Raw genomic sequence first — 248584 nt, forward strand, 5'->3', positions numbered from 1 at the left:
TTTACCACTCATATTTACTTGAAATTGTGTCGGGTCTTACTTGGTCAGAAGCAAGGACTTTGCCTTTTTTCTTTCCATTTCTTAAAAACAAAAGGGCTTCCACAGGTTCTTACTGAAAATATTCAATACAGACTTCACAAATCAATTTTGTTCATGACTTGAAGACAAGCACAGTATCTGGAGGATTTTTTGAACACTGTAATGCATCACTCTCTGTTTATTCCTGCAGTTTATGAAGAGTTCAGGATATGGATGGTGCATATGCCCAAAACAAACTCTTGCACAGAAAAAAATGTTGTACTCCTGTTCTTCAGTACAAATTTAGAATGTAACAAAGTCTATTCTCCATCACTGCTTAGCTGGCACCTCAGGAATTCTTAGCTAATTGACAGTGATGATTAGAAAGAATAGCATTATCTTACATTTAGGGGAGCTACAAAATTCCAGCCTCAGCATTCCTGTGACATCTGTGTGAGCAAACAGGGACAACAGATGAGGATGGCTCTGGGAGCCTGCTCTGAATATCTGTGTTCTGGGGAAAGGTTTTGAATTGGGTTTATCCTTGTGCCATGATGAAAAGCTGTGTGATTAGGGTGCTGCTCTTACTGGGACACTATTTCTCCTTGCTTGTATCTTTGCTGCAGTAGATGTTCAGTGTCCCAACAGCAGCACAAATCATTTGCTCAAAGGGATGGAAGTTGTTGTTTTCCTCATTGGGTGAATTTCCACAGGTGTCAAAAAAAAAAAAGAAAAAAAAGAAAAAAAAGAAAAAAAAATAAAACAAAAACAAAAATAAAAACAAACCCAAAAACAACAAAAACAAACAAACAAAAAACCAAAACACCAAACAAACAAGCTATTTAGAAGCACTACCCAGTTTGTCAAGACATTAAAGTTAGATAAATCTTCCTGCCACAATTGTATTAATGGGGTTTTACATTAACAATCAAGTTCTATGAGAAAGAACTTGTTTTGAAGAGGTGTCCCTTTGGTACACCAAACCTTGCATCCAGCCAAAGATCCTAGCTGCACATAGGCTGGAACTTATATTCCTTCCTGACTTCTGAAGCTTGGCCATGATTTATCCCCAAGGGACTTGGCACCTGACAGTGTCTCTTATTGCCTTGCAAATTGCAAAGTTTTCCAACAAACATTCTTTCCTCCCTTTTAAATCTGCAAACACTATACGATATAGACATTTATTTTAATTAGTATTTTTAACGCTCCGTTTTCAATTAATTTGTTGTGTTGCTTGGTTAGTATTTTCAGTGACTTTCCTTTAAAGCTGTTCATTTGGAATATTTTGTTCCTTTGGAGTGAGCTTTTCCCTTCACCCCTGTGGCTCCCAGCTCATGTCTATGGGTAACTACAGTGCTTGTACATGTTCTCAACGCCCTGGGAGGTGAGCTTACACAACTTATCCCTGGATCAGTGCTCCAAAGGGGGTTTTTAAATGTATGCAGTCTCCAAAATTTCCTCCCTCACAGAGCTTCTCTAGGCCAGAATCACTTCAGTGTTTATTCTCTTTAAAAAATAAGAGAATAATTTTTTTTTCAAATTATTAAGGTTTTGGTTGAGCACTGTGAGCACTGTGCGTAATACAGAGTTTGAATATTGCAATAATTTTTGTGAGGTGTTATGCCCTACAGTGAGGCATCACCTTTGAAAACATTTAAAATCTTCCTAATTTTCACAAATTCAGAGCACTCCTGGATTCCAGCAGCTTTGGTAGCACTGTTGTGCCAGCCCTGGCCTTCCCTGCAGTCAGGAAGAATTTTAGCACAGGGTGAGTTTGGCCTATACACTTAAGCAGTATGATCAAATCAAGTTCTTTTTGAGCCTAGGTAAGGATTTCAGTTCCTCAGTTAAGTGTACTCCAGTCTGAAACATTTGTTGTTAACAAGTGTGAAAAAGAGGAAATGTTCAGGAGAAAGTTGTGCTTTATGCTGGAGTTGAACTTAGTGATCTCCTGAGATATCTTTTATTTGTATGTTAAGCAGAATGCACATTTATGGTGCTGTATAAATAATAATAATAATGCTATCATCTCTCTCTATTCTGTTTATTGTAATATGTTTATTCTGCAAAACTCAGCAATGAAAGTAAAAATAGCCTCACTATGTGTGTTCAGTGAAGATCCATAGCCATTTTTATTTCATACAAACTTGTTCTTCCCCAGTTATAAGGCACTTCGTATTTAAAGCTATCAAAGGAAAACAAAACAAAAAAAAATATCAAAAACAAATATTCTGACATCATTAAGTAGCTCAGCTCCATAAAAACACATAGCCATATAATCCAGTAATGTTTTTAAGTACTCCACAATTAAATCAGTGAAGAGTTCTACCTAAAAATCAGAGGTGGTTAATGGCCAAAGGACTTTAAAAATTTTTAACAATTAAGTGGAACCATACAACTTGAGGAATTAGTCATGACACAAGGAATCCTTTACCTATAAATCAGTGTGAAACCATCTCAGTTTCAGTAAGTAGCCACACTAGTTAGGGATTGATGGTCTATAGGGATCAACATTAAAAGGCAATAGCTACCACATTGTGGTATACAAGATATTAAAGCTATTTCCCGTACCCAACAGAGGAAATCAAGAAAGAATTCAGATATTAATGTCAGCCAGCATTTGTGAAATGAATAGGCTTGACCTCAGTCCCCCCTCTTTTCCAGCAAGAACTAGAAGCAAAAAGTGTCTCCTTATTTGTGACCTTGAAATCACCAATTCTGTGAATGATTAACTTGTACAGAAGGAAAAGGAGGACAAGAGCACTGGTAAAAGGAAGAAATACAGAGTTGTGCAAAAACTTGCCCCTCATAACAATACCCTTTCCATGGATAAATAGTTTTTTCAAGCTCTTAGGCTGCCAATCCTGCTTTTTTTATCACCTGTAAATATAGCAATGGCATGTAAGAAAACCTCCTGTAATAATTCAGGGAGAAAACATGAACTGACACTCTGGGCATTAATCACAGTATTTTATATTACTCTAGTATGAAAGTCACCACCTTTAGATACTTTCATACATCATGCTTCCTTGTTTAAGCCATTCACAGAGGATTTGCAACAGCTTCCTCATTCCAAGTCTCAGATATTGCTACAAATAAAGTAATCAACATTGGAAACCCCCAACAGCACAATTTTAAAAGCAAGAATTCTACCACTGCAGGAGATTTTAGTGTGGTTCAATGCCCACAGGCACCAGCCTCTCACTGAGCAGCACATGCAAGAGCCAGGGGACACAAGTTTACTCTGGGAAGAGATGGGGATCACATGTTTTTAAATCTGGCCACACTGATAATTGATCTCCTCCAAAATAAAACACAGCAAACTATGCTGCATTAGCACCTCATTTGTATAGGGATCCTAAAGTATTAGCTGCAGGTATGACTTCCCCACTGCAAGCAGATGCAGCAACAATCCTAATGACTCCAGGAAGATTAAATTGATGTCCATCCTTGAACAGCAAAGGCCCTAAGGCATCTCTTAGGATGCTTCAGCTGTGGCTTGGGGGCATGGAATGTCCCAAATGTGCATCTCTCAGGCTGATGGTCAGATGAGATGCTGGGCTACATCTTAGCAGAACCCCTGGCTGACCCCACATCAGAATGACTCTTCTCAGCCCTAAAAGCTTTTTTTTGGTCAGCAGTGCTTCTGAGGATGTTACAGTGAGCTCATGGGCTCTATTTCCCCTTCCCTGGGATCCTGTGGCTCTGATCAAGATAACCCTGGACCCTCCTTCCTGCCCCAGTGGGAGAGCCAGGGAAGCCCACCCTGTCCAAAGTCTGTACAGACCCCTGACATTTCCTGTTTGTGCTCTTTTGTCCCGCTCTCCCCTTGAACACCACAGAATAAAGAGAGCTGAACCAACGTATTTTGATGAAAGAGCCTCTTTTGGGAATCTTTGCCATCTGATATTCCTCCCCTCACAGCCTCGGACCTCTGGGCTGGCCTGATATTCAGGGGGCTGTGCAAGGGGGGGAACGTCATGAGGACACCACCCAAATGCTGAAACAGAGTTTGTCCAGCATGGAAAATGTCTGGGCATCAGACAGCAGTATGTGTGGTGCCCTGTGAGCCAGCCCAAGCCATCATGCCTAAATACTGGATGTCTCTAAAAGCAGATTGTATTTCCCTGGGACTAAGGGAAATACAGGGCATTTCCTCCTGCTGTTCCTCCCACCACTGTGCTCCCCATCCAGCTGCCTCTCCAGGGTGCTGGAAGAAGTTGGGTACCACGTCCTTTTGGGGGTCAGGTGCCCACATTTTGGGGAGGCACAGGGTTATCTGCACTGAGGGTTACACCTCGCAAGCCCTGCTTGCAGGCAATGCAATTGCTCACCTGCAGTGTCTTTTCTTTCCTCACTTACTTTAACTTGGTCAGCTAAACATAGCAAGACCACATCCCTCCACGTGGCTGCTGACTGCATCTTGCAGCATCTATCCAAATTCAACACCTGCATCACTTCTGACAGCTTTTGCTGCAAAGACCTCTGTCTTTGCAGCCTTTTTGTCCCATTTAAAACCTGTCAGTCCTCTGTTTCTGTCTAGCCCTTCCTGGCCCTGGGTTGAAGTACATTATTAAAAATTCCTTGCAGACCTACATTAGTATAAATTAAGAGGTAGAGGACATTATCCTGCGTACTATGTGAATTTTTATTCAAATAATTCTATTAGCATAATTACCTTTTTCAGAAATTAAATGAATATTATTACACTTGATGTGCTACAAATTATAAAAGCAAAATTTCATTGTGCAAGGTTGCACAGTTCTCAAGCAATTAGCCATATTGCACCCAGCAAACCAAAATTAAGCACATAAATTAAACCAGCGGGGGGGATAATAACGTTAGCAAGGGGGTATAGACTTTTTGTGGTTTGTTCATTCTGAATCTCCAACTAAAGATAGTTTTGACAGGGGCAGGTCAGACAAGTGGGGTTAACAGGTTCCCCCACACTTTTCTAACTTGCAGTGTAAAAATCTTATTTGACAGAACAATTACCTGGACTGCTTTCACTAGGAATAATAACATAATCTAAACAAGTCATTTCCTTGTGTGCTCCATGTAAAATCTTGCAATCTGTCCCTAATTTTTACAATACATAGCTGTTATTGGTATTTTAATCAATAGGCACATTTGATCTGAACTCAGCATTCACACTTTTTTATGATTATTGAATGCCTGTGCTTGCATTCATGTGCAGCTACCTACACAAAAATATACAGCAATTTATGGACACACCTTTTATTCTGCAGATGTTAATTATTACAGCTGCCAAAATTTATCAGCATAAAGAAATATTTCCAAGATTGCTAAAGCATTTAGATGACAGCAGTAAATTAAATAGCTTGGAGAGACATTCGAATGCTAGTGAACAGTATCTAAAGGTGTCTTGTACTCACAGAGTTTGCTGAAATTCTTCTAGACCAGCTTCAACATGGGAAATATCCTGTGTTTGAAAAATACACATTAATTTAACCAAACTTAAGAGTTATGTCAGTCCCTCAGCTGAGGGACCATTCTGTCCTTTGCTGTGCAAGTGCTCACCATGATGATGTGGAGGAGCACTCCTCCTCTGCTCCCTGGCAGATCACGTTCAACAGGGTTCAAGAGCATTTACAGCATGCTCTGCTCTCTCCATCAAATGACAATTTTCCTTGAGGCCAGGCCTGGAAGGCTGCAATGGATGGCTATAAAGTCTTCAGGAGGGACAGTTGTTCAGCCTGGAGATGACTGAGGCAGGACCTCATCAGTGTCTCCATGTTTCTGAAGGCAGGGTGGCAGGAAGATGGATGTGGTGGTGCCAAGCAATGGGAGAAGGGGCAAAGGGCAGAAAGTGAGGCACAGGAGTGCACAGGAATGCACCTCCAGCTGGACATGGGTTTGAGCTCTTTCACTGAGCAGGTGACCGTGCATTGGAACAGGCTGCCTCACTGGAGATACTCAAAAGTTATCTGGACACATTTCTGAGTAGTGTGCTCTAGAGAACCTTGCTTGAGCAGGGAGGTTGGACTTAGATGACACTCGGTGACCCCTTCCAACCAAAACCATTCTGTGATTGTGGGAATCCAGAGCATCCCTCTGGCTGCCCTGGGACCCTGGCAGGGGTCAGGAACCCCCCTGGACAGAGCCCCCAGAGACACTGTCTGTGATCTCTGGCCATGGAAAAGAGTTTTCAATCTTACAGCATGAATTACCAGCTCTGAGTGTTTGATATGAGTAATAATTAAGTGTGGCACGGGTGCAAAAGTAAAATTTTAGGATTTTAGATGAGGGGTCCAAAGGGGACACGATGGAGGAAATTGGGTGTGTCTTGTCCCTTTAGGGAGCATCTGTCTCCTCATGATGCTGCAATACCATGGTGATAAAGGAGTGATTTGCCAGTTAGGAGAGATTTCAAGAGAGAGGCCTTTGACTTGTTTTCTCCTCATTCTTCTGTCTTTTAGCATGCCAGAGTCTTTGTTTATTCAGGTTCTTACATTGTTGACCTGATTTTTAAAAGTGTTACGTTTTCTTTTATAGTTATTTTGAAAGTTTTAAAGTTTTTTTAAAAGTTTTCCATGCCTTCTGATGTTTCCATATTTCTGCTGGAGTTGTCACTCACTGTTCATGTAAATAATGATTGTTTTACATTCTTCTTGGTGGGAGGAGAGAATTGGTGGACTGTTGGCTTGACCAGTGTGGTTGGAGAGGTGGCAATTTCATCCTCCAATCCACTTTCACTTTTAGAATTCTATATATTACAAAGTCAGGAATAAAATTGGCTCTTTTTCTCTTTTGAACCTACCAAGCTTCTGAGTACTCTCCTTATTTTCTTTTCTCTTTGTTGTGAAATCACAACATCTGTTCTAATATCTGTTCTAATATCCAAGAAGGATTTGATTTAGGGGGAATCTTTTACATATGAAGTTTATGTTGTGAGTATTTGTCTAATCCATACTAAATGGATAGAATTTTGTATGTATTTGTATGTATGGATTTGAAAATGCATCTAGAAGAGGAACTCCTGATAAATAAATGCAAGTGCATTTAAAATAGGTTAAGTATTTTTGCTAGAATTATTTGGTGAAAGAGAGTTCTTTCCACTGTCAAAACTGAGTGTAGGAAGGAAGAAAAAGGAAAAATAATCCAGAGTATCTTTTAAATTTCTCTACATGACATTAAATCCAAGATTACACAAAGTAATTGAAAGAAATTGATCCAATAATTTTGCATTGCTTCTGTTTTCCAGCTTAAGAAGGCATGCTTTTGCAGAAAATGAAACTAATATTTCATTTAGTCATACAGGTGTAAAGTCTTATGGGCAAAGAGAAGTAAGATTAGTGAGTAAGACTGGGTTCAGTCAGGCCACAGGGCTTGTGCAAGAGAAATGCTCAGGGAGCTCAGAATTTGCCATCATTTCAAATCCACTGGATCACTGTCACGACAAATAGGAGCATTTGCAGCAACTGCACTGACTGAGCTTAGTGTTTGCTCAGTGATCTGCTTCTGCCTCAGGAGTGTGCCAGCAGGAAGAAGTGTGAGGAGATAATAAATTTGGCCTGAAAAGGGACTTTTGTGAAGCCAGGAGGGAGATGTTGAGTCTCATTAGTGTGGTGATTCCTGAAGTGCTGTGTAAAGGGAATAGCAACAGGGGTGTAATTTGGTTCTGACTACCACAATTTGTCCACATCCCGAGTACATCAGCTTCCAAAAGAATTAATTTAGCCTTTTTCCCTTGTATTGGTGTACAAGGGGGATGATGTAGTTGTTGTGTCTACAACAGTTTATCATTTACAACACTGTATTCTTCTACCCTCCATCTACCCAGTATCAGAGGTGGTGATGGATCCACTTGCATCTATCAGTCCCTCTCTTCAGCACTGACACATATTTCACCTTCTCAGCAGCAGTAATACCTCCCCTGGCTAATACCTCCCATCAGTGTCCTTCCATGCCTGCCTCATGAAATAATAAAAAAAAAAAAAAAAAGAAAAAAAAAGAAAATAGAAAGAACAAAAACAACAGCAGTAATGTGAAATCAGAGGTGGTGCAATTTTGTTAGAGTGTCACATCCATCCAGACGAAATGACCAGAAATGCTCAAATCAGCCCTACAATTTTCACTTTTCTGCAGTGTTTTATGCAGATGAAACCTGAAGACTTTTACACATTTTTACAAAGAATCCAGCACAAATCTGTGGTTTGATCTATGCATTGAAGAACATCAGTTTGAATGTACAAGGGTTTCTATTCCTCTCATTATTTGGTGAAGACCTCTTTAAATTCAGCCTGAAATCTATATATCCACTATGCTTTTGATGATTAAAGCATTAATGGACTAGGCACCGCTAGTTCAATACAGCAGGATTTCTGTATTCTTCTAATGTTTTTTTTTTTTTTTTTAATTTATTTGGTACAATGGAAGAAGAAAAACAGTTAATGAAGGTTCATTTTGTTCTGAAATCATGCAAGGGGTCTCACCAAAACAAAGAGTTCAAGTCATGTAATTAGTATTCAGCAGCCATAATAAGGATATGAAGAGGGGCAAAATAATGCACACCATATATAGATGTTTCACAACACCTATGTTTCAGGTATAAATCTTACCTTGCATATGAAGAAGCTGTGATATAGGGCTTATATGATTTTCTGAGGGAATTTTTGTATGTGCAGATATTCATGCCTTCTATTATATTGCTTTAACCACTAGACTGTGCTAAGTTAAAGATGATCATAGTCTACTGAGATTTAACTTTTTCATTTTTTTTCCTTTTAATAAATAAGTGGAGGGTATGTTAATGGATTTGTTGCCCAGGGCAGCTAGAACTGGAACAGGAATCAAAAGAGACTTTCAGAGTAAAGATAGAGGTGCAATGAAAATGAAAATATTAAAACCAAAAACCTTAGATAATCATACAGTTGTTAAAATATTGGGAGAGTTGGGGAGAAGGGGAATGTCTTCTAAAAGGTCTCTAGTGGTTCCATCATCCAATACTGGGTTATTGTCCTCACCTTGACCCTGTTGGGGGAAGCCAGGCACACTGGGTGGGACTTGCAAATACCTCTTGGGGTGTGACAATGTTTTTTTGGACTCCTGAAGATTTACATCTTTTCTCAGAGTTTTTCAAACTTGGGAATGTGACTGAGCTATAAAGATCTAACAAGCTGGACTGACGATCCTGAGAAGAAAGTACAAGGTATACAAAATATAAGGAACCAGCTGGCACAATCTTGTTTTAAAAAGTGCCTTCACTACGCATTCTCCCTCAGGTGCTAATTTTAGAGTGGAGAATTATGATATCCTATAGTATTGCATCTGTAATTTCAGAGCAAATTGTGTTTTTATAGGAATGAAATACAATGTCTTTGACATACCCATCTTTCTTTGCCAGTTTTTGGCATCAGTTTAGATTTGGACGGGAGTGAAGTGATTAAAAGCAGCAAGTGGTCTAATCATCCTTCACTCAACCTTCTTAACACAATTCACTACTAAGACTACATTTGAAGATCATTTCATTATTTTTCAACACTGCTGAGAAGATGGCAGAAGCATAAGTTTGTCTGAAAGAACTAGAAGAGAGTATAACACTGACTGTAGCCTGAAAAAAAAACCTGTTGTTTTAAAAGTATTTTGGGGTGATTTCTCAATATATAGATTGAAAGGACTTTTAAAATTAGTGTCTCCAAAACAATGAAAATCCATATTATATGAATGATGGTACTCCTTTATTAGCTATGCATTGTTCCTGTAATTAACTGAGAGCAACTAATCACACTGATACATCTTTTGAATAATTGACTGATTGAAATAATGACTAGCTTTCAAATATATTTGTCACTTAATTTGTAATTCACATAGGTAAAAATGTGCAGTAAAGTTGATGGCTGCTTGGAATCTGAAGTAAGAGAAAATCTCTGTTCGTGTCCATGTCACACTGCTGTGATGAAGCAGCTTTTTAAGTGCTCCTTTAGGGAGTTTGCACATTTGCCACTTTGTCATTAGTACACTCAACTATCTTCCCTCACAGGAAATTGGCTAAGGTGTGGTCAGCATCCTAAAAGGGGGAAGTACTCCTCTGTTTGTCTGGCATCTTATTCATATGCTCTCTGAATTCCCCTCTGGTAAAGGATGTCAAATTAACAGCCCGAGAAACTGGAATTTGTGTTTGTCCAAAGACGATGGGAAAACCAGAAGTTATCTGCTTTATTTTATAGTTGGCTTTAACCTTGAGTATTTTAACAGCAGACTGCTAACTTTGCTAGAAAACAGAGTTCCAAGGCAACAAAAAACCCGTCACAAATTTCATCAAATAATTCAGCCAGAAAAATAGAGAGAAATGCAGCCAAATGAAATATTGTTTACAATATTGCTTAACTATCAGAGTTTGCTTTTTCTTTTTATTAAAATGTTAGAAGGGGATGAGAAAAGAAAAAAATAACTGGCATGGAAGACATAGAAGCATGCTCATGTTCAGGTGAAATTAGGGTCCTCACCAGCACTGAGTGTTCATAAGCCTCAACATAACTAACCCAGAAAGACAACTCCTCCAGGAGCTGACTCAAATTTCAGGTGCCCCTGCAAAGGCATCTCTGCTTCCACTGATTATTCAGTAGGCCCATGTAGACAGGCCAGCTAAATTAGCTAAATTAGACATGTCTCAGCTGTCTGAAATGCAATGGTGTGACCTCTAAAACCATGTCACTCTGCTTAAATTAATTATTGCAGGTTAATAGGAAAAAAAAAAAAGAGGGGGCTGTCTTTTTTTTTTTTTCTTGGAAGGGAGGAAAAGTACTTACATATAGTAAGTACATAGCATAGTCCTAGTATTCTATCGTGATTTTAGCATGCAAAACATATTTTTCCCCCACACATATCTAGGTTGACACCCTGATTGTGTTACCAAAACCAAAACCAAAGCCAAAAGAGATGATGGCTGCAACATTTTCATCACCGTTGGCCTACCATGGATATCTTCAGGCCATTAAACTTCATGGATGAAAAAATATTTTATTGTTCAAATCATGAAACATGGAACTTCAGGGCCAACAACTGCCTGGTGGGGAAAGGATCTTGTCATAGATTTCAGATTTGCATTTGCAACTACAAAGTTAGAGACTACTCTTCTGTGGGAACAGGGAAGGGCAAGTGGGATAAAATTTGGGTTATTTTTAGTCTGGAGAGAAAACCAAGCATTAACCAGGAATACCTTAAGAGGTGGTTTCCTCATTTTGGGATATCATTCCAAATTCACAACAGGAACACTACTTGAGAAATGCCTTCCGAAGCTGGATGAAGAAAAAAGAGTTGACCTTGAAACAAGTTCCATATTTGCATGGGATGCTCTGATTTGGGGCTGCAGATGCACAGCTTGGCCGGATGTCAGGCTGGATGGTGTGAATGTTGGTTTGCTCTGCACAGGGCTCCTGATGAAGGCAAAAACCTACAACCCAAAAGCTGACACAGAGCCCTGTCCACCGCTGGCTGGTGACACCTCTAACTACTCACCCACCCAGACAGGACATATGGAGCTCAGGCTTTCTACGGTCTGGACTTTGTGTGTCATTTGGCACACCTCAAAGCAAGTGCAGTTTAGCCCTCACCCCTCCAGTGCAGTTTACCTGCCTTTGTGACACTGAAATAGCACAAAGTCTCTCAAGCCCCTGGTTTGAGCAGCCTGACTAGGTGTCAATTCCGTTTGGAAAATAGAATATCCAACTTTAAAGGATCAGAGAAAAATAATAAAACCCCATCTGTCTAACCAGACACCGATCACCGTGTTATCTGAGTGCTTCACAAATAAAGCCTGTCATACAGAACATTTGTTGCCATTTATCTCAGGAATGGTGTTTGCATATCAGTCTTTATCTCCGGATTTTGCAAATTACCTAAAGGCATTTGAGTCAAGGCACAGAGAACAAGGTGAGCAATAATTGCAGTCATTCAGACCTCCTGACACTTTTCACAACTGTCAAATAACAAAGTTAACTAATGAGATAGTCCACACCTTTGGAAAGATTCATAAAGTAAAAGGACCCTATCTTCTCTTCCTACACTAAGCATTTAGTTAACTACCAAAAGGCTCCAGCTGACCTTCACAGAAAGTCAATTCTGTTCATGTAAGAATACATAAAGCAAAAAAAAAAAAAACCCAACCTGCCATGGAGACAGTGTAAAAACCCATGAGAGAGTTTAAGAGCATGGCTGTTGGTCTAACCCAAAGTAGGATTCAACAACAGACCATCCTCAGTCCTGTAACAACCCAGCACCCAGAGAAATCTAATTCCACTTTTTCCTCCACATCTCTACATTGAAAATGGAGATAACAGCATTTGTTTTACTCCCTTTGAAGTAAAGACTTTGTAAAATAAAGACTTTGCCTTTTAATTCCTTTCAGAAACTTAATAGAAGACACTTCTGAGTTTTAATTGATCAGGAGCACTTTCTTTTTTTCAGATAATAGGACAACAATAATGCAAAAGCAATAGGTGGCAGAAAAGGTTTCAAGTTTGGATTAAAACTATGTAATTTGGATTAGAAATCCGTAGGATGTAGACCACTGGGATGAGCCCTCCTGCAGGAGGTATTGCAGAAACACTTCCACTTCCAGGGTACATGCTGTACTACTGCAGAAAATTTCAGTCCTTGCTCAAACACTGACCTTTTTTTGTCTCACTCCAACTCAGTTGCACCCCAAGGGGCCAGAAGTCTAAGTGTTTTTTCCAGCAATTATACATGATTACATAGTGATGCAGAGTGCCATAAAATGAATGAGTGAAGACATTTGCAAAGAAGTGCTCTTATAATCCTTGTGATGGTGCACAATGGAACATTTTATCCACACTCAATCATCATATTTCCTAAATTTACATAATACATCATAGTTGTATTATAGGCAATACAATCTATTGAAGTGTGCATTAATTAGCTTGGCTTTTCTTCTAAACAGAGGTCATATAATTAATTATTAAGCAGTCAAAGGAGTCAGAGAAGTCCTTTTTATCATGTTCTGCTCTGTAATCTTGATAGTGTAATATCTTCTGGGGAGGGTGCAAGGACCAGGCTTAGGGGAAGTCAATAGGCATATTACTATTCTTCAGAAGCTGCCATCGAGGTAGCTCTGGCAGCTGTGAGCCAAGGTCTAAATTAAACAAGGCCTGGATCTTCAGGGACTCTGAAGGTGTCCCATCTATTCAAAAGGGACAAGCTTCTATGATATTGATGACACTTTATATGGCAATGCTGTTGAGCTTTACAAAGCAAGGACAAAGGATTGGAGGTATCATCATGCAAAGGACATACATCACTTATCCTGTTGGCTTGGCTACTCACTGAAGTAGGAAGGATAAGAAAGGAGATTAATTTACATTGCCTGACCAACCTCATATTAACTGCTCAGCCACATTTTCTTGTTTGTGGTAAATGCAAGGTAATTTTTTCCTGCTTATATTCCATCATGACCAATGGAATCTTGTTTGTAACAATTCCCCAGATGCATCTTCTCAGCCCTCATGGTAAACTGCCAGGGGTTGAGACTCTTTTTGGTGATTCTTCTACACCCCAAAGATGCAAACATTTCAATACATAAGGAAAAAAAGTCCCACTAGAGACAGAAAAATTATGTTTTGTTCAGAAAATAAAAGAAACAAAAAAAGGACAAATCAACAACTGATTCACAATTTATGACTTGCTAAACATTTTGCTTCATACCCATAATCTGTTTACATGAATTGCTTTAGTGTAAAAGTCAGAAAGTTAATTGCTCAATTGCAGGAACCTTAGATAAAAGCTGCTTCAGTAACTATAATTCACTGCAGCCTACCAGAAGTCTGGAAATAAATAATTTTATACCAAAGTAATTCTGCTGCTCTCACAAGGAGCAGAAGAGTTTTGAACCAAAAAGAGCTTGTTTTAGGGAAGATAATGTTCCTGATTGTAATTTATTCCAATCAAAGCTCCCAAGTAGCATAATTTTTGAGCTCTTTATTTCTCTGAGTGTCCATTTCAAGAACATCCTAAAGCTCACATCGGGGTTTTCAGAAGAAAGTGCCTGTGCTATCTGCTCCTCAGCCAGATTCAGCAGTGATACCCTTTAAATGCCACTACCTCACTCCTGGCAGTCTATGTTTTCCTACATTCCACAGGGTCCAGGAGCCTTTAAGATAACATCCAGAAGTGATTACATCATGTCTTTCCTTTTACTTCCCATAAAGTGAAATGTCATCTCTATAAACCTCTACTCCCTTTTAGGCCCTCTGGGCAGCATCTCACACACTTGCCTTCAGATCAGGGGTCTGCAGAAGAAATAACTCCCTACAGCCCCGTGCCCTGTGTCAGCTGCCACTGCCAAACTGGACAAGGGCTTTGTGCAGAATGCAGAATGCACCCACAGGACCTGTACTGCTGCATGGGGCAGCATGGAGATTAGAGCCCAAGCCCAAGCAAGCTTTCTGCCCTCCCTGTTGCATGGTTAGGACCTTTTTTCTTCTCTGTCCAAGAGTCTTTCATGGGGCCATGCAGGATTGCTGACTGCACAGAGTGGTTTCCACCTTCCGCAGCAGCCTGTCCTTGAAGCTCACACTCCTCACAAAGCAAAGGTCCAGGAGCCTCTCTGTACCTGCAAGAGCTGGCAGAGGGGCCTTGGATTAGCACGTTACAAAGATGTCACTCATATCCTCTTTGCCTTTGTAGCATGTTTGAATGGATTTAGACAACTGAGCTGTCACCTTGAGCTGGTGCATTTTTGTCCCTTTACAAATCCCTGTCACCTTTGCCCTGGCATCTATGTGATGTGCAGTAACTGTATTGCAGACCTTAAAATTAAGTCTAGGTTTGTTCATGAATGCCTTTTAGGGATATTGAACTCAGAAAATAGGTAACTCTCACTTGTACCTGGCCTTTCTCTGTGGCTTTGCTTTGACAGACACGTTTCCAATATCCTATTATCTTGTATGTTTGTACTACAGTAAGTAGGCATAACTGACTTACCATTTCTCCAGCATTCACTGCTTTCTATACTACCATCCTGCCCCTTATTCCTCTTTTCTTCTGAACGAACAAAGACGTTTGTTTAAAAAACAAAGAACAAGATTACCACTGAAAACTACCGTGGATCTTCCTTTCACTGCACAGCCTCCACCTACAAACCTTTCCTCAGCTATCTACCTCCCATTTGAATAAACCTTTCAAGCCTGGCTATTTTCCTTTCTCTCCCTCAACATCAGCTCTCGGGGAGCACAGAGCCACATGATTTTCCAGCACCTTCATCTTCCCAGCAACATCCCACACCAAGCCCTGTGGGTGGGATGCTTTGATGGCCTTGGGCCAAGTGGGATCCACAAACAGCAAGCAGCATTGTAACATATCACTGTCCATTAAATGCTTTCATCTTTATAATGCACTTTGACAAGCAAAACCCCTGAAAAATGTCCCTACCAAGACACCAGCAAGGTCTGACAAACTGTATATGCCCCACTCAAAATTGTAAATTATGAGGAGCCACCACTCACCTCTCAGTGAGACTCTCAGGATGCACATGATCCTTCCTTCTTGTGAAAAAGAGATCTTTTTCTTGGACTTCTCTGAAGATGCAAAATTATTGAGCAGGAAGTGAAGAGGCTTAAGAGATAGAGAGGGTTATAATTATAGAATTAATACCATCACAGATGTCTCCAAGAGCAATTGTACTTAGGAAAAAAGTTACTCAATGCACATATGAATCCTTGCTATCTCAAGAATATAATTTATTAGGTACCAACTGTCAATGACTACTGTCTGTTTGTTCTCAATTTTTATTTATTTCTTCTAACTCAGATAAATAAATCATGTTTTGACCCTAATGCCTGACTCAGTGTTCAGTACAAAAAGCAGGTTAGCAGCAGCAGTTGCCTCAGCTGGGAAGTACTCTCTCTATCTCACCCCTTTTGTAGCAGTAACAACTTGGTGTAGGGAAGATAAGAGAAATGCTATTCAGGAGTTCAAATGCTCCCAGTGAAACTAAAAATTAGTGTCGAAAACAGCCCCAAATTGAAGACCAGATGTCAAAAAGTCCTCTTCAAACCATATGAGGGGGTAGAAAAAAAGCAGAGGAAATGAGAGATAAGTGGATGACCTCGTCTTTCTGTGCTTTTTCACAGAATGATTCCAATAAACCTAAAGCTTTCTTTTTTTGAAAGTAAATAAAAAGTTACTTCAATGAAGGCCATCCCCTACAGCCACAGGATTCATTCCTTTAAAAAAAAAATTAAAAAGTTACATCTTCCTTTTGCTAGACTATAAAGGTAAAGGAAATTAAAGTTACAGGGATTAAGCCTGCTGTGACATCTAGGCATTCATTCATTCATCTCCTGGCTGAACTTCCACCGTGTTGCAGGGCATGGCTCAGCATGAAATTCTGAACCCATCTGAGAAAGGGACAAAGTGGTCTCCCAACTTATTTCCTGTGGGTTAGAAAGGGCATCATCACTGCTCAGAGTGACCAGAGCTGTAAATGTTAAAACCTGAGGGTGTTGGTGAATATTATATTGCCCACACTTGAACACCTTGGTTGGATGCTGAGCAGCTGAAGTTTAGCAGCCCATCTGGACTCATGTACATCCATTCTGAGAGTGGTGCTCATGGTACAAAATGGTAAAGTTAGGAGTGGAGAAGGGATGTCCAGGCTGTTGGTAGTACAGGAGGATTTCAGCTTCCCAGCAGTGACCCTGGTTCTGCAGGCACTTCCACTCTGCAAGACAGGTGACTGCTAATATGGATTTCAGCATCATCCTCAAGCATTCAACTAAGGAAGTGATATTTATGTCACTGCACCTCCTGAAAGGTGAACAACCTTAATGGGTTTAAAATTGGCTTAGTTAGTGATGGAAATCTGTCTGCTGTAATGTTTTCCTCGGGTAAATGTGCCTTCTCTTAGTTCAGTGTAATTGCTTAGTCCCATGTGTGTGTGTGTATGCATGCTTATACATAACTAAATACATGTTTATACATAACTAAAGTAAATTGCACTCATACAGAAATAACATGTTGTCTGCCCTCACAGAAACTTAAAACCATTCTATTGGTTGAGAGAAAATGAGCAAGGAATCAATAGGGTACAACTTTGCACTTATGCAATCTTTTCTATTCTCAAACCTTTAAACTACGTCTTTATTGGCAATGCACTTTGAAATTTCTGAAATCCATTTATAGATGGAAAAAATTCTTAAGGAGTTTTCTTCTTTTAATTTGATCCATAGTACTGCACACAAAAAGAGAATATGCAGAAATATTTCTGTGAGAACAAGGAGATGCTTCAGGCTTGCATTCAAGAGAACCACAGCTGAAGCAGGTTTTGATTTGTCATTCTTTACTGGCAGTGTGTTTGCTGTATCTTTATCATGGGAAAGTAATATACAGAAAGATTCCTACAAAACCCCTTGTCTTAGGTGACTAAGAGATCACAAAATATTTTAAGATGCTTCTCAACACCAGATAGTACCTGTATTGCTTACAGCTTTGTGAGGCTACAACTATTTTGTGAAAGTATTCCTTCCACTAATGGTGGTGGTGGTAGTTAGTGGTTTTCTTTATTTGTCGTTAATATGATTACTCTTTATCTGAGGTTAGGGGAAAACAATTTTTATCCCTGTTGGTTTTTGGGGTTTTTTGTCTGTATTTTGGATTTTTGGGGGTGTTTTTGTTTGGTTGGTTTAGTTTTGGGGGTTTATTTTTGGGGTTTTTTTCTTTCTTTTTTTGGTAGGTTGGTTGGTTGGTCTTGGTTTTTTTGTTTTTTTGGCAACTTCACCTAACCTCAATTTGAAAAGTACCCTTATGCTTTTATTTTAAAGAAACTATGATCTTCATGTCAGGAATGTAATTTTCCTCTCTCCACAAATAAAATTCCCAAATTTCACCTAATTGTAACCCATTGCAAGAGAAGAAGAGAATCTCTCAGTTCATATGTGCAGGGAAAATTTAAGTAAAAGCCAATTGCCTGCCCTGTTAGACATGAGCCAGCCCAGGACTAAAGTGTGATCCTTGCAGTTAAGTTTCTGAAAAAAATACTGTAGTTCAAATGTTAAAAAGAGCACAGTAAAATCTTAGATGAGTTGTTGTTTTTTTGGGAAAGACATGCTTGTGAGATTAGAGTGGTGATGAAACTGCAGGGTAATTCTGTGGGAAAGACACTAGGAATTTCTTTAGTCCAAACTCCTGCTGGAAGCAGGTTTAGTCAAGAAGTCAGATTGAGTTTATCAGGGCTGTATCCATTTCACCTCCTTCAAAACTTCCAGGGATGTATCCTGCTCAGCCTCTCAGCACCCAGCTCCACAGCCTGGCTGTTCTCACTGGGAAATATGTTCTATATTTAGGCTGAAATCCATCTCCCTTCACTAAATCACCCGCCCCATTCAGCAATGGGTTCACGTTTTTCTTGTTCATCCTTTTACTTCTAAGTAGCACAGAAACTTGTATTGTTTTCCTTTATCTCCTTCACAAGTATCAACTCCATCTGAACACTGCTTTTCAAAGACCATGCCTACACACCCAGACAAAGTTTTTACATCCCTCCTTGGAGCCCCTCCTTGCTGTCCACCTTCTGAGTTCTGCCTTTTGCCTTACCCAGTCATCCCATGGCCATGCCCAACCTTGGTTCCCTTCGTTGTGCCTGAGAGGAGACAGGGCAGCAGCCAGGGATAGGGGAAGGGCTCAGGGAGAAAGAATGGATTGGACAAGAAGTCAGGAACAGCAAAAACAAGAAAGAAATTCTCTGTGTTTTGTATTCTGGGTATCCGACTTCATACTCTGGAGCCTGATTTCCTGAAATGCTGAATATTCCAGCTGCAACTGAGCTCAACAGGACCTGAACTCTGCTTTCAACAGACAAAGCTAAGCACACTGGAAAAATCTGGCCATAGGTGCCTCAGACTGAAAAAAGATAATTTTGTCTGTGAATCTGTAAAATAAGGCTAATAATGTCTCTCATTCTCACAAGGGTCTTGTATAAATAAATGCATTCATTGCAAAGTGCTCAGATACCACATGAGGGATGAGCTCAATAGAAAAGCTCAGGAGGCAACTGAAAATTCTGCCTTTAGAGAAGGGTTTGAATAGTGTGCAGCAAATAAGGCTTGAGTCCTCTCATCTGGGTAATATGGAGTAAACAAGAGACTGAATAACTGCTGATTAAGTGAGCAGCAGCCATCCTGCATGATGAATGAGGTATGGTCCTTTGGAAAAAATCTATATGCAACTGTGTCATTAAAAACTGTGCCATGAAACATAGACACAGTGGAGTGGACATTTATCTCCTGATAATCATTGTAATTCTGACACTTCCCGATTTTTTTGTAAAGTGACTCTGCAATCTTAAAACTGTTCTTTTAACATAATTTCTGCACACACTTGCATTTATGTTTATTTAAAATATTGTGGTTTAATACAGCTTCGAAATGGTCTATTTTTAGCATACAGACTTATTCCAATAATTCAGATAAATCAAGGAATACTGTCACAGTTTACATTTTCTATTTGTTACATTAGCTCCTCCTGGCTTACACGAATCCTTCTAGCCCACCAGTGACTGAAAATTAGTTTCTTCTGGGGTTGAGTAGTTTCCATATTTAATCCATTGCATCAATAATTGCATCACAAATGTATGTGTTAAGTGTGTATCTGGCATAAAACAGGCAATCCTATTACTTAGGGAAGCTGTATTCATGTCTGCATGCACAGAAAAATCCTGGGTGATGTGTTTGTCATAAACACTTGTAATGAGAAAGGAAAATTGGGTTGTGAGTTGCTAGAAGGAGTTTAAATAAATTGCTTTATTGCTATAGAAAATTTCAAAAATAGGATGTTTTCTAAAGCAAGGTGCAGTACTGATCTCAGAAAGGAATTTTTCTTCCTTTAAGCCAAAAGAATTTTTTTTTTTTTAATTCCATTTCATTTTGGTCAGGCAGCTGCATTTAAAATGTGTCCTACTATAGAAACAGCGTAATTTTTGGGTTACTTGAAGTCTGGCTAGGTTTAATATTAGCTTGAAAGGGCACTGTACTATCCTTGTACAACTTTCTGTTAAAACAGAATCCACTGCAGGGGATTTACCCACCAGTTCTTGGGGCAGCTGCTCGAAGCACTTTAGCCAGTTTGCAGCAAGACTTTTTACCCATTCCTGGCTCACAGCTGCCAAAATTAAGCGGTGTTTGTTGTGCCTGCCTCTTGGGAACAAGGCAAACACACTGCCAAACCAGCAGGAGAGCACACTGCTGCACCTGAGAGCCAGCATCGGCTCCACCACAGCCCTTCCAGAAAGAATTCAAAACCCAACCCCTAGTGCCTGCTGCTGCTGCTAATTACCTCATCATTAAAGCAAATGGGTTTCTACAACCAAAAAACAAAAGCATGTTTACAAGAAGGTAAAATGTCTGAAGACACAATCTACAAGAAGGGCTGTAAAGTTCACACCCGGTCAAGCCTAGCATGCAGAAGAGCAGATGGTATGTCAGCACCAGAAACAGCAGCAATATTTTGGGATTAACCTGGCTTTTCTGTAGCCAACAACGTGCAGGAATGATCAGCTTTCAAGATTTTGTTTTCCTTCCTGCGCTTTAGTGTCACACAATTTCACAGAAGCTGCATCTGACAGATAATGCTGCTGCTCCTCCTTTGGATTTTATACTGGAATGTTACTGGAAAATTCAAGAAAGAGCTGAAGAGGGCTGTCACCCTAGGACAATGCCTTAAGCTTTCCACACCATCCTTGTCATCAGACCAAAAACTTGTGCAGGCACATGGGGGGAAGAAGCATTACAATGGTGGGGGAACAAGTATATGAATATTTTGCTGTCCCATAACTTGTGTTGCTTGGGAGGTTTTAAGGATCGTGCCACACATTTGCTGTCAGATTCAGGTCCTGCTGCTGAAGTGATCTCTGCTCTCTCTCTGTCACCTCCTGAAAGCTGCTGTCCCTCTAGCTGAGGTGACTGGGTGGCTTTTGAGCCACCTCTTGACCATCATCTTGTGCAGGGCTCTATGTTGCCATGAATCGAAGCAGATTTAACTCTCCTTTAATAAGCCTGGCAGTTAAAGGCATGGATTCAGGAGAAGCCCCACAGTCCATATTGAGGGGACAGACATTTCCCAGAAAAGGGCAAGGCAGAAGCTAGAGAGGGACACTGCCTGCCACAGTTCAATCCCCTTCTGAATGCACATCAAAGTCTTCAGTGGCACATGATGGAAACATAAAAAAAAGATGAGGAACCTACACAGAATAATAAGATTCATGTGATAACCCAAGACTAATGTAACTTAACCTACAAGATCCCATTCCTCCCAAGAATTATGTCACTTTTTCAGTGACACAAATCACATAAGAAATCATTGCTTTTGTGAACAAGGAAATGTCATTTAAATCTAAGCATTTAGCCTGTTGAGGGGAGCTTCCTAGGGACTTGTAGAAATTAAAACCAGGTTAAAGCGTTGAAGGATTTTGTTTTCATTAAAACTACAATTGATACTGAATAGTATAAATATTCATTTCTATTTAAAAAGTAGAAATTTAAACAACTAACAGGACACAAACCAAGGAAGTTTACCAACCCCAGATAACATCTTTACTCATTCCCTTGTTTTTTGTCTGGATCAAAGTGCAGAAAAGAAGAAATGTTTAAGCTAACAGGAGACAATTATAGCAGTCAAGCTTTTTCACACCTACCTTTCATTCCCTTCCCGATGTGTATTTTCCACCCAGACAATAGCAGGCAAGATATGCCATCCATTGTTTCATTAATGATAAAGGTGGGTGGAAAGGGGCTGCTGCCTGATCCTATGACAGAGAAAAATCCCCAGTCACTCCAGCGTGCTGGAAACATGTCTGACAGCCAGTCTTGTGCCATCCCTTCCCAAAATCTCTCCCAGATGGGGAAATGGGCTCCCACTAGGGCAGCACTGCAATTTGGACAGAGAGCGAGGCTCTCTCTGAGCTTTGTGGATGAGTTCCTGAAGCCAAATCCCCTCCTGCTGCCAGGCCCAAACTGCTCTCCTCCAGGCTGGTTTGAAGCATTCAGCACGAGACCATTCTCTCCCAAACATATTCCAGAAAATACTTTCAACCCTGCAATTCTTTGCACCATCCAGGATCCCCCTGGCTCAAGCACAACAAAAGGGATGGGAACCTCCCAACTGGAGCTCCAAACATCACAGGGTTTGCTGGGATCTGTGATCATCACTGGCACACCAGAGTGATGCCCGAGCCCTGGCAATCCTTTGGGCACATCCCACGGGCTGGACTGCAGCTTTGCAAGGCAAGGAGAGCTTTGTGCTGGAGCTCACCCTGGGTCAGGGTGGCTCCGTGTGGTGGAAAAGTCTCTCCTCCAACCCGAGCTTCCAAAGAAAGGCTCAGTGGTCTCTGTTGTTGGGTCTCAAGGCAGTTTATTGCAAGTTATCTAAAAGATTTTCTTCTGGGGCAGCTGTGGTTTGTTCACAGCTCAGGCAGAGGCACACACACACCCTGACATCCTCTCTGACCCCGACTGCTTCTTCTCTTCCCGCCCAGCGCTGCTGCTGTCTTTTATATGGTACATTACATGTTACATGTTCACAGTTTTTCCCAATGCCTATTACCTATATTAAATGGTGCTTTTCTATCTTTTATATGGTACATTACATGTTACATGGTTACAGTTTTTCCCCAATGCCTATTACCTATATTAAATGGTGCTTTTCTACTCTAAACCAATGTGTGAGTGCCAACATCACCAAGAACATGGAGGTAAGGAAGGAGAAAGAGGGAGGACAGGGCAGGCCCAAATCCCAAATCCATCTTAAACTTCTGACTCCCACATATAAGACCTAAAACCCCCCTGTACAGCACTCACAAATTCTTTCCTCTACTTTGTGACTACTTCTACTATAATATCTAAACTTTTGTGACTTCTTGTTCTTCCTGCAAGGTTGGTAAATCATTCCATGGTTCAAACCCAAAATCACAGCTGTTTCCAGCTGCCTGCCAGGGTCTCAAATGCTTCTGACCTGGACCTGGAACATACATAAATGTCTGAGGGACATTTTGAGTTCTGGCAGCTTTGGAGGTCTGGGAACCACCATCATGCTGCATTGCTGCTGAGAGCTGCCCACCTGCCAGGAGCAGCCCTGCATGGCTGAGCAGAGCTTATTGAGATATATGCTATGGGAAACCTCTTGGTATTGTAAGGAAAGGCAGCAAAAATCTGTACAATAATGAATAGATGGTATCAGCTTTGTTTCCTCAAGCTGTACATTCTCCTGCCCTATGAGCTGGAGGCCATGGAAAGTAATTGGTGGCTACTAGACAGGGATTTTTAGAATGCTTATAGCTTAGAAAAGCCTAAGTGCTATTGACATCTTACTCTAAAAACCCACACCCTTTCTCCCCCTGCACTGTAGAGGATTCAGACAAGCAATCCTCTTATCAGATATATTAATTCTAAAATAAGAAACACATATAGCTGTAGAATTTAATAGGGTTATTGGAATGGAAAATGGCACTTCTAGAAAATACATATCTTTGTTGTTGCCAGTCTGTAATACAAAATTGCATCTGGAACCCCTGTTTTGTGGCAATGTCTGAAAGGAAGTTTTATTTCTGCAATAATGACAGACAAAGCCATGTAGTTTTCAAGCTGCTTCATATTTTGCATGCCCTGTGCAGAGGTTGCTTTCAGAAGGCACTTCACCTATACCAGATGCTGCCACAGAGCAACAGCATAATGGAAATTTTACGTTCTCTGCCCCTTGCTGGACCTTTCTGGCTTCTCAGCACACAGTTCAGTAAGCAAAGACACAAACTAATAACAAAAGAGAAAATGCTTTTATTTATTTTTCCCTGATCTCTAAGGTGTCGGTGACGCTCAGAACATACTTCCCAAATGAATAATTTCAGTCTTATGGCTCATTCAATTTCGGTTTGCACACTGCATTTTATCCAGCTCGGGCTCTGTCAGTATAATGCAAAAGATAGCCTTTCAAGATACTGGGTTTCTATTCTCCATATATGTAACATTGGCCAGAATTCAAGCCCAGAGACATAACAGAGGCTTTTGTGCAGATATTTTTGGCTGATATTAGCAACTGCTACAATAAAGAGGGATGGAAGCCATCTGCAGAAAACACACACACAGAGACAAAAGCAGTTTTACTGGTCAAGGAATCCAGGATCAATGCTTTGCTTCAGCTCTGGATATTATCAGAGCTATGCAGGAGCCAGAATTTCTGTCTCAGAGACAGTCCAGGATTTTGAATCTTTCCATATTAGATCAGAACAGAATGTTTATTTTCAGACTCATCCCTGCAAATGTTTCTAATTAAAATGTTACTTTTTATTTTGACATTTGTCAGTTATAATTTTTCATTTGAGAGGAAAATTTGCAGTGAAAACCACTCTAAAATTGAGCCAAGAGGTTCCAGTCTGATCACCTTGTCATTTCAAAACAGTAGAGAAATGATGCTTTACAGAAAGTGAGAGGGTGGCTTCATTATTTTCCATTTTGTTCAAAGTGAAATATCATTATAATCAATATTTCCTGCAAAATGTCCCAGTTATAACAAGCTGATACTATGAAACATAAAGCCTCTTCCTCCAAATGTTTTTGACCGTATTTGCTAAGAAATACTTTTCTACACAGGAGGAATTCAGACACCTGATATCCTTCCTGTGCAATTGTTCTTATTTCTGCCACCCTCAACCTCATTTCTTATTAAAGCCTCAGGAGGGAGCAAACTAGAAACGCTGTAGGGGAGGGGAAAAAGAAGCAGCAGGGAGAAGCAACAGCTGGCACAAAAGAAGGAAATGCTTTATTAGGGACACCACTAAAGCTGGTGAGCTGTCCCTGGCATATTCCTCACTCCAGTGAGCTGGGCAAGGGCTCTCATGGAGGCATCAGCTGAGCTGAGCTGGAAAGCATGAGCTGAGCCAGCCTAAGCTGAGCTGAGCTTGTCATCTCATTCATGCAGGCTGTGTCCATGGGCTCTGGAGCCAGCCTGGCTGAGCCCTGAGCTTGGTTCAAATGAAATATTTAGCAGCAGAGCCAAGAGGATCATCTCTGCACCAGGCACAGCCGCTGGCATTTTTCTCATCCCTGTGCTCTGCCAGCGGTGGAGCAGAGGAGCTGTGCTGATAACACATCCTGCAGGACACGGGGCCCTTCCCTGGCAAGAGACATCAGCAGAGCTTTGAGCTCAACAAGGCTCTCTCAGCTGCCCTACAATAATTCTGTATGGGATCAGTCCCTGCTCCTCTCTGCCCAGCATCACCAGCAGCAATGCTGAAAGGTTGTTGAGAAAATGCTGCTTAAAACTGAAATGCAGGCTCGAGTCCTTATAAGAAGCATGGGAAAAACAGGCACTACAAAATGCCCTACAAAAAAAAAATACAACATGCTGAAATGGTCCACCTAAATATTTAGAACCAGAAAAAATTCAAAACATTAATTTTATTAACCATTATTTACAGGATTATTTATGTCCTAGTGAAGCAAATGACTTAGTCCACACTTCATGATGGTTTATGCAGAGCTTTCCTTCTGCCACTTTGTCAGCTGGACATTTCAATGCCTCTTTCCTGTTCTAGTCCAGCACTTCTTTCCTCGCCCATGGGGCAAGCTCTGCCTGCCTCTGTGTCCAGTCATACACATCTGGATGGAGGCTAAAGTCATGGCTGGATGGCAGTGAGTTTGTAGCTGCTTCCAGGCTTCTTTCCTCCTTTCCCTCCCCTTTTCCTCACACTGAATGAGGTCTCCATAAGTGGTTCCTGTATGCAGCAACATTTTCACATCAGCTGCAGTGAGGTGATGCCAGCTCAATGATGCCTCTTGCTGCAGCAGGGACAATTTAATTCAGACCCTTGCCATGTAATTGCTGCTTGCGTTTTGCAACTCTATGAGTTGGTGCTGCTCTATAGTGAACTTTGAAAAATTCAGGGAGGACTTACAATTTTTTTTCAACTGAAGATTCCATAGTCAGGATTCCAGGTTTGACATGGCACTTCACAAGGGCAGTCTGACCTTAACTCTCAATTCATGCCATAAGTGTGTCAGCCTTTCAGAGCAGGGTCTCTCTCTGGTGCTTATTCAGAGCATGTTTTGTGCTTCTTGGTAGAACAAGAAGAGCAAGGGGTCAGCAAAATGGAGAACCTGGTGCAATATTGTCTTTGGCTTTCTTTACTTTTAAATTGAATACTTCTGGTTTCTTTTAAAACAAAACATGAGGACTGTTTCCTCCCTGTCTTGAACTGTTTTGCAGTGTTTCAGCTCAGACTGAGACTTGTACGGAATATTATTAATACAATTTATTAATAGGAGTTAATAATGGAAACACAGATACTTTAGGGAATAAGATCATTGCAATTAAGAATATAAGAAGCCTACACAAGAAAATGGAACCTTACATTGCCTAAACAGTTTTAATAATAAGTGAGTTTCCGCTCATTAAGATTAAGTAATCTGCATCAGAGAGATGGTCAAAGAAAATATGTTCAGAGATAAACTGAAGAAAAAAACAGAGCAATGAATGGAGAATGAGGTCACACTTATTTCCAAATATGCAAATAGATAAACATCAGAACAATAGATTTTCTTCTGTTCTGTTCACAAAGGTGCAGTTTCCTTATCTGAGATCATTGTGAGGCTAGTAATAGCACAACACAATACAAAACCTCCCAGAGAAGACAACAGTTTGGCCAGACTGGCTTTATTTTAGTAGAATCCTTTGCATACATACACACACACAATATATGTAAATATACATACACAAATACTACATGTAAAACCAATGACACCTATTTTTCATTCTGCTTGCTGTTCCCTTTATGCAAAAATATAACTGCACAGTTAGAAGAGTGGAAATGGAAAAACAGTAATTTTTTCCTTTAGCCTAATATATTATGTGTGTATGTATATGTGTAAGGATGTTGTCTGTGTAACATACAGAATTATTTCTTCAGCTTTCACGTAGTTTTCATGCGTCATTTTACCTGTGGTAATGATAAGCAAGTTCATATTTCTTTGCAAATCTAACAGTACTTACTGCTGTCAGTAATTAAAACCTAGACCAAAAGAGCATCCATCTCCTGCAGGACTGAACTGAAAATGAGATTTCCCCCCTCTAATATATTTGCCTCTCTTACCAGCCCCACACAAAACAAGCCTCCAAGTAGGAAAAGAAATGATCCCCTGCCAAACATGCTAACCATCTACTGTGATTTGGCAAGGAGGCCTGAAACCCTGTTGTTGAGGGAGATCTTGGACAGAAGATTGTATTCCCACTCTTTTGGCTGACAATCCTTCAGAACCTGAGCCATGAGCTGGCTGGTTGGAGCTTTCGCTTTCCTTCCCGTCAGCTCTCCACTCCATGGTCCTCCTATTCAGAACAGAAAACTCCTTGCAAGCTTTGCCCAAGTTCACTGCAGTCCTGGGTCTCCTTCCTCTTGGTTTGCAGGTCATGGTTTAGATATTGAATCTGGAATGGAAAAATCTCCAGCAACATCACATAAGAAGGTTGCTGGGGGTGGCAGAAGGTTTTACAGCCAAGGTATTTCCATGATCCTGGGTGACTCTGCCAAGGGAGCAGAACCTTCTGCCCCAAGTAAAAAGCATGGAGATGCATGAGTGTGCATGCTCAGCACTTCTCACAGCTGAAGTCTCAGGTGTCTGGTTTTTGTTAAAACCTGCCCAGGCAGAAGAAAGCAGAGCCTGCTCTGCATGACATGCACTTCAGGATAGCATCAGTCACTGCCTCTGAGCATGGTGGGGAAAAAGAACACTGGGAATGGTGTAGTCATTTGGAAATCCTGTCTTCTATTCATGGCTAGTTACAGCTTCTCCTCCACATGTAATTACCTGCAGTACCCAAGTGAAGACAAGGTAACACAAGCTTTGCTATGAGCTGGACAAAGTTTCCAGGACCCATTTAGTGCTGAGGACTATCACATCTCCACTGTATTTCCTCCTGTGCCAGCTAGACCTGTCTGTGCAAGTGCACCTGCACATTCTGGGGTCATTCCTTAAGTTACAACATATAAAATTCATAGAATTATGATCCCAAGTTTCCTGTTTGGTTTAATGAGATGGGACAAATGGTCCCTTCATTATACCCCTTCCACGCAAAGTTTACTTCAGACATTTTTCATAGTGCATACCAAATTCATTCAAAGCCTGAAAAAAGCATAACAACCACAAAGCAAACTTGTGGCACCCATTTAAAATTGTGTTTAAATCTACTCTGCCATCCAGATGCTAAAGGCTGGATTATTATCCACTCTTCTGCCTCCCTCATTACACTAGCTTTCCTAATGAGAGCAGGGAATCAAAGGAAGTTACAATACAAAACAGCATGTGAAGCTTTTCAAAACAGAGGAAAAAAAGTTATCAGGCCTTTCAGATTTTCATTATATTTTACCATCATTAACTAAACCTCTTTCTGAGACAGATGTGTTTTATCAGTCAATTTCTTTAATGAAGAGTTCAAATTCACAGATTGTGCTAGTGTCAGGGACTGAAATGGGAACTTATGACTCTGTGTCTGTTTGACAAAAGCTAATTCATAGGAGTCATCTGTGTGGAAAAATAACTGCAATAATATTCATAAAACATATTGTCCATGAAGAAACTCATGGCAAATGTAGCCTGAACAAGTTTTCACCAGTGTTGTTTCCTTAGAAAGACACGTTATTCCTTGAGAGGGACATGTGGTAAGTGATGCTGAGAGCTGCAGTGCAAATGCAGAGTGAGTGGGTACCAACAGTTCTACCAAGATACATTCCCCAGATAAAAGAGAAGCTGTCATACAGAAACAGACTGTCAATATAGACACAAAAAAACTAGCTTAATGAGGAAATCAGTGTCGGTAGAAAACAGGGATAAAAAATGAGCAAAAACATAGATACAAATGTGGAAAATGTGTATTACATCACTCTGTGTTACTGAAGTAATGATATAGTCACAAGGGGAATAAAATGGTCAGAACAACCAAGAGAGGAGAATTGTGCTCAACCTTAAAATGTCAGTAGTGAAAAAGAGGCATAAAAATCTGAGCCTGAAGGGACCTACATAAATGAGTGTCTGATATTTCATACATATGCTTTTTTTCTGTAGATATCTTTATCCTTTGTGCTAATTAAAATCTTCGTTTACATGTACTTTGTCTCCCTCTTTCTCTTTGCTACTTCATTATATTATGTTCTTTCTTTTCTCATCATCTTTTATCTTTGCAGACTTTGATACCTTCTAATTAATGTTTTCCTTAAGGCCATTTTTTTTCCTATCTAATGCAGAATTAATTGCCATTTGTTCTTTTTCCTTTTCCTATCTTACCTTTTCTCTTTCTCTCTTTTTTCCCCCCAGTGTTTTTCAACACTTCTCTCTCCTTTTAGAGAACTCTTTTTCTGCTCTCATGTTCCCCTTTTGTGGCTCCCTGTGCTTACTACCTTTCTACCACACTTCACTCTCTTCCTTACCCTATCTCCTTTATTACCAAAATTCTCACGTAACTCCTTTCCATAGCCCCAGAAATGCTGACCCCTGCCTCCTCTCAGACACACTCTCCTTTTTTGCCAGCCTTTTCTTCACTTAACATGTAAAACTCTCTCCAAGGCATTACTGCTTTGTCCCAGAACCTACTCACAGTTGTGAACTCCCTTTTTACTAAATTTACTCATGCTCAGACTCATGTACTTTTCCCTACCGGCTAGAGAGAGAAAAAGGTATTCAATGCCCTATCTTCTCCTATTTTAATTTCAGAATTCCAGAGCCAGGTTAGGTCCTCAGAACTGAAGATTTCCATTCTGATCATCTCAGCATCTGCTGCCTGGGCTACAAGCTCCAGATCTGTCAGTCAGGACAGGAGGGCAGAGGGTCCCTGTCTCCTCCTCAGAGACTCACCTGATGCCACAGGAGCTGTGGGTAGACAGGACTGACCCTGCTGCTGTTGCTGTTGCATCCAAGCCCTTTGAAGGCTTCATGATCTTTGATGTATATTTCTTGGCCCAACAACTTCACAAAATAAGGATATCAGAAGTAATGAGAAGACTAAACAATGTGTCTTGGTCCATGCCAAGGGACTGAGTTTACCTCTGCTGCTTTGCCCTGCTCTCTTTTCTCAGCCTCACATCCAAGGCCATTCAAACCTTCCCAGCTCTCACCATGCACTCCTGACCTTTGAACAAATATAATGTTTCCTGATTTTCTCAGAAAGACAAGTAGCTAGCTCTGCAATCCTGAAACACACACAGACTTCTCTGCTTGTTCCTATACACCCCTCTCTTACAGTAACTCTTCCCTGACTCTTACCCTTTTCTTTTTTCTGTATTCCTCCACATTTTTCAGTGCCACCCCAAAATCACTCACCATTTCTAGACTCCTTTTCTGACCTCCAGGTTTCTTGTACTAACTCTCACATATCAAAACAGCTCTGCCTAAGTGAAGGGAGCTCAGTGTCAGGCCAAACAGAAAAAACATAGCTTGTCCTAATTCTGTGAGCATTGTGACCTCAGGAAAACTGGGCAGCTCGCTGGTAATTCCCACTAACAAGGAGAAGTGAACAGAATGGATTCAAAGGAATAAGTGGAAAATACTCAAGAAAGTGGAGGTGTAGCAGCCTGAACTGCTACAAGCCAAGTCCACAAGTCTCAGCTCTCACTGCCCTGTCCTCCAGGGGTCCTGGGGGTGACCCTGCTCTCAGAGATGAGGGTCAACCAGGGAATAGGGAGGGACATAGGAACAGACATAGGAACAGGGGAAGGAGCCAATGGGGTTTTAACAGCTTTGAGGGAAACATCTCGTGTCTCCTTAACTTAGGGAATGCACCCCACCAAAGTCCCCACATGGAGGAGATTTGGTTTTGAGTTTTTTTCTACTGACTTGGGTAGACCTGAAAGCAGAAATATCATCAGATAGAGGAAAAATGGAAGGAAATGCATGCCTGTGTCAGTATCAGTAAATGCTGTGTGTGCAGGCACCATGTGCTGAGGTCAGACCAGCACTCCTGGCAACAGCATGTCCTTAAAGCATTAGAAAAGTGCCACCATCACAGCAAGACATGGAGAGCAAGAAGAAGGAGAAGAAGGTCAGGACATGCCCAAATTCTTCCCTTTTGTCTCCTTGAACCCCATTCTAAAAAGCCCCAAAATTCTACTTTTTCGCTCTGTGTTAATTCAATTATCACACTGCTCAAACCTTTGTGGCTTGTAATTCTTCATAACAAGTTGGCAGTTTTTTCCACAGGCTAAAATATAAACTAGAGGATTTGTTCTTTTCAGCATGGCTTTCTACACCATTTAAATATTCATTCTTATGTAGCACAGCACCAAGTGTGTTTCCAACCAGCTTCTTTGTAATCTAGAAGCAGCTTGTTGAATATTTTTGTGTTTTTTCTAGACTCACCTCCTCTCACTTACTTTATGCAGATATCAGGAAGTGCTCAGCTGCTGAAAATGCCTGAATACCAAAGACCTGGAAATCCAAGGGAGTGATTAAGAAAATCCATGACAGTTTCTAAGACACCTTTATTACCTCGGTAATGAATTTTGATTGATTTGATGCAAGCAGGGTCATTATGAGTGTTTTTAAATCAATTTTCAGCTCAGAAGTACTCCTGGAGTTGGCACGATGACAGAGCATCGTGGCACCACGTGAGGCAGCTGTTCCTGATGATCATGCTGAGGTCTCACACTACATTTTTCATTTTTGGGTGGTGGCTCTCCCTACCAGCTGGCTGCATGCAATCAGAAAGACCTATGTCTATTTTAAATGTAAAACTAATCCTATTCCCACTTTTTGTAACGTTGTTAGTTTCAAACTTTGGGTATATGTTCTGATAAGGCAGGCATTTTAACCAGCTAGATAATGCCAACATTTGCTTTCCTTGCTGCTTTTCCCTCCTTGGTGCTTTGATCTGTAGAGGACTAGTTGGTTTCATTTCAAATACTAACAGCTAAATGATCACCATGGTTTCTCATAATAAAGACTTGAGTCAACCAATTGACTTAGTATGTTGTTTCAATTGCTTTTTTTGTGTTGTGTCTCTATATTTTATCTTTTTCCTGTTTTTTTTTTTGGTTTTTTGTTTTTCTTTGGTGGAGTGGGGAGGGATTTGCTTAATTCATGGGCACAAGGTTAATTCCAGCTGCTCACTCCCTCTATAGAAATCTTTTTAATCTACAGCAATAGGTCTGGAAAGATGAGGGTAAACAAAAAGAGAGCCCTGATGCAGGACATAAATGAGGACATTGGCAAACCAAGCAGGATTTGTTTGTTTTCTCGTTAGCATTCTTTCCCACTAGTTCAATAGGGAATTTTAGCTGACTCTTCCTTTTGAGAGGAGGCCCTCAAAGCTGCCCAGTGTCACATTACTGTTCTAGCTTTTTCCACTTATCTAAGGTAGTTTTTAAAATGTTTCAAAGGGTTTAGCAGCCCTCAAAGTCCCACCTTTCACACGCGCTATGCTCGTGTTCATTTACACCTAAATGTCATCCTTAAGGAGAAGAGGAAATATTTGTTAGCTCAGGAAAAACCTATATATGTATGAAAGCAGTTTAAGTGCTAAATGGAACCTGGCCACGGGGGAATTGAAGGTGTGGAGTCATGCTGCAGCCTACACTAAAGAAAATGCACACTTTTCTTGTTTCTTCCTTACTTTTTCTGCTTATGGTCATTTTACTTTGTTACTATTCCTTACTTACACTCTGGCAGCATCTAAAATCCAGATCAGGATGGAGGCAACTTGTGTTGAAGACTTTTGCAATCAAAATACTAGACCTACTAGAAAATAACCTGAGGGAACACATGATGGTCTCTTAAACTTGTTCTGAAGAAGAGCTATGAGTTTGGGAAAAAGAAAAAAATAAATCTTTTTTCTGACACAGTAAAATTAGAGGGTTTAATTTTGTCCAGAAATAAATATTTTGAGGCTGGGTTTCAAAATAAGTTCATATTTCAGAAAAAATTACATAACACTATATGCTATAGTAGTGTAACACAAGATAAAATAAAAGGGCTCAAATTCCTCTACAGTGCTTCAGTTTTAGTAAAAAGAATAGTGTCATGCCTAACTTAACAATAAACTTTGTGTAAGTGCCCCTTTTCACTGGGGATTTTGAATTTTCAGCTCTTTAGTGCAGATTGTAATAGAATTATAAAATTAAAGCTTTCAGATATAGGGATGTAAAATTTCTCTGTTTTAGGAAATGGAAAATACTTTGGGCTCTTGAGTGACATTTATGGGTCAGGAAAAGACTACTGCAGAGTTATAAAGGAGTCTGGTGTGTTAGAGTTACAAACAGGCTGATGTGCTATCTCATGTCTTGTTTGTGGGATTAATTTTTTTTTGTGTGATGCATATATTTGATTGGAATAATTTTCTGAACTGGAGATTTCATAATTGCTCAGATATAAAGATTTGGCTTAAAAAAAAAAAAAAAAAAAAAAAAAAGACATTTCTGATCTTCACTCATGTCTAGCCAGAGCTTCACACCAGCCACAGGAAGCACAGCCTCTAGAAATGTTTCACTTTTCAGTAGATAAGGGCAGAAAGTCACAGTTACTGTATTTTCTTTTCAATATTTCGATTTTCATACTGTACTTCAGTGATTTTGAGAGTAACAGTCAGGACAAAACAAACATAAGCCACAGCTCCTTGCCATTGCTCCCAAATAAAAGGAAATGTACCACTTGCTATTGCTCTTTTCTGCAGTGAGATGTAATGAAGCGACATGGAGAGAAGGGGCCATGCAGCTACTGAATTTACACTTGAAAGACTTTATTGAAAAGCTCAATTGACATCTCTGTCTTCTTTCTAAACAAAATGTTTGCTGAGGCCAATGTAGGATGTTCTCTTGACTCCAACAAGTTTTGGTGAGGCTCTTCAAAATTATTGCACTGACTACCTGACTACCCCCTGTATCTAAATGCTAATAAAGACAGAAATCTAATGCTGAATAAATACAGAAAATGGATGATTGCAGTGGCTATGTGAAAACAATGAGTGTGACACTTGCAAATATATGAAAGTAAAAAGACAGAGGCCAAAACACAAACACTATGCATGATGTATATTTCTCTTTAAAAAAGGTCCTGTTTAAGTCTACAAAATGTTGTTGTGTTTTAGCTGAATTTAACAAGCAATGTGACCAAAATGCTTGTTAATCTGTATTTCTCATTTTGTCTACTGTTAACAGCACCCAGAGTCTAGATCTATTTAACAGCAGACAGAATTATTGATTGGGTTTGTTCTGCATTTAACACTAATAAAAAGAAAAAACAGCATTTAGAGTTCTTTGGTAAAATATGCAACTATTAATGAGCAAATAAAAGGTAAAAAAAAAAGGAAATTGAAAACCTAGCCTAGACACATTAGAAATAAAGACACCTTCCTGTCTAAACAGCTTTTGGCAGATAACACTTCTGCTGCTTCTTGTCTTTGATGTTCTTTCTGCTGCTGTTCTTGACAGTTTGATGACAATTTGTAGTGACTCAAACAGTTCAAAAAGTAAAAAAAAAAAAAAATCCCTTAATATAATATTTAATTTTACACAACCAGGATTTTTAAATTCCAAATGGAGGACTTTATTAAAGACTGGTATTCCTTCTACACAAATCAGAAAAATATTTCCAAAATAATATTTAATGGAAATTAACATTTTAAGATATTTTTAAAAGGGAAATGTTTATTTTAAATGTCAGAAATAAATGCCTCATTTTTTTTAGTAGGCTTGTTTTTTATAATGTCATAAAATGGGCCTCCCCTTTTACAAAGAAAAAAAAAGGAAAATATTACATACCACAGCAAAGTAGTCAAGTCAGCTATCAGCTGAGAAAAGTCACAGTACTGATGGGTGTCTTCAGTTTCTCACATGTAGCATGGATGTAGAGGTCATCCTTAATTACCTTCATATTCATGGCCCTATTGTCTGCAAGTTTCCTGAAGAAACTTTCAGCTGCCATTCATGGGGATGACTTCTTCTCTTCTGAATTTCCAGCTGAAGTGCCTGCAATGGTCAGATAACTCGGGGTGTGCTGGGCAAGTGGAAATATGGTCAAGTGTGAAAGTCTATCAAGAAAAGCCTTTAAAATTTCACAGAAATCCTACATGAGCAGAGGACATCTAGATCCTAAATGAGGATTCATCCAGAGAAACCCAAGCCTTTTTTAAACCTTCAGGTTCTCAGTGAGACTCTGTCACCTTTAGGTTCTTCATGTTCCAAATGACCTGAGGCAACTGGGGTGACTTTGGAGGTCAAGGTCATTGCTGCCATTGACCTAGTACAAATAAACCAAGGTCATGGTTGAATTTAAGACAAGGCAAAAAAACAGAAAAAATGGTACAAAGGTGCTCATTTCTATAAACTTCCCTATTTCCTTCCATTGGGATGGATGTCCAGCGAATGTTGATGTCTCTGCTGAATATTCACTGAATATTCAAATATGGGATTTCCTTCAGTGGCTAAAATGTCTGTTAGAAATAAGCAACTTTGTAGCATAGAAAAACAGTTTTCCCTTGGATTGCTTCTGAGCCTCAGCAATTGCAAATAGGTTCCAGTAAGAATTTTAAATTCTCTCCAAATTTTATATGTAGTGTTTTGATAGGTTTTCAAACAATTTGAATAGATGGTAATTTAAAAATAGTTCCTCCATTCTGCTGTGGCTTGGCGAGACTGAAGGAGAGAACTGGCTGCTAAAAGATGGACTTCTGGAAAAATTTGAAATAAAACACCAGGAAACAATATGTATACAAACAGCAGAATATTTGCCAGAGTTTTGTCATTGTTTCCCTACTGAGCTTGCAGTTTCTTGAAAGAAAGGAGATTATTTTACCAGCTTATGCTTGGAGCTGATTTCTCATTGAAGTCACACTCCAGGGTCTACAACCACAGAGATCAATTATACATGATGGACACCATAAGCCAAATCTCTCCTCCTGCAGAATAAAAACCTTGGGAGATAGAGGAGGTGTAAAACAATAAATGGAAAGTGAGAAAAAATAAGTGGTCAAGGAATAATTTCTTCTAACAATGCAGAAGCTGCCTTCACAATTCCACATAAATGCAAACAAGGCTTTTAGGGATAAAAAAAAAAGACTGTTTTCTTCTGAAATCTTCAGTGGAAGGCAGTGTGTATTTGTTTAGACTAGAGCATGTGCCATAGGCTCTTACCAGCAACACTAGAACAAGAATTTATCTTTGAGGAAAAGATTTATCTGAAGCATTCTATATCTATCTTATAAGAAATTTCTTTAGTGGATCATTTCATGTGCATCATGCATAAAATAACAATCTCCTTTCTTCTATTGTGTCCTTGGGAAAAGCAGCCCTGACCTCTCCCATTTTGCCCAACATGCCAGATCAAAATTGAGAAAATTCAGATCTCCAGTGTCCACTTTTCCCAGCTAAGCAAACTCCTCTGCCTCACAGCTCTCCTGCCCACCATTCCTCTCTAAGCAGAGCTGAACTGAGGCTCAAATTTCAAATCAGTGCAGGGTGCTTAGGAAAGGAATTTCTTTTAGCCTGGGGAAAAAAGATGTGCCCAAAGTTGAGGTGTCTGGCCTGGCCCAGGAATTCATGCAGAAGCCCTGGATCAAATCAGCCATGTGATGGTAGGAAGGTATTTAGACAAACACAAGATGGCTCCTTCTGGAAATAAAAAATAGCATGCTAAGATTATGTGAAGAACACTTTTTTCTCTTTCCTAGAATTCTCTTCTTTTTTTGTAATTTTTTTTTTCTCTTTTCATTTCCCACATGCTGCTGGCAGTGGAGCCTTTTGGAGATGGATAGCTTCTCACCTCAGCCACCCACAGCTTCAGGGAATTTGCTCAGGGAAGCACCTGAGCTCACCTCAGTGTACACTGAATCAGCATCAGATAAATAAGTTTCTCTGCATCTTTCTTAGGGTTTGCCTTTGGAGGCTGGTATACTGCGAGGAATAAATTAAAATGAAACATTTAATATTCTCTAAAAGGTTACTAGATCACTGTTTCTACCTTGGTGCCTTATTAAAGGAAGGTTTCTTCTGTTAATCAGCATCAAGAAGCAGAGCACACTTAGACAGTAATGCTCAGAAATCTCAGGGAAGTGGATAAATTTACAGGGAGAAAATGCCAAGGGAAAGCGGTCAATTCATAACACTGGCATTCAATGTTAGTGGTTTAATTAACTGAATGTTCAATTACCAAAACACTTTGCCTTCTATGCTAATGCTGTTTCAAATAATAGGAAAAAAAAACATCAGAAAAAAAGTAGGCTATCTGAGGCTAGGAAACAAACAGAGAATAAAAATTTGGGATAGGAGATAGGAAAAAATCAGATATTTGTTAAGGAAATATTTCACAAAGTAACATTCAGTTTCCCATAAGATTATTCATAGAAGGCATAGATGGCAGCTAAGTGTGCATATTGTTTTTCATCATTGGTTTGGATAAACATTGTGCTGTCATTAAACTATAATGGACTTTACCTGAGGGCTGTCTCTACATGAAATTCTATCAAATCTCTGTATTTGTCTTCCCAGTGTTAAAAGAAGATTCCTGACTTTCAAATTTAACATGATGCAGTTCTTAGCATTTTAAAATAATTCCCACTTTTATTTTTCTTCATTATACTTAAGCAGGTTGAACAATTTAACAAAGAGCATAATCCTCTAAATTCACTGAAATGAAGGTTTTGCAAAGACAAACCCTGAAGAGGCTTCAAAACTGTGTCACAAACCACACGGGCATTAAAACCAGGCTATGGGCATTAAGTACAGCAGCGATGTGGCTGCCAAGGCACCTCACCTGTGGTTCACTGGATCCCAGACAAGGCACAGCAGGAGCCTCAGTGAAACCCTGTTGCCCTGATTCTTAAGATTTTCTAAATATTTCTGAGTTTACGTTCTTGTAGAGAAATTTCTCACACAACTTTCTGCAAACAACCTATTGTTTTGCATTCCTCCATAGAGGTGGAGAAATTTGATGTACTGGTAGTTTGTCCAGTGTTGTTGGAGAAGTGGCACATTCACCCTCCCATCCACTGTCACCTTTGGAAAAGTATAAATGCTGGAGTCAGAAAATAAACTTCCTCTTTTTCACCTTTGTAATAGCAGCAGCTCACGTCGTGCTTTCACGTGTCCTGTAGTGACAAAACCCCACCCCAAAGTTGGTGGGACCTGTGTAAGGTTAGGCCTGAGGAGTGAAACTGCAGAGACCCTAAAGCAAACTGCAGAGACCTTAAAACACTCCTGCCAGACCCCAAAGATCAGCACTCACTCCATGGCAGCTCAGTGGAGGCAGCCTGAGCTGTGCTGAGGTTTTTGGTGCTGGTACAAGCCAGGTGTAACCACAGACATCACCATGAGCACCTGGATCGAGGTCAGGAACTCCAACTTGAACATCAAGCACACCCCAACATGCTGCACTGAATGAATACCTGTTACCCTGATTTTTGAGATTTTCTAAATATTTCTGAGTTTACATTCTTGTAGAGAAATTTCTCACACAACTTTCTGCAAACAATCTATTGTTTACCATTCCTCCATTGAGGCGGAGAAATTTGATGTACTGGTGGTTTGTCCAATGTCATTGGAGAGGTGGCATGTTCAGCCTCCCATCCACTGTCACCTTTGGAAAAGTACAAATGCTGGAGTCAGAAAATAAACTTCCTCTTCACCTTTGCAAAATAAACTTCCTCTTTTTCACCTTTGCAATAGCAGCTTTCACATGTCCTATAGTGACAAGTACCCCCGAGCTCATATTCTGCCAGCTAATAAAATAATGAAGGGACATACGTCATTTCCTCACCATGACCCAAGCAAAAAACAAATAAAGAAAAAAAAAAATCCCCAAAGCCAACCCACCTCCCCCCAGCCTACTTATCAGACAGTATAATGGCATGCATTCCAACATAGTTCTGCAAATCTGTTACGCAAGAACCATGTTCCCAAAAACAGCCTCTGGCTATAGCGGTGCTGAAAATATGTTGTTGGCTTTTTTATTAAAAAAAAAAAAAAAAAAAAAAAACAAAAAAAAAAAAAAACAGGGGAAAAAACCTTATTTTTGTAAAAAAAAAGGTCCAGGTTTTCATTTATACAGGAATGACTTTGTTGTGTGGTATGCCCTTCAATAAAATTATAGTTTAGGTCCACAAGTATGTGCACGTTTTGAGGTCTTATATTGAATCTTATCCTTCCTTCACTTTAAAGATATTTGATATTGTTAACAAGCAGGAATGTAAATTACAGACATACACACTCATGTACATTGCCTACCTAATTTTACAACTCTTGTTAAATGTTTTAATTACACACAATGGGTTATAAATAATAAGATAGAAATGCATCTAAATATTTTTGCAGCAACACCAGAAGCTATAAAACGCCCTAGAATATGAAAGGTCCGCACTGAAAAATAGGTTTCAAAATTTACAAATTAAAAGTCTTTGAGCATCCAAACCCTTAGGTAGCATTGTATTTTTTCCCAACTTTTAATCCACTTTGCACCACATTAACAGAATTTTAAAAGGTCTGTGGTTTAAAGTCCTTGCTGCTATGCTACTGTGCTCACATATTAAAAAGCACAGTAGAAAGCTATTTCTTTTACCTAATTATGAAGAGAATTAAATTATTGTACTTGCTCATAATAACTCAGAACTTCCCCAAATGCTCATATTTTCATTATTTGCTTGCACATTATTTATTTCTATCCTTGTGACCTTATTTTTTTTAATAAATACATTCTAAACTTCTTCAACAATATGGAAAGAATATTTAATACAAAGCAAAGTAATTATACTCTGAAGGTTCTGAAATATAACTGAAGTGTATCCCTGGGGCTATTTCCTGATAATTAGGTATGGCATAAATAATCATGATTAATTATGTTTCTGGATAGTCATCTGCCTCCAATGAAATATTGTTATCCTTGATAATGCTCAATATAAAACCCCCCCACAACTATGTTTAAACAGAATATTTTCCTGAAACTCATGTGCAACTCAGTACACAAGCTATGAATGTCTTTGATGTCGTTCTGATACATTGTGCCACTGGAATACCAATTCTTCATTTCTGAGTGCATTAAATAATATAGTCTGGCAACAAATCAAAATCCAGGAGACCGCAATTACACTAAATAATTTGATGAGTTTTTGTTAAATGGGTTTGGAACATGATCTTGATTTTTCTTTTGTCCAGTTTATTAAAGATGTGACAAACTGTGACAAATTGTTTACCCATTTATTACATCCCTCTGATTACAGATGTACCAAGACATAGTACAAGAATTTATATGGATCAGAGCTTGGGCAACTTTTTTCGTGATGATTTTGTAAGTACCAACTGTGGGTTTGGATCAAAACTGAATTTTTGTTCTTTGAAAGAAAGCCAAGTCCTTTCTTGATTATGTCCAGCACCTTCATGTAGTATTATTAATACGTTCTTGAGGCTCATCTTAAAATGCACAAAGCTGCAAACGGAGTTTGGAAATAAAAATGAAAGCTGAAGAGCATAATTAGCAGCACTCAGCAAGTGAAAAGCCAAGGGGTAGGGGTTGCTCAGGGCTTTGCCTTAAGGAGCAGACTTCCAGGTGAGCACTGATCCTGCCCAGTTCAGGAGTCTCAGCTCATTCCTGCCCAGCAGCACACCCGAGCTGAGCCCAGCAGAGCAGCAGCAAAGGCAGCCCTCAGAAGCCACCAGGCATCCTGGTCTGTCCTTGGAAGGGCAGTGGGGCAATTAGACAGTGACACGCTGCCTGGGACACGTCCAGAGACCCTTCCTTTGGAGAAGAGAGGTCTCCACCAGAAAGACAACCAGTGTCTTTGCTGGGAAGAACTTGTCACCGCCTGAGCTGGGCTTCCTCTGCGTCATCTAGATTGGTTGTGCTCACAAAAACATAGAAAGACCTTCAACAAGGCCAGAAAAAGAAGCAAGGGTCAATTCCACACTGCTGGCCAGTCCTCCTTTCCTTCTTTGTGTTTGCCCTTTCAGCTGTGACTGAGTTCCCACCCTTTTTGGCAGGGAGAGCGGGGCAGAGCCCCACATTCCAGCTGGAACCAGCACAGTTGCCATGAGCAAACACGAAGATGACTGCGGGGTGATCCCTGGAGATCCACAGCTTCAGCTGCTGGATAAACAGATTCCCAAAGTTAATGCACAGGAGGTGGGGGAGGAATGAGGAGTGCTCACATTTAAAGCAGGAATTGTAAGAAGCCACAAGGTGGAAGCAGAAAAGCCAGAGGGGACAGCATCTGTCATGATGAGAAACAAAATGAGTGAACAGAATGCTCTGTTACAAAAAAAGCAGCAGGAAATAGGGGAGCATATTCTTTAAATACTTCCATCTAAGAGGGCCTAAAGAGGGGAGATGAGGACTAAAAGCAGGTAAAATAATAAAATGGTTGTAAAAGCCCCACCTGCCAAGAGTGTCAATAAAATGATAGGAGCAAAGGCAATGGACATTTTCTTGGCAGCAAGAAGAACAGATGGTCAAATATAAAAACAATCACTCTATATGGAATTTTCATCTTTGTTACATTTTCCATGAATGAATGCACAGGAAAAACGTGTACCTGGATTATGCTAGGTGTGAGCAAACTATAGATTTGTATTCATGAATATTCCTACCATAAAGCCATAATGCTAAAGTTTTTTTAAATCCTGTTCAGTTCAGTCTGAAAGATGTATCATAGAGTAGCAATGTCTTTGGTGAGATGTCTTCATGCAAGTGGAAATGGAAGCATAAAGAATTCTGAAGGCATTTATTTATTTTAAACATATTTGCACCTGCCACATCTTCATGTCAGGAATCGGGTAAGAAAATACCTAAGTTTGAAGCAAATCACAGAGTTAGAAGGCATTACCAGTCACTCTGTCATTTGCTAGGAAGCACTCCTGTATTTAACTTACAAATTTGTGCCATTCTTACTGGTATAATCCCAGCTTGTGAAAATAGCCAAATAATATGGCACAAAATTTCTGCCAGCATTCGGTTACCAAGCTTCAGCTGAACTTTGTCCACATTCTCAATGACCAAAAACATGCTGTTTTTAATCCTGCTTGGAAAATAATTTACATGGCGGATGTAACAAAGATATATAACTGTAGATGACTTGCAACCCTGCTTCTTTTTTAAGGAGCATCTTTCAGGGAGGCAAGATTCCAAGGATAATGAAATACCAGCAGAATAAAGACTGACAAAGGGACCAGCATCCTCTAAAAGTGAGGAAGAGTTGGGAAATCTCTGCTGTCTTTGGAAAGAGCAGAAGGGAGTAAACCCCAGCCTCTGGGTCAGCTGCTGAGCCTAGACTTGCATCCTCACTGACTCTTTAAAAGCATCCTGGCCAAAAGCCCATTGCATAACCTAATACTGATGCTGAATAAAACATTTGCTCCGTTTTCCTCAGATTCCTTCTCAGGAGGAAGGAGATGTTTTGAGGCTGCAAAGGCAACCATGTAAAGCACATTTCAGGACTGAGCATAGAGTGAATTAAAGTGACATATAAATACAGGAATATGAACTTAAACAAAGCAAAAATGGAAGTATCAAAACTTATTTCCATTCCAAATATATATATATATATATATATATATATATATATATGTATGTATATATAATTTCCACCATGGGCTGAATATGTTTAAGCATTGTACATTAATTAATAAATTATGCACCTATGATCTGAAGCTGTCCCTTGAAGGGAGCTTGAGCTTTTTTTTCAGTGCAGAAGTTTCCTGGATACTTTTTCCTTTGTTGTAGCTGTACCCATTGGCTTGGTCAGCACATACCTCCTTCCTTCTTTGTCGTTTTGTTGTTTTGCAACACACTCCTATTTCAGCATGGGGCTGCTTCTCATTCTGCCTTAGAACACAGGCATGTGGTAATTGGCTCCAGGAAGAAGCTGAAACATATGTTTCCCCATGGCACTAATTAATTAGTCATATGCACACTCAATACTTAATTGCCATTGCACACTCTGGCCTGTTTGACTTCTGGGAAGGAAAAGGTGACTTTGCACCTATCTTGATTGGAAACATGCAAAAGTGAAAAGTGGTCATAGTTTTTTACAAATGAAAGAAGTGAAGTTTCACTATTTATTCCTAGCACACTTAAAAAAGTCCTCTTCTAATGCAACCAAGCCTGCAAGCATAAAGTATCTGTGCTCTACTTAAAACTGCTGATGTGACAAAGAAAAACCTCTTCCTCAGGACTACTACTCCTCTCCTGTAGCGTAACAAGTGCTAGTCAACCACAAGTGCTCCTAAGAATGGCTACTTTTAGTGCTTCTTACCAACAACAGGCAGAGGTTTTGCCCATTAAGGGTTTTATCTTCCATCTTGCAACAGTGACAACCATTTGGAGCTTTGCCCATACTTCTCTGTGCTGATTTTTTAGGTATTTATAACATTTCTATTGTACTTACCGCCATATTACCATAGTCCCTTGCACTCATTAATCTCCCATATAAGTTGTTCCTTTGTTCATTTCTTAAATTACTTAGAACAAGACCACAGCCTCTTAAGCAGATCTAGCAGGAAAAAAGAAATTGAAGGTAAATTAGATAATCTTACTTTCTCATTACTTTTCCACTTTAAGTGTTCCTGAAATAGCCAGAATTATTAAAACAAATAAATAAACAAAAAAGCCACAGGGCTAAATTTTACTCTAAAAATGTATAGGTGGCTGTGAATTAGGAGCTGCTGGAGGCAGTCCAGTGAAGTGCCATAAAGAGGATTAAGGGACTGGAGCACCTCTGCTATGAGGAAATGGTAGAGCCATGAGGAAATGGTGTCTAGCCCTGAGAAAAAGAAAGTTTAGGAGAATGCCTAGAAATACCTGAAGGGAAGATGCAAAAAGGACAGAGCCAGGATCTTTGTGGTGCCCAGAGACAGGACAAGAGGTGATGGGCGCAAACGGAGACACATGGGGTTCTCTTGAACATCAGGGAATACTTTTTTCCTGTGAGGGTGGCTGAGCACTGGCACGGGTCACCCAGAGGAGTGGTGTGGTCTCTCTCCTTGAATGGGAAGCACAGTCCTGGGCAGCAGCCTGTGGATGACTCTGCTTGAGCAGGGAGGTGGAAGCAGTTCCAGGGGCCCCTGACAGCCACAAGCATCGTGTGATGTCATGAACTCCATAGAACCCAGGTCTGAGTGTGTCTCCAAAGACAGAATGCAGATAAATTTCAAACCAGGACAAAACATTTGCATATCATTCTGGTCACTGCATAAGCTTAGACTGAGAGCAAAGTTCTCAATATTTTTTAAGTTATTCAGTGTAATAACTTTATTAATACATCAGCATCAAATCAAGACTTTCAAATGCACTGGATTTGTGAACAGAAGCTTGGATAAATGGACAGAATAGCACATGAATTCAAAATAGCAAATTATCTCAAAATATGAGGATTTGGTAGCAAGATGGTTTACCAGCCAAGAGTTGTGGTGATTGCCATCCTCAGCTGTCCATTTTCTTCTCTCTCAGGTTCCAATGTTCCATGTCCACACAAACCTCAGGTGCTCTCAAGGCACTTTCTGGGTGATCCAGTTTCTAAACCATCACAATGAACAGGGCTCCCACTTTTCTATCAAGTTGCTATTTATACAGCTCAGAAATTCGTAAGGGGGCAAATAAATGCCCTTGTAATGAGGGAAGAATGGTCAGCTGAGGTGATTTTTTTTTTCATACCAACAGTAGTTCTCTCAACCTATGCCTGGGGACCTACAGAAGGCTGAATTGCTTTACAGAGTAGCATGGATTGTTTGCAGCCAAACCTGGTATCTCAGAGACCATATATTGCCCAATTCAGGTTTTACAAACTTGCATTTAATTTCACATTTGCTCAGAGTTTGCTACAGCACAGAAATAAGTAGTGACTGTGGATCAAGGTAAGATTTTATGCTATTCCATACTATTGCACAACTGCATAAAATGAAAATTGATGGTTTCCATGTTTTCTAAACCTCAAATTGCAAGCATAACTTAATGCCTGAGTAGCTTGAGCCAGACCTAATTCCTGACAATCTCATATCTTGTCTTTTACACCTGTGCAATGAGATGAGCTAATGGGGCACTGAAGGATGCTATTTCTCTCTCACTCCTTACAGAGATGTAAATGGGTTCAACAAAGTGAAGGGCAGTGAAGACAGCATTGCAAAGACAGGGAAAATACAACAGGAATATAAACCCCTACATTCGTGCAGAAGGAAAAGTGTTGAAGAGAAGCAAATCAACAGGAAAGTGTACAGAAATTGCATTGGGAAAAGAAGAAAGAGGACTGCAATTTGAAAACAACTATGTCAAAAGCTTCTTATAAGTCAGAAGGCCAAATGAAGGCCAGCAATGAGTGGAACACCCCAGTCTCTCCTTCACAACATGTCACAACTGTTACTGGGATTTTTCTGAAATGAATGTAGCCCCTAGTATTTTTCCATAGAAAATTGATTGCAACATTTCTGAAGCTAAGGAAAAAGAAATTGGAAACGTCATGTAAAATATCATCAGAACTGTTAATATCTAAAGAAGCTGTATCACTGAGAAATATTTTTAGGAAACCTGAATGTCCAAAGTGATGGGAGAGAGAGAGTTAACAATGGGCTTAAGTGATACTTAGTACAAAAATCCATCATCATCACGTTGGCCATGCTACCCCCTTAGTGAGCCAAGTCATAAAATCAAAGTTAAATTTTAGAAGGTGATGTGTCCTAAGAAAGTGATCTGATGAGAATTGGAAAGGCTCTGGTTTTGCTACACTGAAAAACTTCACTGTCTGGAATTTCATTTTATGTCTCTGGCATCAGTAGGCCAATGCATGAGATAATCAGCTTGGTGACTGATGAAAGTCTGGCAACATCAGTGCTGGCATGTCACTTTACTGATGTCAGTTTGCAGCACGAGGATTTTAACCAGCAGGCTTTTTATTAATTTTTTAATTTAATTATGCATCAAGTTTGAATATCTCTCTGTGCATGGCTTGATTTTTCAGCAGATCTTGATGTCAATGGATTGACAGTGCCCAAGCAGCTGGACCTGCACCTCTGTGTACACTTTTCTTGTTCTTGTATTTAAAGAGCCATTATAAGGACCTTGGGAAAGATCTGATGTTATACAAAGAAGAAATTCAGTAGCTAGATTCAGCTGAAATGGGAGCAACTTTCTAAGTATGTTGGAAAACCACCCTCCCAAAAAAACCTCTAGACTAATCCCATATGACCACCAATTGCTGTGGAATTTTACAGGTTTCTTTCTGATTCAACCACTTACCTTATTGCAGATTCAGAGCTTATACACCTTTCACACTTCAAGATGACAGCAGGACACCTATTGGCTTCAAAGGGGCCAAAATTCCACGAATGACAAATGTGCTGCTCTCAACTGGATGGAAAGAACTTGCCTGATGCCAACAAATCTCTCAGCTGGACTATGCCTGGGGTCTGACTGTCCTGTGGGCACAGTCTGTGCAAACTTCTCTCTGAGAAAGCCACCAAAATGAAATGCCTGCTGGGAGACCACCACCACCCTCCCAAATTTCAGAGTGTTGCTAAAATGGCATCTCCCCAAAGTGCTCCTATTGCAACACTTTCCAAGGGGCTAAGGACCTGTTCAGTTTGTGAATGTCTCCTTGAGATGCTGATTATCTCAATGCAATATAATAATGTTTTGAGGGCACTTCAGCACTGACATGAACAATAAAAATATACTCACATTCACAGAGCAAAAGATTGTAGCTGCTTATCACAGAGATGATTCAGTACATAATGAAAAGAGCCTTCCTGACTCCATTTGCCTTGGGAGTTAATTAAGAGTCCTCAGCAGAGAGAATGCATGAGGAGAAATTGATCTTGAGTTTAGGATCAGGAAGATATAAGTATTTCTTGCACCCTTGCATTTCCTTATTCAGGTGTCCGCATCAGCAGTTAAGTGCTTGGAGCCTGCAGGTGATGGATGCTTCATACAGAATTCCTTACTCTGCTGCAGGAGAGATCACAGGGGCCAAATATTTGCTGTCTTTTACACTTATACCTCACAAAAATACAGCTCCAAATACTGCAAGGGTAAAAAAAAAAAAAAAAAAAAAAACAAATGAAAAAATGACTGCCTGAAGTCCTGGTTTGGGCATTTTGCAGTGCTTATTGTTTTAGTCCTTCAAACTTTCAAGTTTCATTAAAATAATACTGTCTGATGTTCAGGCACAACTCTGTCTTTATTGTTCCCCTGTTGAATCAGTCTCACAATAATTATGTGCAGAGATGCAAAGTGAAATTACTGTAGCAAAGGTGCAAATTCAACCCAGACTGAAAAGGGGCATCAATTTCAAAGTCTATAACTGAGTATATTTCGATATCAAATGCTCAGCAGGAGGTCAAGAACTTCAATATTTTGAACACATTATGCTTTCTCATTTTATAACTACAGTCCCATGATACAATACAAAAATATTGTTTTTACAAAAGCCTTCAGATTATAGTATTTGAAATGTTGCATTAACATTCAGTTAAGATTTAATAGCCAGAACAAATGCATTAACTTATGAACCCTGAGGTCTCAGGTTCTTCTAGAAAACACTCACATAAACTACAACTTTTTCATATATATTTGTAGCAAAAAATAAAATAATTTCACACTGGTATTTCAAGAACAGATAAATTGGCAAAATAAACATTCCCAAATTATCTGCTAACCTCTGATGATTGTGCCAATTACCTTTTGCAGAAGTAATTAAAATAATTTGCAATGATGGAGAAAGAATATGAAATTAATTTCCATTGCATGGTCATTGGACAGAGGCAAAATAGTTGCCCTAGAAAAGGATACTCTAAACATTGCAAAAATGAGAATTTGTTATTGTATGGAGGGATTTAGAATTTCTGGTATATTAAAATGATCAATTCATGTTACATTTAGGGTTATACACTTGCCTAGACTTGACAAGCAATTTGTGGTAAACTGGCACATCATTTGCTTTTGGCAGATGTCAATTGCTCTCATCATTATTTCAAAGCAGAGATTATAATAATTGAAAGGAAAAAAAAAAAAAAGAGGAAAATTACCTTCTTTCCAGTCCAAATAAAAATATATTCTTATTAACTTTACGACGCTGTTGGTTGCTCTTCTTCTGTGTTTATATTATTTAATCAGAAAGTTTGTCTTGCTGTTTTGGTAACTTCTAGAGGTAAAAAGTAGAACAGCTACAATATTTTCTTTTATGTTTCTGAATAAATAATGAGCTATTTTATGTACATTTCCCTGACTTCTTAAAAATCTGATGGAAAATACACATTCCCACTGATCCTGGTAAGCCAGGCCACGATAATCACAGTGCCAAGCTGAACCAACTCAGTAAAGAATTCATAATAACTGTGGGAATTTGTCATATCACCATGGGCAGACAAATTTGACTCTTCCCATGAATGGGGATAGCAGCCAAGATGTGAACCAGCTCAGAATTAGAAGCCATTTAATTAAAGGTAGCACAGTGCTGAACTCAAATTAGCAAGGTTTACTAAGAGGTAGCATGTATTAACTTGGGCTCGGTGTGGTGATAGAGAGCTCTGCTCCCAGCCAAGTTTACAGGCAGTGATCTCCTAAAGCACAATGCCATCCAGAGGAGCCAGCCAGCCAAAGAACAGGCAAGGCTGAAAGAGTTAAAAAGAAGTTCTACTACGTCTTTGCTGATATATCACCCTTATGAAAAAAAAAAAACAAAAAACAAAAAACAACCCCCCCCAAAAAAAAAACCCAAAAAACCCCAGAAATACAGGCCAGTGGTTATATACAGTATTTAATATTCCATTATGGCTCCAGGTACAGCTCTTCCAAGTTCATACATTCAAAGCAGAGCAAAGGGAATGGGTTATGAAGTATAAAAAAAATTGTGGTCTTATGCTGCTTTGATATGCATGTCTGGGTATTGCCATTAAAATACCACGTATGGCTGCAATACTTAGCATGTAGACAATTTTAATTATCTGTTAAGTGCTGTGTAAACTTCAGAAACAGCCATGATATTCCCAATTTACAAAGCTGCAAATCAAAGCGACAAAAGTTATTGCCACTCTAATGCAACAGGGAACTATTTAGCTCTTCATTGCTCTTCTTGATCATTCTCTTGCTTTTATTTCCTTTCATCTTCATTGCAATTTAGTTAGGATACAATTGTATCTAGATGGCACCTCTAACGTCCTTTACATTTCATTCAAATAAGCAATCCAACTTTGAAACTTTATCCAAAATTTATAAGTGTTTTTTTTTCTAAGGGTTCATACAATTTCTTGAATCTTGAATTTCCTGTTATCTCGATAACTTCCTGTTGTTTTTGAAACAGGAAAATTGTATCCTTTGTGGTAACTTATAGGTAGCTTTAAATATTGGGACCTCTCTAGCTGGACACTCAGATTTTGGCACACAATAAGTTCTCTTTAGGTGAAATGGAATATAGCAGGAAAATACAATATGAATAAGATTACATCTGTGAAGGTAAACCCATAAAAGAGAATTGTGAATATAAAAGGGTTCAATTCCAACTTCTGCTACGGTCTAAGGTTAATCAACCCAATAAAAACATTTTTATTTAGAACAATCTTGTAGCTGTGCTTTTTAAAAAATTAAAAATTGCCCTTGGAACATGTATGACAAAAAAAAAGCAAAAATCTTAGCTTCCTTTATAAATTGAATAGTAATTTTTTTTCTACCATTACCCCTTACTATGAGTAAAGATGAGTAAATATAGGAGTCTTCTGTATCATCAGAAAGGAACTGATCAGCAGTCCCAGTTAATGCTTTTTGTAAAAAAAAAATATTTAAAAAAAAAAAGGAATAAATGGTTCAAAATAAAACTCAGGTAAATATTACTATACCTGTGAAATAATGAAGGGAAAGTTTGACAGTTCAGGGTTTGAAGCACCACATTAAAGTTTCCTTTGCACAGAGGATGGACTGGTTTAAGGAGTGGAGTTCTGCATGCTGTCAGTAAGAATGTCTTCACTGACTTCAAATCATGTAAGATAAGCTCCTGGGGGAGAGTCTGGAGAATTTTCTAGGTTTGAAATACTGCATCTTTAAAAATATAAAGGGGCACATGGATGCATTATTGGAGAAATAATGCATGATCACCCTGTTTAGGCTGCCATAGGCAAAGGGCCATAGTTATGATTGCATGATGTACCTCAGCTTCTGAAATGTTTAACTGCTGACTGAATAATAGTGAAGCCACAGTATTCTAAAACATATGGTTCCGTACTTAATGGGCATATAAATTGTATATATAGGGAGCATATGTAGATGGGTACCTTCCTATATATATGGACATACATAAAAATGTATGTGTAACACAGTTTTGTACAGTAATAAATAGGTCAGGCTACGGAAGTACTTCTAAAGTGTTCAGCAGGAAATAATATTTAATCTTCAAGTTTTCTTTAGTATTTTGTCATTCAAATTCTTGGAGTGAAATGGAAAATATGCATCAAACTTGGATCTTTAAAAATAAACCTTCTCATAGAGAATTTCAGCTGTGCAATCAAATGCCTGATATTTGAACTTGCAAAGAAAAGAAAAGCAAGGATTTCACATGCAGCTAGCTGCACCAAAGAAGAGCTTATAATAATTTTTATAATAATGACATAAAGAATACAACTTCCCTGTTTCAAAAAACAACAGAAAGTTATTGAAATAACAGGAAATTCAAAATTGCAGCTTTGTAGAAATGTAGTGTATAACTGAGTATCCAAGACATGGCAAAGTCTAGCTGAAGAAGGTCAAGCTTTGGTGAGATTTAAATTCCCCCGAATTTCACCATTCAGTACTGCAAACATTATATTTTCTGCAGGACCACGATGCACATAAAAAAATGGTTACTAATTATCAGCAGTAATAATTATACATTTAACAAGTTACCATTATACTTCAAAAAGTTCACACTAGTGTGTGAATAATTACTGGCCTAATTAAGTATCTGATATTGCATTTACAAACAAAAATGAAACATTAGTTAAGAGTGTGACAGTGTTTTTGCATTAGATAAAAGGGAAAGGTAATTTGGATAACTAATTCCTGGACTGAATTTGTTGCACGGAGCTCATAAAAAAGGAGGTAATTTTTATCCTTCCAAACATTTAGAAGCATATTTTTCCCACACAACTCTCCCTTTCCAGTGCAATATTCAACTGTACATCCTTTTTTTCCCCCCAGAGATGAAATCAAGAAGAAACATCAGGAACTCCAGAAGCCCTGGGGGCTTTCAGGGTAGGTGTCTTTTGGGAGGTGGAAAGGATCTTGTGCAATGCCCCTACACAGAGAATACATCTGCTTTTTTACTGGCAGAGTTCAGAGTGCCTTGTGGTGCTTCAGGCAGCAGGAGCTGACAAAATCATACAGTAGACATGAATGCCTCTCAGTGATACACAAGTGAAAACATTTAGCAAAAATCAGCTTAGGATGCAGCATGCCACAAAGAATATCTGTTGTTGCAGTGGCTTTCACCTGTTTGCTGTTTCTGTATTAATTTTCCTCCTACCATTTCACAGGAAAAATAAAGCCAGGTGCTGTAATAATAGTAATTTATCCGTGTATCCATATATCCATTTATGGTCATTTGAGCCTCAACAATGATGGACAGCAAATTGTGGGAAGGAAAACGAAGCCTACCTACTCATCTGCAAATGCCTTGATTTCACAGTTTTCCATTTTTATTAATATTTGAGTGAATTTCCTTAGTCAAGATTATTACATTTTATCGAGTGCAGCACTAAGTCATCTTTGCTTGAATGTCCCCCAGTTACTGGCCAGTGAGAGAAAATTACACCAGCCCAAAGGACAGACTATTTCTGTGATATTTTCCCATTATTTCTTTCCAATTCATGACAGAATTCCCTTCACACTAGACAGGCTGGTTCTTGTCACTATAGGACACGAGAAAGCACAACATGAGCCACCACGATGGCAAGGTAAAAAAGAAGAATGTTTATTTTCTGACTCTAACTTTTATACTTTTCCAAAGGTGACAGTGGATTGGAGAGTGAATGGGCCACTTCTCCAAAGACATTGGACAAACCACCAGTACATCAACTTCCTCCACCCCTACGAAGGAATGCAAAACAATATGTTGTTTCTAGAAAATGTGTGGGAAAGTTTTCTAACAGAATGTAAACTCAGAAGGCTTTAGAAAATCTTAAGAATCAGGGTGACAGGTTCTCCCATAGATCCATGAAGACTGTGGAGAACATACCATCACTTTTGCTGTAGCTTTGCAGGAACGCCTAAAACTTCAGGAGAACTCATTGGAACAGAAATGCAAGGTAGTGTGTGAACACAGTCCTGAGGCTGCCAGACCATAGCTTTGAGTGAGGCTGCACCTCATAAATTCTCCGTGTGCAAGGCCTTGAGACAAACAACAGGATTTGCAACATTCCAGTATGAAACTACTGTAAGTGTGCCACTGCTGTTTAACTCCTTGTACTCTGCTCCAAAAAAACCTTTTATCTATGCCACAGCCCTCAGCCCCTCAATTTCATGTTGTTTTGTTGCTTCAGTGTGTGCATGTTCAAAACTCTGCTCTAAAGCCTCTTCCAAAAGCAGACTGGAAGCTTTATATTGTTTTTAATAGGAGCTTGCAGGACCAATACTGAGAACACTCACAGGCTTAGGTACATATATTGCACAAATCCCTGAATACACACATCCCTCTTGAACCCTTGGACCAATATCCAGTGGGAATTGTTTCTCACCTGCTTCTCAAATGAAAGGGCACTGGAGAGCCATGCACTTCAGTGCACTCAGGGCAACGCTGCTATGTGATAGAAAAGTGAAAAAAAAATCATTAACAGCTGAAATTCAGCTTTTCCATACTTGTATATGCAGATTATACCCATTTTAAAAAGTAGAAATTTTAAACTAACTTGCTCTTCCTACACTTCCATCTCCTGATTATTCAGGAGCCTGTCATGGGCCCCAAAGATGATCCTGAAATTTCTCCCTTAAGCCCACATGTGGGGTTGGTTGGTAGCAATTAGAGCTGCCTGGAAACAGTCTCTAGAAATGCAGAGAACCTGGAGAGAAACAAGACTGTCCATAATAGAGGACCAAGAATTTGGGGGGGAAGTGACAGATGCTTCTCCTAACGGAAGGGGCTTCAAAAAGTTTTTCCAATCCCTGTGAGAAATCTAAGGTCCCGTAGGGCATGGACTGCATCTCCTGTATTTTTTTTTCACCTGAATACTGCCCTGCCCTTGTTTAGGAATATATTAGAGAGCTGTGAAATGAACAAATGAATGATTCCATTTTGGCAAATGCTTTAAATACATCCCTTTGGGTATCAGTGAGTTTGCATCAGCCTGTATTTGCTTCCATTCTGATGGGTTTGGATGCACCTTTTCTATTCATATCAGTGCAACTTGACCAGAGCTTTCAAGATAAGCATAAGCTTAAATGCTTTCCATATGGATAGGCTTTATTAAAAAACACAGTTTAACTTCAAGTGTAGATTTTAAAATGCTTTTCTCAATAATGAAATAAGCAATGTTGGAGGCATGTTACCCAATCCACTACATTTTCTGCCTACATTTTAAACATACATTCCTCCATCTTGCTCATCATGTCACATCTCCATAGTTTTAAGCTGGGCTAGAGGTCATGATAGAAATGTGTTAATTGCAGCTATACTTTCTATAGCATCACAAAATTTTCCCAAATAAATGCTTCAGATCAGTATGCCTTAAAATATCCATCTGTAGCAGTGACTCCTGGTTAAGGAACTTTTCACTTGCCTTTCAACGTTAAATAAATTACTGGAAGAATCATCCTCTGAATTGCAGAATGAATCAGCAATACCTTCAGTATTTTTGGGGCCTATTTTACAGAGGTTGCTTTTGCCTAAGCCATTAGCAACTATTAAATTTATTCTCTTCATTTCACGTTGCATATAGCTGATGGGAAATGTGGGGAAAAGGCAGCCTTCAGGCATTAACCCCTTCACTCCATAGGATGTTTTTTCTGCTTGAAAGGAATTTGATGATTTCAGCTTTCTTCTCCTTCTTAAGTTTGCCTCCATTAGGATTGCCTGCATGAACAGGGGGCTGCAGAAACTGGCCCTTATATTGTAATGTAATCACAGATTTATTCAGCTCTGCAATCAGCCACTCGTCTGTGATGATCATTGCAGGGTCCTGCCAAGAGTTTCTGGAAGGCTCTGTGCTAGCTCTCTACTGATCACATAAACCACAAGAAAAATTACCTATATATTACTTTCAGCTAATTCAGATCTGTGTTCTGAGTGGAGAGAAAGAATCATAAAAAATGCTGCTTCTGAACATTAATAAAATAACCATGCATACCATGTCCAACAAAAACAAACATCCTGAAAAACTGCAGATACAAATAAAATTTTCTGTTAAGTTAAAAAAAAAAAAAAACACCAAGAAAAAACAGAAAATGAAGGGGTGAAAAAGGCTGAAAAAGCAAGATTTAAAGAAGGGAAATGGTATGTGGTTTGAAATGTGCATTTGGAAAGAAAAAAGATATCCAAAGATCAGCATCTCTGAGAACAGCCCATTTAGCAATGTCTAAATAGCTAATAACTGAATGTAAAAGTGTCTCCTCAATCTAATAAAAATGTACTATTGTATTATTTACTACAGTATAAACTTTAAAACATTAACGTGGAGAAGGCAAACAGAAAACCCAATGTTTACTATGTCAAAGACTAACATTGCTTTCTGAAGTTTGAGTCAAATATTGCCACTAATAATACTGACAGGAATATTTCCCTGTGTGTGAGTGAAATTATTCTGAGTCAGAGTATACAGAAGAGCCAAGCTTGGCCTTTTGTCTCTTGCTTTGTGATATCCATTTTCACTGACTCCCTTGTGCTTTGGACACCCTGGAAAGAGCCATGGACTCTGGCATTAGCTAATGGCAAGGACCCTCAGTTCTTTGTATGAGATGCCACAAAATCTTTTTATTTCTGGTGTGTCTACCCCCCTGGAAGTGCCACTGCTGTTTTCTTGTTCAATGGCTTGTATCTGGCACTTTCAACACATATTGCCCTCGCTCTCTACACTTTAAAATGATAAATGCATCACCTGGAGGCTGTATCCACCAGTTCCTGTGTAATACTTCTCTCTTAAAATGTGACATAACAGTTTAGAAATGGAAAATGAACATCCCACAAGGAATTCTCAATACAGAAGGACATGTGCAAGTGCAAGCATGCAGTGAACTAATCTTTAACCATGAAATGCCAATGTAGTCTTGAAAATACCAATAAACGCTGCAATGAGGCACCAGTTAAGCAACTAAATATAAATCACAACAAAGCCACCAGTGGCAGACACTCCTTGTATTGTCAATAGTTTTTCTCTAAAGTGGAGCAATTTTCCATGGTGTTAATGAGAACTTTTGCTGGCACACCTTGCATACACTCAAAATCCAGCATCAGGGGAAGTCCCAAAACCTGCATCCACCCTGCTAAATACCCCCTCAGAGAGCAGTGCCAGGTCATGCAATATTTTCTCCAGGTCTGAAATGTAGGACAGGCATACTCTGAGAACACCTCACCCTCCCCAATCTTGACTCTGACATTAGAGGATCCTTCTCCCCTGCAGTGCTGGTTCTCCATCAGCTCGTGTAGCCATAAGAGGTTTTTTACCATGGTGGGGCACTGGCACAGGTTGTCCAGAGAAGCTGTGGATGCCTCATCCCTGGAAGTGTTCAAGGCCAGACTGGACAGGACTTGGAGCAACCTTGTCTGGAGTCCCTGCCCATGGCAGGGGGGTTGACATTGGATGATCCCTCCCAACCCAACCTATTCTACAATTGTAAGTTTTTACCCTGAAAGGTAGGATGTGGTTGAGCAATGGTGCAGTGCCAGACATTGTCCTGCAAAACAGTCCCTGGGTAATCAGGATACACCCCCTCAGAATTCCCCTGGCTGCAACACAGGTGATGAAGTCTGGCTGCAACTCTGGGAAGTGATGATGTGTTCTCTACACACCTGAGTATAACTTGCTTCTTTCCTGAGAAGAAAACTTGCTGCATCTGAGTACTGATTTGCTACTCAACCTGTGTTTCTAACTTCACCGAAGGGCAAATGTCTTGTTAGTGTGAACTAGAAGCATAACAATATAATTTTCATAGATTAAGCTATGATTTACTGCATTAGGTGCAATTTTGGAACCAAAGAATCTAGACTGGCACTCATCCTGGAACTCCAGAAATTCCCTGCATAACAGGTTGGGCCTTCCATGCCTAGAAAAGGCCACCAAAAAAATCCCTTAAAAGAATTTTATAATTGCATTCACTTTTTACACAGCTAATTATGCCAGCTGGAAACTGAATTTCACATCAGTGGTCAGCAGTGCACCTCCTGAAGTGAGAAGATCTGTTTTACAGCCAGGGGCACAATATGACCCATCATTATTAAAGGCCAGAAGAGGATTCAGTTCCCCTTTGTGAGCAGTATCACTGACTATTCTTGTGAATTACTGCTTCTCAGAAAGGGAGGTAGAATACTTCCAATCATTTTTAACATCCAAAGTAAATAGCAAGCTCTCATATCCAACAAAAATTACAACAATATTTTCATTATGAATAATTCAACCTAGTTTTCCTCAAAATAGGGGATATTAATAATTCTTAAATTCTATAAAGCCTTTCAAATTAACCAATTTTATTGCTATAAGTCCAGACTTTGAAAATTTCAGTTGCATTTTACTGTACAAGTATGCCCTATGGGACTGCTCTTAGCATATATTATCATTTGGTGTGAGTAAATCAATATCCACTGGGCCATAATTTGTAGTAATAAATCAGATTTTACTGTGTAAGTTCAGAGGTGAATTGTATAGGGAAGTTCACACAGCTTTGAAAAGTGAAGAAAGATATAAATGTATTAAAATGTACAGCTCCTTCTTATCACTTTAAAAAAGTCTGAAATTTGGAAAACTTGCAATAATTTGTCATTATTTCTGCAGATTGCTCATAATTGGATCCAAGAATAAAGAGGAAAGAAAGTCAAGCCAGTACTTAACTTGAAGTATTAACTACACATTGTTCCCCTGTAAGCACTCAACAGATCTCTTCTTGTTAAAATTATGGCAAATTGGAGCAGCAGTTCTCTCCTGAATCAACCTTCATTTCTCTGTCCTTCCCTGCTGGAGACTGTTACATTTTGAAGGCACAAATGATTATTTATTTATTCCCCTATAAAATGCATGCATGGTCCCAAAAGCCATAATATAACACCCTGCAGTACCCACAAATGCAGTACTCATTATTACAAATTATTAGATCACTTAATCTTCTTTGCCAGCTCCTTCGACAAAAAGAAAAAAAAAAAAATCACAGTCCCCTTATACAAGCCTAAAATACAAGACAATAAAACTAATAGTAATAATAATGATATGTTTCCTTGGTCTTTTATGACACAGGAAACAAATGCCTCTTGAGTTGTATTGTAAGGATATACACATTGCAAGCTGAGTCAGTCAGTTTGTTACCCTGTGGATGCTCAGCTTGGGTAGAAAATGTTCACTTGCTTTTTAGGATCAGGAAGGAACTATAGGAATGAAAAGAAGATATATTGCTCCTGTTTTGAGTTCCTCCCTTTAAGATGAGAGAACTATCTCTCAGACCTTTGACTCAAAAGACCTCTCTACCAACAGCAGGGTTTGGTGGGGTTTCTTTCCTTTGCCCAAATAATTGTGCCTTGTCTGGAAATTGAAACAGGGCAGCATCAGCCTACAGGCTGCTGCCAGATTCCACTTGGGATGCTCACCTTGTCCTGGCTTTGCATCTTGCTTTATCCTGTTCCTCAAACCCAGCTTCTGCTCCAGAGGTCTCTTCATTCACCTGATCTTTGCCATTACTCCTTTCTGTGTCAAGGACTGTCTTCCTTCCATTTCAGTCAAGGAGAGTAAGCAGCTGATTGCAAAGGGAATTTCTGAGCAAGAAAAGGCAAAAGCAAAGGCATGCTCTGCATTCTGAATCATTCATACCATGATATAGTAACACAGTAAAATACAAAATCTCATTCTCCTGGAAAGCAATTATGATCAGAGGTGGTGTAAAAAGAATGAGTTCTGCATGCCCTCAGAAATCCTTACATTGGTGATGAAATGAGATCTTCTAAGATCTCTTGAAGTGAAATTACTTTATTTATTTAGGCTACCAGTCAGCTGGACCTGAGTCAGGTGAGCTCTGAAGACTTAATTTTTCAGCTCTTAACACTGACTGGAAGTAATGAATTCCTGGAAGGTGTAGATAGTATATCCCAACCCTTTTTCTCAGTCTGGACGTCTGAGAATTCCTTGCATAAAGGGCAGACTGTTCAAAATAAAAAGAAAGTAAACACCTTCATGTCTCAGAAAACTCTACTGCAGCGTTATGTGGTGACATTGGAACCTATGTCAGCTAAAACCCAATTGATTCTTGGGTTGGGTATCTTTAGGAAGAAAAAAGAGATATGAAAATAGAAAACTGTGCCTTTCTTCATGGGTAAAAAGTCTGTGGGGTCCTGAGTTTTTCCCAGTATTAACACCAAGTATAACTAGATTAGAGAATCATAAAGTTGGCTGTGATTTGTTTTGGTTGTAGCAATAAGAGTACACGCATGCACAGCACTCCAGGGCAGCAGTAACCATGATTTCATTATTTTATTGTTTCATAGTTTTATTTACTACCACACCTGAGGTAGTCCAAGTGAAGACCAGTGTCTAATACAGCAAACCTTCAGGTTCTTACAGGATGAGAAATGTGGGTGGTGTCTCTGAGTCTTTGGACTTAAATTCTGTGAGATGATCCTGTGCAACAGTGACATCTGTGGCACCTTCAACAAACATTCTTAGAAAGTGTCTCTAGTTAGTCACCTTCTCTTATCTTTATTTTACTTCAGAATGGAGTAAACTTCAGGATTTGAGCACAATCTATTTTCTGTCCCCATTGCGGTGCAAAATCACATGGAAAAATAGGTAAAACAATTTTTGGAAGCCAGAAATGGAAACGTTGGATCAGACTAATCAAACCACAATAAGGTAGGTGGCTTGATCTTCAGGAAAGAGTTGTGATATAGGCTCTCCTTCTACCTCCTTTGTCAGGCAAAGGTAAAACCAGCTCGTTAGATAAGCTGAAATTCTTAACCTGTTCTTTCACTCCCACTCTTCCAGTACCTCCATCAAACAATTATGCAGAGACTCTAACACAGGCTATGTAACATACTCTGGGAACATACAGTAAAAGAACCTTATTAGCTATCTCCATTAGCTGAAATGAGCAGGAGCAAAATAGCTAGTAAGCTGAATTTTAGGTGTAGGGCATTACACATCCCACAGAGATAAGAGAGAACATTCACGCCTCTTTTAAAAGCTGTCAGAGTGTAGGCTGGGAAAGATAATGCCGCACTGGGTTGCATTAAGATCAGGTACTGTGCAAACAGAAAAGGTGGAAACTCAAGCAAAACTACAAAAGCTCAATTTATGATGCTAAATTTTGCCACAGGGTCAGATTCCCGTGTCCCTGGGTAGCTGAAGAATCCCAGGAGACAGCCAGCCAGGCATAGAACAGTTCATTACAGGTGTCTGCAAACTTCCCACAGAAATCTGCACTGAACAGGGAGATTTTGGCCCTTGTGTGCCTCTTGATTTCTTGCACCTGTTCCTCATTTCTAGGAACAAGCAGTTACAGTCACAAAGTCACATTTGTCCCTTCTCCATTTGCCATCTAAGAGTCACAACGAAATCCACAGGTGCCACCAGGTTTCTCTCTGGATTTAAAAGTAGTGGAAATAAGGAATTAAAAGTCGAGACTTGAGAGCGAAACTTTCCCGAAGTGAACATAAGAACTGAAAACAAAATCTTGAAAACTGCAAGATTTCAGGAACAGACATTTTGGTTTCTGTGTTTGACTGAGAAATGGAGGCAAAGCAGAGAGAAAGATGCATTGGGCTGATGGTCCTAAAGGCAAATCTTGGCAAGGAGAGAAGCTCTTTGCCAAGTTTGGTCTGCAACTACTGTTTATCTGGCCATTGATGGGAAAAAATAATGGAATTATTTGGGTTGAAAGGGGGTTTAAATATTATTAAATTATAAAAATAAATTATAAAATTATTAAATATTACCTAGTTCCAGCTCCTCTGCAATGAGCAGGGACAGGTTTCACTAGAGCAGGTGGCTCAAAATGCCAGCCAACCTGGCCTTGAATGTTCCCAGGGACAGGGCATCCCAGACTTCTCTGGATAACCTGTGCCAGTGCCTCACCACCTTCACAGTAAAGAATTTCTTCTGAATATCTAACCCACACCTATCCTCTTCTAGTTTAAATCAAGTGCTACACTTTACACATGGGCATCTCATTCCCCATGAGTAAGCAGAAGGAATTTGGCAACCTGGGCAGGACTGCCACCCCTGCCAAGCCTACTGAACCACAAAACAACTTCCCCCAGGGATTCTCAGGTATTTTAAATTTGTCTAAACTGAATTGACAATGCCAGCTGCACCATTCAAAACTGCAAAAAACCTTACACTGTCCAGACTTCTACCAGCATCACAGACAAGGCTTGTTCAGAAATTAATTTGAGTTGAGAGTGAGTTTCAGAATAGATTTTTTTCCTACATGGGAAATCTAAAACTTAATTAGTTAATAAGATGCCCGTGCTTTATTGCTAAAGGAAAACAAGGAGGGAAGAGGTGCTGTCCATATTCCTTTTTGCATAGGGGAACTGATAGCCTACAGACACGAGACAGGCATGGGTACTTTTGATTTTTTTGTTACAGCAGCAAGTCCCTGCATACTCCTTCATAAAACAGCTTGTCTAAAATTCTATTTGATAAACATATTCTCAAAGGTGGCCTCAGAGATTTGTTTCACCTTCATTAGCAGTTCAACCATTTTTAATATTAGATTTTGAGGACAGGTGAAAAGGGAGGGATTCTCCTGCTGACAGCTATTGTTGAAAATGAATTTTAATTTTTGTGTATGTGTGTGGTGCCAACTCAACATGGACCAAACAGCATCTGAAGGAAGAAATTAAATCTCTCCATTAAGAGACCTGTACTTCTGATCTAGAAAAATATCCATTTTCACCACCTAGTATATAAAGACAGGTACAACATGGTAGCTACTAGTGTCATATTCTTGACCTAACAACTCAGGTGGAGAAAAAGCCAGGACATGTTTGTTTTCCCAGACACAAAAGAAAATGAGATGTAGTCTTACATAATTTTGGTTATATAGAATATAGGGGTTTTTATTCTTATCCTGTTTGTGGGACCAGATCCTCATCCCTTTACAGTTGATAGGAGATTTTTTGACTGTATAAAGCCAGGGCTGATGACCTGATACTGTGTGTCCCTGAATTCTCTCTCCCAATATAGAGAGAGAACTCTGACAGTCTGGGACAGCAAGGATTGGATCTGGGATCCAGCTATTCCTGGCCTTTAGGCAGCCCACAGATTAGACAATTTTGTCCCAGGACAAAATATGGAAGGAATAGAAAGGTGACAGAGATTTACTCTTGTGTGCCTAACCAAAAGAGTAAGAACACTCCACAAACACATGAAAAGAAAATGTACATGGCAAATATGGATTTGTTTTAGACTGCAAAGTCTACTGGCACTTTTATCATGTCTGTGGAAGACCTTGACATATCTCAATGGAGAGGGTGATTACACAAACATATCGAGGACAATTTTGCTCTAGATTATTTTTCACGTAGCTTGGAAGAGCATCATGCAAAGGATGCAGAGCCAGAGTTGACCTAACTAACTCCAGAACCAAGTTGCATTCAGTCTTTTGGGTGATTTGGCTTATTTTTTTCATGTACAACTCAAGATCTCACTTTTGAAGGGAAGTTACTGTACCTTCATCTGACTCTTTGAAAACTCTTGCCAGAAGGACCAATTTTACTGATACCAATTCCTAAAGGCATAGTACTGGTCTTTCACTTCATTAAAGTGAAAATTCATTAAACGCCTTCATTGAAGGCATTGCTTGAAGAAATTGAGCTTAATTAACTTATGATAAAGCACTACTAAATCAGAATCTGGTATCTATTCTTTGGAAATAAACAGAATTTCTCCTTGTTTTCAGGGAGAGAAAAAGACTTTATTTTTCCTTAGCTGATTATTCCAATTAAAAAACCTACAAATCACATCAGATTAATTAAGTTTTATGTGAAAGTACAAGTGTATATATTTTACTTATTAATGTATTTCATTTGCACAACTCCGGTTATAAATATTGATCTGTTTGGACCATTAACTGAAGTGCAGCTTTAAAAATAGAATGATCATATTCAATAAAACCTAAATTTAAGAATAGCAATTTTTGTCTTTTAATACAGCAACCATCAACTTAGCAGAAGCCAGCTGGATTGAAAAAGAAACAGGTATGAGGCTGTTTCCCACAGCAGCTTCTGAAACAGAGATCACAAGTGCATTCTTCAGCTGTAAAGAAGAATCATGGTTTCTCTGCTAGTTTACTAGTGGCAAATTGGCTTAACAGAGTCACCATAAATAGATAACATAGGAGAGCTAGTGCCAAATGTGTTTATTAGGCTAAATGAGAGTATTAACCTTAAATGCAATGAGATTTTCTGTCCACATCCAAAGTCACTGGTGTGAATGGTACTTGCTGTTACAACTCTGCATTCTGTGTCCTCTGAGACTTGCAGGCACTGCACTCTGGCCATGGTCAATCAAACCCTTAAAGATCACAAGGACACTGAAATGTTAGTGATTATCTCTCTGTTATTCTTTTGCAAGGAAGGTAGGAATCTCAGGGGTAAGAGAAGCATGCACAATGAAAAGGGGATGGAATAAATAAATTATAGTTTTCTAGCCAAAGGTAGATCCATCTGTGCATGTTGGATTGATCATGATCAGGGAACAGTGCCTGCATGATCTAGAAAACACAGAATGCAGAGCAGCAGCAGAGCTAAAGGTGAAACTAAGACAGAAATAGGCCAAGCTCTGTCTGCAGAAGAGGTGATAGTGATGGTACTGGTTGCCAAAGAACTAAACAAAGAACACAAACACTTTGTGTTTATGGGTGGCTCTCATTGAGCACTTTCCAGCTCACATGTGAAGAAATAAGGTAGGGCTGAAAACAACCCACACTGTCCTGCTAGGTGTGGTACATCAGGGGTGCTGGGGAGCACCCTCCAGTTACTCACTCATCAGGCTGGTTCCAACTCTGCTCCTGCAACAGCTGAACTTTCTATTTTACTCAGGCTGGGATGAGAAAACCAGATGAGTTGCAGCTTGCTTTGACCCAGCATTAAGCAGACACCAAGTGGAGGCTCACAAAGTTTCCTCCTTGCTGAGCTGCTGTCCTTTTAAAACAATCCAATGCAAGTAAATGCTATTTAAATCGATTGTGTGCATTCACAGACAAAATTGGTTTAAAATTTATTATGTGTTGTGGCTCACCATGTCGAGAGAGAACAGAACATACATTTTAAAAAACAAGCAGGTTTTCTTAAAATAATCAAACATTCAATAAAAGAGGTTTATTGCTGCCATCTTTATTTGTTAGGATGGGGAATGGAGTATTTTACTCTTCTTCTTGCAAGCTAAGCAATGTTGAATAACTATGGGAAGGGTACAGGGATTTGCTTTATTAAGTTTAATAATAATTTCAATTGTCTTTGAATTTATTTTAATCTTGATTTAAATGTATAATGCAGTGTATTCATCTCTGCAGTTCTTAAATTGCCCACTTGCATAAGAAAATACACTTCAGAATATGCTTATTAAAGAACATAATGGCTTTGAGGGATTTTCAAAAGCAAAGAGACATTATAATCTTCTCTCACCATAGTAGTTGCATATTTCAAATGTAGACAATGTTTGCTTTGCAATTATTAATTATTATGGCTGCCAGATGCAATTAAAGGATGGTTTGTGCTTTTCCTATGGCTCCCTTCAAGCATTCACCATGTAAGTCATTACTGAAATAGTTAGATTAGAAAATACTAATGGCTAGCATGTGTATGATCTTTACTCCCCAAAACCCTAAAATATCTTGCAAAAGAGAAGCATTATTGACCTGTTGTTCTGAGGAGCAGAAGTGAAGGGTGGAGACATTCAGGCAGAAGCATTTGCCTCTTTGAGGTAATTCCACTTGTAGGAATTGTGCATGGGGAGTACTAAGCCTTTTCAAAGGCATTTCACCACATAGTGAAAGGACTTCCTAAAAGCTTTCAACAAGCTTCCTCTTAAAGGGCTTTTAATAAATATTTTCAAAAATGCTCAAAAATGAAAAGGAGGGAAGAGTGAGAGGACACATTTGTCAATTATTCAGAAGAGTGGAAGGGAAAGGATGTTGTAAAAGCACACAGAAATATGGCACGTTAGTGGAGAATAACATGAAAGCCAAAATGCAGTGTCAGTAAATATGCAGTGATGCTCCAGGAGACACAATTTAACCTGATATGTGCAAGGACAGGCTCTGAACTATCTGCCCTGTGTCCAGAATGAGAGCTGCACAGCAGCTGATGCCATAAAAACATCAGGTGGCCCAAGAAAAACACAAGGGGATGCTTGGAAATACCAGGAAACAAATAGAGATTCAGGCTGCAAATGTAATTATTTCACTTTGTAAACCCATGCATGATGTGCCCATACCTCAACACTGCCTCCAGTTCTGATTTTCTGGTCAGAAAAGCTGTACAAGGGTGAGAAAACATTCTGATAAGGTATCACATAGACAAGAAAAATGCCCAAAGTAGAAATAACTAGATTAAGACTTTTTTGCAGAGAAAAGAGAACCAAGGGTAGATGTGACACAAATTAATAGAAATGTCAATAACATTGAGAAGATCATTAGGAAATTAATTGATTTTTCACAGCTCAAGAAATAGGGGCAAAAAATGACATTATCAGGTGACAGACTGAAAACAAACAAATAAAAGAAGACATTATTATAAGCAGCACAATTAAACTGAGAAATTTCTTGCCCAAAATTATTCTAAATAATGCTTATTCTTACCAGTTCAAACAGCAACAGGGTCAATTAATGGAAATTATTCCACCAAGGATGGTAAATCCACAAACAGTGTTTATAACCAAAGTTTGCTGGAAGAAGGAAGAAGATGCCAAGAAGCACTGATCTATACTTGCCCTGTTATTGTGACTTTTTCAATCATTCAATATTTGACTACTTCTGAAAACCAGCCACAAGGTAGATGAATCTACCAGTCCTTAAAAAATGCCTCAGTGGTCTGAAGAGGGCCTCAATAAATAGAATTATTTTTGCTGATACAGATACTTCTGTTGTTTATTGTGGTCTTTCTCTCCCAAATAAACAAAATGGATCCCAAATAGAGTTTGATGCCACAGACATTACCAACATCTATGACTGATTTCTTCTTGGGTGGAAGGATGAAATATTGGCTATGTTGAAATCAGCAGAAATATTGGCAACTCATGCAGTATCTCACCTCATTCTACCTGACTCCCAAGACTCAAGACCTCCCAACATATCAGGTTTTCTCCTAGTGACTGCCAGAATAGTCAACATGAAAGGAGAAGAAGATTTCCAAAGTACAGAATTCTGCAGCGTGATGGTTTTGGCTGGGGTTGGGTTAATTTTCTCCACAGCAAGTGGTAGAGGGCTGTGCTTTGGATTTGTGCTGAAACAGAGCTGATAATGCAGAGATGTTGTTTTTGCTACTTGCACAGAGTGAAGGCCTCTTCTGCTTCTCATACAGCTTCACCAGGGCAGGCTGGGGCTGCACGAGAGGCACAGAGCCAGGACAGCGGATCCCAGCTGAGCCAAGGGATGTTCCAAACCCTATGGCACCAGGATCTGCATGGAGAAATGGGAGAAGACAGAAAGGGGGATGTTTGGGGTGTTTGTTTGCAGGTCACTGCTGCACGAGGTGGAGCCCAGCTTTCCTGGGGATGGCTCCATGCCTGCCTGCCCATGGGAAGTTGTCAGAATCTGAGCTATTGATGATTCTGAGATTGTAGAAAGTCTCTGTCTTTCTACCCCGCTGCCAAAGCAGAAGCCATAATTGGTCTGTGCTGGTTTCCAGGTTGTTTATTCTGTTGATCTCTCACATGTTCTGCTGCCCTGCCCAGCTCTGTCCTGCAGGGCAGCGTGTGGGGCTCTGCCCTCAGTGGGATGTGACAAACATTAAATACCAGAAACTCCCTGGGCTGGATTTACAATAACGTGCCAATATCTGTCACCTACGTTGGACAGTGTGTCCCCAGCCTGAACCAACAGAAAAATGCCAACACCACAGTGAGACATGGAGGGCATGGAGAAGGAGAAAAAGGACAAGGCACACACAATTTACTGCATCTTGTCCCCTTTGAACCCCTTATCTAGAATCCTAAAATTTTACTTTTGCACCCGTGCCACACTTAATTATTACTTATATCAAACCCTCAGAGCTGGTAATTGATCCTGTAAGATTGAAAACTCTTTTCCATGGGCAGAGATCACAGCCAGTGTCTCTGGGGGCTCTGTCCAGGGGGGTTCCTGACCCCTGCCAGGGTCTCAGACCTGCCAGGGCAGCCAGAGGGATGCTCTGGGCTCCCACTGGAAGTGATGAATGAATTCTTTGCTGTGCTTCCCTTGTGCACAGCTTTTGCTTTTGCTATGAAGCTGTCTTTATCTCAGCCCATGGGTTTTTTTCATTTTTGCTCTTCCAGTTCTCTCCTGACCCTGTGAGTGGGGCAGTAAGAGAGTGGTTGTGTGGTACTCAGTTGCTGGCTGGGCTTAAACTACAACACGTCTTCAACACAATGTGAGAGGAAGTGTTACTAGACAGGATTCTATGCTAAAACAGCATAAAAAATGCATGAGCGCCATGACTCTGGAATTGGTCAGCTATAGTCAGTCTCATCAACACATTATTTCTGTTTTTACATTCAGATAGCTGATGTTGAAAGCAAACCTGATTTTGCATCTTAAAGAGAAGCATGTAAAATGTTTTATAGGCTTTCACACTTTATTTGAAGATTATCATAAAGTGAGATTTTTTTTCATACCACGAAGAGTGTAAACCATAAACCTTTTAAGACTGCTGACAGTTATCACAGGGTTTTTTTCAGAGAATGATCTGGTCTATATTTTCATCGGAGTTGAAAGCATCAGAACTTAAGTTAAAAGTCCACAGATTGAAATGATCTGTCCTTACTTGAACAAAGCCTCCCTTAAAAAAAAAAATATATATATAGTTATATGGATTCTGCCAGCACATTTTCTTTGGCCTTTTAAAAAACATTTGAATCAAAAGATTATTTAATTTTTAAAAATGAACATGTTAGTGGATTTCAAAAAACACTTGATATAGTATTACTCAGAGTGGATTTCAAAAAAACACTTGATATAGTATTACTCAGGGGATGAAACATGGTGTTATGAACCAGAGAATCAGTAAACAACCTCGTGTAGCAATATACATTTACCATATTAACATTATCTTGATCCATATAAAAACAATAAAGGATTGAAAACAGAATCCCTGATTGTTAGGGAAACCTCTCTATAAGGCAGAATTTTCTGCACATGCCTGACATGGCCCCATTTATTAGTGAGAGCAATTTCAATATTTCTTCAGGAACAGCAATTTGCTTAATTGTGGCTAAGCAAGATGGCTGAAACTGCTGAGATACAGAGAGATTTTTAGCCACGAGAATTCATGAGGTAAACTAATCTCGTCTTGACAAATGAATCAAATTTTTGGATTCTAAGTCTAAATCCAACGGTTGAAGCTAATCCACTGAGGCTTTTAATAATAAGAATGGGGAAATGAGAGGAACCATATAGCTAAATTATAACTATATAGCTAAATTATTGTAACTAGACAGCTGGAAAAGCAGAGACAGTTTGCACTTGTAACAAGTTAGATCTCATGAAACCATGTAATGGAATAAAAACCTTAACAAAGAATTAAAACAAAGATGGAGGACTTTAATTGAAAACTTGATCAATTAGCACAGAGGCCATAAGAAGGAGGCAACGGAGCATGAAATTTGATTAAACTGAACCATACGTCCCACTTCATTTTCAGCGATGTCGCAAAACCGATGACCTTGAAAAGAGAAGACATTAGAAGAGTGTAAAATAGCTGTTATCTCAATGCTGGCTAAAACAGAGACTGATAATAAATATTGTACAGCAAGGAAGCCTTAAATTAAAATCACATACATATTCAGAATGGAGAGATGGGTAGTCATAAATTGCAATAATTGACACGCAATCCAAATTTATTACAATGGATCTAGGCAGAGGGAAAGCAAGAAAGTGCCCTAACTCCACCAATTTGACAGACAGAGCAGATCATAGCCCAGCTCACTGCCTGCTCAGTTTATTGTTTGATAGTTGGCATGATTCTACTGCATTAGGTGATCTTTTTGTAGTCGGTAAAGTAGATTAAATTCTAAAGATGCACGGAGCATCTACAGTAAGACAGCACAATAGTCACAGAGTGATTCTTCTCTTTTTACCCAAAATAAAATCAGGAAAAAGCCACTCCTTCACCCACGTCATGCTACCATAAAGCTACCAAGAGCTCCTTTTTTATTTTTTTTTTTCTAGGTGAAATAATAGGTGATCCTGCTATACTGCTTTGGATACAAGATGCCTTTGTTCTTGCTGCAGATGGGTAAAGCTCTCCACAGCCCTAACAGACCCCCAGAGCACAGAACCACCCAGCTATGAGCCCATATTCCCACAGGATTACATGCAAGGACTCTGACATGTTCTTATTGCCATACAGAAGAACTAACATCAGCCCCAACAACATGGGGCTTACATCTTGAGCTGCATTTCAGCTTTATCCCAGCTATAAACAAACAAAGTATGCTTTTCTGACCTAAATCTTGCTAAAACAAAGGTTCTCCTTTAGTATTTTTTAACAACTTGGACTGACAGGGAGACAAGCTTCAGGGCTTTGCGTCATATGGCTGTGGTGTTTTGTATCTCTACAGTGATCCTTAAAAATTAGATTTACTGTCATGTGGCAGCTTAAGTGATTCTGAGATGGATTTTTTCCAAAGTGTCATGTCCTTTCAGACATGCTATGCCAGTAAGATTTGAATGATACCATCCCAGATAGCTTTTGAGAGTCCCACTTATTGGGACTTCCAAAACAAAACAATATTAAAGTATTGTATCATGTGGTGGTTTTGCTATCAGTGTTCTGAGAAAAAAAAATGTTATGAGTAGAAATTCCTTATAAGAAATTTGAAAATTGTCTTTCTAGGTTAAAGAGGATTTATAGCTTGCTCTACCTGTTTGTGCATACTCAGTGTAGAATAAACTGATTGTAGGAGAATAATATCAGTATCATGTCATTTTCTGTTAAGATGTCAAAAAGCAAAAATAAAATACTTAATTTTATGATAGCTGAAAGTGAAAGGAATCTTTGCATGGCCTGTATCAGAAGGTACTGCACTGTACTGTTTTGGAAATAAATAAGTCAGATAAACACAATTAAATAGGTTGTCCACATGGGTGCTTCTTGCTTTACTGACCTACCTCTGCAAAAAAAAGCAAGGGACAAGCACTGGTGTAAGGCTGATTTTCTCTGGTTAGGACTCTGACACAGCCTGTTCTGGGGGACCAGAGCAAAGCACACAGAACCCACACAACTGTGAGGAACATTTCATTTTTTCCAAATAATTTGTGAGTAGTTTTGTTTTTAATCTATTCCCTTATTCTTAGCTTCCTTTTGAATAGTCCACTGATATTATTTGTGATATCTGACACCAAATGTTTTTGCCTGCAAATTTCACAGTCTGAACTTTTTAGATCTATTCTAACCCACTCTTCTCTAGTTCTATTGGAAATGGAGAAAAAGGTCTGCAAACACTGGGCATTTTTTTCATGCATTTGCTTACATTTTCCTTGGGCTGAGAGAGTACTAGCAGAGGCCCTCATTTTTCTACAAGGCTGCTGTAAATTTTTATCTTCTTCTTCAACATGTGTACAAACTTCCCTTTAAAAGCAATGAAAGACACCAGTAACCAATCAAATAGTCATATAAACACTCATCTAAACAATATCAACATACAAGAAGAAGGAGTGTTATTTATGAAAACTGATTTTTTCCCCTTTTTTTTTTCAAATGAATCTTATAACAATTTGCATCAATCTGGCTTCTGGGTGCCCATGGCTTTTCTTTCTTCTCTTTTTTTTTTCCCTTTCCTTTCTTTCATTTCTTTCTAGTGTCTGATTCCTTGCTAAATTTTATATCATGCATGAGAGGCATAATGTATTTATTCTGAGTCAGTACTAGTTTCATACGTTGCACTAAATAAAGTGAACTGCTAAATACCACTTTTTTTGACAATCAAGTGACATAAGAGAATAAACATGAAAATATCAGTATTAATGGGCTTCTAAGAAGGAAGTACAATCTGTTCATGCAACCATCTTACAAAGGAAAAAAAAAGCCAAGAAAACCAAGACTTAAAATTTTCTAAAAGAAACAAAGTTACCAAAACAGTTCAGTAATTCATATTCCTCAGAATTCACAGGCACCAGGAAGAGACCACCATTGTGTTTTAAACATCCACTGCTGCTGCATGGGCTGTAGGAACACAAATAGTCCAACATTCAATTTTTAAAAGGAACTTTTCTCATCAAGCCCTGGTCAGCAATGGCTCATGGGCACAGTAGGTCCCAGAAAGATGCAATAAAACAGCATCTAAGAAAAAGCCCTAGAGAAATCTCTTTGCTAGCAGGAATCACAAAATGGATAGGACATATTCAAGGCAGTTCAGCAGAGGCACTATGGCAGCACACAGTGGCCACAATCATTGCCTCCACTGGCCAGGTACGTACAGAGGCTTTGCACACTCCTTCCTCCCTGTGTCAGGCACGAGAAATACCTTCCTCTGCCTTCAGACAAAATCCAGAAAGGAGGAATCACCAGTATTTCCCTCCATAGGGAGGGAAATATATATATATGGGCTGTATGTATATATATATAATATATATAATATATTATTTGTATATTATTCATTTCTTTATGGGGAAGTTGATGCATTTTTAAGGAGTGGATGGATGCTTTCTGTGGATTACACATGCTGGTTCTGATATAGGAACACCATATGGATTTTTTAAAGACGCCATATGGATATTTATTAGCAATGGTAAGCTTTGATTAATACATTAAAGGTTTTATTAAAAGCAAATAGAGTGCTCTAGCCTTTTTGGGACAATAAAACTTCATGAGTCAATGGAAAATGCTTTTTCTGAGAAGAAGTCAGAAACAGAAGCTGAGATGCTAATTCTGGGAAGGCCCATTTTAACCCAAATGATTCATTTCAAAAGTCCTCCCACCCCATAGTCCGTGTTGTTGTACATCCTGTAAAAAGCACACACAATGAACACCATATTATGTTTTTTGCATCTTTTGGGATATGCACCAGCCAACCAGTGATCACTATTACTCTCTTGCTCCAGCTCCAGCGGACTTGTGGGTCCTAAAATCTCCGTGCAGGATCACATGGAGCCAGATGAAAGATTCCCAGGCTCAAGTCTGCCCCTTTCTTGGACCCCAGCTTGCCTTGCTCAGGGGAAGGTTATTGTAAACTCATTTTATTCTCTGCAAAATCCATAGAAACAAGTCTCAGAAGGGTTTTGATGCTGCAGCCAGAGCACAGGAATTGTAGGCAGCCTGGCCATGGGCAGTGTCCAGGCAGCAATGCAGATGGACAGACAAACCATGTCTGCTTTACCAAGCAATGCAGGCCAGCAGGAGAAGATTTTTAGACATGAGCAGCTGGTGCCCAGGGACTGGTATCTGCATCTGGTATCTGGTATCTGCACCTCAGAGAGCTTCAAATTGCTTCTAGTCTGGCCCCATTGCATCTGAAGCATGACTGGAGCATGTGTCCTGGTTTAGTTTCATCCAAAAGAAATCCACTTTGAATACTCTCAGACTTGTTCATGATGTGAAAGTTTGGTAGCTGTGGAGAATGGGTAGATCAACCCCAAAACCAGCCCAAAGTAAACCACAAATGTGGCTCCATCCATGCAGTCTTTACAGAAGGGTCAGAGATCTTTCAGACAGCTCTGTGACATGAACTGGTTTGGGTATTATCTCACCGACTCCAGCAGCTTAAGGACTTCCTATTTATCCAGCCTGATTAGAGGAAAGAGCATTTCCTAGACCTGGACATGTTGTCTTACAATTTGTATGGCATAGTTTGTGACAATTAATATGATTCTAGCAATAATATTTGTAATACCTGACACCAGATTAAGAACCAATATAAATTTAGAAATGGGGCTATGTTTCACACTTTGTTTAAACTGAGTAGAATGACATATCTTTGCTGTAAAATGTGATAAGAACATAGCATATCAGGTAAGAAACTAAAATGCAATATGGTAAATGAGGCATTTCAACCCTTAGTTTTCTGATTTTTTTTTTCAGGTATTTCCATCCCAATTTAACTTCTGCTGATGTTCAGCTTTTCTTGCCAGGTCCCCAGAAGGTTTATCAAGCAACTGTTCATTGTTTTAACCAACAAATTTGTTCATTTTGCTGTTTAGTATGGTACCACACTAACAGTTGACCTTGCAGTGTGGCTTCACTTTAACAGATAATTTACTAATCTTTTTTATTATTTCAAAATTACCAAAATTGTTTTTAAGATGTTAGTTGAAACAATTAGAGTAAGTATCATTCATGTAGATTCTCCTTTTCAAGTGGGTACAGCAAATCTTTTGATTTTTTCTCACTTATTTTTATCCTCTGTAAGGCTTTAATTCTAGTAATTCTTATGAAAAATTCAAAAACCAGAGTTATGTTTGCAACTGCAGCTTTTAATTTATGATTCACTGCTTTTGGAATACTAGACTTAAGATACCCTGCGGCTAATTTTCAGAAGTGCTGAATGTCCACAGCTGCTGGTGGCAGCTGCTTGATGCTAGCCTGTCTTGAGACTGGCAGAGGGATGGCATGTTAAACCACAAGATAATATTGCCAGTGGCCCTGTGTCATCTCTGAGGTGAGGGAATTAGGGCTAAAAAGAAGGCTGCACAACTTAGGAAGTTATTATTGGTTTGTACACATGCCATTCCACAATCACTCCCTGTGAGAAGTTTATTAATGCCACAAATATGAATGAAGCACTTCAACCTATCTTCAAAGGCATTAAGCTTTCAAATAGCTTTGGGAGCCAAGAAAGCTTAGAAAGCACATTTCTAAGTAAGCTACCTCTCTCATTGCTCATAAAAATGTCTACACAAGGAGGTAGTTTGGAGCACCCAGCTTAAGGCTGGATTTACTGACAAGAAAATGTATCTGTGCTCTTACTCATTGTTCCATACTCTTGTTCTATGAATAGCACTTGTGTTTTCAAAACACATGACCAGACAAGGCCACACAAACATTTCCTTTTTCTTTCTTAGTGCAGGCCTGGGACCCTGGCAGGGGTCAGGAACCCCCCTGGACAGAGCCCCCAGAGACACTGGCTGTGATCTCTGTCCATGGAAAAGAGTTTTCAGTCTTACAGGATGAATTACCAGCTCTGAGGGTTTGATATAAGTAATAATTAAGTGTGGCACGGGTGCAAAAGTAAAATTTTAGGATTCTAGATGAGGGGTCCAAAGGGGACAAGCTGGAGGAAATTGGGTGTGCCTTGTCCTTTTTCTCCTTCTTCATGCCCTCCATGTCTCACTGTGGTGTTGGCATTTTCCTGTTGGTTCAGGCTGGGGACACACTGTCCAACGTAGGTGACAGATATTGGCCCGTTATTGTAAATGCAGCCCAGGGAGTTTCTGGTATTTAATGTTTGTCACATCCCACTGAGGGCAGAGCCCCACACGCTGCCCTGCAGGACAGAGCTGGGCAGGGCAGCAGAACATGTGAGAGATAAACAGAATAAACAACCTGGAAACCAGCACAGACCAATTATGGCTTCTGCTTTGGCAGGGGGCTGACAGACAGAGACTTTTACAATCTCAGAATCATCAATACCTCAGATTCTGACATGTTGTTGTGCACAACACCACAACACCACAACAACTCTAAATCCATACTCTAGCTTTGCATAGCAGCAACTCAGTATAAGTGAAGACCTCAGGATAAGAAAACAGCTTCATTGCTGCCTCCCTTTGGACCTGCATCTGAGCCGAGCAGAGTTTCTGATCCTGGCACACAGCCTGCAGGAATTTCATGGAGAGATGTCTCCTCTACCGCAATTAAGACCTGCCAACAAAAATGCTTTTCAGGCAGCCTACCACTGTTACTTGGAGTGAGAGAATCAAGCAAAGACTTATTGTGATGTTGTCTTAAGAATTCATACATGGTCAAAAGATGCTTTAGATTCAGAAATGTTGAATTAAAATAAGATGGCACCAGTTTTCATACTCACCTTCAGAGAAAAGTATAAAATTGAATCTTGTTTCACATTCTGCTTTGGTAATGTAATATTAACACCTTGTGTTTTGAAAATTTGGAAGCATTTAGTATCCTTTTATAATTTATCAATTTTGTTATTACCTTTTATTTATAAAATTTCATATTCTTTACATAATATTCTTCAATACAATACTCTGCTTCAGCATTATTAAAATAAAATCGTTCAGCATTCCAAAATAAAATAGATTAACATTTCTAGTCTAACTGAGATTTTCATAGTAATTGAGAAAAAAAACACTCTTTGAAACTCCAGAATATCTTGTGGGATACTACCTTCTCACTTGCTGTGCTTCTTAACGATAAATGTAAATAAGAAATGCAAGCTAGTACCTCTAGAGGATGAAAAAGAAATCTTCTAAATCTCAAGTTAGGTATTATTTCAGTACCTTCACACTTGAGAAAGAAACTGCTAGTTAGCAAAGGTCAACACATCACATATTCACGTCAGTAATCATTATATAGTTTTTATTTCTTCCTCATTCTCTTCCAATAACATCTAAGTGCTGGATGACAATCATAACTGCAGTTTACAATTGCTTTTCATCCCAAAAGATCCTAATGTGCTTTAAAAGCCTTTATAGAAATGTGATTTGCAGAGATTATTTAATCTACCACTACTGTTCAGACACCTCTAGTATGAAATTTGGCAACTGTTCAACATCCTTATCACACAGAAAACTAGAAGTGTATAGGTGAATCACAGGTCAAAACATAATCATCTACCAAAGATGAGACCAAAGTTTCCAGATTAGTAATAATAATAACAACCAGAACACAGCAAGTTAACGTCTGTGTCTGAGGGAATGGTCTCTATGGAGAATGATGTAGAGCTTACCAGGTTCTGGGAAGTATATTACTGTCTTTGAAATGAGTCTTTCTCTTTCTCCATACCCTGCCAATGCTTCTGGAGAAAGTGGAAAAGTGACCAGACTCTGGAATGCCTCTTCTCTATCATATCTTGTGAATCACCTCTATATGATGCAGGAATTAGAGGCTTCCCTACACAGTCTGACCTTTAATGAACAGCAGTTATCACGACAGTCTCTTTTTAACATCATTCCCTTTCATTAATGCTTCGTGCTCCACCTGCCATCCAACACCTGCAGTTGGTTATACACTGTCCTTTCAAGGGAATCCTAAAATCCTCTGAAACTAATTCCTAAAATTTCCAAGCTGTGATGCCTGGAAGTGATCTTATGTGTCTAGAAATGGAAGGTGGTCATCCCATGACTTCAGAACACGTATCCAGATGCAGGACTTTGGGATCTAAGGTTCTCTCACCTCCCACCCTTTTGCATTCTGCTTTTGCTGGAATAGAATCGAAGGTGTTTAGCACAAATGGCAGCAGCCTGCACATTGCACCCTCCCCTGCAGCAGAGCATGAAGGCTTTGCAAAGATCCTGGCAGGGTTTTTAATGCTGCTTCTCTTGCGGCTGTGAGTCGAGTGCTGAGGCGCACTCGTGGCACACAGAAGGCAGGTGGGACCTTTCCTCTCCTCCTGCCAATGTTAGGTTCTGGCAATCTGCATACATGGTGCCAAATCATTCTCAGCCACTCCAGTCCCACCTGCATTGGCCAGGATCTTGGCTCCAGGCCACGGCTGCTGAAAGGATTCAGAGCTCAGTGCTGCTCCCATTGCACGTGCGAGCAGGGCTGAGCTGTGCCTAGGGCATTGCTCACTGACATACTCGTGCAACACGGAAGAAATCTTTACTTTGAAAATATTGGTAAAAATCACTCCCACCGCAGCTCCTTTATTTGCTGATTTATATTTAAAGTGCCAAGGCTTAAATGAGCTACTGACAAATTGGTTATAATACTCTCTAGAACATCACTACTACCCTGAAACTTAATGGCCCACATGCACTGTCATTCTGACACCGTGTTTTCATGCACACATAAATTTCCAAGGTAACATGTTTTGAACTGGGCTCTTTTTCAGATTTGGTGGCCTTTCACATGCTCATTTTGGTTTTCTATTTTATTTTTTGACAACACAACCAGGAATGTTTCAGCATTGCTTTACTACAGGGAGAGTGGGCACAAAGAGAAAATTAACTCCTATGGTTTATTAAAAAAAAAACAAAAAAAAACAAAAAAAGAGTGTACCATTGTTGCCCTGTTGTTTTAAAAGATTTAAAGTTCCTTTAAAAGTTTTCTATTACTTCTGGTGTTTACATATTTCTACTAGAGTTCTCACACACTGTTCATGTAAATAATGATTATTTTACATTCTTCTTGGTGGGAGGAGAGAATTGGTGGAAAAATTGTTGAAAATTGTTGGCTTTACCAGTGTGTTGGAGAGGTGACAATTTCTTCCTCCAATCCACTGTCACTTATAGAATTCTATATATTGTGAAGTCAGAAATAAAACTTCCTTCCTTTTGCTCTTTTGATCTGAGTGTGAGTGCATGAGTTATTTTGTGTCATAATGCAATATAATCTTTTTATGAAATCTGGCACCAGGAAGACATAAAGGTAGAAAAATTACAAGTGTCTTCATTATGTGTTTTTATGAATGAAGGTCTTGATGTATGTAGGACCTATCTGTAAACAGTGCTCTTTAAATATTTATAGAATAAATAAAGTTTTACACAGGAATAAAATTTTCAACACATTTGGTTCAAAATCCTGCCAAATCAGTATCAGTCTTTTCAATTATGATAAAGGTTTTATGTTGAACAGAAATATATATTAAACCATAAGGATATCTGAATTTTTCAGAACAAATATGTTTTCATTCTGCAGAGACTCCAGGCTACATACTTGTCCCTCATGTTGTTTTAGAAAATCATTTTTGTCTACCTTTCATTAATTTTTCAACAGTAAGGTCCCCACATACACATTAGAAATTAAATTAAAACTTTCAGTTCTGATTCTATGAACCTTGATAATTACTGGACATCTTTTCTGTTATTAGATTTAAAAGGTTGATTTTTTTTTCCTTTTTATTTACCTTTTCTCAAAGGCAATCTGGTAATCTATTGCACATTCAAAAATATTATTTATTAAACTTAACAGTGCACTTTGCTATGTCACTTCTATTGTTGCAATGGATTATGTAGATTAGCACCATTCTTACTGTGCCAGTTGGCAAGGCATCTAATTTAACACGTTACCACTTCTGTGTTTGCATGCAACCACTGGGATACATATATCTTTCCCTGAAGTGATTGATTTTCTGTTGATGAAAGTTTATTGGAAATCCTGACACTCCAGAGGCTGTTCAGCTGATATCTCTGAGTCCTGAATATGGATTTAAAAATGTATTATTTCTTTCTTTCAATTTGAAAAACAGGCACAGAGAATCAGATCTCCTTTAAAAATGACACAGTAAAAATGAGATACAAGTTTAAGAGTTGTTGATTATGAGAAATAATTCCATTTGAGACTTTGCATATGATTGACAGTCTATGCTTTGAAAAGATTTTAAAAATGTCAAGAGACAATCTTATAATGAATCATTTATTATGTATTTCTGTCCTTGGACCAGTTATGCATTGAGCAAAGGTTTTCTTTTTCTTCTGTACATCCTTAAAAAAATCCTTTAACTATTCTTCTCAGGGTCACTGAACAAAGTTCAAATGGGTTTCATTAAACATAAAAGGGAGATTTTGTAGCCAAGTTGTCTGCATACCTCTATTTACAAGCTGGCATATGAAAAGTCAGCAGGTGCCTTTCCAGAGCAACAGGCATGATATATAGCTCTTAGAGACAGCTAATGCCATCATAAACACCATGTTTTGCAGGCTGCCAGATGACTTAGACAAAGAGCCACCATAATGACTTCCCTGGCTTTGTAATAGCTCCATTTACAATTAGTGTTAGGAGGTAGCACAGCTCAGTTTTGTGTTCAGAGCAGGCACAGTTTAGGCAGGACACTGGCGTACTAAACATGCCTGAGCCACTTGTCTGCAGGAATTCGTGCTCTCATTTTACAGTGGTGGCTCTTTGGATTGTTGAAGAAGACCTGCTCGAGTAGTTTTGCACCCATGAATTTCTGTATCTCTGGATATGTTTAAAAAAAGACTGGACTTGGCACTTGGTGCTATAATCTAGCTGTGGTGTTAGGGCATGGGTTGGACTTGATCTTAGAGGTCTCTTCCAACCTCATGATTCTGTGATTCTGTGACTGTGATTTTGTTTGTAAAACACAGCTTAAACTTCCAGACTGCGGCTGTCAATTTGAATATTCACCTTTTGCTATCTAAGCTACATCGATGAGATTTAAGAGTGGATTGTTTCACCCTTATGAGTGGTAAAAGTGCCAGAACTTAGGGAAGGAATTAGGTACACTTGGAGCAAAGGTCTGGCAGGTTTTGATACAGGGAGATGACACATTCACAGCCCACTCCTGGGGTTTAATTATTTCAGGTGGAAAAAGTATCCTGGATGATGGCAGGAGGTTCTATTAAAAATGTGGTAAAATCAAGATCATAATCAATAGTAATTTTCTGCTGATAGCACCATTTCTTTGGTTTGGTCACACCACAGTGGAGTTTCCCTGAGGGTGTGGGACACATGACCCAGCAATAATTCCTAGTTCAGACCTGGATGTGCTGCAAACTTCCAAACATAAAAAACTTTCAATAGCAGCAGTGCTGCAAACACATCTGACACAAGTGGTGCCAAAGACAGGCAAAAGTTTGAATGCCCCAAATCTTCAAAAGATCTAATTTTAAGAATTGTATTTTTTTTCTTGATTTCTGGTGTTGCAATGCTTGTTACTACTGTTAGTTCTTTAATTTAAGCAAGATACACTGCCCCTCTTATCTTACTTCTTCCACCTCAGAATCAGGAGAAACCTGTTTCCAAAACAAGCATATGCCCTCACTGAAATACACTAAAAAGCATAAAATATTTCAGCTCACCAGAAACTGCTAAAAGGAAAAGAGGAAATTGATCCTGTTTATATTTTTACTTTTATTTATTTTTTACCTGCATGCTTTACAAATGGCAAAAAATTATCTAAAAATCATCTTGTCAACGTGCTTATTGTCTAAAACAAACCACAGCCACTATTAATGTCATTTAAAATATAGGAGTATGTTGAAGTATTCTAATTTGGTGGCTAAAAGGTATTATTGACTGTGAAAAAAGAATGGAAAGACATGTTGAATATAATAGGCAAATCATCAAACTAAAAGAAAACTTTTTTTCACCTAAAAATCAAAATAAATAAACAAACCCACACATTTAAAAGATAAATACAATAAGCACACAAGTGTTAGTAAGAATCTGGATTTTTCCTAGTAACACAATGGAAGGCATTGAAAATAGATAGAAACAATATTGAGAACATTTCTGTATGTGTTACATGAGATTGCCACCTCTGTCTGTGTACAGGCTACAAGATATTTCAGGTACCTTAAACCAAGCATTTTTAATCATGTAGAAGTACAAACAGCATATTTCAAAATACCATCCAAGAAGAGAGGACACCTACATTTTTTAATCTCTTTTTCTCACAATTGAAGAACGGAAATCATAACACAGAATGGGAGCGACCTGTGCCAAATTGACATTAAGATATGGTAACTGGTCATTTCACAACTCCAGAAAGCCAGTTTGGTACTCTTTGTCACCTTGGGTTAGATTTTCTATGTGTACTGCTTTAGTGACTTACAGGGGTATTTAAGCAGAGCTCAGGAAAGAAATGAGCTTCCTTTTTCCTGAGCAAATATTCGCCCTGATCTTCCTCTGCTGTGACCTTTAGGCACACTGACTGCTGGTCTACTCATGTGCAGGAGGATACAAAGAGTTTGAGACTCTAGAACTGAGAGGGAAAATACAGCCATACACAAACTCTGCCACTGAAGATTTGCATCAAATTATTCAGGTGCAGAAACCCTAGATCCTTTCCCTAAAATAGCTCTCAGCATACTTATCTTTAGGGACTTTTCACCTTGTGGATGTAATTCCTTAATTAATTACTTCATCTTCTGTCTACAATCCTCCAAACCTCTTTGCAGATCTGTTATAATACAGTTACATATTCATGTGATTCAAGCTTTGTCTCAGTCAAATGTGGTTTTTATTCATAGTATGGATTATAATCACAGTTCTTTTGAAGCACAAGCTCATCAACACACCTAGCCAACACAGGTAGCTGCTTAATTAAAGAAGATAAGTAGCAATGAGCTTGACGTTTCAAAGAAAGACATATTTAAATGTATACCCTTTAAAAGTAACTCTGCCAAGCTGTGCAGACTCTGCACTTCATTCATAATTAAGGTAAGCTTTTACCTCCTTAATGGAGGTAAAAATATTTATGCTTTTCTGCACTTACTGAGACAGAGGCAGTACCTACATCAATGGTGAAGGCTTCATGTCAAGATTTGGGTGTGCAGGCATGGCACAGGGGAAGCATGTCCAGTAAACAAGATACTGAACAGGCACTCAGAGCCTGTTCAGTAAAGCTGCGATGTCCAAGTCTGTGGCGACTAGGAGGCTGATCTCCCAGGTCTTCTGGAAGCACAGCTGCAAAACACGTTTGTGCATGTACCCATTTAGCCATTTATGTACCTCTAGACATGGAGGCATCCAGCAAGTACAAGCACCAAGTGTAAAACCAAGAGGTGCACAGCAACCTTTTCAGGTTGACGTTTCAGTATGGAGAAGATGGAATGCAAAAGAGACTCAAGATGGCCAAATGGGACATTGTGGCAAGCACATTTCTCTCCCTCTCAGAATTCTCCATAGAGGTACACAGAGAGAAATGAAAGAGAAAACAATTTCTATTTCTGCTCATTGTTTTTCCCATGTGGGATGTATTTGGAGAATTGTTTACCTGGGGTGAGTGCTTGGTTGGATTCTGGTGAGGATTGTTTGAGCCTGATGACCAATCCAATTCAACCCAATCCAATCCAACCCACCTGGGGCTGGACTCTCAGTGAGGGTCACGAGTTGTGTTAGAGTCAGAGAAAGTAGCATGTAGTTTTAGTATCCTCCTTTTATATAGCATATTAATGTATTTTAGCATAGTTATAATAAAGAAATCATTCAGCCTTCTGAATTGAGTCAGACATCAGCATTTCTTCCCATTGGGTTCACCTGCATTTAAAATAGGACATTGTAGGAAAAAGAACTAATATTTAACAATAATAAATGTTCCCTTCTAGTAACCTAGTTGTACATATTACCTTCAGCCTTGTGCTGTCCAGATGCTGGATGACTTTTAAGGAAATAAAGATTTCCCCTGCATCTTTTCTTCTGCTTCTTGGTTTTGAGATTTGGAAAGATGTGATGTTGCTGGAAAGCTTAATCAAACATGTCCAACAGATCTCCCTGGACTGATATTCTAATTGCTTGCTGAAGTTTTGCGAGTGACATAAAAGAGTATCCTGTTTCATGTCTTGAGATTAGAAACTTCACTATTGTGACAGAAATTCTTATAAAAAATGATGCTTGTAGAGAAAGATGTGCTTAGTTGAGTAGCTTTGGCAGCCAGTGTGATTTGGCTGCTATGAAACTCGTGTGAATGTCACAGATTTGGCTCCATTCCCAGCTCTTTTGTGAATTTGCCCAAAAATTATCACTCAATCTAGTCCTCTTGTTTTGTTTCCTCAGTGGTGCCAGGATTTGGGCTGTCCACACATGACTTTGCAAACTACCTAATATAGTGGGTCCCTATTATAGCTAAGAGGGAAAAAAAAGGCAAATCCTCAGTAGGCTTTTGAACATAAGGCAGAAATCTTTAAGTTCATTCTGTATTCATTGGGGAACCAATGAAGAACAGAGCACTAGGAAAATGAGTTTCCTCTGTTTCTGAACAGACAAGTTGCTGCATTCTATCATCTTGGGCTGTTTTCAGTCTGGGTAGCTGTATTTCCAGATAATGAGGTGCAATTTCTCTAAAGCAGCTTTAAATCCTGCTGTATATGATGAAATGTTTCAATGTTTTTCATTTTCTTGTTGGTGTTCTGCAAAAAAAAAAAAAAAAAAAGAAGAAAAAAAAAAAAAAAGAAAAAGAAAAAAACACCCAGAAGCACAATAACAGGGAGTTGATTGGAAAGATATTGGGGACTATCAGGGGCTTCAGAAAATAGTTACAAATCCTAAATATGGTAATACCTACAGTTTGCTAAAAGCAGCAATTTTGTGGCACTTACTTTAGTGCACCTTTTTCATTAAAGAAAAAATTAGGGGAGTTAAACTTTAATGCATTTTTGTCTGTGTTGACAATTCAGATGGGTCTTGGGATTTGTTTGTGTGTTTGTTTATTTATTTCTTCTTAATTGGATTATAAATGGTCACAGAGCCAATTCAGTCTCTAGAGTGTATAATTTAATGATGTTCTGAACCTCTTTCTGAAAGTTACCCACAGAGGAGCTATACAAAGAAAGATGCCACCTTCTCTTTTCATAGTGTAATTAAACTTTACCTGGCTACCAACAAATTAATTTAGAAAGTCTTCCTATAATTTAAATGAAATGGGAAAATATACATTCTTTGACTAATTTTCAGGAATCTGAAAATCCAATATAATTTAGGAAATTAAATGTTGCCTTCAGACAGCTGATCTTAAAACCAGCCCCTTTTGCTTTCCCTCCTTATCTACCAACATTTTCCATACTTTGCATAACTGAGAAACCACCCCATATTTTGCCAGTGTCTTGTAGCTAATATACCATACAGGGAATATACCCAGAAATGCAACAAATGCAGAGCAACATCTCTTTATTGGTGTGTTCTTATTCTTTCTTCTGTTTATTCAAACACAGCCAGATTGGCACATATCAAAAATAAAAATTAATCCATCATTAAGTGCAGATAAGGAACATGGCAAAGCAGCACAACTGCAGCCCTGTCAATTTATTGAGATATAAATTGTCAATTTATTTATAACTCATGTATTGAGTCAGAGAGATATTCATGGTCTATGTCATGTGGACTAAGAGACAAAAAACAGGCCCTGGACCATTAATAAGAATTAAGCCATTGGGACTTTCACCTCTGAAGAAAGGATAATACTCCTGGAGAACACCAGCATAGAAGGGGTTTCTGGTACAGTAAGTCACAGCAGATGTGACAGCACCCAAAGGAAGTTCTTTCTCCCATGGAGCCCTGCTGACACAGCCATGGTTTGGACTGCTCCTGTAAGAACATTTTCTGGGCGGGTGAATAAAAGCAAAGTGTCAAAGCCGCAAGGCTGAGCTACAGTAATTCCACTGAATTTAAATATGAGAGAGGAGACTTCAAAATACCAAAAGATTTACAGCCTCATTACACTGAAAATAGCTGCAATTTTTATGTTCTTGAGTTTTGAGGAGCTTTAAAAAGTTTTCTCCTATAACTTGGGGCTTCTATGCAGTATAAGGAAAACAGCATCAAAAGAATGAGTGCCTGGGTCAAGACAAAGTCATAATTCCCAAGATGTTGGAAGGAAAAGAGATGAAGACAGAACTAGGTCAGAGACCCAGCATCACAGCTCTGCAGATTTGCTCCTGGTGCTCTTTTTGGTATCCAGGGAACGGGGAGAAGAAGCCTTGTGCTCACCTCCAACAACAGGTGCAGCCCTAGCTATCAACCACCAATCTCCAGTTCATTTAAAGCTGCAGCTGGCCTGATTTTGCAGCGTTCTGGTACAGGCAAAGCTATCAGAAGGTCACCACCACAGGAGTGCTCAGAGCAATCTGCTATTTCAGGCAACTGGTTTTGCCTATACCAACTGACACTCCAGAATTCCTGTGTTAGTGAGAAATGGTTTCCAAATACAGAAATGCCAAACTGGTGGCCACCAAAACTACTGGAATGAATAATTCTTTTTGCTGCATGTGATAATGCACTACCTCGCTATTCTTAACTGGTCTTATTTTTTAAATTCAACTCCTGGCAGCTTTGAAACAGAACAAAAATGAAGACAGAACACAGTTGGAAGAAAATGGCCAGCATAAACTAAGTAAATAGTCAATCAAATTGCAATCATAGGGTACAAAATACGAGTTTTACATAAGACCAAGAAAGAGTAGAACCAGGGAGTAAAGATTCTAATTGTATTGGTTATTAAGGGTATCTGAAACCATGACAAAAGCAGAGGACAGAAAGATTAGTTTATACCTCAGATAACTTACATTTCAAACTGTACTTGAAACCTTAAAAAGGTTTTCAAAAGGAGAAGCAAGTTCTTTATTTAAAAAATAATACAGGTGACACTAAACACTTGCATGACTGTAAAAGATGGGCATGCAGAGTTGTTTGCAGAGTTCAAAACCTTGTCATATCTGTCAGCTGCATGTAACAACTGTTTAGAAGTTTTAAAATTAAGCAAATGGAAAAGCCCACATAATATTACAGATTATGTAGATTTAGCATTTCAGAACTTCTAGATAAAATTACGACTCGTCTAGGAACCCTTCCTATTTTTAATTCCCCTTTTGGTCTCATGGATAAGATCAATGTCAGTAGAATTATGGAAGCACTTATAGAGGTACAGTCACTGTGAACCAGACTTGAAGCTCTTGGGAGTGACAGAAGTGAAGCCATAAACAGTTACTCCTTTATATTCAGAATATGTATTTAGTGAATCACCATCTATGCCTTATTTCTAAGTCAGAAAACACTGCCACATGCTTTATGTTACTTTGCACAGCAAGCAGAATCATACTAAGCCCTGCTCAATTCCCCTGTGTCCATCTCTCACCTGCTACAACAACGTGCAGAGATTCTTTGTCTGCTCTGTCAACCCCACACATTGCCTCTGCCTGAGACTGAAGTTTCCCCAGCCCCTTAGGAATAGCAGATGTGTCTGCAGCGTTTATATGACATGCAGTACATCTAGATGTAAGTGAAATACCAGCCTGACATGTTCCTCCAGTCTCCAGATCACCTTCTAAAAAGTTCTTCCATGACCTTTCGAGGTCATTTCAAAGCACTGTTGAAAATTAAAGGTGTTGGCACCCAAGCTGAAAGTAAGTACCTTCAGAAATACACACATTTTAGAAGAAAGCCCACTTGATTAGAACCAAACTGAGGACATTATGTTTAATCCAATGATGGCATTTTTGCCAATTTAATTTTATAGGTGATTTGTCCTTTACCATTTAAGTTAGCAACAGTACCCACAAGTAGAAACTAATCCATTCTCATTCTGAACCTGTGGAAAGACTAAGCAGAATTTTGCAAAGGTTATGTGTTCACAGAAGACCAAACTAATGCAGGAGTTATACACACCATAACAAAGACCTAGAAGGATAGATGGCTGAACTGAACAATGACAAAGGGACACTGAAATCTCCAGCAGCCAAAATAAATACTTGAGAAAATTTTTTTAATTAGGTGCCTGAAATTAAGCACCCACATTCATATGTAGGCAGTGATGTGAGTGATTTGAGCTATGAAGGATTCAGGCAACCACTGCTTACACTGGAATCACTCATCAAAAATCAGGTCATACACTTCTCAGCCTACATATAGATTTAATGCCTAAATTAGAAAGGAAATTTTGGAAGTCTTGAGTTCTGAATCTTAAAAACACTAGAAAACTTGAACATAAACATGATATTAAGTCCTCATATATGGTAAATCAGCGTAGCCCTATTGGCATAATGAAAAAGCATTGATATTTTAATGAGCTGAAGATCTGGCTTCACAGTCTGCTGTGGCATTTGTGTGTCCATGTATGGATAATATCTCTGCACTGGCAGGGAGAGCTGGACAGAAACAAGGGAACAGTCCCAGAAAGCAGGAGTTACTGGTTCAAGCCAAGGTCTACTGATCCAATCTGCTGTGCTATCTGCACACATCACTTTGTAATTCTGAGCATTTTCCCAAACAAACCTTCACCTCTACATACCTGCTTAGACTGTAAAAGTTCTCTTGCTGTGTGTCACACAAGGCTGAGCAGAAACAGATTCTTAGCTCAGTTTGTGCCCTCACCTGTTATTCCAAACACTATCAATATTAAATCTATCTGAATTTATAAAACCAGCCCAGACTCTCTGACTTGGCTGTGTAAAATCTGCCCCTGACTCAGCAAAGAAAAAAATACACCTGACAAGCCTTGAATCTGCATCTGCCTAGGTTTGCACAGACTCCATGTAATGGATGCAACAGCACATGAAATGCTACAATGACAATAAATACACATAAATCTACTAAACTGATAAGCTTTCATTCAGACCTGATTAATGATGCCCTCAAGAGCAGCACCAAGCTGCATTTTCATCCTTAAAGGTGAAAAGCAACAGTTTTAAAGGACATGAAGCAACACAGAGGACCATTTCTCTTCCAAGCCTTTGAGAAATATTTCCAGCATGATTCTGCCCATCAATACAAAAGCACTGCATGGCAGTGCTCCATGAGGTAAAAAAACACCTTCAGCTCCACCACAGGAGGGACAGGAACATAATCTCTGCACCATGGTAGCAAAGGTGCTATGCAGTACCTGAGCAGAGATTTACAGGAGAACCCCACACCCCTCACAGCTACCCTGGAGCACCCCCATAGTAAATTGAGCAGCTCTGCCCTTCATTCTCATACAGCCAGGCAGGAAATCTCCAAAGGTTCTGAGCCAGAGCTGGCTTTCATCCAGCAATGCAAAGGAACACAAGCTCTGATCTGCCTGTGCCCATTCATGGCTAAAGAAGTGCCATGCACCCACAGTCAGTTTGGGAACCAGCCTTAGGGACTCCTGTACCCCATAATATTCCCACACCAGCACTGCTAATCACATGCGAGTTCATGCTGCCAGGGTTATTTAAATGGGCTGAATTGGTTCCCTGAGTATTTAATAAATATTGCCTGCTGGCGTAAAAGAGCTGGAGTTCTGAAAGAGCCAAACATCCCTTTTGGCACCTTTGCTCTAATGATGTAACTGTGTCTCTCAGCCTCTGCCAGTCTCAGCAGACTGGCATTAAAGTGACACTTTGCACAGGAAAAAGGAAATAAACAGATTATGCTCTATCTGATGCATAAACAGTGGGATTTTATTAAAAGCCACCAAATGCAACTTCATACAGCAGTGCATTGTATTTAGTGATTCATTTGCAAACCATTGGCCAAGCAATAAAATCTGTCATTGTGAAGTATTTTTATTTTAAATAATAAGTGGAAATAGATTTATAATTGTGTTCTTCTGGGAGGACAAAGGAGTTCTGATAATTAGGCTACCTAGTTAATTACTAATCCTCTTCAAATATGGCTAATAGTCTGGTTTGTCAATATAGCTTAATAGAGATGGAAATGAAGTGTGTCTGATTTTCTTAGCCACAGTACTTTCAGAAATGGCAGAGGTGGTTTTCCTCCCTTTTCTTACAGAGAAGCAGATGTACCATAGGTCATGGCAAGATCCTGGGCACAAGCACAACTAAGTTTGGATGTTGAGCACTGTTAGCTTTCCTGGCTTCTCCCTGCCCTGGTCCATACCCTTGTGAAGCAATTGTAGTACTAACTCCAGCAATAAATATTAAGTTCAGTTTTTAAATTCCTCATTGTTACATAATCTCATAAATAAAAACAAGCACAAGCAACCACTACATTTTGACAACTTGCTATAAAAGGGACTTTATAACATGGCAGATTTTTAGCCTTTGTTCAAAAGACAGCTTTGGAGATTTCCAGCATAACAAACAACTAAATTTTTTCAGTGCACAGTGTTTCTGATAGAAGACTGCCCCTCAATCATGTTTCTTTTCTGGTCTAAAGGGCAGTGCAATGGGCTAGGACCCAGGTGATTTTTGCCCTGCTTTCCCCATTTTAATATCACCCTTGAGGAGTATCACTTCTGCATGCTGTGATCACTCACCATCTCCAAAATTCAGGTGGAGCTAAAAAATTCCTTTGTGAAGGAATGAAATTACCCCCAAATTGCCCCCTCCAAATTGCTACAGAGAAGTTAGGTCCTATTACCTACATTTAAAAAAAAATTGAGTCAACAATCTTGTTCTAACAATATCATGGAAAGATTTATTACTCTCCAATATACACATATGCATACATTTTACCAAAAAATTAAGTAAAATATAAAGACCCCTTAGGTACCTTTAAAGAATCAGGAGGAAGATAAAATTAAATACTGTCTAATGAATAGTCTTCTTTTGTCGTTATTAGATTCTCAGAAATATCATCCTAAGCTTGTTTGCTCATTTTATTTTCTTCTAACTCTGCACATTTAATAGGCATTAAAGATAAAATTTCACAGACCTTACTTGCAGTCTTCAATGGATGAAGCTGAGTACCTTTATTACAGTTTAATAAAATGTTAATATTCAAGATAAATAATGAAATAACTACTGTCATGTAATCTACTAGTAACCATTACACATATATGCTTTCTGACAAAATTTCAACTTATTACTAAAATATATAGCCCTATGCAGGCAAAGGTAATATTTCTGACGTTACTATTTCTAATAATAATTTTAAGATAAAACCTTTTTTTTTTCCCCTAAGAAATGTTATCTTTCATTAGAACAAAACACTCTGAAGCTGCATCCACTTGTTTTGCACTGGTTTCCATTTGTTAATGAATAGAGTAGAGAAATATTCGTGCTTACTCTGAGGCAACTGAAGTCTTGGACAGTGCTTTACATGGAGACATGCAGAAACCAACCAACACCCATGAGCATGGTCATGGGCATCTGGGACTGGCCTTCAGAATTCTCCATCAGGGTTAGCACTTTCATGCCAAAAACTCATTCTGCAGCAGCTTCCTGCTGGCAGATGTGTAATTCCACACTGAGCACAGTGCATGAGTTTTCTTCAATATTACAAGCTCATTTGAACCTGCACATCTAACTTCCCTTCAAATTAACACTTGAAACGTCCATCAAAACAGGCTGCAATTTTATGAAACTCCAGTGCAGTCCCATTACTCACTGGCATGTTTCATCTCACTCTCCATCTCCTATTTTTAATATTTCATTCTGGAAAACAAATGCAGACATTTATACATTGCTCAGTCCCATGACTGCAGTATTGCTATTGATTTCTTATGTGACAAACCAAACACATATACTCAGCAGGATCTGGGCTGGTGTAATGATTCCTGAAAAAAATCCACTTTTCACTTTATTAAGAATGTTAGGGGAAATAGCCTGGTAGTTTTATACAGGATACATTAAAACTGGAAAGTAAGGCTCACTCAGCTACAGCTTTGTTTCTGTTCCTAAGCTGTCTTCTCTTCAGCCAGAACTTGATTTGGAACTCCTTTTTGGGGGGCTGCAAGAGCCCAGCCAGAATCTGGGGAATCCTCACTATTCAAATTTATCATTTTCACTGGAGTTAAGCAGAAACTACTGAGGTGCCATATCAAAACCAACCAACCTATCAATCAGCACATCACCATCAACAACAAACCAACACAAAACCAAAGAAACCTCCAAGCCACCAAAACCTAGCAATATCACCTGCTTTGTTTCCTCCTGTGTCTGACCTGAGACTTTTTTAAATATACCAGGATGCTTCTTTCTTTTTCTGTTTCATTATAATCTTGCTGCTCTCCCAGCAACTTGCTTAATGTAAGCACAGTTTTACTCTAGGTTCTTTGTGTTCAAGACAAAGTAAACTGTTAGAGATGCTCTAAAAATGGTTGAATAAATAATTTTTACAGTATTTTCATTATTTGTCCTGAGGCATTGTAACATCTCAGACTGCCAAAACACAAGCCAGGTCTCAAGGTTCCATTCATATCAATGAGAAATAAAATGGGATTTAACAAAGGTAAAAAGATGAGCTTGAAACATTTCTAGTAGAATAATCACTTGGATGATAAAGAGATGTGAACTGGGAATTCCTACAAGAGATAACTGAAGAAAGGAATGCTTTATCAAAGGCAATTTTTCTTCTAGTCCTTTATAGGAGGCTGGCAAAAACAAACTCGAGGATGCTTTAAAGTGAACATCCTATGACCTGTGATGTGAGATTTACTGTGTTCTCCTTCAATTGAAATGTCCTTCAGAATAGGCAAGATCTGGACTTTTTAAAATGTAAAACAATCAAGCAAACAAACAAAGCATTGAACCCAGAGTACTTTATACAAGGACAAGAGGGTGATGTTCATCTTTAAGCAAAGAACAAAGGACAAAGGGATGGGAAGCAAACATTTACCAATATATTCCAATGAACACTGAACATGTGACACATGTTTTTAAAGGAATTACATTGAGACCTTTTAATTTGATATGCTGAGAGCATTACACATTTCTTGAGAACAGTGTAATTGCTTATGTAAATGCACTGAAGTGCACTGCCATGAGGGCATGCCCTCTGCATGTCCAGCCAGAAGGCAAGAAATACTGGCCAGGGCATCCTTTAGGATGGTGGTTTGGACACCAAACTGTGCACCTGGTGATCTGGAAAGCTCAGGGTCTGAATGGAAACACACTGCCCCAATTTCAAGAGCTTCCAATATCGTAGGGCATAACACAGTACACACTAAGGAAAAAGCAAACTGAGCTCTCATGCCTCTTTCATAACTTCCAGGTGGAAAAAGGCCAGAGCCTCTTTCCTAGGGCTTTTCTTGGAACAAACACAGATGTCTGGCACAAAATGTATATTTGTGTTTGTACTGGATGCCAAGCTGAAGCTCAGCTTTTCTTGATTTCTCTTCAGCCATTCATCATACGGCTGGTCAAGTAATTTCTCTCTCAAGAGCTCCTTTATCAGTCTAAGAACACCTGACCTCCTCACAGATCCAGGAGCCGACCAAAGTGCAGACAGAGACATCTGCAATTCACAGGCTGAGTCCCACAAAGCCTTCATGCACAATGGGCAGCTGAGCCTCCAACACCTCGGGCACAGAGCTCCAATTTGAGTCAGTCCAGCTGCAGCAGCGATGAAATCAGTGCTCGAGTGGCTCCTGCTGTGCCGGAGCTCACCCTGGGTCAGGGGTGGCTTCATGTGGTGGAAAAGTCTCTCCTCCAACCCGAGCTTCCAAAGAAAGGCTCAGCAGTCTCTGTTGTTGGGTCTCAAGGCAGTTTATTGTGAGTTATCTAAAAGATTTTCTCCTTGGGCTGCTGTGGTTTGCTCACAGCTCAGGCAGAGGCACACACACACCCTGACATCCTCTCTGACCCCGACTGCTTCTTCTCTCCCCACCAGGCCTGCTGCTCACTTTTATATGGTACATTACGTGTGACATGGTTACAGTTTTTCCCCAATGCCTATTACCTATATTAAATGGTGATTTTCTATCTTTTATATGGTACATTACGTGTTACATGGTTACAGTTTTTCCCCAATGCCTATTACCTATATTAAATGGTGATTTTCTACTCTAAACCAATCTGTGAGTGCCAACATCACCAAGAACATGGAGATAAGGAAGGAGAAAGAAGAAGGACAGGGCAGGCCCAAATCTCTCCATCTTAAAACCTCTGACTCCCATGTACAAAACCAAAACCCCCCTGTACAGCACTCAAAAATTCTTCCCTCTACTTTGTGACTACTTCTACTCTAATATCTAAACTTTTGTGACTCCCTGCTCTTCCTGCAAGGTTGGTAAATCATTCCATGGTTCAAACCCAAAATCACAGCTGTTTCCAGCTGCCTGCCAGGGTCTCAAATGCTTCTGACCTGGGCCTGGAACATCCAAAATTGTCTGAGGGACATTTTCAGTTCCAACACTGCTGTCATCACACATGGGCGCACCCACAGTCACCAAAGTCATGTGCCAAATGCTTTTGTTGTCTGAACTGAAAACTTCAGCGGGAGAAGGAATATTTAGGGATGACAGCACCTGGGGAAAAAAAAAAAGTGTGGAAGCAGCACCTACCACTACGTTTTGTTCTGCTACTTGCAGTCCTGCTGTTAAAAAAGACATAATTTTAAATTTTGGCAGAAAATATGAATAGAAGTAGGGATTCCTGAAGCATTTCTATATTCCCAAGTGAAAGTTGCTATATTTAATTTCTTTTGACAAATTTTATAAACAATTACCAGATCCTGAAGTCCTAAGAAAAATGCTTAAAAAAATTGCATCTTCATTTTCAAAGTAATTCAAAGGCTACATGCTGTATTACAATACAGCAGACAGCCCAAAAAATTTACTGTATGTCTGTATCAGGCTTAACTAGAAGCTACTTTTAAGCACTAAGGATTGAAATAAAAGCCTACAGAGCATTTACTTGCAATAAAATGTAACCAAAAAATATAATAATGCTACCTTTTACTTATCTATATTATTCACAGGACAAGAGCTGTGTTAACAATGTCAAAGAAGCAATTTGAAGAAATCTTTAATTAAAAATTGCTAAACATATAGAAAATAGTAAAATAACTTTCCTAACATTTTATTAAAAGCTCTAAGTGAATAGATAGATTGAAAACCAGTCAAATATCTAAGCAGACTGTAAAAGCCACTGCACATTTTAATAAAGGTGTCACCAAAATAGTGTAATACTCTGCAATATTTCAACATAATATCTTGATTGCAAAATGTCTGAACTCTTCCCGCAACTCTGGAGAGAGCCAAAAACTCACACTTCCATCCCTTCCTTCATATTAAAAATCCACCCAGATAATTTGATTTTGAATAAAATCCCAGAAATTCTTCTGAAAAGGATTGAATCATTATGTGGAATTGCAGACAAAATTGAAGATAATTGATTTTTATGCATGGAAATTTAAATTAAGGCAGTTCATGTTTAGAGTGACAGAATAGAAGTGTGCCTTTAGAGTTAACACATTGCAAAATTCAGCTCTGATTAAACTCATTCAGATTTACATAAGGGGCTAGCCTAAGATGGCCTTTTGGGGGATAATGCAAAACTGAAGTTCGTCACAATATTTCACATCCTCTCACATACCAAAACCTGTGCTGGCAATTACAAAGCAAGAATTTTGCTTGAAGATTGTTTCCTGCTTCCTATTCCTTCTGATTTTTGTGTGAGTTTTAATATTATATATACAAGAATAAAAAAAAAAAAAGGAAATATTTTCCCAACAAAACCTCAGACTGTTTCATTATTTCAAATTCCATTTTCCAGCCTTTACTGGGTGAAAATAAAGAATTTCAGGTAAAAATATGAAACTGTGGACTACAACAGAGTGTGACTGAATCCCTAAAACACTGCTGCATTTGGACTATGGGAAAAATATAAATTATCAGAGCAGAAACATCACAGAGTAGGGAAGCACTAGACTAGAGATGGCCAAGTTACATCTACCCCCCAGTCACTTTGCCATTAAATAAAATATTGGCACGTTTTTATATTGCTATAGTTTTCTAGAACATTGTGCTGGTTTGCAATGTAAAGTCTTGGTTAGTGGAGAAAAGAGCAGGAATTTTATGGAGAATTCAATGGAATGAGGTAAATCTAAAATACTCTCCAAGAGCTGTGTGTCAGGATGTGCTGGTGCACTTCTAATCCATGAGAAATGGACCATAGTTCTTTCTCTTGTACCTTCAGACTGAAGAATAACAATTTGGGCTTTTTTTGCCTACCAAAAAAAAAAAAGCAAAAGATAATAATACATTAATAGAACAGTAGCACAAGCTTACCAAAAGACTTAATTTATTCAAGTCTTTATTAATACACACACACAATAATATAGAAGTGAGCACAAAGCAATGTAGAATCAGAATGTTTATATTAAATGAAAATACAGCAAAAATATTCCCAAAAGAAAAACACAAAATGTGTTTTTCATTCAGAACATTGATTAAACTGCTTTCCCCAACAAAATATTTTTATTCATTCCCATAAATACTTGAAATAGTCCATCTCAAACTATTTTAACTACTGCTAAGAGTAAATGTACATTTGAAAGCTAAAGCAACATACTGGCTTGCTATACTTATGTTATATAAAAGGAAGCATCCTTGCCAGCAACTTATTTCTTACTCTAACTCTTTCTGGAATGTGACTTGTCCAGCAAAGCATAACAGCAGAGCTTTGAAGCAAAAGGAAAGAGAGGAGCAAAAAAAATACTAAAACAGCCCGAAGGCACAGCAAATATGACACAAAAGCCAGTGGCAAAATATCTGCACAATCCAGAGGATCAACAAGGCACAGGAATATTTTCTTGTGGTGCAGGGCTGAGCTGGAAGCAATTAGGGGAAAACAACCCCTCAGTGCTGCTTACAAACGTGAAGCAAGTCAGGACTAAAGCGCGGCGAGTCGGCGCCGGCCACAGCTGCCATTCCCAAAGTGCTGCTCCAACAGTGGTTTGTGGAAGGAAGCCTAAGAGGGATAAATGTCTGCAGGAGCCCCAGGGACATGCAACTGCTCCACAGACATTAAGAATAGCAGTGTGAATTCCTGCTCCGACAACGCGCCTAGCGGAAAGGTCCTTGGCCCCAAAAGTTACAAAGGGATGCTAAAAACCTGGGAAGCCCCTTAAAGTCTCACCCTGGGCCAGCCAGGCAAATCCCACAAGCTCCTTGGCTAGAAAGCTGAATGCTGATGAGCAAAAGCAAGAAGAGGGATATAGTTTGGGGATAAAGCAGAAAATGAATTTGCTGAATAGAAAGCTGTGCCTGGCTTCCTTAATCCTTGCAGGTTGGGAGTAATTGCAGCGATTCCATAAAGCTCAGTCACAGAGGGAACAGTGGTTAGATGGTCATGTCTTTGGCAGGCAGTGGTTCATATTAATAATGTTCCAGGCTTTCAAAAGCAGCCTGTATGTCTAAATCAATTACTTCCTGCAGCCCTTGTGTGCGGTAAGCAAGCAATATTATCTCTTTTCTGAGATAAGGAAACCAGAAGGAACTGAAATCGTTACAACAGGAATGTGAAGCGGACAGGACAAGGGTCCCATATTTCTTTTGTTTAGAGTTGTGCTTTGAAGAATTTCTCCAGCCTGTTTCTCCTTCTCCTTTTATGTTGCTCATTGTTATCTCTTCAGATTTCAAAAAGTGAGTTAAGCACCAGAAAATGTGCAGAGCTGCTGAAAAGCCACTAAAAAGGGCTCTGTAAGCCTTAAGAGTCCTACAAGGGCTTCCCTACAAGAGAAGTGTTTCATGATTTGGCCTTGCCATTTAAAAAGGTCATCGGATGATATTTGCAAAGAAAAACATGGAAACCATGCAAAATGCAAACTTTTATTTAGAATGAAGGTTGATACTCAAACATGTACCTAGAGTAGCTGCAATGTTGAATAAAACATGCAACACTGACAGTGATTTGACAATTGACATCATTTTACTCATGAAAAATATCAAACCTGTTCTAGTCATCCTCAAAATTACTTAAAGGGAGGCAATTAAATAATGAGGACAGTCTCTGTGGCTAGCCCAGGATAAGACTTCCCAGGGGGTTTTCCAGGTTTTTAGGATCTGTTTGTAACTTGAGGACAAAATCTTTCCAGTAGTCTCCTAGAAGGAAGCAAGATGTGTGCTCTCTGAGGAGTCTAAGAGCTATTCTTTTCTTTCTGAGCAGCATGATTTGCTCAGCATTCCCACTGGACACACCCATGCTTGCCCTTGCAGTTTCTCCAAGGGTATCTTTACTAAAAAGCACAGTGGATGAAATTCCATCCCTACTGATGCTAATGACAAAAACTCCCAAGTATTTTGATGAAACTCGTCTGGTATTAATTTCCTGAGTCACACTACAATTTTGGTCATTATCTGGGGGGAAAAAAATCAAAATCTGCACAATAATCTTTGTGACCAGATGGGAAATCTATTACACTACAGGAAATACATCTGGTATGGGGTGTCTATGCATGCAGTCTATAACTCAGGGGTATTATAGAATAATCCTATATACTGTACAGATATATGAACTAGTACAGAAGTAATCCAACTGTGGTAGTACAGGCATCTACCCAGTCAAGAGAGTTTAAAAGTAGCTCAGATTTCTGTATGCTTTGTACAGTATGTAGTGAAGCCATTTCCTCACTGACAAAAAATATTTACATTAAACCCCTTTTATGATATGTAAGCTTAATTATAATGCAAACATAATCTTATGTTACAACAAAGACTTCTAATTGGATGGTATAAGAAAGACTTCTTATACTGGTTTACTACAAATTCACTCCACCTCTTCTTAGTATCTGTTCTGTGCTGGCAGCAGATAACCAGGTTTTTAAAGCAATAGAATTTACTAAAAATGTCTCTCAGGCCAGCATTATTTCTACTTTAAGTCAGAGACCTACAGAAAGAATTGAAAGATGAGGACATATTCCATACTTTGACAAAAAGCCATGCTAAAAGTATTGATAAAACAATAGGAGAAAAATAAATCAAGAAATATCTCCAAAGGCTAGCATATAGGGTGTTTCAGTGTTCCAATACAATATAAAAGAGAGAGTTGGTACAGAGCCCAGTTATTGCTTTGAGTGCAGTATCAGTATTGTTCATGTCTTCGAAGAACTTTTCCCGTAAGTTCACAAAGCTCTTGTAGGCTGCCTAAGAACTGATAAAGAACTTCACTTTCTGAGGCAAAAAGTGATGTCTGCATCAGAAACAGCTGTGTTAGGAGGTTCTGACAGATTCCTCTTGTCCCAGGGGTCATTTCTTGGTGAGGTATATTTGTTCCTATCACTAAAATGCTGCAGGCAGAATCCTCAGCTGGCACAGATGCTTTGTGCAGACTTGTCAGGGAGCAGCCTGGGCATCCTAACCAAAATTTATGTCCTAATTTCAGGGGAACTATGCCATAAGCAGCCACTTCCCCACAGTGTGGCTCTGGAATCTTCTAGCCCAGAAGAGTACTTGAGCTTCAGAAAGTGTCTATAAATCCAAGCAACCAGCTTGAGTGTGTGTGTTATGTAGGAGAACCCCAGAGCAGTTAGTATCAGAGGGATCCTTTCTTGGTGTCCTGATTTTGTACCTAATCTTCTAATCTTTGATGGCACTAGCTGCTGGAAATAGGGAGGACTGCTCCTTTGAGCTGCTTATGAAAAAGGACAAAATGTGGCCGTGGCACATCACAGAAACAGGGCCACCAGTGCTGACAGGAATTACAGACTCTGTGGACTCAGCAGGCAGCATTTGAACCACAAATACAAACACTTAGCATTAAATGGAGCGGGGTACAAAGGTGAGGAGCTCAAAGAGGAACAGGCAAGGTGCATATGTTGAGACTCAAAGATTTCTGAATGTCTCTCTATGAACTGACTTATATAAAACCTCTGGAAGGGCTACATAAGCATTCAACATCAATATTTCTGCAACCATCACCTGGAATATTTGCATTTTGGTTCTGACATTAATTCCCTTTGTGTCCTTGGCAAGACAATTAGCAAGTTACATCACCTAGATTCATGCCACAGAGGTCCTTATTCTGCAAATATAGAATGCTTGCAACCTGCTTTAATATTTTCACTCATAAAAACAAGAGATTATAAAAATAATATATATCCTTTCTGCTCTCACTTTGGTTATGATATTTAAGGTTTTTCCAGTTCTTTGAAAACATAGATTGACACTGAAATCAAGTATTTTCTGATAAGTTGTTTATATGCCAGAAAGACAGCATGATTATCAGAGATGTTCTGCAGGATGATCTATTGCCTCATCTTAATGTAGTTTTTCTTAACGAGGTGTAGATTATTGTGTATAAATGAATGCTGGAGGTGAGAATATTTTGGGTACATCTATAACCAGTAGATATTAAACCAATACAGATATTTTTCAAGAAAGCAGAGTCTTCCTCCTCATACTGGTCCCACCACTTTGGAACCTCTCATTCCAACCACCCTGCACTTAGACCATCACCTCTACCTTTGCCTCACTAATGCACTACTGTACCTTAAGGAGATACAGATTTTAGGAGATTTTAATAACATCACTCAAACTGCAATGATTCTCCTCAATACCTGAGGCAGCGTAGCCTTTCTGGAGCAACATTCTCTGCTGGGAATGATCTGCACATGCAAGCAAACAAGAGAAAATGTTTCCTTTCTCCTTATAATGTACATTTGGACAGCCTAGTTCCACCTAGCTTGTGTGCTTCTGAAATGCTATTTTCAGATATCTGCATTCAGGATAAGCCCCTGAAGTGTTAGATCAGATGGTCATGAACAAAACCCTGTGATCCCTCACAAAAACTCAAAACTGCTAGCACTGAGGGATGCTGAGAGAGCACCTAAACCACAGCTTTGTGCAGAAAAGCAGGAATAATGGTTTCAACAACAGCTAGACAAGTTGGCTGCCAAATGTCCCTGTCATCCCCAAGCAATCCCATTGCCCAAGTTCCTCTGCCAGGGGCCATTCTTAGCACGCTCAGGGAACCATTTTGTGTGATTTTGCATGTATGTGTATTTTCATAAGCACTTTAGGTTCTTTCAGAAATAGTCAGAAATTCTTTCAAGTCACAGGTCTGTGTCAAATGCAGCATGGCTGAAGACCATGGACACAATATAGGAGACTGGGTAGAGTGATATTAAAGGATTTCAGTATTTACTGCTAACTGTACAAGAAGTGCACGTAGCCAAAAGAAGAAAGGGAAGAGCACACCATGGTGAACGTATAGGAGATGAAGTTCTAGGCTCGAAAATCTGACTCTTAGCAGTTTTCCTCTGAAATACTTACAATTTTATTGTCTCCATACTACATCTTTGCTTTTCTCACCGCAATAGTGAATTTATCAAATTTTTAGACTACAGTCCTGAATAGGCCCTACAGTACATCTTGCAAACCAAAAGAGTTTGCTCTGTCCATATGTAGAAATAGAGCTTGGAAGAGTCTCTGCCAATCTGACTTCAGTACTACTCAAACTCTCTTAATATAATGTTTTAGAACCTTTTCTTATTTTTTTAAAAAGAGCCTTGCTTCCCTTGTGCAAATGCCATGAAATTGCAAGAAAGAATTGCAACAGGTATCAGATTTAAAGAGCTGAACATCAATGGTGTAAAGGAAAGCATTATCTCTATGCACAAATGTATGCCACATAGGGATATGTGGTGAGGTGCAAGTGCATGTACATATATTTATCTGTATATATTCCTGGTTTTGTGTACATGCCTCCCTCATCCTGCCATCACAATGGCAGAAGGCAATTTTGAGGCTTATTTCAAAGCAAAATAAATTGCCTCCTGGCAACTCCATTTTCAAAATGCTTCAGTAAATTGCTTTGTTAAGAGTAACATCATTTTCATCTCACCTAATCATTATTCGTCTAAACAGTGTTTTCCTTTTAAAAATACATTGCTTTATACTACTAAGTTGTGCTGATTTATAAACTTCACTGCCCCTAAACTAGCAATATTGCAGAGCATGCTGATTACGTGACTAGATTGGATGAGACTATGCCTGAACTTCTTTCTGAAAAAGAGGTCTTAGCTACAAGACTGCATTGTCCTCATCATGAGCAAAAACAAGGACACAAATAACACAGATATTACATATTTATGTAAATTTTTAAAATCTTGTTTACTTAAAATTTGTGTAAAAAGCATGGATTGCTTAAAATTACCTCTCCAGTAAGACTTCTAACTTAATTTTTAATTTTTTTTTCCCCTCCAAGATACCAGGAAAGCAAGACTTTCAGAAAGGAGCACTGCTCTTGAGCACTTTCTGTGTTAACTGACAGGTGTTCACTGACTGTGACACATTGCTTTCAATCCACCAAAAGCAAACAAATTATTTCCCTGAGTCAAACATCCACGGAAGTGATTGGGACTCTACGCCCCCACTTCCCCAGAACAAGGAGCAGTGCTGGATATGTGCATTATGTTAATTGTGCAGGATGGGGCACTAACCCTTATTCCAAAAACCCCTCTTTCATCCTTGCAGCTACATCAAAAGTAGAATTGCAAGAGAGCACAGAAAATTCAGAAGCACGTGGACTCTCTTCTCAAATTCAAAGGCGGATGCAAATTACGAGCAGTGAAAAATAGGAAGTGCTGCATTCAGCTTTCTGCCCTGGAACACCATGGAGTAAACTCCCAACCACAGCCAGTGCAGCACACAGGACTGTGGGTTCATGAAAGGCTGGCTCCAGCCTTCTGCACTACTTTGTACTGAGCTCTCAGTCAGATGTGATAGCTGCAGACTCTGTAAATTCCGTGGATGAGGTAATCTGAGTCAAACGATGAAGAAAAATCCATATTCGTTTTTCTTTTCCTCTGCTGATATTTTGTCTGTTTTACAAGATTTAACCTCCCTTACAATTGTAAAGTATTTAAATTCCTAACAAACAGGATGTCTTGGTAAATATAGTAGAGTTTAATACTGACTATGGACCTTAAAGATTATTATAATTAATGTGCTAATAGTTACATAAATAATATTAATAATGATGATGCATATAAATTTATTTAACCCAAATTGGCAACTCTGGACTCAGTCAAGGACAGAGCAGTCTTCATCTCTTCTCCTGCCTATATTTGCAAAAGTCATTTCATTGTACCTCATCACAAAATTTTTGGAAGCATTTTCCTGCTCAGTTAAAAAAAAAAAAAAGTTTTTTAGAACATTTGACGGATTCATCCAAATCCTTGACTATATATTCCTAAAAAAAGCCAGATACTTTGCCTAAATCAAAGATTACATAATGCCAATCACAGTCCTTGTCTATCTAGCATCTATTGAGGAATCATTTTCATTAAAGACCTTCCACACAGCATCCCATTCTGCCACAGTTATTCTGTGGTGCACCTTTCAGCTGAACAGTGAACATGAATTTACAGGCATAGTCAGAATGCTGTAAACATTTCTGACATGGTGTGTAAGCATTTCCTTTTTTCTTTCTCTTTTTTTTCCCTGGGATAGCTGGAACCATCGTTGTCATTCATAGCATCTAGCAGCTTCCAATCTGACATAAAATCATTCTTTGCCAATACAAAATATCTGCTGGTCATGATGCATGCTGTTTCTTATCTCTGAAGATGTGAAGGTGTGTTTCAGATAAACACTGCCATACCCTGCTATCTCTTAAGGGTAAGTTTCCAAAAAGTGCAATGAATAACAGGTCAATGGAGAGCAAAATTATTTTTTTTGTCATAAGAGTAAAACTCTTTTAGTAAAGAGAAGATGCATTCAGGCACTTAATAGACACAGATATGAACAGCACATTGTATTACGAAATCTTTCCCCACTTATGTGCCATTAACTTTAACCAGAAACGTGATATTAAAGGCTGATATGCAAAAGGAAGATGTTGCTGTAAACCACACACTAGACACCCACTCAGTTCTAGAAACATCAATGTGATAAACAAACAGCATTGAAACAGGAAAAAGTATTGCACTGTGTTCAGGAGTATCTGTTTTGTCAGGATGTTATTCGTGCAAATATTTTATAAAAACAATACTTATATCAAAACATATGGAAAAACATAAACACATGGTTTACATGTAAATGTCATAAACATAAACACATAGTTTACATGTAAAATGTATTAAGGTGGTTCTGGGATGCCTGCTGCTGCCTATCAGACCTTCTTCAATATGACTAGGCAACTCAGAGAAGTTTTTTACATAAGATGGGTGGTAAAAGGGTGAAAGATGAAAAATCAGGGTGCTGATGGCTAGCAGGGCAGAGTAAGATAGCAAATTCTTACTTTGTGTGCATATATTTAATGCCCATGTGTGGTGCAGGTATATATCTACAGGTGAAATGAATAATCTCAGATTTAAGGCATCATAAGCATTAATGTTAAAATATCTGTTCTTTGCTATATTTGTATAGATAGATAGATAGATAGATATAGATGATATAGTTATAGATATAGATATATAGATGATATAGATATAGATAGATGATATAGATATATAGATAGATATATAGATATAGATATAGATATAGATATAGATAGATATAGATAGATGATATAGATATATAGATAGATATATAGATATTTTGATATAGATAGATATAGATATAGATATAGATATAGATATAGATATAGATATAGATATAGATAGATATAGATATAGATAGATATATATAGATATAGATATAGATGATATAGATATAGATATAGATATAGATATAGATATAGATATAGATGATATAGATATAGATTAGATAAAGATATAGGTTATATATAGATAGATAAAGATATTCACATTTATAAGCCTTCTATGAGCCTTCTAAGATGTACATAATTGCTTCTACCCTGGAATACTTAAAAATAAGTGAATGACAATTGCACTTCAGTAATGTACTCTACCAGAGAAATTAAAACTGAACTTGTCCATCAGGGGGAAAAAGCAGATGTGACATTATTTACATCATGCCTTAAGTGGAAATCACCTAAACTGTTTCCAAAACTCAGAAATTTTTCTCAGTGATTTACTTGCTAATAATATTTATTTGAGTTAAAATCTGTTTCCGTGTTGGTAATCTGAAATTTTATTCTACCTTCTTTGGAATACCGATAGAGTAACGAGGAGTTTGGAATAACAGAAAGCGCAATAATTGAACTTTGAGATTATAAGTGTTATTTGGAAATCTTGAAAAAATTGTTAACTTCTCTCAATTAGAATAAAACATAGCAACTTCTTCTTCCAGAGATTTCAGCTACAGATGCAGAAGTGATAGAGAAGTATCATAATTTCTGTCCTAAAATGTTTTTGCTGTTCTCCCTTAAAAGAGTATGTTGATTTAAAGTTCTTTTCCCTCACAAAATCTTTATGGTACCTAGCTAGCATAGCTTTCAGATTTTATCTTGCCATATGTTTCAAGTTGTGTGCTTCAGTCTGCATCTGCTGAGTTTCTGCTACACTAGGGCTACAACATCAACTCTAAACAATTGGGACTACAGTCTTTATAATAATTACTCTCTGCAGCTGTTGAGATCAGAATCTCTAAAAAAAGGAATTTAAAAACTGTAGCTTCTCTCCCTCTCTCTTTCTTTATTTTTATCTAAGGCAAAAACAAGCACATCTTGATGGGACTTTCTGAATTAAGAGATAGAAGCAGATTTTTTTCAAGGTATAATATAAAAGGCACACTGCTTTAGAGTATGGAATAAAGTTACATCTGTTTTAGCCATGACAGGTGATTTAGAGAAAATCTCATGTGGAAAAAACAGTTGTAGTACAATACATCTTAGGCATTAAAATTCTTATTTGAAGATTACATTGACTAAGTTATGCTTTTCAAAAAAAATTAGCTGGTTGTCATAAACTGAAGAATTTATTAACAGCTAAAACCCTATCAATCCTAAACTTGCTTCTCTCATGGTTTATGAAGGCATTGCCAACCTCTTTATCTCAACAGCTAGACAGCAAAACCAAAATCAACCTGTCTTTCCAGTAAATATATTCAAGCACCTGCATGCCATTAGATGTGGCATCACTACAACGATTCAGAAGCTATAAAGAAATGTATTTATGGTATCAAGGAAGATTTTGGTCCTGTAGTTAAGGCAGAACTGCTTGATTCGACTAATTCATTCACAATCTGAGTGCAGGAGCCATTTTTATCTGTTCCAGTAGTGTTATTTTAAAACTTCTGCAATTAAAGTCGTATGCTCATAGGATTATAAGAAGGTAAGTGGCCTCAGGAAGTCAAACACAGGATCTCTGTTGAGGGCAGACCATGTTGATCACAACTTAGTCTAGCCAGGTCTTGAAATCCTTCAAAGACAGAGGCAGAACATCCTTCTTCAGCAACCTGTTCCACTGCCTGACTGTCCTCTTGGGGAAGGAGTTTTTTCTTTATCCAGCTTGAACTTCTCTTCTTTAGACTTCTGTCCATCCACTATCTCAGTGCTCCAGCACGAGGAACCTGCCTCCTACATCCTGATCACCTCCTTGCTTCTCCATTTAAAGCTGCTATTATGTTTTCCCAGATGCTCTCTTCTCCAGATGGAACAAGTCCTCGAGTAATAATGTAAAAGCAAAAAGGTTTTATATAGGTATGAAAATAGCAGCAGCGAGGGCATGTGGTGTTATTACTGCTGCTAAAACACAACCAAGAGTTGTTCCTTTGTTAAATAGGAAAAAGAATGTTTCTGCCCCAAATGATTGAAAGTGCAGATATTCAAAGGTGTTTAAGGAAGCTGATTTCTATTAGATTTGGAGGAAGTCAAATACCTAGATAGCATCAGATATTCAGCCATAACACTGTAAACAAAAACACTTTATGGTCACCAAGCTGGAGGCCTTAAAGGTTCAGCAAACACAGGAACTTACTGCAAGCATTTGAGCAGCCACATCTGGAATGTTTTCAAACCTACAATGAGCATATGCATAAATATTTTCAGATTATTAGCTAAAGAAAGTGCAAGAAAACAAAAACGGGAAGACAACAAATACAGGGACAAAGGGTGAATATGTGATGCTCAGAAATACATTTTTACAATACACCCAGCTATTTTCTTTTTTAATGTGTTAACAAGTTGCCAAATAAATCTCACTACTGTGATGGTGAGAAACTTCATTTCAAAATTTCAACTAAATCAAGAAGCAATGTCAACACTCCTGTGGCTGCACTGTGCTAAAAAAATACACAAGGTAAATTGCTCTGGAGGAATCTTCTTCCATCCATGAGAACTGAATCTAAATTCTTCTGTTTGTCTGGAGTTCAGGACATGAATTGTGTCCTTTGGCAATACATTAGCAATGGCTCTAAGGTTCTCTTTTCAATGAGTTCCTCAATACTGCTGAAATCCACCCCTTTTGTGTATCACAAGGTTCAAATTACTACAACAGTTGATATAGCAGCATTGGAAAATTCTTCAAATAAAAAATAAGCTTTTTTTTTTTTTTTAAATCTACCCATGATTTCCTCTAATTTTAAAATTATGCTGCTTTTGGTGGGGATTTATTCCATTCTCAGGTATGTGCCAGAAGAATCTAGAATGTTCAGACAGGTCTCTTCCTGCTAATTTTGTGCTATAAATTTAAGAATTAATAACTAGGAAATAAATGCAAATTATTTCCAGGCAATAAAATGCTATAGCCTCATTTTATGAACATTAATGACAAATTTAAAAATAGTGAGGCTCAATCTGCCTAGGCAGACTCTAACATAACAATTCTGTTACCTAATTACATCATGATTACCTACAAATTCAGCCACCCTACACATCTATATGTGTATAAAGTTACTAATTTTCTGCAGAACATGCAGATTATTAAATTATTAAACTACTTAAATTATTAAATTACTACTCGTTTAAAATTTTGGAGTATGAAAGACATGCTGAAGAGAAGCAGATGTGCTGCTACTATAAGAGCTAACAATGTATTCTGATAATAAAGTTCACCTGAACTGAGTTTAAAGGAAATTGCAGACATTTTATTTCTCCTCTTTTAAGAAGTGCTGTACAATTTTCTCTCTCTCTCAATACATACATCTGTATCAGTGTGAAAGATGTACTAGGATGTAATAAGCAAAAGTGTATCTATCAAACTAGTGGTTTTTCTTCTTAGCCAACTTCAGGAAAGCAATTGGAAGTGCTCTAGGTCTGACCTGTGCACTAAATCCAAGGAGCATCAGCTATGAAAAATGTATACAAATATTTGCAAGAATAGAGGATCTTGATTCTACTATGCTGGTAGTCTTTCCAGGACTCATTTTTGCTTTTTCCAGTCTTCCAAATTTTCCACAGGAGCCCATGGTTAAGGCACAGAAGTTGTGCAAGAGGGCTGCTGCACTTTTCCTGTTTTAATTAATGGGTCTCCAATTCTTAAAGCAATATAGCAATCAAGTATTTCAATAAGTATAAGATTTTGCATTTGTTTTCAGGGACAGGATGATTATATGAAGCAAGTTTTACTCTTTCAAGGTTACTCCTCCCTACTCTGCCTATGTTTTCTCTCTACCTGAATGTAGACTGGAAGCACATGGAGAATCATAAATTATGGATAACAACTTTAATTCATAGCCCTCATAACTGAGAGCCCTCAGTAATCTGCATTTACTCTCCTATGCACCAGCAAACAAGTTATAAATCTTCTGAATGTTGTTACTAATGTGCTTCTCTTTTCCAGTAATCACAAACAATGTCTTAAAAAGAAATAGTTGCCTCATTCACTCCCACAGTATTGTGAAACAGTTTGATAACCATGGGTTTAGCATTAGTGGAGAGTTCAAACACAGTTTCAATCTCAATGAACATAGGAGATTTTAGTTGGTTACTCATCTAAATCCTTTGCTTTGCTTAAACTCAAACTATTTTTTTCCAAATAGAAGTTAATAGCATATGAAAATTGGGAAGAAAATGAAACAAAAAATTTTAACAAAATGAATACTGGATCAAATTCTTTGCATCCTAACTAACCCATAATCTTGTTTGACAGGAAATTTACTTGGTTAAAACCCAGCAAAATACAGACATTATTTAGGGAGTGTGGGAGGCACGCTGAGGAACCTGCACAAGAAGACAATTCTGCTGAAAGTTGCTTGTGACCTGCTGACAGCACTGCCTAAAGGAGCTCTCTGGAAAGGACGTTGGGGTTGTTCAGGCTGGAGAAGAGGAGGCTCAGAGGTGCCCTCATTGCTCTCCACAGCTCCTGAAGGGAGGTTCAGACAGGTGGGGTCGGGCTCTTCCACCTGCAGCACTGACAGAACAAGAGGACACAGCCTCAGCTACATCAGGGAAGGTTTAGGTTGGATATTAGGAAAAAAAAATCACAGAAAGAATAATAAAATACTGGAATTGTCTTCCTAGGGAGGTAGTGTAATCACCATCTCTGGATATGTTTAAAAAAAGACTGGACTTGGCACTTGGTGCTATAGTCTAGTTGTGGTGTTAGGGCACAGGTTGGACTTGGTGATCTTAGAGGTCTCTTCCAACCTCATTATTCTGGGATTCTGTCATTCTGTGATTCTGTAATTCTGTGATTCTGTGAATTCCTCTTGGACTTCTAGGAACAGCAACTTGCCACCAAGAGGAACGTGGTGAAGGACACCTGTTCTGCCATGCCGTGTGTGCCTGCAGCAGCAACAGCAGGCACTGGCTGGGACACTGAGTGGAACATCTCAGGAACTCAGAGCAGGATAACTCACCCATGCCTACAGGATTCCATGGAGAACGTTTGCAGCCTGTGCTCACTGCATCTAGGCTAAAATGAAATGAAGATATACTTCGCATTCCTCAAAAAAGCAATTTTTCTGAATCAGACAAGACTGTTCTTTCACTTTGAAGACAAACAGGATGGACTTCAGTGCATAAACAGGTCAGCAGTAATTAATGAAAAAATGCTGGTGTCTCTTGACAATACAGGAAAGTTTTAATATAAATAAATGACAAGTAAAAATCTCAATTTCATATTGAGATAGAAAGTATAAACTCCACAATAGCCTGTTTATTATGATCAGCTTGCATATGTTGCACAGGAGTGTTAAGACCCCCTCAAACAGGACATTGGTGTAAATTTGAATAAGAAAAATAAATTAGCTCTGGACAGAAATTATGCAAAGATTAGCTTAGTAAGCAAAGTATTATGTTTAACATTTTTTTCCCCTCAAACCTACTATAGAAAAATAAATAGTTGTAAATTTAGGAATAAAAAGGACCAAAAACAAGAATGAGTAAGCAGGCATACAATATGTGTCTTCAACTGTCTCTCACTACTCTTCAGCCTCCTACTGAAGCAACTGAATCATTTTTCCAACTTGTTAAAGTGGATTAGTTCTGAAGCTAATGTACTCTGGTTCAGAAGGCAAAGGTATTTCCAAACTTACTTCCAGTCCACTAATTCCCTTATATACATATACCTACAATCACATGCAGCCAGTGCTGCTGTGTTCTGTGTGTTCAAACAGTAGGAGCCATCAGTAACAGCAGCTGCTCTGCACGGGGAACATGACATCCTTCTGAAAAATCAAGAGCCAATTCCTACAGCCACAAACAGCCCCACACTCTGACCCACACTGAGTCATATAATTCCATCCATCTTTCCCCATGAATGTTCCATGACGATGATGGTACTGCCCATCTTCTGATCAGAACTTAGGGCCTCATGATGAAAAGTTCATAAAAACAAGGAATTATAATGCCTCTTACATTAAGTGTAGTAGTCACCCGACTACCAGTACAAGAAAAATACCTCTTCCCCCCATGGTTTCCACACAGCTTTGTCTAGCTTCAGTTTATTTACAGTTAAATAACACGTCCTATGGATTGCATATGTAAGATCCCAAGGATGTTTTAATAAAAAAAAAAACAAAAAAATTAATCATAATTTATTTCACTGCACACAGATGCAAATCACATTTAACCAACATTATCAAAAGTTCAGGATTCAGCAGGACTGAGTTTCAGTAATGTCTTTGAACAAATACCTTGAGAGGGCAATCTGCTGTCCCAGGAGGATGAGCACCCATTGCAAAGTCCCTGTGCCAGTATATCCTTCTGTAATCTCTGGCTCTGCCTGCTCCCTGCTCCTCATTCTGGTCCTTGTGGTTGTCAGCTACTGAAATAACAAAGACCACAGTGTCTGACTTGAATGCTAAGGAGATAAATCAACATGCTGCCTGCCTCCTAATAATGCCATTTTTCAGATTATCCATGGCTTCCGCAAAGGCTCCACACATACTTTGGGAAGAACATGAAGGATTCAATACCAAGAGGCTTTGGATTAAAAAATTCTCAAATTCAGACTTCTTAACATTTCTCAAAGAACTGAAGTGGCCCACTTGAAGAGTTTCTCTCAAGGACAGCTTATTCTCAAGCAACATTCAGAGGAAAAACCAAGATCACAGGGCATTACTAGCACTCATGGGACATTGTAGCTGTTTCTGAGTCTTTTACAGACTACTTGTTGATTCAGGAATTCAATCCCCTTCATCCCCTTCCTCAGTTTCCCAATCAAGCCCAATATAAATAATGATACTGATATTCTTTCTTAAAGTGCTGTTGGAACTGTGCATGATGAGCACGTCACAGAAGCTGCCTCTAAGTACTATTATTCTCTTCTTTTTCTTTTTTTTTAATTTAAGAGCCACTTAGCTATAAGTGAGATAGATGCCATCTCTAAGAACCTCTTAAGACCTCAGAATTTGGTTCATACAATAAAAGAATTACATGGCTGTGCCATCCTCCATGTCATCAAGTAGCATTTGACAATGCAACATTAATTTAGTAGGAGCTCAATTATAGGCTCAAATCCTCCTGGTTGCCTTTTAGAGCATTCTGCTTTTCAAGGGATTCATCTCTCTCAAAAGAGATATGATTTGCAAAAAAAAAAAAAGCTCACAATGCATGCAAAATTAGTTGCACTGGTTCAAAAGAAAGTGGAAACCTGTCTGCCTAACAGCAGCATTCACTTCAGTAATCTTCATTTATGCCTCTCTAAAACCTAACCCCCATGCTAAAAAAACCTGAAATTTCATACACTGCTGTGCTGTTTCATTGAAGCAAATTTTAATTTCCTTCCCCATCTTTCCCACAAAAGGACTTACAAAATGTCTACACTCTCTTCCCATTTCCAACTTCTCTTTTGTTTTGACCTCTTATCTGTGTGAGAAAGCAACAAGGCTGAAAGATTTATACTTAGAGAATGGGTGAGTGAATGTGAGCAAGGTGCAGAGAACTGTGATTAATGCATCCAATTTTTTTTTTTTTGTTTAAATAGATTTTACAACTGTCTTACAAAAGAAAAGCAGGGGAAAAGTTTAGTTTGAGGATCAAATGGTTCTTCAGCATTCACCTTACACTTAACAAACACCCTTATACAGATGCATCTTGAACTACATATTGAATATACAATTTTCTGGTGAACAAATGGCATGACCACTATTTTGCGTGTGTCATTATCTATTAATGAAGTGACACAAAGCCTGTTCACTCATAGTGACTGTATAACATCTTTAGCATAGAGTGAATTTTAAAAAGCACAAACCAGAAGATAAATTCAAACAATGGGGCAGAAGCAGTTCTGTAAGGAACAAGTCCTGCTGTAGGTTAACCCTGAAATGCAGCTTAGAGCCCTCCAGCCACTTGCTCAGTTCCCACAATGGGATGGCTGAGAGAATCAGAAGGATAAGAGTGAAAAACATTTATGCTGAGATAAAGACAGTTTAACAGGGAAAGTAAAAACCATGCATGTAAGCAAAGCAAAACAAGGAATTAATTCACTACATCCCATGGACAAGCAGGTGTCCTGCCATCCCTAGGAAATCGGGGACCCATCATTTGTAATGGTGATTTGGGAATACAAACACTATTGTTCCAAACATGGGATGAAGCAGAAACCTTGTCTGTGAGACATGGGAGACTGTTTGACAGTGAGAGAATAGGGTGAACAGCAAGTGTGAAAATAAATTAAAACTCTGGGCAGCACAGTCAAGTGAATAAATTGCCCTCTGAAAAAAGTTATGTACTTAAAAAGTTAGACCAAATGAAATCCAGAAGCATAGAGAGATCTTGATAAGTCTAAGCAAAACAGATAGACTGTCCTTCTTGTTACTAACTGCAAACTTTCAGAACATGAATGCCAGGCAAGTTTGAACCCTTTTGACTGCCATTCCTAACTAAGAGCCATTACACACATCCTGAGAGAATGAAAATCTGACCTTGAAATCTACAATGTGCTTGAAAATCCACCTCTTGCAGAGTGTGATCCTGAGACAACTGATAACAATTGTCTTCCAGCCTTTCAGTCAAAGACTGCTACTAAATAGATTACCAAAATATTGGTTATCCATCCTTATCAGAAATTCTCAGCACTCTGGATGAAAAAAAAAAAAAAAAAAAAAAAAAAGCCCTTGCAGCATTGCTTCTATAATTGCACTGATTATTTTAGCCAGTGGAAACATATGGGGCAGCTACTACAGTGAGGCTCTCTCACAAGGATGCACCAGGAATTGGTATTACCTTCTAAACTGTGGCTCAGCACTGGTGTCTAATCCAACAACCTGTAGTTACATCTTCTGCCAACATAAAACTACATAAATCACCTTCCCAAAGACATCTCTACGGTTTATTGAAGGTAATACAAGTTCATTTTTATGAAACTACGTGTCCTACTATACTTTCTGCAAATCAAAAGTTTTTTCGAGTTTGGTTTAGTTTTTTCTACAATTTTTTTGCTTTAACATAAAAAAAGAAATGCATGCAACAGTGTAATGTATTCAACTGAGCCAGAATGATGTGCAAGAATAACAATTTTCTATTCCTTCAAAGCACATTTTACTCATCCTGTCTCGTTCATCTGTTCATCTGTAAAATACCTGTAGCAGGAGCACTTCCTTGTTCCAGAGCAGCAAAACTATTTAAAAAGAATCCAAGCCCTTCAGAGCCTTTTGCTCTTATGCAACATACATATTATATCATGATCATAATTCATACATGGATAATTCCCTAAATCCATGTGCTAACCCTCCACATCTTCAAGTATGTTGGCAATTTTCTGTTGATTTAATTAAACTCTCTGATTTCAACAGTTCCAATCACTGTGTTCTTTTCAAGGGCATACCTTGAAAATGTATCACCTTCTGAGAAACCAGAATTACATACGTAAGGGGGATATTCCAATAATTTTTTGAGTTGTGCTGCCATCCAAAGAGTCCGGTCTTGAAAACCTTTCAATCTTCAAGCATTTAAAAATATAATTTACAAATCTAACCTTGAAACAGGTATCCAGTTAAATGCGAGATGATCAAATACATGTTTTCCATGGCTCTGAGCAACACATGATCAACTGGTGGCCTTTTTATCCCTTGAGGCAGGCCCATTCCTGCCTTGGGTAACTAGCAGGCTGGGAAAAAGCAATTCCTTTCATTTACTTAGGAATTGCTCTTCCTAATCTACAAGTGCTGATGTAGCACAACTGGGGGCAGACACACTGCAATAAAGGTTGCAAGGAAGAAATTGCAATGCTGGAACACAGACAGTGGATTCATTTTAATAGTTCTGCATACGGCTACATTAAAAAGCAAAAAAAGCATAATTGATTTCCTGCTGACCCTCTCCTCCAAGTTAATGAATGAAAGCTGCATATGTTAAAAGTCATGCAGCATGAGAATCTCTGCCACTACCAAGAAAAGTGTCAAGAAAAAAATGATTAGTAGGGTCTGAGGCAATGCCTGTCACACAAGAAAACTGCCCAGCTTTGGGATGTGCAGAATCCAGTGTCCTAGCATTGAAAACCAGTGTGAACCTGGCACTAACTCTCTATTTTAATCCTCCTATCCCAATTCTCATTTTATTGCCATCGCTCATTTTCTCATTTCTCATTTATTATTTGCATCTCTCAAAGAAGCAGTACTTTGAAGGATCTGAACTCTTCAGTAGGGGGCACCTGCTCTACTCAACATTAACTCATCATTCTTCAACACTTGGTCAAGGTTCTTTGGTTCACTCAAGACAAAAAGGGAAGAAAATTGCTCCTGCAGAAGAGGCAACAAATTTCCTTTGATCCAAATAAGTTCTGAACAGCCATGAAAGGCTCTGAGCTTTGTCCTCTCCATCTTCCACAGAGACCTACAGGCTTGCTCAATTTTCACTGATTTTCATCAGCCACAAGCAGATCTAAAACCAAGTAGTCTCCAGGTGGATAAGGAGCAAACTCTGTTCCCTATCTTGCATTCAAACTTTCAATAAAATACTCCTCACTTCTTTCCATCCTTACTTTCACTGCTGTTCTCATAATGCAAAGGAGGAAATCCCCAACAAGCTCTCAATGAGTTACTTCCACTTTTCTCCCCTTGGCTAACTTTGAAAATTAAACATGAGCACACTAAGAAGTGAAGGCAGGAGCATTTCACTGAATTGACTACCAGTGGTGCTTCTGATATTTACATTCGTTTTTATTACCGGTCTCTAACCAACAGAAATATAAACAGAGTAGTTTCAGTTTGGGAGGTTGAGGATGAAATCTCAGGAACTCTGAATCCTTTCTTTTAATCACCATCGGTTTTTCAAACAGATTAGGAAACCTCTTCATATCTCTAGGGTTCAGTATCTTGTCCAATGTCACAGGCTGCCAAGCACTTAATGATCAAATTTAAGCACGAAATCCTCAAATAAAAGGCAGAACAAAGGTGAAAGTTATTTGAGTGCCTACCTTTTAAAATGCCATGATTTAATGCTGCAATAATGAGTGGCAGGATGCAGCAGGGATAAAAGGAGGCTGCTGGCCAGAGCGGGCCTCCATTCCCTTCTGCTGCTCTCGTTTTGGCACCGTGAGCAGAAATGGGTAGCACAGACCCAAATTTGGAAGCTGGGCCAGATGATGACAGAGCTGACCTTGCAAGAATCAAGTCAGCCCAAGTGCCAGCCACAAAGTGATATCAAGAAAACAGATGGGGAGCTGCTTCCAGGTGAGGCTGGTGCCAACACCAAGAGCTCTGAACAGCCCTGTGGAAAGAATCCTCAGCCTGAGGAGCAACTTCACAAGCCAGGACTTGTGAAGAACATGTTCTGCACCACTTGAGACTCAGGAAACCCATCCTGCACACAAGCAGGCCAGCTGGGTGCTAGTGCAAGGAGTTCATCCAGCAGGGCAGAGAAGCTCAGTGACATCCTAATAAATCACCCAACACTTTCTTGCTCCTTCCCAGTACGCCAGCATTGCAAACCAGGTGCTGCAGAGCTGCTCACGGGGCATTTCTGGCTCAACGTGGCTTGTCAAGGATGCTCCTTAGTACAGGAGGCCCATCAGATCCTATATTATTAAGGTATTTTCTGTGTGTCTCAGATTCAGTCAAAGAAAGAAACTGAGAGTTTCTAGCCAGGCAAAAAGCCTGGGAAAGAATGTAAATAATTCTTTATCTCTCTTGTTGTCCACATTGTTTATAGTTAAGTTCTATCACTGTGTGTCAAGCACTTTGCACCAATGCGTGGGTTGTTTTCACTTCAGAACCAATGGATTTGATCCTTGTGGAGCTCTGTATAAAAGAGCAGTGTACTTTGAATAAAGCAGAGTTTTACTCTCAGCAGCCTTCTGAGTCAGAATCTCTTCATTCCCGTCCTGCCTCGACAGCGACAATTTTCCTGCTACAGTCAGGGCCTGTCAAGGACTAGAAAGCACAAAAAGTCAAATAATTTGGTTTCTTGGACACTGAGAAAAGGACAAACAGTCTAACCACTCAGCAATGCTAATAATCTCATTCTCTGTATTATAGCTATTTTACTGCAATATATTGTCAGCACTACTCTTTGCAATTGTGTATCTTATTGGATACCAGAAAAATAATTCTTTGCCCTCATAAGTGGCTTTTGTAATGAAAAAAAAAAACAGCCCTGAAATCTGAAAACTGCTTACTGTTACCTACTTCAAACCTTTATGAAAAAGGCAGGGGAAAAGGTCATTGAGCCTTCACAAAAGGTGAGTAGGTGGCCAGGAAAGTTGATATACGATGGTCTAGCCTAAAGAACTGGATTGTTTCTCTTTATGCACTTCTCAATCACAACCATCTAATGTGAATCATGTCTATCTTGTGCATAAAAACTGCTTATAGTCTAAAAATCTATTGTTTGTTTTCAAGGCATATCACAAACTTTTAAAGACAACCAGCTATTCTACAAAATCCTTATTCTCATCTTCCACTTGTATTTTATGAAAATTTCATCTCAGCTGAAAGCATTCTGGGTATTTGTATATAATACATTTGTAATGTTATTTTAATGAATGTTTGTACAATGCTGGTCCTTTATTTAAATTATGTAAAAAAGACGTGCACTGGACATGGGTAATAGGAAAATAAGTTTTTTTTCAGGAGCCTAATTGCTATGCTGATGGCTGTAATAACAACCCTGGCAGACACTTGCTAATGTTCTTCAAAAGTATGATTTTTGCAGTGAAGAAATACTGAAAATGTTGATTTAATGTATTCTTACTGTAATTTGTCAGGGTTTTTTTATTTATTCCAAATATATGGGTCTTGTTTACTTAGGTCAAATTTGCAGATACCTGCAAAAACCCAAATTAAGTAGGCTACCTTCTCTGCTACTATTGGTCACAGTTCACTTTTGTGCTGACTCTGGTTTTTGACCATTTTCTATGTGTCCTGCATGTTCTGTTTGAAATACTTTACAACCTAGAGTTGTACTTGACCATGTACAGCTGACCCACTTCAGAAAGTTTTGCTGCCAGTTATCCTGACGTGATGCTGAGCAACGGAAAACAATTCCTGGCAGACACGAGTATTCATCTACCACAGCTTCCAGTGCAATCAACAAAATCTGTGAAAGATCTGCTTGACTTCACCAGGCTTTGGCTCAGATTTGCAGAGTCTGGTGTTTGAAGATATTCAAAGTGCCTGAGGGGGTTAAAAGCACCTTGGGGATTTCTCAAGAGTCATAAAACATGAGCTAAGCCCCAGCTGATTCACCAAAAATTCCTGGGTCTGTGTTGTAACCGGCAGCATGGATTACATATGTGCTTAACCCTTGGTGTAAGGTAATGTTGAACCATGTTTTAACACAAATGACAATAATTTAAACCCTTGGAAGTCTCTTCTGAGTTGACACCTTTACCCCAGCAGTGCCCAGCCAAAGGAACAGAATCAGATTTGCAGAAATTCAAGGCTGGACATTGCATTCAATGCTCGTCTTACAAATCAAGGGCAGCTTCAACAACAGCTCTCCACTCTGCAGATTGAGTGCTGAGCCAAAGCAGCCCTCAAAGTTTCCTTGAAACAATATTAACAGTTATCCACTCACTATTAACAACAGATTAAATTATCAGGAACATTGTGCTCTATTAAACACTATTCTTGCTAGAAATTGACTTCCAAAGTGTTTTGTGCACCTGTTGTAAAAGGGAAATGATGTTTCAGCTTAACAAAAACTCTTTGTTTTTATGCACAGCCATTATTAATGGATTACACTTGCAATCCACTTTGTCACATAAATAGAAAATCTATGGTTTGATAGGATTAAGCATTTAAAAGCGTACTATTATTGTTATTGCTTTTCAAAACCAGTAATTTTCTACAGTTTTTTTTTTTTTGTACTAGTAAGTGTTTTAACTTCTTCAAAATAAATGTTTATTTTGGACTTTAAAGCCAGGCAGTTGCTGCTTTTCCAACAGATCAGTGCCTCACTCATACTCCCATTAACTTCAATAGGAATAGGAGCATGGCCCAAGAAAATAATCTGTAGAAAAACGAATCTATGTTCTATCAACCTAATAGACATTAAAAGAATTAATTATAAGTCTCAGAACTGAGGATAGCTGAAATGACATAGCACATAAAGATATCTTTAATAATTATCTTAACAATTTCTAATCACATTTAAAATCCTGTAAAGTTATCAAAACACTTAAGCAATCTGAGCTTGAGATATTTTCTATTTACTCAGAATTCAAAGGGCTCCTTTAATGTGAAAGGTAGAAACAGCTTTGAAGATAAATGACAAAGGAGTGAGGGAAACCCTAAACAAATCATATTTCTGATTAAAGTATAATGTCCTTAATGTAATCTCTCACATTTCTCATATTCCTTACAGACTTTAGGCAACACATTCAGAGCAAAATAGTCCTCAAATAATTTTCCGCAATACTATCTTGAGCATATATTGTAAAATTACCCTGTATGTTCTGCCTGCCTGAAATGTATAGTTCTATAGCTTGCCTTTTAGTCTCTGCACCATGCCATTGGAAATTATTTACTGTACTCAGAAAGACTTCCTTATCCCTTCTCCCAGTGAGAGAGAACATATACTATTCATTATGCTGATGCAAATGAGGCAGCAGTTAATCATCTGCTTTGAAAACAAGGTGCTTGGCCCATTATTCAATTCCCTAAACCAGCAAACCATGTGTTTGCATTTATACAAATTGATCTCACTATTGCCATGTTGGGGAAAAAAAAGAAAAAAAAAGCAAACAGGTACTAAACGTAGAGTGAATTCTGGCCTATAAGCCTTTTCTTATTTTTATTTGCACTCAGAGCATATTTAGAGTTGGCCTCTTCTGTCTTTTACAATTTTGCTCACTTCAAGAAGCTTGCCCATATCAGTGCAGGAGACAGGATGAGGCCCTTAATTTGTAATGGAGCCCAAGCTGTTGCAAAATCAGCACCTACTATTAAAAGCTCTAGAAAATAAACAAAAACATGGGAGGAATAAAAGTTTGAACTACATTAGATGGTCATCTCAGTGCAAATCTTGAGAAAGCCTCTCTCAAGATTTTTGAGGAGGTCTCCAGGTCTGACAGCAAGAGAAATATTAAATTTCCCTACTAATGATTACCCTACCCTTCTAAACATGAAAGGAGAAAAAAAAAAAAACCAAACCAATGAAAACCCAAAACACTGAAGGGAAACACTAATTTGCGTTAAAAAAAAATATGATTGAGCTTAAAAGCAGTATTGTTTTAATCTGCTTAGTAATATACCGATAAAGAGAAATCTGCTGAGAAAATAAAGGATGGCAGACCTCTGCTGAGCAGTAAGCCTAGAAAGTAAAGTACTTTAAGAACTGATTGCATAGCATGCCATACACAATATGAAAGATAATAATAATAATGTGGAAGAACAGAAGGACTTTTTGAAATGAAGACAATAATTTAAAGTTCTAAAAGCCAAGCACAACACGCAAAAAAGTACACAGGCTGTGTTTTTCTAAATGTACCTTGTGTCACTGTAATGTTTAAGTATTTTTAGTTGTTAGCCATCAAGAAAATTGTTTTGAGAACTGCAAAACAGACTGGCTAAGTTTGTCTTTCATTTTCCGGAGTTTTGGGGAAGTTCCCGTCCAAGAATTCAAATCATCACATGGTGAATGAGACAGAGCACTTGACACTTCGGATTTCACTACTAAAAAGTCCCTCTGGAGAGACTAAACTATGTGCATTATTTGTAGCTCCGATTTTGGACATTACATTTACTTCACATGGCTGCGTGGGCTACGTGTTGATCACTGCTAGCTGAGAAACTCGCTGTGCGGCTTCAGCTCCTTTCCGTCAGTGAAACAGCGCTGCCTACTCAGACCCGAACGGGAGGAGAAGAGAGCGCTGCTGCTGCATTACATCGCTTTGATGAGGAATCTTTTTGACCTTTAGGGCAGCCGACTTCCACCAGTGACGAAAGATTCCTCTTCACCCTGCAGCGCGTTTCTTCATACAACCAGAGTGTTGTGAGCTCCCCTCCTTTTATCCAATCCTCTGATTTTTGAAATAAATCTGATTAAGCTGATTGTTATTGTCTTTTTTTTTCTCCCCCTTTTTAATTTTTTTTTTTCATTTTGGCTCAGAGGAGGCACCACACGCTCAACAGAACGGGCATTGCCATTATTATTTCATTATTTTTTAGCTTTGGATTTGCAGTACTCGTAACCAACACGCATCCTGAGCACAGCACCAGCAAACAGCCCATGCACCGAGCGGGGGCAAAGCAGGACTCGGGGAAGGGGGGATCGGTTTATCCCGTATGCTCGTCAGCCCTGGCCCCTTCTCCTTCACAGCGCCGCTCCGGAGGCGGCGGCACATCCCGGGAGGCAGCGGCACATCCCGGGGCAGGACCGGCACATCCCGGGCGAGAGGCAGCGGCACATCCCGGGGCAGGGCCGGCACATCCCGGGGCAGGAGACAGCGGCACATCCCGGGAGGCAGCGGCACATCCCGGGGCAGGGCCGGCACATCCCGGGAGGCAGCGGCACATCCCGGGGCAGGACCGGCACATCTCGGGGCGAGAGGCAGCGGCACATCCCGGGGCAGGGCCGGCACATCCCGGGCGGGAGGCAGTGGCACATCCCGGGAGGCAGCGGCACATCCCGGGAGGCAGCGGCACATCCCGGTACAAGGCCGGCACATCCCGGGGCAGGACCGGCACATCCCGGGGCAGGGTCGGTACATCCCGGGGCAGGACCGGCACATCCCGGGAGGCAGCGGCACATCCCGGGAGGCAGCGGCACATCCCGGGGCAGGACCGGCACATCCCGGGGCAGGGTCGGTACATCCCGGGGCAGGACCGGCACATCCCGGGGCAGGGCTGGCACATCCCGGGAGGCAGCGGCACATCCCGGGGCAGGGTCGGCACATCCCGGTACAAGGCCGGCACATCCCGGGGCAGGGCCGGCACATCCCGGGCGGCACACAGGCTGCACCGGGCGGGGCGGCGGCGGCGGGGCTGCCCGCGGGGCTCCCCCCGCCTGCGCTCCGTGCTCCGGGAGGGCGGGGGCTCGGGGGCCGGGCCAGCCCCGCCGCCGCCCGGCTCCGCCTCTCCGCCGCAGCGCTCAGTCCTGGAGCGCCGCTCGGCTGCCAGAAGGGAGCCGCCACCTGCTCCGGTGCGGAGCCGCTCCTCGCTGCGCGCCGGGAAGGGAGAGCAGCCGCCCCGCCGCCCGGGAAGTTACCGCTGCTCGGGGAGAGCCGCCGCCGCTTCTTCCAGGCCTCGGCGAGGGAGCAGTCGCCGCCGCGCTCCGCTGCGAGAGGGAAGAGCCCGCGGGCGCGCCGCCCCGCTCCGCCGCCGCCTCCCGGTCCCGCCGCGGGCAGGCGGGATGATGGAGCGCCCCGCCGCCCGCGCCTCCTGCCGCCGCCCGCCGCTGCTCTGCCTCCTGCTCGCCGCCCTCTGCCTGCCCCCAGGTGAGTCCCGCCCGCCCGCACCTTGGCGGAGCGGAGGCCGGGCGCGGGTGCCGCGCCCGCCCGGAGCGCCCGGCACCTCCGCGGGCTCCCTGCGCGCCGCGTCCCGCTGCCTGCTGGCGGAGAGCGCTCCTCTCCTGCCCGTCTCTCCTGTGGGAAAGGCAGGAGCTGCCCCAGCGGTGCGGGGCATCGAGAGGCGCCGCTCTCGTCTTTCCCCGTTGCAAGCGGCCGCGGGGTCCCTCCGGGGCGTTGTCAGCGGCCGCCGGGCAGCGACGGCCGAGCCCCGGCGCGGTGCCGCTTTCACTTCCAGCCTGAGCGGCACGTCAGCGCGGCGAGCCGCCCGCAACTTGGGCGCTTCAGCCGCTTCTTCCTTCCGCGCTTTCGGTGCCGCTTTCCGCTGCCGGCGGGACGGAGCGCGGCGGGCATCCCGGTGCCCCTGTCCGGGCATCCCGGTACCCCTGTCCGGGCATCCCGGTGCCCCCCTGCCCGGGCATCCCGGTGCCCCCCTGCCCGGGCATCCCGGTACCCCCTGCCCGGGCATCCCGGTGCCCCCTGCCCGGGCATCCCGGTGCCCCCCTGCCCGGGCATCCCGGTGCCCCCCTGCCCGGGCATCCCGGTGCCCCCCTGCCCGGGCATCCCGGTGCCCCCCTGCCCGGGCATCCCGGTACCCCTGTCCGGGCATCCCGGTGCCCCCCTGCCCGGGCATCCCGGTCCCCCCCTGCCCGGGCATCCCGGTGCTCCCTGCCCGGGCATCCCGGTGCTCCCTGCCCGGGCATCCCGGTCCCCCCCTGCTCGGGCATCCCGGTCCCCCCCTGCTCGGGCATCCCGGTCCCCCCCTGCCCGGGCATCCCGGTGCTCCCTGCCCGGGCATCCCGGTACCCCCTGCCCGGGCATCCCGCTGGGGCAGCGCGGATGTCGCTCCCGAGGCTGCTCCGGCACATCGGGCTCGCGTGGGTAACTTCGCTTGCCCTCCCCGCCCGTGGAAACGCTCCTGAGTGAGGCTCTAGGGGAGTCAGGAAGGCGCGGAGAGTGCTAAATATCCTAATTGTTCTGGGAATATTTTGGCTATGAGGTGTTTGTAGGCTTTGTTTTGTAAATATTGAGCGTGAAAGTGAAGTCTGAGGGAAAAGCTGTGAAGTGAGGAGTTCTGCATTAAGCGCGGGGACCGTCTCATTATTCTTGTAGAAAGAGCGTCAGCCTGTGGTAAAATTTTGTATTGCTTTAAGAAATGGCTTTGCCTCTCTGTGCCTTTGCAACAGCGGAGGGTTTGCAGAAGTGTTGGAAGTGGTGGTGGTTTTTCATTCCTGGCCTCTGCCTGGTTGTTACGTGCTCTCTAGTTAACCATTTACAGCCAGTATGCTCTTGGGGAAATGGAAGAGCAGACCTCTTTCACTAGGTGCTTTTATACTTGTGTTTTACAAGCTCCAAGTAGAAGACTGAAAACTAGCTACAACAGTAAAGGAAGCCTCCTGAATGTGTAATTTCAAATAGAATAGTAAAAAGCTCCAGACAGAATCAACAGCAATACTAGAACTGTAAGCAGTGTGTCAGACTGTGCTGCTTGGCTTTTGCTTGGGCAAATACAGGCTATAATCACTGCTGGACATAAGAAATACCAGTCCCGGTGGCAGAGCTTACAAAGAATACTGGTTGCTGTGATGCAAAAAAAGTCTTCAGGAAAGATTCAGGTTCATTTTAGGAAATCTTAAAGGCATGTGGATTATCAGAGGGATAAGCACCTCAGCTTCTAAGAAGCAAGGCTTGGCCCCTGTGGAGAGATTTAGCTGAGGAAATACAAAGCAATCTTGGTTATTGTGTGACTGGTTACATTTTCCATTTGAACAAAATGTGAAACCGTAAAATATTTTATCTCAAAGGTTGTGTTGATGGAGCTCTATAAAAAAAAATGTTACTTGACTACCTACAATCTTAATAGGCTGTCAGTAAAACCATTTAGCTTGTTCTTTCTGCTCTTCATTCCTTCCTTGCCCCATCAAGGAGAAGCTCAGGCTAACTGTAAAGAAATATGTGTGGGGAGAAACCAGCTCTACCTCAGCTTAGAAACTTTCCCTGCAGTACTGAAAATGCCTGGAAAGCCCAGTAGTAGATTTAAGCCTCTAGTTCTCTGTTTATTCTGAGAAATATAAAAGATGCTTACATGCAAAAACACCTATAAAAAGGTCTTGATATTGCTGTAGTTTTACTGGTTCTTCCCCCTTGCTATCTCAGCTATTTTAGGTATAGCTAGTTTGCTATCATCTAAACAAATTATGGATGTATTACTCTATCATGGTGCTTGGCTTTTGGGAGTTCCATTTGAGTTTTGGGTATGGAAAGCAATGGATGAGCTATTAAAAGCATATTAAAAGCTTATGTGCCCCAATTGTAAATATCTTTGGCAATATTTAAGATGGACTAGAGATCCTCATGAGAAAACTTGGTATTGTTTCTTCACAGAATAAACTTCCTAGGATGATAAAGAGAGAGGGGGTCCAAGTACACATTTGGCACTAAGAGCCTGACTGTAGGTCAGACTAAGTGAGAAAATGGGCTATAATCTCATACATCACTAGAGGAATGGCTGTGTGTGAAAACAAAGTCAACTCTTAATCAGGACAAAATTATGACCTTTCCCCCTCCCCCTGCTTTCTGGTGGATTATAACAACGAAGCTCTTAGTCTCTCCTTTTATTACAAGACTTGTTACATACTGCCAATATTGCCTAAGCCTAGTGAGACTGAAACATGTAATCTTATTTGTGACACTCATTGTGTTCTCACTTCTGACTGCGTTTTTTCCCTGGTATGACTTTGAGCTAGGGAAACTGGATTTCTATATCAAGATCTGGAGTTCACTTGGGTTTTCTGAAGCTGAAGTCAGAAAGCATCTGCACCACGTGTATATGCTTCAGTGTGCCATGTATTTGTGGCCTAATTTGCAGGTGACCAGATTCATTCCTAAGTGAGTTTTAATTGTTAAATTGATTGCTTTGGGAACCATTTGATATATTTAGGGTTTTTTTTCTTTTTTGATGTGAAAATCTTCCAACATAAACTATTTTTCTTGTGCTCTCCCCTCTACTGTTGGGTTTGTAGCACTGAGAAGGTACAGGGCAACAACAGAAATCAACCAGGTCTGTAAATCCTTGAAATTTCAGCCAGGTGAATTTCATTGAAGAAAATATATGTTGTTATGTTCATTAAATAAATATATCTGTCACAAGTCATATTTAATGGCGAGAGATTTTATTTTCACTTTCTAACCTGTGTAAGAGTAATCCCCTTTCTTGCAGTACCATCCATTCTTCTTCTTGAAAGTAACCGGGTTGTTAAAATTATTTTCCCTGTGTTCATATATTATCTTCTTTGTAGTAGAATTCATTTGTTAACTTGCTTCCAGCAGAAATTTTTGGGGAACGGAATCTCTAAATATTTATGCAAGATGATACATAAAGGGGAAAATAAAATAGGAGAAGCATTTTACATAAAGCAAATTACATCTGTATGATCAGGCTAAAACAGTGTTCACTATTTTCTTGCAAGTATCTTACTTCTACAGTGAGGCTTATAATCTTAAGGTGTAAGAGTGCTCACTGCAGATTTCCATGGTATCATACCTGATTCCATAGGAGGTCCTTCTGAGCCATGTGAAAGCGAGCATTTCCGTAGCAGCAATAGCATTAATATAGCTGCTCATGTGTAACACTTCATCTTTTTTTAGATTTCTGGAGAGTATTTTTAGATTTATGGAGAGTATTTTTTGGTCAAAGTGGTTTTGGACTTCTTGGGTGCAAAAAGAGCAGGTTGCTAGAAGGAAACTGCTTTCAGAGGACCCCCACCTCTCTGTATGCACTTTGAGCCTAATAACACTGGGGAGACTGAATGGGCTGTAATTTATAATTGGATCTCCTAACACTAGATTATCAATATTCAGTCTTCCCTTCTTGTGATCTGTACTCTGACCATAACATGATGATCATACATAAGCTGAGATCTGATCTCCAGTGGTTATTCCACTGCTGTTTCACACACGGGAGTTTTGTGGCTTTTTGATACTACCATGGTGATTATTGAAACTGTTTTTCCACACCTTTAATGGTATGGTGTCGTCGTCTTGGTTAGTTCTGCCAGCTCTGATAGGAGGCTAGACTTTATATATTGATTTTTACCATATCTAAAACCCTATAATCTTCAGGCTTTCTCTTCAGTGCTATTTAGGGTTCCTCTGGGCGGTCTGGTGTGCAGCTTTTTCATCTGGTAATAGTAATTTTTTATTAAAAAACGTGTGTAAACTGCAAGGCTGCATTTGTAAGAGGATTGAGGACCTGTTGCAATATTCTAATTTCTCTCAAGTTCCTCTGTCTTTGAGAAAAATAGTTATGCCTCCATTCACAGATGCTCAGATGAGAGACTCTTAAAGAACTGTAAATGCCGTAGGGTGATAATTAGAAATTACTTAAGCAGAACGTGATTTTTCCAGGAAAACCTGACTATTAACAAGTCCCCTTGCTATGAAATGGTTGAGTGTTATCTTCCCAGAAGACAAGGTTTTGACCTACATGTTCTTTATCTCAGTATATTTTCTTTAATGGGAACAGGATGAATATTAAAGGAGGCTGTACATTTCTGCCTTTAATACACTAGAAAATGAATCTCATCATTTAGAGAGGAGATTGCAATGCACCTTGTATTCTGACAATCCACTACTGGCAGTGATCAGATCAAGTTTATTCCTTTTTTTTTATCTTCTCTGGTTTTGTTTCCTTTGTCTTCCCCAGTGTGTTTTATTGAGGATAGCTTGAATCACAATCATTCCTACAACAGTGGATGTTAATCTTCTGCTCCACAGTGTTGGCTCTTTTGAGGAATTTCTGCCTAGCTTAAGATCAAATTGTTTTTTTTTTTTTTTTTAATCATGGATATAGGTCTCCAGAGAGGCAAATAAATATTTGCTTATTAAAGCACCGCTGCTTCTTCTGAACTAGTATTTTTATTGTTGATAATAAATATTCTTCTTCTAGGAGGTAAAAAATGTGAGAAAGTGATAAAAGAGAGAGCAAGGCAGAGCACCTGCAGGGTATAATTTTTAGAGGTTATCAGGGGTTAGAACAGTTCTGTAATGTTTGGGTAGAAAGCATTCAAAATGCTTTCAACAGCAATGGAAATACTAAGCTGTTCCCTTGGTAAGAAGTAAAAAGTGAAGTTGGTGATTTAATAAATGTTTCAGCAGTCTGTATATCCATATATTTTGTTTAGGTTGTACCCTGTTGTGAAGAAAAGCTTCAAAAGCTCAAACTGCACTCGTGCGTTGTGGTTTGGGCTGTGCTGGCACCACCTGTAGCATGCCCTGGCACGGTTAATGATGGGAGCTGGGTGTGAGAACCTTGGGCTTGGTTTGGGGTCTTATGTGGTGGTAAAGTTTCTTTTTTAACTTGTGCTTTTCAAGAAAAACTCTGTAGCCTCTTGTTGTTTGGTTTTAAGGTAGTTTATTGCAAGTTATCTAAAAGATTATCTTCTCTGGCTACTGTGGTTTGGTCAGTGGCCCAGGCAGAGACACACACACACACACCTGACATCCTTTCTGTCTGCTGTCTTCTTCTTCTCTCTCTTTGCCTAGGGCTGCTACTAGTTTTTATATGATATATTAGGTATTATATGTTTATAGTTTTTCCCTAATACCTACTATTTATGTTATAAGGTGCTTTTTTATTCCAAACTAATCTATAAGTGTTAGCATTACTAAGAACATGGAGGCAAGGAAGAAGAAGGAGAGGAATAGGATTAGCTCACGTTTTAGATCTTCTGACCTCTATGTACAAAGTAAAAACCCTCCTGTACAGGTGCTAAAACCCCCCTGTACAATACTAAAAAATTTTTTCCTTCTGTTTTGTAATTACTTTTACTATGCTATCTAACCTTTTGTGACTGTTCTAAAGTTGGTAACTCATTTTATGGCTCAAACTCAAAATCACAGCTGTTTCTAGCTGCCTGCTAGGGTCTAAAATGCTTCTGACTAAAGCCTAGAACTTCTAAAAATGTCTGAGAGACGTTTAAGTTCTTCCAGTTGGGCACAGCAGTTTGGGACCTGATGGCAAACTGAGTCAGCAGCCAAGGAGAGCAGAATTCCCCAGGGCAGGAGCCCTGGCAGGCAGTGACATCCTGGCGTGTCACAGCCTCTGCGTGCTGGCTGTCCCCTTCCCTGAGCTGTCCCTTGCACACTGTGTACGTGACAGGTCCCAGCTGCCCAGGCTGGAAGCATTTAGGTTTTTAGGTTTTTATTAGAACACTGATTCTGACCACAGCGGCATCTTTAAAGCTTTGAAGAGATATTGGCAGCTAATTCAATAGAGGGAGCTCCGCTACCTGACTGTTGGAAGCAGCATGTCTCAGCTTTTCCCAGAGCCAGAAAGTTTAATAAAACTCTTTGTTTTTCACAGTGTTTTGTAGTGCAAGGCTTCACTACTGAAAGCATCTAACTTTCATCCTAGGCTTCCTATTGCACAAAGGGGAAGGAAGCACAAATCCAAATCACATAACAGGCAAACCCCAAAAGATGACTCAGTTAGAGATAATTCTCTTTTGCTGCAAGGCTTTGGGTGTTTCAGATAGATACGCTACAGAATCAGGTTTTTAAGGGACACTTTTTGTCTAAGTTTCAGCTGGTGAGATTCATGGAGAAGCCCAAAAAGAATTAGAATAAATAGAGGGTATTTTCAGGGATCAAATGGCCAAGAGTGGTGTGGCATGAAATAGGCTACAAACAGGATAAGGAAATGATTGTACCAGACTTACTGCTGGGGTGAGAGAAAGTTAGAACTTCCAGTAAAACTTCCAGTTAGGTAGGGCATTTGTTTAAAAAAGTCTGGGTTTTCAGTGTGTTTCTTCCAGGATTTTTTATTAAAGGAAAAGTGGAATATGTATGCCATTCTGTAAATGTGGTCATTGTGAAAGAAGCCAGCTTAGGTGCATGCTTTTAACCCCTTCCATGTCTCTAACACAAAAAAGCATATATACAGACAGCTGATAACTGCTGTAAATTTAGGGCTTTATATTCTTCTTGAATACTTTCATTTTTAAAATAGTATTTCTGATCAGATGATTTTTGAAACTAATTATGAAGTCCCAGTAAAGAACAGGACTTCTAAAAAATATTCTTTGAGTCACCTTCAAGTAAGCTTATAATGAACTCAGCATTATTCTTCAAGTAGATGAATCCTGGACAAATGCCATTTATCATTTTCCTTGTTGCAGAAATTGCATTTCTAAAATCAGTTTTCTCAATTTAACTAAAGAAAATATCTATAGATATTGGAGAACAAAACAGATGTAGCTTGTGTACAGCTTGATTTAAGTGTGATGTTTCATATGCGATTGACTTATTTCACTGTTCTGTTGGTTTGGCTTTTTAATGTGAATTTTTGGTGGGGTGGATTTTGGGTTTGTTTAGGGTTTTTTTGCAGGTTTTGGTTTTTTTTTTTTGTTTGTTTGTTTGCTTGTTATTATTAGAAAATATAATTTTTTTTTTTTTTTGAAAACTCACTGTTGAGCCAAGTGAATATTTCATGGTGACCATGAAGAATTCCTAAGGCTCCTGCTTTAGAGGGTTAGCACAGTTTATCTCTGGGGTGGAATGGTAAGTGTTCCCTTAAGAGTCTGTAACTGGATACCTTACAGAGAATACATGGGTTGAAATATACTTAAAAATGGGCAATTGAAGGCAACTGTGAGATCTCAAATTTATTTGTGAGATGCTGTTTCTTTTAATTGCAGCTTCTGAATTATTTGTCAGTTGATGAGATAGCTAGAGCATTAATCTATGCATTTATCCCTTTTGGCATGGAATTCTATTTTCTGAAATGTACAAAGCAGCATGTGTTTAGCAAAGTGGATTCTGTGACTCATCCAGATAAAATCATGGTTTGTTGATTTATTCTAGTTGTTCTGGGGAGTACAAATGAACTCAGTGGCCTTTACCTACAAAACCACATGTGGAACAGGGAAAGGACAAATGGAATATTCAGGCAGGATTTGGGAAACTGCAGTGTAGCCATGTAACTTCAGAAGAGAGAAGAATGCTGAATCAATTTCTTCCTTCTTGACACAGCACATCAAATGCTTGCATATGGAGAGGATGATAGGGCATGTATTATTTTAAAATCCACACAGGGACCCCCCAGTATGTGATTTGCTTTCTAAAACTGAGGAAAGTGGAAATTTCTGACACTTGACAGCAAAGTAGTGCCTTGACAACTGGTGATGCAAATCCAGGAAACATTTGCATCTTACACTTGACAATTTTAAAGGTTAGTGAGGGGATAATTTTTCCAAATATAATTAATGACTGAGATTTTTGTCAAGTATTTTCAAACTGCTGCATAACTTGCTGCTGATCTTGAACCTTGCCTACACACAGAAGCAATAAGAAAATCAGTGTTATGAGTATCCCAGCAGCTTCCAGTTTGAGTGAATTATGTTTCTTACTGTTATTTTTCTGCAAGAACTTAGTAATGCAGAGCCTTACAGTTAGTAAAGTAATTCTGGTAATTATGATTACTAATAGAGCCCTGTGGTTTGAAACAGTCACCAATGTATGAGTAAATAATGACAGCTGCTTCTCATTGCATACATTTATATTTTGCACTTTTTTTCCCCGATATTTTTGGTTTTGTTAAATACTTAAAACTTTCAGAAAATGGTTTGTTCCAGTAGTTTAGCTCTTGACATGGTTTGTGTAACAGGATTTTTGGAGTGATGACTGTTCTGTAGTTGAGTTTGACCTGGCACATCATGCTGCTGTTGAATGATGCAAAATGTTCTGTTTCAGCTTTGAAGTCCTTTATCTTCAAGATTTAACCCCAGTTAATGTGAGGTGCCCCACAGCAGCAAATTCCAAAGTGCCTATATGAATCTTGGAATGCACTTTATGCAAGTTCACCTGCAGGCTTGGTAAGGGTCAGATTCTGTATTTCTGTATGTCTGGTATTTCGTCCAGACTCCCTTGTGGTTCTGGGTCATTTCTTGGCACTTTTAAGTACCCTGGGGTGTTAAATCCAAAACTTCTGCACAGCTTCTGGGGGCAGCAGGGGGAGTAGTCTAAAACTTTTGAGATAGTGGGAAACAAGTGACACGTTGCAAAGGTGACCACTGTGGATATAGAGGCAGGTTAACCATTTTTCAGTAGATTCACAGAATATTTTGGCATCTTCAATGCATCCTCACAAAATGCATTGCCTGCTCTCTAAGAAAGTTCTTTCCTGGTCTTGAAAGAGGTTTCAGCCCTTGTTATGTGCAGGCAGAAGGAAGGCAAGATTTCTGGCCTGTGTGTAAAACTGTTGGTGTATCACAGGGACAAAAGAGATGGCAGAGGGACAGGAGCAGGGAAATGAGAATTGTGGGTTTTTTGGGGGGATTTTTTGGGAGTGTAGCTGGGTATTGGGGCATGCTGGCTGTCACCATCCTGCAAAGGGGGCCCTGGGGGGCTCACACACAGCTCAGCCTGGGGGCTTGGCAGCTCCTCTTGGCCAGCAGGCAGTGAAGAGCCACTGGCAGGAGCTCTCCTGGAGTGGTGGTCACCTGTAGGTCCATGGAGGCTGTTTCATTTCTGCTATCTCAGAGTGTTGGAACTCAAAATGTCCCTCAGACATTTTTAGAGGTTCCAGGCCTTGGTCAGAAGCATTTTAGATCCCTGTCAGGCAGCTGGAAACAGCTGAGATTTTGAGTTTGAGCCATGGAATGAGTTACCAACTTTGGAGGTGGAACAAGCAGTCACAAAGGGTTAGATAGGATAGTAAAAGTAGTTACAAAACAGAGGGGAATTTTTTTTTAGTATTTTACAGGGGGGTTTTAACACCTGTCCAGGGGGGTTTTTCATTTGTACATGGGGGTCAGAAGTTCTAAGATGGAGGAAAGTGGGCTGATCCTGTTCTTCCTCCTTCTTCTTCCTTGTCTCCATATTCTTGGTGATGTTGGCACTCACAGATTGGTTTAGAGTAGAAAAGCACTTGGTAATATAGGTAGTAGGTATTGGGGGAAAACTATAAACATGTAATACGTAATATATCATATAAAAGATAGCAGCAGCCCTGGATGGGGGGAGAAAGAAGAAGAAGACAGCAGACAGAGAGGATGTCAGGGTGTGTGTGTGCCTCTGCCTGAGCTGCTGAGCAAACTACAGCAGCCTGAGAAGAAAATCTTTTAGATAACTTGCAATAAACTGCTTTGAGACCAAACAACAAGAGGCTGTGGAGTTTTTCTTTGGAAGCACAGATTGAGGAGAGACTTTTCCACCACACGAGACCCCAGACCAAGCCCGGGGTTCTCACATTAGCGGGGAAAGATCTCTATTCCTCCCAATCACGACAAATTCCCACCTTTTGCTGGGGGTGTGCTTACTCTCTGACCTATTGCAGAGATGTCTGCTTACTTTCGAAACACTTTTCCTCTGCTCTGAATGGTGTGTGAAGCCCCCTGTGGGTCACTGTTTAATTATTGTGTCCAACTGCAAATACAGCAGTGATAAGCAAAGATGGGTTCAGCACACCCAGTGTGCTCAGAGTCTTTGGCTCTCTCTGCATTGCATCAGTGCCCAGAGGAATGAATAACTCAGTGTGTTTCTGTGGTGAATGCTGAATGGCTGAGGGGGAGCTGCCAGCAGCTTTACCCATCAACAAGGGGGTGTTGGGAGGAGCAGTGTTTGCATCCAGAGGAGGAGAGGCAGGTGAGTAGTTTCTAGCTGGAATGCTCAGCCCAGTTTTTTAAAATGTGGGAGTAGTTTTGATGTTGATGGCTCAGTCCAAGAAGTTGTTAATTTTTCTGGGCAGAAGTAATGCATTCATACTGCTTTTCAAAATTATTTATTGTTATAGTTTTACTTATGGCTACTCCTGAAGGCCACATACGAGGTTCACACTGGAAGTTTTGTGTATGTATAAAAACAGCCTTGTTTTAGGTGTGGATTCTAATTCACAAAAGTAACACCCATAGCTTGCTTTTACTTGTGTTTCAACTGATTTCTAGTCTTCCTGTGAGGCATCATCATCTTTAAGCAGCAACAATTGTTCTGAAAGGCTTTTCATCCAAGGGTGAGAGAGCAGAGTGCTGAGCATGTGGGGACCTTGACTCCTTTTGAGGAGACTCTCTTAATACAATAGAGAATTCATGCTTTTTCTTTTTTTGGACATACTGTACAGTACAGATTTTTTTTTTTTTTTTTTCATAACCACAGAAGGAAGTTGGTGGTTCACAGACTGCAAGTTCTGTGACAGTGTGATAAACTCTACATAAAACTTGAGGGACCTTGTTATTTAAAAATAGAAACTTAAAAGGGATTATTTCAATGAAAACCTTCATTTTTTTGCCTAAACTTTTCATAATGTTTGAAAGTATTTTTTTAGCTGTCTTTTAAGTCACTTCTAGTTATGTTTTTTGCATTTTCTTTTCCTTCTTTAGAGCTGAACTGTTACTTTGTCTTTAGGGAGGGAGAGCTACTACAAAACCAAAAGTTTTATTGGGGCTTAATTCCAGGTGTGGGGTAATGATCTAAATCTTCCATCTGCTAATAAAATGCTAAGCTCTGCAGTTTTCCATTATCTTCCTCAACAGCAACTTGAAAGTTAAAAAAAAAAAAAAGTACGAAGTCCAGACTTTTTTTAATTCCCTGTGGTAAGGGAACACTGAAGGACTGGGATGTGGCATTTGGGTTGGATGGGATGGGTTTGTTTTTTTGTGGTTTTTTGTTTGTTTGTTTTTTGTGTGGGTTTTTTTTCGGTTGGTTGTTTTGTTGTGTTGGGTTTTTTTTTGTTTTGTTTTTAAAATATAATTTAATGGAAGGGGAAATTGCTGAGTTTTCTCTGAAAAAAGTGGCACCATTTGCCAGGCTTTTCAAACAATGGTGGTTGTAGAAGCTGCTGTGAGCTGGGACTGACAGTGGCTTAGGAGAACCACTTTCCCCTTGGACACATCCAGCCCTCTTGGGTTGTTAAGTCAGGGTGGAAATACTACAGCCTGCATTTCATCTGAAAGGATTTGAAAGATCTTTGGTACTTTAGTGGTGAAAAAATGATTTATGTTTCTTATGGCATTTGCTTGAGTTGCATTTCAAACATGATGGGCACTTCACGGCCTCTGGCTGCTTGGTAATGCTTTAGTTGCAGCTGCAAGGCTGGGTGGTTTACTGTGGTCTAATTCTGCAGTGGATGCACATCACCGGTAATTTCTATTGCCCACAGGCTGTTGGTGAGTCTGGAGTGCTGAATCTTGTGCAGGTTATATTTGCAGATATTCCAGGTGAGTTGCACGTTGAAGAGCTCTACCAATGCCAGGGTGACTGAACTTTGCCACAGGAGGTTTGGAACAGGGAGATTGTCTGGAGATCTGCTCTGGAACAGCACGTGTCCAGGTCAGACAGCTCAGGGAGGTGCCATTTGCATCAGGAGCAGCAATTCCTGTGAGCCACTGTTTATTCCCTTGTTGCAGGAAGGATGGGCTGAGTGTTTTGTGACTCTGGAGGGAGCGTGTCAGCCTGTACCACCAGCTACTGCTGCAGCTGAGCAGCATCCTGTCTGTGATTTAGCTTTGGGTTGGACCTTGTGTGGCTCTAACTGTGCCTTCTAGGTGCTGTATTTTGTGTATTGATCCATGTGATCTCTTCTACTGATGACACAGGAGTGGAGGTTTAAAATTTCCTATAGGGAGTTGGAACATAAAGTTGTTCTTTGCTGCCATTTTATTTGGAGGGGAATCTGAATTTGACTTCTCAAAATCATAGGAAAGGGAAAAAAATGCAAAGATTCCTTAAATTCTTATCTCCCAATTTTTATTCTTTTGGCACCTGAAATTTAAGAAAATAAGATCTGGATTTCTGGCTTAAAGAAAGCGAAATAACATAATGGAGGTGGTTTTGATTTATAAATACCACTTGAACATCAAAAGACATTTGATAACAGTTCAGGCTGAAAAATAGAAAATATTTTTTTTTGCTAGCATATTGTTTGCTTAACTTTACTGTGTCATTGACATAGCATGCCTCTATGTTTTGTAGGCTTTGGAGAGTGAAGGCTTTAGAGGTGAAAACAATTAAAGCTGGAGTATCTAGGATTGCAACAGCAGCACTTTGGATCTTTGACAGGGTGTATTATTGTGCATACTTAAAAGTTCACTTTTCTGCCACTGTTCTGTAAGCAAATATTTATAACTGGAGCTTTTACAGGGGGAGAGAAGTTTGCTGTCAGTGATGGTGATTACAAGGACACAGATCAGCATCTCTGCAAAGTGGCAGACCCGACTGAAAGGCAAAGAACTTACTTCCAGCATGTTCAACCAGGTATATCCCTACAGCCTGTGAAAGGAAATAGGAATAGGAAAGAGGAATAGGAAAATGTTGGGGTGGGAGAGCAGCAGGCCATGGCAGGAGGAAGGAAGCCGAGGGCCCTGGCACAGCCAACGTGTGCTGCCTCTTCCCCTTTGTGGCCGGGGGAGGAAGCCCTCTGCACAGAAAGGATTTGGGCTTGAGAGTGAAACAAGGTGTGAGAGGAGAGCAGGAAGCATCTGGAAAGTGGTGGGGTTGGGGAGAGCCCCTGATCAGAGTAGTTTGAGGGAGAGGAGCAGGGGAGAACCCAATTTCAAGATAGGCAGTGCCTGACTGTCGCTATAGGACACGTGAAAGCACGACACGAGCCACTGCTGTTTGCAAGGTAAAGAAGGAAGTTTATTCTCTGAATACAACTTTTATACTTTTCCAAAGGTGACAGTGGATTGGAGAGTGAATGGGCCACCTCTCCAATGACATTGGACAAACCACTATTACATCAAGTTTCTCCACCCCTATGAAGGAATGCAAAACAATATGTTGCTTATAGAAAATTGTGTGAGAAAGTTTTCAAACAGAATGTAAACTCAGAAGGCTTTAGAAAATCTTAAGAATCAGGGCGACACCTGCTCTCCCCTGTCTGAATCTCCAGGTGCTCCCCTGGGGTTGACAGTCACACCTTTTCCTTTCACCTGCAGTAACTCAGCAGGATGTCCCTCTTGGTAAAGATGCTGCTACTGCCACGTCACCCTGTTCCTCTTTTGTCAGCCACACAGTTCAGTGGTATTTCCTTCTCTGTTCCCACAGGGACTTGGCAAAGTGAGGCATTCTTGCCCTGGGTATATGTGGCATGTACTCATAGGGCAACACCTGGACTAACACAGCCTCCCTTCTCCATCTAGGGGTCAGAAAAGATCAAATGAAAAGCTCTTCATACTGACAGTCTTTTTGAGGGGAGGAAAAAAACCCTGAATGTTTTCTTCTAGGCACTGTAAGAGACTTGGTGCATGAGGTAATGTGCCAGGGAAAGGGTGTCATGTGCTGAGCATAATCCCTGGGTGACATAAATGTCTGTGGCTGTCTTGCTGGCCATCAGATGTTCTGTGGAGTGGCTGTTTAAATCTGTTCAAATACTCAAATATTTTCAAAGCCGAGTGTTCTCACAGTGCCTTTTTACCAATTCTGAAGAAATGTAACATTAGTTGTTTAATAAGGATATTGTAATAAACACAGTGCATGACCCACTGCTGCTGAAATTGCAACAGCCAGGCATTTTTCTGGTCTAAGCCTGTTCATGCTGTGTCTGGAATGAGGTGGGGAGAAGCACTCTGTGGTAGTTGACAGGTGCTGTAAACCTAAAACAGCAGCTTTGCTTGGTCACCAAGTACAGAAATTAAGCTAACACAAGAGTTTTCATCATCCAGCATGTGTTTGAACACCCAGCTTTGAAATTATTTGAGTATTTAACTAGATTTTTAAGGACCTAGATTTTAGAATAGAAATATCAGGAGCCATGCAGATGGGGCATGGGAGGATACAGTGCACCAAAAGTGATGGTGTAGAGGCTGTTAAGATGCTGGACACTGTCTGTGAGTCACGGTACCTTTCTGCTCCTTGCAGAGCATGTTGAGCTATCATGACTTGCAAAGAAATAGTTCAGGTAGGGGATTGAGCTAGTTCAGTCTTCCCAAGTCTGAAGTAAGTTCACCTCTTTTTAAAGTCTCCGTTTTTAAATTGCACACACATGATTTTCCCATCTATAAAATAGAATATATAAGAATGGATACATTTTTTTGTGCCTGTCAGCAGGGAATAGGCAGCTTACTAAGCTTTCTTGAGCGTAATTTTAAATGGAGAAAATGCTGCTATATAAACTGAGATTATCTCATCACAATATTTTTATGATAGTTAATTAAAATGTGAGAAAATCCTTTCGAACAGATTTGCAGTTTTGTGACTTTTATGAGACTTAACATGAGAGATCTATTTTTATAGTTATGCCTTCTTATTAGTTTTGGGATTAGGATATGTTTAAATGCATGGCTATCAAATCCTGTGATGATTACTTGTTTATTTTGCAGTGTAGACTAATTCAGTTATGGTCCCATTCATGTGTTGTTTGTGTCCCACTTTTCAATGAGATACTGTAGTGCTTTATTGTTATTGCTATTTAAAATAAACTCCCAGAGTAGTTTTAATTTCAGCTTGTATTTTTTTATATATTAAGTTTCAGTGAGGCGTATTTTATTAGATTGTTGTGAATTATGATCATTTAAGTTGTTCCAGCTCCTGGACATTCATTTTCATTATGCTGGAAGATTGTAAAATGTGAGTGAAGGAAGGATCGCTGTGACTAGCTGTAAGAGACTTAAAAAGTTGTCTAGACATAAATAAAATCCTGCAAAATCTTGGCTCTCACTGCATACAACTGTGATAGGAAGCAAGACCTACAGAAAATTTACTGAGATCAAGTGGGAGTTATTGAAGACAAGCAGGTGCTCTGTTCCCCTTGCAGTGGACAGGCACCTCAGTGGAGGATGCATCTCTAGGCTGGTGCTTTCTACTTGAACTTGTGCTGTCTAAAGAAAGAATGGGCTTAAACAAATCTTTTTTTTGTCTTTCTTTAACCATGCCTACGATAGCATGACACTGTGACTCTTAATCACAGGCTCATCTGTCATCTCTCATCTCATCTCTCTTATCTAGGAGTTCTGCACAGAATTTCTCAGTCTAGGACCAATTCAGCCAGCAGTGAATGTGATGAGGATTCCAAGTCCTTTGCCTTGACCTCTTTGTGTGAGTGACCACGGGGAGAGACTTGCGCTCTAGGCCAGCAGGTGATTATGCAGAGGAGTAAAGAAGGCTGCTCTTTTCTCCCTCTGGGTCATTAAACACAAGCTTATGGGGTTTTGGAACCATCTAGAGAGGAAACACGTCAGGTAAGTATTAGGTAGAATTCTCAGGGCTAACTGTCCAACAGACCTTGCTCAAAGAATATAATGCAGGTTTCCCCAAGGCTTCCACAGCAGCCCAGGTGTGAGCAGAGATGTGCTTACATGAGCAGACTGCACTGGCAAAAGCAGAGGGGGAATTGTTCTGCTGCCAGGAATGCACATGCTGATGAGAGCTCTGTTTATATTAGCAGGCTATTCTGATACAGCTAATTAATCAGAATTTGTCTACCAAACTATGCCTTGGAGATACAGAAACACAGGATTATGAGATTTGCCAGATTTCTGTGATGGATCTTCTTGGGAGACTTGTGGAACAATGACTAATGATTGCTTCTGACTCCTAGAGTTCCTCCCAGAAAAGTAGTAACTTGAGATAACCTTGCATCTCATTTTGTCTCAGGCCATTTACCCAGTAATAACATTAAATACACTGAAGTAATTCACATCATTTTTTTAATGGCAATTTGAGTTCAGTCTTTATTCACAGAGGGGAAAGTAGGCAGTGAGACAAACTGTTGAATAAAATACCAGTGTTTCACATACAGGCTTTGGTAGCAGTACAATTGGTTGCATACTGAAAGGGAGAATCAATTACATAGCTGCTGCTTATCAGAAGTTAGCAAATAATGAATGCAGTTTTGTTTTTATAATCAATTACCTAGCCCTGAAACTTGTTAGCAAAGGTTAGGAGCTGTAGTAATTTTCATTGAATTCCTACACATTATCTCAATGTGTTTCTACATGTTGCATTTTAGGGAGATGAGGGAGAAATAGTTTTCCCTGAAGTTTTCTTTTAAACTGGCTTCCAATAGATGAAGGTCAAGCCCTTCAATTTCTGAGCTGAATCTACATTCATCCCACACCAAAGATGATGGTGTATACTTTCTCATTAGTCAAACACCTTTTCTTTCACTTGTAAGCATAGGTTGCTTTACTTTCAGCTCTGTGAGTTTAAAGAATGCTTGCATCCCTGCGTGGTTAATTCAGCCACATCATTGTTCAGAATTTACAGATAAACAGGGGAGTAACAAAGGATAACTTTCCTTTTTTTTTTTGTGATTTTATTTTCCTCCAACGTTCTCAACAAATATCTGAAATTCTTTGTGTGCAGAAATTATTTGTGCTGGTGACAGGCTGTGAGTGCATTATGCCATAGAACTGTAAGTCTTTCAGACCTGCTAGCCCAGTGTTTGCTGCTTATATGCAACGTTTGATGTTCTTATTTTTGAGGTACCTCCTTTATTTTTGTTCAAATGTTCTATAATTGGTGTTTGATTATTGACTCGTCTATGATGGTTTTTCTGAAGGCTCTTGCAGGCTTGGCTTCTGTTTTTGCTGGATGGTATATCCTCTCAGAGTTGCATACCTCTGCATAGCTTGCTTCACTAAAATATTTTTTAAAAAAATCTTTGTCCAATATAATCCTTGGGTGTTTCTTTCCTTTTCTTTTTATTTAACGTTAATAGTATCTGAAACTGCAGCTATCAAAAATGGGTGGATCAAGTTGCTTTCCTAGCCAGATTATGCCCAGTAGGATATTTGATTTATTTGTATGTCTTGGTTATTTTGCAAGATAAAATTAATTTTGGTGAAACTGGGTGTCTTGTACCTTTTCTTTGTTTATTTCTCCATGAGCATGGTAAAATCTACTGAAATTGCTAAGTGTTATCAGCTGAGTTTTTGCTCATTTTTAATTTAAGAAAGTTTTATAGTTATTTATAGTTAGTTTTATAGTTATTTAACACAACCATTTGTTATGTCTTGTTCAAGGCTAGCTTTTGTAGACCAGTTAGTTTCTGAATAATAATGTATCACAGGCATCCTCTTTTTTTAAATAGCATTTAATTGGCATTAGTCAGGCTCTCATTAACTGCATTTTCTGTTTCAGTGTTATCTTTTTGTTAATTGACTTAGTTTCCTGACTGCACCTCTGTTTTTAAAAGCGGTTTGAACCTCTGGCAATGTGCAGTCATTTCAAGTTTGCAGAATTTTCTTCTTGTCTTCTTCCCAGGACCTCACTGAGAAACTCAACTGCCAGCTGCAAATTGCAGCAGCAGTGAAAATGAAAGCATTTCTTAGGTACACTTGATATCTTTATTTAACTCAGAAATCTTTATTTAACTGGAAGCAATGCTAAGAATAGCAACTTCCTCTAGCCCAACTGGCACGATTCTCCTTCAGGCCTTGATATCTGTGTTTAGTGGGGCTATTTTTCTCTTTCAAATATCATGCATCTTCTCAAATTGCCCCAAATTCTGCACAAATTAGGGAATTCTGATCACACAGATGGTTTAACCAACTCTTCCATGAACAAGGGGTTGATTGGAGGGCAGGTGTCTTCTGGCAGTGATTTTCTGGGGTGCTGTGCCAGGATCCTGGAATGAGCCTGGGATGAAGGATGGAGCTGTGGTGATGTGCTGGGGGCTGATTGATGGTGCTGCTGCTCAGCTGCATTGTCAACAAGGCAATTTTCCTTCTGGTTTTGTTGCTGCCTTGTGGAACATCAGCTCGGAGCTGAGCTGTCCAAAAGGGGCTGGAGAACTGCAAGGCTCTCACAAATTCCTGTGTGGGCAGGAGAGGGATTTCAGAGTGAACTCTGAAATCTAAATGAGAGGTGAGTGAAGCTGTGGTTTGCTGCCATCACCAGCTCCTGCTGGCCAGGTGGGGTTGTCCCCAAAGCTGCTGCAGGGTGCCTGGGGAGCAGTGCCTGCCTGGCTTCCTTCTGGCCATAACTCATTCCTGCCATCATCTAAAATGGCAGAATGAAAGAATTAAAGAGCCTGGGAAGGACTCTGTTGCTCTGCGTGAAAGGAGAAATTGGATGGATGTGGAAAAGCCAAGTGAAAGGTAAAGGAAGAGACAAGCAGAGGGAAGGAGGGCTGTTGCAGAATCATTTTGTAAATTAAAAAAACCCCAGCAACAACAAAACCAAAACAAAAAACCCCCACCTTCTTACTGACATGAAATAATAAAGCCCAGGCATAGTTTCTTTGCTTTTTATTTTATATTTTGCACAGCTTATAAAAATGATATAACTGTACTTCATTTATGTCTATCAATAATTGAGTCTGTAATTAAGGCTTTTATTACCAATAAACCCTTGTGATTCTGTGTGTAGTGAATATTATTAAAGCCCATTTTTCATTATAAATTACTCCTGTTGATCATTTATTAAAGTGGTATTTTTTAATTTTGAAATAAGAACATAAAGCATTTAGTTGGCAATTTTCTTTTTTTTCCTTGAGAACATAAAGTAGAAGAGAACAATACAACAGAGATGATGATCCAAACACTGCCATCTCAATTTTTTTTGTCTCAATAAGAAAGCATAGAATTATTTTGTTTTTCAAACTTTAATATGGACCTTGGGCAGGGCTGACAGAATAATGTGTTTTAAATTCTCTATTCCTACATTCCAGTTCTTTGTTTTGCTTTATTCCTCAAAAGCTGTGTGAATTCAAATGCCAGGAAAATAAACTGTAGCAGAGGTTTGCATGAGCTGGTGCCTGCAGATTAATGTGTACTTCTGCAGATGCTTTTTACTTTGTGCTTTGTGTCCAGTTACTGCACTGTGGAAACATCCTACAGAAGGAATTGATAGTGGTTTGAGTGGATCACTGTATTTTCATATAATGTGACTGATAATAAAAAATCAAGATACTGCTTACTTATTTGATGTTAGTGCCTGCATTTTAGTATTGGGGATGCAACTTAGATAATGTTTTGAATTGAAACTTGGAGGGCATACTGTGCTGTACAGCAATGGTTTTTGCAATGGTTTTTGCAGCAGCATGGGCTGGTTCTCAACATCCTGAACATTTTTCCTCCTGCCAAGTGACTTGTTTCTGAACCTGGAGCTGCTGCTTTGAAAACTCTTGTCTTAAAAGCAGATCCCTACTACAGACTTTTTGCTTTTTTCCACAGTTTGAGGAAACTGATGCCTGACTGAATTTTTCATTTCCCTCTCCTTTCCTCCTTTTCTCCCAGTCCCTGACAGTCTTGGCTGTTTTATTCCCACTTCAGTACAGCTCTCCTATTCCCCTGCCTCATCAGCCAAGGCAATGAAGAGGCACACCAGACTGCTCTCAAGGTGCAGTTTCCAGCTAATTGTGTGCTCTTGAATTGTCCTCTTCAGAGAATTACTTCCAGGATGGACTGTATGTCCCTTTGTAGCTGGTTTCAAAAACACCTTTGGGTGTTGAAGCACTAAGGCAGCTGTCCAGAACCTTCTCTGGCTTTAATTCATTTACATGCTTTTAAAGTGGAGCATCCTGATTCACCTTCATCCTGATTCACACCTCATCACTTGGAAGGTCACTTTAGCAGCTCTTCCAATCAAGTTGTCTGTATGAGTAAAACAGAATTTTTTTTTTTTCTCAGATTTTTATTTGACTAACGCTGAAGTCTCTCATGTCCCTTGGGCAGTTGCTGTAAAATGTCAGGAAGTGAAGAAAAACAGTGATTTCAGCATCTAAAGTACTATTCTTTTGAAACTCCTTTGATGTTAAATTGCAGGGCTTGTTTAGTGTAGCAGTGGTGTCCTTAGTGGAAGCCAGGTGATGTGTAGCTTCTGTCAACTGAAATCAAATCACCTATCCTGCTGAGGTTTTGTTTGCTTTGTCTTAATTTCTTTTGCTCATCTCAGAAAGCATTTGAATTTTTTCAGCAGTGTGAATTTTCAAGGTGGAATAACTCATACATAGGGGTTGGTTAAGTTTCTCCATCGTGCATAGCCAGATTTCTTTGTTTTTACTATTATTAAATGTGCTAAATAAACAGGGAAGACCTGATTATTCCTAATGCTGACAAAAGAATTCCTTGCTGTTTCAATTCTGAACTGTGGCAGCTCTGCCGTTGAAATCTTTATTTCTTTACTAAAACATTAAACTTGTGAAATTCTTTGCTGGTATATTTTAAAGACAAAATTACCTTAAATTGTACATTTTTACTCTCTTCTAGTCTGGCATGTAATCTCCCCTCTAGGAGTTTTTTTAGTGCTTAGAGCAGAAAGGAGAATAGCCTGCCTGCTCTAACACATGCAAGAACATGTCTTGGTGGCTGTGAAAGCTTGGTGTGTTTGTGTAAGATTGATTGCTGTACTTCACTTTTGAGTTGCTGTTTTAGTTTTGCCCTTCAGAAGTTTTACTAGGATAGTTTGTAAGTGCCAATATTGTGCCTTAAGTAGGTGTGTTAGATAGTCTTAGGTGCCATGTTCTTTATTGATGGTTGCAAGTTGCACTAAATATTGCTGGGGAAAAAATATAAAACTAAGCACAAGAGACCTTTATGAATCATTGTATGCTTTCAGAAGTGTTGTGCTTAGCTTAATGCACACTTTAATTCTCCAGAAAGCACCCCAGCGAAAGACAGTGCAGCAAACTAAATCTCCTTCTCCTCTCCTCTTCAAATCTCATCTGTCACGGCACTGCAATTGTTTCTGCTGCTCTTTAATGCCAAAAAGATCATGGAGCTATGGGAAAATTTGCAAATTTTTTTACAGGAAGTTTTGTTTTAAAAGGACAGAAGGAAGGAGGAGGATGTTGATGCAAATAAATGAAGTATGGAGAACAGAAGATACCTAAAACGAAAGTACATTCTTCAAACTGCTACTTGCAATAAATAAAAATTTATAGGCTAAAGTATAGCTAACTGTTCAACAGGAAATCTGGAGCATAAAACTCTTCCATCAGAGTACAATTTATTAAAACTTGTATTTAGTATAGGGTTGAGTTTATTTTTATTCTGTTTGGAGCTGATGGTGATGGGCTAAGTGGAAGGCTGTGTTTACCTGTTTAATCTTTCCCCAGGTCTATGTACAGATTTTTAGATTATGTAAAGTTGAACTTAGGCTCATGGTGGATCATCAGACATGATCCACATCAATTCTGTAATGAACTCTATCTTTGCTTTTCTATTTTACATATAACCTTTGACCCTGAAATTCGGCCAAGCTGTGACATTAGGCTACAGGTCAACTGAGACCACAAAGTCCTTTAAATTCAGTGTCTGTAACACTGTAAACAGGAGTAAGATGAGCATGTGTGTGTGATGGGAAGAGGTGTATCTATTTTGTTTTTCGATTTGGGTGCCCTTTCTGAAACCAAATGACCTGATACCTGTATGCTTCCAACACAAGATCAAAGCATTTTTTTGGGGATCTAGTGAAACCTACTGACCTCTGAGCACATGGCACTGGACAAGATTGGATTTTTATGAGGGCAAGAATGGATTACTTGAGCTACTGCATTAGCAAGGCTTGTTTGTGTCAAGGCACCCAGTCCTGGCTCTGCTGTCAGTCACTGGGTTCACAATGGATCAGCAGTGCTGATGCACACACCTGTGAAATGTGGTGTGAGGAGGATGAGCAGATTTCCCTGAAGAAGGCTGGCGTTCTCTGAACCAGTATGTTGAATTGGCAGGGCAAAGTTTTGGTATTGGTGGAGCTAAAGAGGTGGCTTCTGTAAGACGATGCCAGAAACCCCCTCCATGTCTCATAAAACCATGGAGCACATCAGTGACAGTGGCAGTACCTCTGGAATAAAGCATTTAAGGAGGGGGAAGAATCTGCACAGTGGCAATTCAGCAGGAGTGAGAATGTGACAGAAACAGCTCTGCAGACACCAAGGGCAGAGAAGGAGGGGAGGAGGAGGTGCTCCAAGGTTCCCCTGTAGCAGAGATCCACCTGCAGTCTGTGGAGATTCCCATCACAGAGCAGAGCCCAGAGGAGGCTGGGGGAGTCCAGAGCATCCCTCTGGCTGCCCTGGCAGGGCTGGGACCCTGGACAGAGCCCCAGAGACACTGGCTGTGGTCTCTGTCCATGGAAAAGAGTTTTCAGTCTTACAGGATGAATTACCAGCTCTGAGTGTTTGATATCAGTAATAATTAAGTGTGGCACAGGTGCAAAAGTAAAATTTTAGGATTCTAGATGAGGGGTCCAAAGGGGACAAGATGGAGGAAATTGGGTGTGCCTTGTCCTTTTTCTCCTTCTTCATGCCCTCCATGTCTCACTGTGGTGTTGGCATTTTTCTGTTGGTTCAGGCTGGGGACACACTGTCCAACGTAGGTGACAGATATTGGCACGTTCTTGTAAATCCAGCCCAGGGAGTTTCTGGTATTTAATGTTTGTCACATCCCACTGAGGGCAGAGCCCCACACGCTGCCCTGCAGGACAGAGCTGGGCAGGGCAGCAGAACATGTGAGAGATAAACAGAATAAACAACCTGGAAACCAGCACAGACCAATTATGGCTTCTGCTTTGGCAGGGGGCTGACAGACAGAGACTTTTACAATCTCAGAATCATCAATAGCTCAGACTCTGACATGTGGGAGGTCCACACTGGGGCAGGTTTGCTGGCAGGACTTGTGAGCCTGTGGGGGATTCCCAGTGGAGCAGTCTGTTCCTGAAGCACCCCATGGAAGGGACTCGCCCTGGAGGAGGTTGTGAAGAACCTGTGTGATGTCTCACAAACAGAAGGTCATGAAGAACTGCCTCCTGTGGGATGGAGCAGGGGAAGGGTGTGCAGAGTCCCTCCCCTGAGGAGGAAGGAGCAACAGAAGCAACACATGATGAGCTGGCCATTTCCCATTCCCCTGTGCCACTGTGGGGAGAAGTAGAAAATTTGGGAGTAAAGTTAAGGCCAAAAAGAAGGGAAGGGTGGGCGCAAGGTGTTTTAAGATATGTTCTTATTGTCTTATTATCCTACTCAAATTTGACTTTAAATACACCTGATTAATTTTCCTCAAATCAAGTCTGTTTTGCCTGTGGAGGCAACTGCTGAGTGATTTCTCCCTGTCCTCATCCCAACCCTTGACCCTTCAGCTGTATTTTCTCTCTCCAGCTGGGTTGGGGAGTGACCTGCCATCCAGGGAAGGTGAGCCCACCACAAGCAGACACACAACCTGTGGGAAGGAATGCCTGGTCTTGAGCTGTGGGCATCTGCCACAAAAATTGGGAGCTGTGGGTTGCACTTCAGAGTGGTTGGAGCCCTTGAGCCTGGTGTCCACGTTCCAGGGTGGGTCAGTGTGTGGAACTGCTGGAAGCTGCTCGGTATGGAACAAGCCTCCCAAAGTCTTTTTTGACTTGGCTGTTTGCAGGAGAAATTATTCAAAGAGCCTCAACTCTTAATTAGGTGCAATTTGAAAGGTTTGTAGATGCTAAAGGCGTGACGTGCTTTTAAGTTGAGTAAAAGGTGTCATGGTTCAGATGAACAATCTTTTCTGTGCTTTGATCTACCTGTGGTCATGCCAGGAGTACCAGCCTGAGATCATATCTCTGGGTTGATGTCTGCGGTTGCAGTTCTTTCACTCAGAGGAAAAGTCTTCACCAAAAGTGATAAAAATTGTCATATCTGTCTCTTGAAGTTGAAAAAAAAAAAAAAATCCCAGAACTCCTACTAGTCTATTTTATTTGGCTTGTTTTCATTTGTCATATACATGAAGTTTAATCTGCATATACCTCACCAGGGTCATTGTTCTGTCTAGATTAAAATGTAAATATAAGTACAGAAAAGCATCTATGTTAAAAATTCAGTGACTGACTTGTTATAATTGAATTTGTATCTCAGACTGGGCATTTGTGCTTTAGCTAGTTTAATTTGCATTTGAATGAGTAAGTAGAAACTTTGAATTGGATGCTCAATTACAAAATGGTATGCAGGTACAGTCTTCCTTGCTGTAGCCTCCAGACACAATTAAAAGTCCAAGCTCTAGGTTTCTTATTAAAAATTAAGGTTTGAATTAAAAAAATATTGTTGGGGTTTGTTAGTTCATTTCTGCACCAAAATCAAATCTAGAATTACCAGACTTTAATTAGGAGATGTCCAGTACTCTTTGCACTGAACAGTAACAGCTCTGATATGCTGGTGGTCTTTTAAATCCCACCTGATAAGAGATGTGATTTAAACAGAGTTGATACACTGACAAGCCCAAATCTGCAGAATCAAATTAGTTTAAATTTACTCCAGCTGAGTAAAAGAAATATTCCTGTATATATTTAGAACATGTAGGAGAAGATCTGTAATTTGGAAGTTCGTTTAATACCACTTTTATGGGGAGGAACCTTAGAGCTCGGCAACACCAGCATTAGTGCTAAGAAATTGCAGGTGGGAGATGCAGGCAAATAAGTACTTGCTATTAAACCAACTTATTAAATGCTGAAAAAGCTGTGGTGTGTCACTCCTAAAACAACACTTCAGAAACATTTTTGGAATACATGAAGGATGAAGGACAGGAGTGGGGCAGGAGAAGGCAGAGTGTGAAGTGTGACCAAGGATGCATCTGCACGTTTCCAGGCTGGTGGTGCATCCCTGGTGCTGAATGGGGAAGTGTGAGGGTACCAGGCACATCTGCTGCTCCTGGAACCTTCTGAAGCTTCTGCCTCAAGTGCTGGGCTTACAGCATGTTGTTATAGCCCAGTCACCTCAGCAGGGACAAATCAGTATTTTAAGCAAGAAAATGCTTGAAATGCTTAAAAATACAAGGAGAGCAGAGAGGATGGAGAGGATAAGAGGAAATCTTTGGGAGATCTGTATTAAATGTGTAAGGGGTTAGGCAGCTAGAAGCTCATTATAGGGGAATTTGTTTAAAAATTCATCAGACTGGAAAATTGAGGTAGGCTCACGGGAGTCTTGCATTTCCAGTTCAGGTGTTAACAGCTAATTTCGGGCTAAAGGGCATGGCACATTTAGGTGAAAAAAGTGGTTGATGCCCACACTGGAATTTCCTTTGGGAAGATTTATAGTGATGTTACTAAGAGGGAGATGTACATTTAAGACTGGAAGGGGCATCTTGGATCACTGAGTCTGTGCCCACATGGTTGCAGATGTAAATTCCACTTATGAATTGCCTGACTCCCTTTAAAAACTGTTTTCTATCATTGCTTCTTCCTCTCAGAAGGGAAGAAAGCCTCACCTTGTCAGAGTGAAATAATAATGCATGTGGCAGTATTTGAACTGTAGCTCAAACACTTCTATGTCTAGAATGTTTAGATAATAGTCTCTCTTAGTCTTCCCTCATGTGACAGACTCTTTCTTCTTGCAAGTAAACAATCTTTTGACTTGTTCAAGTTAAATCAAGTCTTGAAAATACTTTTAACAGCAATGAGCTGTTGAGGTGAGGCTTCACTGTGGTTGTTGTACAGTGACAAAAATACTTTGTCTTCAGGTATAATTTAGGTTTTTGTTTCTGTTGAGCTGTCAGACCATAGTTGCTGTGTCATTATCTGTCATACCTGGGCTGGTGTACGTGAGATGTTGAGGAGAGCTTGGATTTTTATACCTTTCATCCCATTTCTATTATTCTAATCCTAAGGCAATCCCAGATCTTCCCATGTGGTGTTCTCCTTTGTTCTGATGGCAGCATTGTAGCATCTCTCCTCTCTGCTCAGCCTGCCAGTGTTCATCCTTGTCAAAATTTGCTTTGCAAATGAACACAGTGACAGAGGGAGCAGAGCTGTTGACTTGGTTATGAGCTGTAATGTGTCATTGTCTTGACTAAAGCTGTGATAATTGACACAGTGTTTTCTCCACCTCTTAATTTTAGAAAGTTAGTTTATTCATCTGGTATCAGATTCTGAGTACAGATATGGTGGGGGGTTTTGGAACAAAATATTATATTAGTGGAGAAAATTACTGAACTGTCAAAATGTAGTGAATAAAGCAAGATGGATGTGGATAGAAAACTTGATGCATATTTGTTAAAGCATATGAAAGTGTTGGACTTTCATCCTAAAGACTTAGTCATATCTGTTTATACATGACTCTTCTTATAGCTGTGCAGAACTGAACTAGTTCAGATGATGCTGTCTATACTCTATTCATCATCAGAATTTTATTTTTCTGTTAGTGTGCATGCATACAAGAACATATCCATCATCTACACTTGATTGAGAGAAGCAATCCAAACAAGGAAGGATCTTAGCATCAATACCTGACAAGTTGGGACACAGTTTATCTCACTGTCCTTGATGTTGCAGTGTCCAATGTGACCTAGACCCCTCATTGTCTTTTTGGTTTTTTTCCCTGTTACTTCCTGTTCATTGAAAATAGAAAAATTCCCATACATGGAGGTACAAAGTTCAGGGATGTTTATTGAACATAACAGAACTTTGAAGGTAAATGTGTAACCACTTTTTATTGCATTTCAAAAGTAGGCCACAATTTAATTGCTCTGACTATATTATTAAAAGTAGTTTTTTATGTTTTAAATTATCAGTTGCATTAAGAGATGAAATTAACTGTTTTATGGAGTGTAAACTCAGTAGAAAAAGTAATGTAGTGGGAGACAAAAGAGGTAGATGAGAAAGAAAAGTATGTGAGAATAGTGAAAAATACCATATGAAAAGTCAGTATGATGTGGTTTCCTATGTTCTGTTATCAGTGTCAGATCTCTTGATTTCAAGCACAGATCACAGGTAGACAGGATCCAAGTAATCTGGAAAGCTGGATTCCTTGCAAACTCCTGAATGGAGTGAAGAAACCAAAACTGGTATTTCCAGCGTGTCAGTGGCTGTTCTGGGAGAAGACATGGGCTTCTTTTCTCACACATCTGACTTTCCCCACCACACACTTTAAAAAACAAATTGTTGCTTTGCTGGTGAGTAACTAGACCCTAAGGGAGCAGAGCAGTGGAGTGCTGCTGAGAGGAGTGGCAGGAAGGAGGCTGGGCTGGAAGATGCCCGGTACCTGAGAGGCTGCATACTCCCTTTTTCGTTGTTGTTGGGTTTTTCTCCCCACAAATCTAAGGATACAAGCATTGCAGTATCTGCTTGTGTTTTAAGGAGGGGAAATACTTGAGAATATTTCTGTGAAAGACAGAAAAAGACACTGGAAGAATATATATTCCCAACCTGCATCTTGTGAGTAGAATGATCCTGAAAGGTTTTGCTTTGATATTCTGTATTTTCACCAGTTACTTTGTCCTCAGTATTACTGAAAGCAAGCAGTCATTTTTCAGAGTGCCAGTAAAGCAATGCCCTGCTATTTCTCACTTATCTGCAAGAAAGGTTGCTCCTTTAATGCACATGTGAACCAAAACAAAGAGATAGTTCAAAACAGGCAGGGTCTGCTCCCTTGGAAGTAGGAAATCAGAATGAATGGTTTTCTGTTTCTTAACATGCATCATCTCTTGCCACTGCCTACCCAGTGTAAATGCAGTAATGAAATGAAAATGAAGGAGGGAAAATAAATATCATGTCCACTACTAGATTTTAATAAGGAACATGCATAATTCTGTGGAATGATGCACAGCTGGACTTAGCTTCCAAAAATGGCATTGTAATGAGACTCATGCTAGCTTCAGGTTTGCCTGCATGTAACTTAGGGAAAAATATTTGTTGTCATGTATTATTTCTACTAACTGTTAGCTGACTGGCCGTTTTAGTGACATAATAAATTACAGAGGAAGTTAAAAACCCAAAACACAAACCCTCAAGAAATAAAAAACCTAAACAACTAACCTAAGCAATGCTGTAGCAAGGTGGCTGTAAGGCTTCCTGCTCTGGAGTTTAATGTTTGACTTTGAAGTTAGCAATCAAAACCATTGTTTTTTCATAGCAATGTGGAATATCAAAAATAAAATTAGAATGTCTTGCTTTTGTATTCATCTCTCCCTGGCTGAAGGAAATTGGTGGCAAGATGATAAAGTACAAAGCAGCCAAAGATGTTTGGTCCTGCTGAAATCTCATCCTCCTTGCTTATGAAAGGTAGTTTCCTGCCATGGCAGACAGTGACACCCTATGCATGTGGCAGAGGACATGTAGTCTTGAAGTGCAAAACTGGTTTATGGTGGTTTGTTTATTCAATTTAGTGGGTTTTGCTGGCTTGGTTTTCTGTTTTTTACACAATAAAGACAAATCCAAAGATAAATCTGAAAAAATGTAAAAGTATTTTTAAAATGGATATATTGACTTTCCTGGGAAGTGGTAAATATCACTCTTCATAAGTAAAAATTATACAGCAGTATGGATGTTTTTGGTTTTCCCACTAACAGTTTAAGAAATGTATCAGGTTAAGCTATCAAGAAAAAAATCCTTAATCTCTATATCATACTATAATTAGAACATTAGGCTATAATATGTGCTATATGAGCTATAATATGAGCTTTTCAGTTTTTGGAGCTAGCCAATAAATTTAGTTAAAATACATTTTCTTACACTGTAGTAAATATTCAGGGGATAATGGAAAGGCAGGATATATAGTGATATCACATCTGGCTGTAAAGCCAGTGTAGTGTTCATGTACCAAATTTCCAAAACTGTGTTAAGATTCTAAAATCATGGAATTGTTTCACTTGGAAAGGACATTAAAGGTCATCTAACTCCAAAACCCAAGGGACCTTGTCAGAATCTGAGGTATTGATGATTCCAGATTGCAGAAAGTCTCCGTCTTTCTGCCCTGCTGCCAAAGCAGAAGCCATAATTGGTCTGTGCTGGTTTCCAGGTTGTTTATTCTGTTTATCTCTCACATGTTCTGCTGCCCTGCCCAGCTCTGTCCTGCAGGGCAGCGTGTGGGGCTCTGCCCTCAGTGGGATATGACAAACATTCAATACCAGAAACTCCCTGGGCTGGATTTACAAGAACGTGCCAATATCTGTCACCTACGTTGGACAGTGTGTCCCCAGCCTGAACCAACAGAAAAATGCCAACACCACAGTGAGACATGGAGGGCATGAAGAAGGAGAAAAAGGACAAGGCATACCCAATTTCCTCCATCTTGTCCCCTTTGGACCCCTAATCTAGAATCCTAGAATTTTACTTTTGCACCTGTGCCACACTGAATTATTACTGATATCAAACACTCAGAGCTGGTAATTCATCCTGTAAGATTGAAAACTCTTTTCCATGGGCAGAGATCACAGCCAGTGTCTCTGGGGGCTCTGTCCAGGGGGTTCCTGACCCCTGCCAGGGCAGCCAGAGGGAAGCCCTGGATTCCCACAGGACTTCTTCCACCAGAGCTCCATCCAGCCTAGCCTTGAGCACTTCCAGGGTTGGGGCATTCCCAGCTTCTCCAGACAAACCTGTGCCAGAGCCTCAGTGAAGAACCATCACAGTAAAGAAGCCAATGCTTCCCTCCTTCAGTCTGAAGCCATTCCCCCTTGTCCCATCCCTGCATGTCCTGTGGAAGGTCCCTCTCAGCTCTCTAGCAGAGCAGTGTGAGGTCTCCCAGAGCCTTCTCCGAGCTGAGCAGGTCCAGCTCTCTCAGCCTGTCCTGGGAGGAGATTTGCTCCAGCCCTCTGATCACAGGGCTTAAAGTAATCTCTGAAGTGGAGTTTTAAAACATGAAGGGCTAAAAACTGGACATCTTTTGTGTTTAATATGATGGCAAGGATTTTTTGAGGAGTCTTACTTGACTAGTGAGATTATTAATAGTGTTGTTATGGTTGTGTGGGCAGAGACTGTTATGAGTAGAAAGAGCTGTCTTACTGCTTTTTTCCTACTCCCACCTTGTGTGGGAGGAACATGGAAGGAGAGGACAGAGATACAGTGGTCAAACTGGCAGAGACCATATGTAACACTAATGGGATTAGCCTGCTGAAAGGAATATATCTGTGTGGTATCTATGTGGATGAAGACTTTTGGGCTTCAGCTGCCTAACCCAGAAACTCAAAAAAATCAGACTCTTCCATGAAAATGAAAGCTTATATACTACAAATGAGACATAAAATGTGAGCAAATACAAACTAAGTGACTTTGCAAAGCGGGCAAGGACCCTCAGCTCAGAATTAGTGTGATTGCTGTTTGCAGTGATGTGGTTTTTTTGAGGAGCTGGAGATGTGACTCTAAATCCCCTTTGGCAGCACCTGACTTGCAGGACAGGGAGGAAGATCTGAAGCCTTTCCAAGTGTATTCAGAAGGGTTCACTGCAGGGGAAGGGGAGCTTGCATGTGTCAACTCCTAGGAAGTGTCTCAGCCCCCAGAATAAATAATTTTCATATTGTAGAAGCATTGTCAACAAGAGAGACTGAGGGGGTCATGGCTCTCTGTGATTTTCTGGTTCCACAGCTGGAATTGGGACTGTGATGTGCTGACACTGCTGCAGTCAGCCAAAGAAGCTGAACCCAAGAGTTGAGGGAGAAATAAAAAGTGCATGCTCGTAGCTATACTTTCATTGGTGGTATTTATAATGAGTAAAAAAATTGGTGAGTATTGTCTTGGGTTTGTTTGAGATTTATTTTGTAGCTTTTTTTTTTATTTTTTGTGGTGGTTGTTTCCTTTAGTTTGTTTTCTTTTGTTGTTATTTTATTTTATGTGTGTGTTTTGGTTTTGTTTGGTTGGTTTTTTTTCTTTCATTTAGTAAATTTTGTTGAAGTGGTCTTTACTCCTAGAACTGGCTTCTGCGTGAGGAATTATTAAAGCATGAAGCAGTTACTGCCCATCCATTGCTCCTCTTTGAAACCTTCTGTTTGTGCCAACACACATCTTGTTCTTGTTGCTGAAATGTGGATTATGGCTGTGTGTGCAGCATGCTTGCATGAATATGACATGAGAAAGGAGATTTCTGCTGGGACAATGAGCCCTTTGCCTTTTTTTTTTTTTAAGTTGCTTTTCTCTGTGATGAGAAAAGGGTGATCACTTACTCACTACACTGATGATAAATTGTGGAGGCTTTTTTGCTCCTGGGTGAGCCCAAGGACCCGTTATGTTCCCATAAAGAAATGTGTTTTGACCTAAAAAATGAACATTTAATTGTAGCCAGTGTTAGATTAAGAGATTGCAGTGGTTTTCTCATCTATTGGTTGAGTGTCAGTGAATTTTTTTGGCTTTGCTTCATAAGCAAAGGGCTTTTGGAAGTCTAGCCCACAGTTGTAACAGAAGAAACTCCTGTTAATTTCTTCTGTTCTCTTCTCAGTGGTTATGCAAAAGCTAATTTTTGGATGCTGTTACAAACCAATGAAGTAATAGGAGGATATTTCTTTCTCTGCCATCTGAAGGTCGTGGAAAAACCTTTTCACAAAATCAGGAACCCCACTAAGATCTTTTTGCAGACTTCAAATTCAGGAATTTTTTAGATTACTTTTTGAAGTTCCAAAGAGGTAATCTTCAGAATATAGGTTGGATTTTTTTCACACAGTGGAGTAGCAGAAGAAATACGTTGTATAAAGATGATGTCAGGATCAAGAGCATCAGACTGTTTTTTATGGGAAGTGTGAAGTTTTAATAGCCCTTTTAAAACCCATTGTGAAGCACTATTCATATTCTACAAAGGTTAAGTTTTATAGCTTGCTAAAAATGGTGTATGCTTAGGTTATAAATGCATTTTGAATTCTCTAGTACCATCCTAGCATGATAAAATCAGAATGGATCTTTTCTGACCAACAACCAAAACAGAGGAATGTATTTCTTTTTCTCAGTAGACAGTTTCTCCTCTTTTATTATAAAAGGAGAATATATATATATATTTTTTTAAGGGGAAATGGCCACTGCTGTGTGGATATGTCAAGGATACTGTGTGCTATGAATGAAATCACTTCAAGCCTTGAAAAACCAGTCAGTGAAAAATCAGGAGGGAGGTGAAGGTTGCAGGCATCACTGGCAGACTCGTGGTGTGATCCCTCAGCATCTGTGTCAGACTTTGCCTCCAAAATTATCAAGAAGTCACATCACATCTTGCTAACAAGGAGGTCCTTGTGTATCTCTGCAGTTCCTCGAGTGTTTTCAGCCTGAGGATGTCACATCCTTGTGTGTTCTTGCAGGGGGATTCGCCTAAGCATGAACTTGTGACCTCGGACAAAGAAAAGGAATTCTGACTTTTCTCCAAAGCTTCTTATTAAAGTGATGAACATAACAATTTGATTTGTTTTTTTTTAACTACACACCAGTGAAACATCAGTCTGATCCTAGTTACTTTTGCCATTATTTCCAGTCTTTTTCTTAGGCACGTATATATACAACATATACAAGAGAAACTGAGACTGACAAAAGAGCCTGCTGGCTTTCTTGGACAGAATGTGCTGAAAGCCACAAATATTTCTTTGAGATTTTGGTTTTTTATTGGGCCTTTTTGTTTGGATTTAATTTTTTTGGTTTTTGGGTATGTTGTTTTTTTGGTTTTTTTTCAAAAAAAAATAGAGAGATAGGTAAAGCAAACAGTGGTTCTGACAACCTTGAAGAGCATTTGTGACCTAACATGCTTTGTCCCTGTTCTTCTGGTGTATCCAAGTAATTACAAGTTGTTCCACTTCCTTAAGGCTGTGCAGCAATATGAGGTTTAGAGTGCAAACATCTACGAATGATTAAAAATAAAATCTCCTCTATGTGCACAAGGCTTAATTTGATTAGGGAAATTTTTCTTGGAAGTGTTCCCCTCAGAATGGCATCAGTCTGCATTTAGTAGTGATGGTTGTTGCCTGCCTTGCAGCATGTACAGCTGTGTGGCTGGTGACTGCAAAACTCCTTAGCCCTTTGGAAGGGCAGGATAGCAGGAAAAGACAGGGATTTTTTTTTCTTTTTTATCTCTGAATATGAGTGTGTCTAGAATCTGGCAAATTTTGTGGCAGAGACGAAGAGATGAACACTTTCTTTTACTTTGAAGCAGCTTTTCTGGCATAAAAACCTGGCAGCTTTTGTGTCCTCTATTGGCTCAAATCAGGAGGGTGGAGCAAATTATGCCTAGTGGGGGGTGTCACTTTTAACACAGAAATAGGGAAACAAACACAGTAAAATGTTACTATTTTTCTCTCTAACTTTTGTATCCTGAGCAGTTTTTCATATTAATTTTGGGAACTGTAAATAAATTTAGGATCCTGCCACATGTTGGGAACCCGCCACAAAAACAAAAAGGGAAAAAAACCCACTATTTAAACAGGGTCTGACTTTCTGAAAAGGAACTCTGAATTTTTACTGTAGCTACAAATGGCTGTGAGTATCCATCTATTTGAATTGGTTGTGTGTTTCTAACAATAGGTCTTTTCTCTTTCATGGTAACCATAGTGAAATGCCATTCAACTTTGACTTCACAAGAAGCCTGGCATAGAACTTCAAATGGCTAAGCCATTTGTTTAATATAATCTTAAGCCTGGAGAAAAACTAAAATTCCTAGTTAGCACTATGTCTTGTGATGCAGAACTTGCCCAGGAAATTCTTGTCAGCTTCTTAATGATTTGAGTTCATGCAAGTCAGCATGATGAAACTTTAAATATGTATTCATATTACTGCTTTGTACAGAGTCTGAGTTCTTTTCTATGTAATATCAGAAATGAAAATTATTGCATAATGGGCTATTGCAAGCACTGTTAGGGAACTTTGCCAGTTTGGAATTTTCACGTCTGTGTTTGGTCACTATAATTTTGTGTGATAGCACTTGGCTAGTCATAAGTATATAAAAGTGTATGGTTTGTTAAGAAAGACAAGTAAGAAGATTTGTTTTGTTTTTTTTTTTCTCCCATATTATTCAAATTAAAGTAGGCCTGAGAGTTCTTACAGTTCCATAAAGCTGTGAATCTGTTTTTGTGATTCCCTTGTTAAAAAGTGTACAGTAATTAGTAAAGCTACCAAGAGAAGCACTCAAGCAAGATGACATTAAACTGGAAGCATTGAACAGGTAAAGGCAGTAATATATGAGCTGAGTGTGGGAACATACTAGCAGTTTTATATAATTCTAAAAATGTGAGGTCACAGATTAAATTTTGGGTTGCTTAGCTCTTTTGATACTTAGGAGTTTTCAGTCTCAGCCCAGGGAAGATTTTGCTTTTTTTTTTTTTTTAATTATGATGTAAAACCCCCATAAAACTGTCATGTACTAAAAAGTGTAGTACAGTTATTTTCAAGCATCTAAAAATTGGGGGGAAAAAGTCTCTTAAACCTATACATCTGCTCCATATTAATTTATGCCAAGTCTAGATGTTTGGTAAGCCAGATTTATGGGAATACACAAAGGATAAAGTGGTCCTGCTAAGATGTTCACTGCTGCACTGACAAAGCAGCAATTTAAATTGCAAAGAAATTGTGCAGCTCTAGTTTATGGTTTATTAAAAAAAAAAAAAAGTTCAATGAGTCTGCAATTCCCAGTATTTTTTTCTTTATTAATTCTTCCCATCCCAAGTGTGAACCAACCAGAGCTGGAGCTATTTCTTGTTCACATAAAACTCAAAGACCCAGATGGATCATACTTTTATGAGTAAAAATCTGTAAGATCACAATATTTTTTTTTTCTGTGAATAGGATTAAATGTGAAGACATGGAGAAGGTGGGAAGGCTTTTAATGATTTTTAGTCTCAAAGAGTAAATATTTGAGCTCTGTCATGTAGCATTTCCTCATCCTTTTATTCATCTCATTCTGTCTGGCATTGTCCTGCTTTTTTCACTGGGGCAGATATTTGAATACAAAATAGGAGCTTGTCTGTTTGCAGTGGCAACATTTGGCTTTTTTGTCGGTAGTGTTTGGCTTGTATAAACCCATCAGTATACAGTCCTGTCAACATTAAAAAAAAAAGGGAAAGGAAAAAATAAGACAAAGTTGAAATTTCTAAGGGTGTAAGCAACAGTTTGCTCACAAATGTTCCTCTTATCTAAGGCACTTCAGAGGTTTGCAGAAGCTTCCTTGATCAACAGAAGTTTCTCACTTTCAAATACCTGGTTCAAAATAGAAAATTAAATAAATTGTATTGGCAGCAGGAGGATTTGTGTCATGATTTCCATCCTCCATTGCAGAAGATGCCATGTTGTTTGGATTTTCTGCACTTCTTGTTTGTTTACAAGTTATTTTACAAATTGAAAATGCCTTTTAACTTGTAGTGGGGGTCTAGTACCAGCATTAGAAGAATGGGAGGGGAGCAAAAAAAGCTGAAGAAGCTTGATGGTTTTCTGTTTTCCCTGACAACAGCCCCACTGCTTGGACAGAAGACAACTGAAATGGTGCTTTTAAATTCTGTGTGTTTTCAGCATTGTGTTAAAAGCTTTTGCACAAGAATAATTGTCCTGATCACCTGTCTGGAGTTCAGATGGTTACTTTCTGAGGCATACATCCTATAAAGCTGTAATTAAAGCACTCGAGCACTTGCGCAGGTGCCATGTGGCAATGACTCAGTAAATATAACTCTGAAGTTAATTTTGTGTTCAAAGGGTATTTTAACTCAATTTCATAGCAAGGTGTATAATTAGACCTTTTGTTGCAGGAGGAAGGTTATGGGGTTATTTCTAGGTTTACAGTACACTGAATTCAATAATTTTACATTTCAGGTCATTTTTGGTTAATGAAAAGCAAAAATCTTTCGCTCACCAGTATCTCTTTCCTTAATAACTCTCTTGTCTTTATGATACATCATTTATCAAAAACACCCACACATATGCTCTTTTGAAATTTCAGCATGGAAATGTCAAAACTTAAATACTTCAGCATAAACAGCCTTCCACAAAACTCTTCCTCCTGATCCATGTAAATGTCATCATGAATGTTTCTCAGCCGTAGTATTTGGGCTTTGCCATTGGAGGCTGTTAAGAAGTTATGGCTTTGTTGGAGAACAGTGACAACTTCATTGCTGCTCCTCGAGTGAGGATTGTGAGCAGCCTGTGTGTACTCTTAAGATTGCTGGGATTATTAATGTGGTGTGCCTTGTGTTGATTCTTAAATACCATCTTAATACAAACCTCTAAGCAGGGGATTATTTTACCTACTTTTTTTTTTTTTCCTCATTATATGCTACAGGGATAATAAACTTTCCAGATATTAAATGTAGAGCAGCTTAACACTTAATGCACATCTCCCTCTCATGCTTCATAAAATGAGCACCAAACTTGTTTCTTGTCCAGGCGGTTTTGCTGGGGGAACTTGTGTCAGGTCAGGATAAACAGGTCAAGAGCTCGGGGTCATTCTCTACCCCAGAACAGTAAAAATATATGGAGATTTGCAGTTGTCTGTATCAAATGTACTCGTTCAATTTTTTCACCATATTTTTTTTCTGGAAGTGCAAGGGCCTCTAGGAAACGAGCCCTTCAAAAGTGCTTTGAAACCACTGTCACTAGGTGTTTGAAATAGAAATAAGCCCCATCTGACACATTTTCCAGGGCTGTACAGAAGGAAAGAGCTCTTAACTTACTCTCCTGACTGCAGGAGTTCCCTTCAGCAGTACCTGTGTGTGATGTGCTGAAGCTGTGAACTCTTACCCGAGTGTTTTGGGATGTTATTGGTTTGGCATATATGCTAAGAGAACTGCTACCTATATACTTACAGGGGTTTCCTGAAGACCTTTGGTTGTGTGAATAGTTGGAATGTTTGCCTCCAGTTACTTTTAATCTTGGAAATACTCTATGACAAAGCAGGTGGAATGCTGTGTGAGGGAATTGTGCTGCAACACAAATTGGAAAAGGTGGAAGGAGGTGATAGAGAGTGTTGTTAGTCACAGAAATCTGGAAGATAATTAGCAATGAACTGGAATAAAAATTTCTATATGGTTAAAGGAAGAAGTAAGTGTTTGCTTACTATGGAATTAGCTTAACTTTGTGTCAAAATTGAGGAAACCAGTTAAACCTGCAATACAGTAGAGACTAAATACCAGTATATGAGCTAAAATAAGGAAAACCACCCCATATAATCTCAGAATCTGTACTTTTAGCAAACAGGCAGTGAGATCTATTTTTTGATGGCTGAGGATTGGTATACTCCACTTTTAAGAGTGATGGCCACTCAACAGCTTTCACAAGCAGCTGTTGCCTGCCTGTTGCTTTATTCAGTGAATGATAACACTTACTGAAGGTCCAGTGCCTGCTTTAGCATGTTGCTTGTATGTGTAGCACATGTAGAACATGCTTTGGCTTCATGTTTGATCTAAAACTTCATGAGGGAACACTTGCTGTCATTTAACATTTGGAAGTCCAGGGTGCTGAAGAGATCTGTGTTTACATGGGTTAAACAGTGGGTTTAAGAGTTGCTGGTTGGAGAAATGTTGATGGTACATGAGCATGAGGTTTGTATTTACAGGGTTGGTAAATACATATGAATGAAGCTCAGTGTTCTTGAGACGTTCCCACTGTTCTTTTTTGCCAGGTGGAAATTGTTTCTGAAGGAAAAAAAAACTATTGTACATTTACAGATTCTTAGAAAAATTAGTCTTCCAAAAGACAACTCTCAAATGTTATGTAATTAACCACTTTTGGAAACAAGGACAGACAGATTTTTGAATGTATAATATACACTTATGTCACAGAATTATTATTCAGGAGATAAGGGATGGGTTGGTTTGTTCTTGATTGATTGTAATTGCAACCAGATTTCAAAAAAAAAACCAAAATAAAAGGTTAAAGAGAAATTTTAATGCTAATTTTAACATGGAAAAAAATAGATGATACTAGTATGAAAATCGTGACTTTTAACAATGTAAATTGACTGAATCTTAATATTACAATTTCAGTGGCAGCATCAATCAACTTTTGACCTTCTCTTTTATTTCATGCTGATCAACCCTTTTTGAGGCTATTATATTTTCACCTCCCCTGAACAGCTTCAAAGAGTAGTTATCTGAGGATGGAGGAAGGATGAATGTGCCAGAGCTGTCAGATCTCATGCACACCAACTTGATGGAAAAAGGGAATTTCATGATTGGATGTGGATCTAGTTGCAAGCAGTCAAATGTGTGTAATTAGAGGACATGGGATTAGCTGGCACAATATGCTTGAGCTTGTTGTCTTAACACCAGTCTTGTCTTAGGAAGTCCTTTAAAGCTAGTTTAATGTAGATGGGAAATGGGGCTTTTTAATTACAGAAGGAAAGTTTGATCTGTCTCCCTCATAGCTGGGAAGTAATTTAATACAGATTTGGTTGTGCTCATACTGGATAGGTATAAGGGGCTTGTAACAAAAGTGTAGTACAGGACAAGAATAAACATTTGTACTTGGACTGCTGACTTTATTAAAAGCAGGCTAACAAAGGGCTCTGCCCATTGAAGTGGCTAATAAAACTTTGTATGGCACAGTGAAAGTTCTGGGGGAAGTACCAGGGAATGACTTGCTCAGTAATTGTGGCCTTTTGTGACACACAGTTTTTTCTTTCATTTTTATTCTTGTTTTTCTTCTTCTTCAGAGAAGAGAGGTGGACAGTGAACAAAAAAAAGGCAGAGTCTGTTCATTGGCTTCTTGGTATGAATCAGATAGAATTGACATATCTGGGAGGAGAACTGATGACATTTCTGCTGGAGACAAAGTTGTTTTCATTGGCTTGAGGGAAAGAGTTTCCTTCTTTCCCCTTCCTGCAGCTTTTCCTTCAAAATCCTCCCTAACAGTGAATAAACTTGTCCCATTGCTTGAAGGAAATGGTTTATTTTGTGTTATATATATGGATAACATAGGAGCTATGGAGTGAGGACACCCTTTAATATTCACCTCTTGATACAGAGAAATGAGTTACATGATAGATTTAGAGGAGGCCATGAAAAATAAGTATTGCAGTCTGGGACTGGAAATTCATACATAGAAGCAAAGATCTCTGAAATGAGAAATTTGCCATTAGATCTGAGTAATGTGAATAAGAGAAAGAGCTGTTGATCATCTCTAGGTGTAAATCTTGTCCTCAAATAGGGCTGTAGTATTTAAGAGTAGCTTGCTTGCTTTTTCTTAATGATGGTTAGCAGCTGTTTGCAGTGCTGAGTTTCAGCCCTGGAGACATGCATAGCAACCAGTTGCACTCAGAAATACATGATAAATGATTGTGGTGTGGTTGCCTATGTGATGACCATGCGTGAAGAAGGATTTATGATCATATGTTTCACTTCCAGGGAAAACAGCCCTAATAGCCAGCTGGGAAAATACAGTAAGTGATCTTGATCACCCTCCCCAGTGTTCATTCAGGTTGAAGACTGCTGTATGGCAGGCAACCAGTTAAAAATAAAACTATAAATAATTGTGTTAATCAGTGTATAATATATCTTTGTATTTGTTTATTGCCTTGGGTACTTGATTAGGCAGCTCTAACATACAATTAATCAGTAACCTTCAGTGTTAACTTCACAGTGCTCTTTAATTAATCAGTTGTGTTGCAGAGGCTCTGCTGGCTTGGAAAGCCAGGAACTGTGCCATGTAAACACTTTTGTTAATGTCAAGTGAAGGTTGAGATATGCTTCTTTTCTTTTTATTTTTTTTTTTCTTTAGCTAAATTGAACTAATCAGCTTTTTGGGGTCCAGGTACAAGTTCTATAGGCAATTGTAAATGCTGGACAAGTAACATGGAAATGATGTCATGTAAATGCTGTGAAGTTTTTGTGCCTTAACCATTATCTTAAGTCTTTCCAAGTGGCTGATAATGACACGTTTATGTACCAATACAGCTATGTGTAGCTAGTGTGTACAGCTAGGAGTTGTGTGTTTCATTCAGGACAATGGGAGGGCTGATTTTTTGCCTTTTCTAAACACAGAAAAGCTACCTGCACTTCAAGTAAGTGTGGAAGGGTTTCATCTTGGCACTGCAGATAGTAACATAAACACAGGTATTGATGCATTTTGGATATTGGATTTTATCATAGACTCGGAATGGTTTGGGTTGGAAGGGACCTTAAAGATATCTCATTGCAGCCCCTTGCTGTGGGCAGGGAGACCTTCTGCAAGACACTCTGCTCAAAGAATCATCCCTTGAACACTTCCAGGGATGGAGGGAGATTCTGAAGTTCTTCTACAGGTGTTCAGGAGAGCATGAAGAGGCAGTTCTGGGATTTTTCAAAGAAGCTGCTTGTCAAAGTTAAGCCTTGGATCACCCACAACCTTATTCAGACCCTCAAAATAACATAAATATAACAAACACTGATTTTAACAGTGGCAAGTCTTGGTTATTTGTAACAGTTGTGTGAACTTGAAAGGAAAATTGTACATTTCAGTCTTAATACTTTGAATTTAGTTAGATTTATGAAGGTTGTATGAATGAGGTACCACTGGAAGAGCTGTTTATATGTGTTTTTGTGAGAGCACCAAAAGAAAGAGCAGGATGAGGACTGTAAGGACAGCCTGTCTTTCTTACAGCAGGCACAGTTTGAGTATCTGAGGCACAGCTACTACCTGGACACCATTCCTCGTAGTAACATTGAAGAAAATATTGTTTATATATAGACCAGAAGGCTTGTCCTCTGCTGAGACCTCAGCACAGATGAATACTCAGAGCACAGTGTCTTCTTCTGGCAACAGGATGATGACAACAAGGTTGCAGAGTATCATCTACCTGATTTTTTTTTATTTCCTGTGACCTCATGGGGGAAAACCAAGCATATTTCAAAGCAAACAAGGAGAAATGGCCAGCAAACAGCAACCTGCCCCAAGATTTATGAAGACTGAAGTAAGCACCACTTGGAAGCAAAGGACAATGCCATAACAAGTGTTACCTCAGCTGTTTATGTGAGAATGATAATACAGGATATTTCACTGGAATCAGTGTAGCACACAAAGTAAGTTGGCCAGACCACTTGGACACACAGGCTTATGTGGGATTGCAAGCATGTGGGTCAATGAAATCATTGAGAAGCTAGATCAGGTTGAATTAACTTGGAGGTATGCTAAATAAATATCACACCCCCTTTCCACAGAGCTCTCTTACAAAAATTTTCTGATTATATTTGCCAAGGGCAGTCTCTCCCAGAAAGTTCAACTCAGGACTTGCTACTGTTCATCTTGACCTTGTTGGTTGGAATATAGTGGTTAATGTGTATTACCAAGTCAGCATGTTCATCTGCAGGCAGAAGAAAGGCAATACAGTGCTGTTTGAAATATATCTATATTAGACCTATACCTTATATTATACCTATACCTTATATTATACCTATATATATCTATATTATACCTACCTAAACTATCTTATACCTCCCTTCTGCCTTCTCAAACTCCTGAAGCCTTGAGGTCGTATGCATGATAACCCTGACCCACACCCAAGGAGAATCAGCCAGATGAGTTAATTTATTTGAAGGGGAAGAAATTAAATTAAGTATGGGCTTCCTTATAGTCCTTATCTCTGTTAAATGAGAAAATTGTAAGTACTGAAGAACCTTGAGGCTGGTGGCTGTGCATCAACTCCAAAGATATTTTCAGGCCAAAGTAATTAGGGCTCAGCTGATGGATGGACACGTACACAGCTCACCATGTTTACATAAGCTCTGTTTCCATAGGACACCAGGCTCCATATGTGATAGTGTTTATTGTAGATGAGCAAAACCTATTGTGGCTTTCATCCAGCAGGATGATAGATGGGGATTCTTCACAGAAGGAGAAGGAGAAATAACTGCCAGTACCGACAAAATGCCAGACCGTGAACTGAAACAGTGAATAGGTGGTATTGCAAAATCAATGCAGCTCCCCTGCAGGATAATATAGAGGGGTCATCTGTCTTTGTCCTAGCAGACAGTCATCTACATTAGATACAGCTGAATATGTTAAATGGAAGCCTCATCCAAAAAAAAGTATCAGGGATGACACTGCTAAAAAAGAATGATGTTACTTCTTCTGCCTGAGTTAGGTTGGGTTGCTTGTTCTCTGTCACACAAAAAACTGCTGTCTAGACATGGGGGTGGGGGGGAAGCCTTTTGCTAATAGTAAAAGTGGTTATAGAGTTCTTTAATTGTGAAAGAAATAGTCCCTTTAGCCTTTCTCATTCAAAAGTGCTGTTTATTAAAAAGGAAGAATTGGGCAATTTTTATATTTGTTATTTGAAGTTTAGCATGACCTACAAAACTACCATATATCCAAATTCAGGGAGAGGATTCCCTCTGCCAATATATGTGTCCTCAAGTGTATAATTTTCTAATACTGGCTGGCTGAAATGCTGCAAAATAGACATTTTTATTCATTGCACGCATCTGCTTGCTTTAGATAAACTAAGTAAAAAGAGCTAAAATAATGATGAGTGTATTTTTCAGCTCAAGCTTTATTTTTCTGTGCTTTGCTATAAGCTTCAATACAGAACTATTTCTCAGCCTGGAAGTTCATATTACATTATCTTTCTAATAGTTAGAATAATCTCCAGACATTGAAAGGCTTATTACTGCCATAAGTCTGGGTACAGTGACCACTGGTATCAAATGCAACTCTGTATCTAAATTCTTACTGTCCCAAGTTTATGACTGAGCAAAGTAGGCAAACCAAATCACTTGAGTATTAAGAAACTTCAAAGTCTAGAGGCAGTTTCAATGTATTTTCTCACAAAACCCATCATTTATACCAGACTTAATGCCTCAAAATTATAAAATTGATATTGAAATGGACTTAGAATTACTTTCTTTTGTTAACACTTACACTAATGGGCCAGCTAGGGGTAATATTTTCCTCATCTGTGTAGCTCATGAACAAGTAGAAAATGGTGGTGAAATCAATGACTGAATCAACCATGAAATGATAGAGCTCAAGATTGTGAGGCAATTTCAAGTTACCTGGAAAGTTCTTCATGCTGATACTTTGCTTCCCTCCTTTGAACATTCTTCCTGTTAGTCAGCAAAAAAAGCAGGTAGATCAGAAGTGAGCTTCATTTTGAGCTGGCAGTACTGGGGATGTGGGAGCAGCAGCAGGCTGCAAAGGAGGGATTCAGTGATTGTGCTGGGAAAGCCAAGGGTCACCTGGAGCTGGAAGTGGAAAGGGATGTTGAGGACCACAAGGCAATCTTCTGGATGGGCAGTAAGAGAATAAGCAAGGAAAATGCTTGCCTGCTGCTAAAGGACAGATGGAGTGGCAGTGCACACAGATCAGAACTCCTCAGGCAGCCCAACCTTTTTTCCCTGAGCTTTCACTGGGCTCTCCCAGGGGTCTCAATAGATGAACTGCCCAAAAACTGGCAGTGTGCCCTGGAAGCAGACAGCAGCTGCTGTCTGGGGCTACATTAACAGAACACCAGCTCCAGTGAAGCAGCTCCTCCCTTGAACTGGTATTCCTAGAACACATTGGGAATGCTGCTCCTGATTTTGGAGATAAAAGACAGATGTGGGTAAATGAGCAGTTGTGGTGAGGAGCCTGCCATAGAGAAAAGGCTTTTATGATTCTGTGATCTGCCCACATAAAGCCTTGAGGAGTCTCATTCAATCTTATGACTGACTCTGGTTTGAGCAGAGGAGCTGGGCTAGAGACCTCTTGGGATTTAACTCTGGGATGATTCTGTGAAATAGGTCATGCTCTGGATTATTGTCTTTCCTTTGTTTCCTTCTTCAGTCATAGTCTTGATACTGGATATGCCTGAAGATTGCTTGTAATGTATTGTAAGAGAAAAAAAAGAAGGTATTTTGATACCCTGGTTAGAGGGCTGGTCCTACAGTGAATTGTGTTTGAAAACTAGGTATTAGTAGTGAAATGTGATAGGCTTGGAGTTGGTCTGAGCTGTCGGGTTCTCTCCCTAATGGTAGCTTGTTAGCAATAGTCAATCCTAGCACAATTAATTGGTTTCCTTACTTATTTGGGAAATGTATTGTGTTCCCCTCTGACTTTTCTCTCCTCCCATACTTTACCCCAAAGGCCTTTGTCACAGCATACATTTCTTGTTGACACAAAATACCAGGAACCTAATACCATGTACGTGGTGGGCTGTGTGTCGTCAGCGTTAGATACCAGACACGCTGGTGCCAAACCAACTAACAAAATCATTTATCAGATAACGCCAGGGGTTTTCCTGCCTTTGCTTGACCACTTTGAAGTGATGTAATGGGGGTCTGCTGACTTCTTGTCATCAGGGGATACACAATACCATGTCTGGCTTTTGTAACCAAACCTTCAAGGGTCTCTGTGCCAGCCTGTAACGTGACTCTTGAATTCTCAAATACAGACAAGCCCACTTTCATAAAAAGGCAGTTCAGTATGAATGACACATGCAGAGCACTAAAACTTCCCATTCAGCATTCCCCCACCCCATTTACTAAGAATTATTTCTCAATTGTGCCTTTTTCAGAGCACTGACTTTGGCCAGGTCTCTTCAATCGTTTAATGCAGACAAAGTGGGCAACTCATGCATGCTGTGTATACTTTGGTAAGACAGTTGTGTTTTGTCAGGAGAATGCTCTGAATAGTTGATCTTTGCTCAGTGTGGCCTCTATTTTATGTGTGAATGTGTAGTTGTGATACTGCTCCTATCCAGCAGTGAGTTGAGTCTCACTCCAACAACATTGTATGAAAACATCAATATAAGGAAAATCATAAAGGCCTTTTGATAAATTTAGTCTGCAGGGATCTTTAAAAATCTTTACTTTCACTGAAAAATAGATAATATAAGTATTTTTATCTAAACAAGCAATTATGTTGGCAGGTATTGTGTACTTTGGCCTTCTAAGGAGAAAAAAAATTGTGCTGAAGCGCCTTTTTCCGTGCTTTTTTTCCTGTGGATTCATGACCAGAGACTTCTGTTCTTGCACTTTATGTCTTGGGGCAACAATTATTTAGAGGGCATAGGTTAAAAGTCTGTCTGCTAGAAAGCCTTACAAATCTGGAGTTTTTTGGTTGTTCAATTTCCACTCCTGAAACGTTTGTTATTTTGTGATCTGCCTGAGAAGCTGATGACAATTATAATTAGAAATATAATCATTAAAGACAATAGTACTCAGCATTCTTGAAATGCACCATTATTTTTTACCTTATTGTTCAGGTGTATTTGAGGAAATTCTGTATTTCAGTTGATTAATCTCACTCTTATCTGAGTTCAACATCAAAATAAGGTACTAAGTGTCTTGCTTCATTGCTAAACATCTGCTCAAGCTGGATCATGATTTTGAGCAACTGGAGCAAGATTTCCTGAGAACTCTGCAGCGTAAATTGGAAAACTAATTTGGCACCATAAATGGGTTTATTGCCACATGGGCATGTATTGTGCAGAGTCTTCCACCAGCCTTGCTTTCAGAGATCTCTAGTTTATCCTGAATATGCAAGCTGGGTTCTCAAGTTCCTGGCCTTTGATCTAGGCAGTATGTGATTAGTTAACTTGGGTTAACTAAGTAGTCTGGGATGTCCTTTTTTCATTCTGAAATGAAGTTTCACACACTCTGGGCTGACTAATTAGCCCCGTTTAGAAAGCAATGAGGGACTTACTCTATTTCAAGCAGAGTGTGAAGTTAAAGAACCTGATAACTGCTGAAACTAATGCCGAGTGGTCAGGGCCCATTATCTTCTCCTTAAAAATGTCAGTCTGTGAAGTAACTTCCTTAGCACTTAGCTTTTGCTAATTACTTAGAGAGTCACCATTTCCATTCTTCTTCCAGCTGCTTTGTGTGAAAAATGCATATTATATGGCTCTATGCAGATAGTTACTATATGTATTATGTTATATTGATTAGTTGTACTTTTGTAGTTAAAATGAATATTTTAGTAGATAAAATAGAGACTATGTATGTGGGGAGGAGTTTTTTGGGTTTTTTTTAGGAATGAGATACTCTATTTGAGGAACACCTAAATCTTCCAGAGAAAAGGAATTTATGGCTTCTTATCAGAAAAAACTAATTTCTTCAGGCCTTGCTTGACTTGAAGATGCCAGGGGATTAATGGAAATAGTTGACATACAACAGAGTTTCTTGTTTTAAATAGAATGTATGCATAACCACGAAGGATAAATGAATATGCAACAAGTGCATTGTTTTAAGGTTATTCCTTTGTTCACAAGGGATGCTTTTTGTGACTTAGTGTCCGAGAGCATCCGGACGTCCGTAATTTGTTGCTTTTTATTGTCTTGTAATTGTCCTAACTCTAAACTTTATTACTCTAACTGTATTACTATTTTTATAATAATTTTATTATTATTAAACTTTAAAATATTTTTAAAAACCAAGGGATTGGAGTTTTTCACATTTGGAAATAGGAAGAGCTGGGGGTGCCTGGGCTGCCAAGAGCTTCTGTCTCCTCCTGGTGCAGAGTCTGGCACTGACAAGGTCCTGCACCTGCACCTCCCTTCCTGCTTGCTGGTCCCACTGGTGGCAGCTCAATGACCTGGGATATCTGTCAGGCTGGAGACCCTGCTCAGAACCCCCTTGAAGTGAGGGCTGGTGTGACTTTGAAGTGTTCCATCTTTGGCTGCCAACTTCATTGCTTTGCTGGATTTGAACTCCGGGTTCTCTAAGCTCAAATCTGCATTAAAAATAGTTGATTTTTCTCTTTTTACTTTGTTCAGCTTTTGTGCTTGAAAACCAGAAATGGTAATACTCTTTTTTCTAGGTAGCTTATGTAGATGTAGCAAAAATACCTGTAAACTGGTTAATTTAAAAAAATCCTTATTATTTCAAGATAAAATTGTATATCAAATACATGAGGGTCCTTACGTTTGCAAATTTTTCTATTGACTTCAGCTTTTTTACAGTACACTGGTACATGTTTTGCAATTAATTTCAAATGGCAAAAGGTTGTAAAGGCAATTTTTTTCCCTTTGTCAGCTACTTTATTTTCCCCAGCATAGTTGAAACCGGTGTAGCACATGTGTTACGTTGTCTGCTGGATTTATAAAGGAGGATGTAATTAATTAAGATGAATCTCTCCAAAGCCAGTTTCTAGATCAGGTGAAACCTCTGGCCTTGTCCTCTGCTTTGAATGTGTGTGTGTGCTTTTTGTGGGTGGAACAGAGACATACCACAGAAAACTTAGTGGCTTTCATCTTGTTCAGAGTGTTTGGTTTGTTGCTTGGGGAGGGCAGAGTGCAGGAGGAAAAGGGCAGCGGGCCAGATGAGCTGTTTGGTTTTTTTCTTACCTTTCCCACTCTAATCTTGGAAATTTTATGATGAAGAAGTACAGCCTGGAATCCTCTGGAGAGATAGCAGGGAAATCAGTATGCTATTAAGGGCTGGAAAACAAGACAGGAAACACAGGATTCTCTCCTAAAGCATTTGATGCTTCTGTGACCTATTGCTTTTCCTTTATCTCCTCCCCAGTGGAGCTGGGAGGGTGAATATTTCCGACCAGAAACAGGCAGGATTAGTTATGCTTTTGAAGTTCACCAGCAGGAGACCTTCAGGGCTTTCTGACAGCTGCTCTTGGAGCATTGATCATTCAGGTTGTCCTGCATGAGAAAAGCAATCCCTGTTGGTGAGCCAGTAAGTATGCACTCTTAATTTGCTTTTTGGAATCTCTGAGGGAGCAACCAATACACTTAAAAGTGCCCCCAAATTGTTTTTTTTTAAGTTGCTCCATAAAATTAGATGAGTTTTAGTCCAGAGTTTTTATGACATGAGAAGACAGCTGTGATCCACGTCTCTGTAGAGTAGTCTCTTCCCTCCTCGGATTTCCTTTAGCTTTTCCCATGGTACAGGAATGGAAGGGCAGAGAGTGGCAGAGGTAGCCCCTGGTGTGTTGGCTCTCATTTTATGTTCAAAAGCATGTTATCTCGAGTATGAAATAAAATGTTTAATTTTAAAGAACTGACTTAAAACAGTTATCTATACAACAAAAGAATAAAAGCTTATTCAAACTCACTGTATCCCAGGCTGTCAGCCTTTGTGATTATCTTCTGTTCTGTACTCAAGAGATTTGCCCAAAAGCATGGAAGAAAAAGCCAGCTTCCCTTTGTGTACCTAACCCTTCTGGGAGACACTGCTCTTATTGCTGCACCTCATCTCCTGAATTTAGAGGCTGGATATGGCAATGGAAGCAATCCAGAGTAAAGTCACACCACAAAACCTTTACAGTGTGTGGCCATGCACCTTACAAAAACAGCTTTCATACTGACAGTAGAAGGGATGTGAAACATGGCTCGTAACAAGGGTTTGTTTGCTCTTGGCTTACACACAATTCTCACAAAATGACTGCAAAGATTTAAGGAGGAATGCAATAAAACCCTGAAGGTAGTACATGTCCAGAGAACTTTAGTATGTTGATATAATCTGCACTAACTCTCCTCTTTTCCAGCCTTGATTCTTGCGTGGTAGTACAGATTATACTGCAAAGAATCCTACTTAATTGCTGTAGGAAGAAAATGCAGATGTAGGTCAGGATGTGTTAAATCCATTTTTATGTCATCAGTATTATTCTCTAACATTAAAATTAGCAGTACATGGTACCACATAAGTTATCCATGGCTGTAGAGGGGACACAGCAATAATTTCTATTTGTTAGTTTTGTGATCTCACAAAGAAAAAAAATGGCAGCATTTATCCATCCCTGTGAAGGGCCACATACTGGTTAATAAGGTCTGTATTTACCAATAACAGTGACAGCAGTCAGTCAGTCTGTGCAGATAAGTGAGAAAATGAAATCCCTGTACGTGTCCTCCAGATCAGTAGATACAGCTAATTTCCCTGTTCAGTGGAGCAGGCAGGTATCCATCTAAATACCTAATTCTGATATCCTGAGGAGGCAGAATAGCTGGGTAGCAGAATTGCAGGTCCTTTCCCCCATCATCTCTCCCCAAAGTGCAAAGGATTCAGGTGATGCAGGTTCACTGGCAAAGCAAACGTGCTCAGGTGTGGCAGCACATCTGCAGCAAAGGACGTATTGCAACCCACAATGCTGTGTTTAAACTTTGGAAATAGAAGTTTCTTGGCTGTGTTTCAAAGCAAGTTCCCCCAGCTCTTCATTACTGTGCAAGAAAAGCTCATCCTAAGTGATTCTGACCAAAGGCTGCCTTGAAGAAATGCCAGGAAATTTTAAAAATTATGGGTATCAGAAAGTGAGTTTAGATCATCAAGAGAAGATCATGGTGAAATCATAAAGAGCCAACAGCTCTGTAAAAGATCAGGAGTAGCAGCTTAAAATGCTTAAGGGAGAAGAACATGGGGAGGATCACTGTGCTGCTTGGGATTGTAGCTAGGAATAAATAGATAAATATTTATTTGTGTTGTGGCTACTTTTGACAAAATATTCCTAGATAAATTTTGTCTGAAAACAAACGAGAAAAAATTTTGATTCTTCCATTGAAACAGAAACTTTGTGTCCTTTCTGTGAATTATTGTATCTTTCTGCCTCTCTTTTTTCCTTGTGTTGGAGAGCACAAAGTAGGAGAAAGGACATTTTTATTAATCTATCTTTCTCACAGGAACAGACATGAAAAGTCAGCTCACAATTTCTTAATTGTTGCAGTCTTAAAACTATAAACAGCTTTTTTTCTCTTATATATATTTACTTATTTGAAGGGTCAAAAAATTTCACTAAGGAATTTTGTTCAGTTTGCTAGTTGCTAACAAGAAAACTGTTTCAAATCCTAGTTATTACTAATTGAAGCTAACTTAAAGTTAGCTAAATTAACTTGAAGAAGTAACATAAACCATTGCGTGCTTTTTTAAATCTTGGTGATTTATGGTGATGGTGATATCATTTAAAATTCTATAGGTTTTTAATTGAGATATCCAGAGAATCTTTATATGTAGTTTGCTCAATATCAATGTCTCTATGAAATAAAATTTCATACATTGGTGTCATTGTTACATCCACTAAACATTTTGAATGTTTTATTACCAGAGACTAGATTAAATGCCTGTGCAGTGTTCTCTCTGTATGCAGTGTCTGGGAAATATCTTCTGATTTTTGGGGAAAGAAATCCATCACTTATGATGTCTGTGAAAAGTAATCTGATCTATTACATGATTTTGCAAATATTGTTTTTTCCTCTAGTTCTATAACTTTAAAAATATTGGTAATGCTCGGAGCAAGTTAATGTCAGCATTTTTGCTAGAAAACCTTTACTTTTTGTCTGCAAAAATTGTAAAATACTGAAACTGCTTATTCAGCATTTAGTCTTTCAAACCAATGACTGCAAAATCATGAGTAGCAGTGTGCTAGAAATGAGGATGCTTTATTTTTGCAACCATATGAATAAAATCTTGGCAAATATCTGAACGGTCCTTGAGGCTCATTGTGCTATATCCTTATTTTATGTATTGGGACTTCCTCAGGTATCCAAAGTCACTTACCTAAGGGAGGAGATCTGCAGCATGGATATCCCTGCTCCCTGGGGAGCATTACTGGTACCTTTCTTTGGGTTTATAAATGTTCCTGTCCAAGGCAGAGCTAGAACAGAATATTTGTTAGCTTCTGCTGATAACTTCCTTAAAAATACTGTTGGCTGTTTGTAATTTTTTTTTCCTCAAATATTTTGAGTACAGGGATCACAGGAGTTTGTCTGGCAGGTGTACATCTGAGTCAGCTGACTGAACAGCATCTGCTCCCAGTCAGGAGGGCATGATTCACTGTGAGGAAGACTATTCTTTGTTAGCTCCCTTGAAATGCCATTTTCCCTCATCTGAGCATAAAGGTGATGCTGAAGTGGCATAAAACCCCACAATGAATGTAATTACAGTTAGGTGAAATCAATTTTACCTGAGTTTACTGCTTTATTAATTTTTCTTCGAGTCAGATAATGGCTGTAGGTGGTTCTGTTGGGGGTAACAAAAATACAGTGAGATAAATATCCTGAGTTTATGACTTTAGGGCAGTGTTTTTATAAGAAATGCTTGGTAAGCTTTACGTCAGCATACAAAAAATCAGTCAAATTTTGGACAGCGTACTTAGCCCTGATAATACCTACCTTTAGGAGAGAAGTGGGAGTTACTGAGGAGCTGAAATGGAAATTTTACAGCATGAATAGATAAGCCAGGAGTGGTAGTGGTTATGTAATAAGCTGCACTTTTTTGGTAGATTTTCTGTATGCTTCAGATACTGGTAGAAGCAAATTTTTACTCAGCTCAAGGACTGTTCATGAATCAAAATTAATTTGTGTGCTAAAAAACAAAGAGGATTTTGACATTACTAAGACAAATGGGCTACAACATTCAGAAAGCCTTACTTAATAAACCACAGTTTGGAGAGATATACGAAAAATACTGGTCTTAATAATTATCTGAGAAAAAAAGGAATTTTTTAATGGCTTATAGTACCAAAAGTCTCTTCAGAGATTGGGAAGCTTAAGATCCACAAAGTATTTTGTGATTTAACAGAGTCAGAAGAAATTAGGATTCTTATTTTTTTTTTCAGTGTTCTTTAATTTTTTTTTAACATCATGTAAAACAATTTTGATGGCCTATGTTAATTTTGCCAGTATTGGATCACTTTCAATTCAGTTAAAAATTTATCAGTTTAACTTTTTTCCTATCTCACCTCTTGTTATTCAGTTGTTTCTGCTTCATCACCTTTTATACTGGTTTTATTTCCCTCAATGTTATGCTTCTTTCAGTGATACTTCATGAGAGGAGCCCTCACTAACAAGAGCAACAAATTTCAGAACTGTCTAAAGTGACACTACTTAAATAGTAAATCAACAGTTTTTTTCTTCATAATTCTTTTGGTGATGTGTTTCCCTTGATTTATTGCAGTTTATGCTACAAGAAATGTTACTTCTTAACATTTCCCCATATACATGTAATGGTACAGATCATCTCCTGTCTGCATATGTTCTAGAGAATGATTTCTTTGACAATCAGCTGTTAAGTTTTTGACTTCATGTTTTGGCTGCAGAAGTCTTTTTTTTTTTTTAGCTTCCCAGCATCAGATGCAGAATAGCTAATGACAGCCTCAAGAGGTGAAGTGCCCTCTCAGCAGCTCAGTCTTTTGGAGACTGGTGGTCCAGGCATATTAACAATACTCTTGTAATTCTGCCTAACAAGTAGGTGGTGATCCTGGTTTCCCACTAAAAGTCTTTGATAAAATCCACAGAGGTGGCTACTGAAAGGGCATAAAGCACCTATTTTAGCAATCAGGTGCAGAGTTCAGGGCAGGCAGGAAGCCTTCTTTCACAACTTGAAATCGCATTTCTTTCTCTTTTTTTTCCCCTAACATACTTCTTTTAATAAAACTCACATTCAGAGGATCATTCTTCCCTGTGGTCTTAATCTGATATTGAGTTCCTTAATGGAAGCACCCTTTGAGCCTTCCAGTTGTGATTGATTGTAATTCTTCTTTGTCCAAATGCCTCTCCTGTAGTTACCTGTTCTGCACAGACAGTTTCAGATCTTTCCTTATTCTTCAGGAGACAAATCTTCCTCCTTCTTCCACCTGTTCTTTTTTCAGTGTCCCAGGATTCAGCTGAAAACTTAATTTGCCCTTCAGTTAATCAAGGCTGAGTTCTGCTTCCTTTCTCATCAATATCCGGCACATCTTAGCTGATCAGGACATTGTTAAAACAGATTAACCTTAGCTGTAGATCAAGGACCTAAAGTGTTTGCTGTGGTCCTCAAGGGAGAGCCTTACAAGTTTAAAAGAACAACCTGTCCACTTCTGTTAGTGGCAAGATGCTTCTTGAACAAACTTTGGGATTGACAAAACCTTAATTAAATCGCTTAAATTCTCAGGTGTGGATCTGATCCAGGACTCACTGAAGCTGATTGATATCAGCAAGGTTTAGACAGACCCAAGTTCAACACAAATGAGACACAATACACAGTCACACAATAATTACTAAACAGCTCAGCAGCTTCTTTGTGTCTCTAGCTAGAAAACAATATTGTGGCTTGGGTTTTACACCAGATGGCAACTGGAATGCAAGGTCTGTAGGATGTTTTGGTAAAGTCTCTGGAACTGCATGTTTATTGTTTGTTATTTCCACGTTATTACAAAACTCTAGAGGATATTGGGTGATTTGGAGACACTTTTTAATCTTGCATTTGCATTCTGTCTTGAAACTGTATTAGGAGTGATCAGTCCTTGAAGAAAAACTTAATATGAAAATCAGTCACAATGAAAGGTCTCCATGGAAGTCAACACCTATCTAGAATTTGAGTGTTCTTCTTAAACGTGTTACCTAATTTGAAGAGATTAGATAAAAATGTAGTACTTCACTGTAAATAGTTACGAATTGGCTTGACAGGGCCATGCACAACCTGATCTGGACTCTCCTTTTTAAATAGAAGGTTGCACTGGATGATTTCCAAACCCCCTCAAACCCAGACTTTGTTGTGAGTCTGTGATTCTGCAGGATGTTCAGGAGCAGGGTGGGTACACACCTCCCCAGAGCTGGCTATTCCTAAAGATGTATCTTTGGCTGACTTTCTGCTCCTGCTGATCTGTATTCCCACCTCCTCTAGAAATCCCATAGAAAACAAAGCGATAAGTGATGAACACCAGAAAAACTGGGAGTTCTGCTTCTGTGCTTGGCAAGAGCCAAGCTTTTTAGAGCACAGTGCTGTTTGCATTTTGGGCCTGCAGGTAATGAGTGGAAAACCCAAGGAGGACTGGGAGCATTAATGGATGTCCTGAGATGTGACAGGATATCCCACTACCAGAGTAAAGAAATAATTTATTACTTTCTTCCTTTGAAGAACTGCTGCTCCTTTTAGTGTGACATGGAAGATTTCACATGTGTTGAACGGCAAAAAAACCCAAAATGTATTTACACAGTTTGCCTGTCTAGCACTCAGTTTTTAGAGTGCCATGAGATTATGTGGGAAGAACTGTTGTTAGTGAAAAAGCACCTGGCTTGGGTTTGTGATGAGTCCCCTGTGCAGTTTTTCCCCCCATAATGTCCTGTCATGTGTTTATTCCTGATGGAGACAAGCCCAAGCCAGGTTAGTTTCAAGCTGGGGAAATGTGGACTGAGTTACATCCTGAACTTTTATTTTATATACATGGAGAGGGAACCCTTGGTGCTTTACACTTCTCTGCAGCTGGGCAGGAAAGAAGAGAGGAGGGAGGGAAATGTGGGGATTGCAGTTACCAACAACTTGTGTTGTGGATCCTGTTATACTTGGGGACTTGCCTGTTGACACTTTATAAAAGCTGGGGAAAATGCTTTTAATTTACAGCACGTATGTTTGTTCAACATATATCTAAGGACCTGTGCTCTTCAACTGGCTCTGTCTGGCATGCTTTCCAAGATGAGGGGTCTGAATTCCTAGAGCAAACTGAAGAAATCCACAGGCAAACTTAAACCAAAATTTAAATACCTTATTACAAATCCTTGTTCAAAAGTTTTGATTCAAAAAATTACATTTCTAAAGGTGTAGAAGGATTTTGGTTGCTTTCCTCTTAGGATATCTTCAGAGATGTCTTCAAATAACAAGAAAAAAAATTGTTTCTTTGACAGCTTACAGCTCTGAATTTGCTGAGCTGGGGTAGATTTGGGATATTAGGTGTTTGATTTGTTGGGCTTTTTAATCTCCAAAGATATAATTGTAGTTCTGATATGAGGAATAGAGCATTTTATAGATTTGTATGAGATTGCAGAATTTCACTCACCCATAATAACAGAATTTTGAGGGGATCTCATGCTGTGTAGAGACTCAATAATCTTTAGAAGCAGTGCAACTGGTTGTGCTTAGCCTTGGGATGCCAAGCTGGATATCTTCTCAGGGTGTGACTAAGGGGCAATTCAGGAAATCCGATTTCTCCATTATATGTCACCTTGATCACCCAAAAAGCAATCCTGGCTCTCTAAATCCATGTTAATATCTGTGCTGTCTTGCTAATACAGAAATATATCTCTGATTAACTTTATTGCGAAGAACCCTAATTTATAAATGTTCTGCAAGAACTATTAACTGAAGTAAAGTATCTGTTGCTTATCAAGGTTTACTGTTCAGTAGTTTTTGCTACTTTAATTTCTTCCTCCCTATTAAAAAGAATAAGGTTGCTGTCCAGGAGCAGCTTTTCAGATAAAAAACATGACTTTATGTGGTAAGTGGGGAGTGTTCAGACCCGTGGAGCAAACAGCACATCTCTTGCTGGTAGCTGATCATCCTGCACCTCATGCTTCATTTTATATCATCCTTGGTGGCAGCATCCATGAGGATTTTCTAACAGGAGAACTTACAGGGAAATGTCATTTTTGTAAGCCAGACCTGGAAAAGCATGAAATAAAATAGCTGTTTCTCTTGGTGTTTTCTTTGTTTGGACTCCACCAGAGCTGGCCTTTATTGTGCTCACGGAGCTTGGGGCTGCAAGCCCAGGATTTAACAAGTTTTAAGATCTCTTGAATCTGTGAAATGTTCTGTCCTTGCCTCTTAGCCCCCCTCATCTCCTGCTTTTTCACCATTTAAAACAGGCCAACCAAGGTAGCACAGCAATGGCATATTTGCAATTGAATTCCTGGGTTATTCACAGAATCACAGAATAATGAGGTTGGAAGAGACCTCTAAGATCATCAAGTCCAACCTGTGCCCTAACACCACAACTAGACCATAGCACCAAGTGCCAAATCCAGTGTTTTTTTAAACATATCCAGAGATGGTGATTCACCACCTCCCTAGGAAGACAATTCCAGTATTTTATTATTCTTTCAGTGAATTTTTTTTCCTAATATCCAACCTAAACCTTCCCTGACGTAGCTTGACAAGGTGATTTCAGTCTCTGTCCCTTTGTTGGAGATGGGTCTGCCCCTTTCTGCCAATTCCAGGCTAAGATTTGAGAAAGACTGTGGTATCTGAGCAGTATGGAAGGTTGCAAATCTGTAATACTAAAAATATGCTAAAAATATGCTGACATCTCTGAAATCAAGTAGATCGGACGTGTGTTTTAATGCTTTCTGCACTGACTGCTTTTTGCTGTCACATAATTTTTGAGCAGAAAATAGAAAGTGAAAAGGAGTAATTCTGGTATTTGCACACAGTGATTTTGAATATAGTGGAATAGCATGTTCTTAGAAGGACTGATCCCTGTGCTGTACTGGAAAAGTTACAGTCTTGCTTTCTCTTCTCAATTTTCTGACAGGCAGCAGAGCCAAATTAAATTGTGTTTAGAACATGAGGTTAATACCCAAGAGACCTGGAGTTGCATTTGTAATACAATGTATTATAGGTTTAATTTTCTAAGTAGCCGTGCCTCCAAGTGACACTTAAAAGCAGCAGTTTAAAGCTGCTTCTTCCCACATTATGTTTCATGAAAAACAAGCTGAAAGCAAAATCTGTTTTGTTTTTCCAAACCAGAAAATGGTGGTTTTGTTTTCACAGCTGGGTGCCAAATGATGACAATTTTTTTTATTCATGCAATTAAACCTGGAGGTTAGAATCTCAGAAGCACTTTATAAGTTCGTATTTCAACTTAAAATACATATAGAATGTCTTAAAGAATCATTTGAAAAAATATTACTCTGTTTGTTCAGTTTATTTATTCCCCAGATATAGAAGGTGGATGTGTCATAAAACCCCACAAAAGGCTCACAAATTTCAGATTTTTCTGTGGAAATTGGTGTATTTTTATACTAACTGTGGATTGAGAGGGTTTTTTTTTGCAATGCCTGTAGAAGCTGGATTAAATAGCAGGTTTTGTGGTTACTTCAGAGGCAGCTACTCTGGTAGTAACCATCCCTAGAGTGGAAATGCAGGTCAGCCAAGGGGGCACACGTGCTGTAATCCAGTTACAAATTGTTAGGTAAAACTTGATGTGCCTGGTGGCCTTCCTGAGCTGCTCTGCCTTAAACCTGATTGTGTTGGTGTACTTGGGCAAAAATCAGCAAAATCACTCAGATCTCTTTGGGTTTGTTGTGAAACAAAGAATTCATTAGCCTGAAAGGGACTCGACAGAGAGAGTGCTTGGGTAAGACTGAAGGCAGGAGAAACCTTTGGGCAAAACTGGAACAGCTTATCATCATTTATTATGTCTCTTCTGCATTTAACCAAGCAGAGTTTAAAATTACATATTTAATGAAAACCTGAACTGCATATCAGTAGTCAGGTGTTGGGTCATTTAAGTATACTCACAAAATAATTTTTTTTTTTTTATATGATGTAATATTGTCTCATCACAAAATACTACAGAGCTGGTTAAAGGTATGGAAGCAATTTGCCTGATGCACAAAGTTTAATTTTTTGGTGGCAGAACAAGAATACAAGTGTCCTTGTTCTTTATTCAGAGCTCTAGCCAGAACACCTTTCTTTCTCTAATACTCATAGGCTGGTTGTGGCTTTCTATTGATACTTTGCTTGTTACTCTAGAAAAAGAACATATCATTTTCCTAGCAGTAAATTATTCAAATTAAGGTATTTGGTTTACATAAAGTCTTGTACCCTGCTTTACATGAAAACTGAATGATGTGTTTAAGATAATAAATTTAGATGCAGCATGAAAGATAATGCTGTATGGGTTGACTGGCTTAAGCAGGGAGGGAAGCAAGGAAATAGAGATTTGAAATAATTAGCTTTCAGTGTTTTTTTCTGGTGGCCATAACAAAAATTTCCACTGGGATTTAAAAAATATACATGATGACATTAAAAATGTAGAGCCAGAGCTTATTTGCTCTAGTAAAAACCTAGAATAACTTTTAAATTTCAGTGATCCATGCAGCTGCAGCTGAAATCAGAACCCAAGCCACACCTACTTCATTTCATCTTCTCTTCTTGCACTTAAAGGGAACTTGAAAGCTGAAATCTCCAGAAACTGTAATGAATTCACTAATTTAGAAGCAGGGGACAGGGCATGATGGTTCTTTTTTTTAATTTTATGTTTCAGTAATATATGAGTGCAAGATTCAAAATAAGATTTAGTGAAATCTGTCTACATTTATAGTGTGAATGAGCACAGACATAAACAGGTGTGTAGATACCCTACATGTAACCCACTTTCTGTTTCCAGAAACCTGAAATGTGAAATCTCTATCTAATTTCTTTTATTATCTCAATTTCAGTTGAGTTCATATAACAGTTTCCTAGTATTTTGAAAAGTCCCATCTTCGTCTGCTAACTTGAATATCTCATATTATTTTATTTGCCTTCAATAATATCTTACAGGAATATGCAGAAAGTATAACACAGAGATTGAATCCTAATAGATGAAAGATTTAACATCTTTGTAGGCTTCTGCTTTGCTATGTAAAGGATTCTGCAGAACTGTGTAAAATTCTTAGGAAATTAGAATTTCCACTTGCCAGACTGGTTGGAAGAGCTAAACTGGATCCCTTCTCTTGCTTTAGACTGGTGGCAGGGAGAGGAAAAGACATAACCTGGTCACCAATGTGGTTTTTCAACAGTAGCAAAAGCAAGTTACAGAATACACCTAGCTGGTGTTAGGTTTCTAGGCCATAAGCACTGAAATGTGCCAAAATTTCGAGTTTGAAGGTTTTTTTTGCTGTTTTGGGGGTATTTGTTGGTTTGTTTGCATTTTTTAACAGGAAAGTGATTGTCTAAAATTTTGTAACCATGGAAGAAAGTCTCTGTTCAATGTATTTAAGTAATTCAAAATTTAGGAATATATCATATATATCTGTGAAATGTTGAATTTATTATTTGCAATATACCTTTAAAACCAAATGTGTTAGCTCCAGCTCGTATCAGATATAAACTTTAAAATTATCCCTCAAAAAACTGATAGCTACAATTTCTCAAAAAGATTGTACATGCACTTATTTTTTAACTCCAAGTGTAAATTTTATAATCAGAAATATTTTTATTTAGCTATCAGTTATCAGAGTTTTACTATTTGGCCTGAAATACCCAGTGTAATGGTAATAATCTCTAGTTGGACTTTCTTCTGGGTTTTTTTTTACTAGGAATAATGAGCGTTTTAACAAAATTTCACATTTATACAACTTATTTCATGTGATTTTTTTTCTAACCAGAAAAACAAATTGGTAATGGAAATAGTTTTATACACTTGTTGAAAACAACTGCTATCACAGAAGAATATAAACTCTGTTTAAGATGGCATGACCTGTGTAAACAATGAAAATAAGAAATGCTGCATTCTTTGTTCAGTGGAAGACAAACCACAAGTTAAGGTGATGGACCATAATTCTAAGGAAAGAATTATTGCAAAGACAGGGTTTTTTTTCTTAGTAAAATACTAATGCACAAAGTGTAGACATTTTAAAAAACCCAACAATTTACCTAGGATCAAACAGCCATAGGACTGAAGACACCTGCTTAAATGTGTTCTTCACAAAAATTACAATGTAAAGTTAGGTAGAAAAGAAAACTCAGTGTTAATTTGAATAGAACAGAGCCAAAAGGCTGCTTGTTAAAATATGATTCCCTTCTCTCCAGTGGCTGTTTCCCCAAGACAAAAATAGGATTGTTTCTGTGATAGATGAGCAGCAGCAATACAGAAGAGGCAGGAAAGCAGGTGTGTCAGCACTTAGCACGTGTCCTCCTGAAAACAGCTAAGTCCAAGCTTTAACCTGTCATTAGCTTTTATGCTTTGATTAATCTGCACAGTGAAATCTGGTGAAAAGTACAGAGTAAGGAGTTTTTAGTAATTATTCCTAAGCGTGTGTTTCTGTTATGATCAGTGACCAAGCATAGCAATTCTGGCTGTGATGGAAAACAGGGAAAAGTCTGTCCTTGATTTGCATCTGACTGCAGCAGCTGGCATTGGTGTGTCCAGATAGGTGTGGCAAAACCAGCTGGGATAGCTCCTATTTTACTAAATAGGTGCTCTCGGTCTTTGGAGAGCTCTATTGGTTACCAAAAGGTTTGATTTTTTTTTTTTTTTCTCCTTAGTATATAAATTTAACAAGCTTAGTGATTTTTGAAAAATAAACTTAAAAAAATGAATTCAAAGACACATTCATTGTCTCTAAGACAGTGCAGCTTTCCTCCTGTTAGAGATGCTTGTACAGGCTGAGGTTTATGACAGTGTAGGTGTATATTCTGATGCTATTTTTTGTTTGAGTGATAAATTGATGTTTAAGATGAGACAGAAGATAAAGCACCTCATGAAGCATCTTCAGTGCCCTGAAATAACATTTGAACCAGTTTCATTGTCCAGCTCTAATAGTGGGATATATGGGAGCTCTCTAAGTATAGACGGTATGGGGGTTTGTTTTACAGAATTTTGAAGGCATTGAGTATTACTTTCACTTAAAACTTGTGATTTTAAAAGATGCAGGAGTGAAGACTTGAGAAAGTTAAGTGCTGACATTGGGAGAGCTTTTCTGTCCCCTGTCTCCCTCCTCTCTGCTGCAAAGGGAGGCCAAGGTTGAGTAATCTATGCCAAATTGCACAAACTTGGTTTATAGCATTGGAGGGTGAGGTGACAATAACAAATGCAGCTTTCAAAAGCACGTCTGGTCCATGGTGTAAACTGCACCAGGCAATCCTGCTGGGATGGAGGGGAGAGGAGACAGTGTGCAAAGCATGCCTAGAGACCCATATGCTAGCACTGCTCTTAGTTAATGCAACTCATTTTATTTCCTGGTGCCACCACTTCGACTCTTAACTGGCTTTAACTTGTCCATGCTTTGGCAGAGTGTAATTTTTGGCACAGTTAGGTGCTGTTGTGTGAAGGGTGTAACCATTTAAGATGTTGGAACCTGCTCTGTTGCATGTATTTGTAGTGGTCAACCCTCCAGAATTGATACCCAGCAAATCCACCTGCGGCTGTGTTCTGCTTTTAACTCCTTGGAGCTGCAGGTAGATAACTCAAATTATCAAGAGTGCACAGGTTGTGGAGCTTGAGCCTTGGAATATTACCTCCACAGCAAATGAACAGAACTAAGTAGCTGAAGCTCCTAATCATAAAGCAGGAGAAATTCTGCATTGCCGTTTAAGCTGTACTTTAATTTATCTGCCATGTATGCCAAAGGCCAGCAGTCTGGAGATTTTTGTTAAATCTTCATCATTTGCCAAGAGAAGCTTGGTTTTGTCTATTTTTCTTCTGAATGTTCCTTCTGGATTGGCTGTTCTTATCACTTGTGTGCTCTCAAGTGGTGTTTAAAAAGTCCTTTTCTTTGCCGTGTCACAGAAAACTGAAAGCAGAATCACCTCATCCACCTCTGCTGGCAGATTGACACTTTGTGCTTCAGGTTCCCATAGTTTGTAAGGAAAAGTACCTTAACGCTTCAAATTCAAATGTAAATCTTTTCTTACTCAACAACATTGTCAGTAAGAGTGGAAAAATTATCCTCAGAGATTTCCGAGGTAGAATGTGAACAAATCAAACATACTTAATCTTTTTTTGGAGGGGATTGTAAGTTTGGTTTAGGTCTGCTTTGGCTCAGAATTGTTTGGGGTGGGCTTCATCCCCATCTTTCTTTCAGAGCTTTGCAGAGCTAAGGAGAGAAGGGAAAGGTTCTTAAGATATTGCCAGGGAAAAAAGTCTGCAGCTTTGAGTGCCTGGTGTGGGCAGGACTAATGAAAAAAGCATCACCATTTTTCCATTGCTCATTTTTAGCAGAGCCCCAGCACCCTGGTGGAGATTTAAATTGTAGCTCATAAAGATTAGGAGTTGATATTTTTCATCTGTAGCTTTTCCATAACAAAACCAGTCAGAATTGTACAGACAATTAAAATGAGATACTGCTTGGCTACAATCTCTCTGTGCTTTTGTCTTGTATTTATTAGCTGATGTAACTCTGGGTTTGGTTTGCTGGGTTTTATATGGAGAGGTATGTCTTGGTGTGCATTGATACAAAATGAGTGTTTTCTTACAACTTTTCTCTCTGTCAAGACTCTGAAGGGAAAAAAAAAAAACAATATTGAATGAAACACCAATGCTGTACACTGGTGATGTTTAGGCGTCTCTCAGTCCACTGTCCTGAAACATTCATTTTAATGTTCATTTTAATGTCTCTCTTAATTCTTATTAATACACTTTGCTGTTCCCTGTTCTGCTGCCACATGGTATTACATGTACTCACACATGAAATCCTTTCTGCTCTTCTGTCACCTCCAGCTCTTTTCCAGCACAAGGATTATCCCTACATGTCCTCTTCCTTTTTTCCTGACACTTGCTTCAGAATTTTTTCCCTCGTAAATTATTAAGCTTTTTTTTCCTTTTCCTATTGTAGCATTTAATCAGGATTTCTATCTCATATTCAAAATACTCTGAACTGTTCGTTGTTGTGATCTCAGCACCATTTTCCTCATATATTTTGTATTAACACAGTTACAAAAGTATCTTGACAGCTTTTAATTTTTTTTTTCAGAGAGTGTTGCACAATGTCATGTTTTATACCTTTAATAGGTGTACCTAAATTACATAATGTGTAATTATATAATCTAGTGGGCTCTAATGTTCTTTCACAGAAATGGATTAAAATCTGTGGTGTCTCAAATTGGACTTGTTTTACCCAGACAGTTTTAGAAGATACCTAAGCAGAAATCTTTACATTTATCAAGACCTAGATTTATTACAATCTCTACACTAATTTACAGTGTGTTTCATGAGCTTTAAAATGTGAATGAATTTTAAAAGTTACGCTTTTTAACTGTTAAGAAATAGTCAGTTCAAGCTTTGCAGTCGTAAGTCATTAATGTTGAGTGAGAATAAAGATTTTAAGCCATTTTAACAAGAAGTGTGTTCTTTCCACAATTCCCCACATTATCTTAACAAAATGAATGAGCTTTCATTAGGAAAAAAGTAAAAAGTACAAGATTAAAGTTGATGAGCTAAATCAAGGTGTCCTGCTTGGTTGATTCAAATCCGTGATTAAAATCAGTGATTTGATTTAAATCAATCCACTGTTCTTTCAGCCAGTCTGAAATGAACTGTTCTTCATTTCCTGCCTAATTAGAATTGCTTCTGTAAGATTAGTTAAGACTGTGCTTTGATACAGAAAATCTGCTGCATCCTCTGAATTGCCTGAATGTTAGTTTTGGGGGATGAAGACCTTTTTTCTCTCTTGTTTTCCTGCTTGTCAAATAATAGTTTTAATGAAGTGAGACTACTCCTAGAACAGTATACCTCTATCCCTTAATGACTGGAGATAGCAAACCAGGTGTACAACTGCAGCTCACCTTGTTAAGGATCATTTCAGCTGATGACTTGCTCAGATAGCAGGGATGATGCTCGCCTGTGTCCTCCTGCCATCTCCCCATTCTCCTGGGGCTCGTGTTCCCAGGTGCTGCTTCCTCTGTTCAGCCTGGGCCAGGTCACCCTCAGCCACAGAAATCACTGAATATAAAGTCATAAATGAATATAAACGGTGTGGAGATAAAACCAAGGAAATGAGGGGCAGTGGACCTAATAATGGCTATTTTTCCCATGGCTTCATGCCCATCAGTGTGTCCACAAACAAAGTTGCTGGAAGGTCCTGTGGAAACTTATCTCCTCTGTGCAAACTTCTTCACAGGGTGGATGCTCTGCTAACCTGTCAATGTAAGCTTATTTTGCAGTCTTTTTCTCACCTGCCAACAGTCTTGTATTTATTTATTAATTTATTTTCCCGTCTTCCCTGCCTTCACGACACTTTTGATGTGAAGTACTTATTACATTCCTGTGAAATTTGAGTGGAAATTGTCGGTTTCCTAACTCATCTTGCTGTGGGGGTACCTGTGAGCAACAGTCACACGAGCTTCATTTTCCTTTGCTGTAAAGAAAAGCCTGTAACACAGCTGTAAGGAAGGTTTATCATACTAAAACCTGTAGTCCAGGGTTCTTTAGGTCCACAGAAGCAACCTAGGATAAACTGCTTTGTACCCTGAAGTGTAACTAAACAGCAATTTCTGTTTGCAACTATTGCATCCATCCTGAAAAATGAAGACGTGATTTCATCCTGGTGTGAAATCCAGGACAAAACCAGACTATTCTACCACATGGCCTGTAAGCACATCTCTTCAGAAAAGCCCTTAGTTGTTCATTTATTTGCTGTGGTTGTTCTGGAAGAGAAGTCATAGAAAGGATGGTCTTTTGTAGCACAGCCTTGGAAAACCAGCTTAGAATATTCCTTCTGTCAAATGCTGCCTGCCTGGCCTTTGCCACTCATGAGAACTTTGTGCTGCACCTTTTCCTATAGAGGAAAAAGGGTTTCAATAAGGCTCTTGTCCTTTGATTTTCTTCCTTAGTGTACACAGTTGTTTAAGAAAAAGATTACCATATACTCTGGATCTTTAGCATGCCCTAATGTGTTGAGATACAGGGGAGGCACAGTGGCAACTATGAAATATCACTTTATTAGTGATGTGCAGAGAAGATTGCTTGGAAAAAATACTACTGCCAGTTCTGAAAGCTGAAGAATTTACCTTTATGGTGAAAATGAAAAATGTGTAAAAGCTTGCTTGTACTTCAAACAAGAAAATAATGCTTTATTAACTAGCATATAATTTAAAACATGTTATGGGAATTTACATATTTCTAAAGAAGGAGCTGCCAAATCAAATTAATTTTGAATTCAGAAAAATTCTTGTTGAGGGATTCAGACAAGCCATATGGTACTCTCTTGCAAACATCAAGGCAAGGGAAAGTATTGTGTGGGCTTTTATCACATTTTAGTCATTTTGAGAAGAAAAAATGTTTAATATTTTTATGCGTACAATTTATATTGCAATTTAATGAGACAGAAATGACATATATCTCAGATAAATCTAGATAATGAAAACCTACTCAGATGCATTCAGCTTGATTTAAGGTGCCTTGTTTTGATTTTAGAGCATTTAATATATTGAGGGGTTTGTTTTTCTTAGTGGCTATGATGGATATTTTATCTTATGGTGGACTAATTTCAATACTGTAGCAGCCAATTTAGGTGTTTATATGGACTGTCTAGAGAGGAAAAATAATTCTTGCAGCAGCTGTTGGTGCACAGAAGGCGAGTTGAGGTGTGAAGCTTCTCCTAGGGACTTTCTGGTATTTCACCCTCAAAGCAGAGGCATGATGCTTATCAAAACAGTACCTGTGGATAATGCTGAGTGTTTAAAATGAGACACTTACAGCTCTGCAGGCTGGTGGTCTGTCACCCAGCTTTGTGCCACCTGTTTGTCACTGCTTCTCCCCATCCCAGCCCTGCCACAGCTGGCAGCTCTCCCCACCGCATGTCTGGGGACCTTTTCTGTGCTGTCCTAAGACCAGGTAAAAGCAGTTTTGTCCAGGAGTAAGTGCTTTGAGATCTGCTGGTGAGTAAAATGGAGAGTTTAGGTTTTCTATGGGCTGTTTTTAACAGATCCTTTAAAGGACCTGAGCCCTGTTTCCCAAGGTCCAGGTTCACAGCCCCGTGGTGCCAAAGCTGTGGGTTCCTGTTCAAAGGGAAGGGGGAGTGAGTGGGGACCAGCTGGTGAGCAGGGGTTGCACTGGTGCTCCCAACACCTGTCCTGGGTCTCAAAACCCAGCCCTTCACTCTTCTTCACCCCATTCCTGGAAGTGTTCAAAGCCAGGCTTTGAGCAGCCTGGTCTGGGGGAAGACCCTGCCCAAGGCGTGGGGGTTGGAACTAGAAGATCTTCAAGGTCCCTTCCATCCCAAACCATTCTGTGGTTCTGTGGCTTGGTTTAGGCTGTGAGCATCTGTTTTTTCAGTGTGAATTTCCACATCAAATGTATTTATGAGAAAGAAAAACATATTAAAAAGAGTTCAACTAATGAGCCTAAAAAGCAGATTTGTACCTGTGAGAAGCTAAAGGCAGCCACTCTTTTGCTGGAGGGTGACATGGGTTCTGTTTCTGTCTGTGGGTGGGGCTGAGTTGGGGTAGATTGTTTGTTTGTTTATTTTTATGACCTAATTAAGACCAAGCTGATATACACAACCCATCAACATACCCATCAACATGTGCCATGGGATCCCTCCCTTGGTCAGACTGACACTGACATTTCTGCAAAGACCCTCATCTGTTACAAAAGGCAACTTCTAAAGAAGGAAACTTTACAAAGTCACTTTCATCTTCACTGTGCGACACTTGTTTCCCATTAATTTGGAGAAAAAAGGCTTGTTGTCAGTATTGGGGCATTAAAAACATACATCATCCTGTGAGCTCTTCAGACATGGTCAGAGCTTACATAAATAATTCTCTAGCCTTGGTATTTTAGGAAGGGCACCAGATGGTACTCCAGAAAGAGGGAGAAAAAAACCAAAAGTATTCCAGAACCATTAACTAGTTTTCAGGTTGTCTTTAGCATTATTATGTATAGGAGTATTTTTTAAAGTATTTATGCTAGTTGGTACATGTTTTTACAAAAGCTGGAGATTATTAAAGATGTTCTGCATCCTCACAGAAGACAGAGAAAGTTTTTTTTCTTTGGGGGTCAGATTCTTTGATCCGCTGAGCTATCCTATCACTCCTCCAGATGGTCAGAGATGACTTGGAGTAGCTGTAAAGTGGGAATGCAGGGCTTCCCTCTGGCTGCCCTGGCAGGTCTGGGAGCCTGGCCGGGGTCAGGAACCCCCTGGACAGAGCCCCCAGAGACACTGGCTGTGATCTCTGTCCATGGAAAAGAGTTTTCAATTTTACAGGATGAATTACCAGCTCTGAGGGTTTGATATAAGTAAAAATTATGTGTGGCACGGGTGCAAAAGTAAAATTTTAGGATTCTAGATGAGGGGTCCAAAGGGACAAGATGGAGGAAATTGGGTGTGCCTTGTCCTTTTTCTCCTTCTTCATGCCCTCCATGTCTCACTATGGTGTTGGCATTTTTCTGTTGGTTCAGGCTGGGGACACACTGTCCAACGTAGGTGACAGATATTGGCACGTTATTGTAAATGCAGCCCAGGGAGTTTCTGGTATTGAATGTTTGTCACATCCCACTGAGGGCAGAGCCCCACACGCTGCCCTGCAGGACAGAGCTGGGCAGGGCAGCAGAACATGTGAGAGATAAACAGAATAAACAACCTGGAAACCAGCACAGACCAATTATGGCTTCTGCTTTGGCAGTGGGGCTGACAGACAGAGACTTTCTACAATCTCAGGATCATCAATACCTCAGATTCCAACACTGTAAGATTGTTTTTGCCTTTCAGGAATGTTTTCTGCCAGGTACCCAGCACGGTTTTATTCCTCTTGGTGCAGACTGGTGGACTGGGAGGGCTGTAGGTAGTGGTTGCTCTAGGAGTCCCCTCGGGCGTGATGGCTTTATCTGCACAGAGCAGCAGGACAGCTTGCAGTGACTGCCTGACTGAGGGATGCTTTCAGCTGAGCCAGAGCTGAAGCAGTCCCTCACCTCTGCAGGAATCACAGCCGTGCTCTCAGGAGAGAATAAGATACCTCTCACTTCACAGTGCTGCAGCATAAACCTGCACATCCTTCCTGCTCTTCAGGACAGGATCTGCTTCAGCCAAGAGTTGCAGTGGGTTTGTGCTTTGTCCACATATGGCCAACATAGCAAGCACCTTGTCTTCACTGGGTGCAGAATGGTCATTCTCTGAGTACATTAGTGTTGAAAAATGGGTAACTAGCAGTGTACAGATAAAAGCTCCTGCCACAAATCAAAATAACAACTCAGGAGACCCATCCTCTATGTTCCTGCTCAGGAGCAAGTGGTGATACGGGCAGCAGCAGCAGTTACCTAGGCAGGGAAATTGGTAATTGTGGCCCACATGTGTAGGTCAAAATAAGATGCTCAAAAGTGCAGTTGGGCATTAAGGCAGCTTACAGGGGCATGATGCACTGCAGCAGCTGTCATGCTGACTAAAACACGGCTGCCTTCTCTGCAGAGTTTCTGACAGGCTCACAGAGGAAGCAGTGGCTGTCACACCGAGATTGGTGTTTACAGAGTTTTGGTGACAGCATAAGTGTAGCCACTCTGCACTGGAAGTCGTGGGTCTGAGGTGGGCTGCTCTGCAGGAATTGCTGTTTACTTGGCCCTCCAGATCAAAATCTGAAATTACAAGTACCAGAGCCTGTGCAGTTGCTATCATTTCTGATACTGCTGTTCAGTGTACTGGACTGTGTTGACGTGAGGTGTGTGCAGAAAACACATTCCCTAAAGCCAGCCTAGTATTGCCCAGGCAGTCAAAATTCCTCTCTTCCTGCAAGCCACATTGTGGCAAGCACATTTCTCTCCCTCTCAGGATTTTTCATAGAGGTGCACAGAGAGAAATGAAAGAGAAAACAATTTCTATTTCTGCTCATTGTTTTTCCTATGTGGAATGTGTTTGGAGAATTGTTTACCTGGGGTGAGTGCTTGGTTGGATTCTGGTGAGGATTGTTTGAGCTGATGGCCAATCCAATCCAATCCAATCCAACCCACCTGGGGCTGGACTCTCAGAGAGGGTCATGAGTTGTGTTAGAGTCAGAGAAATTAGTATGTAGTTTGATTATCCTCCTTTTATACAGCATATTAATGTATTTTAGCATAGTTATAATAAAGTAATCATTCAGCCTTCTGAATTGAGTCAGACATCATAATTTCTTCCCATTGGGTTCACCTGCATTTACAATACCACATAGCAGGTTTTATTGGTGCCATAGGCACAAACCTAGAGTTGGAGGGTTCCACTGAGCTGGGGTTATGTTCTGGAATTAGTAGTAACTTCATGGGGGTCCTAAAGTGGTCTACATAACATTGGTCTGGGCTGGATCCCTGAGAAATCATTTGATTGTGTTTTTGTATTATCTTACAAATGGTGTCGTGGACTTTCAGGATGCTACCACAAGATTTATTATAGTAGGGGAGGAAGCCTAGTCAATACAAAAGTTTTCTAGTAGTATTTGTCTTGTGCCTTCATGCTCATGCTGTGGCATGATACTTGTTCTTGAAGATAAATATGTGCATAAATATTTGAAAGATTAAACTTCATTATGGCTTCTGTTTTCACACACTGAAAGTAACTCCCTTTTTGGGTCAACATGCAGGCTTTGCAATGTGTCCTGCTGCTTTTAAACTTTTCAGCAGCACTGTATTTGCAGAAGGCAATAAATAACTAGGTATTAAAATTCTAGGAATTAACTCCTACATTAATTTAAAGCATTAATAGGAATCATGCCTTGCATTTTCTAACCTTTCATGGTTTTCTCCAGAAGGCAGCTGAGACTTACAGCAAGTTCTTTAATAACTGTACACTACCTGTGTCTTCCAATGTTATCTTATATTGGAAATTCACTGTAAACTGTGACTGCATCCAGATTGGAGCTGCTGTTTGTGCTGCTCTCCAGCACTGTTTTCTGTAGGCAGCATTATATTAATGGCTTTATGTAAAAAAAAAAAAAAAAAACAAAAACAAACAAACAAACAAAAAACAAACAAAAAAAAAACAGTTAATGCAAAGCAGAGAAGTGACAGCACATCAGATGCTAGTTTGTATATGCACATAGAAATGTAAATTCATATGAGGTGGAAGTAGAATGTGATACTTGGTAGCATTTCCTACCCTCACTCATGTCAGTACCATCCACAAGTGGACATGATGGGCACTCAAGTCCCACCAGCCTTGGAAATCTCCACATCCTTGTGTCTGCATTTCTCCATTGAATAAGAGTCAGTGTAAACTTTGTTTTTATATATTTGGGTTTATATATTGATTGCAATTTTTGCTCCTGGCACACCTGTGAATTTTCAGTGTGTTGGTTAAGAAAGGCAGGCAAAGAGAAACTTTCAGAAATGAAGGTGGTGTTGATTTCTCCTGCTGGTGAAAGTGCACATCTGCTTCAGCTCATCCTCCTAAGGCAGGAGGCTGCTGCCTATACCAAAGCTGGCTACAGACATCCATGAAATTTAAAAAACACTGTCTGTGAGGAGCCCATTAAATCTATGAGAGCCACAGAGGAGCTCTCAGTCCCTTATTTTAGCATAAACCATGAGGATTTATAGCATTAGACTTCCAGTGAGCTTTCCCCCTTCTGCACCTCTGTTGTTGTGCTATCAGTGAAATGATAGCTCTCGTTTCCAGGTAACAAAAACCTGTGGATGATTTGGTGAGGCCACATTCGTCTCATCTGCTTGCTCTGTCCCCTCCCTTATCAGTAGGGAAAGCAGCTGGAAAAAAGAGCAGCCAAAAGCCTGTTGTCAGCTGCAGAGTGTCTGTCCAGCAGGTTCTCCAGAAAGCATCTCCAGAAAGCTTTTCTTACCCACTCAGTGTCTTGGCAGGATAAATCTATCCTTCCTCTGTGCCCTCTGAAGGTGTATCTTCTGTAAAGCTTTAGCCTTTTTGTTTGTTTGTTTGGGTTCTTTGTTTTGAGGTGATCAGGGCATGGTTTCCACCACAAGTAAATGATGCCTGTTCACTGAAAAAATTATTCTGTACACATTATGGTCACAGGTTATTATTTTCTCTGTTTACAAAGTCTAGCTTATTTCTTTGGGCTAAAGCCAGCAAGCAGCAGGTCTGCTAAGTGTGACTGCAGTAAGGCAAATGTGGCAGGAATTTGTTAATTAGCTGTGGACCCTACAGCCTGGATGAAGGGCAGGGAGGAAAACACTTTTCTGTGATACACAGCATTGGGTGTGCAATTTTGGATGCCCATCTTGGCATCAGTGCCTTGTGCCCTTTGGTGAGTCCCCTATCAAACTTACATTCACAGAATATTTTACCTCTGACTTATTGGAGTGTATGGGAACACAGTTGAATTTTTTGCAAGTGAAACAATAAATGCTGGCTTCTTCCCACAGGGTCTTCTCTGCTTGCTGGGAACACTGTTTGTTGCAGAGGTGAATGGAGAAAGCAGGTTTGCAGGTTTGGAACAGTCAATAGGAGAGATCTGGCCTTTTCCTGGGTTTTAGGATTCCTTGACAGACAGAGCAGATCATGATTGAAGTAGAAGGGCAACAGGAATGATTTAAAAAATTTACATTGCTGGAACCTGTCAGGCACTGATTTTCAGCTTGGAAAAACCTTAGATGGGTGGAAGAAAAGTAAGTGCCTGTTCCTTCTGACTGTGGGCAGAAAGGACACAGCTCAGGAGGAAAGTGGTAGAAGAGGAGAAAAGTTGTTTGCTGTTGAGTTTTCTTTGCATAGGAGAACTGTGGTGGCATTAATTTAACTACATAATTTTTTCTATTTTTTTGTGTTACTTGCCTTTTTTTTCCCCCTAATTCCTAATTTTTTGTCCACTGCAATTACTTTTAACTAGAGTGATCAGTGATGAGTTTCTTCCTTCATACTTTGCAATATTATTTGCTTTATGGTACTTTGATTTTGCTCCTGAGTCTTGTTCAAGCTTAAAGAAGTATACAAAATATAGACATGTTTTGGAAAGTTCATACTTTGTAAAATATAAATTGTTACAAAGCTTTCACTAGCAAGAAGTTCAGTATACTCAATATTGTCAATATCAAGTCATGAAGAAAGAAGAGGGACAATTTTTTTTTTTAATATGGTGTCTATTGACTTTTTTTAATAGGGAAAAAGGGATTCATGGAAGAACACAATGGTGATTTTTAGGCAATTGTTTTTGAGCTGCAGGTTTTATTTGATTTAGAAGACACTTTTAAGTCCCTTCCAATTATTGGATACACACCAGCATTTCTGACTAGCATAATGAGAAAATAAAAACCAATTTGAGGAGTTTTAACAAAGAGAGGAGTGCTTTAGAAGTGCAGGTGAGAAGCATATCAGAAGTATGCTTCAGGAGCAGCCAGGGGCTGACCTCAGAAACAGTGAGAAATGTCACCAAGCCACAAAGGCTTTGTTGATCCCATCTTGCCTAATTAGGTAAACCCTTGAAAGTAGAAATTCTTTGCAGTATTGACTCAGAAACTGTTCTCTGACTCACATTTGCTTCTCATCTCCTGGCAGATAGCTTGTATCATCAGACTTTAGTAAGCTATAACTCACTTCCCTGGCAGATGTGCCTGACCACTCATAAAAAATCACACCATATGTCGCTAACTATTTTCATAAACTATTCTCAAATTTTTAGTGTGTTAAAAAAAAATAATCATAATTCCTTTAGTCACAGCTACATCTCGAGCAGAAGTATTTGTAAGAAGATACGGTAGTGATTTTATTTCTTCTTCTGAATTATGAAAACTATCCTAAGCAAGTTTTGTAAAATATTGCACAAAAGTAAATCATTAACTGTGATCTTTCAGTTACAGCATTGGCTGTGGGAAAGAACGTTTTTCCTACTGTATGGTGCCCATAAAAGTCACAGCTGGGTTTTCTGATGCTGACCCCAATTTGTCAATGTTGGGGCTCTGCCTGGATCGTGTGGAAATGTTGTCTTTGTTAGCATTATACTAATTCAAGCATCTATTAGGTAGTTGCGTGTCCCTTAACTCTAGTTTGTAAATATTTGCTTGGAATTACACTGCATTTTTTTTCCTATTTACAGCAGCGTTGCTATATATGTAACTTCCTTTAAATCTGTAAGATTTACTCAAAGGACTTGAAAATTTAAATCCACAAATATGACTGATTTGGGATTAGCACTGAATCCAGAAACAGAGTGAGATAATTCTGAGCCAAAAACTAGGGCTTCCATAAAACAATGTGATTAGAAGGCCACTGAAATCACAGGTGGTGTTTTGGAGTGTTGGTTTGGGAAAATAAGCTTAGGTCTTTCTCTTTGGAAGGAAAATCTTGATGTAGCAAAGCCCATGTGCTACAAAGGCATTGGTGGCTTTCATGGTTTTTCCTCGCAGCTCTTTAGCAGATTTTGGAGCCTTCCTGATTTTTAAAAGGGAGAGGATTAAAAAGTGGAGTTTTTCTGGTCCCAGGTCAGAGCTGCTGGGCTTGGCAGTTTCCTTTTTCTTGGTGGAGCTGGGCACTGGAGCGAGGCAGAGGTGGCAGGGGAGGAAGCTTGATGTGCTGACACAAGTAGTTCATTTTGCAGTCACTTTTTGCATCAGTTACTGAGCTTTGAACTGCTCATTTAGTCTCCAGCTTTGCAGAGGCTAATGCTGGGAACAGCTCTTTTATGTCATTTGAAAGCTGTGCTGACTTGAAAGCAGTAGCTGTTTTACTTTAAATGACAATGATAATGCATTTTATGATGGCCATTCAAGTTTTAAAGGAGTATGACTGTGTGCAAATTTCTTTTGCATACCTATCAAAAATTCTAGAAACTTTTGGTGATTATGATCTGGAAAATGTCATGGTTATTGCTTTATATGTAATATTTGAAGTTACTAAGCCGACAAAAGATTATTAGTCATCATTATTTAGATGCAATTTAGGTGTTTGGGTACATTCAAAATGAAAAGCTTTTTTTCTGTATGTTCTCCAGTGTAGTGCTTTAGCAAGGATGATGATGGAAGATGTTCAGAGAAATGCTCAGTGTGCATCTCCCTAGGGTAAAGCTTGCAGTGATGATAATCCTTGTAAACTATGCACTGTAGTACTCACTACAAAACCATCTGCTCTTGGAAGGACATAACTTTCTAAGGCCTCTGCTTTGCAGAGAAGTTTCCCTTAATCTTCCCAAAAGCTTCTGCTAAAGTGGTTTCAAATCAGGCTACATGCAAATCATACAGAAAGGAGTGCAGAGGTGGAAAGCTGCTTTCTGGTTTGGGAAGTGAGAAAAATAGTGACCAAAATACTGAAACAGCTGGATATTTTGAGATCTTGGAACAAAAGCGGCTCTCAGTAAAATTAAAAAAAAAAAAAAATAGTGCAGTAGGTTTGTGAATAGGCACACAGCACTCAGAGCTCTATATGGTCACCACGTAGGACTTTGAAAGCTGTGCTTAAAATCCTCCATGGGATTTTGGACCTAAACTTATGGAGACTCAGCCTGGAGCTCACACTTAATGTCATGTAGAAAGTCAAATATGCATGTGTAGGAAAACTCTCCAAACTATAGAGGAAAGAGCCAGTGAGAAGCATGCAATGACCTCAGTGCTCTTGAAGAAGTGGGCTTAGGAAGGATTTCTTCATTGATTTAGGTGGTGGAGCCTGTGTAACCTTGGTCAGATGGGACAACTTATCTCAGCTAGTTTCTAATTATATCTCATTTCTTTGTAGTGATAAGGAAAACTCGTGTTTTGTATGGTATTAGAAAGGTGTAATTGTTAGTATTCATAAGAAAGACAATTTCTGAAGAGCTGGCATGTTTCCTTCAGGATTTTTTTTTTCTCATTCATGGAGAAAAACTGTGTTTTAAACAAACTTAATGCTTGTGTAGGGTGATGATAGCTGAATTCTGCTGTCATTTAATGCCTACTCTCTGATGCTTTTAGTATCTCTTCAGCTTTAAATACCCTGCCTGCTTCATGGTGTGTGCTGTTCAGTACATTAATGTTGTTGAGTGCCATACCCCATTTCTCTAACCTGCTCAAGTATTTGCTAAAATCACTCTTAAGTACAAAAGTGCTCCTGTATGTGTGGGTTTGGCTGCTTGTGTCACTGGAGTTAAGGAAGTGTTTATCTGACAAGCTTGTCAAAAGCAGCTCAACATCTTCCAGAGTCACAACCATGTTTTCAGCTGGATCTCCTCCCTTTCCTCTTCCCCTTCCCCCCCCAAAAAAAAAGCCCCCAAAACAAACCAAAAACAGTCCCAAATATGCAAGTTAAATTCACAGCTTCAAGCAGCTCAAGTTAGCAGTGTGTGTTCTGAAAGGTAATTGCTGTCTGTTTCATCAGTGATTATAAGTTGAAAAACTATTTTTTTCCTTTGGTGTTAAAATTGCCTGAGCTCTAATATTATTCAGGGTTAAAACTAATTGAAGGAATACTGTGATAAAGTATAAGAAACCCTTCAGCAAGTTCTATTATATTGCTTTAAAAGTGTTTGGTGCATTAAATACTGATGTGTATGCTTATGTACAATTAGTTTCCCTCTTGGATACTTTTGATGATTCTTGTAATTAATGGTCCTTTTGAGGAGCTAGTTGCTCTTGTATGGGTTTATTTCACTGTTTGAACAGGTAGAGACAAGAAACAACATACTGTTTATATAACCTGTATCAGATAACATATCAACAAACACATGCACCTTTGTTTTTAATCATATTTGTAAGGTGAAGATAATCATTGTTTGAATTTTCTTGGAAGTGTTTGCCCTGCTTCCCTATTTTCATGCCCAGCATAGAAATGATCATACCCACCTAAGGATATCTTACATGTGAATTTGATAACATGAGAACATGAGCTTTTTTTTTTTTTTTTTTTTTTTTGCTTACTTTGAGCAGTATTTTGACATCCTGAAGTGTATCTTATGTTTATGTTTTCTGTGCTATGTCAGAAAATTAATGAGCACTGTATGAGCAGTGCATGGGACTGCAGCTCATGTGAAGAGGCTTGTTCTCAGCAGAGCAGGCTGGATCACAAGGATGATCTTGTTGATAAAACAGCAGCTGGACCTCTGTTGTAGAGATGTGCAGATTCAAGACTGGGTTATGTTTGGCTCCCTGGCTGTTGTGGCTCAGAAAAAAAAATATTTATAGGTTTTGTTGTGTTTTTCAACTGATTTTATCAGGCACGGGTGGTGAAATAAAAGGTGCATGACATGTTTGCTGCATGCAGTCTTATTCTGCTATTGTGAAAGTCCTGGAAGCTTCTAAATTACTTGCTGGAAATGGGACTTTACCAGGCAATGAAAAGAGAGGGAGAAGGAGTAGTTGAAAGTTGAGCCTACCTGAGGAGTCCCTGAAGCATGGAAAGCAGTTCTGGAGAGAAGATCATTTGGTAGACACAGAGGTGAAGAGGAGCCCATGATGTACCCTTGCACAAAAATTGCTGATGAGATTCTGAGCTGGTCCTTCCCCTCTGCTCAGTGCTACTGAGGCCACAGCTGGAGCACTGCATCCCTTCCTGAGCTCTGTGGTATCATGTCAAAACCCAAAATGTCCCTCAGACATTTTTGGATGTTCCAGGCCCAGGTCAGAAGCATTTGAGACCCTGGCAGGCAGCTGGAAACAGCTGTGATTTTGGGTTTGAATCATGGAATGATTTACCAACCTTGTAGGGAGAACAAGAAGTCACAAAAGTTTAGATATTATAGTAGAAGTAGTCACAAAGTAGAGGGAAGAATTTTTGAGTGCTGTACAGGGGGGTTTTGGTTTTGTACATGGGGGTCAGAGGGTTTAAGATGGATTTGGGATTTGGGCCTGCCCTGTCCTCCCTCTTTCTCCTTCCTTACCTCCATGTTCTTGGTGATGTTGGCACTCACAGATTGGTTTGGAGTAGAAAGGCACCATTTAATATAGGTAATAGGCATTGGGAAAAACTGTAAACATGTAACACGTAATGTACCATATAAAAGATAGAAAATCACCATTTAATATAGGTATTAGGCATTGGGTAAAACTGCAAACATGTAACACGTAATGTACCATATAAAAGAGAGCAGCAGCCCTTGGTGGGGAGAGAAGAAGCAGTCGGGGTCAGAGAGGATGTCAGGGTGTGTGTGTGCCTCTGCCTGAGCTGTGAGCAAACCACAGCAGCCCCAGAAGAAAATCTTTTAGATAACTTGCAAGAAACTGCCTTGAGACTGGACAACAGAGACCACTGAGCCTTTCTTTGGAAGCTCGGGTGGGAGGAGAAGTTTTCCACCATATGAAGCCACCCTGACCCAGGGTGAGCTCTGTGGTATCAGAGACATGGGCATACTGGAGAGAGTCCAGGGAAGGGCACTGGATCACCTCCCCTGCAGGAAAAAGCTGAGAGAGCTGGGACTGCTCAGCCTGGAGAGGGGAAGGCTCAGGGGAGTCTCCCCAGTGTGGCCAAATTCCTGAAGGGAGGCTACAAAGAAAACGTAGACAGGATCTTCTCAGCGATGCCCAGTGACCAGACAAGATGCCGTGGGCACAATCAGAAGCAGCTTGTCCCCCTGAACATCAGGAAAGCCTTTTTGCTGTGAGGGTGACTGAGCACTGGCACAGGCTGCCCAGGGAGGCTGTGGTGTCTTCTTCCTTGGAGGTGTTCAAAATCCATCTGGTTGGGTTCCTGGACGTGGCTGTAGATTGTCCTGCTTGAGCAGGGTGCTTGCACCAGCTGCCTCCAGACATCCCTTCCAGCCTCAGTCAGTCTGTGATTTTGTAAACTCTCTTAATTCTTTTTTCTCCAAAGAGTGTTTTTAATTAAATGAAAAATACTTTCCCATGGCTTTAAGGCAGTTGGGACAGTAAACACCTGCTGTCAAGTTTTGTCCCGTCCAAAGCAGGAGAGTCTTTTTCTGATACATTTTTGTATTGTCCCAACACCCAGCTGTCATTCATATGCTGGTTTGTCTTTAAAAAAAAACCCAAAAAATTACTTTTAATAAAAGCATGTTCAATGAGGAGTGATTGAGCTGGTGAGTCCTGTGATGAGTGACTGAGGGAGCTGAGCTGTTTAATCTGGAAACTTGGAGATTTATCACTCTGCACAGCCACCTAAAAGGAGAATGTAGTGAGATGGGAGTTGAGAAATGGCCTTAGGTTGCAGCAGGGGACATTTAGATTGGCTGTTAGGAGAAATATCTTTACCAAGAGGATTGTCATGCCCTGTAATGGGCTGCCCAGGAAAGTGGTTGAGTCACTATCCCTGGAGGTCTTTAAAAGAATTAGGGACATAGTTGAGTGGTGGGTCTGGCAACATTAGGGTTATAGTTGGAATCTAATAATCTATAGAGTCTTTTCCAATCTAAATGGTTCTGTGATTCTAAAAGGTGCCATCCCAATCTTAAGAACATGTTAATGGTTTTGTGAAGCACTGATGTTTCCTAAAAAAAATCATTTAGGTCAGTACCAGCCACTTATGCTGGTACATAAGAGGGTAGGACCTATATGTATAGCTGAAATCCCTGTAGGAAGTGGAGGGCAGAAAGAAGAATAGCAAGCAACTTAATAAAATATTTACTCAATGAGGCAAAGCTTTACAACCTCCTGGATTATATTTAGAGCAGGCTAGTCTGGGCTCCCTGGAAAAAAGATGGGAGGGGCAATGCCTCGAGTAAAAATTTGGAGTGTTAATCCTAATGTAGAGTTTCCAAAGTAGTTAACTACAGTTTCTGAGGTAGGTGTTAAATAGGCATAATTGCTCTTGAATTTGGACACTGCCCTTGCAGAAGCTGCTAATTGACCTCCCCTGCTTCGTGCTGCTGATTGCTGCAGAGAACCACAGCAGCCAACGTGTCCTGCTGTTCTCTAGTAATGAGACTTTGCTCCTTGAGCCCAGGAAGTGTAAGAAAAAGCAGCGCTGCTGAACCTGCCAGGGCAGAGGCACCAGCAGTAAAAAATTAAGTGCAAAGGAAAATACAGGACATCTTTGTAGATGTGGAACATCATTTAAATCAGTGGATGCCGAGGTACTGAGGGAGGTTTGGCTCCCCAGACTTGCACTGCTCCTGAGGACTTAGAAGAAGCACTTACACTACTACTCCTAAGCACTTAGAAGATGTGTTTGTGGCAAGAAGTTGTGAGAGGGAGGTAGAGATGGAAAACATGGCTGCTTTTGTTATTTCCTTGGAGAAACATCAACTTCCTTAATTTCTTTTTTCTTTTAACTCACCTTTTAGGCATTCCTCCTATATGATCCTGTTGATTTAAAAATAATAATTGATTTAATAATAATAATAATAATAGGTATGACCTGCCTCATACTTTTATTGAGGATCTAAAATAGCAACAGCTATTCTGCTATAGCTTCTCTGCATTTAAGCTTCTGTGCAAGATTTTTTGGTTTGTCCCTTGAAGGTGTGGGTACTGTTTGGTTCTTGCCTTGTGGAACACACAGAGAAGGGTGCATTTAGCACTGCCACAGGGACGTGGGAAGCACTCCAGTTAAAAGCATCAATAACTATGTCATCTCAATTTACCAATGTCCTTCTCTGAGCCATCAAACCTCATGAAGCTGCTGCTTTATCCCATATGGAAAGGTCTCATCTGGCTCAGAGTTTCTTCAGCACTGGATCAAAGAGAGGGAAATTAAATAAATCTCAGCCTTCTCGAGTCTGTTTTGTATGTAAAGAAAGGGAAGGAAAGTGATGCAGGTGTAGTTCAGACCTAGCAGGTGGAGATGCTCTCGGTGTACATGAGACAAGATCCTGCCTCTGAATTAGTGCTGTTATTCACAGCACTAGCTCAGTTTTAGCAGACAACATCTGAAAAATCACATAGGGAAGCTGGCTGAGCTCTTAATTAGCTGCAGAAAGGTGCACCAGAAATAGAGCAAGGCAGGACAGGATGTCTGGTGACGTGGTGTTTATTCCCTGCCTTTGCACCCTCCTGCAGAGTTAATGGGAAACGAGGGCCCTGACATTGACCCTGCCCTGTGTTAGGGCATGGGCAATTTGTTATGTGTTTGTAGATCCTGCTTTCAATTTCTTTTTCTTAGAATGAGTTGAAAATTATGCAAAGAGGCCTGATAATATGATGGTTGGTGGTAAGCACTATTATATTATTAACCAATAATTTTCTTCTCTTCTTCATCCCACCATTTTACAAATATGTCTAATAGCAACAGAGAGAGTAATTTCCAATTCTGTTGAAGTGTTGTTTTGTTTTTTTCTTAAATGTGTAGGTTGGTAGGGTCATTTTGTGGCAATTACTGCAGTTACTGTGTGAAAGTTTGAAGTTTTTCAATTAATTTACACTCCTTCAGTGTGCGAGATCTGTTTCTACAGAAATGGGATGATAACATTTTGCCAGAGGACTTTTTGTATTCTGGCAAGGACTGTTTCAAAGTAAAGGACTGTGTCTTTCTGGTTCTATGTTAACAAATTCATGGGCAACTGTGTGATTTTAGTATAGGCAGTATTTATGGCAAGTATTTATGAATTTGTCCATTTTAAGAAATGCCTTTCAGCTGAACAAGTTCTAAAATCAGAGGTCAGTCTTTCCATTTATCAGGCCATTCATCAATTACCTACTCTGAATGCTGTAGAGTTTGTCCAGAAACATGTTCCTTCACCCTCATGAGGCTGTTGAGATGGATGTCTAGAACAGAGCAGAATTTCAGTTCCTAGGGGGTAATTTTATCTTCCTCTAATGGCAGGGAGTATTCCCCCTAATACCAAAGAGTATCTTGTATCAGAGGAACAGTTTTTGGTTTTCCATGTGATGCCAAGCACCATTATGGATTTGTAATTACTTAATGACACTTAGCTGGAATACAAACAGGTACTAACCAGTTTACTAATTGAATATATATCTGCAAGTCTGTTGTAATTTTGTTCCCAAGGGAGAAAACCAAGAAAAGACAAAAAGGACATATTTTTCTAGCTCTAGCGAAAAAATTAAAATTAGGATTGCCCCCCTCCTGGTGATCAGAATGAAGATGAGTGCAAGAAAGGGCCAAATGCACTATTTCTTCCAGCTTTGAATTTTACTTCCATTTATAGCTTGATATTGTAAAACACTGCTTCTGTTTCCATGAAATTGAAGTTATCTGTTGTCTTTAAAATTTTTAGTTTAAGTTTAAAAGATTGCTCTTACTCAGCACCACCTAGTGGAATGACTCTATTGTCATTCAGGAAGCAGCTGGTCTCCATGAACCATATAGAAAAGTAGAGCATCCAGTCCTTACAGTGTGAATAATGCATTTAAAGCATGTTTGTGACTAATTAAGCAACAGAATCAGAAGATTGCCAGTGCTTTAGTTGAAAGGGAGCTGAGTGAAGGGCAGAAAGTTTAAGATAAATGCAGGTAGTGGTGCCTGTTATCTCCTGTGTTCCTTTAGTCCATTAAGCTCCAGCCTGCTAGTCTGCCTTCATGATGTGGTGCCATCGAGGCTGTAGTTTCTCTAAGGAAATATTTTGGAATACTGTTTCTTTGTGCAATATCATACAGCACAAGCCCCACAGCCTCATTTGTCTCTCTGATAGGTGTGATAAATACAAGCTGATGTTAGCAGTGAGCTCTGAAGTCTTCACCCAAGAAAAATCCTCTGGGATCTTGCTTGTTCAATTTGCAGGCAAGGAATTCAGTGTTTGGCTCTTTGAAAAGGCATGATTTTCTTTAAGACAAAAATCCCTTAGAAAAACCTCCCTATTGCACTCTAAAGAATTGTCAGGTCCTCCAGGCCTCAGGACTTGGGAAAAGCAAAGGGACTGTGTCTCAGGTCTTTGGGGGTGCATATTTCTTTTTCTAGCTATAGAAAGGAAGGGCTGAACCTCCTGAAAAATTCATGTTTCTAAAAGGAATGGATCATTCTCCTCAGAAACACCTGGCTACATCCCCAGCATCTAACTTCACTCTTTTAAATCCAGTTCCTCTAGCAGCAAGCCCTTAAGCCAGAGTTGCAAATAAAGAGACAGCAAAGGGGGAGATCCTGAATCTCTGAGCAAAGAATGGGACAGGAGTTGCAGATGTGTGGCTGAGAGCAAAAAGCAGCAAACAACAGGCAGCTAAGGAAAGGAGGAGCAAAGTTGCCTTGTAGCAAATGCACCAAGTTGTAGCATCTTCCCCTTTAAGCTTCCTTGCATTTCAGCACTTCATCACTTTGAGGTCTGTTATTTTTGTTCAATTCACATGTTTTGGACAATGAAAATAAGTGGGTCAGTTTTATTCTGTAAATTCATATGCATTAGCACAATAACATTCTGCTGAGGCTTCCGAAAAAGCTGTTCTTAAATAATTCATTGAAGCATTTCACTTCATTTTTCTAAAATCTAAATCTGCAGACTAGTTTTTCTTGGTGTTTTTTCTTTTTTCCCAGGTTTTTGGGAACATATTTTGATATCATCATTCTCTTTTCTGTCATTGTTTTCCTATGTTTTAAATGTTATGTAGCAGCCAGAGTATCATTTCTTTACTGGCTTCCTCACAATATTGTGTTGCAATGAAAGCTCTCCAGGGTGGTTTTTCAGATGAAGAAAATAAAGGTTTAGGGATTTTCCCTTTGTACATTTTAAGTTTGTGACAGTCCTGATTGTAGTGTAGATATTAATCTGATTGAGCAGGTCAATGGCAGTCCTTTTTGGAAATCCACTTGACTCCCATTGACTCTGGCAGGAAACATGGACTTAAAAAGGTCATAACATTCACTTAACAAATTTAGTGACAGGAATTCTATTTTGTTATAGGTTTGAAGATAAATCCTACATGCTGGAAAATAACCATTTACAAAGGAGCTGCTGTTACAATAGGTGTGAACCAAATATTAGCTAACATATGGGAATTCAAAAAAAACACTTAAAATTGTTTTCTCTGTTTCTCCTCTAGCTCTGGGATTGTACACAGTAAATGCAATATATGGAGACACTATTACTATGCCTTGTCCTCTAGAAGTACCAGATGGTCTTATGTTTGGAAAATGGAAATATGTAAGTATCTATTATCTTTATATTTATTAGAGCTGTTATAAGATGCTGTGTATTTTGTGTGTGTGTGTGTGAGAGAGATTTTCAGATTCCAAACGAGAGGATTTCTGCCTCATATATGGAAGCCATTTATTCCTGTGTTTGTAAGACTGCAAGATTCGGAGCTGTATAATTTCTGCCGAGTGCAGATTAGAGGTTTGAGGAATTAATCTCATTGTTCAAGGCAAATAATTATTCAGGAGCTCTCTGCCAACCTGTATTAGAGACCTGGCATGTTATCCCGTGGTGTCTCGCTCACTTGACAGAGCCACTGCTGTACATTTGAACATTTTTGAAGTTGGCTGCCTGAAGCAGAGTTCCATCCCTGGGAAAAAAGCCCTGTCCCTGTCTCTGGTTGTTCTGACAGTCACTGGGATCTCTTTCAGGCTTCGTTTTGCTCAATGCACTGCAGAGAAGAGAGCAGAGCTGACCTTGGGAGCGCTGCTGGTGGTTTCACTCTGCCATTTCAGGGGTAAAAACGTGGGTTCTCTCTAGGTGTGCTGGTCAGCCTGCAGTGGGAACACCACAGGATGAGCTTCTCCTGTGTATGATCACTATCCCAGGTCACAAGGAGGATCAGCATATCAAAGTAAAGGAAACCTGGAAGCATGTCTGGATAAAAATGCTGGGATACCAAACCCCTTCTGCTTTTCAGACTGTATTGAGATAAATGGTTTTCCTGCCTCTGTGAAGTTCATCTAAATTTCCTCTTCTCAAACAGAATGTACCTGCAATAATAAATAACTTCTAGTGGCTTTATAAGGATGTAGTTCTCTCTCTTTTTGCAAATGGCATCCAGCAGCCTATATTTACAGAACAATGATCTGCCAGTGGTGGGGGCAGTCCTATTCTCCCCTAGCTCCTTCCTTTTTATCTTCAGGTTTGCAGCTTTTGCAGCCCACATCCACTCAGTTCTTTTCCTGCAAACGCTTTTCAGGAACCAAAGTCAGCAGTTGAGAAGAATGTTTCCCCGAAAAGGGACAGTAAAACTGTTTCATGAGCATTCAGAAGATGGAGTGCCTGCATTTTGCAGTATCTTTTTCAGCCTACTGACTTTTCCTGGGAAGACACAAGTCCATCTCTCTGAAGATGCAAGGATATTAGAAAAAAGCAAAATGCATTATCTCTTTCCATTGCATTTGGATTGTCTGTGTTAGACAAGCAGTAAGTGGAGATGTTGCAGCTTCTTCTAAATGGAAAGGGACACAAAACCTAACAAAAGAGCCTGTCTAAGTTGCTATTGCATGAAACTGCTGACAGCCCACACAACCAAGGGAAAGTGGCACCTTTTCTCCCAGGGCATCTCACAGCATGGCAACAGAGAGGGTTGGATTACATTATTAGTCAAGTGATTATTTCATTGGAAGAAGGATGAACTCTGTTTTCTTCTCTACTGCAATTTGTGTTTTTGGTGGGAGCCTGGAGGCACTGGGAGACTTGCACCATGGCAGTTGTTGCTCACTTCAATGTCTACCTGTGTGTGCTTGCAGCTGGGTGGGCTACAGGGACGAGGAGCTCATTTGCACCTGACAGCCAACTTCTTGACAGGAATATCGAGTCAAGACAGTGTTTTTTGTGTGACAATCATTAGACAAATCCAAGACTTAAAAGTAGAAGAGGGAGGAAGACTGTAAGGGAATTTAAACTTCACAATTTTAAACTTCACTTCTAAACAAATTTAAACTTCACAACCAGCTGGGGCCTCCTGCTCCCTGCCCAGCTCTGACAGCACTCATCTCGTCACAGCATTGTCGTGCCCTTGTGGGCTCTGCAGTCCAGCTGAGGTGCTCTGCTGAGAGCACTACTGACATCAGTGCTGCAAGGTATAGGGGATAAAAGAGAATTCCAACCTTCTCCAGCACCCAGCACAATACTGAGCATAAAGACAGAATCAGTGTTTCACCTCTCTTTAAATAAAGGCAGTGTCTGTCCCTGCTCTGAGCATGTGCTTGTGTGAGGAAGAAGGAATCAAATCTTGTAGAACTGCACCTGTAAGTTTGTCCCTCATAAAAATGATATTTTTTTTAATATGAGGGATTTGTGCAAGGCTGTCAACTTTGTGTTCCTTCTTAGGATGGCAATTGCATGAGGAGTATGTCTAGAAACCAATACTTTGCAGATGAACGATATTTGATTGTATGCATATTCCCATCTACAAGCTTTTGGGTCCTTTAAAGAAAAGGCAAAAATAAAAAGCTAAGAACAAATTTAGAATAAAATAGACAGTTGTGCCTGATTAAATCCTGCATTTGAAATGAAGTCTAAATATCCCAAATAAACAATGGGAATATGTAAAACAATAACAAAAAAAAAGGAAATTGGAGCTGTTGAGACTAGCTCACACACGCTTCTGTTTCAAATACCTTTTCATTCAGAGAATGAAATTTCATTTGGCAACTGTTGCCAAAACAACTAGCTTTTATCAGAGAATGCCCTTTGTTATGCTGAGATTGAGCCAAAGGATTGAAATAATTTCTACTGATGATACTTCCAATGTGTACCATGGCAATCTTAAACTAGCTCTTATTAACACTGAATTTCTTCTAAGTACAGCAGAAATTAATCAGGAAAAAAAAGCCATCTGATAGTTTGCAGTCTTTTCAGTTTTTTTTTAATTATAGGTTTGTACCAATTGCAAATGTTCAAGTACTTTTAAATGAGTGTTTATGCAAAATAGAGGTGTTTATCCTTTTCTTATAGGAAATGCCAAATGGATCTCCAGTATTTATTGCCTTCAGATCATCAACAAAAAAAAATGTACAGTATGATGATGTACCAGACTACAAAGACAGGTTGAGTCTCTCAGAAAACTATACATTATCCATCAAGAATGCAAGAATCAGTGATGAAAAGAGATTTGTATGTATGCTAGTTACAGAAGATGATGTTTCCGAAGAGCCAACGATAGTCAAAGTTTTCAGTAAGTAAATCTAGTTGTTACTACCATTAACGTTCATTAGCATCTGAATCATAAGTTACAGAAACTTTTGTTTATGGCAGGATTAAAGCCAAGAAAGTAAGTTTGGCTCAGTAAATTACGAAGACTAGCAAATTTCTGCAGCTTTCAAAAATGTAATCTACTGGTGGCATTTATGTAACAGGACTGCCTGCACTTGCAGTTTATTCATGATAAGTGCTGGCTCAAAGAGAATTTTAGGCTTTGATAATGACTCACTTATGTGATGTCATTTGGCCTTGGAAATGAAAAATGTAAAATTAGCATTGATTATTTTCCATTTGTTCTCCGAGCAAATTTTTTCTGCAGGAGGGAAGCATTAACCGCGTGCGGTCTGTAGGATTATTTCAGGGGGGAGCTTGGAAGTGGCTCTGAGGCACTACTGTGCAACAGCACAAACTGTGAGGGAGAGAGCAAGAGGCTGGGAAATGATCCAGCAGCCCCAAATGGTTGTTTTGTCCCCAAGGAATACCTGTCTGCCGTTCTCTCCTGGAGCACAGCAAGGTCCCGTGCTGCTTGCCATCACTACAGCTCCATGGCAGGGCTCTTCTGCAGTGCAAAGCCCAGCCTGGGAGGCTTTTTAGGGACACAGGGCTGTGACTGCAGTGTCTTATCTTCCTTAGCTTCATTTTTTTATATGGCTCTTGGCCTCTGTTGCTCTTCAGGCACAGATTTATACAGTCAGTCTGTTGTGGGAACGTGCTGACTGCAGGTATGGAAGTTTCAAACATCACACTGTGCTTGAAAAACACAAATTCATGTTTTGGGAGGGCAGCCTTTTGCTTCTCTCAGGTAGAAGGTGTCAGGGAGTCCTCAATGATATCTCTGCTGTCAGTCACATAAATGACTTTAAAGCTAGATTAGGAGCCAATAGTAATTCCCTTGTTTCACTTTCAATTTGACTGCAAGAACAATTGAATTAATGACAATAGGGAGGAGTGTGCTCAGAGCACACATAGTAAACACAGTGCGTCAAAGGAAATGATAAAGAATTATCATGTTTACTTATTGCACAGTAGTAAATATGTAGATGAGGCAGTGGTATATGGTAAAATGAAACACTAACTGCTTGAATTACTGTGTACTCGACTAAGCATTAACACAATGCTAACTCAGCCATGGAGCACAGCTTGTCTGGTTTATTCTGTGCATTAATTCTAATAGAGAAAGCTTCTATTTTCTAAGGAAGATAAGAAGGGAGGATGCCACGCATGTAATATGGCCAACTTAGCGCTGCAAGAAAAATTATTTTGTGTTTTTTCATTCTGCACTCACAATTTTATTTACGGTTCTCTTTTCTTTGCATTTCATTTTCTTGAGTCTGGTTTTAGTTCTCATTTTTAGTTGCTCGCTTGCTTGCTTTAATTGCAGAAGAATTAAGATTAGCTGGCAATCTTTATTTATTTAATGAGGGGAGTTTCTAACTCATGGAGCCACAGGTACAGAGCTCGGCTGCTGAATTGTGACCCTCATGATAGTAAAAGGGTTTTAAAATCATGGGGATTTAGGGTTAGAAGGAAAATTAAGCTTAGTAGGCCCTGGAAAAAAAATACCCTGGGTACATGTAGGCCTTGTACCTTGCTAGAACTGCACTGTGTAGCTCGTACATGATAAATGATATAATTGTTAGATGTGATGACTGTTTAGTAATTAAATATAATTACCGTTTAATCATAAGAATAATCATGAGAAACTGTGGTCAGGGGCCTAAGAAAGATCACGAGAAACTCATGTCAATGTATCCAATAGAACAGTATAAGTTTAATAATTAATATGTAAGTGATATAATGATAGAATAGAAAATACGTTCAGCTCAAGAGCCGTGTTGGAGTCAGATTTGGGTCTGTACCCCTGATTTCCAGAGCTCTCAATAAAAGCACCTCCAGATAATCATATCCTGTGATTCTGTGTGTTCCTGAACGCTGACACTCATAAACCAGAATCTCATGCACCCGAAACTCAGCTGCATCCCAGAGCCATGACTGCTGCTGGGCTTTGCTGGAGCTTGTTCCATCCCCAGCTGTGCTGCCTGCTTATCTCAGGACTAAGGAGCTGAACCTCCCTGTGCAGGTACCACCTGCTTGTCTCTCCCTGACTACTCACACAAGCACTACCAGCTTTCCAGATGGATCCTGTCAGCAGTTTTTTGGTTTTTTGTGGAATCAAACAGCCAGTTTCCAAAGCAGGGCAGCCCAGCAGACGGGAGCTGCTGTCCTGCTGCACCGGCACTTGGCTTTTGTAGGCAGCAAACTCTTTTTCCCCTCTATTATTACTCTATATAGAGTAGCAAAGTACTCTGGCAAGCTCTTAAGCAGAGAGATAAGCAGCGTGCTGAAGTTGCAAACCCACCAAAGTGGAGTTTGCTGCCAAGTTTAATTTTTTTTTTCTCGCTGCAGACGCTGAGCTGGTGAATGCCAAGTGAGCGTTTTGCAGTGAATTACCTTGGGGCATGTGCACCAGGGGATGTGGCTGCAGGTGTTTCCTCTGGGATGCTGCTCACAGGTGTCAGCCTCTCCTCTGGAACACCTGCACACTCACAGGGTGCTCAAAATGGGGAGAGCCCCACGCAGCAGCTGCAGAGCAAGGGGGCTTCCCTTCCCCTCAAAGCATCACTGCAGGGCAGGGGCATCCAACACACCAAACCAGGCTCTTCTCTAACCTCTCCTAGGGGAGCTGGGAGACAAAAAGAAGCAAAGCTGAGGTAGGGGAAGGTGTCATGGCTTGATCAGCTGATGACTGGGACAGGCAGGCTACTACACGTGTTTATGAGACCCAAAAATCTGACCCAGAGGTCTTGTTAATGGTTTTGTAAAACCACATTTTCTTGAATTGACATGAAAATATTTTGTCCTTGATAGGTTCTTATATGGAAAAAACCCACCTTTTTCCTTTAAAGCTAACAAAAGAGAAATAAACATGCGTATCTTTCCTAAAAAAAAAATAAAAATCTTTATTAGTGTTTTGAAGAAAATATGACAGTCTTACTATATAGCTTTGACTGTGTCTTTTGTTTGGTTTTGTTTTTTGCCACAAGCAAAGTTATTTGAAAAATGTCAGATGAATAGCTTCTTTTATTCACTTTCATTTCCCTTTTGACCTGATTTTGTTCCATCCTGGGGTGGTCATTCAAGTGAAGAGCATTTGTGCATTTGCACGTAAACATGCACACAAATAAAAAGGATTATTGGGAAAACACGCAGGCTTGCTGCCTCTGTGACAACAGGAGTCTGCACCTGCACATCAGCAACTTCAGCAGGGTGTGTTGGCAAGACAGTGGTGAAGTTCACTTAGGGCTGGGGTTACAGACATACGTGCAGTATTTCATAGGAAACTTGATTTAAGGAAAGGGCTCTGTAAGCTGGCATGGTTAGGAATGTTCCAGTCTGTAAAAGTATTCTTGTTTAAGCTGTACAGATAGGTTGTAGAATCTTTCCTTGACTGTATAGACATTGATTTATTTTTTCCCGTCACTCTTCCCCTCTTCTTTTAAAATTGTGGGGAAAACTGTCTCATTTGGAGATAAAAATTTGCATTCCGGGCTTCGAGCCAAACTGTTTTAACAGACAAGTTATATAGTCCCTAGAAAGTAGTCTTTTATGATGGAAACACTGATAGATCCTCCACTTTGGCAAGCTAAGAGATCCATCTACCATAATAAAAGTAAGTAAAAAGACTAACTGGCACTGGAAAAAAGTTTATTTTTTTTAAGAGAGTCATAACTAACACAGAATCAGTTAAAATAATTGCACTTTTATCTATCATCTGAATTTCTTAAATGTAATAAACCCAGTTAGGAAAAATAAACATTAGAAGAACGATTAGGTTGAACTTGTTCCTTTATAATGTTGACAGCTCAGCTACCATAATATCTGCAGGAAAGCTGCTTTTTTGTTGCTGCACTTTCTGTACTACTGGCTCCTTCTCCAGCATGTGTATCCTATAAATCAATAGATCAGATCAGGTTCTCTCCTCCTGGGTGGTGAACTAGTCTGTCTGGCTAAAAGATGTATTGCCAGAGTACATGGAATTCATTGTGGAAGGTGTGACACATTTGAAGTGGGAGTTTGTTCTTGTTTTTTTTTGCTGATATTGAAATAGAAATACCTCACCCTTTCTCCTTTTAATGGGAAAATGTAGGTAAGACTGTTTCAGACTAGATTATTCTGTTTAATTTCAAAAGTCCACATATTTTTGGTAATATTTTTGTTTTTCAAACAGCTGTTTATGCTCCCTTCACCAGTACTTTTATCCTATTTATGTTTTAGAACAACCCTCTCAACCAGAAATCTTACATCAAGCAAACCTCTTAGAAACAGAGAAGCTACAAATGGTAAGAGCAGCATTCTCCCTCCCTCACAGTTATGTTCCCCACAGCTGCCTGGAGTCCCTTTACAGTCCAGACAGAGGTGATGGCTCAGAGGGGTGAAGGAACCCCTGCCTGTGAGTCCATAGCCAGGCTGAGCACAGAGCATTTGCCTTGCCACTACTCTATTTACTCTATTTATTCTATTTATTATATTTATATCTGCAAACAAGAACCACCCTGATGTCAGAGCCACCACCCTTTTCAGCTGTGCCTCGCTGGTTTGATGTGCCTTATTTAAGAAAAGCGGTTGGGGTTGAGCGTTTGAGCTACCTCGAACTTTTGACCCAAAAAAGCAGAATTCTGTCTGAGCCTAAGGGGGGAAGGAAATGAATTCCTGCCTGTTTTGCAGCTCGGGGAGTGCGTTTCAAGGGACAGTTATCCCGAGGGAAACGTGACGTGGTTCAAAAACGGGAGAGTGCTGCAGCCCCTGGATGATGGTAGGTTCTGCTGTCCCTAAATCCACTCCTGGGTGTGTGCATCAAGTGTTTATAAGGGCTGCTCTGCCTTATTTTATGTATCCTCCCTTTGAGAAAAACTGCTCATATGGAAAGATACAGCTGGAAGGAGATGTTCAGGCCTTTCAGAGTACCCAAGCTAATCTTTCTCTTTTATTTCCAGTTTTAAATACACATTATGGGGAGGAGAATTGCCTTTATGAATGCTATCACAAAACTATTTTTGAGCCTATGTAACTAATAGAAACCTGTATCTAATTTCCAACTTCTTATAAGGTATTAAATGTCTCTGTTTCATACCTGTCCCATATTGTGTTTTGGACCACACAGACCATCATCTTACACAACTATTGATTTTCCAGGATATGTAAGAACAACTATTTTTTTCCTTCTTTTCAACTTTGACAGTTCAATAAGGCTACAATATTTTTCCTTCCTTATAAATTAGAGGATACTTAAAAAATAAATTTTATCCTCATTTTTTTGCTATCATTTTTGAGGCTTTCTTTATATCTTACAGATCAGGCTGATTTGTATTAAAAACCTCATCAGTTTGCAACTATTTTTTTGTTTGGATTTGATTTAAAACACTAGGCAGGTTAGGAGTGTGTTGTTGGTAAAATGTTCCTGTTATACTTCAGTGGTAGTACTAGAGGAAAAGAGTAAAATTTCTTGGGCAACATTTCATGTATGTTTGCAGCCTGGTCTCAAATACAGAACAGACAGGAAAACATACAGGAAAAAGGTTTCAAATTCTGTGTGACACTGAAACATTATTTTCTTTTCAGTTGTGGTCATCAATTTGCAGAAGATTGTGGACAGAACAACCGGACTCTTCACCATGACATCATCTCTTCAGTACATGCCAACAAAGGAAGATGTAAATGCCAAATTCTCTTGTATTGTGACTTACTATGGACCATCAGGCCAGAAAACAATGCAGTCTGAACCAGTTGTCTTCGATGTTCACTGTAAGTTATCAAAAAGCATCTTTTGCTGTACAAAGTCTCCCTCCAGGGCAGGGGAAAGCAAAATCAGAAACAGTTTACAAATTTGAGAGTGTTTGGCTATTGAAATAGTTTCTTCAAAACTGATTTGCATCAAGAAGGTCTGAGTACATTACCAAGGTGATTTTTATTATCTTCAGATTTACCTGAGATTTAATTTTTCCTAGCAATGGAATACCGAATATCAAGATTTCATTGACAAGAGAAAAGTGACAGCCATAAAAAGCTACAGTGAAATAGCTTCTGAGAATTTTAAGAGAAGTTATAGTTGATAAAAGTGATTCTGTGCCCCCTGAAATATGCAGTAAATACACAATACAGTTTTTAGTAAACTCAAATATTTTTCATCTTTTCAGAGCCAGCACCAAGCAGTTAATGCTGGCTGTGTACCTTTCACAAAGCTGGTGAAACCTTACAGCTGTAAATGCTGTGTTTTACATTTAAAATGTATAATTTGAATATTGGTAGATTTTTAGGTAAAGAATTTGTGCAAATAATTGCTTCTAACTGGACTGAATTCCAAAGCAGCTTCCTTACTGTGTTACTGACGGCTGTAGAAATCATAATGTTCCTTTGAATAAACAAAACAGGCTGTTGGCAGGGGGAGATCAGAGGAGGTGGCAGCACTTGGAGACCAGGGGGAGAGACGTTTCAAAGTGTAAAATGACACTTCTGAAGGACTGCAGAAGGCAGCAGGTCCCAGCAGGATGTAGAGGAGCAGGAGACAGACAATATGTCCAGTCGAGTGTTGCCTCTCTGTGCACTTCTGGTACCACCTCATCTTATAAAAGATGAGTCCCAGTTTTGGGAATGATAGGGTCTGAGTGTACATCCAGCATCTGTGTCTTAGCAATGTATGACAACTGTGTATTCCAGCTGCAAATAAAGAAAATTTCAATTTCTCCAGGTAGTGTGAGTGCAGCACTTGTAAACAAAAGCCAGGGCTGGAAGTGCCATGTGTGTTCTGCCCAGACAATTGTTGCTTTTCCTCTACAGGTAAAGTTTGTTGGGCCACAGGCTAGGGGATCAGTTTTGACCTTGATCAAATAAAACCAAACCTGGGAGCAGCTGGTCTTTGGTTTCATCTGAAGTCAGACTTGTTTTTTTATCAGCTCTTTCTCCAGAGCGACAACCAGCAGAACTAAGGGAGAGGAAAACCACTGGGGACAGCTCTTGCCCATGTGAATACCACGAGCATTTCAAGCCTGCAGACACCTCTCCCATCACTTTAAAGCTAGAGGGATTTCTTTTTTTTTTTTTGCTTTTGCTTTATAAAGCTGGGTACCAAATCTCACCATGTTTTTTTCTGTCACTTGTGGAGCCCCATGACCATGAGTAACTCCTGCTGTGCACGGCAGATGTTCCCAGGAAAGAAATGCAATGACCAGAAAGCATTTGTTGCTATTACTTGCCAGGAGATGCTGTGCTGTCCTCATTTCCCCTCTGCTTTCATGCATCAGGGCCACTTCACCTGTTGAGGGTAAGGCTGTTCCAGATTTTTGTGCTGTGCAAGTAAGAACTAGCCAACATGAAGGGAAAAGAAGGCTGCATGGCTCTGGGATGGTCACTGGCCATGTGTAGTGTTCCCTCTGTATAAAGATTTAATGCTTGATAAACTAACTCTTCTAGTCCTGGCCTAGTAACACACAATTTAATTCCAGCAGTGTGTTGCTAATTAGCAAATATTGGGAGGCAGGCACACTCTTCAGTACTGAAGAGGCCTCAGGTATGAACTTTGGGTTTAGAGGGTGGAGTTACCCAGTTTTCTTTCTAAGTATTTTCATCTGCTGTAACTTCAGTTCCTTACTCTGCATAAATGCATCTCCAAATGAATTTGGGAAATTCTTCATTAATAGATGTCCAAGCTTCAAGAGATGCATTTCATGACTGCTGTTAGTTGGTGATAATGACCCATCAGATTTGGTTTTGCTTTTTTAGTTTATTTCAGTGTTCCTAATTAGTTTCTCAATAATTGTGGTTTTTTTTTTTTAATGAGTCAAATATAATGCAGATTAAAAAATGGCAGACTTCAACTCTTAAGAAATGGAAGTCTTTCAACCTTTTTACATTTTAGATTAACCATCAAAACAATGATATTTTGTGTCTCTAAAGCACTAGAACAAAATCTTAAAGACCTGCTGCTCATTCCTTGCAACTTACCCATTTCTCCTAAAGAAATGGGGTGAGCATGATTAAAATTATACCTTCTTAAGATTTTTTTTAAAGATATATCTATTCAGTCAGGATCTAAGAAATGTTTGGTTTTGGTTTTTTTTATTATTTTATCTTTTTGCATTGAGTTAGTGCAGTCTTTAGTACTCAAGTGTTTAATAGCTAGTTCACATCCTGGAAGGAGCCAGCCACTGTAACCTAGTATGGGAAGAAGAGTGAATTAGCTCTTGCTGTGTTGGATGTTACTTGGATTAGGATAATTTAGCTCAGCTAGCAGCAGTTACGTGCTTGCTTTTGCAGCTGCAAGCAGGGAAGCTACTGAAAGCAAGGAGTACTAGGAGAGAAGTCCTGGAGCTGGACACTTGGATAGTATCTCAGATATTTAATTATCTAGGCTCCAGTTATGTAGGGTCCTGCTCAGCATTAATCAGTGTAAAAAGATAATGTTTGTCAGGCAGCCTTCCCAGTCGTGTCCTGTTGTGAGGTGTGTGTTTTGTTATGGATAAATGCTTTTAAAACAGATTAGAGTCAGGGATGCTTCATGCTCGAGCTGCTTCCAGCGTTGGTGTTTTCCTGGAAATGGCACAGTGGCTGGGGCAGCTCTGGGATAGCAGCATTCATCTACTAAATGGCTGCCTTGTGGTGCTGGCTCCTGGAATTTTGCTGTTGTAGAAAGCAGAATCTTGGCTTTGCAAAGGCAAAGTGAAAGCAGGGGGGTGTATTATTCATACCAAGCACCACTCTGCATGGCACTGGACACCATCTGCCTCTTCTCAGGCTGCATCTTCCTCAGAAGAATGACCTCTTCATCCCAGAGAGCAGTTAAAGTAGGCTTTACTTCTGTGTGTTTGGGGTTTTTCTCTAGTTTAGCAAATTAAATTAAAATTCGCTGCTGGTTGATTGCAGTAGATAGAAGGGTAGGATATTTCTAGAGAAAAGACTGGTGGTTTGCAAGAATGGAACTTTTGTTTAACTGTGTCCATTTTGAATCCAGATCTGTTTATCTCTGTGGTGAAAAACCTGTTCTAAATTAAAGTCTTTTCTTTTTATTAATTCCTCCCATTTCAGTCTCCAGACAAAAAGCCTAAACAATTCCAGGATATGTCTAGACATTCTTTATGATAACTTTACCTTAACATAAACTTGACAGAAGGAAAGATGTGTTGCAGCAGCCCCTGAAACTGAGTTTTTTGGCCCAGCAGCTACCAAGAGGGGCATGCATGGCATTCCTGGCAAGCTATCTCATTGCATGTGTTGTATTCCACACCAGCAGTGATGCTGGACATCCTTTTTGCAAGCAGGCAAAGCTGTACTTCTGCTCTGGAGGTGCTGAGCTGTGTCAGGGCTCTCAGTGCAGCTCCTGGCACAGAGAAATCCCACCACAGGACACAGAGATGAGGAATGCCAGAAGGGGTGGGAGGGCTGCAGGGCACATGCTTCACTAAACACATAAAATCACTTGTCAGCCAGGGCTTTCTCTGCTGGGAGACTTCTTTAAGTGTCTAACAACTTGTGCTGTATCTTAATGCAAGACTGGCATCTTTGATGCAATTTTATTGATCCTGTGGCATTAAAATAGTGAGAGTTATCTGCTCATATTATTTTAATTTTGTTCATTTTACTTTGTTTTTTAAAAATTATGTTTAGGCCTCTACTTAGAAAGAATAGCATCTGCTAAAGAATACTCTGCTTTAAAAAAAAAATATGCAAGTAAAATGTAAGTTATAGTTCAACTTCAGTGAACATGACAGAAGTATGTTGCATTTACTGTTCTGTTGACTATGTTAAGGGTCCTATTATGTTCACCAGATTTATCTTTCTGAAAGCCTGTAGTGATCAGCATATAGAATAGGCTGAGCATAGTTGCTTAGTTCATATTTATTCCTTTTTAATGCCAGAAGGCTGTTATCTAGTACTAATACATGGCGTTGAGAGCTTCAGTTGTTTTTCTGATTGCTGCAGTCCTCCAAATAGGGAATTTCACAGAGGACAAGTTAATCCCTCATAATGAAATCACACCATGAAATGGTTCATACTAATCAGGATTTCTTTTGCATTAAAGCACATGACATAGTTGTAATCATTGCTGTTTCAGTTACAGGTATTTTGGAGAAGAAAAATGAATTTTGTGTTGTACGAGTTCTTTGCATTTAATTGGCAAGAATATAGAAAGTATGATTAACTTTGAGTTCTTTTATTAAAAGATCTACACATGCAAATATTTTCCTCTGCAGGATGATAAAATTGAATTTTCTTGGGCAATGAATATCATATGCATAGTGTTGCTGTATGATTACACTGAAGCTATTAAATATGGACATTATTTTCACAGACCCAACAGAGAAGGTGACTATTCAGGTGCTGCCACAAAGTAGTACCATTAAAGAGGGTGATAACATCACTCTGAAGTGCTCAGGAAATGGCAACCCTCCTCCACAGGAGTTCCTGTTTTACATTCCAGTAAGTCCTGCCTTGCTGTCGCTGCCTAGTGAAATATTCTGTATCACTCCTTCCTGCAGACATTGCTGCATGTCAGTGTCTACGTGGTTTTGTAACAAATGAAGAAAGGAATTCGATGTGACAAACACTGAAGGTAGACATTGACCATTATATCATGCTCTGAGAACGCCTTCATCTCAGTTGGCAAAATATTTTTTAAAAAAAACTCTCATTCCCCCCAGCCCACCCAAATTTTTTCAGGAGTTTAGACCTACTAAAAATTACAAGGCTTTATTTCATCATCAGGTATTTTAATAAACAGTTTTGATTACAGCAGTTTAGCATCTTGAAGAAAACCGTCTCATCTGTTATCATAACACAGATCCAGCAGTGAAAGTACACAAATTAATTCAGCTATTTTTTGGACGTTCACAGATTAATCCTTGTGCAACTTCTTTTCTTCAGTTAATTGTTTGGTGGCATAACAACACAAAAAAATAATGTGTGTGACAGCACAGAAGAACAAATCTGTAAAATGCTTAAGACATACTGAGAAAAATAAAGGCTTTGTTACCATTAATCTTCTTAGTACTGGTGAAATCCACAGACAGATGTGGCTTTATATTCTAAGGTCCTTGTTCCCTTGTCCTGCTTCCCACTCCTGGTTTATATGATGTATTTGTTCCTGCTGCAGCTCTGAGCAGAGCTGCTCTTGCAAGAAGCCAGAAGAAGTGGTGTCCTTCCAGCTATTTCTAACCCAGCATGTCACCCTCTGAACACAATCCTCATCTACTCTGGACTCCTGGCATGTGTGAATTGCTGGAGAGAGCAAGGGGAGCTAGGAGCTGAATCCTTATCTCAGAGCAGCCATTGAGATTCAGTGAGCCACCCTAGAAACTCAGTAAATGCCAGTGAAAAAGTGCCTGGTATCTCTCCCTGCTCCACGAGCACAGTGAGCCAGCCAGCCACCCCAGTTTGTCTTATCTTCAGCCTCCCTGCTGCCTGATACTGCTCCTTTCTCTCAAGGAAGGAGAGCTGCAGTGGGTGATCTCTTTGAAAGGCTCACAGGTATTATAAATCTCTTTCTGGATACAGAGATAGGAATTAAAGTATCATTCTGTGCTGGTTTCAGAGCTGATCTAAGTCAGTTATCAGGGGGAAACTGGGGAAGTGGGCAGCCATAAAGCAACATTTGCTGGCTAATTCAAACCACCAGTGTGCTTGTGCTGTTCAAAATTGTGCAATACAGTACAATTCAGTTTGTGATTTGTCCGAAACTAAATATATCAGAATCAGATTTAGAAACTGTTTGATTTTTTGATTTCTGCAATATATGTTAGTAGACTGGTTTTTTCTGCTAAACTTCCAAATTTTGTATTGTAACATCCTCTTAAAATGAGTTAGTGATTAAATTAAAAGAGTAAGCTCTTGATTGTAGTTGATTTTTTTAAATAACGTTATCATGCAGGAAGTAAATGTTAGTTTAACTAATAGGTAATTACATTTCAATGATGCTGTGTCTATGTGTGCTTTGGAGTATTTCACCATCCTTATAATTAAAAAAATCCTCAACAAAAATTAGTAGGTTCAGCAGGCCCAGGTAGAATAAATGTCTTGTTTTCCACCTGCAGGGAGAAACAGAAGGGATAAGAAGCTCAGATACGTACGTAATGACAGATGTGAGACGAAATGCAACAGGAGAGTACAAGTGCTCTCTGACTGACAAAAGCATGATGGACTCCACCACCATCACTGTGCACTGTAAGTCATTGCATTTGGCACTCCTGGCTAGGGTGCAAACTGACCCTGGACTTGCTGGGATGCTTCCTCTGCTTTGTGGAGTTTCTCTGTGCTTGTGCAGCTTAGTGCAGTTGCCTACAGGTGAAGCGTTGGTTTGGAGGCATGTCCAGCCATTCCTATTTATTCCCATGTATTTCTGTTTGGAAATCTTGACTTTCTCAATTCACTGGCTAGATAGTTTCACTCCATGTAACTTTGGATAGTATATGGTTCTACTACACTGTCACACAGGCTGAGAATTTTATCTTTTGCTCATGTGAATGTATATAGGGCAAATTACTCTCTGCTGTGCCTTAGGATGTACACAAACGTGGAAGCTAATCCATGGGAATGTCACTGAAGGTCATTCTTCATAGTCAAGTTCCCATTCCCTCAATGAGGTTAACGTGTAAGGAGCCTAGAAAAGAAACTTAGGAAGTCATTATGTTCAATAGGAAAAATTGGGGATTTTTTACTTCTCCCAGGATCATGAGAGCTACAGAGCTCAGTAAATTTTCTTTAGCTGGCTGCTGTTTAGTCACACTATCAGCTAAAGCAGCCATTGGGCTGGTTGAACCATAGAAGCAATAGTTGCTTTTAATGTCTTTATGCAGAAGACAAGAGCAGGAACTCTTTCAAACTCTACTATACTATCACAGGCTGTTAAATAAAATGAAGCCAGGGTAGAAATTTTCCCCTAAAAATATTGGTTGTCTGTAGTCTTCACAGTATCATCAACAGCTGACAGGCTCAGAGGAATCTGAAGGATAATGAAGTTTAAAGGCTTCCACTGTAGTTATACTTTACATTAAAACAAACTTCATGTTTCTATACTTGCTTTTGAATTTTTTTTTTCTTGGAAGAGGTACAATACATGCATAATATATTGGTGATTAATGATTAATTGCACTGCACATGATTAATTACACTATTATATTTAATGAATATTTTGCCTTTAATAAGATCATCCATTTTTACCCTGCCTACCTGTTCTGTTTGCCAAGAGTTGGGCATGTAAAACCTGAAAAGGGCTCTGTGCTGCTGCTGCCTCTTCACTGCAGGATAGCAAAAGCTAGCTTTGCTCTGCTATAACCCACCCTTTAATTTCTCTCCAAGAAATTTCATGTCTACTTAGACTTTCATAAATAATTACTCCAAAAAATGGCTTCCTCAGCTCCAAGTTGCTTTTAACAAGCCAGTTTTCCTGTCTCTTCTATTTTGTCTGCACACTCAAAGAGCTTTACTGTGCCAGGGAAACATGTAATTTTTAGACATGAGTCTTCCCAGTGCTGGCAGCTAATGCAGCTGCTCAGGACTCAGAGCTGCACTGATCACTCTGCTACTTCACTTCACTCAGTGTTCATTTTGTTTTGTTTTGTTTTTCCAAAACACCTCTAACTACAGTAAAGCCTTTTTTTTTAAATGAGGTGCAGTGGCCTGGAATAGTTCTGTAATTCCTGAATGTCCAGACCATGCCCCTTCTTTAAGGTATTACAGTATTTTGTCTGATGCTAGTCTAAAGCATTTCTGCAGCATGTGGTTTGCCCTTCAGATAGTAATTACTAATGCCTATCAAATCCTACTTTTTCTCCCTCTTTTGCTTTATTGTTCACCTTTTATAGGGATTAATATTCCTCTCTGTGCTGGTGCACTAAAAAAGCCTTCATTAGGAGTCAGGGCTTTTTTATTTCTTCACATCCAATTTTAAACTTTTTTGATTTTTTAAATTTTCTTTTGAAAAAACCCAACCACAAACACAACAAAAAGCAAGCAATATAATAATGTTAGTTTAAATTTGGGAAACTCTTTATATTAATTTGTTAAATTTCAACTGTAGTGTCTTTTCCCAAACCAATTTTACTGTGCATTACCATGGCACTGTTTTCTTTTGGTGTCTAAGTAGGGAAAGCTTCTTGCTGGTATGAAAACAAATATCATACTATAATCCTCACTTTTTTTTTTTTTTTAGAGAGAATACCAAACTCCCTTTTTTCCAAGTTGATAGTAAATTATGAGAGTCATGGAAAGCTGAAAATTGACATTAAAGCACCAGAGTTGCCTGTAATGCTTAGGGAAATAATGTATGAAGGAAATTGAGGGGGGATGAAAGATTCCCTGCCATATCCATAAAGGACAGGCTGTATAACCTGAGCTCTTGCCCTTCAGAGCAGCATCTGTGCAGCCAGGTCCCAGTTTAAAGTCCAGCAGAACTGAGTGCTCCTGCTTGGCATGATTTGTCCCTCTACAGAGGCAGCAGCAGAGCAGGATTGATGTTGTGGGTTTGGGTTTAGGCTGTAAATTCTCTGCCAGCTCTGTACCTTCAGTGAGTTTGCTCAGGGTCAGATGAGCAAAACTGGCAGGCAGAGGAGCAGGGCAAAAGCAGTTTTCAGCCTCTTACAGAGCTGTGGAAGCACACCCTGAGTGAGGCAAGGAAAGCAGCCAGCAGCAGAGGACAGGAATATCTTCCCTGAGCTATAAAGAAGCAGCTCTTTCAACCCACAGTGCCCTTCTATTTTCTGTTGCTGTTGGGATTGGAGCAGCTTGGTGCAGTGTTGCTGTTCCTGCCCATGGCAGAGGAGTTGGAAGCACAGCATCTTTTAGGTCTCTCCCAGCCCAGACATTCTGTAATTGTTTCTGCACTTAAAACCTAGAGTGGAGTAAGTAGGTCTGCGCAACTTCCTCTTTGTGATGCTTTCCTTTCTGCTAAAATGCGTTCTGCAAACCATCCAGTAAATTAAAGGGCTTAGGAGTATGACATTTGTATTTCTCTACAGATATTTTTTTAGCCTTGTCTTGACTTGTCTTGTCTTTCAGTAAAGCCCTTGAAAATACAGGGGAAATCACCTTTTGAATGTTGCATGGAAAAATTTATTCTCAAGACCCCAGGAGAAGTTTCCAGTTGTCTGCTTTATTTATGGAGTCCAGACAGCAAACAAGTGCCTGCATAGTTTTCCCAATTGCAGCCCAGTATTCCATCAGAGGCCTTCTTTAAATGCTGGGAGTCTGTCCTAGATGTGCCACAGCTTCCAAACTGAAGTGTGTGCTCCAGTCTTGCCCCCATTAATTCCATACCTCCCTCACATGATGTGGCAATGCGTGCAGAATGCACTATTTGTCTCTTCCCTGCCCTACTTGGTATGCAAAGACAGCATTGAAATCAATGCAAGACTTCAAATGAGACCACTTTAAGAGCTAGCATATATTGAAAATGGTGCCTGATGAGGAGCTTGTTTCTCAAGAACATTTCAAAGCCAAATGTGAAATGTACAGAAAATTCTCACAGAAAAAGTTTTTCTTTCAATGGAGACAAAAGTTTAATTTTGATAGTCTTCTATATGCAAGAAATGTTTTCTCCCCATACCAGAGAGAGATTCTTTTAAATAGAGAGGTAAAGGTAACTGCATCACATTTCTTTGTTGACCTTACAGTTAGACTGGCAGAAAATTAAGCTAAATCAAGCTGCTTATGGAGAGCTCCTAGAGGGGATCCAATGTTAAACAGTAGTTTAATTCTGTCTTGCCTCATAAGTCATACAAATACTGCTCTGAGTTATGTAGTCATCTCATACACTGTACATTTTCCTGAACTGCTTAGCAACCAGTGTGGGAGGGATTGTAATCCCAGTTACACCACACCAAGGGGCCAGCAGAGCACAGTCCTGGAGGAACACTGGGCTGAAGGATTGCTCTGGGCTCAGTGTCACTCTTGTCTGAGATGAGGGCAAAAACTTCTATGAATATGAATATTCTTCCTATGGTAAATATGAGAGGAATGCCTTCTGAACTGTCTTTGGTGATGTCTTAGGTTGGAGATGCTATCTTGCTTCAAAGACCAAATGGTTAAGTGTATGCAGAAGGAAATTCTTGAGGGGGAAAAAAAAATCTTAGCTTTTTCTTCAGCTGCCCCTCTGCCCTGGTAGAATGTGTTTGTGAGTAACACAAATCCCATACACTATCTGAATATACACTGTTCGCTGGAGGAGTCTTGTTACTTTATTTCTTTAATTTTTTTTCTTCTGGAAGCCACAGTTTCAGGAGAGAGGGTAGGGAATCCCCATAGGAATAGAGAAACAAGATGCCATTTTATCTCATCAAGATTTTTGACTCATTCACAGAAGAAATACAGTCCTTGTGACCTCTCAGAAAAGCCACTGTGCTTGTAACACAGATAATAATGCTGCAGACCCATAGTCTGTTGACTGAACCCTAGTTGTTCCCTCAAGTTCTACCTTTAATTGCAGTAGTGTTCCCAGGGCAACCACTGAATGAGGCCAGTAGTAAAGTTCACTGTTTTGTTAAGGAAAACTCACTTTCCTCTACTGTGATTTTTGTCTCGAGCTTTTTTTAAAGCTCTGCTTAAAAGCCAAAAGGGGGCTTGGCAGCCCTTTTTTAGCAAGTACTATATTTGAGATGCAGTCATGTGTGCTTTTGACTGCGTGTGTTTGTGTATGTGCACATCTGTGATACTCATTCAGTCAGGCAGCTTGTCAGAGGGGAGGCAAAATAAAGATCTGCTTTTCTATCACTGTAACATTAAAATGTTTTAAAAATGACCAGCCCACCAAATCCTTAAACTAAGAAAAATCCAGAGCAGTGTTTCCTGATGTTTCTCTTACTGGTTCTCACCCTGCCCTGTGTCAAACACTGCTGCAGTTTCCCTTGAGCTTAAATATGTCAGGCAGAGCTTGGACTCTTTTTTGAGGTACAGAAGTGGCATTTGAAGTTACAAATGAGAACAAATAAAGGGCTTCATGTGCAGTTCCCCAACCCTGTAATTTAGACTTCTCACCCCTTCAGTCAGTATCATGTCTCATACACCCTCTTTGACCTTCTTCATCCCCTTCAGATTCTGAAGATAAAAATCTTCTAGTTTTATCACACAAAAGAAAGGTACCCCTTGACCTGCCTTTTTCTCCACAATTACTATTTAGGATAACCTGCACTAGTCCTCCCCTGAAGGTGCATTTCTGCCTGGCCCATTTCTACCCTCACAGCATTCTGTGCTTCCCTTTCCAAGATGCACATGCTGTTATGTAAAGTGGCTCTTCAGCTTCTTGTGCCTATTCTGTCCTTCTTTCAGCAGAACAAGGTGAAAAAAATGTATCAATTTGTCTAATGATTAGTGAGGTTTTGCTTTTCTTTTTAGCCTATAATTACAGCAAAAATATGAATGTTCTGCAATGCCTGTTTTAGAATAATTCTCTCATCTCCCTTCATTGTAAAATTGACTTGAATTTTATTGAAGAAATGAAATCTTGAATTTAATGAGTGCAATTAGTCACATTTTCTTTTCTTGATAAGCCTCTGAAATGGGCCAGGCTTTCAGAGATTAACTTTTTACAAATGTTCTTTCTATCCCAGATCTGGATTTGCAGCTTACTCCTAGTGGAGAAGTCACAAAACAGATTGGAGAGGCCCTGCCTGTGTCATGCACAATTTCTTCTAGTAGAAATGCAACTGTGTTTTGGATAAAGGTCAGTAATTCATCTATTTCACACTCCATCTGGGTGTTCACCTCTTCATAATACTGCTGCTACTTGAGTGTTCTGGAAGGAAGGAAGGAAGGAAGTTGTTCATTGGGCTTTTTAAAGAATATTGTTAAAATGGGTCTTGCACACGTGGTTAAAATGAGATCTACTCACCCTGGTGACTGAAAATCAGTTACTGCAATTACCAGCTCAGCTTTGAAATGCAGAGAATTAAAGCGTATTGTAACACAAATACAACTTCTGTGAAATGGTCTGTACAAGGCCCTTTGAGAATAAGGTTCTTCTAAGAAAAGCCCATTTGGAGGAAATTTGGTGCATTTTGTCAGAGGTGTGCTTGGTCTTGGTTCTGATAAACATAATAAAAGGGCAAGGGTTGAAAGGTTAGATGGTGAAAAATGGAGCTGTTGAAGAAGGTGGCTTTATACAAAACCTGTGGCACTGGAAACTTACAGTAATGATGCTTAATGGTTGTTTATGAGCAAATGTTGACCTCATAAGCCTTGCCTAGAGGAGAGTTACCTGTGTCTCAAATGTTTTATCACTCATGGTCATGGCCAACCTACTAGAAAAGCTCAGAGCTAATAATTGATCCCATCTATGCTTTTGATTCAAAAGCAAAATTGTTCAAGAAGAAAGATGGCTTCTGTAAATCTCCAGCAATTTCCATTTTTCATGCCATATATTCAAATATACTTATTAATGGGGAAACAGCTTAAAAAAGTGAGGCTCTACTTTTCCAAAGCATGCAAAAATTTCTGTTAATGTATTGTGAGTTCATCTCTGTCATTTCTGACTCCTGACTTTATCAGGACAATACCAGAATGCAAACAAGTCCATCATTTTCAAGCCTTCAGTATCAAGATGCTGGAAACTATGTCTGTGAAACTACTCTACAGGAGGTCGAAGGATTGAGGAAAAGACAGACACTTAAACTTATTGTGGAAGGTAAGCAAGCAGATAGTTACAATTATTAATTGTTCTTTCAAAATAAAACGGTTAACTGTAATATTGTTCTTGTAGGAAAACCTCAGATCAAAATGACCAAGAAAACCAACACAAATAAAATGTCTAAAACAATTATCTGCCATGTGGAAGGTTTCCCCAAACCAGCAGTGCAGTGGACAGTTACAGGCAGCGGGAGCATCCTAAATAAAGCAAGTATCTTTCTTATTTATTCACCAAAAATTAGTGTATAGGAAGTGCAGATTAAAATCAAGGAACATTTTTGAGGTAGTGAGATTGAAGAAAAGTATTTTTCATTTATCTAAGAGAAGTTTTAAGTGGTAGCTGTAGCTACAAGGTGCTTACATAGACAATTTTTTTATGATAAAGCCTTTTTGAATAGAGCAGATGAAGGCAGAGGAGATCCACTGGCTACAACCTGAAGTTGGAAGGAAAAAAGAAATGGTTACAAATTAAATATGCATTTTTTAAATGAAGGTATTTAGTTGTTTTATCTGGGTAATGTGCTGATTTTACCATTGCATAAAGAATTTGCAAATAATGATGGAATTGTAGAACTTACATTAGAAAGCAAATGGGTACTTGATGTGGGCATTAACTGAGTGAAATGTAATGAAATGTGGCATTTGTGAATCAGAAGTTACATTCTGTATAGTTTCTTATGTGCTTTGCAGCTTTTACCCTAATATTTATGTTTTTGTACGACTATACCTGTTGTTTCTCACTGGAAACAGAACAATTATGCATTCATCCTGAAGGATAAATAAGAACTTGTATGTAGCAGGGAAAATACCTGGAAAATATGCAAACTGAAGTATTTTTATATGGATTACCAAATCCCGTGAAAAGCATTCCCAGATTTTGCCTCAGCAGGAAAAATAAATGAGATTAAAAAAAAATAAATAAACAAGATAAAAATCTCTTCAGTCAGTGGCTGGAAGGACAATGTACAGTGCTCCTGTAGATTCCATTAAATTTCATTAGGTTTTGCTTTAAACCTACATAAATTATGTGTTGCTCACAAAGTTTGGCCATTTACTTGTAGATATAGGAGAGGAACTGTCTTGAAGCTATAGAAATGATTGCAAATAATTTTATCTAGGTGTTGCATTAATCCAAGAATGATGTGCAGCAAATTTAAAGAGCAACACATCAATATTACAGTACAGATACTATAGGTGCTACTACACACATGTAGCTAGGCAAAATAATGCTGAGTGTGGAAATAGCTTGGAAAGCTGGAAACTGGAAAACTTGGAATAATTCTTCTCCTTATAATGACAAAAATGAGAAACAGCAAGATGGAAAAAATTATACCTAAGACGTCTGAATTTTTCTTTAAGAATTTTTTCACTTGGAATATTTTTAAAATACTTGAATTAAAAGCAAATACAGAATGTTGTTAACTTTTTCAGGAAAAAAAACACTTTTTTATCATTGCTTTTACAGTGCACACTATAATATCTATAAGTGGATATTTAGGCCAAAATGTCTTTCAAATACACACATTATCATTTAATAAAACAATGTAGTATTTTTCTTGCTATTGTTTGGAAAACTGAAGTATTAGTTGAAAATTATTTCCCTCTGAACATTTTCAATGTGTAATTCAAGTGATGCATGTATTGTTCTATGTGTTTTTAAAGGATACTAATCTTAATTTTTCACCTTTTCAGACAGAGGAGACAAAATATGTTAATGGGAAATTTTCCAGTAAAATTGTAATTGCTCCTGAGGAAAATGTAACTTTAACTTGCATTGCAGAAAATGAGCTAGAAAGGACTGTGACCTCCATGAACGTCTCTGCTAGTGAGTGTCCTCTAAAGATAATTTCCTTAAAGTTACAGTTTCTCATAAAGTACCCATACATCACACTCAAATGAAAAGTAGGTCTGCATAGTAATGTTAATACTAAGATATTTAACCTTTTTGTCTTAAGTCAAGCAATTGTAAATCCACTCTGGATCAGCAGTACATAAAATTTATTGATAGCTTTCTACAATAAGTCATTTAGTCTTCATGACTTTCTTGGCTAGCTACAAAAGGAAACAATATTGCAAAATAATAGTACAGCATAATAGTACAAAATACTGCAAAGTAATATTTCATTTACTAGACAGAGATATTTATTTATTACGAAATTAACAATATCTCTTAGTCCCTAACTTACAGTTTATTATTATTGATATGACTTGACTCACAACAGAAATCAACCATACTGGGCTTTAATTATGATGAAATAGAGTGAGAAGCTTTGGAAAGGTAGCACAGAAATTCTCAGTCAGAAATATTTCTGACTTGAATACTACAGGTTTAGAGTAAGAGTCTTCTAATGTATATAGTATAGTTACAAAGGAAAGGCTTCTATTTAAAGATGGGATTAAATATCTTGTTTGGAAAACACTGTTCCAGTTTCTGTCATTGTTGTAAATAGGCAATTAAAGGTGATTTTTAGGTCTGTGTTGTCTTTAATTCAATTTTAACATTTTTCATTTCAGTAAGTATTCCAGAATATGATGAGCCAGAGGATAGAACTGGTATGTACAGTTTCCTCTCTCTTTTTCTATTCCTTTCTTTTTCTTTTTTTTTTTTTTTTTTTTTTTTTTTTTTTTTTTTTTTTTTACTTTCTAATCCCTTTTTCTGTTTCTGGTGAAAATTCTATAGAAATGTTGTAATGCTTTACTTTATCATAGGTCATCTCATTAACTTTTCTTCTTTGCTTCAGATGACAACAGTGAAAAGGTTAATGACCAGGCAAAGCTAATAGTGGGAATTGTGGTCGGTCTTCTGCTGGTTGCTCTGATTGCAGGTGTTGTCTACTGGCTCTATGTGAAGAAATCAAAGTAAGAATTTTTTGAAAACTTTATACCAAACTGGAAAAAGAACAGTGATAAGAAAAGATGTATGTTTACTTGTTTTCCTTCCTCTACAGCATTCCAGTTTTCTGGAGTGGGCAAAAGCTGTTACAGTGGGTGCACTTGATAGCAAAAGGAAACTTGGTACCTCTGATTGGCTTGTCCTAATGCTTAATAGAACTCATCTCCTGGAGGTGGTGTTCTCAGATTTTCATAGATCATAACAGTAATGAGGTCCTGTTTCCTGACAGCCAAATCTGTGCATTTAATATAGTACTTAATTGTGGAACTTGATCTGTGGAAGTCTGTTGGCTGTACTGGTGCTTCATTTAGACTTTGGCAACCTTCATTTAGAAATTGGCTTCCTTGTTTCCTTTAAAAATGCAATAACATACAGAATAAGACTCAACCAGCTCAGGAAGGAGAGATACTTGAGTGTTTTGTTCATGTGTACTTTGAGATTTCTGAAATAAACCTGTAAAAATAGAGCTTCTGTTGCTGAAATATCTAGGAGCTCTCATCCCAGTCCAGGTTTTAGACATCACAGGCATAGAACAGCATTTTCCATTTTCAAGTTTCTGCCTTGTCACAGAGGCTCACTTCAGACAATAAATGGGAAGGTGTCAAGAAGTGGCTGTGTTGCTCCATCCTTTTGAAGCTGGCTATTCCTGTGTGCCCCACTGGGTCTTTCCCCCATAGCTTTGTCTCCAGGGGGAAATGAGGGCAGGCAGAAGCAGGTTTGCTTTCTGACAGCTCTCAGAGCTGCTTCTGAGCAGGTTAAGTGGCCATGCATAGCATGTTTCAAGCAGTACAGGTGTAAAAGCAGTCTTAAAGTTCAATTGGTTTTAGTATGATCTTCCACTAAAATTGAATCAAATGAAATCTCAAATGCACCAGTGGGATTTTACTATGAACAAATGTGTATTCGCTGATGTGAAAGTACAAGGAATTCTCCATCTGCTAAGAAATGTTCTTTTTTTTTGGATAATACATAAAGACTTTGGCTCAGCCATAACTGATCAGGTTTTTGAAGTTTTCCAAATATAGAATTGTTATAAATTACCCATGCACAGAACCGTACTCAGATACTATAGAGAGTTCTTTGGTTTTTTTCCAAAGCTTATGCTTTTTTTGGGAAAAAATTAAAAGTAACAACATAGTGCTTTTCCTCCCACACTTTGCTACTGTTGCAAGAATGTCGAGGATAACTTTGTCATGCCTTTTCAAATACGTTAATGTGGAGCCAAGAAACTGTAGTAAACTGCTTTGGGTTTCTTTGGATGAGGTGGTTTGAGTATAACAAGGGCAGAGAAGGTAAACTATCTCTTGCACCACTGAGTAGTGTGGGGAGAGCTGACAGGAATCATAGACTATATCATGAGATGAATTTATGAATTACAACAATTTTTTCAGCTTCAAAGATAGGATATGGCATAATTTAAATGGACACCACTTCTTTTCCTCATGTTCAGCTTCTTTTCCTAAAGCTTAGAGGAAAAATTAGAACTAGAATTGATTAGACAGGTTCACTGGAAACAAAAATGTCTTTATAATTAAACAATACTCTCTGTATTTGATACATGGTTGCTGGCTTCCAAACCCCTTAATTGATGTATCATCATTGACAATCTCCTGCTCTCTGTATATTTTTAAATTGATCTGTTGTTATCCTCCCTGCTTTCTGCACACCATACTTGCAGGAGCAAGCAGAATGTCAGTGCCTAATTCTGTCAAAGTTTCCATTACGAATCATAGCCTAGAAATCAAAGTAGACCTTGCAAAAAGCAACTTTCACCTCTGGATACAACCCCCCCATCTCCATCCAGGCCAGCAGGTAGTAGTTATTCTTTGAAGCCACCCCTGACCAGTAACTCACCTAATCTCTATCCCCAAAGTGACGCCAAAGGAAAGTCTGAGAAGGCAGCAGCACAGAACTTTCCAAGTCTGCCGAGGCAAGAAAAACATTCCTTTTTTTGTTATTGGTGTTGTGGTTTGTATAATCTTCTATTGTCTTGTCATCCACACTAAGTAGGAATTACACTTATAGCCTTGGAATATATTCACAATAAATCACTTGTACAGTTACTCACTGCCTCAGCTTCACTTGATGGAAAAGCTGATTATTGCCACATATTCTTTTCAGTGTGAATATTGTCCCATAAATCAGAGACTCATCTGTATTCCACATCCTGCAACCAGTCTCCTCTTGAATAAAGAGTTGAGCCTACCCACCCCAGCATGCCTTGTTTCTCCTTCATCTGAGCAGAAGGCCAAGCACTTGTTCTCTGCAGATTTCTCCTTTTCCCAAAAAGGATGCTGTAAACTAACCTGTACCAAACAGAATATAACTCAGCACTTTAGAATCTTTCTAAAATTTTTGTGTCAAGCTTCAGTTGAGAGATTGCAGGACACTCATGTTAGGTAAATGCTTCATATATGAAATTTCCATCTTGAAATTTCCATCATGAAAGATTCAGAAAGGAAACGGCTCACTCGGAACCCTGTCCCCTGCTCTCTAGTCATGGAAGCTGGCATGTAGTTGGATCTTGGCCCCATTTTTATCCCTGGAGTTGGGAGGTGCCCAAATCCCAAGTCAAACTAGGCTAGATCAAGGTTAAAGTGGTTCAACAGGCAGCGAAGGAAACTTCAGCTGGGCCAGCTGAATCACAGCAGCAGCCTTAAAGTTGTTCACACCCAGAGCACATCATACTCTTGAAATGTTTCATAGGTCCCAGTGATGACAAAGGTTACTGGCATCTCTGAAACTGAGCACTTGAAGCATAACAATTCTGCTTTTCTGGTACTTTATAGCAAACAAGCATATGAGTTAGATCTGGTGGGCCAAATATGTAAGAAACTCACTATGTTTTCAACAAGACTCAGCATTTGTATTTGTTTTCACTCAGTTCCCTTTCAGAGAAAAGACATAGTTACCAAACATCTCTGAAAGTGTCAGCTCATAACACAAATCTAATAAAAAGTAATACAAATTAGAAACGATCGCCCATTTCTTGATGACTGGAATATTTTTCTAATATCTCTGTGGCTTTTCCTACTGATGGTCATTTGAAAATAATTGGAGGAAGTGGAAGGTAAAATTGGAGTAAATAAGGAGGTTGCAGCTAGTCCAGATTGGGATGTATAAAACTTTTAGCTCTTAGAAAATCATCTGGAGCAGTGCAGTTGAGTGTAGCTTTAATGAAATCCATGGCTCTTGCTTCAGCACCCAGAACTACACAGATGTGTATCATCTTATCTGTCATTATCACAAGGCTGGGTGACAAGGACAAACAGCACTGCATACTTTCTCCCTTAAATAGTGCTGAGGACAAGGCCTAGACTTGTGAGATTCAAAGATATCAGAAATTAAAACCCTACAGCAATCTTTGGGTCACCTGTATGCAGTCTGTATTTACACTACAGCAGGCAAAACAATCATCATGGAAAATGGTCTTCATATTACAAATAATGCTATGAACAGTGTCTGAACAAGAGCCATGAAAATAGTGGCCTCACAGCACACACACTCCAAAGAATGCTAAAAAATCTCACTTTGACACTACTTACAGGGGGATTTTGATTAGGATTCCCTGAGGATAATTATTTTCCTGAAGAGCAAGCATAGATAAATATTACATGCGAGTCGTAATTTTAGCAAGAGCTCAGAATGTTCCATGATGTACAAATTATTTTAAGGGGAAAAAAAAAGGAAAAAAAAAAAAAAAGAAGAGTTGAGTGAGTTACTCATATTTATACAACCAACTTCTCTCTCTTCCAAACAACACTATCAAAGGTGTGGGCTTTTTTTTTTGTGGAGCTGCAGGTAATGACAGTGTGAGAATACTGCAGGTATGGGTAAAGTGGGCTGTCTTCCCTTTTGGGTAAACCCTTGGGAAGGAATATTTCTATAAGTTCAGACTCTATTGCCCAGCTACTCAGATATTATGAGGAAGATCTGGAGCTGCAGATGGAGCAAGCTGGAAGGAGCTAATGCACAAAAGAAAGTTAAGGAACAACTGTTGTTGAATGTTAAGCTGGAAAAGGACCATTTGTCCTGTCACCTCAGGAAGTGAGGGAACCCATGTTTTGAGACTTTTTTTGTTACAAACCTGAGCCAGCCCTGGGGACTGGTGCTGAGCCAGGGGTGGCTGCTCACCTCCTTGCAAAATAACTCCTGGGTCACTTAATGACACCCTTTAGATAGCACTAAAAGAGGCTGCAGCATTGTTTGTGCTGAGGTGGTGGTTCTGCCTCGATAATGGTATTTGGGGAACAAAAAACCAGGTCAGCAGGATCACTGAGCCATCATAAATAAACAGCTGCATTTCAGTCTCAGGCATTGAGAATTGAAATCCATCTGATTGTCAGACATGAAGAACTGCTGCTGCTCTCATTTCAAAGTGCTTCACTCCAAAAGTGTTCTGGAGCACCTGCCTCTTTCAAAGGTAGTGTTGCCCTTTAAGTCTCCCATTTTTGCCCAGTGTGGCTTTTAGGAAAATAAAGGTGACATTTAATTTGACTGAATATAAAGATAAAATAGATTACTTTAAAAATCAAAACCTGATCACATTGCAGGATCTTCTGACATTAGTCATTGAATAATTTAACCTAATCAAAGACCAGACAGCTCTCTCTGCTGTTAAGTGTCAGGTCATATGAGATTCAGTCTGATTTGGGCACTGTAAAACTGGTGATAAGAAGCCAAAAAAAAAGGATCCCAGTGAGCCATGCCAGTATTCTATCAAGTTTCCAGCATCAGACATTAGCAGCTATATGAGGGCAGATGTGCATGGTACTGCTTTCTCACATCCAGCTCACTTCAGCTCAGGTAATTGCCTGAGTCCAGATTCTTTCAGCTTTTCATCTCTTCCCCTGTTGTCTCCAATTTTGTGAGACTTATTTATGGAAAAGACTCACTAGACACATGACAAGCTAAATTATGTGCTCAACCTGAACCAAACATGTTTTAAATTGTAAAAATTTTTAATTTTCAAGGGATTTTTTTTTGAGGGGTTGTTTCTTTTTTGTTAGGATTAAAGAGATTTTTGAAATGTTGTTAAGCTCATAGAAGGTCAGTCTCTACCAAAGCATTGAATTTTCTTCTTCATTGCATTTCATATCTTTCCCTTTTATTGATGTAATGCATTTCAGGTTTTGAATAACAAAAAAAAACCCAAAAAATAGATTATTACTGTGCAATAGAAATTTACCACTGTAGAACAAGTTACTTTGTAATACTATCTCAGCACTTTTAAAATTAAATTTGCCTGCAATGAAGAGGAGCTCAGATCTTTGCAGTAAATGGGTTTTCAGCATGATACCTTCCTGTCAGTCACACAAATACAGCAGAGGCACCCTAAACGAACAGCAAAAGATAACACAGCTTTAAAACATTTAAACTTTTGGCCCTTCAGGAAATAACCTCCTCTAAACCTGAAAAGATTTTAGAGTGGTCCCTTTCAGCGTAGCCTGTGGGATTTGGGATGCAGAATCCCAAATCTACCTCGAGCTGGAGAGCAGCATTTCAGCTGCACTCCCAGAGGTGGGCAGGGGTGAGGTGAGGCATTTGCAGTGCCCCAGGAGTGTCAGAACTCAAAATGTCCCTCAGACATTTTTGGGTCCAGGTCAGAAGCATTTGAGACCCTGGCAGGCAGCTGGAAACAGCTGTGATTTTGGGTTTGAGCCATGGAATGATTTACCAACCTTGCAGGAAGAACAAGGAGTCACAAAAGTTTAGATATTAGAGTAGAAGTAGTCACAAAGTAGAGGGAAGAATTTTTGAGTGCTGTACAGGGGGGTTTTGGTTTTGTACATGGGGGTCAGAGGGTTTAAAATGGAGGGATTTGGGCCTGTCCTGTCCTCCCTCTTTCTCCTTCCTTACCTCCATGTTCTTGGTGATGTTGGCACTCACAGATTGGTTTAGAGTAGAAAGGCACCATTTAATATAGGTAATAGGCATTGGGGAAAAACTGTAAGCATGTAACACATAATGTACCATATAAAAGATAGAAAATCACCATTTAATATAGGTAATAGGCATTGGGAAAAACTGTAACCATGTAACATGTAATGTACCATATAAAAGATAGAAAAGCACCATTTAATAAAGGTAATAGGCATTGGGAAAATCTGTAAGCATGTAACACGTAATGTACCATATAAAAGATAGAAAAGCACCATTTAATATAGGTAATAGGCATTGGGGAAAAACTGTAAGCATGTAACACGTAATGTACCATATAAAAGACAGCAGCAGCCCTGGTGGGGAGAGAAGAAGCAGACGGGGTCAGAGAGGATGTCAGGGTGTGTGTGTGCCTCTGCCTGAGCTGTGAGCAAACCACAGCAGCCCAAGGAGAAAATATTTTAGATAACTTGCAAGAAACTGCCTTGAGACCCAACAACAGAAACTGCTGATCCTTTCTTTGGAAGCTCGGGTTGAGGAGAGACTTTTCCAGCACACGGAGCCCCAGACCTAGGGTGAGCTCTGGCACAGGAGCTCTACAGAGACAAGGGCTGAGCTTCCCTGGCTCAGCAGGCTCCTGGGGCAGGGCCCAGGGCTGGTGGCCGCGCTGCCGCCTTCGCTCAGATGAGGATGGGCCAGCAGCGCTCCTCCAGCCACGATCCCGCTGCGCGCGCTCCTGCATGGTGTCACCCTGCCATCCCCCCTCCCCAGCCTGTGTCTGCCTTGTCCCCCTCCTGTCAGAGTCACCCCTCTGTACCCCAAAGCAAGGGGAGCATACGCATCAGTCTGTCACGGCACACCGTGCGTTTCTTCAGGGGGAATGAATCATCTGTTGGGAAAACGTGGATGCGATAATCTGCTTTGACACGAGGGATTTGCATTGTCCCACTCAAACGCATTTGCCCGTTTACATCTTAAAAATTGGGGCCTTCCAAATGTTATCACAGCGCTGCAGGAATCTTTCACCTTGGCAGACAGTGAGGCTTCTCACAGATTAAATGAATAGCATAGTGGTTTTATTGTGCTAAGCTAAACTAAGTACTTAACTCATTAATTCATCACTACTACTTGCATTAAGGAAGGCCTGCTATTTTCAATGAGGCATACCTCTTTTTTTTCCTCCCCCCCCAAACATTTACACAATCTCATCTTTACCCAAAGCTTGTCAGTCGTAGCTAGCACAGACCTACAAGTCAGAGTGAGATTTTTCTCCAGTGGTGCCGGAATTTTCATGAGTTTCTTCACATTTAAGGAGCTTCCGTTTGGCACGGGCTCTGAAAGTCATTTACTAGAAATACACAAAAGATTGCTGTGTTGATCAAGATATTTTAGCCACACTTGTAATGTTTTAGTATGCCTTAAAGCAGACTCATGTTTATTGAAACAAGCTGCACAATTACTTTGTCAAGAAACACGGATCTCCACTACTGGTTTAACCTTACTAAATGTCTGCTAACTCAGAATAATTCTGAATTCCACAAGAGGTAGATCAAACACACAGAGCCCTGCTGCAATACTTCCTGTGGTGAACTGTCAAAATTTTCTGTTCAGTGTGAGGGGAGGAGGCAGTGTCATTAATATGAGTATAGAACAAATTGCTGCAAAAAATGACCTTCTTTTATGTTATAGGACAGCATCAAAACATGTAGACAAAGATCTTGGAAATATAGAAGAAAACAAAAAACTAGAGGAAAACAATCATAAATCTGAAACTTAAGAGAAAATGTGTCAGTCATCATTCCAGGTAAGTGTTTCATATTACAGCATTAAAATCTCTTTGTGCACCATTTTTCTCTGATGATCAAATACTCTAGCTTGTCTGATGCTCACCTTCCAGGGGGGAGGCAGTGGGGTCATTTTGAGGTGTAGTTTTAGGACAGACAGACTCAAGCTTTTGGCCAGTTAAGAATTCAGAGCTGCACATACAAATATAAAAAAGAAATCTGACATTTAGATGGAACTTAATACTTGGCTTTGTGTTAATGCATGTGCTTGAGGAAATGAAAATACAAATTTGTATAATGTACCACTGTGCATGTGTAGTATGTGTTTATATGAAGAGTATGTTTAGATAGAGTTCAGAAGGTTTCAAGTTATGTCTTGAAATGTTTACGGGAACTTCTTCCCTTACTGAAAGCAACAGTTTCCAAATCCTTGGTCACTTTTCTCATCATTAATGCAAAGGTCATGAAACTTCCTTCCCTTAGAACAAAACAATTCTCTTAGCCTAGATTTCACACACCTGTGCTATGATCAGTTTTATCCTGGAGAGAGACACTGTATTACGTTAGGAACAGGTTTGAAAGTTTCCCCTGTTGGATCTGTATGAAGTAAACTGTTTGCAGAAGATCTGGCGGATGCCAAAGTTCTGTTGGGAATTACAGGAGCCCTGCAGAGCACCAAGAGCACCACCCTGTGCTCACCCTGTGCTGCATCTCTCCTCCTAGCACCCAAAGGAGGGGCTTAGACCATTTTTCTGGCTGGTTTAGCTCATTTAAAATTAACACTGTGTTAACACAAGAGTCTGGAAACCAGCTAACCATAGAGAGGTTTGTTGAGCTAGCTATCAAATTAGAGTATTATATATTCAGGGGTGCTTGCATTGCAAGCTCCTCCACAGGAAAGCTGTTGTCAGCCCTGATTTTCAGTGATCTTAAGTAAATAGCACTGGATACCTTCTTGAGGTAGCAGGGGTTTAAAGCATATGGAATTATCTGGAATGATGATATTTCATATTTACATATCAAGGTTTCTTCTTTAAATGAATGCAACTGTCAATAATTTCAATATGTCAGTATTGTGCGAATTTTTCCAATACAAACCAGAAGTTTTGCATTAAACATTTAGAATGTAATGGATTATATATAGCAATTACACAGCATATAAAGAGATGCAGCATTGCTGTAGGCACTTTACCAGCAATATCACTGTTCTACTAGTTTGGAAAAGTGAATTGGGAATACCAAAATTATGTCCTAGGAAGTATTTAAAGGTGGAAAACAAGTCAGTTTGGATTTTGCAAAAGTTACAGCATAAAAATCTTGTGTGCCTTTGGTGCAGTCATCTTCTCTGTATTCCTTCAGATCAGTAGATCTACATAACTAAAATGAACATTAATCCATTACTTACCAGACAAATTTACTGGATTTACTGGGAACAATACTGCAACAGTTATTCTTGTCATGAAAGAAAGCATTTACATCATTGAGCTTCAGAAGAAACCAATTTTCATGTAGCTGTTTATTTACAGCTTAGATACTGAGTAGTTACGATGGTTAACATATTTAAAAATATTTAACTGGCTTTATCTTTCATATTTTCAGAGAATACATATAGACCAATTGAAGCATGAACGTGGATTGTATTTAAACATATACAAAGAAGTGACAGCTATTCATGGTTCAAGTATTAAGCAGATCATACTACCAGGTTTTCAAAGGATTTTAGACTCAATTATCTCAAGCTAAAAGAACCCCACAAACTAATTTTGGCGACAGCCATGATAATAGGTCACCATGTTGTGTTCTGTTTGAAATATTTTTTGTAAATGTCTGCACTGAAGATTTCTTTTTGTTTGCCTTTATGTAAATTTTTTACGTAGCTATTTTTATACACTGTAAGGCTTTGTTCTGGGAGTTGCTGTTAATCTGATGTATAGTGTACTGGTTTTATTTCAATTGTTTTTATGACACCCTTTGAGCAGGTACATGTCTGATTCTGGATGTAATCAGTGAAACCTCTGCTTTGTAGCAAGTACCTAGAGTGTAAGATTGTCTTAAAGAAAAATGTCAAACTCCTTTTTCATTCTTTGAAATCATGGTAAAGCAGAAGGGTGACAGCTGTGACAAAGAATTAACTCAATTGTTAATGAAAGTAAACATTTAAAAAACCATGCAAAGCTAAACAAGCTAGAAAGGGAATAAAGAGTTTCCCTGAAGAAGTCTGGGTATTGAGTAAGGAACACTATGATAAATTCTTAGCCTACATACAGCTGGTGGCTAAAAAAATCCTTTTCTTCTAGAGCAAGACATGCATTTTATTGATGGTTATCAGTCGTCTTTCATGCTAGCATTAGGATAAGGAACTGGAATTCTGGATTCATTTTGATTCCTTTATGTTATTCGCTGCCTTAAAGTACTGTACCTTTCCTTCTTTTCAGAGAGATACCAGTCAGAATTGGAAACTTTTTTAAAAAGTGATCATATCAAAGCTGCATTTTTTTCCCACAAAAATAGAATATATATATATATATTTTTTGTGTGTTTTTGTTAACTATGCTACAGATATTGAATGCACCTTGAGATAATTTTAGTGTTTTTAACTGGTACCTAATTTATCAAACAGTACATATAATTGTAACAATGAAATGTCTATGTATCTTTAGTTACATTCAAGTTTGTAACTTTATAAACATGTTTTTTGCTTGAGGGAATTTTTAGAATGGTACTTGATAAGAAAAGGTTTTAGGGTGAATGGCCAGTAGAAAGTTGTACTTAAGGGAGATAAGTTTCATCTTATCTGGAAAGTTAGTTTCTGGAAGAAGGTAACAGGCAGCTCTGATGGAGAGGAACAGTAAGCAGAACATCAGGTTTCCATTTACAAATATCCAGGGAAAAAGTAAGTTTTTATAGACTGGTAGGCAAAAATAAATAAATAAATAAATAAAAGAAAAAGATGGACGTTAGGAAATGTATTTTGCCACTTTTGCATTATTTAGGGGGCAGAAAACACTGTTACTTGTAAATTTGTAAAATGTTAAATGTCTGGGCAGTAGTGACTGATGTCTTAATAAAAGCTTCCTGTAGTGCATTGGCATGGATTAAATACATAAGATGTCCTATAAACTCTATGCTGTATAAAATATTAGAGGGAAATCCTGTTATATGCCTCTAAACTTTAATTTGTTACTGTTTTATTTGGCAAAAAGAAAAAAAAAATTATAATCTTGGTCAATATTTAAACCAAAGTAAAATGGGGGAAAAACCAAAGTAATTTGTTTTGCATGGCTAAGCCATTCTGTTATCTCTGTAAATATTGTGATTTTTTTCTTTTTAGAATTTTGTTAAAAAAATTCTAAAATTTTTAAACACCTGTTTTTCCAAAATAAAACGTGAACACACAAAAAAGTTACTTTATATATAAATATATCTTTTTCTTTTGGTGCAAGAACACTGCCAAGCGATACACGTTTTTTAAACAAAAAAACAAATTCAGTGGGCATGACTCTGAACGGGAAAAGCTGTAGCAGGGTCCTGTGAAGGAGTGTGCATCTACAACCTCTCTTTGTTTATATCACTACAAATAATTCTTAAATACAGAGAGGAATCTTCCAAAGATAGGGAAAACTCCAAAGGGAAAGCATAGGGAAGGGCTGAAAATCTTCATACCACTGTCAGGGGAATATAGGGCAAACGAGAAGAAAAAGAAAGTCCTTCAACTTTCACAGCTACAGAAAAAGGAATATAAAGAACTCCTCGCCTTTTGGGATTCTGCTTGGTCTCCTATGCACTTTAAATCGCCAGTCTGAGGAGCTGGGCTTTCACTGCTCCAAGCTCACCTTAGGCAAGTTTCAAGAACCAAGAGTGCAAAAGAATTAATGTTTCTATCCATGCCTAAACAACAATAAAACTGAAGTATGTCTTCACTGGCTTGTGTGAAATCTCCGTTTACAAGGACACGTGTGAGCCCCAGGGAAGGGCTTAGCCAGAGCTCCAGCTGCTGCTGCTGCTGCTGCTGCTGATGATGATGATGATGATGCTGATGCTGCAGCTGCTGCTGCAATGCTGCTGCTGTGCTGCAGCTGCTGCTGCTGCTGCTGCTGATGATGATGATGATGCTGTGCTGCTGCTGCAATGCTGCTGCTGTGCTGCAGCTGCTGCCTGCGTTCCTGCAGATACACCCCTGGAGTCTGGCTGCCAGCAGGGGTTATGGGGTGATGGGTGTGGGGTTGTGGGGCTTCTCCTGACCCACAGCAGCTGGGCACTACAAGCAAAGCTTTCTCAGCACAAGCTGGCACACTAAACCTTGCCAAAGCTCCTCGTGCAGCTCTCTGCTTGGGACCTGGACAAATAACTACCCTAGCAGGGAATTTGGGGGGGCACGTTCAAATCTGAGCGAGGACACCACAATAACACAAGAGTTTAACCTCAGTTTACTACACACAGGAAAAAAATCCAAACAAATCCCTGCTCAGAAATGGTTTAAAAACATGAGAGGAGGCAGTAGAGGAGAGCCCATCCTCTTGCATTACAGTCAGGAAATAATGTAATTAGGGGTGTCTGTTCATGGCTGTGCAGGAAACTGCCACTGAGCTAGGAATAAACCAGGGGGTTTCACTGCATCCTGCAGAAATACCAATGGGTTCCCAAGCAACTCTGGGAGTCCTCTGAAGCAATAATTTCAAAGCTATAGCTGTGCTGCAGTGGATATGAGCTACAGAAATGTGATAATGCTATGGCCACAAGGTGAGGCATTTTGTAAAGAAAGGGAAAAAAAAATAATTGAGGTCAGCACTGTAAAAGGAAAAGCATCAGGGACACTTTGTACTGGTTCTGTGCTGGAGAGCTTTACTGCACCTACTGCTGCTGTGCTGCTGCTCAGAGCCCAGGCAAGGGACAGTGCTGACCCAGCTGCTGGCCAGGGGAACAAACCAGCCACACCTCATTGTCTGGGTATTTTCCAGGATTTGCCAGCATCAACCCAGATGATTTAGGCAATATGTTACACCTTTTTCTGGACACAGTTTTCATCCTTACACAAATAAGTAACTCTAAATTCTATATTGATTATTATTTGAACATTTCGAGGCACTAATGTGAGTTTTATCTATATTGGTACCAGTTCACAAAGACATACAAAGAATGAATAAACCTAATTTTTGCTGTCTATTTTTTAGTGATAAATTTTGTCAGGGAACGTCTAATATTCACCTAATAGCCTCAGCTGCTGGCTGTTCCAGTGAAATTGGATTTACTTGTAGTACCACATGTAGCTGGATACCTTCCTGTTGACTTCATATTTAGACAGCCATTTGTCTGTAATTATCTCAGCTAAGATCAAGCAGTGACATATGAAATGAGATCATGACCTCCTGTGTCAACCACATCTGTGCAGACGTTTTCTGGGTTTCCTTTTGACAAGAATGCATCTGCATTCAGGTATCTGTTTCCAATTATTGCCCAGTACAGCATTTTCTCCTCCAGGCAGAAGGAGCCAGAGGAACACAGGAGGTACATAACTTCCAGTTTTGTGCTTCTAACCCCTGAAGCTCTTCTGGAAAAGGATAAAATCCTTAGGCTGGCATAACCCAGAGCAAGGCTCACTTCAGCCTTCCCTCTTGGTGGTCTGCCAGGGAGAGAGGGCATTGTAGGAAGGGAATCAGCCAACCCCTTTCATACACACTTCATCTGTGATGCAGCTCACACATTCAGCAAAGATTTGCTGCATTTCAAGTTATTAGAGAATCAGAAACTAAGCCTATTACTTATTATCAAATTATGTCAAAGCCATTTTCTAAAATAAGTCTTAACTCCATCCACCCAGCCACTCACAAGTCTTGTAATTCAGGCATTTTTCTCATTTACATTCTAAATAGAGACATTTATTCTGTTAGTAGTGAGGCATTCACTTTGATGTAGTAATGAATTTCAGCTTGAAAAGGTAGAGCCTGACAAATTATTAGGAAATTTGGTTTCTTAGTGAGGAGACAGCAATGTACCTCTGTCATCACTCACCCTCCCCCTGTTTCCCCCCAGATGTTTTGCCTATTCTCATGCTGCACCTGGTGTTGCAGCCAGGGCCTCTGTCAGAGTCTGTTCCCTGTGCTGGTGCTCGTTGCCACATCTCCTGTTCAGTACAAATTGATTCTCTGCTGCCCTCACCATCCCTTCTTCATTTGCAGGACACCCAGTAAAAACCAGCAATTTAACACATTTTTAGATATGAACTAGGCTGTGAAACAGGAAAAAAAGGTAGAAACATATCAGCACTTCCTGTGCCTCTGCTTCTGTGTGGTTGCATTCATAGTTCTGGAGTCCTCTGGGGTTTCCCTACTTTGAGAAAATTGCACAAAGGCTCAACTGTAATACCATAACTTAGATCCATGCACACCACTGTGACTTTTTTTTTTTCTTGCCTGACCTTTTTCTGTCACTCATAGCATTAAAATAATGTTGAATAGATATCATTAGGTACTGGAATGCCAGCAGAAGTCTTAGGTTTAAGAATGCGATCTTTTTTCCTATATTCAATCCATGTAGTTGTGATGCAAGGATTTATTGCATGAGACCTAGCCCTTGATTTGAGAGAGCAGAGGGAAGGAAGGAAGAAACATCCTATTGCTCTAAAAAGTAACAAATGAAATAATATTTAAATATAGTGACCTCCATCCATTTAGTTTTTCCAGTAAAAAGGAGTCCCTCTTTCCATACAAACCTATGTTCAATTTTATTCAGATATAGTCTGCAATATAATAATAGAATAATTATAGCGGGATATAGAATATAGCAGTGGAGCAATGATTATATAATAAGCTATATAATAAAGCTTATATCAAAAGAGACCAACAACAAACCCAGACTAATGCTTCCCTCAGATCAAACTCACATCATCCTAATCCATTTCCCACCCTGCCCCTGGAGATTCTCATCAGAGGAGTCAAGTGACTGAATGGGCATTTCTCTGATGTCAGTTTGGTTTCTCCAGGGTTAGAAAGCAACTACAAATTCAGGTTGTGCTGTAAGTGTTCAATAATGCCTACACACCAGATCAAGAGTTTTCATTAATATCTGCATCTGTCACAAGGAGAGCTATTCTAGCATGGACAACAGAATACATTTAAAAGGAAGAGCATATAATTGAATCTAAATTCAGGAAATGAAATTAATTAAAGACTCAAATAAAACCCTCATACTAGACAAAATATCTTCACAAATTTGATTTTGTTCATGTTGATATAAAAGCTTTCTCTGGTTTTATTACTCCAAATAAAGAAAGATAACACTCATTTCCATGAATTTAGGGAAGTAAACACACACAACAAACACAACTGGCCAAAGTGGGTGCACTTACTAAACAGAAAGAAACAGGATATGGAAATCAGCTCAGACAGACTTTCTGATGAAATAAAAGCTTGCAAGATTAGCAGTGTGTGGAATACTCAGGCTTTTTTGCCACGTGTAGTATCTATTCTAAGTGCAATGTCTTTCTTCCCCCACTCACTTGTACTTGAAATAATCCACTGGGCAGTGCAGTTCAGGTTTGCTGTTTCTCTTCTGCACAGCACTGCATCCCAAATTTTCCTAATCCAAACCACATCAGGAACAACAGTTGAAAAGCAGAGTTTTTCACTGAAATTTTTTACACACATTTGAGGCAGGGATAAGCAATAGAAGTTTGGCAATAAAAGTCATCAGTAGTCAGAAGCTTTTGAGAAAGTTGTATTTGTGGACCAATTCCTCTCACTCTGACTGAAAAATCAATTGTTTGGTCCTTCAAAAAGGGGTGTGGGAGAAAAGGGAAGAGTGAAACTGCCAGCAAATAAGAGCATAACTCACTAAAAGTTACCTTAAGTGAAAGCTAAATACTTTTCCAAGTGCAAATCTTCAAAAAATAAAAAAGACAAATAAAGAATGTGAGGTGGGAATGTTTGCTGTGGTCAGCAGCATCCTCCAAGGATGCAGCCCTTAGGAGCACTGCTCCATCCTGTACTGCTGTCCCTCAAGCACTTACTCAAATGTGCTCTCTCCTCATTATGTGTATGTTTCTCTGCACTAACATGAGCCAAAAGCTGCTAACAGCTATCACCAAGGAGGGATCTGGGGCTCACAGCAGTCAGGGCAATCCTTTCCAAAGCTCTAGCAGAAGGAGCCACCAAAATTTCCCATGTAGCTCCAGAGATGGAACAGCTGACAGTACTGGGAAGAGATAAATTCAACAATTAACAAATCCATCTAATTCCAGTTGCAGCAGGATGGAAATGCTGAAAGGAACTTCAGTCATTGCAGAAGGCATGCAGAGATTTGGCATTAAGCAGGTTGCATTTGTTCAAGGAGGTTTAAGGAAGGTCTAAAGGCTGAACCAGTAGTAGCTGCTGGAGCAGGACTGGCTGAAGCACTAATCCAGCTTCAAAATAGCAGCAGGTACCAAGAGAACTTTTTAAATATCTGCATTTCTTCAATCAGTACAATTCAGCTCAGAGATGAGCTGGGAGGAAAGAAAAAAAAAAAAAAATTCTGTGGAAATAATTAGACTGGACAGGATGAGTGTCTTCAACTCTAAGAGATAGGGTAATTAAACCCAAATAGCTCAGCTTCCTCAATATACATAGAACTGCCTTTATTATAATAATTCCACCTTCAGTGCAAAAACATTTGCATAAATTTACATGAGGAAAAACATTCAACTGCATTTCAAGGTATCATTAACCAATAACCCTTTCAAATAATGTTTCAATGCACTCAGTTCTTTCATCCAACTAGATCTTGATAGAAAACACAAGTGCAATAAGAAATCCAGCATAAAAATGCACTATTCAGCATTCCTAATAAACCCACCTGAAATATGAGGCATGGCCATTTCTTGCTGGCTGGGCACAGGGCAGAGAAAAAGAAAGAGTGATCGTGGCTGTGGTAAACAGCAAAGGTGACAGAATTTCCAAGGGGGAAAACAGCTTCTGCTTCCACCATCCTGAAAAGAATTTTGGTGTGAAGGTATCACAAATAGCACCCTAATTATGTATTACTGATGCTCATCTACATGGAGAAAACTCTAAATTCTGGCTAATTCAGAAACTTGCACGTCAGGACAGAGGGAGTGAGAGAGGAGCTGTCAGGAACCAGGGAACTGAGAGGGAACAAATAATGAAATTATTCATAAGGCATTAAAGCTGACCCAAAATCATTAGAAAACAGTCAAAGGAAATTAAATCAGGAATGAGAATTTTCCCCAAAAGAAATTAAATAATGTTTCAGAGGAAGAAGAAGTAAAAGGCTACTCAGAGGGGAAAAAAAAAAAAAGAAACCAAACCATCCTGTCTGCAATGACAGCTCCTAAATACCCAGAGAGATTTGAAAAGATGATTATAAAGTTCCAAACGAAAACGGGCCAACCCCCCTGTTCCAAAACATAAACCATAAGCTGAAATTAGCTGAACCAAAAATATTTACATGGGCATTTGAGAGACCAGGACAATTTTGACCATGTAGGGACTAATGAGCTAAAAATGGGAATGAAAGAACTTTTACAAGAAATATATCACCTTGAGGATTGCAGATTACTTTGGAAGACAGTCTAAGTGCAAGAGCAACCCGACTGGTGTTTAGCATGTTTATAACACTTTATCAGCACTTTGGGTTCCATAGAGATGCAGCCATCCAAGGTCCAGCTTGAAAAGAATCACATTGCAGGCTTGTGATAGAACTGATAGGGACTGTAAATCTTACTTTTTAATCAACATATTAGTAATAAATAATAATACAGTTTAACTAATAAACAGTGTCCAATTTACATTATTTGACTTGCTGTTACACACAGATACAAAGCTACTATTTATCAATGCTAAATCCTATTAATTACACATAACTACTACTGAACTAGACATCACCTTCCCTCCCCACAGCATTTAACATTAAGGTGCAAGTTTATCCATCTTGCCTCTGCCTCCCCTTACACCAATCCTTTCCAAAGTAGGTGAATGAGTTGTCCCAAGGGTTCCCTCTGGCATCCTGGTGGCATCTCTAAAACTCATATTCTTACTGCTGGAAAATCTGCCCTCCTTTGTTTTTCACTTGATTTTTATCTTTCTTTCCATTTCTCCACTTCTGAACCTATTTTTGTTCCTCTTACACCACCTTTCCTCTAGTCATTCCTCTCCCAAATTAATGTGTTTTTGATTACTGCTCTCCACTGGTCCCAGTGCTGCTACATCTGTACCCAAATTCAGCAGGTTCAAGAGCAGTAATGAAGCAATCTCAGCTTTATTCATACAGTTCCTTAACTGAGGGGCACCTGGCAAGACAAACCCCTACATCTGCCTGGTTATTTTTAGCTTACCTGCCCTCTAAGACAAATCACTCCATATGGGAGCCTTGATACCACTGCCTGCATGCAGATAAGTACAAGCACTTCCCTGTCACCTGCACGAGCAGTGTGCATGTGGCAGCAGCTTGTGGCTGTGTTTCTGTTCACATCATCACCATCCTGCTCCCTCTCAGCTGATGGATTGCAGGGCACTGCCCTTAGTGTGTCCTTCAGACAATCTGCAGCTTTCCTGCATACACATTAGGATCCAAGAGGTGGCATTCCAGCAGGACATCTGCTCCCCCCACCACCCTTAGGTTAACTCAAAGTGATCTGAGGGAGGACAAAATCCATAGAGGTTATGCTGAAATTAATCATTTGTGTAGTAGACAGAGGTAGCCTGGCTATAATGTAGAGCAGAAGTCTTTGTTTAAATCCACTGTGCTGAAGTTCAAAGATGCAGAACTGCTTTGTTCCCATCCCCTTGCCCCCCAGATAAAGTTGAAGAGCAGCATTCATGATGGTGGTGATGATGGCAGCAGAGCAAAGCAGTGCTTAAGGACAGCATCTAAAAAGTGTCCCCTGTGTCTGAAGGAACAAGTAGAAGCAAATCTTGCTGCTCTGGGCTGAGAGCAACGTGCACCCCTCACACTGCTGGTGTCTGAGGCAGAGGGAGAAGCATCCTCCAAGGGAGCAATTGTCCTGCTCCTACACATCTGGGGCAGGGGAGCATTTTAGGCACAACATAAAACACCACGCTGAACTTTAATGGGGGTCTGACTGTAGACAGTTAACTTCATTAGCCACAAACATCAAGCAATCACCACAGATACCCTCAGATACCATTTTGATCCCTAATCATTCTTGACAGCAGGTGGAATTTTGTGTGTGGAATTAGGAGTCTGTCTTCCCTCACGTCAGAGATCATTTCCTCCCAGCACAGTTCTTGGTGCCTTGGAGAACACGGCAGCATTAATAGGTTTCATTTCCCCCTACTGATGCTGAACAGCCTATGATTAATCACACTGTCACTGGATCCTATCCTGATGAGAAAAGTAGGCTAAGCATTATTTATATTTCCAAATGTTAGGCATTTACAATATGGTTTTAAGGGCTGGTACCCTCATTTTCTGTGACACCAGTTTGTATGACAGAACAGCAATGGTTTAGGATGTGAAGATCAGCTGGCTGTTTCTCAGATCTGGTTGAAAGTAGCCAGGCTCAATAAAAAAATTACAAATACTTATTTTCTCCTTCTAAAATCTGTTCTCAGTAAGAACCCAAATGCCATTTGGGTGATTGGAATGGAAATTCCAGGTCACATCATGTTGGCAGTTTCTCCACTCACAAGGTGTGGGTGACATGATCTCAATGCTTTCCAGTAAAAAGAGTCAATTGTCAGAATTGTTCTGAACTTTTCAGCGTTGAACTGGACTATTCTGGAAATAAAGCCTTGTACAACAGTGAGTTGAGAGCCCCTCAGCAGGACATCTGCCCTTTCAACTGGTCACCTCAGCAAATGACAGCAACCTACTGGTATTTTCCCAACATGCAAGTTTTACCTTATTCATTAAAGTCAGAGATTTACCTACTCCCTTATCATTGTTTATTGTAACTACATGATTTGGGAGGCTCCTGCCTGGCTGTTTACAAAGTCCCAGTGCATATCCTGTGATACTCAGCAACTGCTCAGAGCTCTGTATCCTGCACAGAACCTCATGAGGAAGTCAGACACCAACTATAATTCTGTTAACAGTTCCTTATTGAAAGCAGAACGTCAGATTCAAGCTAATCTGTTCTGTTGACACAACAAGCTTCAAACTCCTGGCTTACTCTTTCCTAATCAGAAACCTAATCAAATTTTACTTGTTAATATGACCTGATTATTAACTAGCTCAGAAAGGAAACATTTTTCTCCCCTAGTTAGTCAAGCCAGGACCCTCCTGGGCTCACTGCCTAAATCCAGACACTGGCAAGTGGTGGTACAGCCCTGCTCTCTTGTTTGGCTGGGCTGGGGTTTTGTCACATCTGAAATAAAGGGTAAAACTGGCCATGAATGAGGGAAAATCCCAGCAAGCACCATGCTTGTGGAAAGGCAAGGGGACCTCCCTTAGCACTCTGAGCTACACTGAGCATCTCCCACATCAGTCCCAATGCCTGAGGGAGCTGCAGGATTCCCTCCAGGGCCCTGTCAGAAAGAGGGGTGTGCTGGATCTCAGCCTGCTCCTCCAACCACCCTCTGCCATGAGCCAAGCCTGTTGCTGCTTCCCCTGCCTCTGGCAGCTGTTCCCAGATGTGCTTCTGTCACTATAGGATATTGTAAATGCAGGCCAACCCAATGGGAAGAAATGACCATGTCTGACTCAATTCAGAAGGCTGAATGATTTCTTTATTATAACTATGCTAAAATACATCAATATACTATATAAAAGGAGGATACTCAAACTACAAACTACTTTCTCTGACTCTAACACAACTCGTGACCCTCTCTGAGAGCCCAGCCCCAGGTGGGTTGGATTGGATTGGATTGGATTGGATTGGATTGGATTGGATTGGATTGGCCACCAGGCTCAAACAATCCTCACCAGAATCCAACCAAGCACTCACTCCAGGTAAACAATTCTCCAAACACATTCCACATAGGGAAAAACAAGGAGCAGAATTAGAAATTGTTCTCTCTTTCATTTCTCTCTGCACCTCGATGAAAAATCCTGAGAGGGAGAGAACTGTGCTTGCCACAACAGGACACGTGAAAACACGACGTGAGCCGCTGCTATTGCAAAGGTGAAAAAGAGGAAGTTTATTTTCTGACTCCAGCATTTATACTTTTCCAAAGGTGACAGTGGATGGGAGGGTGAACGTGCCACCTCTCCAATGACATTGGACAAACTATGAGTACATCAGATTTCTCCGCCTCTATGGAGGAATGCAAAACAATAGGTTGTTTGCAGAAAGTTGTGTGAGAAAGTTCTCTACAAGAATGTAAACTGAGAAGGCTTTAGAAAATCTTAAGAATCAGGGCAACATGCTTCCCCCTGCTCCAGTGCCTCAGCACTGGAGGAGAGTGGCTCCCAGGAGATGGCCAGGGGCAGGGACAAGGAGGAAACCTTGCACAGAGAGGCTCTGATGGGAAGATGGGAGGGAACCCATCAGACACAGCAGCCAGGCAAGGGATGCAGGAAGGAGGGAGAAATGCACTTCAGAAAATAACGGAACAATCTGAAACCGCCAAAGCAGGAAATGAGAGGAGAGAGATCTTAGAAAGCAAAGAGAAGACTAATCATGCAAATTCTGACTAGATATAAAATAGAGGCTGGTGGAAGAGAAAGCAGCACAGGAGCAGCTGAGCAAAGAGCAGCAAACCATCAGCAACACAACTGAGAAAGGATAGGCTGTTCTGCAAAGGTCAAACAAGGAATCATGACTCAGGAGGAGAGAAAAACCTTGCTTGGAGTCTGGGGGAGATGACAGGAGATTAACATCCCAGCACTTTGTCTTGTTTTGTACAACCATTAAATAAATAAGTATTCTGCACTGAAAATATGCATTAGATTTGTGTATGCAAGCCTTATATATTATATCACAAACATTGTAAGGTGAAAGATTACAATAAAAAGAAAATGGAAAGGGAAGCATGAAACAGATTTTTAAAAGAGAAAAAAACCAAAAAAGCCTAGTGAATTCTACCTTATGGTTGAGTTTCCCTTGGCAAGCACCCAGAATGGATGAAGTGACTTTCTGGCTCCCCTATTGGGACAATGCTACTGCT

The 248584-nt window shown here is 39.6% G+C and overlaps 1 protein-coding gene across 3 annotated transcripts; it reads left to right on the top strand.

The window, feature by feature from the left end:
• Nucleotides 1–119469: 119469 nt before the first annotated feature.
• On the top strand, nt 119470–238444 carry ALCAM (activated leukocyte cell adhesion molecule). 3 transcript variants are annotated; one of them, XM_077790921.1, is made up of 17 exons: nt 119470–119601; nt 202219–202319; nt 205056–205275; nt 209577–209641; nt 210027–210114; nt 210921–211103; nt 215644–215771; nt 217382–217511; nt 222890–223002; nt 223827–223962; nt 224038–224175; nt 225661–225789; nt 226479–226517; nt 226706–226823; nt 228731–228787; nt 234427–234541; nt 236121–238444. In XM_077790921.1, the coding sequence occupies exons 1-16, from the start codon at nt 119517–119519 to the stop codon at nt 234512–234514; spliced, it is 1818 nt and encodes a 605-aa protein (XP_077647047.1). In that variant the 5' UTR covers nt 119470–119516; the 3' UTR covers nt 234515–234541; nt 236121–238444. The 3 variants fall into 3 exon arrangements, with proteins under 3 accessions (XP_077647047.1, XP_077647046.1, XP_077647048.1); XM_077790920.1 differs by lacking the exon at nt 119470–119601 and adding an exon at nt 129940–130314; XM_077790922.1 differs by lacking the exons at nt 119470–119601; nt 228731–228787 and adding an exon at nt 129942–130314.
• The last annotated feature ends 10140 nt before the right edge of the window (nt 238445–248584 follow it).

This window comes from Lonchura striata, chromosome 2 (genome assembly GCF_046129695.1).
Source record: "Lonchura striata isolate bLonStr1 chromosome 2, bLonStr1.mat, whole genome shotgun sequence".
NCBI lineage: Eukaryota > Metazoa > Chordata > Aves > Passeriformes > Estrildidae > Lonchura > Lonchura striata.

Coding starts and splice junctions, on each gene's coding strand:
- ALCAM (XM_077790920.1), top strand. CDS start 130,227: ATGGCTGAGGGGGAGCTGCCAGCAGCTTTACCCATCAACAAGGGGGTG. Junction 209,642..210,026: donor AAACAGAGAAGCTACAAATG/GTAAGAGCAGCA, acceptor CCTGTTTTGCAG/CTCGGGGAGTGCGTTTCAAG. Junction 226,518..226,705: donor TGAGCCAGAGGATAGAACTG/GTATGTACAGTT, acceptor TCTTTGCTTCAG/ATGACAACAGTGAAAAGGTT.